Raw genomic sequence first — 288,358 nt, 5'->3', positions numbered from 1 at the left:
TTTCAACCCCTTTATGAACACCTTTTTTCTCAGAAAGCCTAAACTGGTCCCACCACTAGGCATTCAGGTTCAACCCCACATTACAGCTGCAAATGTTGACTTGGATAATATTGCTACTTTCAGGCTTTTGTCTTCTCCTCCTTGTCTTATCAAACCGGAAGTAGACTTTACCCTTACCCATTTTAAAAAAGCAGACTCAAATCAATTAATATATCAACAAGAATATATACAAGTTAGGGGGCTCGGGTAGCCCAGTCGTCTAAGGCGCAGGGATTCGATGTGCAGAGTTGCATCCCTTGGCCACACCAGAAATCTATGATTGTGGGTTCGAATCCAGGTTCACCCTGATTATGTTTCTAGGTTTGTCAGCACCATACCCGTGCTCGTGGGTTTCACCGAAGTGGTAAACGTCTGAGACCTGCATCACTTCGGGCTTTCCTCCCACATTAAGCTGACACGCTGTGATATAACTGGAACACTGTTAAAAGCGGCGTTACAACCCAACTCACTCACTCAGTAGAAATAATTATGAATCCCACCGTTCCATTTTTACAGATGGATCTAAGGATGGTAGCACAGTATCCAGTGCTGCAGTCATTGGATCCAAAAACGCATCATCCCGATTTCCAGACCATAGCTCAATTTTCACAGCTGAAGAGGTCATTATGCGACGATGTCGTAGTGGCCATTCGTGTTACACACATGAGTATTTGTTGGAAGGTGAAGATCCTCCACTTTGTGTCCCTTGTTATGAAAGAATCACAGTCAAGCATGTCCTGCTTGACTGTGTCGATTTTTCCATCACAAGAGATAATAATTTCCAGGTTTCATCCATAAAAGATCTTTTTACTGTAAGTTCTCGTTTAATTCTTGGGGTTTTAAAAGAAATGGAGTTGATTGATAACTTTTGATATGTATTGTAAAAAGTATGTGATTTTAAATTAGTAGAATGAACTAATAACTGAGGTTGTTGGTGGCTGTATCTTCAAAGGGGGAATTTTTCATTTTCCATGTTTTTAATCGTAGAATTCTTGTTGTTTTTTTAATAATTTGGCTTAAACTACCTGACAATCACCAGTAGCCAGAGGGATGATGTAAACCCTGCTGGGGTACCATGCAGGAAGCAGATGTACCGTAAGTCCCCTTGGTCCCTAGTATGGTGGCCTAACTTTGGTTGCTGGTGATCTCTAGCCCAGTTTTATAATGTATTGTTGAGAATAGTCACTTTTTTATGGTATTATATAGTCTGTATTTATACATTATTCCTGTACAACTTGATTTAGTCACGATATAAATACTGGCTGAAATACTGCCGATGTCAAATTATAGACCCATTTCATTGACCATTTGCGTTTGCAAAACCATGGTACGCATGGTCAACAATAGATTAACATGGTACTTGGAATCAAATAATTTAATTACAAATTTGTGCAGAAATAACAAAACAACAGGTAGACTAAATTATTTATTATATTTGGCACAAGAATAGGGACCTGGCTCGGTTGTTGCTTAAGAATGGTTAATGTTTTTATGAGCTTGGTTGCAGGGGCAAGCCGGCCTAGACAACCGTGGGTTGCAGGGGCAAGCCGGCCTGGACAACCGTGGGGAAGCAGCTGCTTGTAGGGGCAAGCCGGCCTGACAAGAGCTGTGTGAGCAGGGGCAGTAGCCGGCCTGCGAAGAGGGATTTGAAAATATGTTTGAATTTGAATATGAGTTGGGGGGATTATGAAATAAAAGCCCGTTGTTTTAATGGAATAGTAGGAATGAAGTTATGGATGGAAGCAACAACCAGCACAACTCCAAGGAGGTAGAATGGGGCGGCTGGAGGGCCGAGAAGAATGCGACAACATGGCGGATGAAAAAGCGAATAAACATTGGAGGCGCATGCGCGGCCTGCCGGAAGTTTAGAAGTACGTGATGAACCCTTAACACATATGGAATTTGGCACCCGACATCGAACAATTAAAAATGTACGTAACGCAGATGCTAAGAATAACAATGACGATATGCATAGGTGAAACATGTAAGTATGTTTTTAGGAGAAACCTATAATTGTGCGGGTACATCATGTAGCTGAGATGGACAATGGACGCACACAAGTTTAAGAACGAAAGCATGTAGGTACACGTGGGCATGAATAAAAATGGTAGCAGGAAGTAATTATGCGTAGATGAATCAACCAACACGACAAAGAACATGGGGGTGGGCCAGAAGAGAATTAGAGCAACATTTATAGCATAACGATTGATGAAAGAAACCGCCGGGAATGTAGTAAATGGATGTATGTCCGGGGCTGTCATTTCTGCACAAACAAAAATAATAAATTTACATTTTGTGCAGAAATAACAAAACAACAGGTAGACTAAATTATTTATTATATTTGGCACAAGAATAGGGAGCTGGCTCGGTTGTTGCTTAAGAATGGTTAATGTTTTTATGAGCTTGGTTGCAGGGGCAAGCCGGCCTAGACAACCGTGGGTTGCAGGGGCAAGCCGGCCTGGACAACCGTGGGGAAGCAGCTGCTTGTAGGGGCAAGCCGGCCTGACAAGAGCTGTGTGAGCAGGGGCAGTAGCCGGCCTGCGAAGAGGGATTTGAAAATATGTTTGAATTTGAATATGAATTGGGGGGATATGAAATAAAAGCCCACAATGAGGTAACAACCGAGAGCCCCCAATGAAAATATATATATATACATAGATGGAAATACATAATACGTGATATGTTAGAAGATGGTAGATAAGGGTAATGAATACAAAGAGCGAGGATGCACTAGATGCTACATAGAATATATACATGATATGTCAGGTAGGTGTAATGATTACCGAATGCCAGGATACGCTGGAGAAAAATACTGACGTGGTTGCTGTGATAATAATGGCGGAGGGTCGCTGTAGAAAAGCAGAGTCATTGTAGGACACTATGCCCATGGGAAGTAAACTAAGATCAAGGTCGAGCCATGGATGATTGGGCTCGACGGATGTCATCTTCGGGAGTCCGGATATACCTGGTGAAGCAGTCGGAAGACCAACGGCCCAGGGTCTTAATCATGTGGTCTTGAATATTGACGTGGGCTGCTGTGGTAGCGGCTCCGATCCGAAACGAATGACCTGAGTACGAGGAGGGGTTCAGACCAATTCTGCACAACACTATGTTTAACCAGGAAAGGAAAACAGATCTAGACACAGGAAGACCTGCTCTATCCGTAAACATAGCATCACAAGGCTTAGCTCCACACTGAAGCTGCATATACATGAGTAACCTCATACTTGAGAAGGGGCAACATGATCCTGAGGTAGCGAATACATTCACGGTCACTCCTTGGCGAAAAGGGTCTGTTTTTGATGTTTTGAGGGTAACTGAACACTTTGCTTGATTAGGATGAATAACTACATCCTGAACACACACATTGACCTCCGGGTCGAAGGTCTTTGCACATGTGAACTCCCCGCACCGCAGAAAGCCGAAGAAGGCTAAGGAACACATAGCTTCCATGACGAGGTCATTATGGGCCCCGAACACACCATTTCTCAATGCAGATACGATGAGTGACAGGATGTTGTGAGTGATAGGTAGGCGTTTCTTAGTACTTGAAACGTGCAGCTTCTTGTATCCTCGTAGTAAGGTCTGTAGTCTACTCATGCATGGTGAGTTGGGGTGATCGAGGCAGGTATCGATGCCTGCGCGCAGGTAGACAAAGCGGATTCCTGCTAAATAATTCTTGACTGTAGTACACTGGAGATGCACTAGTATGGTGGCCTAACTTTGGTTGCTGGTGATCTCTAGCCCAGGTTTATAATGTATTGTTGAGAATAGTCACTTTTTTATGGTATTATATAGTCTGTATTTATACATTATTCCTGTACAACTTGATTTAGTCACGATATAAATACTGGCTGAAATACTGCCGATGTCAAATTATAGACCCATTTCATTGACCATTTGCGTTTGCAAAACCATGGTACGCATGGTCAACAATAGATTAACATGGTACTTGGAATCAAATAATTTAATTACAAATATTAAGTGTGGTTTTCGTAAGAATCGAAGTACTGTTGACCATTTGGTTCGGCTCGAATCATTTGTGAAAAATGCAATAATTAATAACCAGCATGCAGTGTCTATCTTTTTCGATTTAGAAAAAGCGTATGGCACTACATGGAAACAGGGGATTTTAAAGGATTTACATGATTTTAGATTGCGAGGCTTTTTGCCTCAATTTATGTCCAAGTTTTTAACTGACAGACAGTCTTTCAAAGGTTTTAGGTAATTCAGTAGATGGATCGCTTTTTGAAGATGATTTTAATGTTTCTTGCTGTAGAAAAAATATGCATACATTAGAGAGGCAATTACAAATCTGTCTCAATAAAATTCATAAATGGTCTCTTGAAAACGGGTTTAAATTTTCCAAATCAAAAACTGTCTACATGTCTGCAGAAAATATAAGCCGCATAAGGACCCTGAACTATTTTTAAATGGCACCCCTATCAAAGTTGTAAAGGAGGCCAAGGTCTTGGGCTATATTTTCGATGCCATTTAACTTTTCTTCCACATATTAAATACCTTGAAGCTAAATGTCTGAAGGCACTCGATTTATTGAAAGTAGTTTCTAATTCAAAGTGGGGAGGGGATCAAACAACCCTCTTACACTTGTACAGGTCACTCATCCGTTCAAAAATTGATTACGGCTCCATCGTCTATGGTGGAGCTTGCAAAAGTAATTTTAAAAACTAGATACTATCCATCATCAGGGCCTGAGACTTTGCCTTGGAGCCTTTAGAATGTCTCCCATTCACAGTCTGTATGTAGAAGCGGATGAACCCTCTCTTAAACAACGCCGTCTGAAATTATCTTTACAATACGTCTCTAAATTATACTCTAATCAGTCAAATCCAGTTTTTAATTGTGTCTTTAATCCTCTTTATAAAGATATTTACAATAAAAAGTCATCTCTTGTTCCACCACTTGGAATCAGAATCCAGTCTGACATGTCTGCTGCTAATATTAAACTGCAAGATATAGCTCCCTCTCAACTGTTTTCATCACCTCCTTGGCCAATGGTAAGGCCAGATGTAGACCTCACATTAACCAAGTTAAATAAATCAGACACCAATCAACTAATTTACCAACAAAAATACAATCAATTAAAGAGACAATTATGACACTTATAAATCTATATTTACTGATGGATCCAAGGATGGTGGTGATGTTGCTAGTGCCACTGTCACTGGATCCAGAACAATATCCTCACTATTACCTATTAACAGTTCCAAATCTAAATGTAAAACAGTTCATTATTTTTTAGATTCTCTTTCATGCCTTCAGGCAATTAAAATGCCATTTAAGCATGAATCCCACCGTTCCATTTTTACAGATGGATCTAAGGATGGTAGCACAGTATCCAGTGCTGCAGTCATTGGATCCAAAAACGCATCAACCCGATTTCCAGACCATAGCTCAATTTTCACAGCTGAAGAGGTCATTATGCGACGATGTCGTAGTGGCCATTCGTGTTACACACACGAGTGTTTGTTGAAAGGTGAAGATCCTCCGTTTTGCATCCCTTGTGATGAAAGAATCACAGTCAAACATGTCCTGCTTGACTGTATTGAATTTTCCATCACAATGGATAAGTTTTTCAAAGTTTCATTCTTCAAGGATCTTAGTTCTCATTTCATCATCGGTTTTTTAAAGGAAATTGAATCATTACATACATTTAGAATGATATATTCTTGGTTTTTTTATAGTTTTATAGTGAATACAATTCATAACTGAGATTGTTAGTGGCTGTATCCTCGAAGGGGGTTATTGTAGTGTATAATTATTGTCCCCCTGAGAGGGTATGTGAGACCACGTCTTTCAAAGTAAATATAAGTATGGTTGTTTTAATGTTTGCTAAATTTGTTAATAATCGCCAACAGCTGAAGGGATGATGTAAATCTGGCTGTGGTCCATGCAGGTAGTAAAAGTCCCCATGGTCCCTAGGATGGTGATTTACCTTCAGTTGCTGGCGATCTATAGCCCGTTTTTTCAATGTGATGTTATGTATAGTGCTTTCCGTTTTAAGATTCCTTACTAGTTTTAAATATAAACTCTTCAAAAAAGAAACGCAAAGCCAAATTTGTGTGAGGTAGGGAAATATGTTTATACGGGGAACTGTACAAGGTATTGAGCCAAAATGCTGTGGAGAAAACAATTGGTAATTGTAGTCATCTCAGTTACCGGTACATAGGAAAGGTCCAAGGTGAAGGTCAGCTACCATCAATAACGCGTATGTCCCCCGTTGGAATCGACAGCGGACTGACATCTCCTGTCCATGGAAGAGACGAGTATGCGAATCACATCCTGTGGAATGGTAGCCCAGTCGGCGTGCAACGCAAAAGCCAACTGCTGCAACGTCTGGGGCTGTTGTTGATGTCGGCGTAGCCGTCTATCCAATTCACCCCATAGGTGCTCTATTGGATTCAAATCTGGGGATCTGGAGGGCAAGGAGAGAACATTAACGTTGTTGTTGTGTGGACAGGCTCTTGTGATCCGTGCTGTATGCGGTCGAGCGTTGTTCTGCTGGAATACACCGTTGCCGTTGGCTGCAATTTGGAGGACGTGCGGTAGGAGAATGTCATTGAAGTATCGTTGAGCCGTAAGATTGCCCTGGTTATGGACCAAACCTGTCCTGCCATGATGAAAGATATCCGCCCACATCATAACGCTACCCCCACCAAACCTGATCACTTCCTTTACGCAGTTTCGGGCGTAACGTTCTCTCCGACGTCTGTACACCCGTGCTCTTCCATCCCCTCGACGGAGGAGAAATCTTGATTCGTCGCTGAACCAGACATCTCTCCATCGCAGTTGAGGCCATACCCTGTGTTGACGACACCAGTGCAGTCGTTGTTGACGATGTGTCAACTCGATATGACGCGTCGAACAGGACGTCTTTCTCGTAGACCTGTTGCTCTTAAACGGCTTTTCGCACGGTCTCGTCGGAGATTCTGCGCAGTCCGGGTATTTGGGATACTGGTAGCTTTGGGTTGAGGTAGCTGTAGTCGTCCTTGCACGTAGATGGTGCAGTCGGATGTAGCGATCTTTAGCTTGGGTGGTTACTCTTGGTCGTCCCGACGTTGTTTCTTTACCCTGTTGTTAATTTTGGCATGTTGTTGAACTGTCACTGTTCGATTGACGCAGATTCTAGGCAATCAAAAGCCCTGCACTTTAATACCGTTCATAGTGCTGCTGTACGTGCAGTACGTGCAGCTCCATCGACCTTTTGTTCATGCACTGGGTGCGTTTTTCCGAATCTACACTACAACGCATTAAACCTCTTCATTTTGCACCTCTTGGTCCGCTATTGTTCCTTTTATGGACAAAAATATCCGTATTGCGTTTGTTTTTTAAAGAATATATTTCTGTGATAAGTCTTGTTGTTTTACTGTCCTTCGTGGGCAGATTTTTATGTTAATCCCAATGTATTTATTATGTTTAACCCTTGATAGTCACGATATGCCGATGTGACTTAACATTTTAACTCACTCACGCAACCCTGTCTGACCATTATAATCAAGACCAGGGTGTTCCACAAGGCAGTATTTTGTCTGTTACATTATTTAGGATCAAGATTAACAGTCTGTCAAAAGTGTTGAATGATTCAGTTGATGGATCGTTATTTAGGGACGATTTTAGCATTTCTTGTCACAGTAAAACAGGCACACTATTGAAAGAAAAAGGGAAATCGTATCTCAGTAAAATCCATAATAAGTCTCTTGTTAACGGATTCAAATATTCTAAAACTAAAACTAATTGTATACACTTCTACAGAATTTATAGACAGCACAAAGACCCAGAACTATTTCTCTCTGGCACACCCATCAAAGTAGTTGAGGAGGCCAAGTTCTTGGGGCTTATTTTCGACCGCCACCTGACATTCTTGCCACATATAAAATATCTCAAGGAAAAATCGCCGTAAGCACTAGACTTGCTGAAAGTCGTATCAAATTCTAAGTTGGGCGGGGATCAAACAACCCTCCTCCTTTTGTACAGATCTTTGATCCGCTCAAAATTGGACTACGGTTCCATCATTTTTGGTGGAGCCTGCAAAATTACAGAAACTAGATTCAATTCATCATCAGGGCTTGATGCTCTGTCTTTGAGCTTTCAGGAACTCTAATGTTGATAGTCTGTATGTAGAGGCTGATGAGCCGTCTTTGAAACAACGTCGTTTAAAACTTGCATTACAATATTGCACATAATAAAAATCTAACCGTCAAATCCAGCATATTGTTGCATTATTAATCCTACGAGATATTATTCCAAACTAAACCGAAACTGATTCCACCTCAGGGGAGAATATGTCCAGTTACGTTCCAAATTCAATTCACACAGCTCGATCTTCCCAGATTGATCCAAGGATGGCAGCAAAGTTGCCAGTGCCACCACCATTGGTTCAAAGACTATTTCTTCGAGATTACCAGATAACAATTTAATATTAACTGCTGAGTGAGTGAGTATGGTTTTACACCGCTTTTAGCAATATTCCAGCAATATCACGAAAGGCAATTCAAACAGTCTTCACATATATTCAGAAACAAACTGCATGTAAACACTCCATCATTTTCTATGATTCTTTATTATGCCTACAGGAACTTAAGACAGTGAACTAGAATCATCCGTTAGTTCTTGATATTTTAGAATTTTACCATAATCTTGCCTCTGGCCAATACGACATCCTTTGTTGGTTGCCTAGCTAAAGCAGATCTTGATAAATCAGTGTCTCATCTTTCCATTCCTTATAGTGATTTTAAACAATGCATCAAGAAATAAATTCGTAGTTTGATGCAGAAAAGATGGGACACCCAAGTAGGTAGATATAAATGTCATGAATTTAAACCCAAATTAGGTTACATCTACTCGGGGTGCCAGTCCAGACAATCGCTACACCCATGAATATTTGTTAAAATGTGAGGATCCTCCGTTTTGTGTCCCTTGTAATGAGAGAATCACGGTCAAGAATGTTTTGTTTGACTGTGTTGACTTTTTCTCTTACAAGGGACCGCCTCCGTGGTCTAGTGGTAGAGCGTCCGCACGGAGACGTTAAAAGATGGTACTTGTTGTTACCCTATCTGGCGCTCGGCATTAAGGGGCTAAAACAAGGACTGGTCGGCTCGGAGTCAGTATACTGTGTCTGAGTGGGGTATTCATGTTACACTGCGGCATGGCATCTCAGTGGGCTAGCACTATAAATCGGCATCAGTCCGGACTAGTACAAGCAGCCACACGCGTGCATGCAGGTCGCTATAATCTTGTGCAATAATCTTGGACGCGACGTTAAACCCAGTTTCACCTCACCTCATTAAAGGATCTTTTTAGTAATATCAATGCTCGTTTAATTCAAGACTTTTTTTAAGAAAAAGAATTGTTTGATAAATTTTGATACTTGAATTGTGTTATAAATTAGTGTGATGTTGTCACCAACTGCCACTCGGGGGGTTAACGTAGTGTAAAATTATCATCCCCCTGACAGTGGCACGTGAGACCATCTTTATTGAAGTTTATAACATTGACAATTGTTTAAATTCCTTTATCATAGTTGGTTTTTAATATTGGTTAGCTTTCCATAAAACACTGGTGTCCACGGTCATGCTATAAATCCTGCTGGGGAATCATGCAGGAAGTAAAAGCACCATAAGACCACATGACACTCGTGTACGCAGGTCCAGCTTTGGATGCTAGTGGTCTATAGCCTGCTTTAAATATATCTAATGAATCTATTGAAAAGTGACTTGTTTTAATTATGACCTGGTTTGTTTTATACATAAGCTGTAATATTCAACTTACTGTTGTGCTGTCCTCTGTCGACAAGTATTTAACAATAACGAACTTGTTATCATCGCGATATGGCCGATGCAATGTAAAATTTTAACTCGTACACTCACTCGCTTTCCAACCCTTGTGAGTAATACATTTGCGATTTCAGGAAAGCAATTTTATTGAATAATCAAACAAACGGGAAAATGGGATATCTTCCAATCCACCTATACAAATAATATGAAATAGACAGAGACGCGTCAATGTCTTCTCCCCAATGAAAATACACGAGGTTATATCCACAGTGTATAAACTATATTTGTGGATAATGACAATAGTAATTATTGGGAGTGTCACAATCAACGTCATCCCAGAGGTATTTACCATGTTTTCTATAGTACTGAATACAATCCTGATTTCCAAACACTGAGTTTGTAGGTTCATCTGTATGCCATCTAAATTCAGACTTTGATATTCTCCTTGTCTTAAACCATTTCCACTTATCCTTGAAGAAAAGATTGTAGTGATGTCTCCACCCGCCAATAAAACATGAATCTCCGTTCACTGAAAATATACAAGTATATGGCTTTGAGTCACATGAAATATCATCGACCACTGATCGCATTTATAACATTTTCACGGGAATCAATTATCCCAGTCTCTCACCATAGCGATTGCAATGATACCCACTTTTTATATATCTGTATTGCTTTAATGTGACACCAGTATAGTTATTAGTTACACACACTACGTCATGTATACAACTATCACTCCTCTGTATTATACTGAAGTTATTTCGCTACAATAATTCTTATCTTCTAAATTATTTCCTTTGCATAACATATTTCAACAGCAGGCAGTTTGTTTCTTCACAAAGCGAGTATCAAACCTGTGGTACTGGGATATTCTAGTGTATGTGAATATCCGCAATGATACATGTTAAAATACATTATTAACCACCAGTTTCACATTTCAAATTCTGGTCAGCAGATTACGCCGTAACTCACATTCTCTCTGCACCACATTCACGAAGAACATGTGTTCCGCTTCGTTGTCAACGATGAACAGCTTTCCATGTCGCTGATTACAGTCAATCTCAGCGTTCCTCCTTGTTGCTTGTGTCTGCGACTTGCTGTAACAGATGCTCCCCACATCAGCGTATTCATGGCCTCGGCTAGTACACCACTTGCCTGAAACATTCGTACACATTTGGTGTGCATCGTTTGACAAATACTTGTCATGAAAGAACGAGCTCAACAGCTTAATATTGCTCTCGTATTCAAGCTTACAAACTCTTGTGATGAAAAGCTAAGCTGAAAAGCCAATTGGCTAAAACTTACCCTCGTAATTTAACTTTGTGGCATCATTTTGTTTTTTAAAATATACGTTTGAGCTTGATATAACCGTATTATGCCAAAAGTATCTTCTCCGCTCTGTTATTGAGACGCGACGTTCTCTGTTTTAATCTTCCGGGCAGTGAAAAATAACTGGGAAGCCACACGACGTAAGAACCTATAGCTATGAATATTGTGCACAGCTATACAAGTTGATGAAATCGTACTCTACCTAATAATATTAGTGAATTAGGCTTTTGAACTTACAATTGTTGTCTTTGCTGTATTGACCCAATACCCACACTGCCACAGGGACTTACTCTTATTACAGTGTGTATTAAACACAGGAAATAATTGAAATGATGATGGGGCTAGTCTAATAATAATGTCATTTTTAAATGCTATTCGTGTGTTAATGTAACTATCCAAAGGGTGAAGAATTTACCCTGTATTCCACATTCTGGTATCATAAACCATAGTTCAACCCTGCCGTCCTTTTCAAAAGCCTGGGAGAAATGTATGTTCATGCTCATGATGTCAATCACTGAATTGTCGATTCTTTACAGATCGATCCATGCAGGAAGCTAAAGTACTGTATGTCCCCATGGTCCCTAGTGTGGTGATCTACCTTCAGTTGCTGGCGATCTATAGCCCGTTTTTATAATGTGATGTTATGTATAGTGTTATCCATTTTATAATTCAATACTAGTTTGAAGTGCATTTCTGTGATAAGTCTAGTTATTTGTTTATGCTTCGTTGGCAAGTTTTTTTTATGTAATGCATATATGTTTAACCCTTGATAGTCACCATATGGCTGAAATATTGCCGATGTGACTTAAAATATTAACTCACTCACTCACTCACTTTACAGATCGCCGTCGCGTCATATATCTAAAATATTAACTCACTCACTCACTCACTTTACAGATCGCCGTCGCGTCATATATCTAAAATATTAACTCACTCACTCACTCACTTTACAGATCGCCGTCGCGTCATATATCTACAATATTGCTGAGTGCTACAATAAACAATAAATAAGCAAGCCCATTCAGCTCGTAAATCCCGAACACCCCACTAGTGACACACGTCAACTCCTAGTGTCAAATACATCTCCTTTCTTTTTGGACCCGTGAAGGTCCGGGATAGAATAGGTCTTCAGTAACCCATGCTTGCTGTAACAGGCGACTATACTTGTCGTAAGAGGCGACTAACGGGATCGGGTGGTCAGGCTTCCTGACTTGGTTGATGCATGTCATCGTATTCCAATTGCGTGGGTCGATGCTCATGATGTCAGTCACTGGATTGTCTGGTCCAAACTCGATTATTTACAGACCGCCGTCATATAGCTGGAATATTCCTGAGTGCGGCGTTAAACAACAAACAAACAAATCCATATTGATCTAATTATACCCGTTAACCATGTTTCGGTGAGTAGTGAATATAAGGTATAAAATGTCAACAAACAGTGGTCATAAGATATCAAAGGCTTCAATAAGATAATCATTTTCTGTCATATCTATACCTTATTGCGTTTCATGTAACAAAAGTCACCGCTGCGTGCTTTTCGACTCATTACACAACTCCAACGTTTCTAAAGTATGAAACTTCACGAAACTGAGAACTCCATAATCCATCTTCAGCATGGAGGAAATATTAACTTTGATCATAATATCAATCCGGCATCTGGCTTTGCTTACAATGTAGTATCCGGGCGATACTACTTACATTACATTAATTCATGTTTGATAAACCAAGTGGGTCATTTAAAACTACAATGTCTTTTTAAGTTACAATCAAAATCAAACGTATTTTGTTTTAACTACACATGCCTCACTATCTCTAGGTGACGTTAACTATAACTGATACTTTTAGAAATATATTATGTCAATAATATCAAACTCGTGCTCTGTTGTTCGACCATCAGTATCAACGGAAGAGCGTGCAATTCGGGTAAGGGTAACTGATCATGTCACCACGTGTTGAACTTTGAGCCACAGGGATGGACAGTTGAACATGTTGATACATAACATAGTTTCCCCGACATGCATGTGATATTTGATGGTGTGGATTAATGGTTCATAGTGGATTAACTGGAGTTACGTAGGAACAAAATACTTCGTAAGACATAAGATTCTTTTCTCAACTTGACTTACGATGTAATAAAATAACGACCTATTTATGCTTCTAATAACATTCATGCCTTATTGTAGTTATATTATGGTAATTATAAGTTACTACTCTATAGATATGTTTAATAATATTCTGTGGGTTGCTTTCTAATTAATGACGGAAGCTACTCTGTTGTTTTTGTCTATCCTTTCTTTTTATCATTTTCTTTGTAGAATCATTTTGTTTCTTGTTTCAACCATTTTATCTAAAAAAACGTGGAACATATTTACTAACCTACTCCAGTTTTCACAACAAGTCAGACAATATAAAAAGAACAAATTAAGTAAAACCATCAGAAAATGTACAGACAAAATTAAGTTTTTTTCAAGGGTTAAACAATGAAAATAAAAGAAGATATGTTTATTGCAGTTATAGATACGCATTTTACGAAAGATATAGAACAGAAAATATACCTATAGTGGTCAAGAGATTGTAGCCATTTTATTTAAAGATATTATTTGATAATTAAGATTAAGACGGCTGACGAAGTTCTTACCATAGCCAACATTTATTGTCCGAATGCGGATACACCAGAATTCTATCGAAACATTAAGAATCTAATATATGATCTAGATTCGGAAACCAATATAATTTGTGGAGAGTATAACCGTGTACTGGATCAAGAAATAGATACTGACAATTACAAACATTTAAATAACCCCAAAATAAAAAAATGTGTCCTTGAAATGTCAGAAGAACTGAATCTTTACGATCCATGGTGGTAAGGTAATCTGGATATCAAAAGATTTTCTTGGCCAAAACCCAAACCATTCATTCAAACAGGCCAGACTTGACTTCTTCCTAGTGAGTAGAAAGCTTGACAAATCAATTGTTTCAACTGACGTAACAACAGGCTATTGATCAGATCATTCAATGATATCAAAAGAAATAGAATTCACAAAATTTGAAAGGGGGAAAGGCTTTTGGAAATTCAATACTAGTTTGCTCTCCGATCGAGTGTATGTAAAATGTGTCAAAAATATTATTAAAGAAACAGTTCAACAATACTACAAATTAGAATGTAATGGTGAAAAACAACTAACTATTAACGAACAACTCTTTTACGAAGAACTTTTCTATGCAATTTAAAAGGATACACGAAAATATATTTATCAATCAAGAAACGTAACAGAACTAATGACAAAAAGAAAATAATGAAAAGCTTGAACAGTTCAAAAATCAACATTTTTAAAGAATTTGACGAAATTAAAAATGATGGTGGAATAATAATGAGATTAAAGCAAATTACAAAACAAAATAGTTTTTATCACTTGAAAAACAAAAGTTCCTAAATAAGGCTCTTTCTACACTTGAAAGTGATATTAAACTCTTGACAGATACCAAAGATATCAATGATCATGTTCAGAAATACTATCACAGCTTATTTCCAACTTAATACATAACAGATGTTAATCTTGAATATTTGTTCAAAGAATCACAAATCCCTAAGGTATCAGACACAGACTCACAATCGATTGAAGGAGAATTACAATATAAATAAGTGAAAAATGTCAATGAAAAATGACAAAAGTCCCGGCCCATCAGGATTCACGGCTGAATTCTTTTAAAAAATGGAAAGATATCAACAAATTCCTAATTAATTATATAAATTATGCCTACCGAAGAGGTTAACTTTCGATCAGACAAAAGCAAAGTCTTTTAACATGTATACCTAAGAAAGATAACTCAAGAGAGGAAATGAAAAGAATACCGACCTATATCCCTCCTGAACATTTCTACGCATCTTCTTCTTGACTGAAAATGAACTTAGAAAATACTCGAAACAATAATCAGGCACACACTATAGTAAATCACTAAATCTGGACTGGTCCCAACGACCTTTTTTTCTACTAGGTATACAGCTTCAACACAAACAAAAATAGTTGAACGGAATTATAAAGACAAACAAATACAAATTGACAGAATAATGAGACCTTACATCTTTTGGTAGAATTACTGTCATCATAAGTCGAATTTTCCCATCTCTAACCTTTTTACAACAGGTCCTAATCTCAGAATGGACACTATTAGTAATCTGCAAAAAAATGTTTTAAATTTATTTAGAAAGGCAAACCTGCAAAGATCAAAAGTACCAGTAGTATTTAAACATATAAAGACGGAGGGCTGAAGGTACCACTTATATTAGAAACAATACAAGCTCAAAAGATAACTTGGATACGAAGAACCTAAAATACAAAGCTAAGACAACTTATTGAACTAATAATCCAATCATGCAACTCACATCAAACAGAAATAGGGTCGAAATACTTAAAATCAAAAATCCTTTTTGGAAGATCTCTATGAAGCATGGTCTACAGTTACAGTCACTGCAAACAAACTATAACGCAGAATTACGAAAACAGTATATATGGGTTAACAATAACATCCAGATTGAATATGAACCAATTATATACAAACACTACCTAAATGCAAATATAGAATGCATTAATCATCTGATGAATGAAGACAGTACGATCTTTACTTTTAAAGAAATTACAGAATATACTTTAAAATCAAATTTCTTAGAATACGCAGGTCTTATGAAATCTACAAAATCATACATAGATTCCAAATCTGTATCATTAGATAAGAAAATTCCATGTAATTTCAAAATTCTATATAAAGAAGAAAAGGGAAACAAACTAGTCAATGGAACGTTATTAAACAAATATGCATTAAAAGACAAAAATACGGAGTTAATTGAAATGGGAAATTGGTATAAACACAGAAATGCCGAGAGACAATGGGAGGACTTGCAACTATTTACCATTTAGAACAACAAACAACACAAAGCTAAGATGGTTCCAATACCGTATTAGTCACAGAATTCTGACAACTAATAAAGATTTGTACCAATATAAATTTATCACTTCCTCACGTTGTGCACTACTGAAATTGAAAATATCCTCCATTTACTATTTGAATGTACACATGTAAAAATATGGTAGCACTTGCAGCAATGGATAGAGACTAGAACTGGTACCACACTAAATATAGATAAGAATCACATTGATTTATATTGCAACAAAGCAATATATCTACTCAAAAGAATGTTCTCTCTCTCTACCTAATATTATCGGACTAAAACAAATATCTATTTAGCCTCTATCATACGCAAAAATATGTCTCATACACGAAATGTGAAAACGAAACATTTATGACCATCTGGTCGTCATGCCACAAGCTCTTTGCATAGCCTTACTGTGATAATGGTCTGAAGTTTTAGTGATCTTCGTCATCATTTTTATGATTTTGTTTTCTTCGTCGCGAATAGCTGGAATAATGCTGTTGTGGCTTAAAGCAACAATTACTGACTCACTCTTTGTATAACCACACTGTATCAACAAATGTGCCTATCCATCATGTATTTGATATGCATCACAATAGATTAACTGAATATACTCATATTGACCAACATAATGGTATATACTATTGAAATAAAATGTCAGATCTGTACCCAAGAAAAAAAAGAAATAAAGTGATAAAAAAGATGACTGGATGACCGGTCAAAATCTCTTATAACATGATGTTTGGTTTTCGGAAATTCACTTTGTTTGTTGTCTCGAACACCGGATAACTCGAACCCTTTCCCCCGATACCCTCGAGTTCGACACAAGGGGGTTCAACATTTGGCGTTTCATTGGGGACATACCTTCAGCATATGTTTTACGATTTATTAGCTTTGGAGACGGAGCAGGTTGGATTTTGATGTACGGCATTCGTGTCCACTGTGGTGTAATCATGGCTATCAGTAATACGGTTTATTTCCCGGGGAATCATGTCACTGGACTGTTTATGTCAGAGTAAATTGGGGTGAAAATAATATTTGAAAAATCGGCGTACATGTGTGTTGATAATACATTATCCATGAAAGTTTTATTATTGAAAATTACTGAGATTTTAATAAATTTGTGACCGTAGTTGTTGATTCTTCCCTTGCCTCCTGTACTACGTTCAAATGGTAAATCTAAAATAACTTCTGGTCTCAGTTCTACTTCCATTTCATTTTCTTTCGTCTTTATGTCTAATTATTTTAATGGATGTTTATCAAATTTGGAATCGTAATATATCTTACTTATTCGAGCAATAGAGTTTCCTATTAGCATGACATTGTCACCCATTGGCATGACATTGTTAACATAGATTCTGAGAACATTTCATTATGAGGGTATTCGATTCCTCTTGGGGCACCTTAGGCTAGTGGGCCACCGTGGAACCTCATGTATCAAGATATTATAAAACCCGTGAAGATTCCGGGGTAGAATAGGTCTACAGCGACCCATACTTGCCGTAAAGGGCGACTATGCTTGTCGTAAAAGGCGACTACCGGGATTGGCTGGTCAGGCTTGCTGACTTGGTTGATACATGTCATCGATCCAAATTGCGTGGATCGATGTTCATGATGTCAATCACTGGATTGCCTGGTCCAGACTCGATTATTTACAGACCGCCGTCATAAAGCTGGACTATTTCTGAGTGCGGCGTTAAACAACAAACAAAACAAACAAGATATTATAAACATACTTACCATCGGTATTGACCATATTCACATAATAGTTTGTTCCATTTCTTTCTTGAAATTCTTTGGTCCCAGACGGAAGAATGCGTAAGTAAGGATAACATTGCATGAAGTTTTGATCGTGAAAGTAAGAAAGACATTTCATGTCAAGGTGGCACACATGACCACATTTTATCGCCGACATGTTTCCGGAAACTGCTTGTAAATCTCTGATAAATGCATCCTTGGTTGCCAACATAAAATGTAACACATTTATGACAAAATACATTGTTAGTCTTGCATTGAGGAGCAATTCAAATTAACGTGATATATTCTTTTTGAACCAGACGTTCTCGGAGCAGCCGCACATAACCTGTGTGTGGAGTGGAGTGTCTATGAATTGTGGAGACTATTTGTTACACAGCAGCTAAATATCCTGGCATCTGTCTACAGAACGCTGTAAAGGACACGTGTAACGTTTCCTGTTCGCTGAAAGTGATATGTCGAGAGCACAGGATGCGACGTGGTTGACACAGCATTAACGTTAATACGTACTAGTATGTTCATGAAATACAGACATACGCCAAACACTGGTGAAATGTTTCAGACATAGTTGGCATATTCCATTAAAAATGGTCAGACGAGATGTCGGCCACAGATTTTTCAAGGTTGTAATGACTGTTGTCGTAATGTACTTTTTTATTACTGTAAGTCAAACTATAAATTACACATTTTACGCATGCATAGAACTGCCAACTCGTAGCAAGGCCTCAACACATGTGCAGCTTTTGTGATCAGTATCACAGGTCCATGTACCATTGTTATGATTTCTTTCATCAATATTTACTGGATTATACTTGCGATATGTAATCATTTACAATGACAATCATGCTTTTTACACTTAGGTATCTTGACAACGGGTTACATTCATGCTTCTTTATTTCCTAGCTTCTGAAGTACTGTGCGAAATCGATGGTTTAAGCTGTCTGCCCACATTTGCATCAATTGTATGTGTCCGTGAAATATAATTTTGCGAACACTTGGACTCATCACTATGTAATAGTGATTCATAAAGACATGCCTATGGTATAGTTGGAATCGTTGCTTATGATGATGGAGTTTTGACGCTTTTATTTATACCATGCAACCGAAATGATAAAGTGTGCACTCTAGTAAAATAACATGCATACAATGCAATATACTTATGGTTGAGGAAAGGGTTTTGTCGCTTTTATTTAGAAACTAACCTGCAGGATAACTAAATTTAAGTGTGTACATTTAGTTTATGTGCTTAACATGAAAAAGTGTATTCTCATGTCACTAACAATGGATTGTACCTTTGGCCTTTCAACACCAAGTTTCCTTTACAAAGATTGGTTGGTGGGTTGGTTTGTTGTTTAACGCCGCACTCAGCAATATTCCAGCTATATGACGGCGGTCTGTAAATAATCGAGTCTGGACCAGACAATCCAGTGATTAATATCATGAGCATCGATCCACGCATTTGGGATCGATGACATGCATCAACCAAGTCAGCGAGCCTGACCACCCGATCCCGTTAGTCGCCTTTTACGACAAGCATAGTCACCTTTTACGGCAAACATGAGTTGCTGAAGACCTATTCTACCCCGGAATCTTCACGGGCACCTTTACAAAGACAAAACAATCCGGCTGTTCTCTGTCCTTGGAATGAAGATACTTGATATGACACATAAGACGTGACCCAATGAATAAATGAAACCTTTAAAGTATTTCAAATACCTTTGAGGTTAGTTCATCTTCTTGTGTTGTATCAGGCGAATTATGTTTCACCATAGATAAAGACACCATATCACATGTTTAGCATTCCGTCAGTTTCTTTCGAAGATATAGCTTTGCAAAGCAATCCCTCGACACATTCCTGGAAAGGCTTTGTCTTTCAGTAATTCTTTATGTACGTATAGTCATGTGACAGACAATCTAGTAACATGATCGTGTAACTGATCCTTACAATCAACAGGGTCAAAACAAGCTGTCAGCATCGACAACGCTGTTTTTCTATTATATTCAGTACAAACGTAACGAGGTAGCCAGTAAATAGAAATAGAGTAATGTAAGAATTACAATATTGTCATATGGACATATGGACATATGGACATATAAAATGTTTTTCACTCATGCATATTCACCCCAAACAAATCTCCTCTGCACGTCCAAACCGAGTTCAAATCAAAATTTTCGGTGATTTCTAACTATCAGTGTTACCCATTATACTTCAAGACCATTGTTGAAAACCCCTACCAGTAAGGTGTCAGGCCCTGGACAGGCCCTGGGCAGTAATTTCTATACAGACAAAGAAAGGACAAGGGGAAAATGGGACAAAGGGTCAAAAGAAAAAAAAAGAAGTCCGTACTAAATGTGCGCAGAACGTTTCCACAAGTTACAAATGCATTTGGACTGTGACTGTTACTGCATAACAGAAACTAGTAGTTTGACCAATTTCCAGGGATTCTCCTGGGTGCTTCCGATACGACCACAAATACTTCCAAAAGCAGTTGTTGTAACCCTCGGCTGTCCCAAGGATATGTCATTAGCTCTTTCACTTACATATGATCACAAAGTCTTAATATGCATGCAATAATTAAATGAATGAAACAGATCAAACATAAAATAATCTTAATTTATTTGTTAGCTTTTGTTTAACAAACCTTTCAAATACAACACATACGTCAAATAGGTCCCAGATAAAACACTGATTCGTTGACAAGATGTTTACATATCGGGAAGACATAGTGGTACACTAACTATTGTTAAATTCTTAACCTGCTTTAGATAAAATGTTTCACAATGGTTGTTCTATAGTGCTAGAATGAATTGAATAGAATATGCATGTATACCATTGAAGGATGATGTATCAGAGGTTATCAAAATGCTGATAATTATATAAGTACGCTATATATTATATGCCATTATACAATAATTGTGCCGATACAATTAATTCTCGAAAGTTAAATAACCTACCATGGGATTGACAGCAGCGATTATGTTGAACAGTTGTCCATATCATTATCAAATATTCACCTCTACCGGGGTGTTGAAAATGGTGTATATGAGATGAGTGTGAATGGGAGAGTACTTGTTAGAGAGATTAAGTTATGCAAATGGGATGAGTATATTGGGGCGGGAGCTGGAGAGTTGAGTTGTGTGTGACAGGGAGGGTACGTAGTGGGGAGTTATTTGAAGTCTTGTACAGAAGTTGTGTGTGACTGGGAGGGTACGTATTGGGGAGTTATTTGAAGTCTTGCACAGAAGTTGTGTGTGACTGGGAGGGTACGTATTGGGGAGTTATTTGAAGTCTTGCACAGAAGTTGAGTGTGACTGGGAGGGGTTTGTGTTTTTATAGGTTTCGAATTTTAGGGTTTATTGGCAGCTTGTTTGTTGTACTTTTATTTTTAAATGCGGCCTAGTAGGCCTGTTTTGTTCAGATATATGTCTAATGCTTTAAAGGTTTGTAAGTCATTTAGGGGGTTTAGTACCGTTGCTAGTGTCATGTGATTGTTGCAATTTAGTGTGGATTGGAGTGTTGTTCTGTGTTGCTGGTAATGTGTGCAATATAGTAATACGTGGTCAGACGTTTCTTTTAAGTTGCAGTGGGGACATTTTCCGGTTTGGTGTTTTTTCAATTTGGTGTAGGTGGGAGTTGAACTTAGTGTGGCCTGTTTGTAGTTTAGTTATTACTCTGTCAATATTTTTGGTTTTATGATGGAGTTTTGGTTTTTTGATTGGCTCTTGTAGCAGGTGTTTTAGATTGCAATCAGATTCTGATAGCTATTTTGCCACTTTTGGAATATTTTCTCCTTTGTGATACTTGTAATTTCGTTTTTTTATATTGGTAGGTTGATGCTTACTTCTTCTAATTTTAGTGCTGATTTGGCTGGTTTGTCTGCGTGTTTGTTGACAAACACTCCAATGTGGACAGGGATCCAAACTATTTCTATGCCTTTACCTAGTTTACATAGATTGTTGGCGCTTTTAATTATCTGTTGCATTTGTTTTGGGAGCTTTTTGCGTTTTTGTCTTTTATGGCATGGAGCCCACTTAATGAGTCTGAAAAAATTAGGGGATTTTTTTGTGTCTATTTATTTGATCGCTGTGCAGGGCTGTTACCATCCCCATTAATTCGGCTGTGAAAATTGATTGATTATACATGGAATCCTTACCGGTATTATATATACAACACAGGTCTCTGGATATATTGGTGATAATACCCAATCAGCTTGCATGCCTAGCCGGTCGTGCTTATTAAGCCACGCCCCCTCGTTAGAGCTTTTAAGATTCGTTTGGGTTGATTGCAAATACAATAATTAAGCGCAAGTACAATCTATTACTATTTTCCATGATACTTGCACTTTAGAATTTTGGGACTTTAAGATGCAGTTTGTTTATATATGTTTTTTAGTGTATGACCCAAATTTCCATTGAATGTGATTAGCTTGAAAATTCAAGTAATAATTTTCGCATAAAAAGAATCAATCATAATTGTATATCTGATATTTGTGTTTTCAATGTTTATCCATCTTTAGTTAGATTTAAGTTATCCCAAGTTTGTCCTGGTTGGGTCGGGCAGCAAATGGTACCAGGTCCCTGCTGACCTCCGTTTCTTAAACAAATTGGAATACGACAGAGGCTGTGTCAGTGTTTCAGTTTTGTGTTGAACTGCTCGGCGTCTTGATGGCTATTGCCATCAAAACGTTCAGGTGAAATACTTGGCAGTTCATGCTGTTGTCGTCGTCAGCGTCGCCAGGCGTTGCTGTATAATTCCCTGCTTATGCTGAAGGTGTTGTGTTGTTGGCAGGAGGGGGAGTCTCTTGGCCCCCTTCCTGTGAAGTGGTGTTTTGTTTCTTTGGCGTAACAAGGTCACAAACTGACCATAGGGAATAAAACACAAGACAATTCTTACTGAAGACAGAGCCCATATTTTGCGGACACTGGTAGGCATCGACCACACAGTGTGACCGGGAGTCCGAGGCCCTTAGGTCGACTGCCACCCTGTAACTTCGGCCGAGTCTGTTTTAGACAAGTACAAGCATACAGTCGTATACAGCTGTTCCCGTGGTTAATACAAAATGGGCAATAACCCCTGGGTTATCGTAAATGGAATGAAAAGCTGCAGCCTGATTGGACACAGCAGTGATCATTAAGATATGGAATTAATTGCGACCAATTGCATTTACATGTACTTAAACATGAATTCATTGTTTGACGGCACGGAAAGGAGAGTTGTCCAAGGCACCGCATTTCGCTGTGCACAGTTACGTCCCTTGGACACGCCAGAAACCTATGGTTGTGGGTTCGAATCCAAGTTCGCCCCAGTTGTTTCAGCACTATATCGGTTCTCGTGGGTTTCACCAAAGTGGTAAACATCCTCGACCTGCATCACTTCGGGCTTTCCTTAAGCTGACACGCCGTGACATAACTGGAATACTGTTCAAAGTGGCCTTAATCCCAACTCACTCACTCATTGTTTAACATTAACTTGATTGACAGGTACGGGTAATGAATGGAAAAAGACGCTAAGTCTGGACATGCATGACAGGTAGCATGTCACGTGGGGCGTCAATCAGCAAACCTTAACTACAAATGAAGGACACCTCAATTCTTAATTCTATTATCGCACTTCTATTCTATGACTTTTGTGCTGGACGATAAGGTTCCCTTTGATGATTTTACTATATCCTTGTACACATTTTTACTATATCCTTATGGCTCCGCAACCGGTCGTTATCTGTTTACATGTTTCTGCAGCTTTAGATGATCGACATTTATGTCCTTTCAGTTTTGGTCATTAGTCACACGGTTTGGGAGCCATATTGGATTCAAGATTCTTAGAATGCATTTTACTTTGTTTTGGGTACGTCTTCAAAACCCTGCACCTCTTCATCTTATATACACATGGCCAGTAACCATACCCAACCACTTTTTCGGATGTGTGTTACATTATGATTGACAGGTGTAATTCCTCGTTTGAAACAGGACAAGAGTGGTAAACTGACAGACAGAGTGTCTGGCACTTCCATCAAACAAATAATGAAGCTGACACCAGCAACCGGAGAACTCTAAAACCGTCCATTTTAACAACGCTAAAAATATCAGCATCCAGCCCACATCAAGAATCGGACTGTCACATCAAGCAGTGAAAAATGATATTTGTCAACCTCGGAATCACCACCGATGCTGTAATCGGGAGTAGCCTCCCCTCTCACGGATGACATTCTCGAGGCGTCTCCTCATGCTGCTGATCAGACGTCTGACAACACTGGGATGTCCTGGTGAATCAGAAATCATATCTTGTAAGGTTCTTCAAAGAAATTATTGAAACTTTGCATGATGCAAATTGTTTGACATTTGTTGCATGATAAGGGTAACTTGGCTTGGCAGCCACGTTGGACTCAAGAATTCCAGAGAGCATGTTACCTAGTTTTAAGCACCTCCTCTAAACCTAGCACTGTAAATGCTTCTAAACTTGCTCCATACTTAATACATCAAACTGCAAGCCGTTTCCCCATATATCATTTAGATGTTCTCATAAAATATACTTTATAGTTTCTGCAAAGAAAATATTGAAAGTCGGCAGTATGTATCAATATTGTTTGTTGCAACATTTTTTTCGGAACTCATGTCCAACAACGCTTTTCGTCAATGCAAGAGCCATGTGCAGTCTGGTCTTGAATGTCTTAAAACTTTAATCACTTATTACGATGGGTATGACGTCATGCCATCACCCAAATCACTGCAGCTGACCATCTGATCCATTTGGGGCGCCTCTTACGACCAGCATTGGATGTTGGTGACCTATTTTAAAAACCACGTGGTACATTGCTCATAATATCAATCACTGGAATGTCTTGTTCAGATTCGAATTTTTTTTCTGACTGCTGTCATATTTCTGGAATATTGCTGAATGCACCATTCAACAACAAACAAGGTGTAAAAGTTCAAGCTGCTTAGTTTGTCCAGTGTGGATGATGTCACTTCAGGCTTGTAAACCATTCTCCAAAGTGGTAAAAGTCCAATACTGCAACACTTCTGGCTTATGACGTCATGCCATCAACCAAATCACTTCATTTGCAGCTGATGCAGGTCTCAGACCACTTCAGTGAAACCCACGAGCACGGGTATGGTGCTGACAAACCTAGAAACATAATTGGGGTGAACCGGGATTCGAACCCCCAATCATAGGTTTCTGGCGTGCCCAAGGGACGTAACTCTGCATAGCGAATCGCAGCGCCTTGGACCACTGGGCCACCTGTGACCCAGGGTAACTAAAGAATCATGAAACAGTGTACAGTTATTCATTTATTATGTCTATGTATATATATCTGATGGGATTACAAACCTTTGGTTAATATACTTTTATTTACAAAAACAATACAATAGCACTATTGGTCAGTCAATTCTGTACATGATATACTACAAATCAAGACTTGTATATACAATTTCTACACTTTATCACACATTGTTTTGATTATGAAAATATCACACTCAGTTCTCCACATTTTCAACAGTTTTGAGATCCCTTTCAAATAAACACAAGGATTTTTTTTACAAATTTTCAGTTTTCCATAAAATGCCCTAATAATAATAGTTTATATGTACAGACACCTATAAATTATATGCTGATCATATCAAAATAAATGATTGAAACAAGTCAGCAAAAATGGACATTGAGCTCTAAAAATTCAATTTGAGACAGAGTATTAGTACAGTGAGATCAACAACACCTGATACTAGATGTGTTTTATGACTGATGAAAATGAGCACTTCAAATCATTGATTCTTATTTTCAAAAGAAATGAAGGCTAAAGTTTGTATGAGAATCCCAATAGGAACGAAACCTCAATAAAACTAAGAACAAAGTATGACTCCTCCATTTTGTACAGCTCAATGAATGTCCAGTTTCAGAAGTTTATGAAATAACACACTGATCCATGAAGGTAAATGCTATTGCACTATGATCATCAGTGAACGATACTAATTTTGCATAATCCCAAACATGGAATACAAACTGCCTTTTTTTGTAATGAGCAAAGGTGATAGTTCAAATCTTATGGAAATAAAAAGTGAAGGTAGAGGTCTGAGACAGGACTAGAAATACACTAAGTTACAGGTTTCAAGCTCTTCTACTCCGATAAGTCAAAGGCATATGTCCTCTTAAAATCATAATGAAAGCAGGGGTACAAATGGACCCAGGAACATGTCAGCCCAAACCAAGAAATCAAAATTGTCATGATTGTTAAATACCGATGTCTACAATTGGTGCTTCTCTTATTAAAAATATGCTCATCGGGTAAGGTGCCTTAGTTTCAGTGTGACTCTCTCTCTAATGTCCATTGATTACAAGTATGTTTCCCACAGTATTGTATTTAATTGTACTGAAAGAAAGATATTTATAAGAAAGGACCACTAGACCCTCAGAGAGATATTTTCAACTTTAGGCGAAACCAACTCAAGCAAGTGTACTCTCCCTGAACGAAGGTCATTAGAATTGAAAAGTAACATATTTGCTGCTATTTGGCAAGGGCTGGATAGTGCACTCAGCTATGGCATTGCACAATATTAGAGAGGATGCACAGTAAATAAGCTTGTTGAGTTTGTTACTTTCAGAAACAAGAAACCTAACATCTGCACACATTTCATTCCCCTCGACACTCAGAGGAAATCAAATCTATAACTGCAGAATGCACAACCATAAACACAACCTTTGATGAATAAATATTCTAAATATCTCACAAATCATGTTTTGATACCACCAGTTGATGTAAAGAAACACTTGGTCCTTGACGCCATCAGCACACTCACAGAAAATATACTTTGGTTTGTTTCATATTCTAAACTCTTCTGCACTGTTCATGTCTTTCATGTACATATTCAGAATAAACATTTTCTTCAGTTGATGAAGTTGATTCTTGTATGACTTTCATATCTCTTGTCATGCTTCATTCAAAGACAACTTTTTGTTGCCTGGAGACTTGGATATTCAATTTCAGTGAAAACATTTCTGACAGTGTAATCAGTTAAATACATTTATACACATCTGTCTATAGCACCATCTGTATATCATTCAGCCCTTGTTCAAATGAGGCCCTGGAAGTACTTTTCGTAAAGAGCTGGATATATCTTTTGAAAACATTTTAATCTCTGTTTCTTTTCTTTAAGTGGGACTTGTGTATCGTCTAACACTGAGTTCATCATTTCTATGAGGGCTTCCTTTGTTCCATCTTCAGACTGCTTCTGATATTCCTCTTGGGTCACTCGGCTACAGAATGTCGAGTCTGGAAGAACAAAATAATCAACACTCATTAAATTGGCTAGGGAAAGCTTTGACAGCACATATATCAATATATCCCTGCAATATTCCAGTGTGAGGCTCATTGTATTCATGTGGTGATCTAACATTTTATCCACTAATCCATCCTACAACCACACTTTGAATTTACTTAGAAATGAGTGAGTGAGTTTGGTTTAACAACGCTATCAACAGTATTCCAGTTATATCACAGCGTATCAGCTTAATGTGGGAGGAAAGCCCGAAGTTATAGAGGTCTCAGATTTTTACCACTTCGGTGAAACCCACGAGTATTGGTATGGTGCTGACAAACCTACAAACAAAATCGGGGCGAACCGGGATTTGAACCCCCAATCATAGGTTTCTGGCGTGCCCAAGGGATGCAACTCTGCACAGTGAATCACCATGCCTTAGATGACTGGGCAACTCGTGCCCCCCACTTAGGAATGAGATTGTAATGACAACTTTCTCCTTGGAAAAAGGTAAAAGTAAATTGTTTCATTTTTCTGCTGATACAACATCTTTTACAAATATGTGTGGTAGTCTTGAGAACTTAATTATTACCTTAAACTTGATGTGTTTTTTCTACATATAGATTTCCTTAAAACTATAGAAAATATTGAGATCCTCACCACTGACTATTTCCATAATGCCTGTTTTGACCTGATATAGTCGGAAGGCAACCTTCTGTCTAATGGAACGGGGTACGATGAAGATATCAGAGAGGTGGTTGAGGAAGAACTGCACCAACTCTGCTCCAACACTGGATGACAACACCTTGTGCTTGAAAATGCAGCCGCTGAATGTTCTCAAAACTATCACTTCATTTGTCTCCTGGAAAAAACAAAGCAATATACTGAATTATTTCAAATGGCTTTTGCTGGTAGCTTGGTATTGCTACTAGACTGTAGCTGGACAAGTGAAAATGTGGATTTACTTCAAGCTTTCTCCTAATAACTAGTAATGTCACATGAACCACTAACCAGAAAGAGCATAAAGTATTTATAACATGTCATCTAACAATACCACTGGGGAAACAGATTTCATATTTCCCAGACATTCCTGCCTACCTGGACATCAATCCTGAAGGTGTTGTCCTTGGCAATTGCCAACATAAACTTGAGTAACCTCTGCAGCTCCTCCCGAACAGCCCATGGCAACAGCACTACGTCTAGCTTCAGGGCCAGCAACCCAGTCTCCTCCCTCCCAGTCAGTATCAGGTTCAGTATGGCCATGTGCAGATCAAAAAACCTCTCTGGAAGCAGAGGGTCTGACAGGTCTTGGTAATACTTGGATATAATTTTAAACAGTTTCAGCTTTGTTTGTGTCCCTGTCTGTTTGAGGGTATCATCTGCTAAGAGGGCCATTCCCTTAGGTAGACATTCAATACAGTCAAAGGCTGCCTGCATGACGCAGTCAGTAGTGTCGGAACCCTCCAAGAAGGGCATGACACTGTGTTTGGCAACAACGTTTGAGATGATGACGTTACGACGCTGCTGGCGCTTGTTTTCCTTCTCCTCGCTGAGGATACCATCGAGGAACATGATGTCCACTATTGTCAGAAGCTCAGCCAGGGCTATCTCCTTCCAGGTCTCCTCCACCACTGTTGGGAGAAGGATCAGTTTTACTATATTGGTCTATGATTCATAAATTAATGTCAGTACATGTACATATCAAATGATATCTCTGGAGCCTGTGTAGAAGGTCCTTCCAAATAGTTTTCCCCAGATGTCTCCTTTTTCGCTGCAATCCTAAATTAACAATAACTTTCTCAATTGATGCATTAAAAATGGCCAACAAACATTTTACCCAAATCTATATTAAGCAAAAACTGAACCATTTTTTTTAAATTAAACACACATCACTCATTTACCTTCTGGTGATATTTCCTGACTGTCTGACGATCGTGTACGTTTGAGATCAATTGACTTGAGAGAGCTTGCACTTTTACATCGTATAGAGCTGCCTAGTTTGATGAGTTCCTGCATGACAGAGGCTGACTGCTGCAATGCTAGCGGGTTACACAATAGATCATCCTCAAGTAGGTCAGGCTCAAATGCTGGGTTGATTCTGAAATCAAGCAGACAATGAGTGCATGTTCTCATGAACTACTAGCTTGCTTAGTGTGACTACTCTTCCCAACAGCATCTTTGCTTGAATTATAGTAGTACAACAAATGACAAATTACAACATTAGATGTTTATTTATATTCAATGCAATGTAGATAAATACATATTTTCAAAATATACATAAGCACAGAAAATATATGTGACAATGTGTGTGGCTGCTTTCATTGTTACAACATGAAATAGATCTTGTACAAGTCATTTTTTCCATAAGTTGAAGCTATAGTGTTTCAAGAAAACACCCTAAAACAAAACAATACATTCTGTACACTACATGTTTATATAATTACAATAAGGTGTCGGACAGTCTGTCTGTTGCAATTTGAAATATAGATCTGGGTCTGACCACCCTTGGATGGACAACATGAGCTAACCTCAAGTCTTTCCCAGATTTGAAGTCTGAAGAGTCATCCATTGTAGATGCCTCACTGTCGTCAAGTGGGCTATCATCCTTGTTCTCCTTGTCAGAGTCCACAAATCGGTATAATTTACTGTTACTGTCCTCAAACAGTTTTTTGCCTTCACTGGACCTGCAGCTGGCTGGCTCAAAAACATTCTGGTTGATTAACATCTGGCACACCTGAAACAGAGGACATTACTGGAATCAGTAAAGGGTCATACAGAGCTGTAAATAATTCAGCGGACTTGTACAGGTTGTATGTTCATCAATGGCAAATATCCATGAATTGACATTGATGAAGGACAATATACAAAAATATGGGAATTGCTTTATTTGATTTTTAATTCTCATCCACCTCACAACATTATGATTTGAAGTGTGTAAGGGTTGGTGTGTACTAGCAGGAGTCAAATTTGCTGTTCATTGCCTGTTGAAGTGATGACTCAGATTTGTATCTACTGTAGCTTGAGGTCAGCTTAGTCTTTGAATCAAGAACATGGTTCAATGGGAGTAGCTCTGGATGTAAAGTTTCCTCTCCTTATTCTACCCCACAGATTTTCCCTTAGAATCAATGTGATGTTCCCACCAAGCATGCATGCCATACCTTGACTGCCTTGTCCCGAGACAGGTCCGTACAGAATGTTTCCTTGTCACTCAGGAGATAGTGAAGGACAACGTCCACAGCATCTGTCCCGGTGAATGTGTTGTCATAGTGTCTCATCTTGTAGCGACGACGCTTCAGCTCAACTTTGCTCTTTACATGAGAGATTATCTCGTTCCATATTTGTGTAGCACGGAAAGGACCTGAAAACAATCATATTACAATGTCAAGTCAAAATACTAAGAGCATAAAATGGTTCTGATATGAAAGTCTTCTTAATAACTGATTTTGTGATTTTCTAATCATACACACATCTGCTGAACATGCACAGACAAACGTCCATTTTGCCCAGTTGAGTGACTTTACAGAACTTAGCATACAGAACTAGAAATTCTTGTACAAATCCTGGACCAAAGGCAACACTTTAAATCCTAATCCTTCAAATAGAGCTCAACAGCTCACCTGTACACACATATCAAGAACTACAAAGGCCCAGTGACAATGGCACAATTCTACATCTCCACATGATGTCCAGTAATAACAGGTTGTACATGCAGTGTGTTGATATCTGCTTTAACACCCTGACAGACAGTACATTGTTATCCTTACAGTGCAATCAGAGTACTGTTATTTCCCCCATGCTGTGACTGGATTAACACCTACATACAATGAGAGGTGTACCTAGGGTATTGTGAGCTATAACAACTACAGGCTTAATAACCTCAAGTGTCAATTATAACATACTGGCTGGGATGGTCTGTAATTACCAACACTACATGGTTGATGGTTTAAGTCCTTTGTAGTTTTACAACAGTAAATACAGGCTACTGGTTTATGAGGGATTTATGAGGGATTTAGGTTTTTTACAACATGGATGAAACAGGTTTCTCAACCACATTATTTCTGCATCATTTCAACCTACGATGATTTTCTCGGATGATCTAAAATTTAGTTAAATATCAGTACAATCGAACAAACGTGACCTTGTTTAAATCACTCTGGCATAAGAGATAACAGATACAACAGCTCCCTATTTCTATCATAGTATATATACTTACACTTCTTTCAACATCCACGTGGGAACACTTCTCTCAAAAGCCCTCATCAATTACGCTTAATGGCTAAATTTGAAAGGGGAGTTCTCCATGTTTTGAAACTATTGAACATTAACATAGGAAGACACTAATATATTCATTTCAAATGTCTAAAAGTACAGACACATGCTGACACGACACCAACACCACACAGTCACTTTATGAAAGTCAAACCATGATGCCAAACACCAAGTTCAGCTTCAGAGTAAAGTACCCACCCATGATGTGTTGTTGACTGTGTGAAGGTTCAGGATGCATCTGCTGCTAACCTCCCACAGCTTTAATTAATAACATGTGCCAGGTGAAATGAGTTCACTCATTGCCACCAAACAAGTCAACTACTGTTTTAACAACTTAACGATCAAGTTAATTAAAACAATGCAGAGAAGTTGTCAATTCCAGTAAGCTCAATTAGTTAACGCGGAAACAATGAGGAGTGCTGTCAGTGAGTGTCAATTGATGAGTTAATTGCTGGAACAACATGTCAGATGCCTGACATGTGTTACAGATTGGATTGTAATTTGGGATGACAAGAAAGCTCTGTGCGCTTGTTTCATTGCCACAGCAATGACAGATATATGTCAGATACACCTTTACCAGTTCCACCAGTTGACAATAAGTGGACAATTGTGCAGACATTCTTTTCACAAATGTACAGGATACATAAATATGTAACTTATCCATCCAACTTATCCAACTTATCCATGTGTGACAGGACACATGTTTACTTCTACTGTTTCATTGCACCAACTATTAATGTCAGGTTGATAATTTCAGTATCTTACCTAATACACATTTTCTTGACATTTCAAAACAATCATAACAATTGAATCTTTTCCTTTTACATCTGTTCACTTTACTTCAAGACATTGTGAAAAGAGTGGATAAGGCTATGGGATCTTCTACATACGACACTCTTTACAGACATTAATACTGGCATCCTTATGCTTCTGTTGCAAATGAATTACGTATTCCTCAAGCTCTTGAAATAATGATTGAAATATAATCCATTTTGTTGTGTTCTATACTTTTATAAATCTGCCATGTTTAGGTAAGGCTCAAATGTAAATCATGTTTGAATGTTTATGATGGTGAACTTTAATTAAAGAAAACATAATATATACTTGGTTTGGTCCTATACAATGCTAAAATGAACTGTTTTTAATTTTTGAATGTTATAAAATGGCATACAATCTTTAGATAATTATGAAACCAGATTCTGTCAAATTATCCACTGCCGCTTAAGACTCGGATGTAGTGACCTAAACACACATAACTTCAACCGATTCATAACTGATATCCGAAGATGTCCTTGTGGTCATGCAATACTATGAAGACCTACTACACTCCTTTGTTTGTTGTCATTAGGATCAAATTAGAAGAAATTTTGTTATCTGTCCACACTTTCATTACACATTCTGGTGGATATAAACTTAATAAATACTCTGAACACTTACATATAACATTATAATATATGTATCTTGTCCACATTATGTAGTAATTAATATTGTTTATAATCCCATCATAGTAACTATCAAAATCAGACACTGTTGGACTGACCACCAAGGAATATCTTGTGTAATTATTATATAAACACTTTGACTATCTATTGTTGATTGAATACTATATAGGGAGAGGTAACAAAATATGCGTTGTCTTGTTTACATATCTTAATATTCTGTTGAAATATGTTTAAACCAAATCTCTAATAATAGGTAAAGTATAATAATATAAACTCTCAGTTAAATTCAAGATCACCTTAATATCAACATTATTCTAGATCAAACAATTTATATTTTTTAAAAATATGAATCACATTGCACAATATTAAATTTGTTGACCATGTTGACACTGAGTGAGTGTGCTTTTACGCTGTTTTTAACAATATTCCAGCAATATCACAGCGGGGGACACCACACATTGTACCCATGTCAGGAATTGAACCCTGGTCTTTGACATGACAAGCGAACACTTTAACCACTAGGCTACCCGACCGCCCCTCAATGTTGACAATATGATCACAATTATAAGTATCAGCACATTTTTGAATTATTACTGTATTTGCCATATTAAACACCCTAGACACAGTAAAGAAAAATTAAATGACTTTGAGATTAAGTAAATAAGTTGATTGAATATTTATCCTGTTGAAAAAAAATGAATATTAAATAATCTCCAATATATGATACACTTCAGGCTTATCCACCAAACTGTCTGCAATTTGTTGTTTTTTAAAAGTAGCGTGTATTTGATTGAAAATATCCTCATTTGGTATTATTTTTTCATACATGATATGCAACATTTAATATTTGTTAGGGGAAAACATTAATATCAAAAATAAACCCTGACATTTTGTTTTCTGCATAATGACAATATGTATGACTAAAAAATATATCGGTTTGACTTTAAAATACATAGTTACTACATCTTCAATGTAATAGGTTTCACTTAAGTTCAACCTGGAAAACATAGATTCCAGTAACAAATAACCAAAAACTAACAATAAATCAAATTTAGCCAAGGTTTCCTTACCTGAACGATTATTCACCATGATTATTGTAATATATCACTTGTAGTAATCCAAAGTATAAGAGAGATATCTGCAGTTTACCATCACTGGGGGGCAAGTTGTATATATAGCCCATATCCCCACCTGGGCTGACTGGATTAAACCCTATCCTCTGATTGGCTGTTGGGATGAGGGTTATACAACAGTAGTCTGGTTGAACAATACAACATGTGGCAGTGCTTCAGCCTCAGTCTGGGCTAACACAATATTGTCATAACACAAATTAAAATGTTTGTCACTTGTACAAACACCAGTTTAGAGTGGATAAAGGCAAATCCTATGCTTCCTGTAATTATTTCCATTGTTTCCCTGGTGAAGCTAATCTCCTACTAATCAGGACAGTGACATGGGTGCGTTCCAAATCCCCACCAGCACATAATTAGTTGTAACACTGCCTGAGCATAAGCAATGTTTTTCTACTGTGAAAAGATGTTTTTCTTGTTCTTTAGATACAGAACAAACTGCCTTCAGCTTCTAAATATTGAGATTGGCTTAGCAGTGTTCAACCAGTAGTAATTTCTCTGCTGAGGGAATTTACTGATTAACAAGGCCCCAGAAGGGATTTCACCTACCCATAGAAAACTGGTTTACTGGTGTAGTTCACAAGGTGATCAAGTGTTGTTAACAAGCTTAGTAACAGATCTAAGTATCTGTCCTAAACACTTGTCCGACATGAAACTGTATCTGTGAAGTGAACAGCCCCAGCAGGTAATACAGGAGCTTAAATGTATCAGTCTAAGTACAAGTATTCACACCCAAAACTGGAATATAGCCTTTTCATTGACATATTTTCTGAACCTGTTTTATACTCTCTTTTTTTGAATAGCCTCAATATTATGTTGTCTAGACTGATATGTAATGCTTATTGCTTCTCCACAGCCCAGCCATATCTTCCACACATGTATTATCAATGAAATCTTCATTTATAACCACCAAAGGAATATGTCAGACTTTCGTATTATATTGTTTCTTACATTTATTAAAGTCAACAACAACAAGCTATTTACCATATCTTTACCAATAGTCAAGGAGACTGCAATATACAGGCAAACATATTTTGTTCATTCTAAAATTTAAACAGTTTGAACAATGACAAAGTTCACAAGATCAAGAGTATTAAGTAAAGTGTGGCACTAGATACGGATACCAAGATTTATTATATTTGAACATAATTTCATCTTCAAACCTTCAGTCAGTCAATCATTTAGTCACTTTTTTCTGAAAGGCCAAATGTTCATATGGTATAATATATATCAAACGTGAAGGTTTATGTACATGGCTATACATTATATTCTGTTTGATAGGCAAGGTGTAAAGAATTGTTTGTTTGACATTAACATCATCAATGTACACATGTTGGTGTTCAAAATGATATATTTAAACCCCATAGTACATGTAGGATCGTATTTGGGCCAAATAAAGAGGGAATGAAACTAAACCTCAATACAAAGTAACTTAGTTTGCATATCCTTTCATTACTACCCATCCCTTCATCATGTACATGTCTTCCATTATCATAAAGTTATGACATCACAGGGCTAATGCAACGCAAACTTTATACCAAGATTTTTCTGTAAGGTATCATTCAGTCCTTGGACATATACTGTAGTGGAATTTCCTTGTGACCATCACTGATGCTGTCCGCTTTTGCAAGTGTCTTCGCATTTGTACATTCTAATCCAATTATAAGTCATAATACTTATTTTAAATAGTTAAAAGCGGGTTTGTTTACGTAGTACATATTCTCAAGAACAAGTGCGTTTAGTTTCAAATGTGGGCCAACCTTGAACTTTCGATTAGGCAAACAGAATTAGCTCCCTTCTCAAACCACTGATAATGCGGTTTCACCAACTGTTTATGCCTGATCATGATTTGGGTACAAGAAGTATGATATGAAAACTTCCTATGCCTATGAGATTTTAAATTTTTGGTTTGAAATTGATTCCATATTAAACATGAAAACAGTATTATCCCTATCCCCTACCATGGGGCATATTAGAATTTTGTTTGTTCATATAGAAGTTAATATAAACTTAAGAAAAAGATACAATAAGCCTTAACAGATAGGGACTAGGTCGCTTTAAGTCATCAGAATAAAATGATGAAATGTGATATTAATATTACACACAAAAAGCCCCTTCTCTGGAAAATCTTTTTTATGGCACCATGACTGGAATTCAATCTTGATATTAAAAGTATCTCTTAGATATGCTAAGGTGAGAGGTTTCTGAGAAAACTTGTCCCAATTGCAGACACTATGCACTTATTTGAAAAACATGGTGCAAGGGCCATAACTCCGTAAAAAATAAATTCATACATTCATATTCAAACTGTCATTCATGTAATGTCAGTGGTTTCTGAGAAAACTTGTCACGCAGTATGCACTAAGTTGAAAAGCACAGATCAAGGGAGATAACTCTGTAAAGAATGAATTCAAGACACCAATTTTTGAACTCATTTAAGATGATGACCAGTAATATCAGTGTGTAAAACTTGTCCCCCTTAAGAAGTTAACGGAAGGACAGACAGATGGAAGAAAGTTCCTTTATCCCCTGCCCCACTTCATGGCGGGGGATAAAAATAATGGAAAACAATTTAAAATGTCATCCCCAATTGCAGCACAAGCCATGATATAAATTTCATGTATTCCTTTGTTACATGTATTTGTACAAAGTGTCTGATATTTGTTGTGAGAGACATTTTGGGGACTATATTTTTGGTATATATATCTATGGTTTGAAAATATGCAGATATTAAATGGACCATAAATAGCATTTACTATATGGGGTTTGCCAACACTTGCTAGTACATTTCTGTTGTACTTTTTTCCTGACGATTCAAAATCATTGAATTGTGAATGACATTCCGTAACAAGTGAACCTTGGTTGCCTGAAGTCAGCTGCAATAAGGCTCTACTGAGCCTGCTTGGAGTGGGAACCTTTTCATCAAGTGCCTTACACAAATACTCAGATTTCCAAGGCATCACTTCTTTGCCAACTTTGGTTGCCAACATTCATCACTTACTTTCATCATTTACTTATTGTAAGTCTGATCAAAGTTACAGTGGTGGAGCAAGCAATCAACCATGATCAACATGAAACCAGACCCGTACTGCACCCCCTGACCATCTCTAGGCTGGCTCTATCACACATAATATCATTGATAGGCATATGATAAACATGTCCAATTAACAACTGGTGAGACATATAGCTTTTTTATGCACAAACACAGACTAAAATGTGAATAGTTGTTTCTGTGAATATTCAGACTTAAAGAAATGTCCTGTTCATGGATTGAGCTGGTAATACCTATCCCTTAGCCAGTGTATCTCAGGAGTTGACCTGGAAGGAAACATTATAATGCCTTCTTTAACAAAAGAGAGAGCATATTTCATCACAGTTTGCACTTGATAATAAGTGGATCGTGTGACTGGAAATAGTATGTGTGACTTTAAAATACACTGATATGTTGCTATTGTAATCGACATGCCAAATGTTTTTAGTACCATTCTGTGTTGCTGAAATGGAAACGTTCCACGATGAACTGATTATTCAGATACATCATACAAATACACAATAAAAAGCACAAATGCTTGCAAACTTGCAGTTATTAGCCACAGCAAGCAGGGTGTCTCCTCCAAGTCAGTGAGTTTTACCAGTGAGAGACTTAATTCTCTTGATAATCATCTCTGGAGCCTCTGATCCCTCACAATGAATGGTACATGGTTTCAAGCTTCAGCAACAAGCACCTGTTGATCATTTGGATGAGGTGATCCTTTAGTATCACTTGTCTGAAGACTGACAGAAGCAGTCCAAACTAATATGTTTGTTTCTTTGTTTCGCGGCACTCAGCAATATTCCAGCTATATGACGGCGGTCTGTAAAATAATCAAGTCTGGACCAGACAATCCAGTGATTGACATCATGAACATCGATCCACGCAATTAGGTTTGATGACATGTATCAACCAAGTCAGCAAGCCTGACCAGCCGATCCTGTTACGGCTGTTAGTCGCCTTTTACGACAAGCATAGTCGCCTTTTACGGCAAGTATGGGTTGCTAATATGTATAAGGAAATGAAGCTGACATGTATTGTTGCAATTAGGAATCACAATGCATCAAAAACTGTTTATCATGCCTGTGATGACTAATATTTTTACATTCAACATTCTGGAGTGAGTGAGTTGGGTTTAACACCACTTTGGACAGTATTCCAGTTCCTGGGTTATATCATGCGTCAGCTTAATGCAGGATGAAAGCCTGAAATGAAGCAGGTCTCCGATATTTTGGTGAAAATCAACCATTGAAAATTGCCGAATATAGGACTATAGCAACCCACGCTCACGGTCAGGTAATGTGACTAGGATGATTGCATGTCATCATATCCTAATTGAAATCAATGCTCATGATGTCAATCACTAGATTGTCTGGTCTAGACTTGATTGGTTGGTTTGTTGTTTAACGCCACACTCAGCAATATTCCAGCCATATGACGGCGGTTCTAGACTTGATTATTTATAGACTGCCTTCACATAGCCGGAATATATCTGAGTGCGCTGTTACACAATATACAAATAGTAACATGTTGAGGTACTTCCATGTCATGATTATGCTATCCCGAAACATGTTATTGTTAAAAGTATGAATACTGTGTCAAATGGTAAAACTCCCATAGCATTATGATAAATGTATATCTGTCAGTTTGTTATACAGTAAACTATGTTTATAACGAACATGCTTATAATATAAGGGCGTTTGTTATAAATGTAGTTTTTGTATTTGAAATGTCTGTGTGATGCTAAATCCCCCATTATAGTGCAGGTAATTGTGATAAACATGGCCATCCGAAAACCTAGGATAGAGTCATGGGTCGGCATGTGGTTTATATCATCAGACGTAAATTGATGCACAAATTCATCTGTACATCTAGGTATTACCCCTTATACTTGTAAGCATAAGGGGGTCACAATGATTTGTTTCTTTTCAAATAAGGCCATTAATATTTTCTTGTGTTTCTCATCTCCATCCTCAACCATAAAGAGGGCAGGCCAAAAACAATTTAAAAACATTTTTTAAAAATGTATTAAAAAAACAATTTTCACTAATTGGGGAACATATTTTATGACATTTAAAAGTTTAAACACTTGGTACCTGTCTTTAAATCAATTTATGATGAAGATCCACACACTTTGCTTCAGAAATGAATGTTTAATAAACACAGCTGAAGAAACTACAAGCTGATCTTCAATGTTCTTTATGAGTCACATCTTTTTTTTATCACATCAGGGCTTTCCACAGCGGCAGGAGATAGGAAACTCAGAAAATATGGACAGCCGAAGAAGAAATTCCACCCAAGGAAAAAAACATAACAGAGTTTGTTGAGGAAACAGAGTGCAATGCAAGAAATAACTGCATCATCATAACCATTTTACTGGTTAACAAATTTCAAGGTTATAAATCAAGTTATCACTAATATTCACGTCTCATGTCCTTTGTGTCAAGTAACCATGGTTACATAATGACATAACTATACATACTCTTATGACTAATGACAAAACTTTTTTTAAATTTCAACTCAAATCAGTCTCTACTGAAGTGTTTGATGAGTGGTATCTGCCCAATGCCATCAATCTGGCGTTCAAATTAAAGAACAGTGTAAATGTAAGTTGGTGCGTATATTCAGAAGCTACCTCAGATAATACATCATGTGCCTTTTCACACGTATACAGCTTTTTGCTGGATGTGATTCAGAGCTCCAGATAAGCTTTTGGTGTTGTGGGTATTTTACCCATGCATTTTAGAATCACTGGGTATCAGTAATTCTATCTTGGTATTCAAATTTCTGTTACCCACTAGTTTTTAAACATGTGGGTATTTAAGTCCCTGCAAACTGGTGTTGTGTGGGTTCGAGAGCTTTATAGGACTCAAAAATACAAAAATACTTCCACAAGAAAGTGTGATGGCAAATGATCATGATGTAACCGTCATCGTGGAGTTTGGCATGGTTGACGGAATGCCCCTTTATAATTTCAAAATAAATTGCTGATTTGCCGATCGAATACGCAGGGTTACTTCACAATATTTTGATGATATGCACAAGTTTTATTTTTCTAGCGTATCTGTAATGTTTGTTGCATATTTGATATGTTTGGATATTATTATACTGCATATTTCTGCATTTCTGATGCGTATTTTACGCATATACGCAGCTTATCTGGAGCTCTGTGATTGCTACTAAAATAACTAGTAGTACTACTACCTGCACTGAAACATACTGACAGAACACATAGAAGTAGTTTGGTCATTCTGTAATTTAACCTCAAGAAAATTGCAACAGAATATTTTACGACTGTTTCCTTTTAATTGAATGTATTTGAGTTTGTATTAAAAAGTCTACCCAAATCAACCTTCGGCAAAATGGTTAATTCCCGCATCAAAATAGATAAAAACCGACGAGGAGAATATGGCATCTACGGGCCGCCGTACATCAAGAAGAGCTCGCAAAGGGAGATAATTCGTAGTGATCCTGCTAGTGCCTTGGAAAATATTCAGAAAAAAAACAACCATAACGGAGCCGTATTATTTCATGGTAAGTTGACAAATCACATTTATTTAAAAATGTAATTAATAATGATGAATAGCAGTTGGCTTCCAATAAACTTCTAACCTGCCCATCAACCATAAATTGTGTAGCGTCGTCTGCTATGTAACTACGGCCGCACCAGCAGAGAACATGTGTGTTAAACACGACCGATAACCATCTTCCTGTCTTTTATAAATACATCCAACATTGTTACAATTATTAGAAACATAATTATGTGAAATATTATATCGAAAAGTGGACCCTCCTTGATAAAATAAAAAATGCATGGAAGCCCATGAGTGACATGATGTATAATCATTTGCGTAATGCGTACGTAATTTGCAATTCATTAAATTCATTATGTTTTACAACCAACCTTGACAATATTGATATCGGAACAAGTTACCTATTTCTATAACACCCTATATTGACATTTCTCGTCTTGAGTGCATTTGTTTTACTGTTTAAAGTCACAAAATTAACTCTTTTATCCGGCTTAAAATCAAATCTTTGTACTCGCTACCGCCAAACAAAGATCTGAGGACATCCCATTAGGGGTCGTGTCAGAACGACCTTTCATCCGACCTATCAGAGCGTCGCTTACCAGATCATGAAAGTGACAGTCGAAACGTGTTTTCTAATCATGTAACCACGAAATATTTGACTCGGGGTATTCCGAACGACGGTTACGGGTTTTATGATTATATCCATACAAACTAGGAAATCTATAAGCCATTCCAGAGTGTTCTTATCAGTTTTAATTTTTTTAATCGAGAATACGTCAAAATATGTTTCGAAGCGTAGTCGCCAGTTTAAAACTAGTGTCGTAAAGCTCGAGAAAGCTGCCTTCTGATTGGCTAATGTCGATTTCTTCTCAGTCATTTCATTGGTCGGTCAAAATTCGAGAAAGGTCGTTCTGACGTGACCCGTAATGGGATGTCCTCAGATCTTTGTTTAGCGGTAGCGAGAACTAAGATCTGATTTTAATGAGATTGCTGTCGGGGGCACGGGTGGCCCAATTGTCTAAGGCGCCGCGATTCGCTGTGCAGAGTTGCGTCCCTTGGTCACCCCAGAAACCTATATGATTGTGGGTTTGAATCCCGGTTCGCCCCGATTATGTTTCTAGGTTTGTCAGCACCATACCCGTGCTCGTGGGTTTCACCGAAGAGGTAAACGTCTAAGACCTGCATCACTTCGGGCTTTCCTCCCACATTAAGCTGACACACCGTGATAAAACTGGAATAATGGCAAAAGCAGCGTCAAACCCAACTCACTCACTCAGGTGTCCCACGCCTTGATATAACTGAAATATTGCTAAAAGCGGCGTAAAACCATACTCACTCACTTGAGCGTTTGCCATATTGCTATGCTATGCAATAGTCTATGATTATCTTGTACTTATACTCAAATTGATTAGATTCGCTCACTAAAATAAATGAATCTATAGTCAGTATAGCCTGTGTTCACTCAGCGTATCAGCGACAGTAATAGATAACCGGCTGACATGAGTTTCGCCGGGGCCCCTTTCACCAGAATAGACTATAGTCGACCAACTACCCATGCGTTACCAAGTTTCAGTTCTTTATGATATTAACATATTTATTTCAATAAAGTGGAGGGATTGGCAAACAAGCAAATTTTGCTTATCTGAATGCCTCTCCCAAACATGATACGCATACAAGTTACAATGTATTAAAGTGACATGAGAAATAGCATACATGATATAATTGACATTAAAGATGATAATTGTTCTGTAAGTGTTTTATTACTGGATTATCTTTCGAAACTACAGCTACGTTATATTATTTACATCTAGCACAACAACATCACAGTATCATATGTCCTTGCCGTAAAAGGCGACTGTTCTTGTCGTTAAAGGGGACTACTAACGGGTTCGGGTGGTCTGACTCGCTGACTTGGTTGATGCATGGAATCGATCCCAATTGCGTGGATCGCTGCTCATGATGTCAATCACGAGGTCCAGACACGATTATTTACTGGCCGCCGTCATATAGCTGCAATATTGCTGAGTGCGGCATTATACAACAACAACAAAATTAACTTCTGAAATATGCAACCAATATATTTACTTAAACGAATGAGTGTTCAACTATCAGTAGTTGTGAATAAGCATCGGAGTTTATAAAAGTTGGGATTTATACGACAATAGTTTGGTAATGATTTTCTTTCAAATCTAAAACAAGTGTACTTGAACATATGATATTCATTTCCCCTTGTACGCGAGTCACAATTCGGGCAGAGTCTCAATCAAAGGAACATTCTGCCACGACCCTTTTCTACGGACAAAATAGTATTACTTGTACGAAATTGTAAAACTTTACATGATATAGTTCTTTAAATGATATATGAAGTGTGATTATCTTACATTTGAATATAATATGTATGACTTCATTCCAATATTTGAAAATCTATTGCAGCATTTAACTTCTCGGCCACTCTTCATATATGTCCTCTATTTGACCTTGAACTATTATAATGAATTAAATTATATATTATTATATAAATTATTATAAAGTTGTATACCCAGATTGTTCTTAGTTTAGTTATATTAGAAAGAAAACTATAATAAATTTGAATCTCTTCCTTCCTACGAATATCCAAGAATACGAAAATACGAATTATATAGGCCTATATCTTGTGACCTTGAGAAAGGTCATTCCCATGAGTTGATTTTGGTTGACTTTTTTTTCCTGAAAGCTGACATGCTACCAAATAACATAAAGTATGAATTAATTCTGTTGCAATTGTCTTGAGGTTGGCCATTAATTTCGACCAAAATGACCAGACTAAAGCTCAAATGTGTCAGTTAATACTGTCTCTATTAAATAATAAAATTTCAGGATCAGGGATTCATCTAGGCCTGCTTATTGACAGATACTCGGCCAGATGTCTGCTACAAAAGTAATCAAAAATCCCCATAATTGGAATCAACTTTCCCAATTCATGTAATGATCAATCAATAATATTATGGTATTTCACTGATAACAGAGCCAGTAAAGAGGAGTGAGTAAGTCTTTTTAGCAATATTCAAGCAATATCATGACAGGGACACCAGATATTGGCTTCAGACATTGTTGGTTGGTTTGTTGTTTAACGCAGCACTCAGCAATATTCCAGCTATATGATGGCGGTCTGTAAATAATCGAGTCTGGACAAGACAATCCAGGGATTGACATCATAAGCATCGATCCAAGCAATCGAGACCGATGACATGCATCAACGAAATCAGCAAGCCTGACCACCCGATCCCGTAGGTCGCCTTAAAAATTACAGCAAGCATGGGTTGCTGAAGACCTATTCTACCCCAGATCTTCAAGGGTCTATAGTGATGTTGTAATGATTGATTACAATCAAAGATTATCTGTTAACATGCCGATATATAATGATTGACTGTGGTGTGCTTATTAGTGTTTTTTTTAAACAACTTATAGAGAAAAATGCTACTTAATTTCAATTTTATATCATATATCATCCATCAACATTATTATTGTTTTGATCTGTAAATGACAACAGAAATATATACAATACCAATATGCAACAATCAAGTATTTCCATTTGTGTTAAGAAATAAAATATTTCATGGTACAAGGTTCTTTGACATATATGATACCACATATTATATATGTATCAAAAATAAAGAAAAGAATATCAGCCAATCATAATCAATGATTGATCAAGTTGGAACATACTGATCATGACCAATGACCACTGATTCCCCAAACTAGTAAAAACTATCTTTTCCAAAACATGTTTGGGGAAACTTTAAAACTTACTTTTGCTTACCAACCTTTTCCAAAATAATATCGTGAAATATTGCTTTATGTAACAAGTTTACTTGAAATTAACTTTTAATTCTTGTGAATTAAATTGTGACTTTTATTGTTTGCATCCTTCATTTTGTCCACGAACATGTGTAAACTAGCAATTTAGCACAAAATTGACCCTACTCGTGAAAAACATGCAACAACCTGTGGGATAAAAGGAAATAAAAGATGGAATAAGTATGTTAAACTAGCCACTGGTGTTAAACAATGTGCAATATATAGCACCAATAGTTAACATATGTGGGTTAGTGTTGAGTCATAGCACAAATGTTTGTTTTTTTCCCACTGCAAACAAGATGATGCATCAATCAGCTCTGTACTGAAAATGATTACATTTATTCGGTAAACCGACTTGTGAACATAACAGTCCCTAGGCTACTGAAGGCGTTTATTATTTGTTTATTATAAAGGGACCTGTGTTGATAAAACAAAAATGGCTGCCACGTGTGGATGTTGTAAACACACCGTTGTTTCAACAATTGTGTTTGAACACGACATCAGATACTGGTCATATTAATGTCTGAATATAGATAATTACACTGTGTTTTGCCTTACCTATATTCCCACGCGATTGCCTCAAAGGGATAGTTCTTTCAAAGCGCCTAAGTTCAGGCGATGAATCCGATACAGCCATTTCTTTGATTTGAAATTGCCACCTTCACCTATCCCAGGATGCAGCGCTGTGATCTATTTTTAGGTCACTGCCCGTTGACTCGTAGCGCACCTGTCAAAACTGTCAACGCGTGGAGTCAATTGAATGATCCCAGTGAAAGGGTTTTAGTAATCACCAATCATCGCGACAGAATCATTAATCTCCGAACTATTGAAATCTTAAATGAAATTATGCTCTATGTAACCGGAGACCATAGAATAATGGTCTCTGATGTAACTGTAGGCAGTGATGAATGACGTAGGTCTACTGTATATCGTATATGTACACCCGCGCTTGCTTAAAGTTATTCATATCTCTCAAGAACAGCTGATATATACACATTTGAGGTTGGTTTGCGCTTTCACTCTCGCAGTGATTCCCCGACCTTAGCAAAAATCTTACCGCAGGAATATTTAGATTGACATTAACAGTGAAAAAAATTTTTATTTTATGCACTGCAATAAGAACTATTTCTGAAAAGTATCGACAACTGTGAAATAGGAAATGCATGATTAAAATTTAATCTGGTATGTGCATGAAGGTCGTTAATATGAGAGAATGTAAAATATCTTGTTTTTAAATAATTGAGTCACAATTAATTGACTTGTTGAATCACTTAACGATACGTAATGTATCTGTTCATGGGTTTAACTTGATTTGGAACAGGTGTTTAAAATTAAAATGTAGTGATATTGTATGGTTTGATAGAGATTTCTTAGAATTTGACAAATTACAAAATATATAGAAGACAAAATAACGAATAGACAAAAAATATGGATAACATATTTTATTGCCTAGTAATATTTTATTGCCTTATCTTACAGTCTTACTAAGCGGACTGTAGTGATGTGTACTTCCATCATCACATGGGCCATATGATTGGTCTGCCTCACAGTCCCTGAAACATATTATTCCCCAGCCCAGCCCTGTGACGCAAAAACTGTAAATGAAGCAAGTCTAGATTTTCTTCAATCCACCGTCTCACTGGGACTCCTTTTCAATTTAAATGGAGTTCTTTGTTTCTATGGATAACATATATTTTCAGAGACTAAGCGTTAGTCTATATGATTGATATATAATACCACTACACACAAGGGAGGGGATAAATTGTAAATCTAATTACAGAGGTATTACAATCCTGAACATTCTGAGGAAAATAATTATTTAAATTGTGAATAATAGTTTATAATTTTGATGTGAGATGTATGAAAACTTTCAGAATCGCAGTGTTGCTTCCGCAAGGGTTATTCTAATTTTTGGATAATTCATTTTTCTTACAGTCAGTTGGTCGCCTTAGATTTGGTAAACTGATCCAAATTATGTGTTTTAGATACAAGGGAGTGTCACCGTACATGGTAGGTTATATGAAATCAACTTATGATAGTGTTATATTATGTTTTAAATACAATAAGTTATTTCCAGACATTTTTAATTGTAATGAGGGAGTACGACAGGGATGCAAAGTTGTTTTCATTATTCCAGTATTTAAAACTAGTTTAGCTTATAAGATAGAAAGTTCTTTTTACCAGTATATGCAGTTATATCCAGACTTAACTCATCTACTTTTGTTACCGTTTGCAGATAATGTGGTTTTTATCCCTGATACTGTTGTAAGTTTACAACAATACTGCAACGAATGGGGGAATGAGTTGGGTTTAATGCGCTTTTAACAGTATTCCAGTTATATCACGGCATGTCAGCTTAATTTGGGAGGAAAGCCCGAAGTGATGCAGGTCTCAGACGTTTACTACTTCGGTGAAACCCACGAGCACGGGTATGTTGCTGACAAACCTAGAAACATAATCGGGGCGAACCGGGATTCGAACCCACAATCAATTTATGTTTATGAGGACGTGCAATTTAGGAAAGATATATTGTCATAACTATGCATGCACGAATAATGTGGCTGATGTAAATGGGCTGACGGCCTACACCCATCCATGCTGAAGTAAATCATGATGATGAAAACACGTTTGATTTCATGTCTGTACCTATATATTGTTACGTGGTTCTGAAATATAGCCACACGAAAACAATATAGATACACTTGTAAAAGGTGCACTTTAATTTGTTTTTATAATCTCTTTTTGGGGCGCTCGGGTAGCCTCGTGGTTAAAGCGTTAGCTCGTCACGCCGAAGACCCGGGTTCGATTCACGACATGGGTACAATGTGTGAAGCCCATTTCTTGCGTTCCTCCTCCGAGATATTGCTGGAATATTGCGGCGTAAAACCATACTTACTCACTATTATCTCTATTGGACTCCATGTTATATGTTCTCATTCCAAAGCAGCAGAATAGAATAAGCGTTAAGAGACCAATATTAACAACACTGAAGAACTAGTCTCAAGAACACCAATAAAGGGTGTTATAATAACATTTAATGGAAATACTAACATTTGTAAAAAATACCCACTGTTGCCTAAAATACACATATCATGTTCTATCCCCTTACTGTCGAGCGCCAGACAGGGTAACAACAAGCGTCATCTTTAAAGGCATTTTGGTAAACGTGCCTAGGAATCAAACCGCCGACCTCTCGCCCTCCGCTCTCTCCACTACGCCACGGAGGTTGTCTCATACCAAGTAAATACACACGCTATGCAAATAGGTATTTGTTCAAGAGAATAAAGAGTTTGATTTAATATGAAGAAATGTCCATTTGTAATTATTTAGACATTCCAAACAGCAAACTTCCGAAAGGCGAGTTTCCGGATTAATCGGGGTCCGGACAAAGGAAGCTACATTGTACATGGTCATGTATACACGGTGTGCTGCAAGTAGTTCATGGTAGGTTATCTAACCCTCGTTAAAATCTGTGCAGATGAACTATGGCCATGTGCCTTTTGACAATCGTGCTTTAGATCTCATCAATTGAGGCAAGTTAATCATAATCACGTGACCAACCGAGGCGCATGATCTCATCGAGTAAAGTTCACCAGCGGGGATTCCCCATTGGACTTTCCAGGACTAAACCTTAATAGAAGTATCTAGACTTAAGCATTGCTGAAACAACTAGGACGAACTCTTGTCAGCAAAGGTAAGTATGGTAACATTACAAACGATTATTCCTCATTATTGAACTATGAAAAGAATGTCATGTATGTGTGATTTACTTGGACGTATTCGCAGATAAACGTCATATGTATCTTAGAGAGTTACACTGTCACAAACGTGTCAGAAATTGGCGTCTTACAAAACCACCTCAATCCTGGGCCCACAAATCAGCAAGGAGATATTAGCGCCAGATGAATGTAACCCCATGTATTACATTGATATTTATTTAAACCAGACATATCATTGTCACTAATGTTATATTTGTCTCTTAGTCTCACTGTAGCTGTGAACTGCACTACACTGCAGCTAGTCTCACTGTAGGTGTGAACTGCACTACATTGCAGCTAGTCTCAGTGTAGGTGTGAACTGCACTACACTGCAGCTAGTCTCACTGTAGGTGTGAACTGCACTACATTGCAGCTAGTCTCAGTGTAGGTGTGAACTGCACTACACTGCAGCTAGTCTCACTGTAGGTGTGAACTGCACTACATTGCTCTTAGTCTCAGTGTAGCTGTGAACTGTACTACTCCGCAGCTAGTCCCACTGTAGGTGTGAACTGCACTAAATTGCTCCTAGTCTCACTGTAGGTGTGAACTGCACTACATTGCAGCTAGTCCCACTGTAGCTGTGAACTGCACTACATTGCAGCTAGTCTCACTGTAGCTGTGAACTGTACTACTCCGCAGCTAGTCCCACTGTAGGTGTGAACTGCACTAAATTGCTCCTAGTCTCACTGTAGCTATGAAATGCACTACTCCGCAGCTAGTCCCACTGTAGGTGTGAACTGCACTAAATTGCTCCTAGTCTCACTGTAGCTGTGAACTGCACTTCACTGCAGCTAGTCCCACTGTAACTGCGAAGTGCACTACACTGCAGCTAGTCCCACTGTAACTGTGAACTGCACTATATTGCACTTAGTCTCACTGTAGCTGTGAACTGTACTACATTGCACTTAGTCTCAGTGTAGCTGTGAACTGCGCTACATTACAGCTACTCACACTGTAGCTGTGAAATGCACTACACTGAAGTTAGTCTCAGTGTAGCTGTGAACTGCACTTCACTGCAGCTAGTCCCACTGTAGCTGTGAACTGCACTATATTGCACTTAGTCTCACTGTAGCTGTGAACTGTACTACAATGCCCTTAGTCTCAGTGTAGCTGTGAACTGCACTACATTACAGCTACTCACACTGTAGCTATGAAATGCACTACACTGCAGTTAGTCTCAGTGTAGCTGTGAACTGCACTACACTGCAGCTAGTCTCAGTGTAGCTGTGAACTGCACTACACTGCAGCTAGTCTCACTGTAGCTATGAAATGCACTACACTGCAGCTAGTCTCACTGTAGCTGTGAACTGCACTACATTGCTCTTAGTCTCACTGTAGCTGTGAACTGCACTACATTGCAGCTACTCTCACTGTAGCTATGAAATGCACTACACTGCAGCTAGTCTCACTGTAGCTGTGAACTGCACTACACTGCAGCTAGTCTCAGTGTAGCTGTGAACTGCACTACATTGCAGCTAGTCTCACTGTAGGTGTGAACTGCACTACATTGCAGCTAGTCTCACTGTAGCTGTGAACTGCACTACATTGCTCTTAGTCTCAGTGTAGCTGTGAACTGCACTACATTGCAGCTACTCTCACTGTAGCTATGAAATGCACTACACTGCAGCTAGTCTCACTGTAGCTGTGAACTGCACTACATTGTTCCTAGTCTCACTGTAGCTGTGAACTGCACTATTTGGCAGCTAGTCTCACTGTAGGTGTGAACTGCACTATATTGCAGCTAGTCTCACTGTAGGTGTGAACTGCACTACACTGCAGCTAGTCTCACTGTAGCTGTGAACTGCACTATTTGGCAGCTAGTCTCACTGTAGCTGTGAACTGAACTACACTGCAGCTAGTCCCACTGTAGGTGTGAACTGCACTATATTGCTCCTAGTCTCACTGTAGCTGTGAACTGCACTACATTGCTCCTAGTCTCACTGTAGCTGTGAACTGCACTATATTGCTCCTAGTCTCACTGTAGCTGTGAACTGCACTACATTGCTCCTTGTCTCACTGTAGCTGTGAACTGCACTACACTGCAGCTAGTCCCACTGTAGGTGTGAACTGCACTACATTGCTCCTAGTCTCACTGTAGGTGTGAACTGCACTTCACTGCAGCTATTCCCACTGTACCTGCGCAGTGCACTACACTGCAGCTAGTCTCACTGTAACTGTGAACTGCACTATATTGCAGCTAGTTTGACTGTAGCTGTGAACTGCACTACATTGCAGCTAGTATCACTGTAGCTGTGAACTGCACTACACTGCAGCTAGTCCCACTGTAGCTAGGAACTGTACTACACTGCAGCTAGTCTCACTGTAGCTGTGAAAGAAAGAGCCGGCATGAACGCCACACATGCGCAGACCAGGGGCCTTGTACTAACCTACTGGTCGGTCGGTTCGCTCTCACAAGGTGTCCGCTATATGCAATTTGCGTCCATAAGTATGTCCAACTGCATTTCCTGTTGTGATGGGATGCTCAGAACTGCACGATGGGCAGACCCTAGCGGCCCTCGTGCTTGAACTAGCTGCTATAGTGAGGCTCGATCAGCATTGCTAGGTCAACATGACTTTCTAGTTCTATGAAAGCCCTCGATTTCCTGGAATTGCCAAGCGTACTCGCCGCAGTCAAACGTTAGCTACTAAATCAATGGTATTTGTTTCTAGTGATTTGTATTCTACAATTATGTGCATAGTTTTGAAACCTATTTGCACCCTCTGGGATCAACTAATGAACTTGACATAGCTCTCATACCCCTACCGTGAGTATACCTCATTATACTGCAACCTTAACACAGTGTCAACTCCCGTCATTATTTACACGTAACACGGAAAGAGATGTAGGGGATTGTTTGCACGTATTGAGTTGTTACGGGGTGCGTGACGGCGGAAACTCTTCAGGTCCGTAGGAATCATGCTTTTTGTATTGATTTGTGGACCCGACCTTGAGTCACATCAGCATCAGCCGTATCGAAGTCATGAGATGATACGGTCAGAAGATTATGTAATGAGGCTATATATAATATTTCAGATGTATATCATATGACGAGTAAGCCAGAGTATTTGGATATTTTATGGTATTTATTAAATATTTGGAGATTTTTAGAGACATACATGTAAACTATTTTGCAGATTATTTTTGCAGGTAATTTTGTGAGATTGTACTCTAGATATATTGTAATATATGGAGGTATAACTATCGATATGTAATATATGCAGAATATTCCATAGAAATGTCATAATATATGGAGGTTATAGTGTCGATATGTAATATTTGGAGATTATTCTCTAGCATAGCATAGCATAGCATAGCATAGCATAGCATAGCATAGCATATAGAGGTTATATTATTGTCATGTAATATTTGGAGATTATTCTCTAATTATGTTATAGTATAGTATATAGAGGTTATATTATCTATATATAGTATTATAGCATTTTAGCTTTTGACATTTTCGTTTTTGTTTTTGACATTTCCTTTTTAGTTTTTGACATTTTTGCTTCACATCTCAGCGATTCAATAGCTACTTGAAAGTACATTTTCCATGTTTTCGGTTGTTTTTATACATGATTTATCACATATTTGTATGGCAAATTGTGTTAATTTGCAAAAGGTTACGATAAAAGTAAGTCAAATATCCAAATATTGAAAAAAAACAGACTCCATGTCCCTTATGGGCAACCGTAATAATAGTATATTACAGCTAAAATGGATAGAATTATAATACAAATACCCGCATGTTAGAAATCTGCGGGCCACTGTAACTAGATGGCATAACGCATATTCCCTTACGACAGACTGCATGTTGCCTAGTCTATAGTTATGTGACGTCACCCGATCAAGGCCAAGGTCGAATGGCGTCATGTATTTTGATTGTGACGTCCTCCATTATTGTTCTATGATGTTGCCATTTGCAAATCAATTACCTCCGTTGTAGGTTTTTTAATACAGACACTTAACCTCTGCCGCTGTTTGTTGTTTGTTCATTTTGGGATCAGCTATAATTAATTCTATCCATTTTATTTATACTAACGGTAACGATATTTTTCCGGGCATTATCATTTGCAAAAGCCTACGGTTTTTAATGTATGGTGGGTATATTATCGATATGTAATATTGACAGATTATTCTATAGCTATATCATATTTCGAGATAATATCATTGAATAAAATATTTGGAGATCATATAGATGTATGTTTTGAAAAGATAGTATCGTATAACATATTTGGATATTATTTTTTTTTAAATATCATATCTGAATAATATATCATAGGTATATAAAATTTGAAGATTATATTTTTATTAATTTTAAATATTTAGGTAGTTTAGTTGATTGATTTCAGGTGTGATTTGTTTTGATAAAGAAGTTGCCCCCCTGGATTTTTTATAGAAAACATTTTTCCTTGTGAAAATTAACTTGAATAAGAAATGAATAATCTTATTTGCGACTACCTCGCTGTGTACTCGCCGCAGTCAAACGTTAGCTACTGAATCAATGTTATGCTAATGTCATCAAAGTGGGTGAGTTGGGTTTCACACCGATTTGAACAGTACTCCAGTGTCTGTGTTCACGACTTGTCAGCGCGATGTAGGAGGTAAGCCAGAACTGATGCGGGTTCCGGACGGGTATGGTGGTAACGCACCGAGAAACATAATCGGGGCAAACCAGGATTCGATCCCACGCTCATAGCTTTCTGACATGCCCAAGGGACGCACCTCTGCACGGCGAATTGCAGCGCCTTAGAAGACTGGGCCATCCTTTTCATATTTTTTAGAGGTTTATCTTTCTTTACAATTATAATTTTACTTTTATCCTTATTTATCAGTAACTGTCAGTTGTAGAATATATGGACAACTTATCTACTCTTTACTCTAACCTGGGCACTGTGCTATCAATAATGATAATGTAATCAGTAAGCCACTGCATACCTAGTTTTACTGATACATGTTTGGTTGTCATACTCCAACAATGTACATGTAGTTAGAATATATAGTCCAAAATACACTCTATAGTAACAGAAAATAGGAGTGAAGATAATTGACCCCCTGAAGGACACTGAAACAGCATTTGAAAACATATGTAGACTAAATTTACAGTCACAAATTTTCATATACTTAATTATTATGATTAATCAAGACACACATCTGGTTTTTTCATATTTTTTATAGATCAAGGAACAGTGTGGTATGCCGTAATTAGGGACCAAGCATTGTTTTATGATCTTAAATGTCATCTATGTATACGTTATCAAACATATTATACATATTAAACAATTATGAAATGCTAACTTATTATTAAGGTCCTTATTCATTGTAACATTATAACACTGACAAATAATACACCCGAGTGACTGTACAGTGACAATGTATTGTTGTGAGGAATCAAAGAGTAAAAGCGGATGTATTTGTGACTGGTCCATTTACACCCAGTATGATTCCCTGTCTTTAACACAAAGAGGTATCCATTGTGTAACTCACTCAAGTATTCTTGTATTTCTAGGTATGTACCACCTCCCAGCACAAGAAACTTCTGTTTTATAAACTGACACCGACGATGGCAGAGCCAGAGGCTATCACAGAGAGCCATGACAGCAGGCCTGACGATGGTGATCAGGTAGGAGATATTCGCAGAGGAATCATAGATACTGGGGATATATTGACGAAGAATGTTATTACAACGATATTGATGACAAACAGCATGTCTCTGACGAGGATAAAGATGGTAACGAATGTATATGTACATTTAGAGGTATTTTTATTGGACCTTTGAAATACATATTTGAAGGTCAATTGTCTCTATTAATTTCCTTCAGACTCAAACAGTACTGTATCATCGGACATCAGATGAGACCACGATGGCATCCATGACAGTCACTGATCCGCACATACCAGAAGGGGCACATGGTCGAATAGCTTCAATACAAAATATTGGCCCGCCACAAATCACTGATCCAAGTGAGTGTACAAGAGTCAGTGCGTACGTCGACCAAAATGTCAACCAAAAACTTAAATACATTTTATTCTAAATAAACAGAGTATAATGTAACTTTAGCAAACTTATCTAAATAGATTTTTTTCATTGACTCGCAGATATTCAGCAAGCGATGCAAAGACTTTCACTGTCATCGGTTCCTAGTGGTGAGTATAATGCGATGGGAGGGATTACGTGTGTGTTGGGCTAAGGATGAGGAGGGGGACGCTACAATTCATAATAATGTGGATGTACATGAATGGAGAGTTGTTCTGCTGTTAACTTGTTGATACTGTCTATAATACTGTAAGATAATATAAAATGTCAAGGCCAGAGAATAATCATTTTCGATTATCTGATTCAATTGAACATAAAATGCAAATTAATAAAATTATATGGATGGATCACTGAAAATCAGTGATGACACCAGGTGTTTGCAAAAAGGGTAAGCATGCCCAGCTCGACAGGTAACACCCGTCACTCATAAAATTTGCATGAAAAAGTAAGTGTTTGTTCGTTACTAAACGATGCACAGCAGTACTGCTGCCATTACACTCTTCTGATATCAAAGGGGTAGGCACTGAAAGTTGACATTGCTTTTGAGAAGGGCCTTCAAACGATACAATGCATAAAAGGGTAGTTAGGTTATACTTTCTTTCAACTAACATATAGATTTGCGCCAGGTGGAAATTTTAAAGATTTTGATTATTATTCTAAAATTGGAAATGTTTTAATGTCTCTTTTCGAGGTGTGAACCATGGGGAGATTTACATCACGAACGTTTTTAACCACTTCACTGTTACAAGAGAAACGTCATACGGTGCTGTGGAAAAAATTCCAGGTATGTGTACTTTCATGACGTAAAATATACATTTGTTGAAATATGTGTAGAACAACACAAAATATATTAGAATGTACTTAATTTGATCATTTTAACGAGAGATAAATTATACAAATGTTATATGTTGATGAGTGTTACCGTGCATATTCATATCCATATATTATTTCCTTGTAGCTATGGTCAGAGAGAAAATGAAATCTGCAAAAGACATTTTTGTAGAAACAGAAGCTTATGAAAATGTCTATGATGCTCTTGAAAACGACGGACATGTGCTCATTTCTGGATCGCCTGGTTCAGGTAAAACAACAATGGCTCTTTACATCATGGATAAATACCGAAGAAAGAAATACCATGTGAAATTTAAAGATGATGTGGCGGATTTCAAAGTTGAAGATCATGTTAATCTGAAAGTACCAACTCTGCTTGTCTTAGATGATGTGTTTGGTCGCTTTGCTCCTACATCTGAAGTGAAAGTTCATTGTACAAAGATATTTGATTATTTGGAAACACATTTCAAACGTTTGGAGGAAAAGAGAAAGAAAACACAAGATGAGGATAAAACTAAAGTTGGCGAGGCATCTGAAATCACTCTGAAGGTTATCATGAGCAGCAGGACAAACATTTCCAAGCATCAAATTGTCACTACTATGTTAAACAAATACAAAACATCCTTGTTCAGACAAAGTACTATAGCTGATCTGACAATATCTGAGCTAAAAGAACATGAGAAAGAATCGATACTTCGAAAACATTTGGTCAAATCGAAATTGGATCTCACTGATCATGACATAAAAACCATTACACGGTTGGAATATAAGACACTGGGTTTTCCATATATCTGTCAGTTGTTTGCAGACAGTTTTTCGTCAAAGGACGAAGCTGTGAAATTCTTCATGGAGCCCTGGACATATCTGCATGACTTGATAAGCAACATATTCTCATCTGATGACCCAAACTACAGAGCTGCAGTGCTACTGCTTATGGTCCTCAATGACGGAACACTGAATTTGATTCAGCTCCAACAGGCTCGACCAAGTGGGAGGAATATTGAACTTCGAAACAAAATAGCAAAGGTTGAGGAAATACTCCAGGGTGTATGTCATCCAAATCAGTTAAACAAAGCTGCCAAAAGCGAGATTCGCACTCTTTTGGTGTCTGAAGGTGACGTGATGTCATTTAGTCACCCAACTATCTATGATGTTGTCGCGTTTGTTGTAGGGGACATGAATCCCGACTTTGTCCTTGAAAACTGCAGTCTCAAATTCATCATCGAAAGGACAAAGGTTTCAGAGGACCACAAGACAGACTATCCAAGTGGAGGGGATATACACAGTTTCATGATACATCTTAGACAAGATGCTGCTGTGGGGTTGGTGGAAAGACTCACAAGAGAGATCGTTGACGGTTATATTGCTCTTCCATTGTCACATCAATGTTTCTCGCGAGCAGATATGGCCGAATGTCTGTTTACAAATCTCTCGTCACATCGCAACATTGAACAATATTTGCATTCTTGTGATAAGCAGCATGGCATGGGCTTCTTGTACTGGTCATCATTCTCCAGTACTGGTCCTGTGAGCAAAATGTCATTTGAGCACACCAACTTTTCTGTTCATGAAATCTGTGAAGGATATCTTGGTTGCTGTATGAGTGGAAACTTGTCTTCATTACGAGTTCTCATTGAAAACTCGAAGAACATATTGGACAAAGTTGCCTCCACTGATGTTGGCGACATCTTCGGTATCAAACAAGAAACAAGACAGTTAGTTCGCTCCTTATCAGCTTGCAGCCCAACCAAAACAGAAGTGCCATCTGATGTTGAAACACCTCGATCGCATGGTGACAACAAAGATAAATTGATTCATATAGCAACTGCGTATGGATTCACTGCAATTGTAGAACTACTGCTCGATCTTGTTGGTATACATATTGATGCTCGAGGAGGAAACGACATGACTGCAATTATGTATGCTTGCTACCTTGGACACAAGGAGTTAGCACAAATCCTACTCCAAAGACAGGCTGACCTGGAACTGCTTGATGAAGAAGGTGATAACTGTCTTCATCTTGCATGCCGAGGAGGATCCATAGCTATTGTACAACTCCTTCTTGACAAAAATATGGACATCAACAAACACGGTGAGCATGCACGTACACCTTTGATGTATGCCTCATACAATGGCCATGGGGACCTTGTGAGGCTTCTACTGAAGAATGGAGCAAAGGCAGAGCCTGATCTGTCTTCAATAGAACAAAAGGACACTTGTCTCCATCTTGCTTGTGTGAAAGGTGAAACAGGTGTAGTTCGGATCCTTCTCGATCAGGGTGCTATGGGCATTGAAGTGACTGGCGAAAGAGAAAGAACACCGCTAATGTATGCTTGCAGGCATGGACGTCTAGAAACTGCCAAAGAACTCGTAGACAGGAATGCCAGAGCAAATGTTTTAGATGAAGGCAATATGAATTGCTTACATCTTGCAGCGATGAAAGGAAATATACCAACTGCTGAGTGGCTTCTTGGTTTGAATGTTGGACTCACTGTTGACTCTGTTAACTCTGATGGGAGAACACCCTTGATGTTTGCAATGAAAAATGGTCACGCTGAAATGGTTGACTTTTTTATTGCAAACGGTGCAAACATTGAAATCAAAGATCATATCAAAAATACATGTTTACACATGGCAGCGATGTCAAGGATGTCGCACTTGTTGGAAGTATGCTGGAAACACGGGCTAGATGTCAACTCGCTCACGGAATCTGGTTGGACACCAGTTATGGCGGCATGTAAAGGAGGACAGGTAGATATTGTCAAAGAATTAGTTGCGAGAGGAGCCAATGTCAATCTTGGAGGTGGTTGCCTATACGTCGCATGTGTTGAGAACTGTCTTGAAATGGTCAAATATCTTGTGTCCAATGTCCAAGATATAGACATCAATGGACGTGGACCAAAGAACAGAACAGCTGTTATGACAGCCTGTTTTCACGGGTACATTGACATTGTGGAATATTTGCAGTCTTGTGGTGCAGACATGACGTGTAAAGATGAATATGAACAAACGTGTCTTCATGTAGTCTGTCGAAGCAGTGCCAACTTGCAGCTTGTTGAAAAGCTGGTAAAACTTCTCTCTATTGATGACGTTGATGCCAACGGCATAACACCTCTTACGTATGCAGTGAGGTCAGACTCCCCTGAATTGATAGGTTGCCTCGTACGAAATGGTGCAAACATTTATACAACAAATACAACAGACAGCCGTTGGCAAACCAATCTCCATACAGCTTGCTGGTTTGGGAATAGAAATGCATGTGCTAAACTTCTTGATCTTGGCATGGATGTGGATGTTCTTGATTCTATGAAAAGAACTCCCCTGATGTCTCTTGCTAAAAGCAAGAAAGATTGCACAGTAGTTGTAAAACTTCTAGTTAAAAGGGGAGCAGATATTAACGTGAGAGATCAGGATGATAATACAGTATTGCATGTTTCAGCTAAATCGGGCGGTCATTCAGCATTTGCAAGGTATATACTAGAGAGAGGTATGGATGTCAATACGCTAGGTGCTTATGATCACAGTCCCGTGATGTCTGCATGCCGAAGTGGCAACACATTAGCCTTTGACTTATACCTAGCCAACGGAGCTCTGCTGCATCTTACAAATGCTCATGGAGCAAGCTGTCTACATTTGGCATGCATGGTTGACACCGATGATGCTCACATTGTTAATGAACTACTTGATCGTCGGGCTGACATCAATGCACAAGACGAACAGAACAAAACACCAGCTATGTATGCCATCAGCAAAGGCAGCGTCCACATCTTGGGACTCCTTTTGGCACGGAATGCATCTCTCACTGCATTTGATAAAAGAGGAAATGCGAGCAGTTTGCTTCATTATGCATGCAACCTTCAAGGCATGACCACAGAGAAAATAGAGTTACTTCTTCAAAAAAGAGGTCTACGTGTAAATGAACCTACCATGTACCACTACCAGACGCCATTGATGCTTGCAGCAAGACAAGGAAATCAGGCCGTTGTAGATCTACTGTTAAATTCAAGAGCTGATCCAAGAATAGTTGATCGGAATGGCAGAAATTGTGTCTACCATGCTCAAAGCCAAGGTCATTATGAATTGGCCGAGTACTTGGCCGATCGGTCAAGAAGATACCATAGGTATTGAAATGCCTACAAACATGTATATGTGAAACACATTAATAGTACATATGGGTACAATGTCATCATACCACGTTCTAAAGGAAACAAAGTTTATGTAACAAATTGTACTTGGTAATACAGTACAACACATTGCAGCATGCAATGGACGGGACTACAGTTTTCGAGACATGGACAAATATCCCTGCGTTCTTGTTGAAAGAAGAGAAAACCTATTTCCATTCCAGATATCCATATTTGATAGTCAGAATTAAAAACAATGAACACAATTCAAAATGTGATGACTTTGTTGTATAAATTAAAAATTCAAACATTGATTTACAATTCCAAAACGTTGAAACACATGGTATCGTTTATTATACTTAATTTAACACATTATTAAGGATAGAAAAATCACATTGTGTAAGTGTACGTAGGTATGGCCTGTTTCTCTAGTATCTCATCACATCTTTGTATACATTCACATGTATCATAACAGAAATTTTATCATTATGTATGTTTTCCGTTTTCTGTTCTTGTTCATATATACCAAATACAATTACATATACATGCATGTATTGATTATTGTGTACATTCTTCACGATTCATACTGAATATTCTTACAAAACTTGTGTCAAACAAACATCAAGTTTGAAATGTTGTAAAGAATATTTTTTGATGATTTGTCAACTTTTTTCACACGGTATACTTTAACGTCTCCATCAAATGTGTATCAATGAATGATTGAATATACATACTGGTATAGTGAAATGAATTGTTTTATCATATTTCTCCATTTGAATATTGTAAATAATGGAATGTGTATTCGTGTATATGTCCAATCATGTACTAGGCAACCTTTATACATAGAGCTAAATATGAACCAGATAAGGTTATTTCACTGATCTCTTTTATTTCTAGCTGAGGTCGGTAAATCAGTGGAAGGGAATTATTTAATTATTAAAAGATATCAGATCATTGAAATACCTTAAACTTTAGTTGAACGTTTTGGCAAGTTTCAGTATTTTGACTTTGCCAATCCGATCAGTAATTCTGATTTACATGTATGTGCATAAAGAAACAGATCAGCAAGACAGGGAGCACAGTTGGTGTCCAAATTTCACAAATTTGTTTTCTATGAGGAAATCCAGTATTTCACATATTGTTATTTTTTCAGCAAACTTCGGGAAACTCAGTAAATATACCATGACCTGAGAGAGTAATACTGTTGTCTTCAGTGCTGAATAACATTGTTTTTTGTATTCTGCCTTTTTATGTGATGTATGGCATTGCCATACACAGATAATAAAGAATAATGAATATCTTGTTTATGCTTTACTTCATCGGCGCTCGTGCATTACCTGTCCATTGATCCCATAGACACTAGTAATCATGATTTCACGCCCACACTGGCGATCACTGCTCAATTACAGTAAGTAACTGAATTCCATAGTTGAATATGACTCAATTAGACATGGGGATGGGGTTCGTTTCCGGGGCAGAATTCGAAAACCATTCAGTGTATTTGATGGAAACTTGGCAAATCTACCAGGCACATACTTAAGTGGTGCCTTTTGATATTTTGGAATTTTTCCAATTTTTATTTTTTTATTTTTTTATGGAATGAAGATGGACATAGACTCATTTGTGGATGGGGTTCATTTCCGGGGCAGAATTCGAAAACCATTCAGTGTCTTTGATCGAAACTTGGCAAAAATTTCAGGCACAAACTGAAGTGGTGCCTTTTGATATTTTGGGATTTTTCTAATTTTTATTTTTTTAAATTTTTATTGAATGAAGATGGACATAGACTAAATTAGGGATGGGGTTTGTTTCCGGGGCAGAATTCGAAAACCATTCTGTGTATTTGATCGAAACTTGGCAAATCTATCAGGCACATAGTGAAGTGGTGCTTTTTGATAAATTTTGGATTTTTCTAATTTTTATTTTTTTAATTTTTTATGAAATGAAGATGGACATAGACTCAATTGGGGATGGGGTTCGTTTCCAGGGCAGAATTCGAAAACGATTCAGTGTATTTGATGTACTTAACAAACATTTCCAAATTTGACGCATCAGCGACCAAAATGATATCATGTGCAATTCCTTTCTTTTTCTTTGTTCTGGTGTTTGTTCAGATATAAACTTGACTTGCCTGTGGATGTGTTTGTGGCGGGTGCCACCGATAGGCCAGGATACGCTAACATTTTCGCGAACACCAGGTATCAAGTTTAAAATGGGGTGCAGTGGGTAGGTATTACCTCAAACGGGCTCTACCGTTTACAGGATTATGTATAAAGTCTTATTATGAAGACTGTTGCGGTAATAGTAACCATGTCTAAACAAACCTTGGACTAAGAAATTGAAGGAATGTGCCACATCATTGTTACATTTCTGCATTAATGATGCAACAGTAACATGATTCAGAACTTAATTTTACTGTGATATACATTTCCCTGTGTTTTAATTCCTTGAATAACTTCCTATTCAATTGGAAACGTGGTTCTCCGTGCGTAAGTTTATATCCTCATTATGAAGTGTTTACTGCCTATGGCATGTGTTATGGTTTAACACAATATTGAATATCTAGTATCTGAATGAATTACGCATTAAAGGATGAAAAATATATCTTTAAAAATGAAATCGATAAGTATCTAGTGAACACCCTACGCCCCCAAAAATTTCAGTCTGTCTCGATAACACTATAACACTGTGTGACTGAGCGAGTGAGTGAATGTTGTTTCACGCCATAGATCTGTGTTACCCCGGAACCCCGTAGTTTCAAACTAAAATAGTAAATAAAAGAAACAAAAACAATTTCATAATCATAAAAGATATCTACCAAAAGTCCATTGTACGTTTCCGACTATATCATGAGAATGTGTTTATGCTTATGTTTTATTAAAACGGGTGTGCGCGAGGCGGTTGGATGGCCTAGTGGTTAAAGCGTTTGCTCGTCACACGCAATGCCCGGGTTCTATTCCCCACATTAGTACAATGTGTGCAGCCCTGTCCGGTGCCTCCCGCCGCGATATTGTTGGCAGTTTGCTAAAAACGACTAACTCACTCACTCACTGCCTCACTAAATGACCGCGTGTTAACATCATGAAATGTTAAAAGATATAATATATTTAGGGACGTTTAGAAATTAAATCGGAACACTGTTCAAAGCGGCGTTAAACCCGACTCAGTAGCCATTCACCAACTCACTTATGAAAACCAACTTGAAACTGGAAACTGAGAGGATTTTAAGATAATAATAACATGTATACGTTTTTTTTCCCGAAAGACTGAAATATGATTATATATGGCTTACAGAATAATTACTGTTTAAAAAATCACTATTAAATAACCTTGGATGTTTTCTCAGAAGCCCTTTTACTACTATTTAAGTCCTAGTGTACGGAACTTTGAGGTAGTCTTAACAATTTCCGTTGTATCTAATACTTACACTGTACATATCTATCATGTATCATCAATAACATGACCTCACTATCAATTAGAAACTGCCATTGTGGACGTTATACACATCACATCATGGTCAGCTACATGTATCTTGGACAGGAGAAAAACACTCTTAGGATGTATACTTGGATATACAGTACGCGTTCAGTAATCTAAGTACAACTTAACGCCACAGGTGTGTCGTTCGGGCTGACTAGAATTGTGATCGGGGAGTCAGGCTATGTGACTTGACTGATAGCGCGTTTTCGTGCCCTGCCTTGTTGACCAGACTAAGAAACAATGGTTTGCGTGATCCAGCCTTGGTTTTTAGAGGCCGCCATGATAATATTGAACATTGCTGACTGCCGTCTAAACAATCAAAAGCAAAACGGATTTCAATGGCATTTCTAAATTTTTAATCATTGTAATACTTATGAAATACCTTACATAACAACAACTAAAGGGTTATATATTAAGGTATAAGTCACACACATTCACAAATAAACCATAACACGTTTTTTCATCTTGAATTTTTAAAAATAGAAATATATCATTTGTCAGTATACCAATGCAGAAAAGATGATTGGTGAACCTGCTCTCCCCTTTCACAATCATTTTCTGTTTTCAAATGATAGAATCCTGATAATAAACATCTTCCCGAGGCAAGAGAGTTAACTGACTTTAAAGTCTAGTTTCCCCCCTTGCCGAACTAGGCTGGAATTCGTAGCGCCACTAGTGGTTATTACAAGTTATGTCCATTCTACACCTTTCCTATGGACCAATCAGATTCCACCTCTCGTACCACTTGCATTTGTTTCAAACGAAATGGCGGCGCCCGGTCAAGACGATCTGATCAATCATGAAGACCTATATTGTGATAAAACGGGTTTTACATCACGAAGTGCATCAAATCACGCGAGTACCTTGATTAAAAACATGAAAAGATTTGAAATATATCTGTTGACAACGAGTTGGCGGTACACATGCTTTGCAAATCCTGCAATCGACCGAAATCTGCACGACAGTTTACGAACCGGTTTTCGATTCGGTTCGCGATTGTGATTGTACTATGCATAGACTCGTTAGTACAGCCAAAATGTAACTCCATAATACCAACCTAGTTCGGCAAGGGTGGAAACTGGACTTTTAGAGTCAGTTAACTCTCTTGCCTCGGGAAGATGGATAATGAATGGCGTGATATGGCATGGTATAGCATGATAGGTTACGATACGCAAGGAACATGACATGACATGATATGTTTAGGGATCAAAACGTAATTACAGACGCACCAAAGATGATACTTGATTTTAACTAAATAAAAGCATGGGTACATAGCTCTCATGCAACATATTGCTGTCTTCCTTCTTCCTGTAATTTATTTTTATAAACTTATGACAGCTGATGAAGTATAGTCAACACGCCAACGATGATGATGTGATCGATTCCTTTTATTATATGAACCAATGTCTAGTAACTAATCAAGTGTTTGACAGAACCTTTTGCGCGATTCCTATCAGGTATATTTGAAATGGGGAAACAAACTCAAAACAGCATACATTACATGTGAAAGGATACAGCCGTCGAGGGTGGAATTCGTATATACACATCACGAATGTGACGCATGGCACAGTCAGCCAAGAAATATGAACATTCCAACTGGAGCATGTGGCACATTCTGAACGCCCACATGTGGGACTGGACCCGTGAAGATTCCGGGGTAAAATAGGTCTTCAGCAACCCATGCTTGCCGTAAAAGGTGACTATGCTTGTCGTAAAAGGCGACTAACGGGATCGGGTGGTCAGGCTTGCTGACTTGGTTGATGCATGTCATCGATCCCAAATGCGTGGATTGATGCTCATGATATCAATCACTGGATTGTCTGGTCCATACTCGATTATTTACAGACCGCTGTCATATAGCTGGAATATTGCTGAGTGCGGCGTTAAACAACAAACCAATCAACCAACCAACTAACCAACCAACCAACCAACATGTGGGACGGGAAATCGTTGCACAGTTGCATCCCTTCATCGTGCCAGAATCCATGAGTTCGAGTAAGTAAGTTGGTTTTAACGCCGTTTTGAACATTATTCCAGTTATATAACGACGTGTCAGCTGAATGTGGAAGGAAAGCCCTAAGTAATGCAGGTCTCAGACGTTTACTACCTTGGTGTAACCCACGATCAAGGGTATGGTGCTGACAAACCTAGAACCATAATTGGGGTGAGCCGAGATTCGAACCCAGGATCATAGGTTTCTGGCATTCCCATAGGACTCTGCACAGCGCATCGCGACGCCTTAGACGACTGAGCCTCTCGTGCTTTACCTCCATACCTTCGATTCTAGGTTTGTTACCACTATACAACAAAGTGGTAAACCTCAACCACCTGTATCATTTTGGCTACCATCCAACATTATACAATGATACTCGTGATAGAACCGAAATCGCGTAGCGGTATCATGTCCCCGAAGGGTGAGGAACATACTGTGGTTGTTTTGATATGAAAATAGGCATTCTCTAACACATTATAAATCTCATCGTTATGATAGGCCATACATGTACTACAGGTGCCATCGCTCTTCAAACTGTAATTCAAAAGACAGATAGGAGGTTAAAATTAACTTTCACATTAGAGAGACACCGCTATAATACGGTTTTTTTTATATTTACATGCATCATGTATGATATGCGTATCTTAATGTAGTTCAGAGATAAGAGCCATATCCCTGAAAATACTTCCTTAAATAAGCATTGATAACGGTGAATAGTTTTGCTCGTTCGCTTTTCCTCTACCGATAACAATGAGCAGGTGGCGTCATGACCAGTACGATTCAGTCAAGGGCGGCTGTAGACTGAGAGCAAACAGCCCCTGACGTCTGACCCTCAGTAAGAATACTACTGATCTGGTGAGAGTAGTTTGTATTTTGTATTTCTAAACACAATATAAGCTCCTACCTGGTGGTATATTTTGCCTTAGGCGTATTCTTAATCAAAACGGAACTAATAAAACGCATCTAAAAACACTATAATCCACCAAATCAAAATTACATAAACACACAAAAATCCACCATACCCAGCTCCCTTAGTTCTCCTCCCTTACCCCATCGGCATCTATTCCAAATCTCAAAATTCCCAAATTCTATATAAGCAACCCCTAAAGCCCCCTCTTGGGTTGCACACACCACTTTCGCCCCTTTCGGAAACACATTAAATGGCCTGGCCGGGCCCGTGTGCGAAATACGCATCAGTCGGAAAGCGCACGTTAAATCTACAAAGTAAGTAAGTAAGTAAGTAAGGTATATTTTGCGCGACGGGTTCATTTTAGAAAAGCTTTCAAACGTGACTAGGATTCAGCTACTTGTAAGGTTAACATTATTGATTCGTTTCACAAATTCAGTGTAGTCTTCTTTGCTACAACACACGATTGTTGTGAAACATTAATCAACTACATTATATACATTTCTAAGACTGACAACCCACGTGAAATAAAATATCATTCTTTCTTTTCGACCCAAGGCAAACTACGCATTGTGCAAATGACACTCGGCTCCTGAAAAAGGTATGAACATTCACATAAGCATATCCAACGTTGCTAATGGTACTTGTTGCGCAAATACAAATTCTTGCGAAAAGATTTTCATTTATCATCACATGCATGTCATCGTTCGTACTCATTGTCTCACTTCACAAATGGTCATTTACTAAAGATGAGGTGTAATGGTAGTTGTGCTAGCCCACTGAGATGCCATTGCGCAGTTTAACTTTGATACCCCACTTAGACACAGTGTAATGGATCCGAGCCGACTGGTCCTTGTTTCATCCTTGTAATGCCGAGGCCAGGCGAAGTAACACAAATTACCATCGCTTAATGTCTTTGGGTATAACGCGACAGACGCTGTACAACAAGACCACAGTTACCGAAACCTATTTTACGTACGATATGTTTAAAACCCTCTATGTGCTAGGGATAAAAAGATAGTAATTATTCAGAAGATGGCAAAGTATCTAATATGGCTTGAGGGATGACTAACTTTACACATACAGTACCTGAAAGGGGCACACAGAGATATTTACACACAAAACGAAACAAAGCAAAACAAGAAATCAAAATAAAATATTATAAACCATGTTTTTGAATATGCTTTGAATTTTGTAGATTATTTTACGAAATACATACTTGTGCACCTGCTATAGCTTTTACCCCGAACAGGAATGTATATAATTTTTATATATTTTAATAAGGATGCTTCATTTTGCTGTGGCATATTTTGTTTTTATTCCACCTCTTTTAGGTATCAATTATTCACCAAGTCAACCTCGTTTTAATATGTGTCAACTAACAAAATGAACAATATAGTTGTTAATTTGTGTTGCATTTGTTCATATTGTCCAATATCCTTTGTCCAAAGAGATTTATGGACGTGTAGGCTTTTACAAAGGACTACACATGTCACTCAATCTCCTATCAGCTTATGTGGGAAGTGACAGAGGTCAAGCACGCCACCAAGCGTATCAGGAAATATAACTTGTTAACAGGAAATAAATTGAACCAAAAATCAATACCACAGGTAAGGTCAGGATCCCAATTCAAATTAATTCAAGTAAAATATGATTGCAGGTTTTGGCGTTAAAAGGACATTAAATATTATTTGACAAAATATAGGCTGTTTTCAGCACATAACACACGTTTCTCAGTGACTTGTTTGAGAGACTATCTTGTTCAACATTGGGCAATTTATAATAACATGGCATTTTCACTGCAAACACGAAAACGTCGATTTTCCGTATTTGGTCATTCGACGGAAAAACGACTAAAATTCTTAAAAATTGTTTAATTGGTGAGCGTCTAGAAAATGTCCGGAAAAGCGTCGAGTTTTTCAAGCGTAAAATGGCCGGAAAAGCGATGCTTTTCGCTCCGCCTTGTACAACTGTTAACAGCCAATCAGATGGCGCTGGTTCCCTGACGCACGTGATACCCAAGTCTTCCTTTAGGGTGCTGTAGGTTTCGTATCTCTGGCATGCCTTGTTATAGTATCTGTCGCGCGCAGTGCAGCGAGATTTGCTGAGAGGCAGTTTTAGGATATGAAACATGTTAATGGAATTCAGACATGTGTTTGAACGACACATTTTGACGTTCATACGTATTTCACGTATGTATTCTTGAAATGACGTAAACACTGACGGACTACGTCCACATTCGCAAGCAGCCTCAGACGTTCATACAGTTTGCCCCTCACTCTAGGAAGGTTTATGAAGGTTTATACTCCACATGAACTCACACGAAGTGGAAGTAAGCGACGGCGTTCATACATTGTTTGGCCCTAACTCTTTGAAGGTTCATATTTCAATGAACTCACAAAAAGTGGAAGTCGCGCGTTGACTAGCCCTTTTTTACCATAGGGCGACAATGCGACAACACCACAATTTTCAAGGTCTCGTGTGTGTGTGTGTGTGTGTGTGTGTGTGTGTGTGTGTTTGTGTTTGTGTGTGTGCGTGTGTGTGCGTGCGTGCTTGCGTGCGTGCGTGTGTGTGTGTGTGCGTGTGTGTGTGAAGAAGAAGATTTTTATTCAAGTGTCAAGCATTGTACAATATAAAAATTGGTACGTAGTTCGGATAGGTATCTAAATTGCCCGTCGAGTATGATCTATGAGATACTCAAGTAGTTAAAACCCGTAAAACTATTATGGATAAAATGAAAACACTATCAGTGAGTAAAAGGAATAAGACAGGCACAGGCACAGGCACAGGCACAGGCACACCCAGTCCCCCGACCCAAGTCCGAATGTCCTCCCGTGTACCCATACTCATACCTGTGTGTTTTAGCGTGTGTGGTTGAGCCTATCGAATGAAACAATGTCTAATTGTTTGCCTTCAAAATACCATAAACCATACAATTTGAAGAAAGGCTTTTGACTTTCCAGAAGAAGAATGACCAAGACACAACTCATGAATCTCGTTATTCGAGACAAAAAATGTAAAGATTTAAAAGCCGATGCAGAATAGTTTTGCAACAACAGGCTTTCATTATCAATAAAAAAAATTCATTATAATTGTTGGTAAATATATGTCGTTTCTAATTAATCGAAGTTATTTCCACAACCATTTTACATGATTGCGTCGAAAGTCGTTAAATAAACGTGAACTATTTCTATGAAAGAAAAAGCATGCCTCAACACCGAAAGTGCGCAAACCAGGGCCTTGTACTCACCTTCAGGTCGGTCTGTTCGCTTGCATGAGGTGCCAATTATATGATATACAGCTACTATCGCACACATTAAGCATATCCAACTTCATTTCCGCTCGTGAAGTCCACACGGAATATAACCATGTCGTCATGCTTCACTCGTAACTGACTGCATTCACGGAACTGTTAGTGACGCTTGACATTAGTGGGTCAACATGACCTACTATTACTACGAATCGTATTGTGAAGTAGGTTTACCTCTCTGTACCACCACCATATGAGTATACCTCAATAAAATGCGACCATAACACCGTGTCACCTCCCAGTAACACGAGAAGAGACCCAGTGTAGAACATATCCACTTATTACGGGGTGGATGGATGAAGTGACGCCATGTTTTAACTCATGTCTACTCTCGCTGTTCCACACAATACAAATTGTCATTTACAATTGGATTAAAAGGTAAGTACAGAATGTATTGAACAATTGTTTCTAATTCCACTCTACTTTTACCGCGGTGTTTGGTGATTGTGTGAGGAAAGTTACTAAATATGTCTAGGATAATTGCTCACCGCTATCTGACATGCTTATAAAACTGTTCATTTGGCAAATGCCAACTTTGAGATAACAGTATAAAATTCTAATGAAAAGTCACAGTTGGGATCGAGTCCAAGGTTCGTTTCAGCGCTACCAATGTTTATCTCGAATTCGTGATGAGCGGACAAATGTATATGTATTTATAAAGCGACACGGTCCGGACCGGAGAATAGGCTCGAAATATCAATACAGTGTAGATGACGGGTTCCGACTGTGTGTCTGTGTGTGTGTCTCTCTGTGTGTGTGTCTCTCTGTGTGTGTGTCTCTGTGTGTGTGTGTGTGTGTGTGTGTGTGTGTGTGTGTGTGTGTGTGTGTGTGTGTGTGTGTGTGTGTGTGTGTGTGTGTGTGTGTGTGTGTGTGCAAACGGTATATACTCTAAAATAGGAAATTAATGCGAGCAGAATATTAATGCGAGTGACGGAAGGTCGTATTAATTTTATGCGCATTAATTGTGTACCATCAAAATAAGGAAACAATCAACAAATGAAATAAATCACTTTAGTATTATTTACTAATATAACATCAAAAACAATTATATCAGATCATTACAAGTTGATAGCAGCCACTGACAACAATCAGTATATATATATACTGATTGTATGCCATAATATGTAATATAATTATGCCATGTTAGAGTATTTGGAAATATTATGATAGCTTTCTAATATTTGAAGATTTCACAGACATATACTATTTTTGGGGTTGTATTAGTCTTGGACGTTTGACGATAATTTTAAAGATATATTTATTTATGGAGGTTTATTCACAGACCGGAGAATAGGCTCGAGATATCAATGCAGTGCAGATGACGGGGTCCGATATAAAGTAAATCATGGAGGTTATATAATCGATATCTAACATTTGGAGATTATATGATAGATATATACTGATGTATTTTGAGATAATAGTATAGTTTTAACATGTTTCGAAACCATATCAAATTTAATGTTTGCAGGACATATAAGAGCTCTTATATTTGGGGAATATATTACAGATATAAACAAATTAAAGATTATTTCATTCATAAAAAAATATTTAGGTAGGTTAATTGATTGTTTTCAGGTGTAATTTGTCATGAAAATATTTGTTCCATCGTATGAATGTATGTTGTTAATGGTTGATATTTCGTGAATAAAGTTTTATGAAACTGAGACGTAACGTTAAACTGATAAATATAGTCATCAAGGTAGTCGTACCTCTTTTTGTATCTCCTTAACAAAAACTACCATAAGAATGTTTTGCCCAGTAACATTTTTACATCAACATTATTTATTTCCACACAAAGTGCTGAAAGTTTTATCATTTCTGATTTTGTAATGTACAACACTATCAATGCTGGTGAGGCCTCGTTTCTTGGTTATCGCCAGCATTAGACAAGTCTACTTCTGGATACCAATAGGTAGACACTATCGCCAGCAGTGATTCATTCCTGTAAAAATAGTTGTTTAACATCATAGTTTTACTTTTCCCCTTACTTATAAGTAACTGTTATTTGTTAGAAGTCCAAATATGTTTTTCTATAACCAGGGCACTGTGCTATCAATATTGATAGTGTCATCAGTAAACAACTGCATAACTAGGTTTACGAATACACGAGCAGTGGTAATTGAACCTCTTGAAGGACGCCGAAACAGCAACAGAAGAAATATGTAGGCAACCTATTTTCATATATAGTTTTCTGACTGATTCAAACATAAATATGTTTTTATCACTTTTCTATATACTAGTACATGGTTGACATAATAAGTTGTAACAGAACATAACGTGAAGTATTTCTCATAGTAACATTATAACACTGAATAAAAATACATCCGAGTGACTGTACAGTGACAATGTATTGTGGTGATGAATCCTGGAGCAAGAGCACACATTTTGGGACTGGTCTATACATATCCTGTGTGACACCTTGTCTTTAACAAAAAGGGTATCCATTGTGTGCCTCATACATGAATGAAGTGTATGTGTCTATTAAGTTGGGGTTTGGTTTTTTTTCATTTCTAGGCATGTACCACATCCCAGAACAAGAAACCTCTGTTCTGTAAACTGACCACCGACGATGGCAGAGCCAGACGGTATTACAGAGAGTGATGGCAGCAGGACTGACGACGGTAATCAGGTAAGAAAAAATCATAGGTGACTCCTAGATACGGGGATATATTGATGAAGAGCGTTTATAACAACGATATTGATAACAAACATCATGTTGCAAACGTGAATAAATATGCTCACGAATGTGCCATACTTTCAATGATGAAGAAATCAGTCTTTGAAGGTCAGTTGTTTTCTATCAATTTCCTTCAGACTCAAACAGTACTGTATCGTCGAACATCAGATGAGACGGTCGTGGCATCCATGAGAGTCACTGATCAGCTCATACTAGACGGGGCAACAGCTTCTGCACATGGTCGAATAGCATCAGAACAAACAATTGGCCCGCCACAAATCACTCATCCAGGTGAGTGTACAAGCGCCAGTGTGTACATCGACCACAATGTCAACCAATAACTTAAATACATTTATTTTTCAAAAGTACTTCATTCTAAATAAACATAGTGAAGTACTACTTCAGTATATTTATCTAAATAGAATTTTTCATTGACTCGCTGATATTCAGCAAGAGATGGCAGACATTTCTCTGTTGTCGATTCCTAGTGGTGAGTATTATATGTTGTAAGGGATTAAGTGTGGGTTGGGGTAAGGGTGAGTCGAGGACGCAACGATATGTAATTAATGTTGACGGAATTGTTTAAAAAGTATTCATTTGTGCTATGTGCGAAACTGGTTAATAATGTCATGAAATTTGTTAATTATTCTAAAGTTGGAATTGCTTTAACGTCGCAGGTGCGCACGCTGATAGGTTGAACATCACTGACGGCACTGACAACGTGATTGCTGCAACAGGGACCTCACACGGTGTTGTGGACGATATTCCAGGTATGCATACTTTCATAAACTACAATGTACATTTGTACAAATATGTGTACAACAACGGACATTATATAAACTGTACTCTATTGGATCATTTTAAAGAGAGAAAACATATACAACTGACAGTTACAAGTTGATTAGTGTACCTCTCCTTATTCATATCATTATATTATATCCTTGCAGATATGGTCAGAGAGAAAATGAAATCTGCAAAAGACATTTTTGTAAAAACAAAAGCTTATGAAAATGTTTATGACGCTCTTGAAAACGTCGGACATGTGCTCATTTCTGGATCACCTGGTTCAGGTAAAACAACAATGGCACTTTACATCATGGGTAGATACCGGAGAAAGAAATACAATGTGAAATTTATAGATGATGTTGCAGGTTTCAAAGTTGAACTTTATGTTAACCTGAAAGTTCCAACACTGCTTGTCTTAGATGATGTGTTTGGTCGCTTTGCTCCTACATCTGAAGTGAAAGTTCATTGTACAAAGATATTTGATTATTTGGAAACACATTTCAAACGTTTGGAGGAACAGAGAAAGAAAACACAAGATGAGGATAAAACTAAAGGTGACGAGGTATTTGGAACTCCTGAAATCTCTCTTAAGATTATCATGAGCAGCAGGACAAACATTTCCAAGCATCAAATTGTCACTACTATGTTAAACAAATACAAAACATCCTTGTTCAGACAAAGCACTATAGCTGAGCTGACAATATCTGAGCTGAAAGAACCAGAGAAAGAATTGATACTTCGAAAACATTTGGTCAAATCGAGATTGGATCTCACTGAACATGACATAAAAACCATTACACGGTTGGAATATAAGACACTGGGTTTTCCATATATCTGTCAGTTGTTTGCAGACAATTGTTCGTCAAAGGCCGGAGCTGTGAAATTCTTCATGGAACCCTGGACATATCTGCATGACTTGATAACCAACATATTCTCATCTGATGACCCAAACTACAGAGCTGCAGTGCTGCTGCTTATGGTCCTAAATGATGGAACACTGAATTTGATTCAGCTCCAACAGGCTCGACCAAGTGGGAGGGATATTGAGCTTCGAAACAAAATAGCAAAGGTTGAGGAGATACTTCCACGCATATTTCATCCAAATCGGTTAAACGAAGCTGCCAAAAACGAGATTCGTACTCTTTTGGTGTCTGAGGGTGACATGATTACATTTAGTCACCCAACTATTTATGATGTTGTTGCATTTGTTGTAGGGGACATGAATCCCGACTTTATCCTTGAAAACTGCAGTCTCAAATTCGTCATTGAAAGGACAAACGTTTCAGAGGATTACAAGGCAGGAGATCCAAGTGGTGGTGATATGCGCAGCTTCATAATATATCTTAGACAAGATGCAGCTAAGAGGTTGGTGGAAAGACTCACAAGAGAGATCGTTGACGGTTATATTGCACTTCCATTGTCACATCAATGTTTCTCGAGAGCAAATATGGCCGAATATCTGTTTTCAAATCTCTCGTCACATGGCAACATTGAACAATATTTGCATTCTTGTGATAAGCAGCATGACATGGGCTTCTTGTACTGGTCATCATTCTCCAGTACTGGTCCTGTAAGCAAAATGTCATTTAAGCACACCAACTTTTCTGTTCATGAAATCCGTGAAGGATATCTTGGTTGCTGTATGAGTGGAAACTTGTCTTCATTACGAGTTCTCATTGAAAACTCAAAGGACATATTGGACAAAGTTGCCTCCACTGATGTTGGCGACATCTTCGGTATCAAACAAGAAACAAGACAGTTAGTTCACTCCTTATCTACAGCTTGCAGCCCTACCAAAACAGAATTGCCATCTGATATTGAAACACCTCGATCGCATGGTGACAATAAAGATAAACTGATTCATATAGCAACTGCATATGGATTCACTGCAATTGTAGAACTACTGCTTGATCGTGTTGGTATACATATTGATGCTCGAGGAGGAAATGACATGACTGCAATTATGTATGCTTGCCACCTTGGACACAAGGAGTTAGCAGAAATCCTACTCCAAAGACAGGCTGACCCAGAACTGCTGAATGAAGAAGGCGATAACTGTCTTCATCTTGCATGTCGAGGAGGATCAATAGCTATTGTAAAACTCCTCCTTGAAAAAAACATGGATGTCAACAAAGGAGGTAAGGTTGCACGTACACCTTTGATGTATGCCTCATACAAAGGTCATGGGGACCTTGTGAGCTTTCTACTGAAGAATGGAGCAGAGGCAGAGCCTGATGTATCTTCTATGGTACAAAAGGAAAATTGTCTCCACCTTGCTTGTGTCACGGGCGAAACAGATGTAGTTCGGATTCTCCTTGATCAAGGATCTATGGGCATTGAAGTGATTGATCAAAGAGAAAGAACACCGCTGATGTATGCTTGCAGGGATGGACGTCTAGAAACTGCCAAAGAACTCGTAGACAGAAATGCCAGAGCAAATGTTTTAGACGTATACAATTTGAATTGTTTACATCTTGCAGCGATGAAAGGACATATACCAACTGCTGAGTGGCTCCTTGGTTTGAATGTTGGACTCACTGTTGACTCTGTTAACTCAGATGGGAGAACACCCTTGATGTTTGCAATGAAAAATGGTCACACTGAAATGGTCGAATTTTGATTGCAAAAGGTGCAAACATTGCAATAAAAGATCATAAGAAATTTACATGTTTACACATGGCAGCGATGTCAGGGATGTGGCACTTGTTGGAAGTGTGCTTGCAACACAGTCTAGATGTCAACTCGCTCACGGAATCTGGTTGGACACCAGTTAATGTGGCATGTAAAGGAGGACAGATAGATCTTGTCAAAAGATTGGTTGCGAGAGGAGCCAAAGTCAATCGTGGAGGTGGTTTCCTTAGCGCTGCATGCACCGAGAACTGTCTTGAAATGGTCAAGTATCTTGTGTCCAATGTCCAAGATATAGACATCAATGGACGTGGACCAAAGAACAGAACAGCTGTTATGACAGCCTGTTTTCACGGGTACATTGACATTGTGGAATATTTGCAGTCTTGTGGTGCAGATATGACGTGTAAAGATGAATATGAACAAACATGTCTTCATGTAGCCTGTCGGAAGAATGCCAACTTGCAGCTTGTTGAAAAGCTGGTAAAACTGTTGCGTATCGATGCCCTTGATGCAAACGGGATATCACCTCTCATGTATGCAGTAAGGTCTGACTCCCCTGACTTGATAGGTTGCCTCGTACGAAATGGTGCAAACATTCATACAAAAGACAGTCGTGGACAAACCAATATCCATACAGCATGCTTGTTTGGGAATAGAAATGCATGTGCTAAACTTCTTGATCTTGGCATGGATGTGGATGTTCTTGATTCTATGAAAAGAACTCCCCTGATGACTCTTGCTAAAAACAATAAAGATTGCACTGTAATTGCAAAACTTCTAGTTGAAAGAGGAGCAGATATAAATGTGAGAGATCAGGATGATAATACAGTATTGCATGTTTCAGCTAAATCGGATGGTCATCCAGCATTTGCAAAGTATATACTAGATAGGGGTATGAATGTCAATACGCTGGGCGCTTATGATCACACTCCCATCATGTTTGCATGCAGAAGTGGCAATACAGTAGCCTTTGACTTATACCTAGCCAACGGAGCTCTGCTGCATCTCACAAATGCTCATGGAGCAAGTTGTCTACATTTGGCATGCATGGCCAACACCGATGATGCTCACATTGTTAATGTGTTACTTGATCGTCGGGTTGACATCAATGCACAAGACGCACAGAACAAAACACCAGCTATGTATGCCATTAGCAAAGGCAGCGTCCACATCTTGGGACTCCTTTTGGGACGGAATGCATCGCTCACTGAATTTGATAAAAGAGGAAATGCGACCAGTTTGCTTCATTATGCATGCAACCTTCAAGGCATGACCACAGAGAAAATAGAGTTACTTCTTCAAAAAAGAGGTCTACGTGTAAATGAACCTACCATGTACCACTACCAGACGCCATTGATGCTTGCAGCAAGACAAGGAAATCAGGCCGTTGTAGATCTACTGTTAAATTCAGGAGCTGAGCCAAGAAAGGTTGATAGGAATGGCAGAAATTGTGTCTGGTATGCTAAAAGCCAAGGTCATCATGAATTGGCTAAGTACCTGGCCGATCAAGAAGAAGATACTATAGGTATTGAAATGCCTACAACATGTATACGTGAAACACGTTAATAGTACATATGTGTACTATGACACACATCTACTGGATACAAAGATTATGTAACATATTAAACTTGATGGTAGGACAGCATAAAGCATTGCATTGTGCAATGGACGGGACTACAGTTTTCTTGACATGAACAAATATCCATGCATTCTTGTTGAAAGAAGACCAAACCTATTTCCATACTATATTTTATTTGATAGTCAAAATTAAAAACAATGAACACAATCCAAAATATGACGACTTTGTTGTATGAATTATAAATTCGAACATTAATATACATTTCCAAAACATTGAAATACATGGTATCCTTTATATATAGAAACTCTCTATCATATTTAATTCAACACATTGTTCAGGATAGCAAAAATAACATTGTGTAAGTGTACCTAGGTATGGCCTGTTTCTCTAGTATCTCATCACATCTTTGTATACATTCACATGTACCATAACAGGAATTTAATTATTATGTATATGTTCCGTTCTCTGTTCTTGTTCATATATACCAAATACAATTACATATACATGCATGTATTGATTATTGTGTACATTCGTCACGATTCATATTGAATATTGTTACAAAATTTGTGTTAAACAAACATCAAATTTGAAATGTTGTAAAGAAAGACCTTTAAGGAAATGTCAACTTCTTTTTACACGGTATACTTCTACGTCTCCATTAAATGTATATCATTGAGTGATTGAATATGCATACTGATAGAGTGAACTGAATTGTTTTATCATATTTCTCCACTTGAATATTGTAAATAATGGAATGTGTATTCGTGTATATGTCCCAATCATGTACTAGGCAACCTGACACCCACACGAGTTGAATTCACCCCTCTTTGTCATACACTCTTGTGGATAGTTTGTTGTCACTGTGAATCTTTATACATAGATCTAAATATGAACCAGATAATGTTATTTCTCTGATCTCTTTTATTTCTAGCTGAGGTGGGTAAATCAGTGAAAGGGAATTATTTCATTATTAAAAGATATCAGATCATTGAAATACCTTAAACTTTAGTTGAACGTTTTTGGCAAGTTTCGGTGTTTTTGGCGATCCGAGCTGTAACTCTAATTTATATGTTCTAAATTTTCTTTACTAGATGACAAAAGCAACACATATCATCGTCAACTAATTTCATTTTTAGTAATTCTTTCTTAGTTTTAATTGCCCTATGCAAAAATCTATAATAAAAATCTTACACTTTTATATCTTTGGTACAATGTCTAAATATATATTAAAAAAATTGTTCAATTGAATAGTCTGTTCTAATACATCTTCCCATTTCCTATCAATTCTTAAAGGAGATGTGTTACACCAAATAAAAACATTTAGGGTTAAGCCACAGCGGTTGTGACAATATATCACACTATTCATCACTAATGACAAAACATGTATAGTATTTGACCAAGCTGTCAACACATCTTTCCAAAAAGGATTTTCAATGTTGAAATAGTCTTTAACATTAGCACCAAGTTGTAGAACATCTGTCAGGTGGAAATTGCTTGGGTTGCTATACTTTTATTTATTTATGTATTTCTTAAGTGATGAAAGTTTTAAAGCGTTATTGAATTTACTAATATCAATCATTCTTAAACCACCATTTAATATATATTTGTCAATATTGATCTTTTTATCTTATCCTTTTTATTATTCCAAATGAAATCATAAAATATTATGTTAAAGCATTCATAAAACCTTCAGGCGGATAAGGAAGGGCTTTAAAGATATGGATTAATGTTGACATTGCTAATGATTCAACTACTGTTATTTTACCAATTAAAGTTAAGTTTCTTTTTCTCCAGTTTGCTAATAATCGTTTTATATTTTCTAGTGTCTTACGGGTATTAATTACCCCAAGGTCGTTTAATATCACTGCCTGCCATCGATCCAAACCATAGGACCTTAGTTTTGTCAATATTGATCTTTAGACCAGACATTTTTCAAAATGTATCACGTATATTAAGCGCATTACATAAACTTTGTTCAGATCCATCTAAACAAAATCTGTATCATCAGCATATTGATCAATTTTGTATTCATTATCATTTAGTCTGATTCCTTTATTTTTATATGGGGCGGTCGGGTAGCCTAGTGGTTAAAGCGTTCGCTCGTCACGCTGAAGACCCGGGTTCGATTCCCGACGTATTATAATATAGCCTAATATTTTCACAAAGGTATCCTTTGTAAATCTTTAAACCCTAACAGAGATATTTTTCCAGAAAAGTTTCAAAAATTCAACTGAGAACCCATCTATACCTGGGGATTTATTATTTTTCATTTTATGAACTACTTCTGCTATTTCTTTTTTGTAAGGGTAATTCAAGTTCATTTAACATTTCATTATCAAATTCGGGAGTGATTATATCTTCAAGGTCTCTTAAGTCGTTATGTTCAACCTCAGATGATATTGAATAAAGTGAATGGTAGAATTGTTTTTGTTCTTCAATCAATTATTTGTTTACAGTTAGTTATTATGCCTCCATCATCATTTAACATTGAATAATTTGTTTTAAAAGTATAAACTCTAGTTTCTAATTTACAAACATTTTTTGTTGGTTTTTCGCCCTCATCATACCAGTTAATTCTATTTCTTATATTAATTCTTTGAATTTCTTCTTCTTTAATTTTTTCAAATTTATTTTTCAGCTTAATTCATTTAATTTATTTTCATTGATGTTTTGGAAATCTTTTCTAATACTATCCTCTATCTCAGAATACAAGTGTTTAAGTAAGAAAATTTTGGCTAGACTTATAAGTGTATATGGATTCAAATTTATGATCATCCAATAATCCCAGATGAAATATAAGTTTTTATTGGCTCAGTATCAGGTGACAAACTTTTAAACCATGTCATAATTTTAGCAAAATGACATAATTATTTATCAAGTATAAAAAACAAACAACTTGAATTACAGTGTTTTATAACTATCCTGAAAGAGGTATTTGCTGTTGAAAGCTTATTAAAAGAAGAAGCAATAAATTGAATATGTTTGAAAAGAAATGGAGATACTTCTTAAGAATTAATTGACTATTTTTATAACTTTCTTGTACATCCTTTGCACTATACATATATTTAAGGTCAATAATACCTATTTAATAATACCTAATGTACATTTAAAATAATACCAAGAATGTACATCTTTTGCCATCACTTGACGTCTGTACCACAAATGTTTATTGTCTACCAAAGATGTTTATCTTGCCATGTAACCACCCTTGAAGTGAATAAAACACTTTGGAAAAACAACAACTTTGATTTACATGTATACGCATAAAGAAACATATCAGCATGACGGGGAGCAAAATTGGTTTCCAAATTTCACAAATGTTATCTATGAAGGAATCCAGTATTTCATATATTTGGTGGGTTTTTTCAGTAAATTTCGGAAAACTCAGTAAATATAACATGACCTGAGATAGTAATACTGTTGTCTTCGGTGCTTAAGAACATTGTGTTTTGTATTCTGCCTTTTTACGTGATGTACGTCATTGTCATACACGGAGAATATAGAATATGAGGGGTTATCTTATTTATGCTCTACTTCATCGGCGCTCATGCATTACCTGTACATTGATCCAATAGACCCTAGAAATCATGATTTCAAGCCCACACTGGTGATCACTGCTAAATAACTGAATTCCATAACTGAATATGTCACGCGAAGGTCTTTTAGGGATGCTCATTGCAGAGACCGGATGCTGACGTTGTACACCAATAAGAGCAATATTTATTCGCTGAAGGTCGGTTCATACATGACCTTGCTTGACAACTGTATAAGGCTTGGACACTCGCCCCGTGCAGACGTGTCCTCCCAAGCTCGCTTCCTCACGCTCTACAATGAGAGACCTCTCCAAGTCACTTCCGAGGTAGCTGGTTGCCATCCTGGAGCCCCTGCTGGCTTACCGGGTTGGTGACTACTCCCTCAAGTGTAATAAGTCCACCCTGAAGAGGCCTAAGGGCAAAGCTCTGGCTAAGCCCAAGCCACAGGTGGCACCACACCGGCCCCAACCCTTCCTGCACCACCACCACCACCACCCCCGTGCAAAAAGCCAGGCCTGCAAAGAAGAAGAAGACCCCCCCACCTCCAGTCCTATTCATGGAGATTGAGGAGACCCTTCCGTCAACCCCCCACCCCACCCCCAGCAACTGCGCTGGAACTCGTCCAGAGGGGAGGAGACCTTCCGCTCGCCTGAGGGGACGGGCCACGGGGAGAAAGAAGGGGAAGTGGTGAGACATCCACTCTCTCGAACCAGCCTCCCGACCAACCACCACCACCAGTCCCAGACTTCGACGCCCGCCCTGAACGACTCCAGCGTTCAGGCAATCGCACCAGAGCCCCCATCCCTTAGTGAAAGCCAGACCCAGACCACCCCTGTCGAGGCCCCTGCAAGGAGAAAAAGCTTCCGCGACATCCTAGTGGAAAAATCGGATATTCTGATAAACCACTTCAAGGCCACTCCGGACCTCCAGGCTGAGCTAATCACCACCCCTAAGGAACAGCTCTACGCCAAACAAGGAGTCCCTTTCGTCATGGTGCATAAGAAGGTTGGGCAGGAGTACGAGTACGACATCACAAGCTTCCCAGACTTGTCCCACTTCTTCCAGAGTAGTGGCGTACCGTCCTCCAACCACTTTATCGCCAATACCGCCGCCCTCCATGCAAAGAGTCTCTACCAGATTCCCGACCCCCAGGAAGAGAAGCTGACCAAGAGACTTCTTCAAGGAAACCGCCGCTAGACTCCTAACCACACACGCCCGCCAGCCGACGCCGTGCCTTCTTCCCACGCTTAGGTCTGTAAAGTTTATATTTTGGGGGGATGCACTTCTTTATTTATTCATTGCGCTTTTTTACCCCAATAGTATAAGTGCAACCCCGTGTGCGAAATACGCCATCAGTCAGAAAGCGCACGTTAAATCTCCAACGTGATGATGATGATGTATAAGGATCCAGTCTTGCTTGACAACGGTATAAGGATATATACGGAAACGTCGCCTTTACAGTAATTAAAGAAGTTATTATCCATAAATTGTGTCTACTTTATAGTAAGTTACTTTAGTGGATGAAAAGCAATGTCAAAGTTAATAATCCTTGTCTGGAAATACATCGTACTTTTTGGTGGCAATTTTTCCAAAATGGCCGCCATGGCCGCAAAAAGTCATACGTTTGATGGACTATAGCTAATTTTGTAACTTATAAATAGCTAATTTTTCAAACTTTGTACAAAATGGCTTGCCTTAATCATCAAATGCACGATTCTTCTGCTTATCTGCTCCACTTGAAGAGAAATGGTCCAGGAGCTGCTGAAATGGGTTTGCGTGTAACCAGACGACCTCAACCACGACTTGACCAACATGAGGAGGCAAGCATAGACGAAAGCAATAACCCGCCTTTCAGGGTTACTGTTGTTTCTCGTTAGCCTTGTATATATCCAATAGCTCCGCAAAACTATATGCATGACTTGCCCACAAAATGTACTTAACAAACATTTCCAAATTTGACGCATCAGTGACCAAAATGATATCATGTGCAATTCCTTTCATTTACTTTGTTCTCGTGTTTGTTCACATAAAAACATGACTTGCCTGTGGATGTGTTTGTGGCGGGTGCCACCGATGGGGTAGGATACGCTAACATTTTCGCGAACACCAAGTATCAAGTTTAAAATGGGGTGCAGTGGGTAGGTATTACCTCAAACGGGCTCCAGCGTTTACAGGATTATGTATGTCTTATTATGTAGACTGTTGCGGTTATAGTTACCTTGTCTAAACAAACCTGGGACAAAGACATGGAAGGAATGTGACATCAGTGTTACATTTCTGCATTAATGATGCAACAGTAACATGATTCAGTCATTAGTTTTACTGAGATATACATTTCCTTGTGGGTTGATTCCTTGAATAACGTCCTATACAATTGGAAACGAGATTCTCCGTGCGTAAGTTTATATCCTCTTTGTGAAGTGTTCACTGTCTATGGCATGTGTTATGGTTTAACACAATATTGAATATCTAGTACCTGAATGTATTGTGCATTAAGTAATAAAGAAAGTATATTTACAATTGAAATCGATAAGTATCTAGTGAATACCTTACGCCCTAACAAATTTTAGTCTGTCTCGAAAACATTCTTTTCTTATGTGAGTGAATGGTGTTTTACGCAACAGTCAAAACTGTTTCAGCTGTAGCGTTGGGCAGGCAATCCAGTGGTTGAAACGATGAAACGATGAAACGATGATTCAGGCTGTCCCTTTGGATTTTCAATATTCAGCTCCGGCCTACCGGAGGCATGGGGTACCGGTGATCTATTCGACCCCGGACGTTCTATTCAAATAGTGATGATAACTTCATTTGTCACTTTCAAGGCCCGGGTTTTATTCCACGCATGAGTACAGCCCATACGTGCAGCCTATTTCTTGTGTCTCTGTGATATTGCTGGAATATTGCTAAAACGGCGTAAAACCGTAAAAAAAGAAATCACAAAGTGTTAGTGAAGAAGTGAGTGTGTCCTGACCCAAGATAAAAAAGGGAACTTCATGAAATAATACATAATATTCCTGACATGTATGAAACCCGTTTTGAGGGACGTTTAGAAATGTTTCTGTGACATAAAAAAAACTATCAATACCTGAGGATCAAAGAACACATTGATGTCTTTGCTGTGATATGATACATGAAGACGAATAACAACAAATAATTATGCTTTCATTTATCATGTAATGTGTCATAATCATACTCATGCGATTGAAGTGCTTGCTTGAAATTATTTAAGTCAAAGACTGGTCTTTGCAGTCTTTATTTTTTATAGTTACAGTTATAGTTAGCTGAAATGTAAGCAAATCCTGATAGGTTTCTTGTCACTGTCCGACATGAGGTACAGATAAATAATGTGAGAGAGAAAAATTGTATATTTTTTGTTTCACCCATTTTGTACATCCAAATATAAGACCATCAATAATTAAAACTACATATCATGTTCAATGGCCGCCCTAAAAGGACTATGGGAGACTGAATAAAAACATATGGATGCGATGAAATATTTTATACATACATACATACATACATACATACATACATACATACATACATACATACATACATACATACATACATACATACATACATACATACATACATACATACATACATACATACATACATACATACTATATAAAACAGCCTACGAAATAACATGCCACCAGCCAGCCATGAAGATCAGTGACAACTTGATCTTCATATTAGTCAGCTTTTATGATTTGCGTAGGGAGAACGTGGCAGTTGCATACAACGTTAACATTCCTGTACCTGTCTACATGTCTACAATCAGCTGCGCTAAATGACGTCCTACAATGCGAACTAGTAATACACACCATGTCTGATATTTTCATAGAGTTTCCAAATGCACAGCCGAATCGATTCGGTTTGAATATTCCAACAATGTCAATCGCTCTTCATGAAGGACAGTGATCCTGAATTGTGGGATCACCTTTCCATATCTCTCTGTCCATCATACCAGATGTATGTACACTTTGAATGAAGTTTGCGCTCACTTTAAATCGAGTGAGTGTGTTGGGATTTTAGACTGCAGTTTTTCAATTATATCACTCTGTGTCAGCTTAATGAGGGAGGGTAACACAAAGAGTTGGAGGCCTTATGACGTTTACCAGTTACGTAAAGAGCAAGAACATGGGTAGTGCGTTAACAGACGACTTACTTTAAAACAAGGGTGAGTGAGTGAGTTGGGCTTTACGTCGCTTTTAGCAACATTCCATCAATATCACGGGTTTAACAACTGGGCTACTCCACCGCTACCCCACCAAGAAGGGAGGCGACAAACAATTTATTTGGAAACACACAACACATTTTCTGGGCAATCAATAAACAATCATTTTTGGTGGAAATCACTTGTCGAAAAATCTGTTTTTCAGTATTTACAGTTTTTTTTTTCCAAATGTAATATATAAACTCAAATATAGAATAGGGTGTATAGATGTATATAAAGATAGGATACAGAGTTTTAAAATTTAGCATAATGTAAAACAATGCGTTTATTTTGATACACGGAAAATATAACACCCGTTATGCAAGTGATTTCAACTGCTTTTAAATGTATGTAATACTAATAGGGTGCACAACATCCCTGAATGTTTCACGGTTGCTGTTGCCATTTAACTGTCACTTTGTACACACTGGTCATGTGATCGACTGTGGCGCATGCTCAGTATAATGTAAATTTCCCAAGCGGGGTTCCCCCACAGCCGTGTGCAGGATTCAATATAAACATCTAGAATTGTCTTCAGCGAAAAATACAGGAAGGAATTGTCTGCGCAGAGGTAAGAAAAGTTACAAATACGTTATGAATCATATATGCATAAATTCCCAAAGGAAGGATCATTAACTGGTAGTTGGTATAACACATTATGATATGTGCAAGGTTTATTTTGATTCTGGCTGTCATTATCACGTCAAGAAACAACGGTCTTAATAATGTGCATTATCCAAATTTCAAGACTTTATTAAGGTTTTTAGTAGACCTACAGCTTAGAAAACACTGTCATAGCCCAAGCGCATCCATGCTTGCATGGCAGTAATAGGATTGCTGGTGCCCAAGCAGCGATATAGCTGACATGTTGATGAGTTTACTGCCCGTGTTCCTCGCACAGCTCATGTTAAATTCAGTTTCAGTTTATGATGAAAAAATAGATATTTATCTTGATTTCCAAAGAAATTCTGACAGTCGATCATCTATGTCGAATTTAATTACTACGAATTATATTGTCTCGAAAGAATACCTTTTCCTTTACCCCTGCCCATTATATTCCTACATTGCAGACTCCATGCCGTACACGATCATACAGACATTAATGACCATGCGGTAACTAACAAGGATATTCGAAAAAAATCTTTCAAATTCATACACAAACAAAATTTACACGCATGCACTATGAACATCTAATTCCTTTTGGAATTGAAACATATCCAATTGAGAAGATGCTCTTACCTGAACGATGCTCGTGCTGATGTCGTCATTGAACTGTATAATATGTACACATCGTCAGATGTGCATGTCCATAGCACTAGTGGTATTACGTTACGACATTTATCGTCGGTATTTTATTTCGGTATCATAGGGTGTCCGTTATATACAGCGAGAATCTGTTCATCTCTAAACGCATCTATAATATGAACAGCCTAGTATATGTCACGCTCGAGGTGTCATGTCGACATTGATATGGGGTCACTGGGCTGTTTAACCGCAGCGATTTATGTGACTTTTAGGTCAAGGTAACCTGGTATTTCAACGAAAGCAGGTCTCATTTCCGCGAACTGCGTCTGACGGACAGACTGTGTATTCTCGTTGTTATCAGTGCAGTTGTGTTTCTCTGGTAGACCTATGGAGCTAGATGGGTTTATATCCGCTTCATACATCCACTGTAAGTATATCTTATCATTTCGGTGGATAATATAGACAGATTATTGCACTGACCATTTATGTTATCATTTAATAACAATACAACAACCTATGAAATAATATCGAGACTTGGAGGTCGATAATACTACAGGCATATATATATATATGTGTATGTATGTATGTATGTATGTATGTATGTATGTATGTATGTATGTATGTATGTATGTATGTATGTATGTATGTATGTATGTATGTATATGGCATATGCCTATATATTCAGTGATAAAGGTCATCGGCACACAGAACAATACCATTTAAAACTTTATATCCTGCATACACGGTTGTTTATATTATATCAGTATTGTCTCGTTTTGCATTACAAAAACTTTAGCTAAATATCGTTCCGATTATATATAGAAAGTCTGTCAGTTGATATCATGAGGTTGATAATTATTATAGTCTGTGTAATATGGATGCATATGTTTCTTGACGGGAGCAGCGTTTGCATATAATCACATTGTATTAATCTTTCACAAACGACAATTTTCTTTCAACAAAATTCACATTATCTCTCATCATGAGGAATATTATTGTTTCTCCCATTAGAAGGTTTACAGTGGTTTATTTTTTTCACATAATCTAATTGGCTGCCTTAGAGTGGAAAGCTGTTGCGCTATTTTAATCAGAGACCTTAAATTATTCTAATGTGTAATGTGTAAATTTTCAGAACATGGTAAGTAAAGAAAAATTCAAATTTATGGGTGATGACAGAAATGACCAACAAGAGGTCGTCTTATAATATTTCACCATAAACCTCATTTCTTAACATTAGCAATGTCTTATTTTAATTTTAATACCTTTTACAAAAATTCATATATGAACAGGTCACTAAAATATATATTTATTATGAGTCTTGTTTTCATGAAGATAAAAAGAAGAAAATGTTAATTTTAAATAACCTATTATCAGTAAGTCTTAATTTCTGATAAAATAAGAAAGAATACAATTTGGAGGTAACTGTTGCAGTAAAAAAAATAATGTAACATTACAAGGGTATTAAAAGGCAAATATTGAAACTAAAACTATTGAAAACTATTGAAATGATAATTTATTGTTTACATACATCCTATGTATTTATGTTTCACACACAATAAAGTGCTTGTCAAATTCACATTGTTTTTTGTCATTCACAAATATGTGAAAATTTAGTAACATTTTGGGTGTTTTGATGTTAAATATTATGTTCAAAAGAAAAATTGTCCACTGAATAAGTATATTTCTTTTATATGATAAAAACACATGTGTTCACCATGTTCAGGAACAAAACAAAAACAAAAAAAAGATGACATGAAATAATCATCATTTTACATATCAAATTATTCACTGTAAAATTAGTTTTAAAACGGAAATTTCGTTCAAACTATTACAATCCATTGATGGATTTGAGAAGATTTACCAAGCAGTAATCAGCTGATCAGATGCCTAAGTTGGGATTTATAGAATCTTGCCTGATCAATCCTGCTGACAGTTCCTTGGGCCCTTGTTTTCCGTTAACAATATTTCACAATATTTAAGAGAATATTTAATTTCCTCTTAATTGGGTTTATAACATTTGTTTCTTGCGGACAAATAAACGAATAGCGTATTTACATACACTAAAAAGGTGGGCCTATTTAGTGTTGCGCATTGAGAATGATAGTCACGGCGAGACAAATACAAGTAAAGTTATGGGCCGAGTAATCCACAACCATTAACAACACCAAATCACTTTACTAATTCTCAAAACGTTACTCCAATCAGCTGTTAATAGTTAACAAAAAACATAACATGAATGCTAACAAGTGGCTTGCCTGTCACGGAAAAACTCGTGTGGGTTGTCTTCGCGAGATCCTTTTTACCTGTTTATGGTGCAGTTGTCTTACTGAGCATATTCGAAAACGAGGCTGGGGGAAATCCCGAGTGGTTTCTAAACACGGGAAATCTTCAACTACGAGCTCAACTTTTTATGGCGTATTGTTATGGGAGAAAAAGGATTAACCACTGTTTTCGGTTGTTACCGAAAAATCTACACATTCGTGATTAATCTGCCACAATTAGAACTCGGCTGTCTTCCAATCTCAAGTTGTTACACCTAAATTTTGATAAATGCCACTTTATATATTGAGGTATGTTTGTTGCTAGATATGATTCAACATTGAGCAGTGATTTATGTCGTTGGTAGTTGTTGGTAGTTGTTGTACACATACAACATTTCAGCATTACCTTGCTGAATATAGACTCTAATACATTCTATGTGAAGTAAAAAAATCTTAATTGGAGTAGCACCTGTTTGATGCCTGATTTGGCTGTCTATTATTGTTGAGGCTAATTTATTTATTCCAGTATTTTATTGCTCTTTGAATGTAGGTAAAGTGTAGAGGGAATCTGCCTCACTTCCCAAGAACTATGTCATTGGAAGTTTTTTTTATCAAATCATTTGTAGAATACGTTCTATTATTTTTGTGTATGAACTTTCCCACATTTCAGCACCATAATACAATGTTGGAACTAGCATACTGTCAACCATTTTCCCCAATATTTTGTATAGCTTTTGTTGTTTTTTGTTGATCCCGGGAGATCATCACTTGAATAATCATCAGTCATTCATAATATGTGTGAGTGTATGTATGATGAGGTATACAATCATGAGAGCCTTTCAGTCTTGCATTGAAACCATGTATAGAGGACATAGAGACCGTTCCGACTATTGAACACAAGAATAATGAAGCTAAGCTGTTACTTCATATGTACAATACAAAACATGCTGTATGTTCTGCCACATACTGTTGTAATAGAGTGTGAAAGCAAAACAATTTATGTCACGCAGTTACTTCCCTTTATATGCAATCTGTAATGCACTGTCATCTGTGATTTCTCTAAATAGTGCTCACAGAATTCCGATCCGATTCTAAACATAGCCGCTATGGCGGACAAATGAAAATGTAATGTTTGGCCGTAACTCATCTATTTTTGCATGTGTCATTATGAAATCTGATACGCAGAATCTTTTGCAACATTTTATCTTAGCCTCATCATAAGTATTTGCCCCAAAGTAAGCTTCGCAAAATTTTAACGTGAACGAATACGTCACTTTCAACGAACAGATCAATACGTTCGCAATTGTTGGCACGATTGTTATTCATATGAAAGGCCAATAATTCATGTACTCATATTGTCGTTCGCCGAACACATTGTTTTAGGGTTATAAGATATCGGATTTCCGTTACGTCGGTTGTGCGTTAACTTGGGTTCAAAAAAATGTGTTTACCCATAATGAAAGAAACATAACAATCCCATTTTCGTTTCCTTCGACATGTTCCAATGTTGTGTGTACTCTTTCCCTTTAACATCATGTGGCACCTTCCATTTTAAACCGTATTAAGATTGTCTTTCACCCATGATTTAATATAATCGCGTTTAGAGGCCTACACATATGAATATCCTGAATATTTTAAGATATGTGTTTAAAATCTAAAGATGTTTTTCTTCAATTATACTGTTTCATTCGGAAAAAGCTTATACATCGGTTAAACGGAAGTGTTATTTTTCGACACCAAGATGACAACAAACATGTATACTAAGCTTACCTCACATAGCGGAAGTGTCTGTCTCCCCAACACTTATATGTACAGAATGTGTGTTGAATGCAGGTATGAGTATCGAGAGAATCCAATTATAGCTATTTTGGGTGTCCACTGCCGTGACATTGCTAAATCCATGCTGACTCACCCCTGTGATAGGTATCTGATATTGCATCGCAATATCAACTTTCTCGTATTTTACTTTCGCTCTGTCGCTATGTATTATCACTGTTACGTTTCACTATCGCTCTGTGGCATCGCAATATCATTGTCACATTTTACTACCGCTAGGTCGCACCGCAATATCACTGTCACATTTTGCTAACGCTCTGTCGCGTCGCAATATCACTGTCACATTTTACGATCGCGCTTTCGCATTGCAATATCACTGTCACATTTTACCATCACACTGTCGGACCTAAGTATAACTGTCACATTTTACTATCACGTCACAATATCGCAAAATCGGGTAGAAGTTATGTCGATAAAGCAATTATCCTCCTTATCCACCATAAATAGAAATAAAAGCGAAAACACCCTTCCCATAATAATAAGAATTCTCTGTTAAAAGCAGAGTCCATTCTACGACTCCGACTGTATCATAAACATGTGTTAATAAATCATTATTAAATAGTGGTGATACCAGATGTTTGCGAAAACGTTAGCGTATCCCGCACCCGTCACAAACACATGCAAAGGCAAGTGTTCGCCTCAAGAACCCCATTTACATATAAATATACAAGTAAGTGTAGGGAATTGCACTGGAAATCATTTCGGTCACTGATGCGTCACATTAGGAAAAACCCTCTACATGTCAACGTTTTTGACATATTTTATCTCTCTGACAACCTGACGCCCATACTTGCAGCCATGTGTTTGTGTTTCGAGTAACGTACTGTATCCATAATTAACACTGAACCTTTTCTCAATTTCATTTAACAGACCAACAATGGCAGAAAGTGGGGGCAGCGGTCGTAATGATAGTGATCAGGTAGGACATGGAAATATTCTATCCTTTTAACGAAAACAATAGAAAGATGGCATCACGTTGATACGGTTATAGACGGTTATAGACATGATGAACACAGCTTATTAACAGAAACCATAAAATGAAGGCATGCGTTACAATTGTTTGTTATGACCAAATAGCAACAGTCAGTGTTGGGGATATCCTGGGTATAAGAAAAGAAACAAGGCAATTTGTACGCAGCCTATCCACAGCATGCAGCCCAAATAAAACTGATGTAGGTCTCGAGAAAGTAACCCCCAGCATGCATGGGGACAACAAAGATAAGTTGATTCATATTGCAGCTGCAAATGGTTTCACTCAAATTGTAGAACTACTCCTTGATACGGTTTGTACACCAATTGACGTCAAGGGAGGCAATGACATGACAGCACTCATGTATTCAAGCTACCTTGGTCATACTGACTTAGCTGTAACATTGCTCAAACGAGGGGCCAATCCGGAATTGTTGGACGAAGAAGGTGACAACTGCCTTCACCTTACATGTCGAGGGGGATCTGTTGACTTAGCTAAATCCCTAATTGCAGAAACGTTGGATGTCAACAAACGTGGTGAACATGGACGCACGCCTCTGATGTATGCCTCATACAATGGGCATGAGGATATTGTGAAGCTCTTATTGGAGAAGGGAGCATTGCCAAATCCTGATGTATCATCTATTGACCAAAAAGACAACTGTCTTCATCTTACATGTGTGAAGGGTGAAATAAGAATTGTTCAGATTCTTCTTGATGAAGGCAAAATGGACTTACTCCCCTGTTTTAGGGAGCTTCATATGCCTAATTGTGAGAGAGGTACTAAGCTTGAGAAATCAACTCCTCATCCAGCTTTTAGAGAATATCCCTGACACTCTACACACAAGATGTCGACATGTTGATGATACGCATATCGCAGTCCCGTTTCATTTCGACTAATTTTGACAGAGTTACTGCCCCTGTTTTACGGAGCTTCATTTGCCTAATTGTGAGAGAGGTACTAAGCTTGTGAAATCAACTCCTCCTCCAGCTTTTAGAGAATATCCCTGACACTCTACACACAAGATGTCGGCATGTTGATGATAGGCATATCACAGTCCCGTTTCATTTCGACTAATTTTGACAGAGTTACTCCCCTGTTTTACAGAGCTTCATTTGCCTAATTGTGAGTGAGGTACTAAGCTTGTGAAATCAACTCCTCCTCCAGCTTTTAGAGAATATATCCCTGACGCTCTACACACATATATGTCGACATGTTGATGATACGCATATTGCAGTCACTTTTCATTTCGACTAATTTTGACAGAGTTACTCCCCTGTTTTACAGAGCTTCATTTGCCTAATTGTGAGAGAGGTACTAAGCTTGAGAAATCAACTCCTCCTACAGTTTCCAGAGAATATCCCTGACGCTCTACACACATATATGTCGACATGTTGATGATACGCATATTGCAGTCACTTTTCATTTCGACTAATTTTGACAGAGTTACTGCCCCTGTTTTACGGAGCTTCATTTGCCTAATTGTGAGAGAGGTACTAAGCTTGAGAAATCAACTCCTCCTACAGTTTCCAGAGAATATCCCTGACACTCTACACACATATATGTCGACATGTTGATGATACGCATATCGCAGTCCCGTTTCATTTCGACTAATTTGGACAGAGTTACTGCCCATGTTTTACGGAGCTTCATTTGCCTAATTATGAGAGAGGTACTAAGCTTGTGAAATCAGCTCCTCCTCCAGCTTTTAGAGAATATCCCTGACACTCGACACACAAGATGTCGGCATGTTGATGATGCGCATATCGCAGTCCCGTTTCATTTCGACTAATTTTGACAGGGTTACTGCCCCTGTTTTACAGAGCTTCATTTGCCTAATTGTGAGAGAGGTACTAAGCTTGAGAAATCAACTCCTCCTACAGTTTCCAGAGAATATCCCTGACACTCTACACACAAGATGTCGACATGTTTATGATACACATATCGCAGTCACGTTTCATTTCGACTAATTTTGACAGAGTTACTGTCCCTGTTTTACAGAGCTTCATTTGCCTGATTATGAGAGAGGTACTAAGCTTGAGAAATCAACTCCTCCTACAGGTTTTAGAGAATATCCCTGACACTCTACACACAAGATGTCGACATGTTGATGATACGCATATCGCAGTCCTGTTTCATTTCGACTAATTTTGACAGAGTTACTGCCCATGTTTTACGGAGCTTCATTTGCCTAATTGTGAGAGAGGTACTAAGCTTGAGAAATCAACTCCTCCTACAGTTTCCAGAGAATATCCCTGACACTCTACACACATATATGTCGACACGTTGATGATACGCTTATCGCAGTCCCGTTTCATTTCGACTAATTTGGACAGAGTTACTGCCCATGTTTTACGGAGTTTCATTTGCCTAATTGTGAGAGAGGTACTAAGCTTGTGAAATCAACTCCTCCTCCAGCTTTTAGAGAATATCCCTGACACTCTACACACAGGATGTCGACATGTTGATGATACGCAAATCGCAGTCCCGTTTCATTTCGACTAATTTTGACAGAGTTACTGCCCCTGTTTTACGGAGCTTCATTTGCCTAATTATGAGAGAGGTACTAAGCTTGTGAAATCAACTCCTCCTCCAGCTTTTAGAGAATATCCCTGACACTCTACACACAAGATGTCGACATGTTGATGATACGCATATCGCAGTCCCGTTTCATTTCGACTAATTTTGACAGAGTTACTGCCCCTGTTTTACGGAGCTTCATTTGCCTGATTATGAGAGAGGTACTAAGCTTGTGAAATCAACTCCTCCTCCAGTTTCCAGAGAATATCCCTGACACTCTACACACAAGATGTCGACATGTTTATGATACGCATATCGCAGTCACGTTTCATTTCGACTAATTTTGAAAGAGTTACTGCCGCTGTTTTACGGAGCTTCATTTGCCTGATTATGAGAGAGGTACTAAGCTTGTGAAATCAACTCCTCCTACAGGTTTTAGAGAATATCCCTGACACTCTACACACAAGATGTCGACATGTTTATGATACGCATATCGCAGTCCCGTTTCATTTCGACTAATTTGGACAGAGTTACTCCCCTGTTTTACAGAGCTTCATTTGCCTAATTATGAGAGAGGTACTAAGCTTGTGAAATCAGCTCCTCATCCAGCTTTTAGAGAATATCCCTGACACTCTACACACAAGATGTCGACATGTTGATGATACGCATATCGCAGTCCCGTTTCATTTCGACTAATTTTGACAGAGTTACTGCCCCTGTTTTACGGAGCTTCATTTGCCTGATTATGAGAGAGGTACTAAGCTTGTGAAATCAACTCCTCCTCCAGTTTCCAGAGAATATCCCTGACACTCTACACACAAGATGTCGACATGTTTATGATACGCATATCGCAGTCACGTTTCATTTCGACTAATTTTGAAAGAGTTACTGCCGCTGTTTTACGGAGCTTCATTTGCCTGATTATGAGAGAGGTACTAAGCTTGTGAAATCAACTCCTCCTACAGGTTTTAGAGAATATCCCTGACACTCTACACACAAGATGTCGACATGTTTATGATACGCATATCGCAGTCCCGTTTCATTTCGACTAATTTGGACAGAATTACTCCCCTGTTTTACAGAGCTTCATTTGCCTAATTATGAGAGAGGTACTAAGCTTGTGAAATCAGCTCCTCATCCAGCTTTTAGAGAATATCCCTGACACTCTACACACAAGATGTCGACATGTTGATGATACGCATATCGCAGTCCCGTTTCATTTCGACTAATTTTGACAGAGTTACTGCCCCTGTTTTACGGAGCTTCATTTGCCTAATTGTGAGAGAGGTACTAAGCTTGTGAAATCAACTCCTCCTCCAGCTTTTAGAGAATATCCCTGACACTCTACACACAAGATGTCGGCATGTTGATGATAGGCATATCACAGTCCCGTTTCATTTCGACTAATTTTGACAGAGTTACTCCCCTGTTTTACAGAGCTTCATTTGCCTAATTGTGAGAGAGGTACTAAGCTTGAGAAATCAACTCCTCCTCCAGCTTTTAGAGAATATCCCTGACACTCTACACACAAGATGTCGGCATGTTGATGATACGCATATCACAGTCCCGTTTCATTTCGACTAATTTTGACAGAGTTACTGCCCCTGATTTACGGAGCTTCATTTGCCTAATTGTGAGAGAGGTACTAAGCTTGTGAAATCAACTCCTCCTCCAGCTTTTAGAGAATATCCCTGACACTCTACACACAAGATGTCGACATGTTGATGATACGCATATCACAGTCCCGTTTCATTTCGACTAATTTTGACAGAGTTACTGCCCCTGATTTACGGAGCTTCATTTGCCTAATTGTGAGAGAGGTACTAAGCTTGTGAAATCAACTCCTCCTCCAGCTTTTAGAGAATATCCCTGACACTCTACACACAAGATGTCGACATGTTGATGATACGCATATCGCAGTCCCGTTTCATTTCGACTAATTTTGACAGAGTAACTGTCCCTGTTTTACGGAGCTTCATTTGCCTAATTGTGAGAGAGGCACTAAGCTTGTGAAATCAACTCCTCATCCAGCTTTTAGAGAATATCCCTGACACTCTACACACAAGATGTCGGCATGTTGATGATACGCATATCGCAGTCCCGTTTCATTTCGACTAATTTGGACAGAGTAACTGCCCCTGTTTTACGGAGCTTCATTTGCCTAATTGTGAGAGAGGTACTAAGCTTGTGAAATCAACTCCTCATCCAGCTTTTAGAGAATATCCCTGACACTCTGAACACAAGATGTCGACATGTTGATGATACGCATATCGCAGTCCCGTTTCATTTCGACTAATTTTGACAGAGTAACTGTCCCTGTTTTACAGAGCTTCATATGCCTAATTGTGAGAGAGGTACTAAGCTTGTGAAATCAACTCCTCATCCAGCTTTTAGAGAATATCCCTGACACTCTACACACAAGATGTCGACATGTTGATGATGCGCATATCGCAGTCACTTTTCATTTCGACTAATTTTGACAGAGTTACTCCCCTGGTTTTACGGAGCTTCATTTGCCTAATTGTGAGAGAGGTACTAAGCTTGTGAAATCAACTCCTCCTCCAGCTTTTAGAGAATATCCCTGACACTCTACACACAAGATGTCGACATGTTGATTATACGCATATCGCAGTCTCGTTTCATTTCGACTAATTTGGACAGAGTTACTCCCTGGTTTTACGGAGCTTCATTTGCCTAATTGTGAGAGAGGTACTAAGCTTGTGAAATCAACTCCTCCTGCAGCTTTTAGAGAATATCCCTGACACTCTACACACAAGATGTCGACATGTTTATGATACGCATATTGCAGTCCCGTTTCATTTCGACTAATTTTGACAGAGTTACTCCCCTGTTTTACAGAGCTTCATTTGCCTAATTATGAGAGAGGTACTAAGCTTGTGAAATCAACTCCTCATCCAGCTTTTAGAGAATATCCCTGACACTCTACACACAAGATGTCGACATGTTGATGATACGCATAGCGCAGTCCCGTTGCATTTCGACTATGTTTGACAGAGTTACTGCCAATGTTTTACGGAGCTTCATTTGCCTAATTGTGAGAGAGGTACTAAGCTTGTGAAATCAACTCCTCATCCAGCTTTTAGAGAATATCCCTGTCCCGTTTCATTTCGACTAATTTTGACAGAGTTACTGCCCCTGATTTACGGAGCTTCATATCCCTAATTGTAAGAGAGGTACTAATCTTGTGAAATCAGCTCCTCCTCCAGCTTTTAGAGAATATCCCTGACACTCTACACACAAGATATCGGCATGTTGATGATACGCATATCGCAGTCCCGTTTCATTTCGACTAATTTTGACAGAGTTACTGCCCCTGTTTTACGGAGCTTCATATGCCTAATTGTGAGAGAGGTACTAAGCTTGTGAAATCAACTCCTCCTACAGTTTCCAGAGAATATCCCTGACACTCTACACACAAGATGTCGGCAAGTTGATGATACACATATCGCAGTCCCGTTTCATTTCGACAAAATTTGACAGAGTTACTGCCCCTGTTTTACAGCCGGGAAGAAGCCAGAGATTAGTGCCCTTTTAAAGACTATTCCCATCGTCGTGCCGCTTACAAGCACAGTACAAGAGTGAATTGATTTAAAACAATGACTGAGAAAGACTGAGAAAATAATTGCCTTCGCTTTATTGTTGAAAGAACTTCAGCGCAAATTCGACAAGCTAACTGGCATCAGCCATGCTTTCGGAACCCGGATGCTGATTTTATGAAACCTTCTCTGATTGGACTATCATATTTAGCACAGTAAACTTGGCTTGATGTGGAAAGGCTGGAAGCTAGACTAGCTAGAATAGGCGAGTGGACGCCCTTGCCTTGATCTACGATGTTGACGTCGTTAGCCTTTATGTTGTTAGTGGTTGACTTTTCGTGAATAAATTTATATTTAATCTTATGCTAAGAGGTCCACCTTACTTTTACAATATAATTGTAGTTCTACCCTTACTTATCAGTAACTGACTCTTGTCAGAATATATGCCAACTTATTTAATCTATATCCCTAACCCGGGCACTGTGCTATCAATAATGATTATGACATCAGCAAACAACTGCATACCTAGTTTTACTAATACACTCAAACAATATATACATATATATATACTGAAGCGCTACCATGGATAGCTATGTGGGAAACCTTATTTGTCCCAACACTGTAAACATACTTTGAGACATATTAAAAACATGAAACTTGGCAAAACTGATCATCAAGGTTGAAATTAAAGTGTCAAATGTTCTTAAAGTGAAACACAACACTAGTCTCTGAGAAAATGACATCACAAGTCAGTATCTCGTTTGTCCGTCATGTGCATTGATGACTGCTGTGCAACGTCGATACATGGAATAGATGAGGCGATTGATGAAGGCCATAGGCACTTGAGCCCACACTCTGAGGAACGCCTGACGCAGTTCAGCTGCAGTTGTTGGCCTTGGTCGGACGTCATCCAGCCGTCTTTGAATCTCGTCCCACAGGTGCTCAATGGGATTTAAATCGGGACTGAGGGCAGGCCACTGCATGGTTCTGATGCCATTCTGCTGGCGAAGTCTCTTGTTGCTCTCGCAGTGTGGGCACGGGCGTTATCATGCTGAAACTCGTGGTTTCGGCGACGTGCCAAATGAGGTATGGCGTGTGGTCTCAAGACTTGATCAATGTACCGAGCTGCTGTGACACCATTGCCTCTCCATGGACTGATGTTCTGGAAGACCATAGGGCAGAATCTCTGTGCAAGACCAATTCCACCCCACACCATGATGCTCGGACCATCCCACGAGTTCTCTCAACAACACAAGCATCCGAATAACGTACCCCACAGCGTCGCAAGAATGGGTCCTCGGTGTGGCCTGTGACAGTGGAGGTGCCTGCTCGTAAATCGTCGACGCACGGTGTCCGCACTAATGTGTCGCTGGTGTGTCCCGAAGGTCTGTTGAGCAGTTTCCGCAGCAGTAACAAAGCGATCTTGAAGAGACTGTCGCACAATCTGACGATCTTGACGTCGGGTGGTGACCCTTGGTCTTCCACTACATAGTCGGTCATCTGTTGTGTTGGTGGTCTGGTACCGTTGCTGGAGCCTGTATATGGTCCTTACGTGGACTTGAAATGCATTGGATACTTGCCGGGCGGGTTTGTCCAGCTTGCAATCGTCCAAGGGCTTGTGTCGCTGATTTCTTGTCAATCTTGGCATGTGGTAGCAATTCAATAACGAATGAATGTTGTCCGATCTGGGTGGATTTTTATAGGGCAAGAAATGGGGGAACGCATGTGCATTTCAATTTGCACGGAACTCACGTGCATCGGGTTACCATGACCGTTGCCGTTATGCGTTTGGGCGATCGGTTTTATTGTCATCTACTTTGTTTGTTTATCATCAAATTTCATTTTTCCGGACAAGGTAATGTTAAATTTTAGAAACTTTGACAAACATAACCCAGATATTTAAATGACAACTTTTCATGCAATGTTACTTGGGGTGACGTTTCTTTTGCGGTTTAGTATATATATAGTCTATAGGGGCTGTGATAATTGACACCGAAACAACAACTTAAGACTCAATGTTAACATTGAACGAACACATCTGTTTTGTTCATTTTCCATGTATCATATGTTAGGCCGTAGTTTTGTGGAAGGTATAAAACATTGACACTTTAACCCTTCTTCAAACACCTTATTTCTAGATATGACCGACGAATTAAAAAGTAGCTATCTACATAGTCAAACATAATAAAAGAGTTGGTGCTCTAACTCAACATAGACTTATCAATGAAGAATTAATTACTTGTCACATTCTAACCCTGAGTAATAGAACATCCGAGTGACTGTATAGTGACAATATGTTGAGGAATCCCAGAGTAAGAGCACACATATTTGGGACTGGACTCAATGTCTTTAACACAAAGAGGTATGAATTGTGTAACTCATATATCGACGAAATGCACGCGTCAATCAATTAGTGTTTTAATTTCTAGGTATATACCACCTCAAAGCAGAAGAACACTGACGATGGCAGAGCCAGAAACAGCCACAGAGACCGATGGCAACAATCCTGACGACGGCGATCAAGTAGGACACATTTATAGAATAATCATTATAGATTTATAATCATTTATATATAATGTTTATTACAACAACATTTATTCCAAACATTATGTAACACACGTGGATAAAGATGGTAACGAATGTGACAAAAGTGTATGTACATTTGGGGTATTTATTTTTGGACCTTTAATGATGAAGAAATAAGTCTTTGAAGGTCACTTGTTTTGTATCAAATCTCCTTCAGCCTCAAACAGTAATATGTCGTCGTACATCACATGAGACGGTTCTGCCACCCATGGCAGTCACTGATCAGCTCACACCATACAGGGCAACACCTTCTGAACACAATCGAATAGCATCAGTCCAGAACATTGGCCCACCACAAATCACTGATCCAGGTAAGTGTTCAAGAGCCAGTGCGTACATCGATCATGGTTTCAACAAATAGATATAACTTGCAAGATGTACTTCATTCCAAATAAACATAGTAAAATAGAACTTTGGTATACTTTTCTAAACATACATTTACATTGACTTGCAGATTTTCAGCAAGCGATAGCAGACATTTCACTGTCATCGGTTCCTAGTGGTGAGTATTATGTGATGTAGGGGATTAAGTGTGTGTTGGGGTAAGGGTGAGGCGAGGAAGCAACAATATATATTAAATCTTAACGGAAATAAATGGAGAGTTGTTCTGCTGTTAACGTATTTATAGGGCTGTAAGATAGCCAACTTCTGGTGTCACCGGAGAAGGCATAAAAGTTGGAATTGTTATTCAGGTCATCTTACGTGTAAAATGCATAGGAGGCCAGGAGGGTTATAAACAAATTCAACTAACTTATTCATTTGCGTCCTGAGGCAAGCTTGTTAATAATGCAATGAAATGTTTTGTAAATTATTCTCAAAATGGACATGCTTAATGTCTCTTTTCGAAGGTTCGAACCAGGAGACGGTGAAAATCACTAACATCATTACCAACCTGAATGTTTCAAGAGGAACCTCACGTGGTGCTGTGGACGATAGTTTAGGTATGCGTGCTTTCATAACCTAATATCTACATTTGTAAAATATGTGTGTAACAACACTCAGTATATCAGTATGTACTCTATTTGATAATTGTAACCAGGGAAAACATATACAAATCTTATTTATATGTTGATGTTTGTACCCGTCTATATTTTTATCTTGTCTCCTTGTAGATACAATGGTTGAACAGAGGGTGGAATCTGCAAAAGACATTTTTGTTAAAACAGAAGCTTATGAGAATGTAACTGATGCTCTGGAAAATGATGGCCATGTATTCATAACTGGGTCACCTGGCTCAGGTAAAACAACTATGGCCCTTTACATCATGAGTGTATACAAAAAGAAGAAATACACTGTAAGATTTCTGGAAGATGTGAAAGCGTTCACAGTTCAGAAACATTTTAAACACGTTCCAACTTTGTTTGTTCTTGATGACGTGTTTGGCCGTTTTGCTCCGACACCGGAAATTAACGTTCGCTGCAATAAGGTATTTGATTTTTTGGAAACGCATTTCAAACAGTTAGAAGAAAAGAGGAAGAATCAAAATGATGGCGACAGAAATAAAGATGATGAGGCTTCAGGACATCCCGAAAACCCTCTGAAGATTATCATGAGCAGTAGGACGAATATTTCCAACCATCCCATTGTTACTTCCATGTTACAGAAATACAAAACATCATTGTTCAGAAAAAGTACAATTGCCGACCTGACAATATATGAGCTGAAAGAGCTCGAAAAAGAAGAGATACTTAAGAAACATTTGGCCAAGGCCCGCATAGATCTTGCTCAGAGTGAAATCACAAAAATTGCAAAGTTGGAATATAAGACATTAGGCTTCCCATACATCTGCCAATTATTTGCAGATAGCTGCGATGCTAGTGACAAAGCTTTGCAATTTTTCATGAAGCCCTGGGTGTATTTACATGACTTGATAAGTGAAATATTCTTGTCTGGTCAGCACAATTACAGAGCTGCTGTGCTACTGCTTATGGTACTCAATCATGGAGGCCTGAATTTAGTTCACCTGCTTTGTGGAAGACTTGTGGAAGACATAGCAAAGGTTGAGGAGATATTGCCGGGTATAAGTCATCTTAATTCTTTAAATGAAGCTGCCAGAAACGAAATCCGTACGCTTGTAGTCTCAGAAGGAGATGAGATGCTGTTTAGCCATCCAACTATCTGTGATGTTGTTGCATTTGTTGTGGGCAACAGGAACCCTGTCTTCATCCTTGAGAACTGCAGTCTCAATTTCATTATTGAAAGGACAAAAGTTTCAGGAGATGGTTTCTCATCAAATGCTCCAAGTGGTGGTGATTTGCACAACTTTACGATAAATCTTCACCAAGATGCTGCCATGGTGCTTGTGGAGAGACTTGCTCGGGAGATTACTGGTGGTTATATTGTTCGCCCACTGTCACATCAGTGTTTCACCTTAGAAAGCATGGTGGACAGGCTGTTTTCAAATCTTTCAAGACATGAGAACTTTGAAAAAATTTTGCATTCCCATGACAATGAGTATGGTCGTGGGTTCATTTACTGGTCATCGTTTGCAAGCACTGGTCCAATGACCCAGACTTTGTTTGATAAAACGTCTTTCGACGTTTCTGAAATCCTTGAAGGATATCTAGGTTGTTGCATGAGTGGCAATGTTTCTTCTCTACGGGTACTTGCTGCTAAATCAGAATTTTATGTTCAAGTTGCTACAAACAGTGTCGGGGATATCCTTGATGTCAAAAATGAAACAAAGCAATTTGTACACAGTCTATCCACTGCAGGCAGGCCCACTAAAACTGAAGTAGGTCCTGATAAAGTTACCCCCCGAATGCATGGGGACAACAAAGATAAGTTGATTCATATTGCAGCTGCAAATGGTTTCACTCAAATTGTAGAACTACTCCTTGATACGGTTTGTACACCAATTGACGTCAAGGGAGGCAATGACATGACAGCACTCATGTATTCAAGCTACCTTGGTCATACTGACTTAGCTGTAACATTGCTCAAACGAGGGGCCAATCCGGAATTGTTGGACGAAGAGGGTGACAACTGCCTTCACCTTACATGTCGAGGGGGATCTGTTGACTTAGCTAAATCCCTAATTGCAGAAACGTTGGATGTCAACAAACGTGGTGAACATGGACGCACGCCACTGATGTATGCCTCATACAATGGGCATGAGGATATTGTGAAGCTCTTATTGGAGAAGGGAGCATTGCCAAATCCTGATGTATCATCTATTGACCAAAAAGACAACTGTCTTCATCTTGCATGTGTGAAGGGTGAAATAAGAATTGTTCAGATTCTTCTTGATGAAGGCAAAATGGACATTGAAGTGACGGGTCAGCGAAACAGAACCCCGTTGATGTATGCTTGCAGGAATGGGCAGTTGGAAACTGCCAAGAAACTAGTAGCCAGGCATGCAAATATCAGTGTCTTGGATGAAACAAGCTTTTCTTGCCTACATCTTGCAGCGATGAAAGGGCATGTTCCCACAGCTGAATGGCTCCTTTCCTTAAATCCAGGAATCGTTGTTGATTGTACTAATGATACAGGGCGAACACCTTTGATGTTTGCATTGCAGAATGGCCATGCTGACATGGTAGACTGGCTTATTACACATGGTTCTGACATAGCTCTAAAAGATCATTCAATGGTCTCATGTGTGCATATGGCTGTACAATCCGGGAGATTGCCTTTGGTTGAACTTTGCCTGGAAAAAGGTCAAAATGTCAACTCATGTTCAAATAGTTACCAAACCCCAGTCATGCGTGCTTGCAAACAAGGGGATTTGAACCTTGTCAAATGTTTGGTGGAGAAAGGCGCCAATGTCAATTTGGGAAGTGGTTGCCTTAATGCTGCTTGCATTGGGGGTAGCCTTGAAATGGTTGAGTATCTTATATCAACTTTTCCTACAATAGACATCAACAAATGCGGCCCAAAAAATAGAACACCGGTTATGACAGCATGTTTTCATGGTCACACTGATATTGTGGAGTATTTGCAGTCAAAAGGTGCAGATATCTTAGCAAGAGATAAGTTCGAACAGACGTGTCTTCATGTGGCATGTCGCAGTGACCACGTAGAAATAGCAGAGCGGTTGTTGGAGATAATTCCCATTGATGATATTGACTGCAATGGCATGACACCCTTGATGTTTGCAGTTAAATCCAAATGCTTTGATTTGGTTGACTTCCTTGTTGAACATGGTGCAAACATGAATATTCGAAACAATCATGGGCAAACAACCCTCCACACTTCAGCATGGTTTGGAAATGCATTGGGTTGTGCCAAACTACTTGATTTGGGCATGTTTGTTGATATTCGTGATTCTACCAACAGAACCCCTCTCATGTGTGTATCCAAGAACAGAAATGATCGAAGTGAAGTTGTCAACATTCTTGTTGAAAGAGGCGCAGACATCAACGTGAGCGATGAAAATGGTGACGTGTGCCTGCACATTGCCGCAAAATCTGGTGGTCACACTGCCACCTCAGAATATCTTTTGGACAGTGGTTTGGATATCAACACCAAAGGTTCACATGACTATACTCCAATCATGTCTGCTTGCAGGAGTGGTAACAAGGAGCAATTTGACCTACTGCTTGTTAAAGGTGCTGATCTGCACTGCTTAACCGATCATGGCGCCAGTTGTTTGCATTTAGCATGCATGTCAGACACCAATGACACACATATTCCAAATGAATTACTTGATCATGGACTAAATATTGATAAAGAGGATGATGACAACATGACCCCAGTCATGTATGCCATCAGCAAGGACAAGGTGAACATTTTGAGCCTCTTGCTGTCCCGAAATGCTTCTGTCAGTACATTGGACAGCAGTGGCACCAAGTCTAGTTTGCTGCATTATGCATGTGATATCCAAGATATCAGCATAGAGACACATAAACTGCTCCTTGAAAGGGGTCTCCATGTCAATGCTCCGAATACGCTTGGTGTGACGCCATTGATGTGTGCTGCAAGACAAGGAAATCGGGCAGTAGTAGACTTATTGATAAATGCAGGAGCGAACCGAAAAGCAATTGACCTGAATGGCCATGATTGTATCAGTCATGCTGAAACTCATGGACATTGTGAACTTGGTGATTATTTGTCTCAAATATAAGTGACGTATGTGTATGTCCAAAGTCCAGGATGAAACAAGGTTTACCTCTTGCGGTGAAGAAAGGGCACGTGTTATTTCCTTAAGTCTAGGAATCATTGTTGACAGCGTAAATACTAGATGAGCAACCTCATCAGTACATTGCAGTTAAAAACGGTTTCAATACTACATGCATCATATAGCTGTAACACCTGTGACAAGGTCCATACTTGAAATACGCTTGAAAACATCAACACAGGTTCATGTCCTGGATTCATTCAAGTTTATTGTTGTGTTTAGAATGGTAATATGCAAACTTGTCAGACACCAATGCATCATATTTCAAATGAACTACTTAATCACCGGTTTTGATATCAACACAATAGGTGAAAATGGACTTACTCCATATTGAGTCTGCTAAAAGAGGCGCAATGGAGTAAATAATTTGAATAGCAATAATGCTAGGAAAATGCTTCATTGTTGCATGATCGTGACTCTTTTACATCTATCCCGAGGGATGATGGACAACAAATGGAGATGCAAAACCTGTTTACTGTTCAAGCTAAATAACAATGCTTTAACTTTTAATACCAGATTTTAGTTACATGACTTGACATGGTTGTAGACAAGGTATGGACGTATTGAAGTTGGAGATTCACTATATTTATATCTCATGTACAAAAACTTAAATCTATAACTCAAGCCTCTTTACTTACTTCATCTCAATTTCAACCACAAAATATACTACTCAAAAGAAATTAAAGAACACCTGATTCTTTCATATTACTGTAGTTATTTTGTTATGCCATGACAGATTAACTATGGTAATATGAAAGAATCAGGCGTTCTTTAATTTCTTTTGAGTAGTATATACAATATGATGTATGTATTTTCAACCAAAATGTCTTGGCTAAACAGTTAACCTCCACAATATCTTGTGAGCGGTTTTGGTATCAATACAATCAATATCAGTATGTGCAATACAAAAGCAAACTAGCATCAAAAGCATCACTCAATGGACATGTATCAATCTGTCAGAGCAAACCTGCTAGGTGTTTTTATTCCTCTGGACTACACTTTACTCAATTCAAACAGAAACAACTACCTGCTTTCATAGTTACTGATGGTGTTAGAGACGATTTAACACCACCATACTTGTATCTGAATACAGTCAAAATTCAAGCTTATCTGGACATGATTTTAAATCTTGTTTAAATCTCAAGTTATCTTTTTGTGAGCTCTGGTAGTCTAGCGGTGCCTGAACTCACTATTTACAAAGCAAAGCTATCCAACTGTTTTGAACAATGTTCACGTGTATGTATTTTATGTGTGTATATTATGCGTAGATCTAATTATGAAACAGACGGCGGTCTGTATATTATCGAGTCTGGACCAGACAATCCAGTGATTGATATCATTAGCATCGATCCACGCAATTGGGATCGATGACATTCTTCAACCATGTCAGCGAGCCTGACCACCCGATCCCGTTAGTCGCCTCTTACAACAAGCATGGTCGCCTTTTACGGCAAGCATGGGTTGCTGAAGATCTATTCTACCCCGGATCTTCACGGGTCGTTGTAATACGGGTCGTTAAGTTCGAAAAGGAATAATTATCCCTTGATGTACTTGTACCATCATTGTTATTTTGTAAGTGTGTCAGAATAAAGTTATGTTCTTTGTTTATATTGTTTCAGTGTTTTGTATTAGGGTTGCATAGATGCCTTGATAGAGCCTGTCGACTATTGTTATATAAGCTGTACAGGGCCCCAGTGGGATTCATATAGTATTAGGTTTTCTTCAAATCTCATTAATATCATGTAATAAATGTAATTTCATGAATTATATTTGTGTATGTCATGAAATATCTTCCGTTTTAATGGTACTAATTGCTTGTAGAAGTATTTGTTATATGTTATTATCGGCGCCCTCACTGAAAGTCGTGGTGTGAGATTGCCAAAAGAGAAGATACGATTCAAGTAAAAAATCAGAATTTTCTTTTTTGTTTGTGATAGGGTTCTTACCAAACATCACACAGCCTTATCTTTTGTAAGGAAACGCTTCAGATGCGTTGCTCCCAGGGGCTGACCGTTCATAAGCTTATACTTACTGTAACAATCCTCTCTCTTGTACATATTTACTCAGATATCAGGTCGTTGGATTAATTTTACTGGGGAAATATTGTTAAACATGGTGTAATATCTTAGAACCTGCCTCAATGTCTAAGACCACCCTAACATGAAGATAAACATATAATTATAATTATTAGGACTAAAAATATATTCATACTTTACATGAATACTAATATATTTATCGTTTTTGTTTTTAATATATTATATTTACGATTAAATATTCGTACACCCATGGGAACACAATACAGGAAAATACCACATGTGCTGAATGTTAATTTTGTTGAGAAATTGGCGATGGGTATAACCTTTCATGCCTACAAACAGTACATCATAAATACCTGGGCCGCTGGTGGCGCAGTATTCTGAGGCGCCGCAATTCGCTGGCCAGATTTGCGTCCTTTTGGCACGCCAGAAACTTATGATTGTTGGTTTGGTGTATGTTTCAAGGTTTGTGCTCCGAACTTGGACAAACACTTACCTCTCTGTCATTGTTTGCATATGAACATATCTTTTGTGTTAACGTTTTCTTCTGACTAAAACTTGTTGATGTGGCATAAAAATTGTTTTCAGTTTAAACTCTGTAAATCTGGAAAGTTTTGCGAGCAGGAAAGTACTGCGAGAACTGCTAGTGACACACACTCGCATCAGTGTCATGACGCAGTTAATTTTTGCAGACCAACCACAAACTAAAAGACGTAAGGAGACATTTAATCACTGTTCCAATTTTTATGAAGGAATTCGAAAACAAGTACTGATAACAGTTTTAGGACAGTTGTCAAGTTCCTCTTTTTGAAAAGTGTCCTGATATCCGAAATAAACAGGACACTTGTATTAGTGGCAACGAGTGTAAGTGGGATGCAATCATGATTATGAATGGCGTGGCTTGGCCTGACCTGGCCTGGCCTGGACTGGCATGACCTGGCCTGGCGTGATAGGATGGATAAGATACGATAGGACATGACATGACATGACATGATATGATATGATTCGGGATCAAAACGTAATTACAAACGCACCGGGGCGGTCGGGTAGCCTAGTGGTTAAAGCGTTCGCTCGTCACGCCGAAGACCCGGGTTCGATTCTCGACATGGGTACAATGTGTGAAGCCCATTTCTGGTGTCCCCCGCCGTGATATTGCTGGAATATTGCTAAAAGCGGCGTAAAACCATACTCACTCACTCTCACAAAACGCACCAAAGATTATACCTGATCCCATATCCAAATACTAATATAATACGAATAAAGAATGTGTACATAGTTCTCATTGAACGGATTGTTATCTCCGTTCCTTTCCAATTTAGGACCATTCGTGACAGGTCACTTTTTAACGTTCCTAACTAAGCATCTTCTCTGCAATTCATATTTATAAATGTATGATAGCTGATTCAGTATAGTCACAGACAAACGAGGATAATATGATCGACTCTATTTCTTAGATGAGCCAATGTCTAGTAACTAATCAATAACTATGTTTGACAGAACATGTTACAAGATTCATATCAGGTGTGTGAAACAAACTCAAGACAGAATGCATTACATGTGAAAGGACACAGACGTTCCTGAAAGTGAAATCCAATCACGGTAGTCAGCTAAGAGAGTCGAGAGAGGAATTTGTTTATACAAACAGTCAGAACTATACATAACAGTACTCATGCATGCAGTGTTGCAAGTGTTGCATCCCTTCATCGTGCCAGAATCCATGGGTTCGAGTGTGTGAGTACGTTTAAAGCCGTTTTCAAAACTATTCAGATTATTTCACGACCAGCAGCTTATAGTGGGATGAAAGCCCGAAATTATGCAAGTCCTAGAAGTTTGTCACTTTGGTGAAACCCACGACCACGGGAATGTATGGTGCTGACAAACATAGAAACATACACATCCACGATCACTGGTTTCTGACGTGCCCATGGGACTCAGCGAATTGCGGCATCTTTTTACGACTGGACCACTCGTGCCGTACCTCCATACCACCGAATCTTGGTTTATCACCACTATACATCCACTCGTCGGTCACAACAAATTAAAGTGGAAAACATCAACGACCTGCATCATTTTGGGCTATCATCCACCAGTATACCATGATACTCGTGATAGAAACGAAATACAGCAGCGGCATCATGTCCATGGAGGGCGTAGAATATATTGTGGTTGTTTTGAAATGAAAATTGGCATTCCCTGACACATCATGAATCTAATCGTAATGATAGGCCATAGCCATAGTACTGATGCCATCGCTCTTAATACTGTAATTCAAATGAGTTTACCCATGAGGATCCGAGAATAGGTCTTCAGCAACCCATGCTTGCCGTCAGAGGCGACTAACGGGATCCGGTGGTCAGGTTGGCTGATTTGCTTGATGCTTGCCATCGTATACCAATGACGTAGATCGATGCTCATGATATCAATCACTGGATTGTCTGGTCCAGACTTGATTATTTGCACACAGTCGTCATATATCTGAAATATTGCTGAGCGTGACGTTAAACTGCAAACAAACAAACAAACAATCAACTGACAGGTATGAGTACACTTTAACTTTCACAAAGAGAGAAACAGCACTGTCATACTTTTTTTATATTCACATGAATCATGTATCATATGCGTACCTAAATGTAGGTCAGAGATTATCGATATCCTTGAACGGCTAACTGAAATGAGCATTGCTGACAGTGAATAATTTCAATCGTTCGCTATTCTTGTATCGATTACATAAAGGGGCAGGTGACGTCATGACTGGTATTACACAGTATGGAGAGGCTGTAGACAGAGTAAACAGACAGCTCCTGACGTCTGACTCCCATGCAGTAAGAATACTACCGATCTGGTGAGAGTACTTTGTATTTTGCATCTCTTAAACAAGCACAAGCGCCAACCCTGTTGTTATCTGCTGCGCCGGGCTCATATGTGATACGCTTTCAAATGTAACTAAAGTACTCACGGAAATGAAAAAAAACTGTTTTTTCGACCTCGGATCTTAAATAAATGCAGTTAATATACAAAATATGTAAATATTCAAACAACTAAATTAGTACTAATTGGGCCGTGGCACAAATACAGCGTATCAATTGTTTTTATGCCTTTTTACACGTAAAAGTGTGTATAAATGTGAATAAAACAGACTATTGTGAAACAGGGCATAACCAGGTGTAAGTAGATCAAGGTGACCTATGACACCTTGACGACAGGTGAGAACAGGTGCATAATGCCTATAGTCTGTTTCTGCTATGTCAATTTGGACTTAGTTTTATTTTTGAATGTTGAAAGTGCCGACAAATTACCTCCTGTAAAGTACATTTTGTATTGTTCACTGAGATCAAACTGGCAAATCCAGACTAGTACTTTTCGAGTTGTTTTGGTATTTCGTATTTACAGCTATGTAACACTTTGTGTCAATTTTTAAATTGAGAAAAACAGGGGTTTTTTCATTTCCGTGAGTACTTTAGCATTCGACTTCTTGTGAGGATACCATTATTGATTCGTTTCGCAAGTGTTGTGTAGACGTGGTTGCTACAACAGACGGTTGGCACGATGCATTATTCAAGTGTACAATAGATTTCTACGGCTGAATGCGCTCGGACCCTGAACATGAACATACGTGCATTATTGATATAGAGATAGCGACACATTTCATAAAGGTAAGGCTCAAATCACTGTTATATTCATATTTCCCTTAGTTTATGTGTTGTCTTGGTGGCACTGTGACCAGGTTAATTACAATCTCATTAAAATCAGATGTTAGTTCTCGCTTTCGCTAAACAAAGATCTGATGACATCCCATTACGTGTCACGTCAGAACGACCTTTTATCCGACTAATCAAAGCGTCGCCTACCAGATCATGAAAGTGACAGTCGGAATGCGTTTTTATCCCCCGCCGGGCCAGAATGGCCGAAGGGGGATTATGTCGTGGCGCAGTCCGTCCGTCTGTCTGTCTGTCCGTCCGTCTGTCTGTCCGTCCGACAGAGGGCACTAAGCTTGTGAAATCAACCCCTCCTACAGTTCCCAGAGAATATCCCTCATGTTGATGATACGCATATCGCAGTCCCGTTTCATTTCGACTAATTTTGACAGAGTTACTGCCCCTGTTTTACGGAGCTTCATTTGCCTAATTGTGAGAGAGGTACTAAGCTTGTGAAATTAACTCCTCCTACAGTTTCCAGAGAATATCTCTGACACTCTACACACAAGATGTCGACATGTTGATAATACGCATATCGCAGTCCCGTTTCATTTCGACTAATTTTGACAGAGTTACTGCCCCTGTTTTACGGAGCTTCATTTGCCTAATTGTGAGAGAGATACTAAGCTTGTGAAATCAAATCCTCCTACAGTTTCAAGAGAATATCTCTGACACTCTACACACAAGATGTCGACATGTTGATTATACGCATATCGCAGTCCTGTTTCATATCGACTAGTTTTGACAGAGTTACTGCCCCTGCTTTACGGAGCTTCATATGCCTAATTGTGAGAGAGGTACTAAGCTTGTGAAATCAACTCCTCATCCAGCTTTTAGAGAATATCACTGACACTCTACACACAAGATGTCGACATGTTGATGATACGCATATCACAGTCCCGTTTCATTTCGACTAATTTTGAAAGAGTTACTGCCCCTGCTTTACGGAGCTTCATGTGCCTAATTGTGAGAGAGGTACTAAGCTTGTGAAATCAAATCCTCATCCAGCTTTTAGAGAATATCTCTGACACTCTACACACAAGATGTCGACATGTTGATGATACGCATATCGCAGTCCCGTTTCATTTCGACTAATTTTGACAGAGTTACTGCCCCTGTTTTACGGAGCTTCATTTGCCTAATTGTGAGAGAGGTACTAAGCTTGTGAAATTAACTCCTCCTACAGTTTCCAGAGAATATCTCTGACACTCTACACACAAGATGTCGACATGTTGATGATACGCATATCGCAGTCCCGTTTCATTTCGACCAATTTTGACAGAGTTACTGCCTCTGTTTTACGGAGCTTCATAAAATCTATTCCTCCTCCAGCTTTCCAGAGAATATCACAATATCTAACTATAACTATAACTATAGTTAGTTTCCTTGTATAAGGCTTTTGTGGGTGAACTACATCCTTATGGCATTAGCATTCGCACTGGATTACTCCCAACAAAATGTTCTGCACAATTTGTTTCAAATGCAGTGCCATCCACTGTTGTTATTTCATAAAATACAAAGAAAATATAAACTCGTTAAAAAAAAATCATGCGGGGGATGCTTTGCTCTCGGAGCACTCTTGTCTAATTATGCAACCTCGAAAACGTTAACATGGGGTATTCAGAACGACAGTTACGGCCCGTACGACAAGGATAAACATGAACGGAGGAGGCGTTGCACAGTACGTGGGAAGCACTGCCATACAATCGCAACCATATATTAGACATTCCGGAATGTTCGTTCGCCCAGTTTTCAAAATTTAAATCTAGAACTGTGTCAACATATTTTTCAAGCATAGTCTGAAATGAAAGTCGCCAAGTTGAAACGAGTGCGGTAAAGCTCGAGAAAGCTGCTTTCTAATTGGCTGATATCGATTTCTTGTTAGTCATTTCAGTGGTCGGTCAAAGTTCGCGAAAGGGCGTTCTGACGTGACCCGTAATGGGATGTCCTCAGATCTTTGTTTAGCGGTAGCGAGAACTTAGATCTAATTTTAATGAGATTGAGTTAATTATTAAGATTACGTTGTTTAAAACTGTCAGAACATTGCAAAGAATAGTTTTTCAGTCATAAAGCGACGTGTCAGCTTCGTTTTGAAAACAAATTGAGCACAAGTCATTTGGTGAATCTTACCAACACAAGTATGCTGAACGAGGATCATAGTTATGTATTCTATAAAAAGGTAAAACAAAAAAATATCAAAGAAGCTCACATTGACGTGCATACAAGGATAAACTGAATTTTGCTTTCATTTTCAGTTGATGGAATGTTTGCATGTTTCAGACCTCTTCATTAACATGGATCACAGAGTCACAGACAATGACGGGACTGCAGCAGTTGCTGATGATGGTAGTGTGGGTGACAGCACTGGGAGAGGTAGAGGTAGAGGAAGGGGGAGAGGGAGACGCGACACAAACGACGAATCTAACAAAGGAAAGAGAGAAGGATGGATACGCTTTGGTAGGGGGCGAGCAAAAGTCAACCCCAGAGTTAGCACTTGGACAAGCGATCAGGAAAACACGCAAGTGGACAGCCCCGGAGTAGGCATGGGGCGAAGCAGACTAGAAAACAAAGATATGAACAGCCCCAGAAATAGACAGCCATATACAACCGTAGACACTCCCTTACGGGCAGCTGGTGCATATGTAGACGCAGACACGCAGTTTCATGCGCGTTTTGTAGATGATGACAGCACCGCCACCAGTTTGGTTCCTCACACTGCTGGCAACATGGCAGACTCTCCACGTGTAAGTACTATAAATACACTGTCTATATTTGAAACCATGATAACTGTTTAAAGTAGTCCAAAAACAGTCTAAAAACATTAAAGATCAAATTGCTGTTTGTGGCATAATAACTTCTTCCCCATTGATAACGCCATACAATTATTATTATATACTTATTATAACTACTTTACATATCACCGCATATTATAACCCACAGAAAATGTCATATCATGCCCATTACAATAACTGCTTCCTCATAGAAAACGTCATATCATGCCCATTACAATAACTGCTTCCTCATAGTAAAAGTCATATCATGTTCATCACAATAACTGCTTTCCCACAGAAACAGTCATATCATGCCCATTACAATAACTGCTTCCTCACAGAAAACGTCATATCATGCCCATTACAATAACTGCTTCCTCACAGAAAACGTCATATCATGTCCATTACAATAACTGCTTCCTCACAGAAAAAGTCATATCATGTTCATTACAATAACTGCTTCCTCACAGAAAACGCGATATCGTGCCATGGCAATAGCGTTTATCATAAGACAACTCCACATTGTATCATTACAACCCCGCTTGCTTTTTTTCAAATGTCGGGGCTTTAATTTAATACATCGATGTACTGCCTTTTTGTCAGCTGTTTAAAATAACTAAAATATTGAGTACATCATTAATATATCTGCACTGAGACTAAATAACGACACCATGGTTTATGCAGACAAACCTTATTGCGAAATTGTGTGTGTCAAAAAGTAAGCATACTAAGAAAAGTTGTCTTAAGGATATTATAATGTTTTTTGTCAGTGTGTGTTTTTATTTTCACAGCCGAGGGCATAGACAAATGCATATCAGTTTGTCTATATTTGTTGTTACAGGAAGACGTTTTGCATACTGGCGCAGATATGGATAACTTTCGGAGGCGTAAGTCTGCTACTTAGATGCTGTTATGAATCAGTAGATGGTAACTATAACACCCTGGCATGCTTAGTATTATATAGAGTCACTCCTCACATATTTAGATGTGCTAACAGTAAGGCTTTATTACTAGTTAGCAGTGTTTGTTTTCTTCCAGTTGATACAAACCATTTACAACATTGCATATGAGTACCTGATGTCTAAGGAAACGAATTTGTATTCCAAAAATGACACGCGTTTACCTGATACACAACATCACTGCAATTCTAAGACGTTCCAAGATATTAGCTTTCTCTTATACCGTAGTAGACGATGCATACACTCAAAACAGTCTTCACTAAAGCATTGATAAATTAATTAATATGACGATCGTTATCAAATAGCAGTATCACAGATAATTATCAAACGATTGTGGTTGTTACCGAAATATGATATTGCATGGAAGATACATGTCAGCCGCGAAAAGACATCAATATACATTTAAACAAAGTGCCATATATCAGAAACTAGCAAACTAACACAAACTGTATGGGTATATTAAGTAAATTGATATGTTTTGTTGTACAAACAGATGTTCCTTCACCCTCTGTTAGATTCTATATCCACCTCACCGCCAACTGTGGAAACTATTAACATATTTGTTAGATTTATGTTGCCATCCCAACAATATAATATCAGTCTTGAAGCATCAATCTTTCCACCAAATTATAGATACACTGATGGTCCATGAATTTTCTGTTTACTGCAATTCATTAAATTCTTCGTGACCACAACAAATGATTTCTCGACTCTATTTGGTCAAGGTAACCTATTGAACTATTTGTCTCAGAATACATTCAGTAATACATTGGCAATGAACATATGTTAAGGATTTGATGAGATAAGTTATGCTTGTTTTGAAACCTTTACGGATTTATTGTTTTCCAAATGAAAGTTATTTTGCAGCTGGAAATGATTATTTGTGCCATCTCAAATTGTTAAATAATCTCAGAAAAAATGGCAGCGTTTGTGATTGTGAGTCCTTTTGATCCCACTTCGATCTGATATAATAGCTATTATACTAATTTACAAGCAAACATTCATAATGTTTTCACTTTATACATTTTTGCAGCCCCGATTACTTATGTCAAGGAAATGCAGGTATCTAATGTTCTCCAAATGCCAGCTGCCAAAAGAAAATTCGTGATTCCAGGTATTTACAACTATTGATTCTGATATGTATGTGATTTAGAAATATAATTGAGGAATCCTATTGTCCAGTCTTTAAACAATTTTGTATTTAAGTAATTCTTGACAACTAAACAATTACTAGTTACCGGACTGTAACATTGAAAGTTGGAAGAATGCTCTCAATAAATCATATATTGTTGCATATTAGTTCAGCAAGTGAGGTTACACTTGTCACATGCAGAGACATTGATTAAATTACACTTACTAAACTAAGCGGCAAAAGAAAGTATAGGTTGACAATTTGTAATTTCCCTAAAAACAGCGATAACCAGTGGAAAGTGGGTATTGGGAATATGACTGCCCGGGAACAGGTACCCAAAAACACCTCACCCCCCGAACGCGCCACCTTTGACGGCGCTCGTGCGGTGACAAAAAAATGATGAAACAGGTTTCGTCTGCTGGGTATAACCACACGTGATGAAAGCACACAAAAGAAATGCCACGACTGTCACAGGAGCAGAGAGAGAGAGAGCCATCGGTATGGCCGAAATGGGGGTAACACTGGTCCAAATTGCCAGAAGGTTTGGTTGTACACCATTGACAGTAGCTGATTCAACGGAACAGGCAGGCAGGTTGGACACAGGACAGGCAGTTTGGACACAGGACAGGCCTAGAACCGGACGACCCCGAGTGACAACACCACTGGAAGAGGGTCAGATACGGCTCATTCACATGCGAAACAGATTCGTGACGGCGACGGCGACGGCGACGGCGACGGCAGCAACAGCGTTGGGACATCCCATTAGCCAACGTACAGTACTACGATGACTTCGTGCTGCTGGAATCCGAGCGTATCGTCCTTTCCGAGGAACGGTATTGACTGCTCAACATCGACGCCTGAGACTGCGATGGGCGAGGCAGGTTTGACGCTGGCAAGTGAGAAATTAGCGTCGAGTGCTGTTTACTGATGAAAGTCGGTTTAACTTGTTTCGAAATGACGGCAGACAACGAGTTTATCGACGCAGAGGGGGACGTTTGGCTCCGGCGTGTATTCGAGAGGTCCATCCATTCGGCGGGGATGTGTCATGGTGTGGGGCGGTATTTGTGGAGATCAGAAGACTGATTTGGTGAATATACAGGGAAACCTGAACGCTGTGTAGAACAGAGACCAATTGTTGCAGCCAGTTGTGCTTCCGTTCTTACAAAACCAACAGCAGGGAACATTGTTTCAACACGACAATGCTAGGCCCAATACTGCAAGATTCAGAACTTTCTAAACCAGCAGAACGTTGACGTTTTGCCCTGGCCTGCCCACTCACCCGATATGAATCCTATTGAACATCTGTGGGACCATCTTGACAGACAGATTAGAGCACGCCATCAGCCTTCCGGCAACAGACAAGAATTGCAGCAGGCCCTGAGAGACGAGTGGCAACGGATTCCAGTCCACGTCATCAAAAGACTGACGTCATCGATGAGGCGGCGTATCACAGCAGGCATTGAGGCAGCTGGAGGTCATACACGCTATTGAAGACAACTTTTGAAAATGAAATTTCTTACCCCACCATTGTTTACCATGAGCTTACATTTCCTGTGATAGTACAATTTCATTCAAACTGTGGTTGATCAATCATTTGTTACCCCTGCCTAGATTATATTATAATTCACAACAAAACCTCTTCTTGTTATTTTCTATCTATCATGGAACTCGACCTATACTTTCTTTTGCCGCCCACTTTATATTACAATTACAAACAATATATGGCTAGACTGTATCTGTGTTTTTTGTATTACAGAAATTGTCAGAGAGAAAATGGCAAATGCCAAGCAGACTTTTGTGCAGACGAAGGGTTACAACTATGTTTCTTCGACATTGTCTTCTGAGGGTGTTGTGACCATCCTTGGGTCTCCGGGATCAGGAAAGACAGTGATGTCACTCATGTTGATGGAGAAGTACAGATTGAAAGACTATGATATCAGCTTTATTGAAAGTCTTTCAGATTTTGATTTTAAAGACATAAGTCTGAAAAGGCATACCTTGCTGATATTTGATGATCTTTTTGGCCAATTCTCCCCAACAACAACTGAGTTTGTTCTTTGTGGAAAGCTCTTTCATGATCTTGAATCTCATTTTAAATATCTGAGAAATAGAAAAAACCCTCCAAAAAGGGTGGGAAAAGACGAACATTTAGAGAACAAACAGCACGAGAGGCTTTTGAAAATTGTTTTCAATAGTAGAACTAACATATTTAATGAGGTTGAACCAAAAATCAAGAAATATCAAAGCTCATTGTTCAGGCCAAGTACAGTAGCTAGGTTAATGTCTCTTACCAAACTTGACGCAGAAGAGAAAGAAAGGATACTGAGAAAACATTTAGAACTGAACAGTCTATTTCTTAAAGATGAAGACATTAGAGCAATCTCAATGTTAGAATACAACCTCTTAGGTTTTCCACATATTTGTGAGCTCTACGTGAAAAACCGTCCGACCAAAATATCGGCAATACGTTTTTTTCAGCAACCATTGGCATATCTTGTTCAGGTGCTTACAGAGATATTTATTTCTGAAGAAACTAGCACAACAGCTGCAGTGTTCCTTCTCATGATGCTGAATGATGGAAGCCTGAACCTTATTGATCTTGTGGACAGCCAAGCAAGTGGACATGCCGTACTTCAGGAAATTCTGAAAAAGGTTTGCACAACTCTTCCTCATCTGACCTATTCAGATTCTCTGCCGGTGAAAGTGAACATTGCTGCTCGAAGTCAAATTGGAATGCTTCTTTCTGGTGGGGACATCACCAAGTTCGATCATCCGACTATTAGCGATGCAGTTGCCTATGTGATGGGATATCACAACCCCGTGTTTGTGGTGAGACATTGTAGCATTCAGTTCATATTGGAAAGGGTGAAAGTTGACATGCATGGATCCAGTTCTAAGCCTAGTGGTGGCACCAACTATGACTTCAATATTTACCTTGACGTGTATGGCATGCATGTACTTATTGAGCGCCTTGTACATGAAATGGTTTCTGTTAACCTTGCACCGCCACTCTCACACCCATCACTCCTCTTGGACAACATTGCTAATCAACTGTTTCAAAAACTTGAGAAAGATCTAGAAGCTGTCCTACATGGCAAAGATACTGATCATGGTTTAGGATTTCTTTTTTGGACAACATTCTCAGGTGTTAACTCTGTTTGTAAACGAGCCCTCAAATCTACCAAATTTAGCACTCAAGAACTACTGGAGGGATATGTTGGATGTTGCATGAGTGGAACAATAGATTCATTCAAATTTTTGATGCAGTATCCTGACCCATGTCTTGACGAAATAAAAGGAATTTGTGTTGGAGATATGTTGGACTATCAGGCAGAAACAAGGCAATATGACCGGAGTCTCTCAAATACGTTTAGTCAATTAGAACTTGAAAAAACTCATGAGAAAGAAACACCCCGCATGCATGGCAATAGGAGAGATAAATGTATCCATATTGCTGCAGCAAATGGTCATACTGAGATCGTGATGGAACTGATAAAGCTTGGAACAGGGGTTGACATACGTGGGGGAAACTCTATGACTGCACTTATGTATGCAACTTACAGGGGTCATATAAAGCTGGTTCAAGTGCTGCTTGAAAAGGGAGCTGATCCATCATTGCAAGACCAAGAAGGGGACAATTGCCTTCATCTAGCAGCAAGAGGAGGGTTCAAGGATATCATTGAAATATTCTGTTCACTAAAGATGGACTTGAACAGTCATGGTGAACATGAAAGAACACCTTTAATGTATGCATCCTACTATGGACAAGCCGATGCTGTTACTTTCCTGCTAGAGAGAGGAGCTACACCAGAACCAGATCTGTCAACATTTGCAAACAAGGACAACAGTTTACATTTGGCATGTGTTAAGAACGAGATAGATATTGTAAAGATTTTGTTGAAAAACGGGAGAATTAACATTGAGGCAGGAGGTGAACGAGGAAGAACTGCAATCATCTATGCCTGTAGAAATGGAAGTCTTGAATCTGCAATGGAGCTTGTCAGTCAAGGAGCTAAACGAGACGTTGCAGATGATAATAAGCTAACTTGTCTCCATGTAGCAGCTCTGAAAGGACACACTCGTGTTGTCGAATGGTTGTTAAGTATGGGGTTGGAGGTTGACCCATTGTCTGATTATAATAGAACACCCCTAATGTTAGCTTTGATCAATGGCTTTAGAGACACAGCAGATGTCTTACTAAATCATGGAGCAAAGATATCACTGAAGGACAAAGGTGATTCTACGTGCATTTATTTTGCTGCGAGTGCAGGCAACATTCCCCTGATTGAGAAATGCTTGGCGACTGGACAGGATATAAACTGTTTGACCAGAAATAAGTGGACTCCTTTGATTGCAGCATGTAAACGAAACGTGGAAACTGTCAAGTTTCTTTTTGAGAAGGGGGCAAACATAAATTGCAGTGACAATATGGGCCGCACGTGTATCCATGCGTCTTGCCTATCTGGACATCTGGACATATTGGAATACTTACTCCAACACAGCACAGATCTGGATATTAATAGAAAAGCAACAAATGGCGCAACACCTCTAAGAAATGCATGTCTCAAAGGACACCTCCACATTGTTGAGTATCTTTTAAAACTGGATGTTGATACTAATGATAGAAATGACTTGAATCAAACATACCTGCATATTGCCTGTCAAGGCGGCAACGAGAATGTTGTCGAAAGACTTCTGGCCCTGGCGTGCTTTGGAGTAAATGATGAAGATAATAGTGGAAGAACACCTCTCTTTTATGCTACTCAAGCTGATTCTCCTAAAGTGATTTATCTTCTTGTTTCATATGGGGCTGATATCAACGCTCTAAATAATACAGGCTCGTCGTGTCTTCACGATGCTGCATTGAGCGGCAACATAAATGCTGCATCAATGCTACTGGACCTTGGTCTATCCCCAGACAGTAAGGACAAACTAGGAAAAACACCCCTTATGGTAGCTGCCAGCAATTACAAATATCTAACGCACATTGTCAATCTCTTGACGGAGAGAGGTGCTGATGTGAATGAGAAAACAGCAGATGGAAGTTCTTGTTTACATGTTGTTGCACAATTTGGAGGACATTGTTCCATGGCTGGATTTCTACTCCAGTCAGGAGTGGACGTCAATCTGAGAGATGATCTTGGCCAAACTCCAGTCATGTTAGCTTGCAAGAATGGTCATAACGCATTGTTTGATTGGCTGTTGATCAAAGGATCAGATCTAAATTTGAGAAGTGGGGACATGTCAACATGTCTCCACTTTGCATGTATGTCAAAAGATGACAATCTCCACATTGTAGGTGAACTCCTTAGTCGTGGATTTGATGCTCACGCTCAGAATAGCCACGGACAATCACCTATTGCGTATGCGCAAAGTAATGGCAATCAAAGCATACTGGAAATGTTACAACCCACATGCTGAGCAACCAACTTTAGCAAACTGTTCGTCTTCAGGCAATAGTACGATGTCAACAAGTTTCCTTTTTCATAGTGTCTATGGATTTATATTTGGTTGGCTTTAGTTGCCAGACATAAACAGACCATGTCACTGAAAGGACCAATAGAGAAACAGCTGACATCGTCAGATACGGGCTGTAAGTTTTAGATGAAACCATGTTTGGGTCACCAAATGAATTAAGAGCCCGAAAGGATCAGTTAAAAAAGTATTGACCCTTGAAGACATTGAAGTTCATAGCAGCCCTATCCATTAATTGTAGTGTTGTCATTATGTCCCAGTTTTTCATTTCCGTTCTGAGTAGGCCACAGGCCCTATAGTACACTTATAATCAGTACATTCAGAGTAGGTAGGTCCATAACTAACTTACTTTTCTTGTATTTCATTGCGTGATAAATATACATATACAAATTTTGTAAAAGTAAGCAATTCGAAATTGACCCGATTGACGTAATATTCAGGGATATATTTAATCCTCAAATATCGAATAAAATGGACACATTAAAGGAACGTGATATTTATTGCACAATTGACAATGAGTTCTTCTCATATATATCTATGTTGTGGTCCAGTTTCAATAACGGGATCATGTGAACAATATCGAAATTTGCTGAGGAAACAAAGAAATTTCTCAACATTTCAGCAAGAGAACTAATGTTTTTGGATATATATTATGTTTTACCATTTTTTAATAAATGCATTTGCAGACTCAGATAGCGATTGAGACATACATAGAGACATACATACATGCAGGCTACATACATACATACATACATACATACATACATACATACATACATACATAGGCACTAATTGTGATACCCTTCTTGGTGATCTGTTTCTTTATGCAAATGCATAGGAATTTCAGCTCAAATTGGCAAGTTTTACTTAAGCTTCAGGTACATCGATGATCTGATATCATTCAATAACCATAGGATAGCCAATTCCCTTCCTCTGATTTACCCAACTAAACTAGAAATAAAGGAGACCAGCGAGGCCGTTTCATCTGTTTCATATTTAGATCTATGCATAAAGATTCAGAGTGACAAAACACTCGCCACAAGACTTTATGACAAGAGGGATGACTTCAAATTTCCAATAGTCAACTTTCACTTTTTGCAATATTCCTGCAGCTCCAGCCTTTGGTGTTTACGTTTCATAACTTTCGAGATACAATCGAGCATGCTCTTTCAACCAAGATTTCAATGAACGTCATACGACTTTTGCTCAGAAGTTAATGGGTCACGCTTACAACATTCAAGGCCTCAGTGAAGCTTCCAAATTTGACGCACCAGTGACAAAAATTATGTCCGATGCAATTCTTGAGTTGTACCATATGTTTCCGTGTTTTACTTTTCAGTAATCACATGACATGATATCGATTCTGCTTTTGGTGGAGATTTCTGTCATTCATTTTTCCAGTTGTAGCAAAGAGTACCATCATATACTAACATTGTTTCAGGAATCTATAAGAGAGCATATTCAAACTTCTGAACCAATTTTTAGTAAGTTTGGTTGAAATACATCTTAAGACTTTTGCTTAACGGGCCAGGGCCTGCTTTAAGGTTACTGTTTGTGATAATGATATCATACTCTGCCAATTTTATTGCACTCGAATGTCGGTGCGCAAACTATAACGTATGCTGTTAGTTTATCACTTTCATGTACATGTCAATTGTCACAAAACTGTATGCAGTAGTGAATGCACGAGTGAGGATGTAGTTGTTTGCACCGCAGATAATACTATACTAACTATGTGATAGTTGCCTGTGAACATATTCGAGTTTGGGCCACAAAAACATATTGGTAATTGTAAAACCAACGACTTTCGGGGTACGATGACACACACTTGACATGTTAAACAGTGTAACCACCCAATCCTCATTAGTCGGAAGGAAGACAAGCTTTGGTTGCGGGACAACTATTCTGCCCTGAAGTCAATAGTAATGGAACTTAAACAAGACAACATTAAAATTTGCAATTTATTACTTACTGGTGGTTTCTTGTTAACAGATTCAACCAATAAGCTATAAATGATTTACCGGTAAACGATATTACGCTATTAACAATATTGCGCTATTAATAATCTACATATTAACCATAATAAATTCAATGAAGTTATCCTTGGTAAGCGCAGTAAAAGCAACGAGGTCTTTGATTTATCAGTTATCTAGAATCAATTTCCAAAAGCTTTTATCATATACAATTTTAAATAAAGTTCCCGTATGTACAACGTTACCACATTTTGCTCAATTGTTTCGATATCATTATATTACATTTGTTCTAAAATGACACTGTTAGAATTTACCACCTTTGTATCTGGAATATATGTGTATTTTGTATTAACTATGCATATATTTTGTGATTTGAAGAATATTGCCTCTGTTTATTCATGGAACGGCCATGATATTGCTGAACAATTGCTAAAAGCGGCGTAAAACTATACTTTCTCTCTCACTTACTGTTCTTCATAGAACGTTACGAAATAAATATCTTATCTTTTCTTATCAAGTTATGCAATGGTGTGTTTCTTGTCTACCTGTTCAGAGTTCATAATTTACGTGCATTATGTCACAGATTGTGAAAGTAATTTATATTTTGTAAATATATTAATTTCCTAAATCTCACAATCTGATTTCAACTGTCCATTTTGATAGAATTGTAGTTATGAGTGTGATGTAGATAGGTGCAACCCGTGAAGATCCATGGTAGAATAGGTCTTCATCAACCCATGCTTGCCGTAACAGGCGACCGTGCTTGTCGTAAGAGGCGAGTAACGGGATCGGGTGGTCAGGGTCGCTGTCTTGGTTAATGCATGTCATCGTATCTCAAGTGCTTGGATCGACGTTCATGATGTCAGTCACTGGATAATGGCAATGTACAGACCGCCGTCATATAGCTGAAATTGTGCTGAGTGCGGCGTTAAACAACAAACAAACAAACAAATATTATTGAATGGAGGCTGTTTTTAACCCCTAGAGGTATCTATTAAGTGAAAATCTGTTCAGTTAATGACAATACACTGTATGTTTATTAATATTATTTACATTCATTTTACGTGTGTAAACATTCTGCCTTGCTTATTATAACGAGTGATTATACCAATAAAATGTGCACTTTCAAGTGTCGGTTGATGAACAGTAACCATATACATGCATATGGTCTCTGCCATGAGAACTGTTCATAGACGTGGAAACAAAAGCGAATAAATAGATTTTTACATAATACTGACTTCAAACAATATATTTGAAAAAAATACCTATTCACTGAAATCCATTTCTTCAATAATTTTTTTCTAATTTTATTCAATATAATGGACCTGGTTGCTGATGGCCTTAAATACAAAAAGACTTGAGAAGTCTTGGAAGCAGTTTATTCACTTCTGTAAAATACAAAGTATGTGAGTGTTTGGGTGTAGTTTTGGCATTTTATCACTTAGTATGAACTGTGTATTGCTCCAATATTATTTTATTATGTCCAGTCGTCTAAGACGCCGTGATTCGCTGTGCAGAGTTGCGTCCCTTGGGCACGCCAGTAACCTATGATTGTTGGTTCGAATCCATATGTTTCTAGGTTTGTCACCGCCATGCCCGTGCTCGTGGGTTTCACCGAAGTGGTAAACGTCTGAGACCTGCATCACTTCGGGCTTTGCTCAAAATTAAGCTGGCACGCCGTGATATAACTGGAATACTGTTATAAGTGGCATTAAACCCAACTCACTCACTATTATATTATGAGGAAAATGTTATTTAGATATTTGTAATTATCCCTATGATAAAGCGTTGAGAACCTGCTGAAGTTATGTTCTGAGTCGCCCCGCCAACCTTACTCAGCTGGAAGACCTGAGACAGTTAGGCGGCTAAAACAGTGGGGGAATCTGAACATTCTTAGATATAATACGAAGGGATCCGAGTCCCTCCTCAGTCACTGATTCTGGGCGAAAACCACGAAGTATTTAAACCCATTATTTCATAACAAGAACAGCACATGAACACACTTTGAAGATGTAAAGTTCAACTTGGGATTATTTGTTTCTGTTACCGGCGTTAAAAGAAGATCACTTTATATCGTCAAGCATCTTGGAATAAGAAAACCGTTGAGATCCATTGATACTTAGACTCTTTGAAGCGGTTTGTTCTCAACATTTATGCAGATCTTGAGAACTGTCTGTGTCTTGTATGACAAGCCACATCTGACCTCACGGGGACATGCTATTGCTTTACAGTGGGACAGTGGGTGAAAATGGAATAGGGGACATGGGTGTTCAATTTTCTTTAAAATATTTTTTTTAAATATGAGTATTTAGGTGAAATATTTGCACTGAAATTGTCATGGATTAAATATTTAGTTGAAACACCTGTTTTGACGAGGGACACACAACTGTTTACATTTGGATCAGTTCAACTAATGAACAAACAGGGTTTTTTACTACTTTATGATGCCATCAGTTGCAAAACTGATAAAATTGGGTCATCTCTAGTTCTTAAGTTTACACATAAAAATCTAATGATTATTCATCCATATGGACTAACATTGTAACTCTCCCAAATAATTATGTATGTTTATTTTGCTTTCCTCCCAGCCGAATCTCCCTGGGCCTGATCCACAGTAATTGTGTTTGACGGAGAAATGTTGTTTTGTTTCAGCGTTGTCAAGTTGCATGGTAGACTTGGGGGTTAAAAGCACCGCCTTTATATGTAGCTGTGCAGAACTGTTCCAGAATTCCATGGTCGTGGTGCGACTGACAGATTCGTCCTGATCATATTATAACCCTTGGTCGGGCCGCAAAAATATCAACGACCCGCGTCTCTTTGAGCTCTCCTCCAACATTTCCTCGCCAGTAGATACCTGAACTACATTTCAAATCGACATAACAAAGCGACAAAACTCTTTCCATAATCTGACGCAATCTCTGCTGTTAGCAGAGACCATTGCATGATTCCGATCATAACATAAGCGTGTGTTTATGAATCACTATCAAAGAGTGATGATGCCAGGAGTTTAAGAAAACAATTGCATTGAGTTCACTTTATTCATTTGTTATTAAGTTATACAAATTCAGACTATTTAAAGGCAAATGTCTACATATGTAACTCTTAACTCTGTTAACATATGTTTACACATATAATTCTTGACAGTGACTTTCTACCTCCGTTCCAGGACGCTTTCTGACGTTATAATTCTGAAGCATCAATTGCAGATCGCGTGCAACAATGCTGAAATATCGATTGCAGATCACGTTCATGACATTGCGGCGGGCATTATTTACACTGTTGCTTGGAAGGATATGACCTTTGTATAGTTGCGGAATAACGGGGAATAACAAGGTGTGTTTACATTGTGCTATACGTAGTAGAGCTGACCTAAATACACAGCGAGTCAGTCACTGACAATTCCAGGAAATCAAGGGCTTTCTTAGAAATAGCAGGTCACATTGACCCAGCAATGTGTAGCCCCAGTACCTGTCGAGGAGATAAGCTTTACATGACTAGATATTAGGGAGCAAACACAAGTGAAAATTTAGTCGGATATGTTCAATGCCTGCACTGCTTATCGTGTATAATTGACAGGAACGGCCACAGTAGGTAATTCCCTGGTCAGCATATATTTGGTATGTAGAATATATGTAGGTAACATAGACATTTTATATGTATGTTGTCATGAATTTATACTGATGTTCGTTACAATCATGAAACGTGTGACAATAACCTCGATTAGTTTTGGACAACGACATGTACCCACATAAAAAATTAACGAGGCATAATCATTAAAATGGCTCAATTCAAGTAGAATTTGTTTGGAAATTACTCTTGCTCAAAAGGTGTTTGATCAGGGTTTACAACAATACCTGCTGTTTAAAAATGTCAGAGTTGCAAATATGAACATTTATACAGCAGACAACTACATCGGTGTGCTCGGTTTTCAATAGGCAACATTAAATAGTTGAAGTAATAGTGTTTTAGTATACTACTATTATTCGACTTTGATCATGTACTTCTATGAAGAATATTTTAAAGGATCATGCATTCGCACCGACTCTGTAATATTTGGACATTCACCAGAAACTACGAACACTGGCGTATTACAAGTTAAAGCCTCTGTGCCCGATGACTGGATGTCGTTAAGGTGAGGTGAGGTGAAATGAGGTTTAAATGTTGCTTTCAAGATAATTGCACTTATGGTGTGTGCGTGCGTGCGTGCGTGTGTCTGATTGTTCTAGTCTTGTACTTGAGCGGACTAATCCCGGTTTTATAGTGCTAGCCCACTGAGATACCATGTAGCAGATTAAAATGGATACCCCACTCAGATGTAATACGCTGGGTCCCAGCTGTCCTGTCCTTGTTTTATCGCCTTAATGCCGAGAGCTTTCAGGCAAGGAAACAGCATGTGCCATATTTTAACGTTCTTGATATGACGCGGAAGGGGAGCGAACCACAGACCTACCGCTCTTCTGGTAGGTGCGTTATCCACCGGAACACGGAGTCGGTCCCAGCCTTGAGATTTTGGTGTTCTCACGTTGGTCAGAGCGAAGACACCACCCGCTCTTGTTATGTCATCTCACAACAGATGTAAACATCACGTCTTTGACTTCCCATCGTAGCAGTAACCCGGAAACAACCAGTATATCTTAATTACACGAGTTAAAAGCGATGCAGTTTAGTTTCAACAATACGAGACTTTTAATACTAATTTCGGAACAATTGTACTTAAATATTTGTCGTTGCCCAAAACTAGTCAATCGAAGGTCACAACGTTGTTCATAAATGTTCTACCCTTTGTGCAAATTCAGGGTCACGACGTCACGTTGCAGCAGGATAATGCCCACCTACATGTTGCACGTGTTGTAACTGACTTGTTCAGACAGCATAGCATTGCTGTACCACCATGGCCGGCTGTTTCTCAGGGCCTTTTCCCCATAGAACATGTCTGGGAGGAGATGGAAAGACGACCCCGACAGGACATATAACGCCAGCTCAGTTGGACCAATCATTGGTTGACATTTGGAACAACATCCTCCTGGCTGTTTTCAAACATCTTGTGTCTCCAATGCTCCGCTGCTGCCTCGCCTGTTACACAAATGGTGTTCACACCCAATATTGACATTGTTAATTGAGTTGTTACACCACCCCTCTTTTTATGGCGTGTCTCTCTGTCTGCCCTTACATGTACTAGGTATGGGTTGTATCGATGATGTTTTAATGATAAAACATTGTTCAGATAAATGAATGAGCGGTTAACGCTGTCGATACATCGACAGATATTCAATTGGGTTTAAATCAGGCGATATTGATGGCCATGGAAGCACAGTAATGTTCTCCATGGAACTCCATACTAGTAAAACGTCCAACATGTGGTCTGGCGTTGTCCTGATGAAAAATCACTCGTTGAGGGTAATGTAATGCTGTCAAATCGCCTTGTACGTACACCAGGTTGGTTCTACGGGTGTAAAAACATCATGACACTGCCACCTCATAATCTTCCACTCCGACAACACACTTTTGAGCAAAACGTTCATTTCCACGTCAGACTCTGTAGACACTGGTTCGCCTTTCTCGACGCTGCATCAGAAAACGAGATTTATCACTGGACCAAACTCTACATCAGTGTCTTAAATTGCAGGCCTGGGCGTTCACACACCATCTAACACGTACACATCGGTGCTGACGTCGAAGTATAGCACCGCAATACGACCTTCGGGATCGAAGTCGAACCTCATGAAGACGATTACGCATTGTTTGCGTCGACACCCTATGCAGACCAGGCAGACTGAAGGCGGTGTAACGGTCCGATGACGTACATGGAAGATCCGGATGAACATGCCCTGAGCTGCAGCTGTGATCCTTGGTCTGCCAGATCTTGGGCGATCTCTTATAGACCCATACCTTTGGTATCTGTCCAAAAGAAGTGAAATTCAAAAAACACTGTAAGGTAACATTTGTGAAATAAGTAACTTTATCAAGCATTTCAGGCGAAATATGCATAATTTGTATAAAGAAAATCACATGTGCGTTTCTTTTTAGGAGAGTATATTATGGGGATAATTTCAATAAATTATCATTTATACCACTTACTAAGAAGTACGGTATCACCGTCGCCCGAATTTTCCTTGTTATGGCTATATTTCCGGCACTGCTCGGCAAAGACCGGCGGTTTTCATTGTACAGTGAGAGAACATTCTGTGTTAACTATTTCATTCTCTTGTGGTTTATTGGCACTCTCAAACCATTTACTGACTTGATGAATGTTATCTCATATATGGTCGCTACCTTATTCATGTGGATATATGGAAATAGTAATTAGTTTGCTATTTGGTCTATAGGAAGACATTAGTTAGGTAATCTATGAGAATATTGTATCAACCAGGAACAACACATGAAATAACAAAGGAAGTAATGGTGACAATAAATTAAAATAATGTTTTCAAAACTAAACCAATCAGAGTTTGCTATGCGTCCCTCCACTATATAAGTAGGTGCAGTTTGACTACCAAGTACACTGCACCTGAATAAATCTTGGAACGCTAGCATCATTTATTCTCAATTCTTCTATTCTATTTAAGTTAAGACATTTTCATGCATTGTTTCAATGGTTGTTTTCATTCATGTTGAATGTGTATTATGATTATTGTCTCAGATTGTTTTAATTGTTGTTTTCAAATATGTTGAATGTATTTCATGATTATTGTCTTAGATTTCTTGAACATTGTATATTTTCAACCACATGCGTTGGTTCATTGTTAAGTTATTGTTTAATGTATTTTGAATCTTCGATAACGATTAGGAATGTTTTAAATGCGCACTATGCCACTATAGGTATCACTTATGTAGGTTGTAATCACTTATGAAGGTTGTAATAATTTCGATCACCAAAATATGAAATTAATTATTCCTGATCAACATCTTAATAACTGTTTGATAAATTAGAAATCTAGTACAAGTATCAACAACATCGTAAAGTAAAATATGTCATGTCGTCAATATGTGTAGATTCATTGCTAGCAGTAATGCTGGACTTAGTTAACAGTCAGCTTTGTTCTTGATAACACTTGTATTAGAAGAACTACGGTAATGCGCGAAACTGCATTGCCGTAATACATGTACAAATACGTCTACCATTAATGTTGCATTATTTCAGCTGACATTGGCATTGTGAATCATATGTGTTGTCTTTGTTATTGTGCCGTTATTTAAAGTTCCATCCTGATCTATTTGTTTATAATGTAATGGTGATTATTTGATATGTTATAAGATTGAAGCCAAATGCTTATTGATTTATATCCTGAGTAGTTATGTCATAAGAAACCACGACGTTATGACAATTATTTGTAATGATATAATTCATGATTATGTGATTACTTGAATTGAAATGTTTATTAAACACACTGCACCTGAATAAATCTTGGAACGCTAGCAACTCTGATGTCATCATTTATTCTCAATTCTTCTATTCTATTTTTAAGGAAAAATTACCGTGAGACAGCACGTTCTCACACAAACCAAATATTTTATCTGATCATTGCTTTTTTGTGTGTATGTAAATTGTTATAGTTAATGTGTAAAATGACAAACATTTTCACTTAGCCATTTCATCAAACACCTAAATATTTAGTTATTTGACAAATTGACAGAAAACAAAACAAATTCAAAACAATTTTATGTTTAATTTCATCACCCAGTGATGATAACGAAAGCCAAAGCACATTTCTTTAAGTTTGGGCTTCTAAAACCTTGCCTATTAGTATATTGTGATGTTTTAAGTCCTTTTAAACGTCTTACTAATTTTAAGACAATCTGTTAAATATATGGACAGATCTGTCAGTCAATTTGTAAAATGACTGAAATATTTAGACTTTTTTATAATTCCCTAGTCGAATCACATTTTACACATTGACTGTAACATATACACGCCGACAAATGAAAAGGTTTGTCAAAACAGCGACTTACTCTTATCTGTCTCCATCAAAGAAGTTCCCAACGAAAAGAATTATTCTGTTCAATGTGACAGCAAATTAATTAAAACAAAATGTAAATGTGGTAATTGCAACCGACCAACGTTATCTATATAATATCAGGAAATTTCCTAGTTCGAGGAATGTATCCCTGAATATCCACTTAAAGTAACCATACCCCATATATCTGCAGCTATACAAAGAAACTTGTTCGATGTCACCTGTCTTTATATCAATCTAATACTTGAGTGAGTGAGTTATAAGTTTACATCGCATCGGCAATATTGCAGCCATATCGCGATGAGAACAAGTTTATTATTAGAACATTCCCGTCGACAAAAGACAGCAAAACAGTAAGGTAAATATCACAGTGTAGACATAAAACAAACCTGAGCAATATTAAAACGAAGAAGTTTTCAGTCAATTAGTCATTGATGAACAATTATATATTGCCCGAAGGCATGACAAGGAATCAGAAAAGATGATGAACTATTGAGATGATTGATTTTGAATGTAGTCCAATGCTATAAGAATAGCATTGGCCTCAGCTGTAAAAATATATAACTATTACCTGGGATTCTCGAAGAAACCATTTTAGATCCAATGACAGTGGCACTTGAAACTTTGACACCATCCATGGAGCCATCGGTAAAAATAGAGCGGTAAGTATCATATTTTGAACGCATTTGGGCATATTCTTGTCAAATTGGTTTGTGTCAGCTTTTTTAGGGTAGTTAGTGTTAGGTCTACCTCCGGTTTGACTGGTTGCCAAGGAGGCGTAGACAGTAACCGGTATGGTGAGATAGTAGAAAGATCAATATTAGCTGCGATAATCTGTGGCTTAATTCTGAACCCTAGAGGAGGAACAAGTTTTTGTTTTGATTAGAATAAATGTTCATACATGGGATTAAACACACAATCGTATTAGTCACATATTGCAACGACAGTTTAATTCGACGTTGTTTGAGAGATGGCTCATCAGCCTCTACATATAAACTATCAACTGGTGATGTTCTAAAGGCACCAAGACAAAGCCTCAGGTCTATGATGATGTACTGAATCTAATAATTTTAAGTTGCTTTCACAGGCTGAGTCATAAATGATGGAGCCATAATCGAGTTTGGAACGGATGAGAGAACAATATAAATGAAGGAGGGTTTTCTGATCCCCTCCCCATTTTGAATGAGAAACGACTTTCCACAAGTCAATTCCCTTCAGACATTTAGTCTTCAGATATTTATATGTGGTAAAAGAGTTAAAGGATTATCAAAAATAATACCCAAGAACTTGGCTTCCTTAACAACTGTAATAGGAAAGCCAGCCAAAAATAGTTCAGGGTCCTTATGCGGTTTATATTTGCGGCAAAAATGGATACAGTTTGTCTTGACATGTTTCTATATACTTGAAAGGGAAACATCACTCCAACGTTCAGTCATCTAACCGGAGCCATTTAATTCGACAGCGTAATCACCAGAAGCCAATTAGCGCCAGCAACCCAACAAACTGTGCCTCTGACCAGCAAGTTGCCAACTGAAAACCTCGTTGACAGTGAGGGGTAATCCCCTTGAATCCTGGCATTTGAGTGGACGATGCTTACAATTACCTTTCACCTGGCAAATTCATCTGCGTGTGTAAATGTGTATGTACAATTATGTAGTTTGGTATACAGAAAATATCTGTGCGTATTATTTTTGTAACAATAAATTTCAGTTCATATACTCAACAGCAGTGACCCTTATTTTTCAAGCAAATTGCATATAATACATCAATTAATATTCTACTGCTTGTCATCCATGTTTCATAGTTTAACCCTCCACCTCTGCAGCTGTCGTCACAGATCACGGGCAACCGATCAGTGTTGAGAAACGCGTACAGATATTGCCTCAGAGTTTATTTTCGCTGTCCTACAGACGGTAGCCCTTTTTCGTGTCACGCTCATTTGCATTAGCGAGCAATTCGACTTGAGCGAAGTGGAAGTGAGCCCTAGCGGGCAGTGTTATACAGCCGGGAAGAAGCCATAGTTTAGTGCTCTTTTAATGACTGTTCTCATCGTCGTACTGCTTACAAGCACAGTACATGAGTGAACAGATTTAAAATAATGACTGAGAAAGACTGAGAAAATATTTGTCTTCGCTTAATTGTTGAAAGAACTTCAGCGCAAATTCGACGAGCTTACTGTCATCAGCCATGCTTTCGGAACCCGGATGTTGATTTTATGAAACCTTCTCAGATTGGACTATCATATTTAGCACAGGAAACTTTACTTGATGTGGCAAGGGTAGAAGCTAGACTAGCTAGAATAGGCGAGTGGACGCCCTTGCCTTGATCTACGATGTTGACGTCGTTAGCATTTATGTTGTTAGTGGTTGACTTTTCGTGACTAAAATCAATATTGAATCTTATGCTAATAATTAAAGTCATGAAAGTAGTTTTCATACTATTTAAGAGGTCCACCTTACTTTAACAATACAATTTTAGTTCTATCCTTACTTATCAGTAACTGACTCTTGTCAGAATATATGCCAACTTATTTTATCTGTTTCCCTAACCCGGGCACTGTGCTATCAATAATGATTATGGCATCAGCAAACAACTGCATACCTAGTTTTACTTATACACTCCAACAATTTTATTTATATATATATATACTGAAGCGCAAAAGAAACGTCACCATGGATAGATATGTGAATGTTAGAAACCTTATTTGTCCAAACATTGTAAACATACTTTGAGACATATTAATAAGATGAAACTTGGCGAAACCGATCATCAAGGGAGACATTAAAGTATCGAATGTTCTTAAAGTGAAACACAACACTAGTCTCTGAGAAAATGGCATCACAAGTAAGTATCTCGTTGGTCCGTTATGTGCATTGATGACTGCTGTGCAACGTCGATACATGGAATAGATGAGGCGTTTGATGAAGGCCATAGGCACTTGAGCCCACACTCTGAGGAACGCCTGACGCAGTTTAGCTGCAGTTGTCGGCCTTGGTCGGACGTCATTCAGCCGTCTTTGAATCTCGTCCCAGGGTGCTAAATGGGATTTAAATCGGGACTGAGGGCAGGTCACTGCATGGTCAGACTGGGTCCTCGGTGTGGCCTGTGACAGTGGAGGTGCCTGCTCGTCAATCGTCGACGCACGGTGTCCGCACTAATGTGTCGCTGGTGTGTCCCCAGGTTCTGTCGAGCAGTTTCCGCAGGACTAACAAAGCGATCTTGAAGATGCTGTCGCACAATCTGACAATCTTGACGTCGGGCAGTGCCCCTTTATAATGTATGTATTTTGCATCAATATGTTGTGGGTAAACAGTAAATTTCCAAAATATCTTGTGAGCGCTTTCTGCTTGTGGTATCACAAGTTTCTTAAACATGTGCAATACAAAAGCAAAATAGCATCAAAAGCACCATAGCATCAAAAGCACCATAGCATCAAAAGCACCATGTAATGCACATGTATTAATCTGTCAAACCTGCTAGGTGTTTTTATTACTATACTTAACTCAAATTCATACAGAACCAACTACCTGCAATCATAATTTCATAGTTTATGTTGGTGTTAAATACATTTATTACTATCATATTTGTATCTGAATACAAACAAAAGTCAAGCCTATCTGGACATGATCTTTAAATCGTTTTCGAAATCTCAAATAATCTTTTTGTGTGTTCTGGTAGTCTCGCGTTTCCTGAACTCACTATTTACTAAGCAAAGCTATCCAACTGTTTAGTACAATGTTCATGTGTATGTATTTTATGCGTAGATCTAATTATAAAACGGACGAGGTGGTTTCACTGGTCTCTTGTATTGCCAGACAGCTGGGTAAATCAGTGGAAGGGAATTGACTATTTGACCACAATTGAGATCAAATCATCCATATACCTGAAACTTAAGACAAACTTCTTCGCCAAATTCCATTCCTGACAGCACAAACCATACTTACTAACAATGGACACCTGGTCATGTGATGTGCCGTCTAGTTTCGTCAGCCTCACTCAATGTAACAATTTCACAGCATATTTTGTAAGTTGTTAATATTGGGTAATTGGTAGGAATTATGAAATAATGAAGTTGTCATTAATAGTGGTTGTGTATATTTTGTCAATGTCAGAATCTTCGGGGGCATATGGTGTGTTTCCAAAATAAAAAGGAACATTCATTTTTAATATACTTTACAGTACTTTGGAGTATATTTGTCTTTTGCATATAGCTGTGATGTGTAAATGTATCATAGCTAGTTCTACAATGCTTAATAGGAAATACATGTATTCGTTCAATAGAAACACTCTGCCAGTGTGAAAACTATACATGTTAGTAAGAACTACCTAATCATTCATGTTTTAATTCATATGTATAAAGTTCGAAAAGGAATAATTATCCCTTAATATACATGTACCATCATTATTATTTCGTAAGTGTGTCAGAATAAAGTTATGTTCTTTGTGTATACTGTTTCAGTGCTTTGTATTAGGGTTGCATAGATGCATTGATAAAGCCTGCCGACTATAGATATATAAGCTGTACAGGGCCCTAGTGGGATTCATATAGTATTAAGTTTTCTTCAAATTTCATAAAAGTCATGCAATTATTGAATTTCCTTTGTGTTCATTGAAATGTCTGCATACTGAATAGCTGAACTGGTCACGTGTTATTGCATTCACTTCCCAGTGAATGTACAAACATTAAGCCACGCCCACCGAGGCGCACTAATTTTATTACTGCGGATGTGAAGCCCATTCGTGGTGTCCCCGCCGTGATATTGCTGGAATATTGCTAAAAGCGGTGTAAAACCTTACTCACTCACTATTAATGCGGAATGTCGGGGACTCCCAATATTCCAGTTGAGGGAATTTCCTTTCTGCCCATGTGTATCGTCATGCACAGGACATTTAGCGACATTCCCGCATATTCATTGTCCGAACTACCCTTTGAAACCGAAGGCCGAGAAGGAATGAAACAGCAAACGTACAAGGCTCGCTCGCCTGTTTTTTTCCCGCTCGCCTCGGTTCCACAACTTTATGTCTTCGGTTTTCATTTCTAACTAGCATTTTTCCAACTGTGTTTTCCTGTTTTCAGGGAACTAATGTTTGAATCTGGCGGTAACTGACCATGTCATTTGAAACAGCCGCCTTCTCCCAGTTCGTTACATTCTGGCTGTTGCGGTGCTAGATAGACCAGGCTACATACGGGCGTAGATACACGCATGTAGACTATGATCACATTACAGAGGGTGTGTAACTGTCTTTCAAGACAACTGAAACCATGAACATGTATACCTGGCACTGTGTTAACCGTTCAGCTGATCTTTGAAACTGGGTATTACACCAACTAACTCACTAACCTTCAAGAAGAAATATTTAAATAGCACTGCTGTTATGGAAGCAATACATTGTCCGGTGACACCTGTGTGAGATTGTGGTGTCTAATATGGAGGTGTATATTGTGGTGTCTTATGTCAATCCACTGTTGTTAATATATCTCCTTCTTGTATCTACAATATGTATTATCTTTTAGGTCATGTTAATATATGGGTAATGATTATTGGGAAGGTTCATAAAATATATATAAAAACATTGTTGTACATTAATACTTGTTCTCTGAAAACTACTTCTACTACCCCGACGTTGTCGACCAAACGTGGATCAACTATGACCACGCTTCACTTGTACAGAAAACGCGTTTACACCTACAAAATCAGACTAATACAAAGTAGACAGCGTGATACTTAACCTTTTAGAAGATTATGACTAAAGGCCAGGCTAAACACCAATAAAATAACGGTTGGTATGTTTGATACGGTGCTCGCCTTCGACTATAGTTTGTTTGTAAGGGTCAGCCAAATGTGTTTCGCGGATAGCTTTGAGATTAAGACACGCCTTCTTCCTTGCTTCACCTTCGCACATTACAAAGTTTACAAAGCATTACCTCAGTCGGCAAAACACTGTCTTCAAGTAATGACTTGTGTCCAGACACTTTAAGCCACACGCACAATGGTTAAACTATATTTACATTGTTATTCGTTCATTATGAAGGCAAGACTATGGTCCTGGAGTTTGTATTGCGTTCAAGCCAAGTTCAACTGAACAAACATGGGAGCATGTGTTGCAAGCAAAATAGGGAATTCACAAATTACAAAGGAAAGTATTCAGGCTGTAAACATAAGATAGTGTACATAAGGTATAATTTCTTGTCTCCACATGTCAGACTACACAGATCCATTGTGCATCGCAAAAGCATTTAATATAGCTGAATGCAGAGACAAGCCTTTTGCCTATTTTACGTTTGTAATTGACAAAATGGTCTACCCTGATATTCAGAGAGAATCTGTCTAATGACACTAATCTGACGCTTGTGTTGATTTGTTTAATTCGAAAAAAGCATGTACCACAAATTTTACAGCACATTCTTCTATCTCACTGTCCACTCACCCATTTTTAAAGTTCTGGATATAATATTATGTTCGTATCCTTATTCATACTTTTCCGGCACTGTTCTATGAAATATCTTTACTCCCACAAAAAAAATTCTCATGAAAGGAAAATTCTTATCAATCTTCGTGGTTATATAAAATAAAGGACGATTTGGTTATACATGGAAACAGCACAGAGTTAAAATATAGTCTTCATTTTGATGAGTACAATTACTTTTAAGGCTTCTAATGAAGTAAAACACACATGCATTTCTGATATATACAATTTGTCAATGTGGTTTACTGGCGAGGCATGTTTAGACATACCGAGAACGTGCTGTCTCACGGTATATGTTCCTGAAAATAGAATAGATGAATTGAGGATGAATAATGACATCAGAGTTGCTAGCGTTCCAAGATTTATTCAAATGCAATGTGTGACAATCAATAAACATTTCAGTTCAATTAATCGTTTAAACATATCTAATAATCCTAAATTACATTATTACAGATAAAAGATCATAACGTCTTGGTTTCTTATAACATAACTCCTCATGATAAGCAGAAGATTATATCAATAAGCATTGCGTTTCAATGAATCCTTTAAACATATCAAATAATCATACATTACATTATACATAAATAGTATCAGAATGGAACTTTTTAAAAACGGTACAATAACCAAGACAACACATATGATTCACCATGCTATTGTCAGCTTGAAATGATGCAACATTAATGATGGACGTATTTGTAGATGCATTACTGTAATTCAGTTTCACGCATTACTGTAGTTCTTCTAATACAAGAGTTATTAGGTATTTTATGCGGAGCTCGCATTTAACTACACACATTAAGTTATAGGTATCTCATCATTTCCTATAAAGAACAAAGCTGATGGAACTAAGTCAAGCATTACTGCTAGCAATGGATCTACACGTTTTCACGATATGACTTTACGATGTTGTTGATACTTGGACTAGAATTCTTATTTATCAAATGGTTCTCAAGATGTTGATCAGAAATATTTATTTTCATATTTTGGTGATCGAAATTACTTTCCACTACAACCTTCTTATGTGACACATATAGTTGAAATAGTGAGCATTACTTTAGTGTTCAAAACATTCCTAAAAGATTGTAGAAGATTAAAAAATTAAACAATAACTTGACAATGAACCAACGCATGTAGTTGAAAATATACTATGTTCAAGAAATCTAAGACAATAATCATAAAACACATTCAACATATATGAAAACGACCACTGAAACAAGGCATGAAAATGTCTTACCTTAAATGGAATAGATGAATTCAGGATAAATGAGGACATCAGAGTTGCTACCGTTCCTTGGCAGTCAAACTGTCATACTTATATAGTGGAGGGACGCATAGCAATCTCTGATTGGTTAAGTTTTGAAGACATTATTTCAATTTATTGTCACCATTAGTTATTTTGAAATTTCATGTGTTGTTCCTGGTTGATACAATATTCATATAGGTTACCCAATGTATATCTACCTATGGTGGATTAAGGTAATAAAGACAAAGGCTTGCATTGAGATCAGCCGGCAGCATTTTAGACTGACTGTGTATTTTATAAATTTTGAACACTATTTTTTATATTTTGATATGAGTTATTAAGCAAGTGTTTGCACTATGACAACACTTACAAATTCCAAAGTCAATATTTTACTCATCTGGATTTTTGTTTTAACCCCTATCTGTAAGATATCGTTTGAAAGGGGACCACAGATTCTGCTTCGCCTCTCCAAAGCTTGTGCCGCCTACTCTTCAGATCGAATGTCCTCTGAAATATCAGTGAGTCAGTCAGATGGGTTTAACGCTGCTTTTAACAGTATTCCAGTTTCATCGCGGCGTGTCAGCTTAATGTGGGAGGAAAGCCTGAATTGATCAAGATGCTGGAGTTGAGGCCACCTCTACAAGCAGAGATCCTGACTCACTTGTGATCATATCTTCTAGCAATAGACTTATGGACATATCGCCAAGCGTTAGACCCGCTGGAGTTGAAGCCACCTCGACAAGCAGAAATCCCTATTCACTTGTGATCATATCGTCAAGCGATAGACCCGCTGGAGTTGAAGCCCCCTCTTTCAGCTTGAATCCTGACTCATTTGTGATCATATCGTTAAGCGATAGAACCGCTGGAGTTGAAACCACCTCTACAAGCAGAGATCCTCACTCACTTGTGATAATATCGTCAAGCGATAGATCAGCTGGAGTTGGAGCCACCTCTACAAGCAGAGATCCTGACTCACTTGTGATCATATCGTCAAGAGATAGATCAGCTGGAATTGAAACCACCTCTACACGCTTGAATCCTGACTTACTTGGGATCATATCGTCAAGCGGTAGACCCGCTGGTGTTGGGGCCACATGGCCAGGCACAAATCCTGACTCACCTGTTAACACATATTCTAGCAATAGATCCGCTGGAGTTGAAGCCCCCTCTTTCAGCTTGAATCCTGACTCATTTGTGATCATATCGTCAAGCGATAGAACCGCTTGAGTTGAAGCCACCTCTACAAGCAGAGATCCTCACTCACTTGTGATAATATCGTCAAGCGAGAGACCCGCTGGAGTTGAAGCCACCTCTACAAGCAGAGATACTGACTCACTTGTGATCATATCGTCAAGCGATAGATCAGCTGGAGTTGAAGCCACCTCGACAAGCAGAAATCCCTATTCACTTGTGACCATATCGTCAAGCGGTATACCAGCTGGAGTTGAAACCACCTCTACACACTTGAATCCTGACTCACTTGTGATCATATCGTCAAGCGATAGAACCGCTGGAGTTGGAGCCACATCGACAGGCAGAAATCCTGACTCATCTGTTAACACATATTCTAGCAATAGATCCGCTGGAGTTGAAGCCACCTCTGTAATCTTGAATCCTGACTCACTTGTGATCATATCGTCAAGCGATAGAACCGCTGGAGTTAAAGCCACCTCTGTAAGCTTGAATCCTGACTCATTTGTGATCATATCGTCAAGCGATAGATCAGCTGGAATTGAAGCCACCTCTTCGTCAAGCGATAGATCAGCTGGAGTTGAAGCCACCTCTACAAGCAGAGATCCTCACTCACTTGTGATCATATCGTCAAGCGATAGATCAGCTGGAATTGAAGCCACCTCTACAAGCAGAGATCCTGACTCACTTGTGATCATATCGTCAAGCGATAGATCAGCTGGAATTGAAACCACCTCTACACGCTTGAATCCTGACTTACTTGTGATCATATCGTCAAGCGGTAGACCCGCTGGAGTTGGAGCGACATCGACAGGCACAAATCCTGACTCACCTGTTAACACATATTCTAGCAATAGATCCGCTGGAGTTGAAACCACCTCTACACGCTTGAATCCTGACTCACTTGTGATCATATCGTCAAGCGATAGACCCGCTGGAGTTAAAGCCACCTCGACAAGCAGAAATCCCTATTCACTTGTGACCATATCCTCAAGCGGTAGACCCGCTGGAGTTGAAACCACCTCGACAAGCAGAGATACTGACTCACTTGTGATCATATCGTCAAGCGATAGATCAGTTGGAGTTGAAGCCACCTCGACAAGCAGAAATCCCTATTCACTTGTGACCATATCGTCAAGCGGTATACCAGCTGGAGTTGAAACCACCTCGACAAGCAGAGATACTGACTCACTTGTGATCATATCGTCAAGCGATAGATCAGCTGGAATTGAAGCCACCTCTACAAGCAGAGATCCTGACTCACTTGTGATCATATCGTCAAGCGATAGATCAGCTGGAATTGAAACCACCTCTACACGCTTGAATCCTGACTTACTTGTGATCATATTGTCAAGCGGTAGACCCGCTGGAGTTGGAGCGACATCGACAGGCACAAATCCTGACTCACCTGTTAACACATATTCTAGCAATAGATCCGCTGGAGTTGAAACCACCTCTACACGCTTGAATCCTGACTCACTTGTGATCATATCGTCAAGCGATAGACCCGCTGGAGTTAAAGCCACCTCGACAAGCAGAAATCCCTATTCACTTGTGACCATATCCTCAAGCGGTAGACCCGCTGGAGTTGAAACCACCTCGACAAGCAGAGATACTGACTCACTTGTGATCATATCGTCAAGCGATAGATCAGCTGGAGTTGAAGCCACCTCGACAAGCAGAAATCCCTATTCACTTGTGACCATATCGTCAAGCGGTATACCAGCTGGAGTTGAAACCACCTCTACACACTTGAATCCTGACTCACTTGTGATCATATCGTCAAGCGATAGAACCGCTGGAGTTGGAGCCACATCGACAGGCAGAAATCCTGACTCATCTGTTAACACATATTCTAGCAATAGATCCGCTGGAGTTAAAGCCACCTCTGTAAGCTTGAATCCTGACTCACTTGTGATCATATCGTCAAGCGATAGAACCGCTGGAGTTAAAGCCACCTCTGTAAGCTTGAATCCTGACTCATTTGTGATCATATCGTCAAGCGATAGATCAGCTGGAGTTGAAGCCCCCTCTACAAGCAGAGATCCTGACTCACTTGTGATCATATCGTCAAGCGATAGACCCGCTGGAATTGAAGCCACCTCTACAAGTTTGAATCCTTATTCACCTGCCAACGCCTCTCCTAGCAATGTGGCTCACTGGGAGACACCTCTTACAGGATGATCCTACTAAATCGTTTCTGGATTTAACTTACCAACATCCAAGATATTAACACATCATACTCGAAATAATGTATCTAAGTAGATTATATTCTACCCAAACAGATTAATTTATTCATTGTATAGTCCCCTGGTCAGGTATACTTCGGATTCCTGTAACATCATTAGTTGCACACTGTTGAGAAAAAAACTTTGATATTGCTTCAACTAAAAAAGGATAAATCAACATACATTACCCCAGATTATATTTCCAATACGTGTAATACGATGCATTATTGTAATGACACAATCACACGAAATTGCACTTGCAACTCCAAAACCTTGCATTTTGCAACAAGTCTGATACAAAAATAACAGGATACGGCAATGTGTCTTAAAGTGATGAATGAATTCCGACTTAAAGTGTATGGCATCAGATTCATAGAGAGTCTTTTAAAGAAATTGTCAGCCTGTGGGCCCCAACGACGATGACAATGAGACACATTTCGAGTATTTTGGGAAACAAAGATAATAAAACGTAACAACCACAGACACGGAAAAAAGGGAAAGGGATAAATAAGGAAAATCTAGAGATGATTGAGTTCAATACTAGAGCCAACATATCTGAAGCCATTGAAGATAGAATCAAGAAATATCAAAGGTATCTGATTCATCATGTAGCCAGTACCACCATATCACAAACAACTCACATAAAGCTCAACACTAATGAAACATAAAATACCAATATAACATTAAAAATCAGGTTATGATGATTATAGGCATTTAAACAATTTCCAGCTTTGAATACGGGCGGTCGGGTATCCTGGTGGTTAAAGCGTTCGCTCGTCACGCCGAAGACCCGGGATTGTATCCCCGACTTGGGTAAAATGTATGAAGCCCATTACTGGTGTCCACCACCGTGATATTACTGGAATATTGCTAAAAGCGGCGTAAAACCTCACTCACCCATTCCAGCTTTGAATACAGTTTTTAGGCTTTCCATATATTTATAACTATTTGTTAAGATTTGACAAAGTTATACATCAGTTATAGATTTATTTACCAAGTCGTCTAAGGCGATTCGCTGTGCAAAGTTGCGTCCCTTGGGCACGCCAGAAACCTATAATTGTGGGTTCGAATCCCGGTTCACCCCGATAATGTTTCTTGGTTTGTCAGCACCATACCCATGCTCGTGGGTTTCATCGAAGTGGTAAATGCCTTAGACCTGCATCATTTCGGGCTTTCCTCCCACATTAAGCTGATGTAACTGTAATACTGTTAAAAGCGGCGTTAAACCTAACTCACTCACTCTTAACTGGTTAACAGACACAGCTGCTTAACAGCTTATGTTTTTCTTATAATTGTGTTGAATCGTGGCAGACTAAATATCATGGATATGAATCAATGGAGCACACCTTGCTGAGAAAATTTATGGGTGCCTCAGGCTATTCCACATCTTCATATTTCGGAGCTGAGAAAGTCGCATAGGAACATTTCTCTCATGTGGCGATGTTGTACAAATCAATCACCCAACGATTATTGGTTCTGTCTCATTTATTGCAGGCAGAGACAACCAGTTTTCATATTGAAGAACCGTAGTTCTTAGTAAATACAGGAAAGAGTAAATGTGGATCACAATGCCTCATCTTCTTATCTCAGTGCGGGAAATGAATATGACCTCATTATCTAGCTTCACGAATGAGCCATACGTAAACTAGTGACACGCCTTGCAAATGAGGCTATTGCTGGCAATTTTCTCTGGCACTGTCTCACCCATCTCTTATCCCGAACAAACCATCTACTTTACTGTTTGATGCTTTACAAGATGATGTGCAGATAATCCTTCTTGGTCAGGACCAAAAATATGGTATGGGAAATGTGTTTTGGATAACCTTCTCAAACATTAAACCAATATGTTGGCCTACTTGCCAGTGCGTGACATATCGTGGTTATTGCATGGTGGATATAGATCAATCTTTCAGATTCTAATGCAAAACTCTATTTTTTTTCTAGTTAATGTAAAAAAGATTCAAGTTGCCAGCATATTGGATAATCACACAACGGAACGGATATGCTATCAAAATCTGTTGCATGGCATCCACATTGCAGCAGCAGCAGCAGGCTAAAACTACAGGACTCTTCAAGATCAGATGTCCACCTGTACATATCATATGACAGCGACAGAAACACGCCTACCTATTGGAACCCAATGTTCTTCTCAACAGTCAATATACACGAGGTTACGTCCACAGTGTGTGAACTATATTTGTAGATAATGGCAGTAGTAATTATTGGGAATTTCACAATCAACATCACCCCAGAGGTATTTGCCATGTTTTCTTAAGTATTGAATACAATTATGACTTCCAGACCACGCATTTTTAGGTTCATCTATATGCCATCTAAATTCCAACTTTGATATTATCCTTGTACTGTTCCATTTCCACGTATCCCCCCGTAAAAGGGAGTGATGTCTCCACCCGCCAATAAAACATGAATCTCCTTTCACTGAAAATATACAAGTATATAGCTTGAGTCACATGAATACCATGAATACCAATTATAAGCACTCATATCACTCATAAGCACTATCGTAAAGGGCGACTAACGATATCGAATGGTCATGCTCGCTGACCTGCTTGATGCATCTCATCGTATCCGCATTGATCGATGCTCATCATGTCTGGTCCAGATTTGCTTATTTACAGACTGCCTTCATATACATGTACCTTGTATATTGTTGAGTGCGGCAAACAACAAACAAAATCCTTGCCAAACAGTAAAAGTGAGTAAGTGAATCTTGTTCAGTGTGGTTTAACGCCGCTATGAGCAATATTCAGTTTTTTTCAGGCGGCCTGTAAATAATTTAATCTGGTCCAGACAAACCAGTACTGGAAACATGACGAATAATCCATGCCATCGGAATCAGAAACAGAATCACTGCCTGACCAACCTATCGCAAACATTACAGTAAACAATATCAATAGATCTAGAGTGTTGTCGACCTATTCCAAACCCCATTGAAACGATTACTGAGAAAGAAGAATTTTCACATATTTGGCATAAAACTGAGAAAATGTCTTTGATACTTAGTCTGTGTAAATATCCATGAAAATACATGTTTACATACACTCCAAACAGCAAACTGCATACTTTAATTTGGTCAGCAGATTACACCATGACTCACATTCTCTCTGCACCACATTCACGAAGAACATGTGTTCCTCTTCGCTGTCAACGACGAATAGCCATCCACGTCGCTTGTGACATTCCTTCCCGGCCATCTCCCTAATTTCTTTTGTCTGAGACTTGCTGTAACAGATGCTCCCCGCATCAATGTATTCATGGCCTCGACTGGTACACCACTTCCCTGAAAAATCCGTCCACATTTGATGTACATTGTTTGACAAATCGGCCACTAATACTTATCGTTAAAAAAGGGAGTGCAACAGCTCGATATCGCTCTCGCGGTCAAGCTTTTAAACTCTTGTGATGAAAACCTAAGCTGAAAATCCCATGGATTAATCCTGCCCTCGTTATTCAACTTTGCCGCATCGTTTGAGCTAGATAACACCGCTTAGCATATCTTATCCACTTTATAATTAAGACGTGTTTAAATCGTGTGAGCAGTAAAATATGACTTGTAACCACACGACGCAAGAACAAATATTAAGCCATGCATACTTTGTACAGCTATACAATTTTATGAAAGTATTCTCTACCTGTGATAAGTTTTATTAACTGACACTTTGTTTTCACTTGTTACAGTATAAATTAAAGACATGAAATAATTTTTGTGATGACGGAAATATATGTTGATGTAACTATTGGTTTTCTTTTGGTTTCAAAATATGAACTAGCACGTGTATAATAATTGTCAACAGCCTTTCACGAAGTCCGGTTTGGGGACATACATGTACGTTGAATTGTGTGAAGAAATTTGATTTGTCAATGTTTCATTCACGACTAAACACTTTTCTACATCACTAAAACAGTCAGTGGAAGCAAGAGTTATTATCATTACACGTTAAGGAATAAGTTGCCGTCTTAACGGATAGAAAGACGTCATAATGTCATTGATTCGACGTTTCTTGCCTGTCACGTCATAACTGATCCTTACCATTCCAAACCCACTGTCGGTCACCCAAACATAAGTAATGATAAATTCGTCGCATGTGTCACTAGCGGAGTTTACCCGATTTAACGAGCTGAAAGTTCGTGTACACCCCTCAGCTATCGGTCTCTCCGTGTACAGTTCTATTCATCCCGTGCAGATGCGTGTTAGCAATAGTCTTCAGCAGCCCATGCTTGTGGTAAGAGGCTTCAGACGGGGACGGGTGATCAGGCTCGGTGACTTTGTTTACGCATGTCGCCGTATAGATCAATGCTCAGGATGTCAATCACTGAATTGTCGATTATATACAGATCGTCGTCATATATCTGTAATATAGCTCGTTAAAATCCCGTTCACCCTGCTAATGACAAATGGAACCCCTAGTGTCAAATACATCTCCTTTCTTCTTGTACATTGATCTAGTTATACCATGGTTAAACACTGATCTAGTTAATCATGGTTCGGCAGATAGTGAATATAAGGTTTAAAATTTCAATAAACAGTAGTCATAACTAACGGGATCTGGTGGTCAGGCTTACTGACCTGGTTGATGCATGTTATCGATCCCAATTTCGTTGATCAATGCGCATGATACTCACTGGAGTGTCTGATTCAGAAACCATTATTTACAGACACCCGTCATATAACTGGAATATTGCTGAGCGCGGCGTTGAACAACTAACAAACAAACAAACAAACGAATGCATGTTAAGCACCTTAGCCAAATTGAACCAACTAAACGTTTGATGGAGATCTGTTGAATGCCATTCCGGATGACAAAGAGCTGAATGATCTCATCACGATAACCCTGAGCTTTGAGCCTTCTCAATACCATAACGCTAACTCCGCCAAAGCGATCTTCTTTCAGGAGACATCTATCGACGTAATGCTAACCCCGAAGTCGTTATACTCGAACACGTCCGTCACAACGGTAGAGGTGGTGTTCACATGTCTCCATTGGCTTGCAACCGAACGCAGTAGTTGCCTGCACCGCTGTTAACGCAATATGGGACGTCCAGCGCCGAACAACAATGACATAACTCCAGAAAAGGCATCGAAATCTTTGAGCCAACAATCTACGAAGGCCAGGAATAAGGTTGGCTACAACAGCTGCGGCTATGAGGCGATGTCTCATATGCCTGGTTTGCATACAGCGTCCTGTCTGATGGTTGTTTCTCTGGGCCTACCGCATGTCGGTACGATTGATCTCAAGTGTGGTATGGTTGTTGCCAGAGACTCCATATTTGATTTCAGTGCACGTAAAATTAGCATACCACTTCCCGTTGTGATGTTCCACCGTCGATCATTACAATTGCTTATTGGATCCTGGTGTTCTAAATACTCTTGCGACCCGTGAAGATCCTGGGTAGAAAAGGTCCTCAACAACCCATACTTGCCATAAAAGGCGACTATGCTTGTCGTAAAAGGCGACTATGCTTGTCGTAAGAGGCGACTAACGGGATCGAGTGGTCAGACTCGCTAACTTGATTGAAGCATGTCATCGATCCCAATTGCGTGGATCGATGCTCATGATATCCATCACTGGATCGTCTGGTCCTGACTCGATAATTTACAGACCGCCGTCATATAGCTGGTACATTGCTGAGTGCGGCGTAAAACAACAAACCAACCAAGCAGCCAACATACTCTTGCACTTTACACAAAATGCATTTTCACTGCTTAAAACTTGGGCACTTGCACCAAATCATGTCTGCCCACCGCGATTGTGTTTTGTTTCTTTCATTTGTTTCCAGTTTAAACATCATATAAAATAGCCCACAAAACACTGTCAAAAGTGAACCCCCTAGTAATTTTTTATCCTGTTTTTTTATAATAAGAATATATTATGTCAGTGGATCAGTGTGCATTCGACTTTCATTCTTAGAATCCTGGGGTGGGGTGCGTGTGTGTGGTGGGGTGGGGGGGGGGTATACAACCTATGCTGTGTGTGAGGCGCATGAAGGTTAACGGTCACGTTACCATCTCACCCTACCTGGTACCCATTCCTTGCTGGGTGAACAGGGGCAAATAACGAACTGTCACTTGCCCAACGAGACACTACATGTGCGACAATGTGTAGCAGGACCGAAGCACTAGAAAACTCTGGAGTCAAGCTGGCGAGCACGGTCACCCATCCAAGGACTCACTGCCAAACTTAATTAACTTAACTTGATTTGTGAGTTGTGCGTTGTCCAGGTGCCACCCCTTGGAGTGTGTGAATGAGTATGGTTTTACGCCGCTTTTAGCAATATTCCAGCAATATCACGGCAGGGGACAGCAGAAATGGGCTTCACACATTGTACCCATGTCGGGAATTGAACCCGGGTCTTCAGCGTGACGAGCGAACGCTTTAACCACTAGGCTACCCGACCGCCCCTCATCTCTTGGAAGGTTTTCATTTGAAAGAGAAGCATTGTATTTATCACACACTAATGTGTGATTATGTGCATCATATTACAATTTGGGACGGCATGACTAGATCGCTTCAAGGGTATTCCAAAGGTTAACTTGAATTTATAAAACCAATATTTTTACAGGACACATCCTATTTTTAGCAAATGTTTTAGGTTTATTAGCTTTGGAGACTGGGTGGGTTCGGTTTGGATGTGCGCCATTAACTATAATTATTGTATCAAAGGATCGCGTTATCCTTCACATTTTTACCACTATATACTATTATCTGCTAATAATTGTTGATAAAACAGACCAAGAAAGCTTTTGCTCTTGCTCTTTTCAGTTTGTGTCTCTACCAATTCACAGAAACAGATCATAGTTTTGAGATTGGCTCCAGCACTCGTAATTCCTTCAACGAATGTTTATCTAATCTGGAATCGCCACATATGTTCTTGTTAGTATTAGAGTCAACTATGTAACATGGCATTCTGTTGTTGATGGAACCTTACATAGATATTATAAACACACTTACCATCATTGTTGGCCATCACGTAATAGTTTATCCCACTTCTTTCTTGTAATTCTTTGGTCCCAGAAGGGAGGACGCGGAAGTAAGGATAACATTGCATAAAGTTTCGATCTTGGAAGTAAGAAAGACATTTCATGTCATGGTGGCAGACATGACCACATTTTATCGCTGACATGTTCCCGGGGACTGCTTGTAAATCTCTGATAAATGCATCCTTGGCTGCCAACAAAAAATGGAACACATTGATGGCAAAATGCATTGTCCGTATTGTATTCAGTTGCTAATTAAATTAACGTGATATTTCCTTTTTAATCAGACGCACAAGGAAGAGGCGCCAAAACGCGTGTGTGATGGACAGCGGCTATTAAGAATGGGGCTATTGGAGAAAAAGAGGCTGTTTATCCTAGTACCTGTGTACGGAGACCTGTAAGGGCCACGAGTAACGGTTCGCACTCGCAGAAATTGATTTCTCGCGAGCACAGGATACGACGCGGTTTGACTCGGCATTGGCTTTGATACGTAAGTTGGTATATTAGTGAAATGTTGAGATAAGATGTCAATTAGATATAGGTAAAATGTTTAAGACTTTGCTGTGATATTCCATGAAATGTTCAGACGAGTTGACCATAGACTTGTCCAGTATGGAGCACCTTGTAGGAGATAGTCTCCATGGTCTAGTGGATAGATAGTTTGCACGGAGAGTGGAAGGTCGGGGTCGATCCCAGGCCGCGTTATACCAATAGAGGTGACTCGTGAATATCCGAGTTAGAATAGGTCTTCAGCAACCCATACTTGTCGTAAAAAGGCGACTATGCTAGGCGACTAACGGGATAGGGTGGTCAAGTCGCTGACTTGGTTGATGCATGACATCGAATCCCAATTTTGTGGATCGATGCTCATAATGTCAATTATTTACAGACCGCCGTCATACAGCTGGAAGTGCGGGCTTAAACATAAAACAAGCAAAAACAAAACAAAACAATAGAGGTTTAAAGATGGTACTTGTTGTTACCCTGCTTGGTGCTCGGCATTAAGGGTCTAAAACAAGGACTGGTCGGCTCGCCTCAGTGTACTGTGTCTGAGTGGGGTTTTCATGTTAGACGGCGGTATGCTATCTCAGTTGGCTAGCAGTATAAACTCGACATATGTCCGGACTAGTACAAACAGTCACACACGCACACAAACACGAGCCTGTACATCGTTATATAAGTGCAATAAACCCCATTTCACCCAACCTCACCTACCGATTAGATTTAATGTCCGTTTTTTATTACTGCCCACCGTACTATACGCTCCCAAAACGCAGGGACCATGAAGTATACATGTTCTGATCTGTCTTCAGGAGAAGATCAGCTTTGTTAAATGACTGCCAGATATGAGTTACACGCCATTACTCATTTGAAGGAAGGTTCTTGATAATGTCAAACAAACACTTAGAAACTGGAATATAGACGATTGTTTTACCACTTATTGTATTGTATATCACCTAACGTTTTGCTGATGATATGGTTTTAATGCACTAGATAAAATATTTATGGCAGGGATCATACAATTATGTCAACGAGCGCATGCTTTTTATAATATGCAAAACCCTATATTTTAGAGCATTTCACTCTTCTTTTTTTATCATCTATTATATTCTCCTAAGACAAGCAGGGGATCTTGAAATATTAATGTTATGAATGGTCATACGACCAGTTTTGAAAAAATACTGTTATAATTTCGGAAACAAACTCTAAAACCCCAATGCCCTGACGCCCCAATTCACCCGACACATTGCATTCTCCATGCACATGGGTAGGGGGTCATTCTTGATTTCGACACTTCTGTCAAAGGTAGTCTCATCTGTCTTAGCCATTGGTATTGTTGATTGTCATTGTCCACAGTGTCACGCAAGCTGTCTATTCTTGGTTCAATGCAGTATATGTGATCAGATTGGGAATGCGTCGTTTAAAACGCGATGAATGCCTCAGGGCTATTGGCATGTATCGTGAGCTGTGTTCCTGAGACCCCAGGAGTCCAGAGGTTCTTAAACGAATCGCGCGGACCTCAGTGAAGACAACCTCCCTTTGCTAGCTGAACAGAACTGTGCTTCTATATTATGAAAACAACCAATAACAAACTACCTACTAAACCAATATTAGAGATGTAGGTATGAATATAAAGAGATGTACATAAGCTAACTAAATGCTCGAATAAACATATACAGCCAGATATGTACAATTAGTAAGTCGGCAAAAATGACTATAAATATATGAGAAATATCTACATAGTGCTAGATAATTCCGCTAGGGCGTGAAACTCAAAGTTACTAAAACACTTACAATGTAAGATTGGGCTTGCATACACATATGATATGTCATGTTTTCAGATGACTCTAGATTCACACCGGACTTTCTGGATCGGCGTGGAGGCGTCCTAACGAACGTCATGCGAAAGTCAACGTAAGGCAACCTGACCTATTATGGGATCACTAAGACTGCCAAAACGCAGTTGCATATTGTCCATGAAAGTATCACTGGACAGTACTACCGAGACAATATACTGTCCCAATAGTTGTGCCGTTGTCGTGCCAGGATGGTCCACGTGATGTTGTTTCTTTAAGTGTGTAAGGTTGCCTTCTTACTGGCTTGGCAATTTGGGCGGACCTTCCCCTCTTTGGGACTGAAGTGTGACTTATCATTTGGGAGTTGCAGTAATGATGAGATTTCGGTTTTTCTATTGATAGGATTTCTTTTTTCATATTGATATGATTTGAGTTTTGAGTTTTAGAAATTGATAGAATTTCTTTGGCTGCTCTTGTTATTTACGTTCGAATAGCTGGCCATCTTTCAGAAATAGAGTTAGTTAGGCAGGGTAACAACAAATACCATCTTTTAACGCCTTTTCATATGACGCGACCGGGAATCGAACCCCTGACCTCCCGCTCTCCGGGCGGAGGCTCTACCACCAAACCACGGTCGAATTCATGTTAAACTGCGGCGTGAGCTAGCAATGGAAAATCGGCTTAAGTCCGGACTAGTGCAAGCAGCCACAGACACGTGTATACACGTCGCTATGAAAGTGCAATAATCTCGGACGCGACGTTTTCCCCATTCTCCTTATTACTTCTTGTGCTTCTTCTGAGGTACCTTTTGCTGTACCTGTGGTTAGCATAAGGGTTTTGTGTTGTATTCTGTCAAGGCGGCTCAAGACAATGGTTGCTGAGCGAAAAGCCTCACACCCAAAGTCAATTTTGTTTCTGATTAGTGATTTGTAGAGGACCAGCTGGGTTTCTGTTGAGGTACACCAAGATTTACTTCAAATTGCCCCCAAAGATTTCAGGTCTTCATACTTTCAACATATTCCCTTCATTTGCTCCTGGTGAGGTGATCAAGGGTTACATCTAGAAATGTTACGGATTTTTCGAATTTGTTTGGTTTGCCTTTTTTGGAGAGATGTATCATGGGGTCTATTCCCTCTGCAATTGAATGGAACACCCACTGTGTTTTCACTGGAAAGAACTGTTGGCATTAATATCCACCAAGGCTTATCCTATTCCAATTTTTGCCTACGTTTGTGCTAATCTTGTTAGCTCTTCCATGTTTATTTCATGGGTACCCCTGTACGGTCCCGATCTATATTCTTACCCGCAATCCCTACGGGACTTTTTGTCGGATAAATATTAATAGGAAAAGTGCGCTATCAACCACTTGTTGTAATCTTATACAACTAAAACATTGTTTAAAAGCTCACATTAATCTGTGGCTTTAATTAAACGTAGTGCTATGGCGTCATCAGATCGCCCTGATCAACAATACAGTGGTTTTATGCCCAAACAGGTAAAGTCGGGCGTCATGAAGTTGTTCACTTTTACATACAAGAGTCTCTCCAATAATATAGATAGTGTCAAGTGTATTTGTTTTACGTAGCAATAAGAGTTTGAAAAAAATGTGGTCATAATTGATTCAATTTATTTTAGGTCAGTACGTCAATGGCGTTTTCATCGTTTACAAAGCGATAGGGAAAACAAATGTGATCATGAAATTATAACCCTAATGGAATACTGAAAGAAAACTCTAAATTGTCCCACTTAGTGTATGCTCAATATTTCACTATCACATGTCAGTTTGACAGCTTTTTCACTTTGCCCGAGTCATATTATTGAAATTTAGATATCTCTCTTGCAAATGGTGTTTATTGGAATACCTTGAGATGTTCATTTGATGTAACATAATAAGGCAGTGTTATATATCACATCCACTTTATTGTACTGTAAGGTATCTATTAGTGTATGCGTGCAGCTCTTTAACGAGCTTTAACGATCGAGTATGCTGAAAGAGATTTCAAAGAGCGTCATACCACTTTTGTTCAGAAATTGTTTCATCACGTTTATAAAATTTAAGGCATTAGTAAAACTTTCAAAAAGTTTTAGGTTTGTCGTTTAACGCACCACTCAGCAATATTTCAGCTATATGACTGCGACCTGTAAATAATCTGGACCAGACAATCCAGTGATTCACATCATGAGCATCGATCAAGCAATTAGGAAACGATGACATGCATCAACCAAGTCAGCGAGCCTGACAACCTGATCCCGTTAGTCGCCTCTAAAGACAAGCATAGTGGCCTTTTAAGGAAAGCATGGGTTGCTGGAGACCTATACTAACCCGAATCTTCTCGGTTTCAAAAGGTTTTATGGTAGACATGTGGAGGACATTTCCACAAACATTATGTCCGATGCTGATTCCCATGTTTTCTTTCAGGTGAACAATTGAGTTGCCTTTGCATGTGTTTGTGACGGGTGCCACCGGCGGGGCAGGATATGCTCACGTTTTCGTGAACACCTGGTATCATCACCTTTTTTATAATGATCCATAAACACATGCTCATGATATAGTCGGAATCGTACTGCCAATTATGGTTTCTTTAGGACAGGTTCACACAGTATCGATTATGGCTCCTGTTTGAGATCAGACAGCGCTACGAAACGAAAAGTGAAAAAGTCGGATTACTATCCTCAATGATCTGGAATGTTCTATCATTGTCTGAACGCAGTCGTAGACGTTCATAACAGTCCTATGGATCGGGAAAGGTCCAGAGAGGTCGGCTCAACACTCCCGACAGTATGGTGCGTCCCGTAACATTCGGAAAACTCGATTTTGTCTAGTCGGACTATGTCGTGACAGATTCTCTACAAATCGTAACAATGTCCAGTGTTTCCTGGACGGTGTCCTGTGGATCGGGACTCGTGATGAACGGGCATGACTTGTTCATTGCCGTTTCTTGTCGATTCAGCCCAGATTGCGTCCATATCTTGCCAAATGTGCATGCGAACCGTCTTTGTCGGTTCACTGTCCGGTCACTGTCGGATCCTCTCCCGGATCGCATACGGGAGAATCGGGACGCTGTCGGGACAGATTCGGTCGTTTTTTACCATGCGAAAGATACAAATCGGATCAGATTCGGATTGAAAATGGGAGAATCGGTACGAATTTGACCGGAAACGGCGGATCGGACGCTTCCTGAACAGTATCTGATTATTTGTGAATTTCCCGCCACGAAATACAGGATCTTGATCTGTCTTTTGACAAATTTTAATCGGGAATTGTCCCATCAAGTAAAAATCCTGAATGTGTGACTGAGCCCTTATGCAGAGATTTCTTTTGGATATGGAAAGGGTTTTGATGCTTTAATTAAATATGTACTTTGTCCTAATTATTAAACTCATAATCACATACAAGCAACTCTTTTAATTTTTTACGTAGATTTATAATGTATAGACCTGTATAAGAATGAAGAAAGGCCCATTTCAACAGGCTGCAGATATTCTGTGCATAGAATCGTACATTTCTAGTGAGCAAGACAAAGTTTTGACAGGGTTATTTTGGCTGTTCTTTCAGAATATTGCCATGGTGATTATATACTAACGGAAAAAAGTAACTGTGCTTCATATAAAGTTCAACAAGAGTTTGCCACTAACGTGGCTATAACCCCCGCCCCTGTTGCAGAATTTATGACATGATTAAATCTAAACAAACCCTAACTGAGGTCGAAATTGTAAAAAAGAAGAGTTTGGAACCTAAGCCCATCTTGTTGCCATGGAAACGTAAAAAATATAAATTTCTAAAATTTCTAAATAGCAAAAGGTACCATGTACCTGACAAACCTGCAAAGTTTCATGAAAAAATATTGAACGGTTTCTGAGTTATGCTGAGTCTATACGGACGGACAGACGTACGGACGGACGGAGCCCGTTTCTATATCCCCCACCAAGAGATCACCTCGACTATAAAGTCGTGAGGCCAAATGTGCATGCGTATGTTCAAGCACGGGGCACACTTTGGATATTGGCATGTTTGTTGGAAGCATCTCACACACTTGTTTTATGTTTAAATGTGAACAGCACACAATGATTGTTTACCTATCAGATGCTTATAAAAACACTTTTGCTTAACCTTAAATAACGCTTACGCAATGCCACGACTTGCTGATAATCATCGTTTAAGCGCCTTGGGTATGCTGCAAACAGGAATTGCGCAAAACGAAGTTGCCAGGCATGTTAATGCTCTTCGAAACACAATATCTCCAAGAGTGACAACACGTCAACAAGACAACACTATTTAGTTGCTACATCTACGGATTCGATACCAAACTGACACATTAACAGCTCGGACAATTTCGGGGTTGAGACCATCAAGAGGCTGGACCGTACTCAACTTATTAAGGAAACACTACATCCGGCCCCGACGTCCAGCTATACGCCCAATTGGGCTTCCGACCCGTGAAGATCTTCAGCAACTCATACTTGCCGTAAATGGCGACAATGCTTATCGTAAGAGACGACTAACGGGATCGGGTGGTCAGGTTCGCTGACTTGGTTGATGCATGTCATCGTATCCCAATCGCGTGGATCAATGCTCATGATGTGAATCACTGGACTGATTGGTCCAGACAAGATTTTTTACAGACCGCCGTCATACAGCTAGAAAATTGCTGAGTGCGGCGTTAAACAACTGCAATTTCCTGTTTTGACTTGTACCATATGTTCGATGTTTTCTCAGGTGAACAATTGCCTTCGCGTGTGTTTGTGATGGGTGCCACCGATGGGACAGGATGCGCTCGCCTATTCACGAACACCTGTAGACGTGCTTGACGGTGGTTTCCTGTCAAAATGGGACGTTTGGCGGGTCTTCTGACGACAATCCCTGCACATCTCCGGCGACGACGTACGGTTTGTGAAGATATTCGTCGAAGACCAGGGATGCTTCTTGCAGTCACTGTTGCTGGCTGGAATCGATTTCGTAGGTGTGTTGTTCGAATCCAGTTGCCGATTATTGGTTACGCTTGGCCTGCCACTCCGAGGATGGTCTCTGATTGCATTCGTCTGTTGCCAACGTTGCCATAAACACCAAATGGTGTTTCTGTGGACGTTAAATTGTCTTGCAACATCACGTTGACTCGATCCTGCTTTAAGCATACCAATGGCTCATAGCCGCTTATTTTCGGACAGGCGTGGCATTTCGTAATGTTGAATGTTTGCGTTATTTTGTTGTTTTTCTGAGGGGTTGTGGTCAGCACGATGCTAAACAATGCATATGGAATCCCGTTAACGCACATATTTTTAAACCCATTCTTGGGTAGTGGAATGCATGCTTTTCTGTAGCGGTTGCGTTTTTGTGACCTGATTTCATATATGTTCTACAATATTGAAAACCAAACTTTACTTGTTTGAAAAATACACTAAAATATTGGTGTCACAGGAACTTTTGTTGTTGAGTATATTTATTTGAACTCATTGAACATCCTTCATATTCACCAGTTTCTTATTCCTCACATTTCCGCCTCTTCCCAACTTGAAGAAAAAACTGTCCGGCAAGCATTATGCATAGGATAAGGACGTCATTTCTGGTGCCAGGAGGAAGGCTCCTACACAAGAGGGATACAGAGACTTCAGTATCGTGAGCGTTTGTGGCCGTTAAATAATGATTGAAAAAATATTGTAAGCAACCACCTCCTTCAACGCAGTTTATCAAGGTCAGGCTTAGATCTAACTAGGACAAGTGTAATAATTTATTTATAACTCAACCTTTGTACATTATCTGTATCATACGTTGGAAAATGCGTCGCTTGTATGGATACAACATTCGTAGCTGATGATTAAATCGGGCAACTAGAATAAAATATTTGTTGAACATACTTGGTTTTGGTCTAGTTTGGTTTGAACAGGGTGTTGGCGACATAACCCATTTCCTTAGAATTTGTAGGGAAAGTTTGCAGGATTGTTGGAAACAAACATGGGCACTATCTATAAGTGAAACAAGTAAGCTTAATAATTATTCCATTATCAAATCAGTGTTGGAGCCTGAAAGGTATTTGCACAATATGAAGAGTAAAAATTTAAGAATTGTTCTTAGTCGATTCAGATGTGGTTACCACAAACTGGCTGTTGAAATTGGGCGGTGGGGAGGAGTTGCTAGAGAGGATAGAGTATGTCAATATTGTTTTGATAATCTGAGTGTATCAATTGTGGGGGATGAAGTTCATTTTATTACATCATGTTACTTGTATAACAAATTCAGAAATATGCTTTTGCCAAGTATTTGCACTAGTAATCTTTGTACTCTTGACAAATTTGAGAAAGTTATGACTGATAGTTCTTTGTCAGAATCTTTAGCACTGTATATTGTTAAATGCACGCAGGCAAGGCAGGTTTATCTCAGAAGTTAAAGGGAGACAACTTTGTATATAGTTTACGAGTGCTTCACTTACTTTTGATGATTATAGTAGATCTTTTCTTAATGATTGTAATTGTTGTTTGTAATTTAAAATTGTTGTGACTTGATTATATACACATGTACTCTGGGCTGGAGGCCTTTATTACAGAATATAGAGTCTTGAGTCTTGAGTCTTGATTTAATCGGGTTCTGTTCTCTGAACGTTCTACATGGCAATAATGTAAGCAGCTTTCTCCGATATTCTATGTATGAAATCAGATTCTAAAATCACGTCATAAAAGCATGAACACAAACATCACCAAGTTTTAGAAACATCTGAACTCAACGGGAAATGACGGCTTTAAGATATCAAACTTAGTTCAGAGTAGGTGGGAGGAGTCAAAGGACGATCGACTCATCCAGTCAATCAATCATTTATTGTTGGCTGTGCGATGAGTGCGAACTCATGTCGTGTCGTGTCGTGTCGTGTCGTGTCGTGTTGTGTTGAGTCGTGTCGTACCGTGTCGTGTCGTGTCGTGTCGTGTTGAGTAGATTATCTGCCTGAGAGCAGAGTAAACGTTGTGTGCAGTAGCAATGTACTACCCACTCCTCCATTGGAATTATCAGCTGTTAATCAAAACTACTTCCATGGGCACGTGATGTTATTACACAGTGTATTATACAGCTGTATGTTCATTGAACATTGGTATCTACAACGAGTGATTAATTATGTCAATTACCTATTCAACTGATAGTTATAGCTCACTTCATGCCATAAACATGGCATATGACAGCATCCCTGTCCATATCTCAACATGGCTCTCTACATATCGCTACATGCATACTAGTATACAGGAAATCACTGTAGATTTTCATCGCACGTGACGGGTATTAGTGTATTCGGAGAAAGAAACGCCCTGGGTCATATAAAAAGGTCCTTGGTCCTTGATCATGTGATACAGATATTGTAATTCAATAGTGGTTCGACCTCATGTAACGCCTGATCTTAAGATACGCATTATCTTTATCTGCGTTAATATAAGTTTAATCAGGGAGAAAGTACGAAAGCGTAGTAGGGCCACGGTGAAATCTTTTTTGTCTAAGTATCTCCTACGTAGGACTTAGTATCTCCTACGTCGGACTTCCTTTCTCCTGCGTAGGAGATACTAAGTCCTACGTAGGAGATAGTAATTCTAGGCCATACTAAGTCCTACGTAGGAGATAGTAAGTCCTACGTGGGAGATACTATATCCTACGTAGGAGATACTAAGTCCTACGTAGAAGATACTAAGTCCTACGTAGAAGATACTAAGTCCTACGTAGGAGATACTTAACAAAACTACTACACCGTGGCCCTACTACGCTTCCGTACGAAAGTGACTTCGTCATGTTGACTCAATGTGAAAGATCTCTGTGTGACGCACGCCAGAAACCTATCATTGTTGAGGGGCGGATTTCTTGTTCGCTCTGATTATGTTTTTAGACTTGGTAGCACCAAATCCGTGCTCGTGGGTTTCACCGATGTGGTAAACGTCTGAGACTTCGGGCTTTCCTCTTTAATAAAGCTGACACGCCGTGATATAACTGAAATACTGTTCAAAGCGGCTTTAAACCCAACTCACTCACTCACCCACTTCCAACTTACTGGTGCCGCTCTATACCCACTCAAATGTTATGTACGCTTACGACAGTTGGTGAGATGTCAGTGTCACATGGTTCTGTTCGATTGAAAGGGGACATATTTTAAATCAATGTATGACTGTCAATTATTTTACATACGTTTTGCTACGTTCAGGATCGTGGCATGAGGATTGCATGAATACAGTTCAACCAATACGTTGCTACAAATAGATTGTTTCATTGGTGTCAAAGCTATTTCACAGAAATACAATTTTTCGTTCTTGTCAATGAACGCCCCCCATAGGCGTAACATGGTGCATACAACTGCATTCCTATAATGACTCATTGATGTAGCAAGTATGTAACAAGATAGCATGTAGAAACCCACTTACTCACGTACCATTTAAAAAAGTTATTAACACGTCCCATTTTAATTCTGGAAATCCATTTGTTTAGAAACTCTTCATGCTGTGGCCAGTCTCTGTCAATGGTATTTACAAAATTGAACACGCTGTTCTCATGGGTACATAAAAAAAGAAGACAAAATGTAAAGTTCTGAGTTGGGTTACGCTTTCAACAGTATTCCAGTTATATCACGGCGCCTCAGCTTAACGTGGGATGAAAGCCCGAAGTGTTGCACGTCTATAGACGAATACGTTGTTTTCTCCAAAGTGGTATTCGTCTATAAGACGTGCACCACTTCGCGCTTTAATCCCACGTTAAGTTGAGACTCCATGATATAACTGGAATACTGTTGAAAGCGTAACCCAACTCAAAACTTTACATTTTGTCTGAGTCGTCTCAGTCGTTCAGTCAGACATCCGTTTATCTGTATTAGTAACATACGTATTACCAACTCACACACGAGATACTAAACGGGGAAAAAGTAGTCACACATCGTGACATTCAGATATATTTTCCTGACTTCTATAAACATTATTTATTGTACTACTAAGTAGCAACAGTCAACACCGTGTTTCAACTTAATCTCATTTGTTTCACTATACCTCGATAACGTCACACCAGATTTTATTACCGACAGGAAATCCGTCCTTGACAACCATATAAAGTTATAAATCTGTCAGTAGCTCTAAATAAATACCAAACAAACAGGGAGTGTGCATGTCTAGTATCAAGTAAATCCCCGGGGACCGTACTGCATACACACCGATTAACAATGGCGCTGTTTTATCTGTTTCTTCTCATGGGTATGTAAACACATATACAGTTTGTAGCATTATCAGATCAAACATATCTATTATATAAAGGCAATAGCTACATGAACATTAACGACGTTCAAATAATTAGTGTCTAAATTGACGTGTACAATACTGGCTTAAATACCACAAAAGTCCTCCTAGAACTTGAATACCTGTCCGTTAAATTGTGTAACATGATCTGTTACGCTTTCAAATGAATTAGACACAGAATCTAACCTGAAGGTTTATGGCTCTAAACACAATTCCTTACGATCACCATTGTAGCCAGTAAAAGGAGTAAGAATCTGAATAGTGAGTGAGTGAGTGGGTGATTAGGGTTTAACGCCGCTTTTATCAGTATTAAGTTATATCACGGCGTATCAGCTTAATGTGGGAGGAAAGCCCGAAGCGATGCAGGTCTCAGACGTTACCCACGAGCACGGGTATGGTGCTGACAAACCTAGAAACATAATCGGGGCGAACCGAGATTCGAACCCACAATCATAGGTTTCTGGCGTGCCCAAGGGATGCAACTCTGCACAGCGAATGGCGGCGCCTTAGACGACTGGGCCACCAGAGCCCCGAATCTGAATAGTGTTCGACTAATATAAAACTTTTGAAAAATTAATGCACATTTCATTTCAGAATGCTTTGTCCTGGCTTCAACATGTAGTGTATATGTGTGCAGTGACAGGGTTGAAAGGAAATTCTGCACGTGAGAAATATTCACTTTTTGTGTCACAACGTTTAATTATTTGACTTATTTAACTGGTTCAACTAATAACCAGCAACAAGTAGATTATACTCTTCCATCATGCTAAAACAGTTTTCGTGAAATTTCTAACATTATATTCTGATAAGGGAAATATACTCTATTTCAAGGTGTCTGAAAATGGAAATGGCGAAATGTACGATGAGGTCTGACAGATATGCAAAGGAAGAGCTTGAAGAGGCCTGGTCGACGCTTAGATGTGGTAGGTTGACCTATGTACTGTCTATACTCATATTGAATGTAGGTGTATTCTGTTTTATGTATTTTCTAAAAGCTTTCTGTATGTCGCATGTCCCCGTCACACCTGTTGCAATGATGCAACACAAGCCCCGCCCTTTCTTTGTTCAACTAACCAGGAAACAGTGGTCAGGTAGTGGGCGCGGCCAATTGTATCAAACAAATTGCTAGATTATCCAATCATATGCCACGGAACCCATAGCCATTTATTTCTAACTCCGTACACAGTGTTCTGTAGGAACAGCTATCAAAAGAATGCCCGATGGCCTGAAAATGACAACCACGCTTCATCTCCATTATTACCAGTGTACACCGCCCATCATGGTTTGATATGAATGACTGTTGTTATCAGTCAGCGAGTGTACATCGTGATCTATACCAGTAGTTTATCGAGTCGGGACCAGAGGAGCAATTGGTTGACAGCTGAAGTGAAATGGGGTTTAACGTCACGTTCAAGATTATTGCCGGGGCACGGGTGGCCGCAATTCGTCCCTTGGCTATGCAAGAAACCTATGATTGTGGGTTCGAATCCCGGTTCGCCCTAAATATGTTTCTAGGTTTGTCAGCACCATACTCGTGCTCGTGGGTTTCACCAAAGTGGTAAATATCTGAGACCTGCATCACTTCGGGCTTTCCTCCCACAATGAGCTGACACGCTGTGATATATAACTCGAATATTGTTAAAAGCGGCGCTAAACCAAAGTGACTCACTCACTCAAGATTATTGCACTGATGTAGCGACGTGCATGCATGTGCGTGTGCGTGTGTGTGTGCGTGTGCGTGTCAGATCTAAAGCCTATTTTATAGTGCTAGCCCACTGAGACACAATGCCACAGTGTTACATGAACGCCTAACTGAGACACTCAGTATACAGACTCCGACCAGTCATTGTTTTTGTCTGTGGTTAACAACAAATGCAAACGTATTTCGGTATGACGCGGCTGGGGATCGATAACCCGACCTTCCGCTCCCGGCGGACGCTCTACCACTAGACCCCGGAGGGTGATTCACGTGTAACCACCCGATCCCAATCATCTGCAGCTGGTCCTTGGGTCACCTGGGACCCATTATGTCTTAACACCCCAATGCATGTTCATATCGTAAATACATTGTAAAGGCATGTCCAAATCAAAAACAACACTTTTGCTTTATTCTCAGATGGCTGTCGCATTTCCACATCCGTCTCCTTGGTTGCTGTCGGTGTGATCATCTCTCGGGCATTAATCGGAAAGTGAGAAATCATCATACTGCTCATAGTACATTTTGTACAGGTTGCGTTCGGCATAAGATTGTTGATGAATAAATCCTTTTGGTCCTGTATTATTGTTTGTTTGTTTGTTTGCTTGTTTGTTTGTTAAACGCCGCAGTCAGCAATATTCAAGCTATATGACGGCGGCCTGTAAAACAATCGAATATGGACCAGACAATCCAGTGATTGATGTTATGAGGAACGTTCCCCGCCATCAACCAAGCACCTATCGCAATATAATTAAACAAAGGGTCATTTATATATTATTATCTTTATGGGATATTTACACATTGACGTCAATACAATCTTTGTAGTTGTAACAAGTCACTTTCAAATACGTTCGTATATTTATGTGGCACAGTGCAACCAATACTTACAACTCACAGTTAATATACTTTTATTACCGGAGGCGTGATTATATTGTATAAAAATACAACGTGTAGCAACATTGCTAAATAATACGTTCACAGGGATACCAGGGTTGATAAGTAACAATAATATGAACATCCAACTGTTTAATGGCAATAAAATGTTGACAGCCTGAACAATTATTGGTATCATGTAATGACATTATGGGAAAGGATTCTTATATTTTGGTGTGTATATATATATATAAGAAACTATTTTTCAGACGGTATGTCCATAGTAAGAGTAAATACTTTTACATTCATGGAATAACAAAATCACGACATTTTGGCAAACTTTTGTATTACCCTAAATAAATCAGTGTTGCGATCACCAATAAATTAAAATCCGATTACCAGGTGAATTTGTATCTTGAATTTGGTTCATTTGACTTCAATGTATAAATTAGAAGGAAGTGGTATTGGTCCATCCCTTGGTTTCATTGACAGAATGATTCGCCAGATGATGACTTCTACACAAATCTGTTAAGAGTCCAATGTCCATATATCGAGAATATAAACAGTATGTCCATCAATAGTGACTCCAGTACGTCAAATGTCAATGAAGACAACTCCACCACAGCACGACAGACAAGACAGTGAGTAGCAAGGCTGGTTCATGAGGCTGTGCGGAGCTTACAGTCTGCGTAGAGATGGGCGTGGTCCTTGCCTTCACCCACTGCAGTGCAGCTCCACTAAGCTTTGGTCCAACCTCCTGCTCAACACGCTTGTGGTAGTCATTGAGCCACTTGATCTGCAACACCGAGGTTTGTTTGGTGAAGGTCATTCAATGAACCATACGATCAGATCAATACTGCATGACACGACACTGGGGTGTTTCCTATAATTTTCACCGCTATTTTCCCTTTTACGCCCAATGGAGTCTGATTCCTCGGACAATCGAGACTTGATATTCTCTGGGGTTGATGTGTCATTTTACACTAAAAATCACTTACCTACTTACGTACACATGACATCCATGTTCTTGAGTTAACATGGTCAGCAGAAAAGATACACATATGTTTCATTTCTGAACAGAGAAATTGGAGGAAGTTCATCGTATTTTCTTGGAATGGATAAGGATAGCCATTTAAAATTCAACAGATACCGGTAGGGAAGAAGATGCATACCTTTTTCACCTGGTGTCATCACTGATCTTCAGTGATCAAGTTGCACCGATATATTGCATTTTACGCCCAATGGCAATTGTTTGTTGAAATATCGAGACAGGTTATTCTCTTGAATTGATACTATGATACTTGGAGTTTCTGATCGAATCGTGAGCATTTTACCTTTCCAGTCGTCATTTTGATAGGTAACAATCATCTACCGACCTTATGAAATTAAATTAAATTAAAAGTTAAACAGGAATATCTCGCCGTGTTAATAATAGGACTACAACCTGCTTTGCGCTCAGCATCTCTCTCTTGATAAGATTGGGCTCGTATGGCACCAAGGTGATGGGTCGGAAGCCCAGATACACCGTGTCAGGGAACGGATACTGCAACAAAGATCGTTAAGAATACTCTGTTTGATGTAAACAAATATATTTGACCGTTGACATTACCTTCATGACTTTGTTCATACTGATCTTTAATTCACGTTAGACGATTTGATTTTAACCTGTGATATATGTGTTGGTAACATGAAGAAAAACTAGATCAGTTGCCCTAAACATCTGCTATTTAGGATAATGCCTTTGCATGTTGACTTGTCCACACTCAACATTAGCATGTGTGTTAAATGGTAACGCAGTTTGATTATGCAGCAATCGGAGCTTACTGTTACGTTGACTTTTTCCACCATTACAATTGTCTCAAGTCGAATTCCAAACTGATCCTTCTCGTAGTAACCTGGCTCTGTGGAAGGGAAGTGGATATGTGACCAAACAATTCTAGTTGTGTAGCACTGTTATCATCAAACAAACGATGAGTGTGTTTATGGGATCAAATTTAAATATTGTAAAGAAGGTGAGGTGAAATTGGGTTTAACGTAACGTCCAAGATTATTGCACTTACATAGCGACGTGCATATACGCGCGCGTGCGTGCGTGCGTGCATGCGTGTGTGTGTGTGTGCTTGTACTAGTCCGGACTAATGCCGATTTATAGTGCTAGAACACTGAGATACCATGCCGCAGTTTAACATGATGAATACCCCACTCAGACACAGTATCCTGACTTTGAGCCGACAAGTCCTTGTTTTAGTCCCTTAATGCCGAGCGCCAGACAGGGTAACAACAAGTGCCATCTTTTAACGTCTTTTGGTATGTCAAGGCCGGGGATCGAACTCCTGACCGGAGGCGGTCTATTGTAAAGTAATTGTAATGAATGGTTCCAGAATACTGGGAGAAAATTATTTGACCTCGGGTTTTACACATACAAAATAATTGTTTACCGTCAATAGATAACACTCACCGAATATATGACATATCCTTTCCAACGAGAGTCTATAACTTTCAAGATTGACTTCTTACCATCTGAGAAGAACATGTATTCGTCGAGGACTTCATCGCTGGGATTGAGATCATGGGAAAGGGAGATTCTGCCGGGTCCCTCGTGGACGCTGAGGTAAGCCCCTATCCCGTGCCCCGTGCCGTGCAGGTAGATCAGTCCAGCCTCCCAGAGGGGTGCCCGAGTTATGGCGTCTATTTCTCGACCTGTAATGATACTATCGTTTACTGTCCCTGAGAAGTAAGTGTGGTAGTGCTTAAGGAGTAATGTTAACGCTTATAAAGATGTGTCAGTTTAATATGGATGGAAAGCCCAAAGTCTTGTAGGACGTTTACCGTCTTGATGAAACTAACGAGCATGGGATTCGGACCACAATTTCAGGATCCTGGCACGTCACGAGGACGCAACCCTGCGCAAAGAATTGTTGCGCCTTAGCAGCAAAACCATCCATGCACACAATATGATATATACCAACAGTGGTCTGGAATAGATCTGGTCTGGGTTCGGCAAACCATTGTTGATAACCACAAACAATTGTATTAAGTCTCGGTACCGCACTGAGTGCATGCCTGATAAAGATTGAACAATTCCTGCGTATTACTGTTATATCACAAATCGAACTCGAAACCATGTATTTTTCTATAGCATTGAATGTTTAACTGATAAACTTTTTTATCAGAAATGGTGCCTGACGTATGGTGCAGTAACGAACAGATAGTTGATACTGGTCCCTTTTAATAAGGAAGAGTTATCTACAGTGTCATTTTACTGAAGTTTAATATAGAAGCTTTCAGGAATGTCTCTGATTTAGACACTGAGAATCAAACTTGGGTGTATGTTCCGTGTTTTTATCATCAACCGGGTTTTCATAGTTCCGTCATACCATAGAGTCCCTTTGGCCACTTGAGCTGGGCCAGGTCGATGTGGCCCATCAACACTCGGGTGTAGCACTCCTGTGCGGCATAAAGATGGGATGAACGTTATGATTACACATGCCAACACTCTATTGATGAGTGAGTTAATATTAAACGCATTATGGATGAACCACAAACTGTCAGCCTCATTTGTTAAACTCGAAACCTAAAGAATCAAGGCATAGAACTACTTTGTTAAGAATCTGTGCGTTACCTTCATGTAACAACACTGGAGGAAGGGGCGGAATGCCAGGGTAATGTAGGTTTTGCTTTTTGAGTAAAGACATCGTCAATGAGGTGAGGTTCATTTTGTGTACAAATGTCGAACATACATGTGCTGTGATTTGCGCCTTAAATATTTCTACATATTACTAATGTACATTGTTAAGAAGAACGTTTTCGATCCAGAATAGCAAAACACTCTCCACAAGGCTATATGACAAGAGGAATGGTTTCAACGTTTCCTTTATGTCGAACAGTATTCCTGCAGCTCCAGCCCTTGGTGTCTACATTTCACAACTTTAGATGTACGATAGAGAATGCTCTAGCTACCAAGATTTGAAAGAGCGTCCTTAACAAAAATAATGTCCAATGCAATTCCCTATTTTGCCTTGTACTTGCCAACAACTGGCTTGCCTTTGCGTGTGTTATTGACGGTTTCCACCGGTGGGGCAGGATACGCTCACCTATTCGCGAACACCTAATTCTGCACTATTTGATAGGTATTCATAAACATGTTAATGACTATGACTTTGTGATGAACAGGATGCTACCGACCATAACCTCACGTGCGTGCATGTAGATATAGTCATTGAAGAACAAATAGCTAAAGCAGTGTTACTGCAGACGAGACCTCTGTTCCAGCCCAGCTCTTAAAATGTACAGTTGTGATCATGATAATGAGTATATTGGATCTCTTACCTTCTGATAGTCCGATGGAACGCCGAAATGGAAGGTCCTGGTGACGTCGGTGGTGCCGTCTCTGTGAAGGTCATCATGGAGACTTATTAACTATATATTCGTCATGATACATAATAATATCATGATCACGTGTGTGATTAACTTGTCTATGCCAGCGACTTTATATGAGAAGGAAATTATCACTTTAAATGTGTTAGCAATGTTTAAGATATGTAGGTTACAGTTCAAAGGTTTATATGGCGGTTCAAAACCTCAATCCTTCAGGGTGGCGGAAAATGAGTGTATAGTTCTGCTATACATTTTTGCAATGGTACTACGATGTTTTATTTTAAAAACTTGAAATTCTATTTGAGGATATGTTTAAATTTTAGGCATGTACGTTGATTTATCCGAGGTATTATTGTGAGGACAATTTTACTCATACTACTGTGTACATCCGCCTATCCCTCCATTACTTTTCTGAAGTTCATTTTAACAAGAAGAGACCTTACTTACATTATTGTAATTTCATTTTTGTTTTACCGTTTCTGTGAAACAAGTCAAAGAAACCGATGTTATTATATTCTTCAATTGAAGAACGATCTCTACTCAATAATATACTCAAAATAATTATATTAGTGTATAAGCACCAAACCTCTAGGTCTGGAGGAATCCCCTGTCATCTGGGTTATTGCTGAGATTGTTGTTATCAGAAATCACTTCTTTCTCACGTCTAAAATTCACTGTTCGCAAATCTATATATTTTTTAAAATTGGAAACCGCTCTTGATTTGGCACACTGTCCCTTTTTCTTGTTAAATCCTACAGTGCAAACTTACAGATATTGCCCGCCCGAGTCAAGAAGGAACATGTCTGACGTGGTGATCTGTTTGTCGGTGGCGCTGGTGGGACCGTAGTGGATGATGGCGCCGTTAGATCCAGACCCGGCTATGGAGCCGAAACTCAGTCCACGGTTCAAATTCTGCTCGCTGAAACATGATGCATTCTCCCTATATCGATACGTATTTCGCGTGGGTTTGGTTTTTTACGCCGTTTTGATTAGTGTTTCAGTAATATAATGGCGTGTCAGCTTTATGCGTAGGGAGTCTAAAAATGTGATGCAGGTCGCCGACATTTACAACTTTGATGAAACAATGATCACCGGTGTGATGATGATGACCCAAGAATCCATACGAACCATGGATTCAAACACACGATAAGCGGATCCTGGGATGAGTAAGACGCAACTCTGCACTTCGAATCTGTCCCTTAGACGACTGAGCTAAAATGACTAGGGTGACACGTGGGCATCGAATTGTTCAGCTTTGGTTGGCAAGTTCTTGGAGAGAATTAGACCAATTGTGTAAGAAATGTTATAACAGTACATTGGGTCAGCTTGGACCATCATAATAAGGAATGGATTGGCTCTGATAACTCGAACAAAAAAATACAGTGAATTAGATGGGACACTATGTATAAAATGATGCTTACAACAATTTTCAAAAATATTCATTGTAAATAACCGGTATGCAGGTCGGACAACACATCAACCACTGATACTGATGTCTTCTCCCCGATGATTACGAAATATTTGATGAGGGTTTTATCTGATTTGTTTCCTAAACAATACTTCAATGCATGTAACATCATCCTAAATTATCCAGTGTATTACATATCTCCAATATAATATGATACATACCATGAAGCCATTCGCCACCAAAGCTTTGCTTCGAAAGTGAGGTCACTATCTCAATCTCTGCAACGTAGCAAAGAATTTCACTCGCATATGATTGGATGGTATCCTTGGCGCCATGGTATTTGAATCAGACTCAAAACGAAGCTAATGTAGCTAATGGGTCTCGGGTGCTATTCGTGACAGAATGTGTGAATAACACCCTGGATAATCATCGAGGAGGATGTGTTTTAACTAATGAGATTAGATATTTTTATCTGCTATACTCACAGTCTGTACTTCTTTAGATCAGCATCAGCTGTAACCTCAGACCAATATTGCCCTGCCTTCACCTAAAACATTGCTGAGAGTAAGTGAGGGAGGTTTTCAATCAATGCTGGATGTGGGGGGTTATATTCATTCTGGAGAGGGCAACACCTTAGTCAAATACTGTTGTACAAGTCTAGCTTCTGTGATCTGGTGTCATTGTGCTGTCACTGGTGGGCCATGCGGTTGCAAAAACAAACCAAGTGAAACGTCCAAAACCCCTCATCCAGGTATCTTGCCGCATTTAAATTCCCATCTATCACAATCATTTGATTTCTTCCTGTAGCCGTTATTCCTCATCATGTCATAACGCCACCACCTCCAAAGCGAGCGCCTTTAAGAAAACATGGCGTGGCCTAAAATGTTTCTTCTCTGATCTTTCGGAGATTGCTTAGTGCGGCAGTGATATGGGGTCGGATACACTTGGAGCAATTCCTCTCGAATATTCCTTATTTCTTTAAAAAAACATGCAATAAATCCATATACATGACACCTTTGCGCATATACTGTAAATGCGTAAACAAAACCAACTTCATAATATAGATAATAAGTTCAGAGCATATGTTTATCACTGGTGACATCGCATAACAATAATAACTTCAGCTGAATCGAGGATTTGACATCCACTGCAGTGTACACTAGTTGGGTTTGTTGTCCTTTTTATAGGAAGAAATAATAATCATTAACTATATAATAATATATAAATATGACATCAATGTGCTCTTACTTCACGTTCGAGTTTTTCCATGAATTTGATTAGGGCAACTGCATCGCGGATCTGAAACAGAATATCATTTATGAACACACGATGCCATTTAGAAAGTGGTCACATGTAATAAATGTCTTAGTAAAGTTCAGATTCTTGTACTTTTTGGGGTTGAGTCCCGTCCGGGATTCGAAACCACACTGCCAGAGTGAGTCACCGAGGCTTCCACAAAAATGAAAGTCCGACAACTGGTAGTCTAGACAACGTACTTTGTGTACACCTCTCACAAGTTTAAAAAGCTATAAACACACAATGCCATTTAGAAAGTGGTCAAATGTAACAAATGATATATTTGGGATATCACTTTCTTAGTAAAGCCTTGAATTGGTGGCTGAGTGGGTTAGATTGCTGACTTTGTGTGCTGGCGATTAGGTGCCTACCTCACTCTGGCAGTGTGGGTTCGAATCCTGGATGAGACTCAACACAAAAAGTACGAGATCCTGTACTTAACTAAGAAAGTGTTATCCCAAACATTTGTTACAGAATATGCTTGTACTTGTCACTTCCCTTGCAAGCGAGCCAGACGCTCCGAGGGTACTAAGTATCTGTCAGAACAGATGGCATGTAGATGACGATTTTCGGACATGGTTTGTTTAACAGTGTGCACATTATTTCAGTCATGGTCCTTGTAATTCATTTGTTTCACTTAATGGGTAACATAAAACATCAACCCCTGAGAAAAACAAGTCTCGATTGTCCTACGAGAGAGATTACACTAGGCGTTATAGGCAAAGTATCAGTGATGATGTAAATGTGAACAAGATGCGAAAAATTTACACAAAACGTAACAATACCTCACTCAATAGAGATTATTAATTAAATATACTTAGTGTTTAAGTTCAAGAGTACATCCTTCTTACATGTGAAGCCTGCATTCCCGCTCTCTCTACTGCATTCTTCTGGGACTTCATTAATGCAATGGCGGACTTGTCGTGAATTCTCTGAGCCTATCGGGTAGAAATATAAATTGTCAATACAAGAGAATAACCAGTCTAGGTTATCCACCGAAACAGATTCAACATGTGCGTAAAGGGCAAAACAGCTGCGGAAGCATGTCCGGCCCTACCGGAAGCACCCGCCATTCACACTCTTTGCATACAAAGTATGAATTTGTTGCCTGACGCCGCAAAGCAGTGCTCCTACCATGGGACGGCGGCCTGTAAACAAACCAGACAATCAAGTGATCGATGAACTAGAAAATCTAGTGACATGTTATTGTATTTTCTTTTCTGAAATATGTACACGATATGTTAATTTTGAATTACGTCTGATGCGTACACGTGCAGAGATTCTTCTGCTTTTAAGTAAAGAAATAAGTTTAATAAATATATTCATTTTGTAACACAGTTTGGGGGCGGGGGAGGGGATAGGGGGGAGGGGGGCAGTTTAAATGTCTCGACCCAAACATTCCTATTATCATGCGCGTGAATACATGTTAAAAAAAAACAAGTTATATCGAACGAAACGATGTATCGAAAATATACTTTTACTCAAATGTGCTGCTATATTCAAATTCTCAATCTTGGTTTTCAACCTGCTGGTGTATCCATACAAAGCATTTTATATATTTCTTTGTTTCATTGTCTCTAAACATCACATTCTCTTATCAATGTAATGTCAATTCCCTCAACTTCAATTTACGACAATGTATGAAATGATCTACGATAGTAGTCTTTATTCATTTATCTGAGTACGAAGGATTCTTTTGTTGTGGACGTTACATGATGTCATGGAATTATAAACAAAAGCACATGACTCAGTTGATCGAATTGTTTTGTTGTGACAAGTCAGTAAAAAAAGCAGGGGTAAGTGACCTTTAGAAATTGGACACACTTGAGGAACGTGCGGTGATCAAGTACTTGAAGAAGAGGGCTTAACGGGGAGGAGTCACGAGAGCGACCCTCTGGTGAGACTGGTAGTCGTTTTGACCGATGTTTTCTTAGGAGGGAACAAAAGTGAGAGACGGGGAGCGTCTCAAAACTAAAACAAAAGAACGCTTAAGGTGAATTGTATATATTTCAAGGCATAAACGAAGTTTTATGCAAAATAGAAGACACAGACTGTCTCACCAGCAAACTCTACAAGTGTAAGTTGGCCCATCTGAAGCTGGTCTTTCAGGGGTTAGAATCTGGCCTCTCTGGCCTAGGTCATTCAGTTCCTACCAGTGGTGTTTTATCGATCACCTACTGAAGTTTGTTCATGATACGACCCCTCCTGTTATCAAAACATATATAATATTCACAGGATGCCACAGTTCGCGCCAGTGAGACTTGCTGTGAGACCGGAGCTAGACACCAAATGCTATCCATGCAGATAGAGAACAACACTAAGGAAAGATGCACCTTCCTATGCCACTGCAAGGAGGTGGACAGCAGAGTCTCAGAATGGCAGGAAGAGCCTTGAAGATGCACCCCGTCCAGGAAGGCAGTCACAGCAGCAACGCCAGAAATGACCCAGAGAATCCACGATAAGGTGATGACTTACCGGCGAATGGCTGAGCGTCATAGTGCTAGTTAGATGGCATTTCCCAGGAGAGAGTACATTTCATTATTATGGGAACTGTGGTTATGAACATAGTATAAGCTCGTTTGGTGCCAAGAAAAAACATAAAAAAAAAAAAATTTAAAAAAAAATTTAAAAAATTTAAAAAAATAAAAAATCCTAATACTCACAGACTCACTAAGTGGACTACAGGCCCTCCAAAATAAAAACACCAAAAACCGCCCTAAACTCATAAACCAAATACTCAAAAGCGCAAATAACTTAACAGAGGCAGGCAAACAAATAGCATTTATCTGGATCCCAGCCCACGTAGGAATATTTGGAAACGAAAACGCCGACCAAGCCGCCAAAAAATCCCTCAAAATTCCTGAAATAAGCCTTAATCTACCAATATCTAAAGCAGAGATCAAAAGCATTAACAAACGTAAAATCACCCAAAAATGGCATAAGACATACCTAAAAACAAACACACAGATAATCAAAATCCTCAAAAAACCTCTAACCAAACCTAAAATCTTCCATCCATCCAAGAAAATTGATAGAATAATCACCAAACTCCAAACAGGTCACACCAAACTAAACAGTCAACTCCTAAAAATAAAAAAACACGCAACCGGGAAATGCCCACACTGCCCACACCTGGAAACGATAGAACATGCACTCTTACACTGCACGCACTACCAAACCCACCGAGCAACACTCCAAACAAATCTAAAACTAGATAAAGCCATAACCCTAGAATCAATCCTAAATCCACATAACAATATAGAAAAATTTAAAGCACTAGACGTATACTTAACTAAAACCAATCTAATGATCCGCATCTAAAAACACTCAACCACACCACATAAACAAACAAACACACACCAACACACTCCCTTAGTACACTACCACACCCCTAGGCATGTATTCCAAATTTCAAAATCTCCAAAACTTATATAAGCAACCACTAAAACCCCCCTCTGGTTGCAACACCTTTATTTTCCCTTCAAAACCACGCTAAATGGCCCGACCGGGCCCGTGTGCGAAATACGCTCCAGTCGGAAAGCGCACGTTAAATCTCCAAACGTAAGTAAGTAAGTAAGCACAGTTCGCGCCAGTGAGACTTGCTGTGAGACCGGAGCTAGACACCAAATGCTATCCATGCAGATAGAGAACAACACTAAGGAAAGATGCACCTTCCTATGCCACTGCAAGGAGGTGGACAGCAGAGTCTCAGAATGGCAGGAAGAGCCTTGAAGATGCACCCCGTCCAGGAAGGCAGTCACAGCAGCAACGCCAGAAATGACCCAGAGAATCCACGATAAGGTGATGACTTACCGGCGAATGGCTGAGCGTCATAGTGCTAGTTAGATGGCATTTCCCAGGAGAGAGTACATTTCATTATTATGGGAACTGTGGTTATGAACATAGTATAAGCTCGTTTGGTGCCAAGGCTTCTGACATCTGATCAAAACCGCACAAGGCACGGCATGTCTCATGATAATCTAGCTCTGTTTGAAGCTGAGCAATAAAACTGCTTTCCACGATTTGTGACTTCGGATGAAACCTGGGTCCACCACCCATCCAAAACAGCTATCGAAGCAGTGGACACATTTGACATCACCGCACCAAAAAAGGCAAAGATTGTCCCGTCAGATGGACAGATTATTGCATCCGTGCACTTGGATGTTGAGTGTGTCATCATGAAGGACTATCTCCCAAAAGGACAGACAGTAAACAGAGCAAATTATGGCTTCTGACATCTGATCAAAACCGCACAAGGCACGGCATGTCTCATGATAATCTAGCTCTGTTTGAAGCTGAGCAATAAGACTGCTTTCCACGATTTGTGACTTCGGATGAAACCTGGGTCCACCACCCATCCAAAACAGCTATCGAAGCAGTGGACACATTTGACATCACCGCACCAAAAAAGGCAAAGATTGTCCCGTCAGATGGACAGATTATTGCATCCGTGCACTTGGATGTTGAGTGTGTCATCATGAAGGACTATCTCCCAAAAGGACAGACAATAAACAGAGCAAATTATGCTGCACATTTGAGGCAATTACGGGATGAAATGAAGACAAGAGGAAAGGTGTGTTCTTTCATCAAGCCATGGCTACATTCAAAGAGTGTGGCTTTAAATTCCTTCAGCACACGCCGTATTCTCCAGACATGGATCAGACTTGCATTTGCTCTCAAATATGGAGAGCGCTCCACCCAGAACCCATTTCAACTCAAACGCTGACATCAGAGCAGCTGTGGAGAGCTTTTCTGGACAGCCAAAAGAAGAACTTAAACGAAACTGGTATAAGATCCTGCCGGCATCGCTGGGTAAAGGCTTTCTATGTGAGGCTCACCCCTCATATAACCAAAAGTCCAAAAGTAATGCAAAGTTCCATGTAGGATCACGCAGTCACGACGCAAATGATACAATACCTTATACAGTCTGACCATGTGACCTTTCGTAATGGACCTGCCTCAGGTATCGTGCTGTATATAGCCTGGTAACAAAGGAGTGGCACCCATATGCTGACGTTCTTATTTGTAATGGACCTACCTCGGGTATGGTGCTGTATATAGCCTAGTTACAATAGAGTGACACCCATATGCTGACGTTATTTGTAATTGACCTACCTCTGGTATCGTGTTGTATATAGCCTGGTTACAATAGAGTGACACCCATATGCTGACGTTGTTATTGTAATGGACCTACCTCGGGTATGGTGCTGTATATAGCCTGGTTACAATAGAGTGATACCCATATGCTGACGTTGTTATTTGTAATGGACCTACCTCGGGTATGGTGCTGTATATAGCCTGGTTACAATAGAGTGATACCCATATGCTGACGTTATTTGTAATGGACCTACCTCTGGTATCGTGCTGTATATAGCCTGGTTACAATAGAGTGACACCCATATGCTGACGTTGTTATTGTAATGGACCTACCTCGGGTATGGTGCTGTATATAGCCTGGTTACAATAGAGTGATACCCATATGCTGACGTTGTTATTGGCGATAGCTTTGATATCTTCACTCACTGCTGTGGCATTGTAGGCCAACACCTACAATGTATGAAATTCTGTTTGTTAGAAACAACTATATATTTAGTGATGCATTCCCATATATATGAAATCCATTTACTCTGAGAGAAACATGTCAGGTTGTTTTCTCAGTAAGAAAAAGTAACACAAATGATAACACTACCACACACGCCATTACAGAATTATAGTTGTATATGGAGTCTTTCTTCTGTCTTTACACTAGGTTCACGAGACATTTCGTGAATTACTAAACGTCTTAATTATCACTAAATAGCGATTAGAACTAGCATTCACAACAGAACAGAAACATTGTCCGTTACAAATAACCTCAAAAGCAAAGCATTAAGAATACTATTATTTCTATTTATGTTAATATTGTAATAACACTGTGAAACGTTTGGAATATTTTAATTTTCAAACCTTTTGACAGTTTGAACTTACTTATGACTGAAATAACTGGACCTGTTCAAATGTCATGCTCAACAAAATGTTTAACCAACAAATTCATGAATAACTTATGTCACTTGTAAACACTAGTTAGGAATATAATCACAACTATTACCTTTCAACATCGTGATGATATATAGGGTAGTTGTTTTATGTAACCAAATATTAGCATATTAGCGCACATACACATGCACGCGAACACGCATTTACACAATCATAAATACACACACAAACTCACAAACATTCCATGTATTTCTACCAATGTGTGTGATCCCCCTGGTGTTAGTTACCTCCACACAGCTGCTGACTGGTGATGAACAGGAGCCAGTCGTACTTGTTTTTAGGTGTTCATGCAGTTTTGCTGTACTGTTTATGTCTGTTGGATTGGTCGTCAACTTGGTTATGTGATCCAGCAGGTACAACCTGAAATATGCCGAACAAGACACAACACTTTAATGGTCATCGCATCACTCAATAGTGTTTAACCGAGCTTAGGAACTGGATGATCTAGTGAGTGCAGATAACGTTATATTGACCGGGCGACTACCTACACGACTCAGACATGTGTATGTGTGTTCGATCGAGAGAGAGAGAGAGAGAGAGAGAGAGAGAGAGAGAGAGAGAGAGAGAGAGAGAGAGAGAGAGAGAAATTGAACAATAGCGTAACTCACCTGACTCTACTTGTCTCCACGATGGCGTATGAGATGAAGAACGGATTGTAGGTGATGTCGCTAGCACGGGCGTTGAACAACCCTGCAGAGGGAACAGCCATGGGACATATCGTGATCTTAAATACACGGGTACATTGCAAGAAAATGTTATCATCATTACTTACAAAAGGAAATCCCAAGATATGCAACATGCACTACTCCGGCTGTGAAGAGTGGAGAGGGACCAGTCTATCTAAAATGGCGTTTTTTCAGTGTGTGTGCACACATGCACACACGCACACGCACAAGCGCGTAACGTAATCCTATGTCTTGACACAGAGAAAGGTAGTCCATTGTGTTTCATTTAATCCCCAAAAATACAAATTGACCAAAAAGCAAATCTGATCTCAAACCTCTCTTTTCTTTCTATTTTGTGTTTGACAGCTCTCAGCAATATTTCAGCTACATTCGTGACCTCCACACAGAGCAATAATCGTGAACGCGATACTAAACCCCATTTCGCCTCACCTCGTATTGATCCCAGATACTTACATGCTGTCTCGTCAAGACTGGTCACAATATACGCCCCTGCTCCATTTGAGGCAAATTTGTCCCTCACATCACTGATTTTCTCCTCCCAAGTCTTGCCTGCAAATACCAACAAAGTGTGTGGCGTAGCCCAATGGTTAAAGCGTTTGATTGTTATGGACAAGACAGCTTTAATTGCCAACGTTGGAGTCAATATGTGGCACTAATTGTTACAAATGTAACCCAGTGTGGAATTGGACATATATTGCCAAATGAAGCATAAGAACACTCACTCACATACTTACTGTAGCATTTTAATATATATCGCGAATTGATAAAAAATAGCGAATTTAACATAGCATTTTTAGTTGATACAACGTTGTATGTCATGTACTAATTCCCTCATGTATTTGCATGAGGTAGTGGGGTAGCCTTGCGGTTAAGGCCATCGCTCTTCACGCCAAAGGATTCCCCACATGGGTACAATGTGTAAAGCCAGTTGCTGATGTTCCTAGTCGTAATATTGCTAGAATATTGCTAGAGCGACATTAAACAACATTCACTCACTCACTCTATCTCTTTTAGTTTTAGGAGTGAGTGGAAGAGTCGAGTTTCACGCCACTTTGACGCCACAGTTATGCAAGATCACGTCATATCAGCTTTACGTGGGTAAGGACACTTGCAGATGACTACAACTTTCGTGAATGGAATATTTCAAAGGACATTTCAGAAATGGAACATTATGAATTGATAGTCAAACACCTGTGCCCTTAATTAATTATGTCCCAAATACGAGATCAACATACGGTGTTTTCAATGTAGAGCTAGGTTACCTGTAGATTTAACCACGCTAAAATGAATTTTGAACCGTACGCGTAGCATAGCGCAATATGTTTATCTCCTTTCCACCATGACTAAATAAAACGCGAACTCTTTGGTGTTAGCAAATTAATTGAGCGAAGCGGCGTAGGTTGAGTCCAGTGTTTTGAGTGGGTTGTCGACGTGAATGACGGAATCGCCGACAACAGCCTTTTGACAAAATATGGCGCTCTACATGTTTAAGCAGATGAAGGCATTGAAAGCTTATAAGCACGGCAACTTCGTAAGCTACCATGACGTGGGCGCCCCTTCAGAATACTAAGCAAGCCTTGCAAAACTTTCGTTCTACACAGCGTCTCACCATTACGATGTCATATTGTTCATTGTGAAGCAAAGGATATGGCGTCACATTCGTATACAGAAAAGTGCCAAATGCCAAGCTCTCTGTTTTCCCAAAACTTAAAACACATTCTCTTTGTAGATTTTTTAATGTGTTTTCTGCATGAAGTTTCTTGCCACACAACCGTTGCAACTTCAACACATAAACTTTGCATTTTGTAGCCTATAATTGTACGTTATTATGTAAGTATGCATACCGACAATGACTGTAAAAGAAGTACTTTTGTGAAAAAACATTAGTTTCCGTCAAATCGTATTAGTTGCGGCCGTCAAATCGGCTGTTTCATCACAAGGGGTTAATTGTGATTTCATACCTTTGATTGACCAATCTAAATCGAGTATTAACCAAATTTATGGTAGAATATGCAGTAATTGGATTTGAATAGACAATGTAGGATGCCAACAGTAATCATTATTCTGCCATGAAATAAGGTATGTTTATCCCCTAATAATTCATGCATCACAATTACATATGTAATGACACGTGTTTCATAGTACAGCTGACACGTTAAGAAACGTGGCTTGCGGAGAGTAGACAGATGGGTGACCGTAGTCTGCACGTTTGACTCCTGATAGTTTCTAGGGCTTCGGTCCTACCCCACACTTTAATACGTTACACGTGGTGTCTTCTTAAGCAAGTGACTTTATTCAAAATAAGCCTATGTTCACCCAGCAGTGAATGTGTACCCGGCTGGATGGAATCCCCTAGTCTCGTCATTTCAAAAGACCTTAACAGAAGGTATTTGTTATCTAGCCTTGCGCACGGTATTGCAAGGATGAACCAAGGACTCGTTGTCAGTATGATGTGTCCATGGATAGCCATTTTAAACTGCGTCTTTGTAAATTAGCGATCTTGCACTATAAAACTGGCATAGGTCTTGACTAGAACAAGCAGACATACTCACTCGTCCATGAATGTCGCTACATAAGTGCTACAGTCAATCTAAGTGCTTATCTACAATACCTCATCAATTATTATCATCATCATGATTATATTATATTATATTATATTATATTATATTATATTATATTATATTATATTATATTATATTATATTATATTATATTATATTATATTATATTATATTATATTATTATGATGATGCAGCCTTCTGCATTACCCAGATTGTCAGAAGGGCTGTGATCCCGGCAGCAAACCCGGGTATTCTCCCATTGTCAGTCAACAGACTGGGAGCTTATGTACCAAGAACAACGGAGAGTCAGACAGTAGTTGACGTAGTTATCCCTTACCAGCATATTCTATTGGCAGAGCATTTATAGTTGTACTTGGCTGTGGGGGCCGATCGGAAGTCCAGATCTGGTCGATAAGGTCATCGTTGACCTCCACCATCGATATCCCTGCCTTTGCGAAGATGGTCGAGTAGGACGTCCATGTACCTTGAATGTATTTGATATGCAGTAGTTATCCCAATTATTTGTCGGTCAATATCTCAGAGTTCGCTGGTTAGGTATCCGTTGTGTCAGCTAAAGAGAAACGTGAATATATATTGACTGTTCTGCCTCAGAACTACCTAGAAGTGCAAGATACTGTGTTTATTCATGCATTATTCCTTTTGTTAAGTAGGCATGGTAAAAACACCGACATTAAACGAAGCGTATATAATGCATTGTACAATAGACGCTAGAACTTCACTGCCGATTATATTGAATCCAAGTGAGGACATACGGGCATTCATGAGGAAGGGGCTTGCGCCAACCCTGGCCCCTGGTGTGTTCTTCAGCTGGTCCACCAACCAATCAGAGATGGATGGGACGCCTTCGACACCTACAAACACACGACTGACATCACAGAGAAACAGATACTGGAAATACATTATATTTTAAGTACTTAACCTATGAAGTCGTCCCTGTCAATTTTAAAACCTGAATCACTTCACCTTACATACGTATCTTTAATATCATCGAATGTAAAATATGAGGAGGGATTGTAGGTCGAACATGAAAACCGGTAGCAGTGTAGTGGTTGTGGCCGACATCTTGCAAAACCACTTCAGTTTGTTTTCAATCCAGATGTTTCACATTACAGTTTTCCGAAGTCAGAATGCGCCTCAACATTACGTTTGAATTGGACGGTTCAATAAAAGCTAAAACAATGTCCTTATGTAATTTGAATACATAGTGTATACTTAGTATAAATCATATGCATTTAATACGTCCGTATCTAATTAAAACATCTATTGCATTTATTTGGTGTAATTCGTATGAATTGAAACAATCCAGACTTGAATATGTTACATTTTGTAACACACGTGTACAAGTCGAAAGCATGTTAAGCATACAAGTTTGTTGTTGGTCTTTGCATGATGTAACCTGCCTTGCTTCATGAGTATCCAGTTACAGTCCAGGGCATCCTCCGCCTCGTCGTGGTAGCGCCCATCTGTCCATACCGCCGCATCGTTCGCCAGAACCACCGCCGTGCCTGACATGAACCACATTAAACTTCCATGAAATCAGCAAAACAAATATTCGAACATTTTTGATAGTTTGACATATTTTTCAGTGTATTCTTCCACTCTAATCAGTCACACTTTCAAGAGAATGGTATGGACAATTCATCAGTACATTGCTGAAATAAACACTTAAAGATATATTTCATGCCATTTTAAAGTCATCTCATGAGATATTGCTATATCCCCACGTCACGACAATAAATAACTACATGCTTCATGACGTTATCAAGGTAGACGCTTCAAAGCCAACTGAAGACATCAAAGTGTTCGCCACTTGTCGCTGAAGTTATATTACGAATTAAGCTACACGAGGTAAGATATTCAATAAGTAATGAAAACATACCCCAAAAATTTACTTTTTATCTTGTGCACATTTTAATCAAATTTGATCTAATGATAATTTTGCGCCAGAACAATCGTATGCATCGATGATGTGTCGGCTGCTGTTTGTCAACTTCCTGTCTGTAATGTCATGTGACTGATCATGTTGTGCATCTATTTTTAACCTAATGGTAATGGAGGTGCTCGAAATCATGTTACAGGAACGCGATGGTAACAAGCCTGATTCACTCGCTCGGCGAGGCATTATCACGACACAATTAACAAGACATGGTCATTTGGCCATACAAGTGTTGATGTGAGTGTGTGTGTGTGTGCTGATACCAACCAGCTGATCCCGTGAAGCCTGATATATAGCCTCTCCGTTGGTCAAAACTCGAGGGGTACTCGCTCTGAAAGTACAGGGAAACTTGTTAATCCATGCAGTGGAGTGGGATGCCGGACGCGGGATCACTTTGGCTGATGACGAATTGCAATTGCCCCGCCAGTAATAAAGTATGGTTGTTTGAGCAATTTATTTCATATGAAAAGGGGGGAAACCGATATTCGGCCCGATTATATTTGTCTGATCTGTAAGAACTTTATCCGTGCTCGTTTGTTTCACCAAAGTGCTAACATCCAGGAGAAGCCCCGCTTTATATGTTCCTCCTACATTAAGCTGACACGCCGTGATATCACTAAAATATTGTTATAAGTTTCATGAAACCCAACCCAATCACGTTTAACGTGATTTCATGTACGTATTTCTGTGTATCATGAATGTGATAACACACATGGAGCAGTCACCTGATGGGCGTCCTCGTTGGGCACAATGTAAGCATGCAATGGTCCTCCGGGCACTCCATTAAACAAACGTCTGATTTCAGCTAACCGGGCCGTTGTGTCCACCACAGTTGGTGGTGGCGTCTAGGAACAACATATTAATTTATGTATTATTCAATGATATATGTGCAAGTTAGTGATTTACTTATACAGTGAAGCATCGTCAGGTAAAGCATCGACAATCTAGTGTTCAAAACAGAAATGCATGACAAGAATATATGCTTGTGTGGGAAGTAACACATTTACTGCACAAAACGTTAGATTAGCCCACTTTGTCTGCAGTGCATGTACAAACCGTTGCAATGCAGGATCACGCTGTCGTACGCGGTGATCACTCGGGTTCAATTCTGGTGATTTGGAAGATTATGGGAAGAACTGTCTATTGTGCTTGTGTTGGAATGTTGCTGTTTGCGGACTATCGTTATCGTGTTGAAAGCTGATTTTAGCAACTGACGCCTTACACGCCTTGCATCAGGTTGGTTCTGACAGTGTGGGATTTTTCCGCCCTCATAACCGTACGCTGTCCCTGTCAAATCTGCCTGCTTCCCCTGTCGGCGACAAACGTTAATACCGACGTCGGCACTACCTTGATATCATCAGTTCGAATACAGCTGAACCAAACTGTTCTCAATTGTTGTTAGGTCATATTTCGTGTGCATTACGGTGTTGATGCGACAAAACAGTTATGGCAGACCGTCTGGCTCTGAGACCTGCATCGCGGTGGTCGTTGTAGTGGATGTTGTGGTACATCTTTGCTGCGGTTTAGGGCAGCCGTTGTAACACGGGGTCGGCCTTACCTTGTGGTCACGTACCAAGCTGGTGGTGCTGAAACCAACATGAGGGAATGCTAGGACACATTGAATACCCTGGCTAAGGCCGACTACAAATCTGCTTCCAATCGTCCCACGACTTCGCTGTTGCTAACACACAACGTTTTTGCAACTGAGAACTAGCCACTGACCATAGACCTAGTCATGATGTTTCACGTGCATCAATCCCGTGTTTTCTTTTGAGGAGTATATGTCACCCACACATGTTTGTGCCAGTATATATACTGAAGCGCAAAAGAAACGTCACCCCAAGTAAGATGGCATGAAAAGTTGTCATTTACATATCTGGGTAATTTTTGTCAAAGTTTCAAAAATTTAACATTACCTTGTCCGGAAAAATGAAATTTGATGATAAAAAAAACAAAGCAGGTGACAATAAAACCGATCGCCCAAAAGCATCACGGCAACGGCCATGGTAACCCGATGCACGTTCAGTGAAAATTGAAATGCACATGCGTTCCCCCATTTCTTGCCCTATAAAAATCCACCCAGATCGGATAACATTCATTCGTAATTGAATTGCTGCCACATGCCAAGATTAACAAGAAATCAGCGACACCAAGCCCTTGGACGATTGCAAGCTGGACAAACCGCCCGGCAAGTAGCCAATGCAAGTCCACGTAAGCACCATATACAGGCTCCAGCAACGGTATCAGACCACCAACATTATAGATGACCGAGTATGTGGTGGAAGACCAAGGGTCACCACCCGACGTCAGGATCGTCATATTGTGCGACAACATCTTCAAGATCGCTTTGTTACTGCTGCAGAAACTGCTCAACAGACCATGCGGTAACACCAGCGACACATAATGCGGACACCGTTCTGATACCACGTCATCGCCGGAACCATCTTCAGTCGGCAACACAGCACCAGCATAGGCGCCACCAGCAGTGGAGTCCTCTTCTCAGACGAGCGCCGTTACTGTATCTCAACAGCAGATGACAGAGAAAGAGTCTGGCGACGCAGTGGGAACATTATTCGGATGCTTGTGTTGTTGAGAGAGACTCGTTGGGTGGGCCGAGCATCATGGTGTGGGTTGGAATTGGTCTTGCACAGAGGGTCGGCCCTGTTGGCTGCCAGAACATCGGTCCAGGGAGAGACAACGGTGTCACAGTAGCTCGGTACATTGATCAAGTCTTCAGACCACACGCCATACCTCAATTGGCATGTCGCCGCAACCACGAGTTTCAGCATGATAACACCCGTGCCCACACTGCGAGAGCAACAAGAGACTTCCTCCAGCAGAATGGCATCAGAACCATGAATTGGCCTGCCCTCGGTCCCGATTTAGCACCCATTGAGCACCTGTGGGACGAGATTCAAAGACGGCTGAATGACGTCCGGCCAAGGCCAACAACTGCAGCTGAACTGTGTCAGGCGTTCCTCAGAGTGTGGGCTCAAGTGCCTATGGCCTTAATCAACCGCCTCATCCATTCCATGTATCGACGTTGCACAGCAGTCATCAATGCACATGGCGGACACACGAGAGACTGACTTGTGATGTCATTTTCTCAGAGACTAGTGTTGTGTTTCACTTTAAGAACATCTGACACTTTAATTTCAACCTTTATGATCAGTTTTGCCACATCTTTTAAATATGTCTCAAAGTATGTTTACAGTGTTTGGACAAATAAGGTTCCCATATATCTATCCATGGTGACGTTTCTTTTGCGGTTCAGTATATAATTCTCACCGCTCCGGGTTTGCAGTTCGGCCTGTCTTCCACGGCTAAACGTCGGTGCCGTACGTGCAAATGATCTTGACCTAGGGGATCACACAACGCCAGTGCCACTGTGTGTGCAAGAGAAAAACTCCGTCAGTGACTATAATTTCATTCAATGCTATTATTTATCCACTGGTTACCTTACCGTTACATCCTGCACAGTTTTGAGTTACAACTAAAGATGTTAAGTGTTGAAGGGTGAGATGGTCAATGATGTTCAACGTCGCATTTAGTAAAAGACTTCATTGGGAATTTGATAAATAATCAATACATGTTGTTGACATGTAATGTATTAATTTAATTACGATCAACTGAGTTGAAACAACCACTTTGTTCTTAACTAAAGACTCCTAATTAGGATTTTCTAATTATCTGAGAGAAGGGTTATTACAAGTTTGGTTTCGCGCAGGCTTCTGCAGTACTTAAGTTACATCACGGCGTGTCAAATCCATATGTGAGGAAAGCCTTAATGGATATAGTCCAATACGTTAACCACTCAAGTGAAATCAACAAAAACTCGAGTTCAATGTGGCAATGCAGATCTTACTATCGATGTAAATGTTTTCACATGTTTCGGCGCAATCGTTTCGCTAGGTCGAAAAAAGTGTAAATGTCTGAATAACCTCATAAAGTGAAAGTAAGTTCAAAGAAACGTTTGAAAGCTTCAAATATGACGACCTACTCTAATCACGATGGTGTCATGAACTGACGGTGGAAGCAACAACGATTCATGGAAACTTGAACAATGTCTACATACCTGTGGAAAGTAAAATTGTGAGTGTTCCCGACGCCATCTTCCCAACAGCCTTGCACTATCACTTACACGACCTCACAAAGAGGCGGCGAGGGCCCAACTGTCATCCTGATTTGTTTACCCGAAGACCATCTGTATAACCTTGTAAACGTCCCAGACACTTGACGTTAAACCACGCCTAGACTGACTGACGTTTATGGCACCCTTCTAAACTAAACACTGTGACAGGAGTATCTCTTTATCTGGTTAACTATAGTCAGGTATTTGCCTAACTTAAATTTAAATGAGGAATCGTTATTTGATCACGCGTCATTTGAACAAACAAAATTATATCGCAATACAGACAGTTCATTCAAGATGAGACTTTGCTTCGCATGTATTTCACGCAAAATGATGTATTTGTAAGATAAAGAAATCAAACCAGTACAATGGCTAATAAGGCTGCTGTCGCACGATACGAGGCGCCTTCCCGAGCCACCATGGGGAGTATAGATAAAGATGGAAGTAGATCAAGAACTTATAAAGGATCCATAAACACATAAATCTTATGATTAATCGAAATTGTACAATGGACGCCTTACGCGGCGATAAAGGATTTTGTCGCTTTTGTTAAGGTGTTATGGACGTACTACCGCGTTCAAAACAAAACACAATGCATACTAATTTGAAAATATATAAATCTATTTTGAAATTAAATATGCATCTTTCACTTTAAGGTCGTTTGCACGTACATGTTAGTGCACGGCGTTTAGTTTGGATGTTTGCGTGTTTGGTGGGAGCATGATACCCACAGACGTGTTTTTTTAATGTAAACAGAAAGCAATGATTGATTAGCTATCAGGTGCTCATAAAACACTTTTTTCGACTGGAAATTTTCGATTACGCAATGCCACAGCTTACAGAAAATAGAAGTATATGCGCCGTGGGGATACTGCAAACAGGAATGGCCCAAAACGAAGTTACCAGACATTTTAATATACATCGAACACAAAATCATCTCTTTGGAAACGTTGTCTTCAACAGGGTAACACTCATGACTTGCCATGGGCCGGTCGTCCAAGTGTGACGTCACGTCAACCATATTCGGTTGGTGCATCTGCGGAATCGATACCAAACTGACACATTAACAGCTGCCACATTAAGTGGCAGAACCGTACTCAACTTATTAAGGGAACACTACATCCGGCCCCGACGTCCAGCGATACGCCCAATTTGGCTTCCTCGTCACCGCCAGGTACGCCTAGCTTTGTTTAGACAGCATCTGCGGTTCTCGAGGCAAGACTTGGACAATATACTGTTCCAAGATTGTCCGGATTTCATCTGGAAAGCTCTGGTGGTAGAGCAAGGGTCTACAGGCGTCCGGGGGAACTTTTTACAGACGCTTGAATTACTCAACGTCGTCAGTTCGGGGGTGGAAGTGTTATGGTATGCGGCGGCATAATAACTGAACGGCATACGCTACTGGGTCGACATCGTTCGAGACCATATGCTACCCTCTCAGCAAATGCAGGGACGTAACGTCACGTTGCAGCAGAATAATGCCCGTCCACATGCTGCACGTGTTGTAACACACTTATTGAGGCAGCATAACATTTCTATACTGCCATGGCCGACTGTTTCTCAAGACCTGATCAGACGAATAACCAAATATTATGTTGTTATTTTAAATAACATTACATTTAAACCACTTTATATGAAGCACAGTTACTTTTTCCCGCTTATATATATAGCAAGACATGGTTTCGTTTATTTTGCGCTTGAGTATATTACCACGACCGTTGATGTGAAGAGTGATTTTATTACATGATTTAGGATACTATTGTTATTATCAGAATGACAGATTATGATTCACGTGGATTGGGATATGTGCAGAACTAGGTGTAATGCAGTGAATAAATTAACTGCACGTTATTTACTTAAATTTAAAACGTTTATTCACTTTATTCAAAATCCAATATAGTGTGATCATTAGCAAAAGGTACTGAATGAACATAACTACTTAGATAGAAAAATTGATTTATATTATTGTTAGCAGATCATTGCTTTTGCAGTTTAAATCGATAAAAATCACAAAAATCAGACCCGTGACAGACAGTCGCAAGATCCAGGGTTTGTCTCAAATACGGTCATTTCCGGGTCAATGGATAGAAACTAAATTGTAGCAACCGCCCTATACATAGAGGCTTGACATACACTAGTCGGTGATTGGGTTGTTTTACATCGAGGTCTGCAGTATAACGTCTATATTACGACCGCCTTTCAAAAAAGAGAGATTAGGTGATATTGGGTTTAGCCTCACGTTCAGGTTTGTTTGTGTATGTGCGTGGCTGCTTGTACTATTCCGGTTTTATAGTGATACAAGAGATACCCAGTCGCAGTTCTAAAATCGATTGCCCACTTAGACACAGTATATTGACTCCAAGCAGGGTGACAAGCAGGGTGACAATGAGTACCATTTCATAACGTTTGGCACGACCCGGACCAGGGATCGAACAACCGACCTTCCAGCAGACAACACAAATGCGGTGTCTCCCCGGTACTATGACACATAGCCAGCCAGGTCATACGTTGTAACTTCCAGATGGACATAAGCTATTCTGCCCTGGATATAACCTAAGACTCGTGCGTGTGTGTGGTGAGGTGTGTGTGGTGTGTGTGGTGTTGTGTGCATTGAGTGGGTGTCAATAGTGTGCGTGTGTGTGGTGTACGTGGGTGTGGTGTGGTGTACGTGGCGTGGAGTGCGTCTTTGTGGTGTGCGTGGCGTGGAGTGCGTCTTTGTGGTGTGCGTATGTGTGGTGTGGAGTGCGTGTGTGTGGTGTGCGGTGTGGAGTGCGTCTTTGTGGTGTGCGTATGTGTGGTGTGCGGTGTGGAGTGCGTCTTTGTGGTGTGCGTGTGTGTGGAGTGCGTATGTGTGGTGTGGAGTGCGTGTGTGTGGTGTGCGTGTGGTGCGATGTGCGGGTTTGTGGTGTGGAGTGCGTGTGTGTGGCGTAGTGTGCGGGTGTGTGTGGTGTGGTGTGGTTGGGTGTGTGTGTGTGTGGTGTGGAGTGCGGTGTGCGTGTGTGTGCGGTGTTGTGTGCGGGTGTGTTGTGTTGTGTGTGTGTGGCGTGGTGTGCAGTGTGGTGTGGAGTGCGTGTGTGTGGAGTGCGTGTGTGTGGGGTGGTGTGCGGTGTGGTGTGCGTGGCGTGGTGTGCAGGTGTCTGGTGTGGAGTGCGTGTGTGTGGTGTGCGTGTGTGGTGTGGAGTGCGGGTGTGTGGTGACTGACAGATCTGTTGCTGACGACCGGTTTCCTCACACCGTACTCAGCGTTCAGTGTTTTCGATGCACAGAAACCATCATGAACAGGCATAAAGTTTTTATTCAATGCAAGATTTCCATACAAAAATAAACATGGAACCATACAAGTTATACCGTTTCTGTTTAGAATTCACAAATATAAACAACATTCTACAACAATCTGGTATGAATCTACACCACATACAGCAGCATTCTGATTATTCCACACACGTCTCATGGTTGTATATTGCAAGGCAACAGTAAATAAAACACTCTTTGGAACCTTGTAGGTAGAGTTAAGTAGATGTACGTGGGATTCAACGAAGAATTTAATATACCGAAGCAAATCTATTTAAATAAAGCTGAGTTTGAGATTTTATTCAATAAAGGTTCTTGTTCGTGGCGACCCCGTAAAGATTCATTGTGACAATGTTATAGATCTAGTGTATGTAACTACTCGAACAAATGCCGTCATATTATTCTTACCAGATAGGTTATTGCAGGTCAAAGGTGTATCATTATGCCATTGTGTCATCATGTCATTAATGTCAAGCCGGTATTCTCTGATAATTTCAAAGGTACTTGATGTACGCCCGAACAGTAACCAAAGTTCGTCTGTGGTCAGCCTATGCCATAATACCCTAGACCATGGCGAAATGAAGACATTGTAGTGGTGCATGATATGAAGTCAAAGAGGTAAAATTGCATACTTGTTTAAGCAGGAAATGAACATAAGGCACAAGTGGATTCCTATTATTATACTTACTATCATGTTTAAATTAGTCTAGATTTTTTTTTTTTTTTTAAAAAACAAACATCTTCAACATGTCTAAATACTTCTCCAATAATTAAAGAGGATCACATACATATTGGGGCATTTATTGTTGATACTGCAAACAGTAGCATATATGTTCGTACAATCCAAAACAAGAAACTGGTAAGCTACTGCACGACACGTCATCGTATATCTACAACGGCGGAGTTAAAGTGTACATAATTAGGACCTTTCGCGAGAATACGAGTATCAGGGACCCGTGAGGATCCGGGGTAGAACAGGTCTTCAGCAACCCATGCTTGCCGTAAAAGGCGACTATGCTTGTCGTAAGAGCCGACTAACGGGATCGGGTGGTCAGGCTCGCTGATTTGGTTGACGCATGTCATCGTATCCCAATTGCGTGGATCGATGCTTATGATGTCAATTAATGGATTGTCTGGTCCAGACTCGATTATTTACAGACCGCTGTCATATAGCTGGAATATTGCTGTGTGCGGCGTTAAACAAACAAACAACAAAGAGTATTAGATTTAATAGTAGGACCGCGTCATAATTCCCAGTATAAAAAAATGAAAAAAATATTGAAATTTATTTTGAAATCTGAATTTGAAACCATTACTACCAGTTGACAGCATTTAACTTACAGAAATAGCATGTTTACATGACTTGGTTTCACCCCGACCGTATACAGGCGGCATCCGCGTCCACACCTCCTGGGACCCTCTACTGTCACCGGCACACGACGGGGACGGCGATCAACGTGTGAGTGGCTTACAGCGTTCAGCTACTCTAAGAAAGTGATACTAGTATGTATATCATGAGAATCGCGGTTAACGAAATCAAAATATTCTAAATAACCAGGGCAAAACTATCTTCAAACTAAAAATGACTGGATTCATCGCAATGACATCATCGACAATACGGCAGCCCCCATCATGAGCAGCACAGCGGGAGCATACGTCGTGGCGGAGCTCGTACTCAGGTTAGATATGGACTGGGTTCTTGCCTTCACCCACTGCAGTGCAGCTCCACTCAGCTTTGGTCCAACCTCCTGCTCAACACGCTTGTGGTAGTCATTGAGCCACTTGATCTGCAACACCGAGGTGTGTTTGGTGAAAGTCATTAGAAATACTGAAGACATAAACTCCGTATCGTTGTGTAATGTAACACGGATTATTTTAGTATAAAATATAAACATCAGAGTTGTAGAAGGTATCTGCGTTGTATTACGTATTTACAAACATGATTAGTGTTGTATAAAACGTTTTCATTTTTGTTGTGTACAACGATCAGCATGTTACAATGTTAATGTTCGATGTTGTGGAAACTATATTACAGTAAACTACGGTTAAAACGAACTCGAAGGGACCACTAATTTTAGTTGGTAATAACCGTAGTTCGTTATAAGGATATATACAGCCTTTATACGACAAATGGTCGAGACTAAAAATAAGTTTGTTTTATCGGTCAGTTCGTTATAAGCGTGTTCGTAAAAAACGTCGTTTACTGTACCAGTATTTATTTTACTGTAGAGGTTCAAAATATACAAAAGCGACGTAACATTAGACGAGACTCAGCCAGTTCCATCATATCTCACCTGTTTTGGCCCAAGCATGTCAAAATTGATCAGATTTGGTTCATAAGGCACCAATGTGATGGGTTTGAATCCCAAGAACACTGAGTTGGGGAATGGATGCTGTAATTAAATAAATGAAACATATTTCAAGGATTATAATTTGAAAACATCAGCAATATATGTACCCATATATATCAGTAACAAAAATGTATTTACCGTATTTCCTCTATAGACGCCTGGTCGTCTATCAATTTCGCCCCGTCCGTTGACTTGGAGTCTATTAGAGAGCCTCGGGGCCTATTCATTTTAATGCTGGCACAGTGGCAACTCAAAACCCCAATTCTACAGTCATGCAAAGGGTACATTTCCAGGAAGCAGACATTATCATTCACCAATATATCGCAGCATTAGAGACCCGAGTGAGTGAGTGAGTGAGTCAGGTATAACGCCGCTTCCAGTTATATCGCTGCGTGTTACTAACGTAGTAGGAAGTGATGCAGGTCTGTTTGTGAAACCAACGAGCACAGGTATCGAACCCACGTTTATAGGTTTCTGGCATGCCCAGGCAACGCAACTCTGCACAGCGAATTGCCTCAGAGGACATGGCCACTCGTGCCCCTGGAATTTAATTGACGCCAATAATAACCCACTCTTTAGTCGGAGTCGAAGCCGGAGAACCAAGAGCTACCTTACCCAAGAACTATTTTCCTTACCGCTGTCTGTGCAAGTTCTATTGTGACAATGGTCTCCAGACGAATACCGAATTTGCCGTCCTCGTAGTAACCAGGCTCTGTAAAACATGAAATAAATTGGAAGAAGAGTTACAACAGAACCTTTACTCACAGTTAAATGTATCACTGTAGCCTCGTTAGACATATAATTTGCACCTGAAGAGAGTTTACAGAACACGCATTATAATGCTGGCTTTAAGGAAATAAAACGAAATGACAAAGTCAGCTACTTATTATTCAGTGGGATCGAACTTGCAACCTTCACATTTTAACCAGTAAGTGAAACGTTACGCCACAGAGACTAATAAACCATAACGCTGTAAGACGCTCCGGTCCATGTACGCCAGCAATAGATATTCTACGTCCGTTTCTTAGGGTTCAAGGAAAGTGTGCTGGAAACAAGAATACTGTCAAATGTTGACACAAAAATTAAACACTTGGGGTGGGCCCACGGGTTTGTCCCTCATGGTTACAATTTCTACCAATCCATCGGAGGTGTGTGTAATTGTTTACATTTTACATACATACTAGAATCGTTCCATGCCGTCTGGGTATGAGGTCACATTGTAACATTCAATAGGTCGGCTCTTAGCTAGGGGTACTATTTAGCGCACAGAGCACTTATGCACAGTGAATGCTACGCTATACAAATGCATAAATTATTATTACTATCCTCAGGATGATGGTATACCCAGGATGGACATACAGTGATGTTCATGGTGTTGCTGTTTGCAACAGTACAGGGACGGTCAGTTTAGGCAACTCCTACCTGGGTAACATCATACTGACCGGGTTTGGATGACAGAAATGACCAGTATGGAAAGCGGGACAATCACGCCCCAAAACACGCAGGTCGCAGATGTCTACGACTTTGGTAATATCCATGAATGTGGGTATGGTTTGTTTGTTTGCCCACCGCCCGCAACACGCCATCTATGTAAGTATGGTTTGCGCCGTTTTAATTAATAAAGGGACACCAACAATCCTTCTGGGGAAACAGCGTGACATTCGAACGTTTTGTCAACCAGACTACCCCACCTCTCCACTTACCATCTGAGAAATACATGTGCTGCTCTAACGCCTCATCACTGGGGTTGACGTTGTGGGACAGGGAGATTCTGCCCGGCCCCTCGTGGACGCTGAGGAAGGCCCCGATCCCGTGCCCCGTGCCGTGCAGGTACCGCAGACCTGCCTCCCAGAGGGGGGCCCGGGCAATAGCGTCAATCTCACGACCTGTAATAGAGATCAGCCCATCCTCAACAAGTGGTCGTGTCGCACATCGGACACGTATAATTTTTCACTGTTGGTGATGCTGTTGAAGATACGATTTTTAATCCTTGCACAAATTAAAAGAATACATGAACACATTATTTTACATTTTAGGTTTAACATGGACTTAAAAGGGGAGAACCACAAACCACTTATTACCCAATGTTATTTGGAGCATTCATTGACGATTACCCAGATAACAAGAGATGGCGGTACTTCTAACAACGTAGATGCCCCGACTGGAATTGGGCCCCAGAATGTGGACTGCATTCTGAACAAGTCAGTTTCCAGAGTGAATTTGAAAAAAAATAAAAATTAAAAGAACCGGTGTATATTTTCCTCTCTCCCCTGTAATGTCCCGTATGCTTAAAAACCATAAACCTGAAACATAACGTTTCTTCTTCTTTTTCATGTGTCAAAAGTAATTTAAAACATTATTACATGTTGTTATTATGTTTCCTATTTAAGAGAAAACATTTTCTCCAGAATTTCAAAATACTTATCTTGACAGGAACGGAGTAAAAAACTATTGGAGTAACTATGTACCGTTTGATGACAACATTAACACACGACCATCTCCATCACCATCACCATCACCTCCACATCCACATCCACATTTAACAACTTTTGAGGTGATATCGAAAATGCTCGTTCCAGGAACATCTCAAAGAGCATCATACCACTCTTGCTCAAAAGTTGATTGATCTAGGTTACAGCATTCAATATTTTATTGACAAAATTTATGTCTGATTCAATTCCTGATTTTGACTTGTACCACATAATCCCTTGTTCGTTTCATGCCTTTGCATGTGTTTGTGATGGGTGCGACAGGTGGAGAAGGGTATCCTCTTTTTTCGCGAATTAGGTATTATTACTATCGGCTAGTAATTAAGAAACATATGCATAGATATAGTCGGAATCGTACAATGGTAACTGTTTTAACAGATATTTCTTATGATTATGGAAAGGGTTTGTCACTTGCATTTAGATGTGGGCACGGTGCAACATACCAGAAAGACTGGCTACATAAAATATATCCCCGCAGTGATATTGCTGGGTTATTGACAATTGCGATGTAAAATGTAATGAGTAATACTTTGGACCCATTCGCCACCATAGCTCCGTTCATATGGCATCAAGCTTAACATAACCGTCGAATCAAATTACTCGCATGAGCAAGAGGTAATGTGTGCTAAGAAAAAGCGAGATAGAAATAGAGTGATGCTTTTTCCGAAACCAAGATATAGTGGCGAATAGGTCCAGGATATCCATCAGGATAGAACAGAATAGTTTTTACTGGATAGTCGAGGCCAACGGGATAACAGCGTTGAGGGACAGGACTCGGCATAACATCGTCACAATATGGACGACAAGCTTACTCTACACAGTGTAACTGTTCGAACATAACGCCGTGCTCCAGCAGTGTGTCTCGGGGTGTAGTACTCACCGTAGAGCCCTTTAGGCCACTTGAGCAGAGCGAGGTCGATATGTCCCATAAGTACTCGAGTGTAGCACTCCTGAGGAGCAACACAAACACCGGTATGATTTCCTAAACAAGTCATGATTTCCTAAACATTTCATTGACCTATCATTATACCAGTACACACAGAAACAACATCATATATTTGACTATCAATGGCAGCAGCCAAACAGTTTTGATGACAGACAAAATGCGGGCCAGTGGTATAGCAATTGTGTTCCTTGGCCTGGATCCATAGGTCCGGTGTTTGAATCACAGATTCCTTTTAAGACTACTTGGCCACCTGTGTGGAATAATGATATGGGTAGACTGGGTGTGTCGTCTCCTCTATGTCCTTCTTCTTGCTGCAAAATTTACCCAAGTATGGAAAAATCCAAACAGCTTGAAAATATAATTCACCATAGAGGTTTTTTTTACCTTTTCGTAGTCTGAAGGTTGTCCAAAGTGAAGCGTTCTGGTCACGTCGGTGGTGCCGTCCCTACGAAGAGAAACAACGTATAAGATCATAAGAAGCCACTCAGCAATATTCCAGCCATATGAAGGCGGTTTGTAAATAATCGAGTCTGGACCAGACAATCCAAAGATGGATATCATAAGCATCGATCCACGCAATTGGGGATAGGATGATATGCATCAACCAAGTCAGCGAGCCTGTCCACCCGATCCCATTAATCGCCTCTTACGACAAGCATAGTCGCCTTTTACGGCAACCCATGTTGCCGAAGACCTATTCTTACACACGCACGTGCATGCAGGTAACTTTATAAGTGAACGCGACGTTAAACCCAATTTCACTTCACCTCAACTCTAATTAATCAGCTTATCAAAACACAGACTTTCCCAATTACAAACTGAGTTACACATGAATCAGTGAGTGAGTTTAAATTTGACGTCGCATCGGCAATAGTTCAGCCGTATAGCATCAAAGGGAACAACAAAGAAACGAAACAAACGAAAAACGCTGAACATTATGATCTCTTACAGATATTGCCCGCCCGAGTCAAGAAGGAACATGTCTGACGTGGTGATCTGTTTGTCTGTGACGTTGGTGGGGCGGTAGTGGATGATGGCACCGTTAGATCCTGATCCGGCTATGGTGGGGAAACTTAGTCCACGGTTCAAATCCTGTTTGCTGGAACATTATATATTCTTATAACATTGCTTTAAAAATATAAAAGAGGAAGTACCGATTTTCACGCTCACTTGTGTTTTCTGAAATTACGTGACGTTTATTAGGACGACAATGATAAACTACGTTCACTACAATCTCATTAATGTCAGATCTTTTACTCCGATTCAAGTCCTCTCTTCGTGCGTATATCATGCGCAATACAATCATCGTCCTCACTATCACCATGATCGTATTCAGCATTGTGATTATAACTCCAACCATTTACATCATTATCTATATTAATATCGTCGTCGACATCCTTATTTCTAACATCAGAATCAGCATTTCGTATGTCATCTTGATGATCCTGTACTCACGATCTCTCTTTCTTCAGTTCTATAGCCGCTTTCACCTCCGTCCACGGCTGTCCTGCCTTCACCTGATGTATGGAATCAGTCATATCACATATGTCACATCTCATCACGCCGTCGTCATGGTAGCGAGACATGTCTCACATAATCATTGAGATATTCGCTTACAGTATCACATGAATTCATAATTCCCACTGTGATACATACAAAACCCCGTAGAAGTCATTTCGGATAATAGAAACATTTTTTAGGGATCCATCCTTCCTTAACATGAGATCGACGCTTTACGCCGCGTTTAGCTCCATTCACCATTCACACATTGTATCCATATGGGGAATCGAACCCGGGGCTTTAACCTGTAGGCTACCACACCGACCGAGGAGCCACCATGAACACTTCTCATAGTCCACTGAATGAGACAGCCATATAAAAGTGAGTGAGGATGGTTTCTACGCCGCTTTAGCAATATTCCAGCAATATCACGGCGGGGGACACCAGAAATGGGCTTCACACAATGTCACCATGTGGGAAATCGAACCACGGTCTTTGGCGTGGCGTGCGAACGCTTTAACCACTAGGTTACCCCTCCGCCCCCATATGATAGTACTGACATGTTACATGTAATATATACAACGTTACCTCTCGTTCCAATCTCTCCAAAAAGTTGATAAGGGCAACTGCATCTCGAATCTGAACAAACAAAGCGTTCATGTAAAACTTTCGGTAGCTCTGTTGTTTGTTTGTTTATTGTTTAACGCCGCACTCAGCAATATTCCAGCTATATTATGGCGGTCTGTAAATAATCGAGTCTGGACCAGACAATCCAGTGATTAACATCATGAGCATCGATCCTAGCAATTGGGATACGATGACATGCATCAACCAAGTCAGCGAGCCCGACCACCCGACCCCGTTAGTCGCCTTTTACGACAAGCATAGTCGCCTTTAACGGCAAGCATGGGTTGCTGAAGACCTATTCTACCCCGGACAACAAGGTGTATGTTAGTGGCAGCATCACAGCCATGGCGGGAAGCATGTCTACCGTACTCAATGCGTATACTAGTATCAACAGCAGCACTAATACAACTTGCCGGCAATTAAGGCTCTCCATTGCAGGCATTGTAGAGAATTCTTCCGATCCAACGGCGCAATTAATGTAAGGCGAGGTGAAATGGGCTTTAACGCCGAGTTCAATAGAGCGAGAGGTGTGTGAGTGTGTGTTTGTGCGTGCGTGCGTGCGTGCGTGCGTGCGTGTGTTTGTGCGTGCGTACGTGCGTCCGGACTAATGTTGGTTTCATAGTGCTAACCCATGGCCACCGAGATACCATACTGCAGTTTAATATGGATACCCCACTCAGACACCGTATATTAATGCCTAGCACCAGTGTGGTAACCACAAATACCATCTTTTGTTATGACGCGGCAGAGATCGAACCACCGACATTCCCATTTCGCTCTCCAGCTGGTATACGCTCTACCCAGTTGACCACGGAGGCGGTCCTGAACTTAATGATAACGTAAAACGTATGAACTAGATATAAGAACCAATTTCACATATCATGCTTGAAAAGTTAAGGAATTGCTATTTACATGTGATGCCTGCATCCCGGCCCTCTCGACGATGTTCTTCTTGGACTTCATCAAAGCAATGGCGGACTTGCCATGGATACGCTGGGCCTGTACGCAGTGAGATATCAACATGTCTCATGCTTTCTTAATCAAGTCATAAAAATAATCAAAATTCAAATTTATTACAATATTAGAGCACCAAAACGGCTGTTAGCACGTACATGCAATTTACTGTTATTGAATGCATGTTTACTTGTTCTAACATCAAGTAACCATGTTACAGGAACCAAGTTAATGTGATTGAGTCAGAGTTGACCTACCTCTGGTATAGCACTGTATATAGCCTGGTTGCATAGTAGTGACACCCATACTTTATTACTGATGTTAGAGGCGATGTCGGTGACGGCGGCAACGATGCCATTTGACGTGTAGGCAAGAACCTAACAAAACACAAGAACGTATGCATATGAACAGTCACATTATTGGATGACTGTGGAATAGAAATATACTTTTTAGTGATGACGTGTAAATAGTAACAAGAGCGCGTTTAAAATGCACAGGGTGCCAATACGTTGTTCACAGAGTAACCCAGATCTTGAACACTTGTCTTAAGTGAATAACATGATCCCAGGTCTGAAACACTTGCATCATTCTGCACAAAGTTTATCCTACATCCTTACAAAAGGTACACAGTGGTTGCCATGTTCTTGTAGAAGATACATAATTGAGCGTTCTTAAAGTTCAATTACAAGTCTAAATATACTACCCTTTATATGAAGTATACTCAAATACTCTACTTGAAAGATGCGCTATTTGTACTGAATAATTTTTGTTTCATGATATGCATTTTAGTTGCCAAATCTGCCATCAATCCTAAACTAAGAAACCTCTTCCTGTGTGGTCCTTATTAATCATTTCATGTTTCTAACGTTTCCAGTAAACTGTTACATTTTCTTACAATATTACATGTTATCAGTTAATCTTACTCAAATTGTATTTATTTACTGTATTTTATGCAGTTCTAAATAGTCTCCCATAACTCAATGTTTTGTATATTACAAGTTCTAGATGAGACCCAGTTGATGTACTTGTCCTCTGTGAAGGAGTACCCATGTAGCCAACACCTTACCTCCACACAGGACCCCGTGGACGAAGCACAGGATCCGTCCATGCCGGTGTTGAGGTGTTCGTACAGTTTGCGTGTCGTGGCTGCATCTGTAGGCTCTTGCGTCAACTTGGTGGCGTGGTCCAGTATGTAAAGTCTGTGGACAAAGAAGAATCATCGTTAAAAGGTGACTTTCGTAACTGACACAAAAAGTCATTGCATTCAATTAAGTATACAACGCCATGTTGTTTAAAGTGGAGTAATGGTTTATTAACAGCTCGAGTCTTAAAATGACATATAATAATTCATCCAACGCGGGGCTTACTTCCCTTTAAAATCCTTTGTCCAAATCGTCCTGATGACATGCAGTTATATCCGTGTCATGTGATCTCCATGAGGCGTATGGAGAGGATTGTGTCCTCTATGTCGGTATAAAATACACAACAGCAAGGAAAGTACATGGTATACATGTTACTAGTTTGAAATGTGTTTGTGTGTAACAGCATAGGGCGAAGCGTGCCACCACAACACATAATGCAAGTGCATTTCATCTCACGGTTTCGTTTTCATATTGTAGCCCGACAATAGAACTCATGTTTCCACACCAGTGACACCCAACATCGGCATATTTAAACTACTTAAATTCGCTGGCAGAATAGTCCAGAATATTCCATAATTTCAGAAGGACGAGGAAACAATGGTGTAACATGCTTTTCACTGACAAATCGAGATTAAGCCTCGATGCCGTCGATGGTCGGGTCCTAATTGACAGTAGTGGCGGCTAACGCTACATAGACTGATGCGTCATGAAGTGCATAGGTTCGGTGGAGGAGCATCATGGTTGAGACTGACGAATGGTGGAATGTAACAGGAATCTGTTATCGAGAGGAAATTCGGCCACGTTGTATCATTCCATTTCAGATCCGTGAAGATCCGGGGTTGAATAAGTTTTCAGCAACCCATTCTTGCCGTAAAAGGCGACCAACGGGATCGGGTGGTCAGGCTCGCTGACTTGGTTGATGCATGTCATCATATCCCAATTGCGTGGATAGATTCTCATGATGTCAATCACTGTATTGTCTGGTCCAAACTCGATTATGTACAGACCGCCGTCATATAGCTGGAATATTGCTGAGCGCGGCGTTAAACAACAAAGAAATAAACAAACATTCAATTTCAGGACAACGTCCAACGTGATGGTTCAGCACGACAACGCACGTCCACTTACGAGTATTACTCGTATTACCCAGTGAGTACCAACTGCACAGATAATTGGCAATGCGCCGCCCTGACCAGCATCTCCATCACATCTTCATCTCATAGAACATTTCGGGCATAACTGGAACCGTGTCCTGACGACCCAAAAAACATTTGACCTCAGACAACCGGAACAGGTTCTCGTTGAGGGTGGATAGCCTGTCTTTGAAGGTTGTCAACAACGCCATTGAATCGTTGATCTGTCGCCAGTCATGCATAGCCATTGTCGATGGACACGCCACATGAGGAATGCCTGGTATTGTTATAATGTGGCCTTTCTTCAAAGGGATACCTATGCTCTGATGCATGTTTGCTGGAAACCCTGATGTGAGCTGGACTGGCGCTCACATTGGCATGTCTTTCTCACTTCCCTCTAAGGTCGGTATTATTGAATCATCACACATTTACACTGTGTACCTTTTACTTTCTTTTGCTTAGTATACTTGCACAGTCAGGGAGTTGATCTTCTCCATGAAAGTAACGTAAGTGTTTGACTGACGGGTAAACTGTTGTCTTATTATCGTTCACGCTGTCATAAATTATCAACCTGCTGACCCAGACAGGTCAACCCTTGTTTATTTTACAGCTTTGTTCTGCAGACCGAATTTGCTTTTAAGACATTAGCCTTTGACCATATAGCTCACCTGACTCTGTTTCTCTCCACGATGGCATATGAGATGAAGAACGGGTTGTAGGCGATGTCGTTAGCACGGAGGTTGAAAAGCCCTGATGAGGGTGTAACAAGATTATAATCACTGGAATCATCGTGTCATCGTCATATCATCACTTAATTTTTGATAGGTAAGATGATTAAATGCCTGGAGAAATGTCAAGTATATCCCGAAACCATAATGTCTGTGTATGTGTCTGTGTCTGTGTGTGTCTGTGTGTGTCTGTGTCCCTGTCTGTGTCCCTGTCTGTGTATTTACAGCAACTCATCAAACATACCTTCACGTTTATATTTATGGAGGACAAAACAATACTGGGAGGAAATACATAGAGCACACAGAGCAAATACAACGTAAGAAAACGTCTTACTATGTTCAAGATAAATGATTGAGAAGACTTTGATTAAATATCAATGCCGGGTGTGCAACGTCAGTGGTAGTTTTGACTGTAGATATTATAGTGGATACTGATGATTGTGACTGGCAGCAAACGAATGAAGCCTTCGTAAAATATCTAGTGGCCTCCCTGCACTGGAAGTCTGATTAAGTGGATTTAGGGATACCTCCCTTTGTTGGTTGGTGACGTAGGTCTCAGACGTTTACCACTTTGGTCGAACTCACGTCCACGCGTAGATGACAAACTTAGAAACATAATCAATGCGAACCAGGATTCGAACCCACGATCATTGGCCCCAGTGGGCGAATTGTGGCACGTTAGCCCACCTTATTGCGTTTGTGTTTGCAATCAGCTCGCAACAAACAACGAAGTCAGCTTGAACAACGATCCTCAATTAGTCAGCTCGACCGACATACATTAGGTACTAGGAACCTATTCTGACCTGGACTGCAGACTGGGTGAAGCAACATTGTCGCCACATTCAAGTAACATAACGGGATGCTCACATGCGGTCTCGTCCAGGCTGGTGACAATATAGGCAGCAGCTCCTTTGGCGTTCATTTTGCCTCTGACGTCGCCGATCTTAGAGTCCCAGGACTTCCCTGCCGAAGTTGACAAGATCAAGCATGTATCAGTGTGATTATCATAATTATATTTCATGTCGACTTATTATGTTTTCAAAGACAAGTGTTCTTTTTACATTTAATATGTACATACATGTTACTATACATGTAAAACTTGTGTCTAAACAAGGATTGCAGGAATGTATTCAGTCCCATTAATGTACACACCAGCATATTCCATAGGAAGTTCATTGATTGGTGTGTTGGGCTGCGCAGGTCGACCGGAAGTCCAGATCTGGTCAACGAGGTCATTGGCCACCTCGACCATGGTGATCCCAGACTTTGTGAATTTCTCCGAGTAGGACTTCCATGTGCCTGATGAGACAATGAATTCAGTTAACGCTGCTTTGAACAGTGTTTCAGGTTTCTAAGTGAGAGAGTGAGTTTGGTTTTAGGCTGCTTTTAGCATAATTCCAGCTACTTCACACACATTTACAAACATGTTGCAGTTGCCAGTTGTTAGTGTTCTAATCTACACAGCGACGGTGAGGTAGCCTAGTGGTTACAGTGTTGGCTCGTTACGACGGGGTCCCGGATTCGATTCCTCACATGGGTAAAATTTGTTGAGGCTGTATCTGGTATCGCCCGTTATTGCCGAAATATTGCTAAAAGTGGCGTAAAACCCTGTCACTGTAAGCAACACAAGAACATCCCCCCAATCCGTTTGCGTTGCTCGAAGAGGCAAATGGACTTGGGATGCATCCTAAATAAAGATATTGAACAAAGATTGCCCTCCCCAAAACTACGTTACCCTTGTATCCTCAGGAAGTATTTTTTTAAATAAAAGATATGCATCTTTTAAAATATCTTAACCGTTACAGTAAAACGAATATCGGTATTGTACATATCACTCCGTGAAGCTTTGTAAATTGTTTGTAAGGGGCCTCCCCCTTTAGTTTTGTACATACGGGCATTCATGAGGAAGGGGCTCGCACCGACCCTGGCCCCAGGGGTTGTCTTGAGCTGGTCCACCAGCCAGTCAGAGATGGATGGGACACCCGGCAGCCCTGAAACAAGACAAGACAGTTGTTACTACACGTGGTGCTTCAACGTGTCGCTCTCATGGGCAATATACATGCATGACCCTCCACGATGAAGTATTGCTGTGTTAATGTGTGAAAGAGTATTCTCCATGCGACATCCGGGGGCATTCGGCGTTGGTTTCTAGCACCCCCTGCTCATCGTATCAGCAGACACTACCCCATTTTACCCCGTCGACGTGAATCGTTGCTCACGCGATCCACCAATGGTACGCTTGCCATTACATCTCTTGTGTATATATGTGTATCATTACGTTGTTAAATACGCCCATCTTTTCGTGGAAATCCCCTATGGTCCATAACTGTAGTCCTCATCAGACAACACTTCTTGTCTTCTTGGACCATACGTCTCATACTGAATCATAACGCTCGACTGTATACCAATACACATGAACCAGTTCATCACAGAGTGTTACCCTTTTTTATTGCTTCACTGCACACGATCTTGTAATGAGGCTGACTACCCTGGCATTTTTCAGTAACATGTCATTACTCCCTATCAGTGAGCTTCATATTGTATCATTACGCTCTACTGTAGATTAGTCTTTGTATCAGTAATTTGTAATTACGTTAAAATGACCATATCCATCTAACCTTGTGGGCCTAATTACGATCTGCAGTAGTCCAGTTCACCCTTCTTGTATCAGAGCGCCCCTTACTATATATTTATGTCCCTCTGTACCCCATACCACCCGTCTTTGAATCGGTTTACTACACATCGAATCATACGTTCTATGGCCTACTACACCCGAATGTGTGCCAGTCGCCCTGCAGGTTACGCTCTAATATGGTCAACTACACCCAACCGTGTGCCATACTTTGTTTTCACGATGTACACACTGCCTTGTACTAGTGTACACAACAGGTATCATTAATCCCTGCTGTGGTCGACTACACCCGACCATGCGCCAGCTTGTCCCATACCTTGTTTGTACGATTTACACACTGCCTTGTACTCGTGTCCATTAACTCCTACTGTGGTCAACTACAGAAACATGTTATTGTGCCCCACCTTGCTTCATGAATGTCCAGTTGCAGTCCAGGTTCTCGTCCGCCTCCAGATGGTAGCGTCCGTCTGTCCATAGTGCCGCACTGTTGGTCAGGATCACAGCAGTACCTAACAATTACAGCAAACACACGACATCAGGACGTGTATCCAACCGTCATGAGATACAGATGCTTCAAGGCACACTCAATTGCTTCAGGGTTGTTCGACGATGGTTTAGACATTATACAGAAAGAGTTGATTGGTTGGTTTGTTGTTTAACGCCGCACTCAGCAATATTCCAGCTATATGATGGCGGTCTGTAAATAATCGAGTCTGGACCAGACAATCCAGTGATTAATATCATGAGCATCGATCCACGCAATTGGGATCGATGACATGCATCAACCAAGTCAGCGAGCCTGACCACCCGATCCCGTTAGTCGCCTTTTACGACAAGCAGAGTCACCTTTTACGGCAAGCATGGGTTGCTGAAGACCTATTCTATCCGGAATTTTCACGGGTCATACAGAAAGAGAGAGTGAGTGAATGTTGTTGAAACACTATAGACATTTCAGTCATATCACGACGGCCAATAAATAATCGAGTCTCGGGTAAAGAATTCCAGAGGTTGATACTGCGAGCATCTGTGCTTGCCGTCGATGACATGCAATCAACGAATCCACAGAGCCCAACCAAGATATAACGCACCACCGCCATATGGCTGGGATATTGCGGCGTTCAACAACAAACAAACAAATTATAACGCCACTGACCTGCTGACCCCTCAAAGCCGGAAATGTAGCCCCGCCTGAGGTCGTAGTAGGACGGGTACTCGCTCTGAAAAACGACATAAGTGTCATCGACTGTTGACATATCCTAACTACGTGGGTCATGAAGAAAAACAGTTTCGGAAACAGACCTAACTTTAAAATTTAAGGGCAGCTAGTTTCTACGGAAACAACAAATTGAAAGTAAATATTTCAAAAGTACCTCATCGCCAAAAAAGCACCGACACACATGTGCTCAGTCTCGGCGGAATTGATATCAATGCCCGAAACAGGGTGAAGTTTTAGTCCAGATTAACCTGTTATGACACATGAATAGAAGCGATGTGTAAGATTTAGCAGAGACCATAAAATAGTCTATATTGTACTGTTGTACTGTTTACACTGATAAAAGTAGCTGAGCTATTGTTAACTATGCCGTTGTGATACCAACACTAATACAATCAACCACAACCGCCTCCGTGGTCTAGTGGTAGAGCGTCCGCCCGGAGAGCAGAAGCTCCGGGGTTCGATCCCCGGCCGCGTCATACCAAAAGACGTTAAAAGATGGTACGTGGTTTTACCCTGTCTGGCGCTCGCCATAAGGGGCTAAAACAAGGACTGGTCGGCTCGGAGTCAGTATACTGTGTCTGAGTGGGGTATTCATGTTAAACTGCGGCATGGTATCTCAGTGGGCTAGCACTATAAATCGGCATCAGTCCGGACTAGTACAAGCAGCCACACAAACACACACACGTGCATGCACGTCGCTATATATGTGCAATAATCTTGGACGCGACGTTAAACCCAATTTCACCTCACCTCACCAATCAACCACATGGCATGACCAAGTAGTGCGTGAATCGGTCCGGGCAGCAAAGTCTTATCATTATCTTTTGTCTGGTCGCATACTCTACTTACCTGATGGGCGTCGACGCTAGGAACGATGTAAGCGTGTATGGCACCCCCGGTAACTCCTGGAAAGAGGTCTCTGATGGCCTGCAATCGGGAGGTCGTGTCTACCCTTGTTTCTGGCACCGCCTGTCCAATATTCACATAGTGTGGTGATTCACATTAAATATAGTTTAAATCGACACTTTAAGCATCGCCGCCGAAAGTCCATGTTTTTATCAGCGTGCTATAACTGCAGTTTTTATCATACACTGAAATGCGTTTTTTGGGTGACTGGAGAATCCTAGGCTCCTTGTTTCCACATATGCATTTCAGAGAGGAATTTGTGAGGAGGGAAAAGTGTTCTCAATGGTTTAAAATACAATCCTTGAAAGGTAAACACAATTTTTTTAGTTTAAACATATTTTATTCTCATGAAAAGGATTGGGCACAAGTTATCACGCCCTTTCCCACAAAAACAGACACGAAACTGTGTAAATGTTTCTTGAAAATTATTTATTTTAATCACAGTTACTAAATATATCATGTTTCCAGTCTTAAAAAAATACCCACGAGCACTGATACACACGTTTATGTGACGTAACGACAGATAAGACTCGATTGATGTTAATATAAAGATAGGATTGTGATGTTTGATCTATTATACATAAAACAGACATTAACATTATTCACAACATAATTACCGCTCCTGTCTGGCAGCTGGGTCGTTCTGCCGGGGCCTGACGCTTGTGTATCACGTGCAGCTCCCCCTGTTCGACCGGGTCACATGACACCAGGATCCCTGGCAATACAACAATGGTATAGTGAGTGAGTGAGGTAGGTTTAGCGCTGCTTTGAACAGGATTTCAGTCAAATCACGGGGTGTCAGCTTGTGGGAGGAAATCCCGATTTGATGCAGGACTTCGACGCTCAGCACTTTGGTGTGTGTGTGTGTGTGTGTGTGTGTGTGTGTGTGTGTGTGTGTGTGTGTGTGTGTGTGTGTGTGTGTGTGTGTTCTTTAACATAATCTATGCTAGTCATGATGCCAATGGTGATATCTGAGTCATTAGGCTTCTAACTGTCCAAAAATCAAATATTCAAAAAAACACTTTAGTTGATAATGGCCATTACATATTTTTTCGAAAGCCTTTTCATAACACCTGTTGTGATTACGTCCAGGGACCCGTTCCTCAAAGCGATCTTAGCGATACGATTGCCTTAAGTCTTTGCTAAAGTATGGTTGATTGGTTTGTTGTTGATTGGTTTGTTCAGCAATATTCCAGCTATATGACGGTGGTCTGTAAATAATCTGGACCAGACAATCCAGTGTTTAATATCATGAGCATCGATCCACGCAATTGGGATCGAAACGAGCTTCACACATTGTACCCATGTCGAAAATCGAACCAGGGCCTTCGGATTGACGAGCGGACGCTTTAACCACTAGTCTATCCCACCGCCCCCAAACAACAATAAAAACATATTAAGCAGAAATGTTTACTTCATCGCTCTGTTGTTTTTGCTGACATCAACTTCAGAATGTCAGGATGGGGCAAGAAAGAATATTGAGAGTTATCCAGCGTTTATTCTTCAAGATAACATTGGCGAAAATATGCTCTGACCTTATGCCCCTTACATTAGTGCTATAAAGTTATCAAATCTAAAAGATTGATCAAAGGAATGATTTCAGGTAACACGCGGTGTCCCCTCAACCATTGGAAACTTTGCTCGCAATCAGCCCGTTCACCCAGCAGTGAATGGGTACCCGGTATGATGAGATGGTCACGGGACATTCTATAGCCTCATACGGCAGCTTGGTTTGTATACTCCCCGGGAGGCTAAAAATTATATTTGAGAGCACACTGATCCAAACAAAGACAAAAATAATGTAGCGCCATCAACGGAATCTGACTCATTATAAATGGACTTATCATTATCATCAACATTGGTAGCAGTAGTAGTAGTAGTAGTAGTAGTAGTAGTAGTAGTAGTAGTAGTAGTAGTATGGTTTTACGCCGCTTTTAGCAATATTCCAGCAATATCATGGCGGAGGACACAAGAAATGGCTTCACACATTGTACTCATGTCGGGAATCGAACCCGGGTAGTAGTAGTTGTAGTAGTAGTAGTAGTAGTAGTAGTAGTAGTAGTAGTAGTAGTAGTAGTAGTGAGTGAGTGAGTGAGTTGGGTTTAACGCCGCTTTTAACAGTTTTCCAGTTATATCGCGGCGTGTCAGCTTAATGTGGGAGGAAAGCCCGAAGTGATGCAGGTCTCAGACGTTTACCACTTCGGTGAAACCCACGAGCACGGGTATGGTGCTGACAAACCTAGAAACATAATTGGGGAGAACCGGGATTCGAACCCACAATCATAGGTTTCTGGCGTGCCCAAGGGACGCAACTCTGCACAGCGAATCGCGGCGCCTTAGACGACTGGGACACCCAGTAGTAGTAGTAGTAGTAGTAGTAGTAGTAGTAGTAGTAGTAGTAGTAGTTTTATTATTATCCTGTAACATCCGTCCCTCGCTGTCGCTATGTACCAACATAGCACATGCTTAGCCCCCTGTGTGTGTCGTATGATGACACGCGATACTGACATTGGCGATGAACAAACATAACCCAACGCCAACAAACATGTTTAATTCAGCACCCGGCTCATAAAAGGGCCATCAAAGGTTCGGTGTATAGCTCAAGGGGCCATTGTATATCTAAGTAAATATTTGGATGGTTGATCGTCGGATAAGATGAAACCTTCTCCCTCGAAATAGCGTGGCCCTTCAAGATCCTTAGTTTGAAAGAACTTGGACATCTTGAAGCTAGTGGACAATTCCTAACAGTGTCACCCCTGTATATAAAACCCTGAGTGTATGCATGTGGTTTTAAGTGAGCAACAATTTGACTGCGCCACACAAACCAGTGGTTGAGAGCATGAGTAAACGATACACGCTTTTGATGTTTAATTACACGTCAAGAAGATCCCACATTGTAATGAGCCGATGTCTTTTGAAGTCAGCTCGTATGACATACAGTCAAGTCCCGTTAATCCGACATGGTTGGTTGCACATGATTATGTCGGATTAACGAGTATGTCGGATAAACAAAATTAGGTAGTACCAACGTTCGTGATCGAAAATTGGACAACTACACGATAGATAATGATTCAAACATGTAATAAAAAAGGAAAAAGGAAATATTCATATTGTTGTGTTTACATTGTTAGCGAAATATGTTTTCTAATAATGTAGCCTCTAAAGTTTAACACAAAACTATTGTTACGGACTATATGACTGACTCAAAATCCTTTTTAAAGCATAGTCTGGAATGAAACTAGTGCCGCAATGCTTAAGAAAGCTGCTTTCTCAGTGGCTATGTCGACATCGGACGCTAGGATGCAGTTCTGCCCCACGAAATCCCTCATAAAAGTATATAGAGTATCCTCACATCATTGATGAAACATAAATGTACTTCGAGATAGCTTGCATAATTGGGTAACAAAGTTTTGCTACGGCGTGTTTTTGATAATGTTTATCTTTATTCACGTAAGAATCTCGAAAAGATCATAAAAAATCTGTCATACATTGAGAGGAAAATTATGTCTATTCAGTGACAACGTCAACGGATGCTCATAATTCTGTCACGGGACAACCTATACACATCTTGCTATTGAGTGAACAAGACGCAGTTGTTCACGAAACGTTGATCTGATCCCGCCATACCGGGAATGGAAGTCAATAACACAAGTCACGCGACGCTGGGGAAAGTTTGGACTTTTGTTGAGTGCTTTAGTTCGGGGAATCATTCTCAGTTCTCAATTCTACACTCTTCTATACACTTCAATACATGTCAGTTGCATACTGATTGATGAGACTGGCATCATTGATAAGGGTCACCACTAGCAACAGCAAGCACAGCGTTACCTTGAAACGAATTTAATGTGCATGCATAAATCTGGCTTGACTGATGTGTACACGAATATGAACGGGACGCCGTTATGTTATATAAATATGTGCACAGCATAAGCAAACGATGTTAATGTCAGCGCAAGTGGTTTGTTTTTCACCATCTCTACATACGAGAGTGTCAATGTTGTTATAGGTCTCAGGTTGGGGCAGTAAGAAACGTCCATGAAATGGATACCATTTTCAACACACATAAACCACCGAATATGTAAACTCAAAGTGAGCCCGAGACCCACACTGCTATCTATATGTCGAGTTTATTACTCATGTGAAATAGGCTACTGAAAGGGAAAATTCAGCCCATTTATAGATATTGGCGACAAGAGTATTTAAACAAAACACTGGTGTCAGACAACACACCTTTGAAAGAACGAAGATGGTGGCGCGTTCTATTTCTAAGGGTACACACGCCCACTACCACCGTGGCACCTTCCTCAACGCCCTTTCCCATACACACAAGTGGTGTTATAGATTTTTCAAGAAATGACCTTGACTCCATAAATCATTCTCTAAGTCAGATATCATTAGATGTTCATAGTACTCTTGGTTCGGTTTAACAGTGATGAGATGTATTTGGTGCACGTTAGCTGAATTGAGTGTCCAAATGTTTATCATGCAAAACTGAAAAACCACAAGAATTTAACAGATACATTTATCAAACTGGGTGAGCTGGGTTTAACGTTGACAGTATTGCACGTATTCCATGTCGTGCCAGTTTAATGTTTGAGAAGCAGGTCTTAGGCATTTACATCTTTCGGGTCAACTGACTGTATCTATTGTTATATATTTCACTATTCTTTTGTCGATCAGTGTTGAATATGCATGGCGTGGCGTAACGTTCACCTCCATGTCTGTCTTGCCACCGGATCGGTGAAGAGGGACACGTGAGTCATCAGTGAACAGGTCCCTTCTCCACTGACGTGCTGTCCACCGCAAGCGTTGTCTGCACCACTGGTGTAGTTGATGTTCTGCCGTCAGGGTGGGCCTTCTGGCTGATGTGAAGACGTCGTCGGACTGTCCTCGCAATACGCCTCTGTTGCCACGAATGGTACGGACTGTGAGAGTTGCTGTCTGGAACCTGTGTCGACGATGCGTGGTTCGAATCCATATTGCTTGGCGAGGGTCTGTCACGTTTTGGCGGCCTCTAAAGGGACGGTCTCTGGCGTTGTTGTTCTGTTTATAACGTCACCGCAAGTGCCATATGGTGTTCCTATGGACGTTGAATTGACGCGATACGTCACGGTGCGAGGTATCGGATTCAAGCACTCCTATTGCTCGCCATCTGACATTTCCACTTATGGATGGCATTGTGAAAGCTCATCAAAACGATCAAAAGTAGTCTGTAGCTATCTTGCCTTTCATAGAGAACATTTAAAGCAATTTCTACCGAATATCAGTATTTTCATGTGAAAAAAAACATCAGAACCAGCGATATTAGGTTGGTTGCGTTTCTTCGAACTTTACATGAACATTTAACCTGGTTCAAAGAAAATAAATCATATAACATGAAAAGTATGAACGTAAATTCCTCACTGAACATATTATCTTGGAAGTAGTTTTACTAGCCAATTTCTGTTAATCCAAGAATAACCTGTCATCAACAACCTCCCGCCATGATAGACAAACTATATCCGGCGGGATCTGGCGTTACGCGGTTCACACTGAATTTATACAATATCACCACCAATATTGCCACCCGAGGTATCATGTAACGTGAGTGAAATTGGGTTTAACGAAGCTTTCAAGATTATTGCACTTATATAGCGACATGCAGGCACGTGTGTGTGTGTGTGTGTGTGTGTGTGTGTGTGTGTGTGTGTGTGTGTGTGTGTGTGTGTGTCTGTGTGTGTGTCTGTGTGTGCGCACTAGTCCGCAATAGTGCCTGTTTCTATAGTGCTAGCTCACTGAGATACCATGCCGCTGTTTAATACGGATACCCAATCCAGCCACAGTATACTGACTCCGAGCCGAACAGCTCTTGTTTTAGCCCCTTAATGCAGAGCATTACAACAAGTAGTATCTTTTAACATCTTTAGATATGACGCGACCGGGATCGAACCACCGACCCTCCGCGCTCCGGGCAGACGCGCTATCCACTAGACCACGGAGGCGGTGGAGGTATGGTGAAGGGGCGGAGTATACCTCGCGGACCCGAGTGTGAGTAGCATGTGTCATTCGCAAGTTGTTAAAATGGATAAACTCCAATGATAGCATACTTGGTTTCTCTTTCAGCTACAGTTTGTAGTTATATCAAAGGCCAAACATATATAGGGCCACAGTCAGAATACAATATTGTTTACATTAGAACTCATTAAGCATTTACTGTATGTGAACGGAGCTTTGTACACAGCAGCATGGGGTGGGACCTGAAAATAATATTTGCAATAACTTTTTATTTGCAATAACTTTCAATTAAGGTCAAGGTCAACATCAAGGATATGTCCGTAAAAACCAGTGGTATGCCTGACCAGACACTCGAATACCAACACAAACAAGACCTGTCAATTTTTCCAAGGAAGCCATTGACTTTTCTAAGAAACAGCATAGTTCTATCGTTTACTATCTTTAACCGAGACATGGAGACAAACATTAGGGACTTACACCACATTTATTTCAAGCCAATTTCATTAAAATCAGATAACGCAAAAGCTAAACAAAGATCTGAGGACATCCCATTAAGGGTTAAGTCAGAACGATTTTAGGAGTAAGATCTGATTTTCATGAGATTGATTTCAAGACGTCATTGGAATAATGTTTCGGAAAAAAAATTATTTTAACTCCAAACCCCGATACATTCTCCGAAATAGTTTTAACAACACATTGTAGTTCAGAAATACATTATTTTTGTTTTATGAAAAAAAAACATATTATGAATGAGAAACGTACATCAACCAAGAAAATATGTGACCTTTAGGTTTATTGGTGAGGACACGAGGAAACAAGGCTGTCTTGCATTGTTTCAGTGCTACGATCATACAGTCATGCATTTTAACACAGAGCAACACTGACAGCACAGCTGTAGGTATGAACAGTCAGGAATTCTGCAATAATCGTGTTTGCCTGTCAGTAAAACCGTTACCTGGCAGCGCGGAGAGGAGACTGACTAATGTCCCGGAGTGGGTGCATTCTACAGAATCTAGTAATCTACCGTCTGTTCGAAGATATTGGTGTCGGGTTCTACGAATGTAGGTTATAGACGTAGCGTATCTCCATGCCGGTGACGGTAGCTGGTACAACTCCAGATTGCTTCGTACATTCATATCACAAACACAATATTATCACAGGGATGCGTAATGAGATAATTCATACAACATGCAGTTATGAGCGACAGGTATTTTTCGCCTCCAATATTGTCGACATGCATAGTTGTTGTTTGGAGATGGTATTTACCACTCAAGTTTTGTTCATGGGGTCGGACGTTATCTTTCTTACCTTAGTGCCACCATCTCTAGGATAGGATCTGGTTGGTTGGTTGTTAAACGCCACACTCAGCAATATTCCAGCTATATGATGGCGGTCTGTAAATAATCGAGTCTGGACCAGACAATCTAGAGAATAATATCATGAGCATCGATCCTCGCAATTGGGATACGATGACATGCATCAACCAAGTCAGCGAGCCTGGCCACCCGATCCCGTTAGTCGCCTCTTTCGACAAGCATAGTTGCCTTTTACTGCAAGCATGGGTTGCTGAAGACCTATATTAGCCCGGATCTTCACGGGTTGATAGGATCTGGGCGTGGGTAAGGGCGAGTGTGTTTCTGAGTGTGTTTCTGAGTGTGAGCGTGGGCGTGGGCGTGGGCGTGGGCGTGGGCTTGGGCGTTGGTATGGGTGTGTGGATATTGACATTGGTGTGTAGGGGCGAGTTGAGGGGTTAGAATTTATCGAAAATATAAATTGCCCCGATATTTCTTGAAAAAAATAACTATGCGTCAGACTGTTTAAGAACGGAAAGAAATTGCCTGCCACTAAAATTACAATTCTAATGTGTGCTTTGGGGTTTTTTTTAAATTCAAGCTCAAATCTTTAAATAACAAGAATATTTGATTTTGTAGCTTAAGCTAAAAAAACGTTATCTTGATACTAAATTCCAGTTCCGTAATAACCATGGTTCTGTCCCTTAATCACAACGGGAGTAACTGTAGGAATCACAGAACTCAAATAATAAGGCAAGGGTATGCCACGAAATGTCCCCCGCAAACTGTTTAGCAATAGCACGGATAATTATATCGTTGCTAAATATATGCATTAATACTTTGCTTTTCAGCCAATATACGTATAAAGAGTTTAAATTTAGTATACACCTGTTTGTGAACGGTTTTCACCCATAGGGCACTTCCATGTATTTTAAAGATAATCTTGATAGTCACAGGAACGAAAAGAGATGAGATGAAACAGCAACCTTGCGATAATGGTATGGTTTTCATTCTATAAATAAACTGGGCTCCGTCTAATAAAACAAGTGCTTAGAAGTACGGAGGGGAGCGGCGCCTGTTCTCTGATAACATACGTGTTTTCAGGTACAACGTGTCTACTATGTATATCCCAATTCGTGTAATTGAAGGAGCATGATTTACAGTACACCATCTTGCTATACAATGAACAGGACTGGTTCCATTAATTACGTTGACTGATCGGTGTCAACGAAGACTCGGGGGTAGGGTGACTTCCTTGTTAAGTTCCCGTTAAACCGAGTTATTCGATGGGCTTTCGAAAAAGCTGACGGATGACAAAGAAGACATAATTCATGGATAACAACCTTTTTATTTTATTGTAATGGCGACGTTTCTGTATATATGTTAACCTCTCTCGTGTATGCAATTTTTGTTACTTTTAATCCCCCACCTACCATATATATTCTGTACCATGTATATTCTGTACCATGTTCATTATTCAGCCTTGCTTGACAACGGTATAATCATCTACACTGAAATGTCATTATTACAGTACAATAAGGAAGTTGTTATACATACATTGTGTCCACTTTGACCCCCAGTCTCGGGATTGCCTAAAAGTCGGACCAGCCCGGGCCAAAGTTTTATTGGCTAATTACTCCATAATCGACGACCATACCTACATATCATTGATGCAACACATCAAACCAGAAAGTGGAGCTGTGTGTTAGCGTCGCTGATCTAGGTAACATGTAAAAGGGCAATCGTTAAACGAAATAGGATTTGAAACGTTTCAAATACTTCTAGCTATCGTGATACAAATTTCAATCTGTCGGCATAGCGTTTACATTTATAGGACAGTACTATATCTAAGTAAATACCACTTAATAATGTCACTGTTCATCGTATTTAAAGCAGACACGTTGGTTAAAGTAGACCTCTTCTCCCCATACTCTCAACAGTCTCTCAAGTGTTCGGTCCGACTTGGCCCGGGCTGTCAAAATCAACTTTAAACACACAGATGTATCATCAAATGTGTTTACATCTATAGAGTAGTATTATATCTACCTATATACCACTTTATAATGTCACAGTACATCGCATTGAAAGAAAACTGATCCGTTAAAGTCAAACACTTTTACTGTATTTTCTTAAGAAAATCTTTGTCAGAAGTGTTCGTTTCGACTTGACCTGGGCTGTCAAAATCAACTTTAAACACACAGATGTAACATCAAATGTGTTTACATCTGTAGATTGGTATTAAATCTACCTATATACCACTTTCTAATGTCTCAGGTCGCGGTATTTAAAGGAAACAAGGTGCTCAAAGTGAAGCCCTTTTCCCTCTCCATTCTCAACATAGTCTCTATCAAAAGTGTATGACTTGTGTTGAGTCCGACTTGATCAGAGCTGTCAAAATCAACTTTAAACACATATATGTATCATCAAATGTGTTTACATCTATAGATTAGTATTATATCTGCCTTTATACTACTTTATAATGTCACAGATAGCGGTATTTAAAGAGAGTAAGGAGCTCAAAGTGAAGCTCCTGTGTGTAATCGGTATGATAATTTATCAATGTCTCACTTCTGTACATACATAAAACAGCTTTGTACAAATAAACATTGATAGAATGTACAGAACCTTTCAATAGAATTATGAGAGATTATTAACAGAATATCCCACTGCTAAGTATATGATAAATTGTTGAATTAACATTAGATAAGGTTGAGAATTAACTGTGTGGTTTTTCAATACATCTTTGACTGGTGAGTCTTCTGCTCGATGATAACCAGCCTACTCATATTTTTACCCTGTTACCCAACACAAGCCAAACACTTCACAATGGATAGAGACAATGTTGAGAATGTAGAGTGAAAAGGGCCTCACTTTGAGCACTGTGTTTTCTTTAACTACCGCAATATGAGACAATAAAGTGGTATATAATTAGATATAATACTAGTCTTTAGATATAAAGAATGTTAGTTCTTAACACGTGTCGTGTCAGCCCTATGACATTCGCGAATATCCACTTCCAGAAAACATCCTGTGTTGGTTAAACATGAAGTAGTAAAGGTTAAATAGGGATGCCCAACACGTTAATGAATGAAAGAAGAGTAGTCCAAACACTGTCGTTTCCTACCCCGGACATCACACCCCTACATGATAAGATCGGTGAGAAACTTTCTCATCAAAGAAAACACACAGTCAAGACACTGACTTTCTACGAGGACTCACGGTATGTAGTCATAATTATCAGTTTATTACATTGCTGAAGATGCATTTTGTTTCAATTAAATGAGCAAAACTATACGTTTGTGGTCATTTGCAATCTGCCTAGATATGCACGTTTCGTTTTATTATTCTGCAATCCATTTTTAGTATTACCCGCTGGCCTGGCTTGGCCCGACTTTAGGGCAATCCCCCCAATCTCATCCACTGATCCCAATCTGACCTTCACGGTGACCTCTGGTCAAGAGCTTTGGTGGGGTCGTGCATGTGAATACACTGACCCTTTGGGGATTTACTACCTGTACGACCAACAATGAATGTATTCATACATAGAGCCACCATCATGCTCGCGTGGACTTATGTCTGTGTGCTGCATACGGAAAATAGAGGTCGTGTTGACATCAAGAATGCGCAATGGAGAGAAAATGATAATTTCCTAATTACATATTTCTAATTTATAAGTATGGCGTGATGCCTAGGTACAAGATGAAACGGAAATGCATGCCTCCGACAACATGATCAACCTAGAGCGAGGTTCCACTGCTCAAACAGTTTCTTGTTTTACAAACATCCATTGTGGTTTGCATCACCGTCGCAATGTTAGTCATCAAGGCATCTGTTATTACGTCCATTCCTGTCGTCAGTTTCTCGTTTCCAAGTCGGGTCCTCGATTTGACCCCCAAAGGTGAAACAATGCTCTCGTCTTTACATAAGTGACGAATTCTATAAAGTGTGAATAAATATATCATTAAGAAAACAGTACACCTTTCAATTAGGATTAATAACAGCAGATCTTGTCATAATTTTTAAATTGTATGAACGATGACGGATTCAAACCCAAAATGACATTCATTACTCCGTAGCCGTGAGGCACGTTTCCCCATCATTCCTCTGTGTTAAGTGAATGAATAAACAACACTGTCTGACACAATAAGGGTTATGAACCAAAGGAGGAAGATATACTACCAGTGTGAGGAGATTACGTTAATGGCAATGAGAAAGTGTCACGAGGGATGACGACAGGAGCCCCTGGGTACAAAGACTGTCACAGGTAATTGATGACCGTTAAGTGATGAATGTGTACATTAGCTGAGGCTTGGGTTAAATCACGCCCTATTGTGATTGAATAAACAATAGCTATAACACCGGCCGCATCATAATCCTATCTTCCTGTATTGTATAAACGTTCCTTCATGGCGCTTCTAAGGGCATGTATATACCTTTAGGGACCTGGGATTGTCCGTGGACTCTATCATCAGTCAATACATTTACACATATTTCAGTCAATAGCTAAGATCAATCAATACATTCATACATATTCCAGTCAGTATCTATCATCAGTCAATACATTCATACATATTTCAGTCAGTATCTATAATCAGTCAAAATATATTTTATGCCCCTAAACACTAATGTTCTGTGTGTCGAAAACACTTTACATACATACACTTTCACACCCTGCAGGCATGTCACCGAGGCGCTAGATCGGGTTTACGCATTTGTGGCAAAACATCTAGGAAGGTTTAGGTCGAGATATGACATGAATAAATGTTATAATTTCAACTTCTTTTTTATTTCCTCCAAATGTTAGGTGAACGGTTTAGGTAGGAAACAGTGGGGTCGGCAGGATCAGGGAAAGAGAAAACACATGTCTAGGCTGGATTAGCCACAGTATATGAGCTGAATTTTTAAAACATTTTACTTATTTGAATATAATAAACACTGCTTTTCAATTTCTATATTTTTCACACTTCAATTCTTTGGGACCCGTGAAGATTCCGGGGTAGAATAGGTCTTCAGCAACCCATGCTTGCCTTAAAAGGCGACTATGTTTGTCGTAAAAGGCGACTAACGGGATCGGGTGGTCAGACTCGCTGACTTGGTTGATGCATGACATCGATCCCAATTGCGTGGATCGATGCTCATGATTTCAATCACTGGATTGTCTGGTTCAGACTCGATTATTTACAGACCACCGTCATATAGCTGGAATATTGCTGAGTGCGGCGTTAAACAACAAACCAACCAACCAATCAATTCTTTGGAGTCGGCAGATTCGAAAAACGTATTTCCCAACAGAAAAAATGGGTATATCGGCGAAGAAGGTCCGAGAACGCCCAACAAAAGCCTCTCTTCAGCCCCCCTCTCCTTGTGTCTACTGACAGGGTCGAGTACAAGGTTGACATATCCATCTTAGGTTACACTGACACCCTAGTTACTCATCTACATCCCGGACACAGGCGACGTATCTGTTTACACGGGTTTACGTTGGGACAGAACAGAGCATGTTGAACATTCATTTTGTCATTCAGAAAGACAATTTACATACACATAAAGTGGGAATGTTAAGCATGTAAGTAACGGTAAACAGATTCACACACACGCTTTTAGCAATATACCAGCAATATCACGGCGGGGAACACCAGAAATGGGTTTCAAACATTGTACATGTGGGGAATCGAACCCGGGTCTTCGGCGTATCGAGCGAACACTTGAACTACTGTGCTAACCCCCCACTCCAACCCACCCCAACCCACCCCCACCGCGACAGACAATGATAATGTTTAGCGTATTTAGACTTAGATAAAATGAAATGATAATTTTAAGCATACATTCATTTACGCAGATATCAGTACTTCTATACATTGACTGAGATATTTATATAACCCGATTTAGCACTATTTCTAACAGGGGACGCAAAGAGTGGAAGAAAAAGAGTTTTGTGAAAACACAGTTAAGGGCCTTTGCCATCGTTAAGTGTCAGTCACGTGTCTGTTCATGTACGTCACCATCGGGTATGCATTGTCTCACAATGACGAATTGTGTCACACATTCGTCACACAGTTGTCACGTCCCAGCATAATGGCTAAGCAGTATTGTATGCTGTCATTGTCCGTAGTGGCGTCAAAAGCAAAGCTTGTCGTGATAATGTATGTATGTTGCTCTCATTTGTGTTCTACATGGAAAAAACATAGGGCAGATAGGACGAGGAGTGTCTTCGTTGTTGACTACGCACCTTCACGCGGATCTGAAGGTTGCGTGTCTGGAAAACACGTTCACGTAACTGATGCTGCTGACATTTCTTCTGAAGTATAACACAGACATGTACATACATTTAGCACATTGTCTTGAGTGTTTGTTGTTTAAGGCCGCACTCAGCAGTTCAGCTATATGAGTGAGTGAGTGAGTTTGGTTTTACGCCGCTTTTAGCAATTTTCAGCAATAACACGGCGGGGGACACCAGAAATAGGCTTCACACATTGTACCCCATGTCGGGATTCGAACCCGGGTCTTCGGCTCGACGAGCGAACCCTTGAACCACCTGGCTACCCGACCGCCCCTCAGCTATATGACGGCGGCCTGCAAACAATCGAGACTGGACCAGACAATCCAGTGATTGATATTGTGAGCAGCGATCCATGCCGTCGGAGTACGAAGTCACGGAGCCTGACCGACCGATCCATTTAGTCACGTCGTACGGCCAGCACAGGCAGCTCGGGGCCTATTGTAACCAGGATTCCTCACGCGGGTAGAGTCTATTGACAATCTGCAATGACGTCTCATTGCGATTGATAATGAGTTAAATGAATTATAATACCCCATGTTTGGTAAATGTGCTGGAATCGATGATACATAATTAAGTTTTTTTCATTCCGATCTTGTAAAATTACTTTACAAATATTCCTCCCTAAGCGAAGATAAAGAATTGTGGATGAGAGATTATTCAGAAACTGGTGCTCCCATTGAAACCATAGGGTCCAAGCTGAACTGTCCAATATATGAGGTTTCTGATATAAAGGGGGGCGGAATATTGAAATTAGGGGCTTAACATTTCCCTTTTCGTTGTCTTATATGCTAATCTTTATATGACCGAGTGAGCTGAAATGCTGTTTACACCATTGTTTACGATAGCACAGCCATATTAGGGCGTGGGACACCAGAATTGGGTTTCACATATTGTACCAATGTGAGGAATCGAACTCGGGTCTTCGGCGTGACGAGTGAACGCGTTAACCACTGGGCTACCCGACAGCCCGATCTATGCATGTGGAAGATGGTCTTGCCAAGTTGATAAAGTTTTGGATCGTCATTGGTACAGTGTGTCAAGGCGTGTATAGTGTCTCTGGACACGTTAATGTCAAGCGGTGCCAAACCGAATTCACTCAAACACTCAGTTACCGAAGGGTTGAGAAACGACCTTGAACCTGTTGTATAACACCCAGGCTGTCATATTCCCTGTGTTGTGATTGGCCACGCTGTAAGACAAACACAGTACATTCCTGGTCCTTCCTGGTGTTTGGTTGTTCTGACACGTGTTTAGTAAAACTGTTGCATATCCACTTGTTTTTAATTCATTTGGGGAATTTCATTGTCTTTTATATTTGTATGACATGAATATTATCTATATCATGTGGTAGGTTAACCTTCACCAACACCGCCGATGCATATAGTGTAGTGATACATGTGCAATATTGGAATACTGTCGCCTGTTTATACAATGTCATGCAGGTGCCTTGGCGTACAGACCGTTTCAAAACAATCTGTTTGTGTGGGGGTATGCCACACCGTCCATAGCCAAAGCAGCCAAAGGTATTGAATATCCACTATGGTATAACAAACAACAAATCACATACACGCTCATACGTGAAAGAGATAATCACCAGTAAACGTTTCATTAAAACATCAAATTCAAAAACAGCTGTTGAACTTGTTAAACGCCATATCATTAACACAACAATATAAATTTCAACGATATAATAGCACATAAGTTAACACAACAGTCATTCCCTTTCCAGGCAAAGTGCTTCCTTGCATTTTTTTCTAGAATACAGTAAAATGTTGAACACTGCCACAGGATAATAATTATTTGCAGCAGAGGCCAATTCGTAAGAAAGAGGAAAAAAATCAAACTGCCGATTGCATTGTATTAAATATGTGTAATCAGAAAAAGTATCTTTTTTGATTACAACATATCAACAAATTACCCTATGGTCTTAGAAGTTCATAAATACACTCACCTGCGAACGCAAGCAAAACGCAAAAGTAGAGCTCCCTGCTCGCCATACTGACTTGCTTCCGTCAAGCGTTGTGCGATGTGCCTGGCTCCAGGTACACGACACGCTTTTACTCCAATACCGCCGTGAGGGCAGGTCGAAGGTCACACTACAGATGTGTGGCTGAGGGATATCTGTGTTCGCGGGGAAGTTGCAGGCTTTGCGCTATGTACTGACAGAACCAGTTTTACGACAGTCTCGCGGTAATGGAAGCCAGAAATTCACTGGGACATTGTGCGCTGTCTGGCTGTAATATATCGTGGTGGAATTGTTTATCGAAAATGATACAACAATGATACTTCGTTCGCGGGGGAAAGTGATATTGATCTTTAACTGTTCTTTGGTAGTATCTGTGTCAACTAAACACATTTAAATTAGAGAATGACAGCAAAGAATGGAGGGCGACAGCAGGGTTACTCGGTATACTGTTAAACTTCTCACTTCTTTACTCCACGTTTAATAAGCGCAGACACTGTACATGCACGTGCAAATCATGTTTTTTCGCATTCTCGATATCTCCATCTTACATGAACTTGAACTCTTCCACTCCCAATGGTACACAAAATGAAAAGGTAAATTTCCCCATTTCAGGATAAGGGACCTGCTGGGATTTTGTCGGATAAAGAAATTATGCTTCAGACTTAAAAAAGAAGAAATTACCTGCCACAAAAATTACATTGATGCAGAGTTTGTGTTTGTTTTTTTTCTTTAAAAAAACAGGCTTATAGTTTAAAATGAAAAAATATCTGGTTTTGTAGCTGTAGCTGAAAAATCTCAATACAAATCCAATACATTCTACACCAGCACTAAGCTATGCTGGTCTGTCTTGTCAAGTGAACAGGTACTGTACACAGATCGAAGACTGACCAATCAGTAAGGCCATATTGTCAACAACATAAAAAAAAGAGAATTATTTCAATACATCTCGGTTATCAATGAATTCACATGACAACACCCCACCCCCATTGGGCTAAATGAGTGAGTCGGGGAGGATGTGCGTATTTCAGTCGATGTTTTATTGTTTGTTTATTTGTTGTTTAACGCCGCACTATTTAACGCCAGCTATATGACGGTGGTCTGTAAAAAATCTAGTCTGGACCAGACTATCCAGTGATTGATATCATGAGCATCGATCCACGCAATTGGGATACGATGACATGCATCAACCAAGTCAACGAGCCTAACCACCCGATCCTGTTAGTCGCCTCTTACGACAAGCATAATCGCCTTTTACGACAAGCATGGGTTGCTGAATACCTATTCTACCCCGAATCTTTACGGGTCCAGTAATTAGTGGTGAAAACCGGAGCTAGTCTCGAGGAACATAATTAGCGGATCCTGGGAGTAAGGGACACAACTCATCACCTTTTTAAACCAAACACAGAAATGTATATCTATATTCTAGTGCTCGATGTATTGACCTTGTCGATGCTTCTGTTGTCTGAAGGATGAACATTAGCAGTGAATCTTCATATCGTTCTTTGATGACAAGGTGGCCCAGTTGGCAAAGGCGATGCTATTTGCTGAGCAGAGTTGAGTCTCTTAGCCCTGCAATAGTCAAGACTCCGCCCCGATTTTGATCCTTTGGTAGTCAGCAATGTGCGCCTGCTCGTGAGGAAACGTCTACCTCACTGTCGACTTTCCCACCTATACCCACTGTGATAGAACTGAAATCCAACTCGGGGCTAAACTCAGTTATCTTACGTGCTTGAGTTTGTGTGAACACCGCTTTGAACAGTATTCCAGTTATATCATAGGGGACGTCAGCTTTGCGACATCTCTTCTGATCACATTGTCACTTCCGACTGTGATGTCACGTCAATGACAATGACATGCATCGACAATGACATGCATCAACCAAGTCAGCCAGCCCGACAACCCGACCCTGTTAACTCTTACGACAAGCACAGTCGCTTTTTATGGCAAGCATGGGTTGCTGAAGACCTATTCTAACCCGGATCTTCACCTTCTGAAACTGCTGATGGTTATGTCTTCATCAGAGAAAGTCTTGCAGGAGATGAAAAGTCATTTCCAGTGTCCCCTGTGTGGTTCTGTAGCCTTTAGATACCTGAGTGCACGAATAGGACAAAGGAGATGGTCTGGAAGATCAGCTGTCTTGGCCATATCCCATGGATAGTGTAGTGTCTGTGATACAGTGGTCCGCAGTATGGACTTCTGATTGGCAACACAGTCCAGGAACGGGCTCACGGTAACAGTGCTCCAATCCTCGGCATGAATAAGAGTTGAATAGTTTAGTGAGTTCCGAGACTCGAGACGCTGTGGCAATAGCAAGAAGGAATGCAGTACATATATTTCTTTCTATCCTTATTTAATGTAGCTTGGGCCAAAGGATCAAACAATTCTGTGAGAAGGCCTGCTAGAACTGCTGATAGATTCCATTTAGGAAAGATCCAGGGTGATCTTACATCATAGGAAAAGATCGCATGAGTTTATTTATAGTGTGATGATATCCGACAGGTAATCCATCAAAATGATCAGTGTAGAGCTGATCTGTATCCTTCTATTTTATGTCGCTGCGAGCGTAGAAGTAATAAACAGTCGGCCACCATGAAAATAGTTACAGTTCTATCTCCCAGACCTTGTCGTTGTTTCCACTGGACGAACGTGTTCCATCAGTTGTCATAAATGAGGGATGAAGATGTTCTCCAAGACTGACATAGACTTGAAGTTTGTGATTGAGGCACAGATATCCAGATGTGGTGTGTCCCATACCGATGTTATCCATGAAGAATGAAGTGACCACTCTGTTGCCACTATTCTTCCACGGTGGGAAAGACTATTTGCTAAGATGTTCAATTTTCAGGGAATATGTCTGGCTTCTATCCAGCAGCAGATGGAGTCTGCCAAGGCAAAGAGTCATACATAGCTTCTCGTTAAATATCTTGGGAACTGTTATGGGATGAGACAAAACCATTCTCTTGTCATGATCTGAAACTTTTCTAGAACATAATGGGGATAATAACTGTTGTCTCTGTGTCCACAATAGCTGGGAAGACATCCATGTCTGAGTAGCGATTAGGCCCTCCAGCATACGGACAATGGTATCTAGCAGGCATTAGTCCAACTTGGCTCATTCTATTAGGAAATGATGTGTCTCAAGTAATTCTTCATAGGAATTCCAGCAACAAACCAGTTAACGTATGCTCCAGTGTCCATAGAGTACTTGTTTGCTGCTACAAAATCCTTCAATTGTGCTGATGGTAACGTGATTTTCGTATTTGGAGAAGAGACCAGTTAACACCCAGAAGTGAAGTAGCATGACCCTAGGTATCCGTAGTCATCATGATTAAGCTGACACGCCGTGATATAATTGGAATACTGTTAAAAGCGGCGTTAAACCCAACTCACTCACTCACTCACTCATCATGGGGTGTCAGTGGTCTCCGAGCATGTCCTCGTCCGACGGTGACCAGGATTCCAGAATGAACAGAGTCCATGGAGTCGGTGATCTCCTGCTTAGGCTAACAGAGCCCAGATGGTAAACTTGTTCTTCAAGAGATTAATTAGGGTTGTCAACTATGAGAACTGTATCCCGCCTGATGCCCGAAGCAAAAACCGACCTATACGGTTGACTGTGAATCAGATGTCCTCTCAGACGGCCGTACGGCCTTGGTGACGGACATGTTGGGCTGCCCTTGCGTCTGTCCCCCATGCCCCCTTTTGGCCGGGGAATGCTTCTTAGCCTGTTCCATATGATGATGCTTCAGCTGCTCCACCTCCGTTGTAATGGCTGCAAGTTGAGAATCAAACAAAGATTCCATCACCGTATTCTGCATTATTAATAGTTCCAGCATAAATGTTAGGTTTAGGAGACAGTACAGGTTCAGAGGAAGTGGTGGAGGCAGGATGACTCACAGTTTTCCAAGCCTTACGAGATTCTAAAGTTGATGTTCACTCCAGCACACACAGGAAAGAAGTGAGGATTTTCTCTCCTTGCAAGCTGATTGGTGTCATGTGGTGACAAAAAGTTGTGAAGTTGACAGTGAAGAGGACTTCTGTTGAAAATCTGAAGATATAGTTACAGTGTGATTGCAGCCAAAATACAGGAATTTGGCAATGATGTAATAGAGGTGAGTGAGTATGATTTTCACCGCTATTAGCAATATTCCAGCAATATCCCGGTGGATGACACCAAAAGATGGGCTCAACACATTGTACCCATGTTGGGAATCGAACCCGTGTCTTTGGTGTGACAAGCGAATGCTTTAACCACTAGGCTACATAACCACCCCTGTCATAGAGGTAGAGGATTCATGAGAATAAACGTTATTTTGGTGAAGCTGTGAATGTATATTTCTCTGTTTGGGGCATAACTACATCTTATAGTAGTTGATGTACCCAGTGCATACAGGGTTAACTAATATTGAATGCATTCGGTTCATGATGTACAGACAACAAAGGGTTAACTAAACATGGCTCACTTTGGTTCTTGTGAACAAAGGTTCAACTCAGGGAAAGCAATCGTTCTGGGTACAGACAGTTTGACCCATAGCAGCTGCATTCAGTTCTTGAAGTACAATGGGTTTACTATCTGAGTAGAAATGGCCTACTATCTATGGGTAGGTTTGGATTTGACAAAAAGTCAACCCATTCAGTGCTCGTCAGCATTTGTCTGGTCGAGGCATGAAGCTCTTACTGTACAACAGGATTATCACGCTCCATGTATTGAGAGTGCCACAAAATGTTTATCTGGTATACTTATATTTCAAAGAGTTTTTATTTATTTTGCATCTATTTGTCCTTGCAAATAGGTTTATGGGCATGAAGGTCATGCATGACGTGTGAAAATCCCTGTCAAATTTATTTGTACCAGTTGAGTACATTGATGTCATTCTTAAACTTTGATACCAAGGCAAATTCATGGCATGCCGGATACCTTAAGGGTGGGGGTTGGCACCCTGAGTATTAATAACCTTCTCATTACATGTTTTCCTCTTCATAACCAGGGAAGGGTTAACCAACTCATCTCATCCAGGAATTTGTTCAGAGTTGCTTCCCTTTGGTGTGCCACGAGCTGAAAATTGTTGGTGATTCAAATCCCCAATTCCTTCGTTTGATGTTTAAGGCTACACTAGGCAATAAGCACGCCACATAGTGGAGGCCTGTAAACCTGAACCAAACAAAGTTCAATACAGGTAGGTCTCTTTAATCCGATACTTGTTAATCCGACAATCAGCTTTATGATGACCACTCCATCCACTAAGTAAAAGCACAGGTTGCTGGGACCTAGTCTGACATGGAATCCCTACAGGGTCACAACCACCCACTCCACTTAATACAAGCACAGGTTGCTGGGACCTAGTCTGACATGGAATCCCTACAGGGTCACAATCACCCAATCTACTTAGTACAAGCACAGGTTGCTGGGACCTAGTCTGACATGGAATCCCTACAGGGTCACAATCACCCAATCCACTTAGTGCAAGCACGGGTTGCTGGGACCTATTCTGACATGGAATCCCTACAGGGTCACAACCACCCAATCCACTTAGTGCAAGCACAGGTTGCTGGGACTATCCCTACAGGGCCACAACCACCCAATCCACTTAGTGCAAGCACAGGTTGCTGGGACCTAGTCTGACATGAAATCCCTACAGGGCCACAACCACCCAATCTACTTAGTGCAAGCACAGGTTGCTGGGACCTAGTCTGACATGGAATCCCGACAGGGCCACAACCACCCAATCCACTTAGTGCAAGCTCGGGTTGCTGGGACCTAGTCTGACATGGAATCACGACAGGGCCACAACCACCCAATCCTATAAGTACAAGCACAGGTTGCTGGGACCTAGTCTGACATGGAATCCCTACAGGGCCACAACCACCCAATCTTATAAGTACAAGCACAGGTTGCTGGGACCTAGTCTGACATGGATTCACAACAGGGCCACAACCACCCAATCCACTTAGTGCAAGCACAGGTTGCTGGGACCTAGTGTGACATGGAATCCCGACAGGGTCACAACCACCCAATCCACTTAGTGCAAGCACAGGTTGCTGTGACCTAGTGTGACATGGAATCCCGACAGGGTCACAACCACCCAATCCACTTAGTGCAAGCACGGGTTGCTGGGACCTAGTCTGACATGGAATCCCGACAGGGCCACAATCACCAAATCCACTTAGTGCAAGCACGGGTTGCTGGGACCTAGTCTGACATGGAATCATGACAGGGCCACAACCACCCAATCTACTTAGTGCAAGCACGGGTTGCTTGGACCTAGTCTGACATGGAATCCCTACAGGGTCACAACCACCCAACCCACTATGTACAAGCACAGGTTGCTGGGACCTAGTCTGACATTGAATCACTACAGGGACATAATCATACTGATTATGATCAAACTCATTCAGTCATGACAAGGCTGAAGTACCAATAACTATTCTGCTCCAAATTTGTAGCCTGTTGAATTTTCATGATGTGGATGCCCATAAAACATGGAAAACAATATTTGTACATTTAGACATTTTATTTTGATATTTACAATGCCCAAACATTCTCACAATCACATAGAACAATTATCAACATAATTCTGTACATTGTAACACTTGCTGTGTCAAGCAGGTCAGTCTTTCATTTTTGTTTCATTTGCATTTTCCTGCAGGTCATACACACATTTACAGTCATGACGTTTTCTACAGATTAAAACTTGATTGAAATAAATTTTCCCTGCAATTTGTGGAACGTGTGATCCATAATATACCTCAGGTTGCCAATTGGAAGATACCAATATGTGTTTAAACCTTAAACCAGCAAAACTGTTCAAACATGATACTTTGACTCTTAAATAAGCACACATTATTCCTGTATTGAACTTCACAACTGTACATATAAGCACACCATACACCATCTTCTCGAGGAGTTAACTGACTTTAAAAGTCCAGTTTGCACCCTTGCTGAACTAGGCTGACATCATCGAATTACATTTTGGCTGGGCTAACGAGTCTTTGCATAGTCCAATCTAAATCGCGGAACAAAGTCGATATCCGGTTTGTAAACTGCTATACAGAATTTGGTCGCTTGCAGGATTTGCAAAGCATGTGCACTGCTAACTCAGTGTCAACAGATATTTTCCAATCATTTTATGTTTTAATCAAGGAGTTCACGTGATTTGATGCACTTCGCAAAGTAAGACCTGTTTTATTACAATACACATTTCGATTATCGATTTGACTTGACTGGGCGCCGCCATTTTGTCTTAAGCCAATGTAAGTGATATGAGAGGTGGAATCTGATTGGTCAATGGGAGGGGCATAGAAAAGACATAACTTGTAATAGCCACTGGTGGCGCTCCAATCGAGCCCAGAAATTTCAGCCAAGTTCGGCAAGGATGGAAACTGGACTTTTAGTCAGTTAATTCCCTTGCCTCAGGAAGATGACAATACACAGACTCATCCTGGATCTCAACACCTGGCATCCCCTGCAGGTGTTCTGTATTGCACATTGGTACAGCAAAAACATGTCATTACATCACACAGTATGTCCACAATAGTTTTCCACAATGACAATTAGAAGAACCCATCCTAACACTTGCCGATAACCATGGCATGAAAGGCAATGGTCCCTTTTATGATTGGTGAGCATGCAGATGATGTTGGTCGACTTGGTTGTCTTCAGTCCGTACTGTACACCCTGGTTCTCTGGAGACAGTGAAGTAAGGTTTGCATCCACTGGTCCTCGGACATGATGTCATGACAGCAATCTTCTTTATTTATAACAATCCAAGTTCCAACAGTTCCTTACTTTAGATATTCACACAAGTCATTTTTTTAGAAGCCTGTCAAAGTCAGTTTTGTGAAGATCCACATGAAAGGAGAGTAACAGTGATCTCTCTGTTGCAGCAGTTTCAGCTGCCAGTATGGAGTCGAAGCAGACGTTTGATTCTTCGTATCACTGCCTCTGTGAAACTGTAGTGACTGCGATCTTTCACATAGCACTGTAATAATCAAGTAAGAGTCAAGTATTAAGAATACTATTACAAACAAAATTCCTAATAAATATAGTTTTCAAATAAAGGCCACAAATAAACAGAGCGCTGCTCTTGCTTAAAGTAGTCAGAACAACTTTTTTCATTTGCAAAGATACAAAATGAGAAGAAAACGTTCCACACCATACCTGGTTTATCTCTTGCACTTTCTTCAGCAGTGACTCGCTGATGACAGAGGGCGCTGTTTGCTTGAGAAGGTCAAGGTCATCTCTGGTGACACCGTGAGAAAGTTGTTCGTACTCCGGTTTGATCATGATCTCAGGTTCTGCAGGAGGGACACCACGGACACCAGTCAGGTCTGGGGAGAAACATTCAGACATTTCAACTCAAACAAGTATTTTTAGTTGTTTTACAGAAAATTCAACTTCACTCAAGCTTTACAAACCTATCTGAGACAATGACCATTGTTTTGGATGATACTTGTTTTTCCATAATAACCTCTCCGGAGGCCTTACTTTCCTTTGTAAGACCGGGTATGACGTTTTCCTTTTCCTAGTAAGACCGGTTATGACGTTTTCCTTTTTCTTAGTAAAGTCTGATGAGTTGACTAGCAGATAAAGTTTGTTTCAAAAGTCCAATATAAGACAAGAATTGTAACTTTCATTATGGATGACGGGAATGAAACCCACAACCTCCTGATAGTAGTTAGCAGTCTAAACATCAGACCACGGACCTAGTTGAAGATAGTGGCTCATTAGGAGCTTCCATGTTAAGCATATGTCCTGGCCAGATATTTTATGAGTGTTTCATTAGACTGTCATACCATACTTTTCATACATGATATTAAACAAGTATTGATAATTGTTGTCTCAACAGTTTATAAGCCAGGGAAAACATTACTCCTCGGTGTTGGTTGAAAATGTAAACATTCGAGGTCGGAATAGCTCCTGGGCATTCGGCCCTTGGGCTCTTCCCTCCTCTTCAGGTTTTTATTTTCAACCAAAACCTTGGAGGCGTGGTTTCTCCTATTTATATATCCCAGCCACCTGTAAATAAATGGATTCAAACACTGAATACTGTCATAAGTTGCGGATCCTGACCTGACTTTAATCTCCTCTCACAATGCACTTACCCTGAAGTCTACGTATCTGGTTGTGTCGACGCATGTGTGCCTGGTAGGCTAGAGGTTGCTGGTCCACAGGGATGCAGTGTAGCAGGTAGTATTCCAGGTGACGCCAGATGATGAACAGACAATTCTCTACAACATCTTGCACGTTAAGGAAATATTGACGATGCTCTGACATAAATCGTTGCACAAACCAATGGGTCATCTGCCATCAAATGAAATTATTTCCATCAATGATCAACTTTTGTGTAGCAGCTCCGTTTCACAGAGCTCTTAAAAACCTTTATCATACCTCCATGTCAGAATGATGAGATCTGATTGGTTCACGTGATCTTGATTAAACATTGTATCCCCCCTGTGAGGGAAAATAAATTCTGAGATGGAGAATAAATCCTGTAGACCCCTCCAAGGAGAAGATGTGGATTTCTGTGAGGGAGAATAAATCCCTTATATCCCGCTTTGAAGCAAAAAGCTGCACGCTTTCTCAAGTCAGTGAGAGTCACATGACATAGCACAAGTTTACCTCAGCTTAATCAAACAGCAGTTTTCTATCAATTTTGAATTTGTTTCAATTCTTTTACAATGGCAGATTAAGACATGTTGGTAAGATAAATTTTTAGAAACAGTATCATGAGGATTACATGTGGTTATATGTGTCCCTCGTGAGGTTTCATACCAGGAGCAGGAGGCGTGTGGTACCAAGACCTAGCGCAGGAACGCTGCCAAGACAAACCAGATGGTGAAGTGTCAGTTTTACTCTCCCGTGGCTGGGACCTTTAGAGGAGGAGAAGTGAGTGCACTGCTAACAGATGGATGTACAACAGATGAACAACCCACTACTTAAGGTCAAGCAGACCACATCAAGGTGAGGTACTAACTAATATCACTGAACCTGTTCGTTACACATCAAGGATACACGCATGGTGCTGCAGCTCCTTGGCCTTCTGTGTGATGATGTCCGTCAATCTACTGCGGGCCAGCTCATGGCGCTGCTGGGAAGACATCTTCTCCGTCCCACTCGCACCCGAAAACTGAAACATGACATCAACACACTCAACTTAGGGTAGACACATGGTGAGGCCTTTCACCATTTTATTTGGTTGATTTACAAAACCTTGGTCTAAAATTCATTGTCCAAAAAACCCTTCCAGATTAGTACTGCTACGACTGAATGAAAAACTCATAGGTCACGCCATCACGGAAGTAAGATTGTGAAACAACACCCAAGGATAATTTGTCTTTTGTTAGAATAAAGATTTGTATATATATCATTCACGATCTCTTACAAAAAGCTGTCATAAAATTTTGTGTGTTTTACTCATTTCCCCTCATTGTAAACCACAAAATGAGAGTCCTTTGGGAAAGTCCATGTGAAGGTGAATATGCTGACAGCTGGACCATAGATCCAGGTGGGATTCAAACTCAAACCAGCCTATACTGATGCCACTAAGGGACTCAACTCTTAATGGCAAATGATGCAACCATAGAGCACATAGTCACCCATACTCCTAACATCCAGAAACGCAAAAGGTTTGGTGTCTTATTTTTCTACTTACTAAATGCCTATTAAAGGCCCCATTATTGGCAATACTATTGCTCCATTATATGCAAGCGGGTAAAATGTGGAGGCAAAGGAACCCTACTTCTCAAAGAAACAACAAGAAGTGTTTCATCTGAACCGAGACTGTCCTGACCTGTTTGAGGTCCTCGGAGCTGAGGTCCTGTAGATCTTTGAGTTTCTGGGCGTGCTGCCTGTGACTTTTGTACACCACCAGGAACTGTTCCGCACACTGCTTCAGCAGATACACTATCACCCCCAGGCTCAGGTTCTGGCTCCCGCCAAAACTGGATATGGAGAACTCTGAACACGGAAACACATGGCCAGCATTTAGCAAAAATGTCTTAAAATACCAGGACATCAGAAGTGAGAAGGGTTCAATGCTGCTTTCAACAGTATTTGAGTCTCATCATAGCACACCAACTTAATGAGGAGGGAAGTGACTGAGGTCACAGATGTTTAACAAATTTTTGGTGAGACAAAAGAGTAAATGCTGTCAAATCAAGGATCATAATCAGGGCGAACACAGGATTCCAACTAATAACCAACGGATCCTTGCCGAGCTAAGGGACGCAACACTGCATGCCAAAACTGTTAACTTCAGTTGTGAAAGGGCATTAATGAGTGAATTAACTGGAAGCATTTAGGGCAATTAGATCACAGCTTAAGGCTCTAGTCCAATTGACGTTTGTCATCTGGGTCACATGTAGTATAAATATGTCCCGAAAATGTACTCCAACTCTACACTATACATCAGTGCTGCTTGAGCTGTATGTACAATAAGAGTTACACAAACACAGTGGGTTTGTGGGCATTGAATGGAAAGTGAAAAGTATGCTGATATGCTATTCATGGAACTCTAGTTTTTGTGTGTGTACTAAGACTGATAGAGGACTCATGACAGTACATTATCGGGATAGAAAGGAACATTTGTTAGAACGACATGGCAAGGGGAAATGTACCTTTAATATCCTGATAAAATGCTGTCCCCATCATCTATATATAACTGGGTTAACTATGTCTATGTATCTTATGGAGGCAGTTGGGTAGCCTACTGGTTAAACCGTTCGCTCGTCACACTGAAAACCGGGGTTCGATTCCTGACATGGATACAATGTGTGAAGCCTGTTTCTGGTGTCGTGGAAATATTCAAGTGTGGGCTGCATTACGATGATTCCCTACTATCATCTCACCATCTGCGTCCTGTAGGTCCCGAGCATTTCCTTCCTCCAGACCAGGGCTGAACAGGATCCGGCTGTACTGAGTTGTGGGCCCTGCACATAATCAACAAAAGTGTTTACATTACTTGGTCTTATCTTAGATCATGTAGATGGGAGTATTTTAAATGTTGTCTGAAAACTACTGGAAACATAATCATGCTGTTGTATAATTTGGGAAGGGCAAAACAAATAATCAGAACCAGCAAACAATCTGTAAATCAGATAACATGTTTTGATTTGTACTTACAGCTCTCTTCAAAAACGTACAATTGGGTTAAATTGTTAAGCAATGTTTTTGTACGACTTTTGGAAAGACTTCCTTTGCTGATAAATGATAAAACTTCATATAAATTGACGCTCAAGTTTAGTCCTCATTTTCAAAAGTTCTCAAATGTTGGTCAAATAAGACTCCCAACTCACCCGACTCTGTGAGAAGGGAGCGGCAGTAGGCCACCACATTAGCCGTGACCTCCTGGTATGCTAGCGACACCTTGGCTGCGATGCCCTGGCCCCCTTGATATGTCTGGCTGCTGAGGTTGGTCAGCTGCTTGCTGAAGCGCGGAGAGAAGCTGTAGTGAGACAGGAGAGACAGCATCTGCCTCTGGATGCAGGAGCGGTGTCCGCGGAACTCGATCAGAGCTGTCTCACTGTCCAGGTACTCCGAACCCAGGTCAGCTGTAAGGGAAGAGACAGTTCATGGAGTTCAGTGGCTTACACAATCAGCCAGCACACATGGCTTGCTGGCTAGCTGGCTAGTCGTCCCTGCTAGGTACACTGTAGCTATTTGGTCCATCTAACAATCATGGGTACTGGTGTCCTTTATATCCAAAACTCATAGGGAATTATTAGAAAGTTTCACCTTTCAAAAGTGTTTTGCTGTTGGCAACCCTTCCAATAACTACTTATGAAGTGTTTCTATTCTTGACAAACTTACAACCAGAATGAAGTGCTGGGGACCTATTATACCTGAACATTCAAGAAATGTTTTGTTGGCTGGCAACCTGTCCAAGTACTATCAACATACTGTGGGAATCCTGTTCCATCTTACAACTATACAGGGTACTGGGGAGCATTTCTGCCCAGAATTCAGGGAGATGAATTAGTTAGACTGACCATGGCCAACTTGGTAACTTTTGACACGGTAAAGTCATCCAAATGCATCTGTTCACCTTAGAAACAGTTCCTCCCTACAACATTGTGACTCACTGTGGAAACAGTTCCTCCTCACAACATTGTGACTCACTGTGGAAACAGTTCCTCCTCACAACATTGTGACTCACTGTGGAAACAGTTCCTCCTCATAACATTTTGACTCACTGTGGAAACAGTTCCTCCCTACAACATTGTGACTCACTGTGGAAACAGTTCCTCCCTACAACATTGTGACACACCGTGGAAACAGTTCCTCCCTACAACATTGTGACTCACTGTGGAAACAGTTCCTCCTCACAACATTGTGACTCACTGTGGAAACAGTTCCTCCCTACAACCATGTGACTCACCGTGGAAACAGTTCCTCCTCACAACATTGTGACTCACCGTGGAAACACTTCCTCCCTACAACATTGTGACTCACTGTGGAAACAGTTCCTCCTTACAACATTGTGACTCACTGTGGAAACACTTCCTCCTCACAACATTGTGACTCACTGTGGTAAAACAGTTCCTCCTTACAACATTGTGACTCACCGTGGAAACAGTTCCTCCTCACAACATTGTGACACACTGTGGAAACAGTTCCTCCTCACAACATTGTGACTCACTGTGGAAACAGTTCCTCCTCACAACATTATGACTCACTGTGGAAACAGTTCCTCCTTACAACATTGTGACTCACTGTGGAAACACTTCCTCCTCACAACATTGTGACTCACTGTGGAAACAGTTCCTCCTCACAACATTGTGACTCACAGTGGAAACAGTTCCTCCGTACAACATTGTGACTCACTGTGGAAACAGTTACTCCCTACAACATTGTTACTCACTTTGGAAACAGTTCCTCCCTACAACATTGTTACTCACTGTGGAAACACTTCCTCCCTACAACATTGTGACTCACTGTGGAAACAGTTCCTCCCTACAACATTGTGACTCACTGTGGAAACACTTCCTCCCTACAACATTGTGACTCACAGTGGAAACAGTTCCTCCCTACAACATTGTGACTCACTGTGGAAACAGTTCCTCCTCACAACATTTTGACTCAACGTGGAAACAGTTCCTCCTCACAACATTGTGACTCAACGTGGAAACAGTTCCTCCTTACAACATTGTGACTCACTGTGGAAACAGTTCCTCCCTACAACATTGTGACTCACTGTGGAAACAGTTCCTCCCTACAACATTGTGACTCACTGTGGAAACAGTTCCTCCTCACAACATTGTGACTCACTGTGGAAACAGTTTCTCCTCACAACATTGTGACTCACTGTGGAAACACTTCCTCCCTACAACATTGTGACTCACTGTGGAAACACTTCCTCCTCACAACATTTCGACTCACAGTGGAAACAGTTCCTCCCTACAACATTGTGACTCACTGTGGAAACAGTTCCTCCCTACAACATTGTGACTCACTGTGGAAACAGTACCTCCCTACAACATTGTGACTCACTGTGGAAACAGTTCCTCCCTACAACATTGTGACTCACCGTGGAAACAGTTCCTCCCTACAACATTGTGACTTACTGTGGAAACAGTTCCTCCCTACAACATTGTGACTTACTGTGGAAACAGTTCCTCCCTAAAACATTGTGACTCACTGTGGAAATTGGCCCTGGAGATGACACAGGTGGTGAGAGCCAGCTCTCGCATGGTGGACAGACTCAGGAGGGGCTTCCTGCTGCGTACGATGGTGTTGAAGACGTCGCTGTGGGAGATGATGAACAGCATCACCTGCAAGAGTAGATGTCATCCACAGTTTACATATATGGTGTACATATCACATGCAAAAAAATTTGCAAACCAGGTTTATTAACCTTCTGTTGAAACAAAATACTTGCAGAATTCAATATTTCCCGTTGAAACAAATAAATTGCATGATAATGATTGCCTATATGACAACTGTTAGAAAAAATTATTGTGTATCAGGCTATCACAAAATTTACTTAACAACACTTACATTCAAAAAAGCTTGTGCGACAAACAACCTCGAATAACGATAGATTCCAATGGAACAGCACATTGTGCCTAGTCAATGTATCTTAAACAGTCGCTGATTGGTGATTACAAAAATTGCACCCTTCTTACAATGCTAGATCAAACAAAAATGGCTTCTCAGAGTGGGAGACGCAAGAATAAGAATTGTATACTACTATTCATTCAGTTTTACATGATTTACAAGGATCTTAGTCATCTTAGCGCTAAGATGATCGTAACTCCCATACTTTAACACTGGCTTACGATAGTCGTAGCCTTAAGATCGCTTTGTGGAACAGGGCCCAGGTTATCAAGTTAAAATACCCAAATGTCAAGAAACAGGTGGTTAAAAAAATTGAATACCCTCTAAAAATTGTGGATATCCAATCACAATCAAACCCCTGGGTGAATACCCAAATAACCAAAAGCTTATCTAGAGCTCTGGTCCGGCATGAAGAAATTTGAAATACACCAACATGTCTGATATCTGAAAGCTGTAAATAAAACAATGTTTGTTTTAGTGTCCTTCCCTGACTGTTGTAACCTACCTGAGCTGAATAAACATCCATGTTGTTGTGATCTACCTGAGCTGACAAAGATCAATGTTGTTGTGATCTACCTGAGCTGACAAAGATCCATGTTTTTACGGTTTACCTGAGCCGACAAAGATTCTATGTCGTTGTGATTTACCTGAGATGACAAAGATCCATGTTGTTATGGTTTACCTGAGCTGACAAAGATCTATGTCGTTGTGATTTACCTGAGCTGAACAAGGAGCTATGTTGTTGCGATCTTCCTGAGATGAACAAGGAAACACTTTATTCTGACCTACCTGAGCTGCCACATCCTTGTTCTCCAGCCCGAGGGATGTGAGAATAGCCAGACACAGGTTGAGGGCCGCAAACAGCAGGATGCGATACCTCGCCATCGGACTTGGGATAAACTCATCTCCAGACATATCCTCTATCAACTCCTTCTCTGGGCTACAAGAGAAACAGTTGATGTCAACGCGAAGATCAATCAGGGTACAACAAACAAAGATGATGTCAACAGTTGATGTTCACTCCCAACTCATCAGGGCTACAACAGTTGATGGCAACTCCAACCTAATCAGGGCTACAACAGTTGATGGCAACTCCAACCTCATCAGGGCTACAACAGTTGATGTCAACTCCTACCTCATCAGGGCTACAACAGTTGATGTCAACTCCTACCTCATCAGGGCTACAACAGTTGATGTCAACTCCTACCTCACCAGGGCTACAACAGTTGATGTCAACTCCTACCTCATCAGGGCTACAACAGTTGATGTCAACTCCTACCTCACCAGGGCTACAACGGTTGATGTCAACTCCTACCTCATCAGGGCTACAACAGTTGATGTCAACTCCTACCTCATCAGGGCTACAACAGTTGATGGTAACACCTACCCAGGGCTACAACAGTTGATGTCAACTCCTACCTCATCAGGGCTACAACAGCTGATGGCAACTCCTACCTCACCAGGGCTACACCAGTTGATGTCAACTCCCATGTTATCAGAGCTACAACAGTTGATGTCAACTCCTATGTCTAAACCCTTTTGATGGGTACACAACTACGCTCCCCTCCATGTTTGTGATCATAATGAGGGCTGATATAGTGCTTACCTCTCTGACTCAGGTCGGAGGTCGAAGAAGGCACAGGCTGACAGCTTCTGAAGTATCCCGCATCTCAGCAGCGTGTGCGCCCCTTCTAGCGTCTCTCCCACACGAGTGAGTAGGCTCTGAAAGCAATTCCATCATGATATCAGTTAGAAAAAGGTTAAATACCAGGGCCATATTGTACAAGGCAAATTTTGGCACCTCCATCTCTTGGTATAAAATCTAACACGGGACACAAATTTTAACAACATATACCCCTCAGGGTAATGTTACAACTTATATTGGTAGATCTCTTAAAGGTTAGAACTAATATCACCATAAATCTGTCCCATGCAATAAAAGTTAGAACAAATTCTAAACACTCACCATCTTGGACTGGTATATGTAGAGAGATCGCAGCTGTTCCGGGCTAGTCGCCAGCACTTTCTGCAAATCTGCGTCCTCTGTGAGTAATGAGTCCACCAGGTGCTGGAGGTATCCCTTCTTACTGAGAAAGGAGAGCCACTGTTGGTAATGGTCAATAGACATGACCGTGTCCAGCACACTGAGGGCCAGCATCTGTAACAGCACACACACACATCACTCACTGGCTACATCCTACACCTACAGGAACACACACATCACTCACTGGCTACAACCTACACCTTCGGCAACACGCACATATCACTCATTGGCTACAGCCTACACCTACAGGAACACACACACATCACTCACTGACTACAACCTACACCTACAGGAACACACACACATCACTCACTGACTACAGCCTACACCTACAGCAACACACACACATCACTCATTGCTACAGCCTACACCTTCAGCAACACACACACATCACTCATTGGCTACAGCCTACACCTACAGGAACACACACACATCACTCACTGGCTACATCCTACACCTACAGGAACACACACATCACTCACTGACTACAACCTACACCTTCAGACACACACATCACTCACTGGCTACAACCTACACCTTCAGACACACACATCACTCACTGGCTACAACTTACACCTTCAGCAACACACACACATCACTCATTGGCTACAGCCTACACCTACAGGAACACACACACATCACTCACTGGCTACATCCTACACCTACAGGAACACACACATCACTCACTGACTACAACCTACACCTTCAGACACACACATCACTCACTGGCTACAACCTACACCTTCAGACACACACATCACTCACTGGCTACAACTTACACCTTCAGCAACACACACATCACTCATTAGCTACAACCTATACCTACAGCAACACACACACATCACCCATTGGCTACGACCTACACATAAAGCAACACGCACCATTTAATGGCTACCACACCTTCATCTACAGCAACACACATAAACATCACCCATCAGCTACACCTACACAGCAGCAAACAGACATTTCACTCATTAGCTGTAGCCTACACCTGCAAATGCAGCATATTTCACCAATAAAAAGATAACGTTTAAATATTCAAATTCCAATAAAAAATCCAACCTATCAACCAAGTTACACTCTTTTACAATGTCAATCGGGTAGTGGGAATCTGTCCTGGAATGTATCACACGGATCCCCTCTCCTAACAAATATAGCAACTGTCACCTCTTCTGTCCCCAAATTCACACATGGTGCCTCAAAGTGATCTGTTTTTCAATTACAGTTTGGTGGACAAGTTCCTCACCCTTCCAATATCATGTCCATCACAGGCATCCCGGCAGACCGTCTCCATCAGACTGTCCCCATATGACAAGATGGTGGACAGGTTCTCTTTAGACAGCTGCTCATACTCCGTCTCCTTTGTGCCCAGAACTTGAGACATTCCCTCGCTCTCCTTGCCTGAGGTCGACATAAACAGATTCTTAACCTGTGTTAATGTTCCTTGTATTAGTAGAAAAGAACTTGCACTGGCGACATTAGTGACCAAACTGGTTGTCTCCATTACAAGAGATGATAATTCTCTGATATATGACACATGAATACTCTCTTCCCTTTACTCAATACCTGCAAACATGTTATATGAATGAAAGTATTGTTTGTGTTTGGAACTGTTCAGACAGCTTATTGTAATGACAAAACCTGTTTCTACTTCCGCCTAGATTTTGATTGAGTGACTGCTACAGACTGCACTGCTATCTGTAGGGAGTACAACAGTCACTGTGTTTCTGCCACGACCTACCTTTAGGCTGAGGGACGGCTGCAGGTTTCTGTGCTATCTGAAGGGAGTACAGCAGTCACTGTGTTTCTGCCACGACCTACCTTTAGGCTGAGGGACGGCTGCAGGTTTCTGTGCTATCTGTAGGGAGTACAGCAGTCACTGTGTTTCTGCCACGACCTACCTTTAGGCTGAGGGACGGCTGCAGGTTTCTGTGCTATCTGTAGGGAGCACAGCAGTCACTGTGTTTCTGCCACGACCTACCTTTAGGCTGAGGGACGGCTGCAGGTTTCTGTGCTATCTGTAGGGAGTACAACAGTCACTGTTTCTGCCACGACCTACCTTTAGGCTGAGGAACGGCTGCAGGTTTCTGTGCTATCTGTAGGTAGTACAGCAGTCACTGTGTTTCTGCCACGACCTACCTGTAGGCTGAGGGACGGCTGCAGGTTTCTGTGCTATCTGTAGGGAGCACTGCAGTCACTGTGTTTCTGCCACGACCTACCTTTAGGCTGAGGGACGGCTGCAGGTTTCTGTGCTATCTGTAGGTAGTACAGCAGTCACTGTGTTTCTGCCACGACCTACCTGTAGGCTGAGGGACGGCTGCAGGTTTCTGTGCTATCTGTAGGGAGCACTGCAGTCACTGTGTTTCTGCCACGACCTACCTTTAGGCTGAGGGACGGCTGCAGGTTTCTGTGCTATCTGTAGGTAGTACAGCAGTCACTGTGTTTCTGCCACGACTTACCTTTAGGCTGAGGGATGGCTGCAGGTTTCTGTGCTATCTGTAGGTAGTACAGCTGTCACTGTGTTTCTGCCACGACCTACCTTTAGGCTGAGGGACGGCTGCAGGTTTCTTTGCTATCTGTAGGGAGTACAACAGTCACTGTTTCTGCCACGACCTACCTTTAGGCTGAGGGACGGCTGCAGGTTTCTGTGCTATCTGTAGGTAGTACAGCAGGGCTCCATACAAGTTGGCCCTCACTCGCTGGGCTCCACCACCTGACACACAGCGTACAAGTCAACATGTGTTCTTATATATACATTATTCTGAAAACAGAATTGTACTATAGGCTTGTGGCCTTTCATTTGTTTGTTTGTTGTTTAACGCTGCACTCAGCAATATTCCAGCTATTTCACGGCGATCTGTAAATTATCACGTCTGGACCAGACAATCCAGTGATCGACAACATGAGCATCGATCCAGTATGGAATATAACTAATCTTACCTTACATAAGGTAAAAAGTCTTACTCTTTCAAATATGTGGTCATACAAATATAAAACAGTTTTCAAAGATTGAGCTGTTTAAGTCTTGGACAAAACACTTTTGAGTTGGGTTTAATGCCACATTGAACATTATTTCACGTACATCACAGCTTCTCAGCTCTATGTAGGTCGTTGGTTGGTTTGTTTGTTTTACGCCGCACTCAGCAATATTCAAGCTATAAGACGGCAGCCTGTAAATAACCAAGTCTGGTCCAGACAATCCACTGATTGATATCATGAGCATCGATCCATGGGATCGATGACATGCTTCAACCAAGTCAGCGAGCCTGACCACCCGATCCCGTTAATCGCCTTTTACAACATGCATAGTCGCCTTTTACAGTAAGAATGGGTTGCTTAAGACCTATTGTACCGAGGATCTTCACAGGACTCAATGTAGGTGGAAAGCCAGTCATATATGTTTACCGGCGGAGCTGGGGCTGGCAGACCAAGGTTGATGAATCACAGGGCAGCTAAGGGACACAATTCTGTAAAGCTATTGATAGCAATGGCCTTCTTAATACCACTAGGCTACCTGTGCCCCTTAATTATCTGGTGACAACATCAACATTATGCAGATGAAGCTCACCGGCCCGCAGGATGTAGTCCAGGACGCCCTTCAGCACCATCTGCAGGGAGGAGGCGAAGAGTGTCCTTGACCCCACAGCACTGCCAGCAGACGGCAACACGGACCGGTCCAGCATGGACACATACTGCGTTGTGTTCCTCGCAGCAGCAGAGGTGGAGGGTGCACTGTCAGACAAGAAACACTGTCGCAGATTGGCCATCAGTGTGAGAATGACCCCCGCTACAGGGCCAGTTGATTCAGGCATAGCTTCGTCATCAGCCACCTGTGGAGTAAAGGTTGTCACTGGTGACATGCTGTGAGACGGAAAATTGTTATAACAGACACTAGGATATCGGCTCTATTTTCATATGCCTGGTCAGGTCGGTATATTCACGGTGTTCACCGATGGCTTGTTCCCAATCGCCCCTACACACCTTGACTGTCTTTATGCCTGGTCAGGTCAGTGTAATCACCGATCTCTAGTTCCCCTTCAGCCCTACTCACCTTGACGGTCTCTATGCTTGGTCAGGTCAGGTCCGTATATTCACCGATGACTAGTACCCCCTTGTCCCTACTCCCTATCCCTGGTCAGGTCGGTATATTCACCATGTTCACTAACAACCAGTCCCCTCTTGTCCCTACTCACCTTGACGGTTTCTATCCCTGGTCAGGTCGGTATATTCACCATGTTCACTAACAAACAGTCCCCTCTTGTCCCTACTCACCTTGACGGTTTCTATCCCTGGTCAGGTCGGTATATTCACCATGTTCACTAACAACCAGTCCCCCCTTGTCCCTACTCACCTTGACGGTTTCCATCCCTGGTCAGGTCGGTATATTCACCATGTTCACTAACAACCAGTCCCCCCTTGTCCCTACTCACCTTGACGGTTTCTATCCCTGGTCAGGTCGGTATATTCACCATGTTCACTAACAAACAGTCCCCTCTTGTCCCTACTCACCTTGACGGTTTCTATCCCTGGTCAGGTCGGTATATTCACCATGCTCACTAACAAACAGTCCCCCCCTTGTCCCTACTCACCTTGACGGTTTCTATCCCTGGTCAGGTCAGTATATTCACCATGTTCACTAACAAACAGTCCCCCCCTTGTCCCTACTCACCTTGACGGTCTCTATCCCTGGTCAGGTCGGTATATTCACCATGTTCACTAACAAACAGTCCCCTCTTGTCCCTACTCACCTTGACGGTTTCTATCCCTGGTCAGGTCGGTATATTCACCATGTTCACTAACAAACAGTCCCCCCCTTGTCCCTACTCACCTTGACGGTTTCTATCCCTGGTCAGGTCAGTATATTCACCATGTTCACTAACAACCAGTCCCCCCTTGTCCCTACTCACCTTGTCGGTTTCTATCCCTGGTCAGGTCGGTATATTCACCATGTTCACTAACAAACAGTCCCCTCTTGTCCCTACTCACCTTGACGGTTTCTATCCCTGGTCAGGTCGGTATATTCACCATGTTCACTAACAACCAGTCCCCCCTTGTCCCTACTCACCTTGACGGTTTCTATCCCTGGTCAGGTCGGTATATTCACCATGTTCACTAACAACCAGTCCCCCCTTGTCCCTACTCACCTTGACAGTTTCTATCCCTGGTCAGGTCGGTATATTCACCATGTTCACTAACAAACAGTCCCCTCTTGTCCCTACTCACCTTGACGGTTTCTATCCCTGGTCAGGTCGGTATATTCACCATGTTCACTAACAACCAGTCCCCTCTTGTCCCTACTCACCTTGACGGTTTCTATCCCTGGTCAGGTCGGTATATTCACCATGTTCACTAACAAACAGTCCCCCCCTTGTCCCTACTCACCTTGACGGTTTCTATCCCTGGTCAGGTCAGTATATTCACCATGTTCACTAACAACCAGTCCCCCCTTGTCCCTACTCACCTTGTCGGTTTCTATCCCTGGTCAGGTCGGTATATTCACCATGTTCACTAACAAACAGTCCCCTCTTGTCCCTACTCACCTTGACGGTTTCTATCCCTGGTCAGGTCGGTATATTCACCATGTTCACTAACAACCAGTCCCCCCTTGTCCCTACTCACCTTGACGGTTTCTATCCCTGGTCAGGTCGGTATATTCACCATGTTCACTAACAACCAGTCCCCCCTTGTCCCTACTCACCTTGACAGTTTCTATCCCTGGTCAGGTCGGTATATTCACCATGTTCACTAACAAACAGTCCCCTCTTGTCCCTACTCACCTTGACGGTTTCTATCCCTGGTCAGGTCGGTATATTCACCATGTTCACTAACAACCAGTCCCCCCTTGTCCCTACTCACCTTGACGGTTTCTATCCCTGGTCAGGTCGGTATATTCACCAGTTTCACTAACAACCAATCCCCCCTTGTCCCTACTCACTTTGACCAGCAGGTCCTGCAGCACCTCGAAGATTACCATCTGTCTGACCTCCCCCATGAGCACATCCTCAGGACAGGCCGTCAACAGGACCTCTGTCACCTGTCGCCATGCCTCGAAGGACTGGCGCTTGACGTACAGACTTTCCCTCACAGAGTTCCTGGCTACCACTGTGTTCAGGATGTTCTGGATCTCCTGCAACATCAACATGGAGTGGTTAGGTGAGTGAGTGAGTGGAGTTAAACACCACTGCGAACAGTATTTCAGTTATATCAGGGTGTGTCAGCTTAATGTGGGAGGAAAGCCTGCAGTGATACAAGCCACATTTCCCACGTTGCTGAAACCCACAAACAAATTATGGTGCTGTAGCAGACAGACGGAAACATTTTAGTTTTGAGTGTGCAACAATGGGGTGCTGAATTTTAAAAATTTTTGTTTAATATATTAGGGTCTGTTGCTGGTACATGAGGGTGTGAGAACAATCAATTTGTCGATTTAGCTACCTCTTGAATGAGAGGCCTCTGACCAGCCATCATGGTGCCCTGCTGATTGTTGAGTTCGTTGATGAGGATCCGGCGGAGGTTGCGGACGTCACACACCACCACCCCCGTCTTGGTCTTGGTCTCACAGCTTGTTATCACCTGCTCTATCAGCTTCGGGTCAAAGAAGTCCAGCTGTAGTCCCACAGGAAACTGCTGAGCAAAACTGATGGAGTCCAAGATACAAAGCAGCTTCCGCCGTGTCTGCTGGGCTGTGGGTGAGATTGGAGGGGAGATGTTAAACTGTGTCAGTGTGAGCGTGTACAAGCAGTGTTCCCTTCCCTTGTACTAGCCGTAACCCCTCCCAACACATTCTACAGTCAGTGACCCCACCCCCACACTTGTTCAGTCAGTGACCTCACCATCACACTTGCACAGCCAGTGACACACCCCCTCACCTTGTACAGCCAGTGACCCCTCCCCCACACCTTGTACAGCCAGTGACCCCTCCCCCTCACCTTGTACAGTCTGTGACCCCTCCCCTCACCTTGTACAGCCATTGACCCCTCCCCCACACCTTGTACAGCCAGTGACCCACCCCCACACCTTGTACAGCCAGTGACCCACCCCCACACCTTGTACAGCCAGTGACCCCTCCCCTCACCTTGTACAGCCATTGACCCCTCCCCCACACCTTGTACAGCCAGTGACCCCTCCCCCACACCCTGTACAGCCAGTGACCCACCCCCACACCTTGTACAGCCAGTGACCCCTCCCCCACACCTTGTACAGCAAGTGACCCCTCCCCCACACCTTGTACAGCAAGTGACCCCACCCCCTCACCTTGTACAGCAAGTTACCCCTCCCCCTCACCTTGTACAGCAAGTGACCCCTCCCCTCACCTTGTACAGCAAGTGACCCCTCCCCCACACTTGTACAGCCAGTGACCTCACCCCCTCACCTTATACAGCCAGTGACCCCTCCCCACACATTCTACAGCCAGTGGCCACTCCCTCTCACCTTGTACAGTCAGTGACCCCACCCAAACACTTGTACAGCCAGTGACCTCACCTTAACACTTGCACAGCCAGTGACCCACCCCCTCACTTGCACAGCCAGTGACTCCTCCCCCTCACCTTGTACAGCCAGTGACCCCTCCCCTCACCTTGTACAGCCAGTGACCCCTCCCCACACATTCTACAGCCAGTGACCCCTCCCCTTGTACTGGCCATAACCCCTCCCCCTCACCTTGTACAGCCAGTGACCCCTCCCCCACACCTTGTACAGCAAGTGACCCCACCCCCTCACCTTGTACAGCAAGTTACCCCTCCCCCTCACCTTGTACAGCAAGTGACCCCTCCCCTCACCTTGTACAGCAAGTGACCCCTCCCCCACACTTGTACAGCCAGTGACCTCACCCCCATACCTTGTACAGCAAGTGACCCCTCCCCCATACTTTGTACAGCAAGTGACCCCACCCCCACACTTGTACAGCCAGTGACCTCACCTTGTACAGCCAGTGACCTGTTTTGTCCCCCCAGGAAGGAGCTAGGGCCCCTGTCCCAGGTGGACAAGTCTCCCTCATCTGTACCCACAGGCTGCATGACTGAAAGTTAAACACATTGTTTTACAAGAATATGTTTCCTCAACATGAAATCACATAAAATCCTATTAAATGAGAGCTACAGTTCAAATATTGAGGACGAAACATACGAAAAAAGGAAACATCCTGCAGTTATACCCACCATATGTCTGTTCATCGTCGGTGTCGGCCAGCAGAAGACGAAGGAGACGTTGAGTATGTGAGCGCTGACGATTCAGGGACGTGATTCGCAACTCGATAGCTATCGTCTTGAGCAGCCAGGACTGGTGACTTATCACTGGTTGACCTGGGAAAAGAGGTCATCAAGACTCATATATATTAGTCACAATCATTCAAGGTGTCATCGACTTACAGCTGACGATTCGACCTTAATCAGGACAAGAGTAAATGAATAATTGCACATAAAGAACAATAGAACACACATGCTTATGAATGAGTTATCTGTTGCAGTTTAGGTATCATATTGTTGGCAAATATACTGATAAAGCCAGACAAGATTCACGCACCATATTCTTCTTCCCTGAATGGCAGATGCTGCAGCTGGTTATACAGAAAGTTGTGTGTGGTTCGGAGATATCTCAGAGTTGGCGCTGATGTGTCTTTGTTGGAACACAGTACGTAGATGAGATTGTATCCGAGTTCGGCCAGGCGCGGCGCCTCCATCAGACAGACCGGTCCACTGCGGGCTCCAACACCCTGACCCAGGAATGCCAGCACAGAATGAAGGCAGGTACGTGCAGACCCAAGAATACCTGGAAAACAAATACTTGTGTCAGGCCTAATGAGCTGTTTTACACCTGGAATATTGCTGAGTGGCATTAAAAGAACAAGCAATCAAACATAGTGACAGAGCTTGCAATAGTTAGTGTAATTTACAGGGACTAGACACCTACAGGGAGCCTCCACTCACTGTCCTGTTTGCACTCTATCCCCGAGGAGATGCAAGGACGGATATATGCCTACAAACATTGCTGCTCACAAGAGACACCTAATAAGCATTGTGGGGTCACAATTTGTGGCCTGGTCCATTTTGTGCATTTGTTTCCCAGAAGGGATCATTGGGGTCCCAGGCTGGCTACCTGTTTCATGCTGCGCATGATTTCCAAAATTGTAGTGATGTCATTTGACATACTCTGTATGCTACTAATGCCGATGTATAGTGCTAGCCCACTGGGATACCATTCGGCAGTTTAACATGAATACCCTACTCAGACACAGTATACTGACTCCGAGTTGACCAGTCCCTTGTTTAAGCCCCTTAATGCTAGGCACCAGGCAGGGTAACAACAAGTACCATATTTTAACGTCTTTTGGTATGACCCAGCCGGGTATCAAACCCCGGACCTTCCACTCTACGGGAGGATGCTCTACCACTAGACCACGGAGGCGGTCCTGGACTTTGAGTGTAGCCAACATGATATACCTGGAATATTGCCATGCTTTGAGTGTAGCCGACATGATAGCGCTGGAATTATTGCTGACTACTGTGTAAAACTACATTCACTCACACATCTTCCATGTTCTCAGGTCAATGCTGAGTGGAGCTACACCCTTATCTCTTAAAGCCTTCACATTATACAATCATTAACTGTTAAGCTGAGCTCCACTCACCAGGATCTTGAAGGTTAGTTTTAGACACAGGTTTCCTGACTTCAAAGCCCAGCATCCAGTGGGCGAGGTTCGGTGATGGTTGGTCCAGGGCGTGCAACATCAGCTGTATGATGTGCTGGCGAGATGCATTCCTCACCTGGGACAGGCTGATCTCTTCCTCTGAAAAAACACACTCACGTGCAACTATTGGAATATACACATTATCAAACCTTGTTAACTCAAAGCCCTGACATGTCACACAAAAAAACAAGGAACGTTAAACATATCAAAGGCAATCAAATAGTTCCTACTTGTATCCTCGTTCTCCTCCTCTGCCTCTTCAGGCTTCACCTCCCGGTCATCCATCTCGATACATTCAACAATCCCCTGCAGCAGACGCGTGCTCTCCGCCTGCAGACACACACAACATACATCAGACAAGCCACAGGTGACTGTGCCAAGCTGTTCAATGTTATTAAGGTTTGTTCCTACTGAATTTGAATGAAGTGACCCCTTCAATCTCAAGCATTTAACATTATGGATATCATATGACAAGGACCCCTCATCTTCATCTTTGAACACTGAGTCAGAAATATTACAGTTATACCATGGCAGCCTATGAAATGGAGTCTGGGCCAGACAAACCAGTCAATGATAGCATGAGCAATGATAGCTGCCTTCTAGATGCATGAAACTGTCTGACATTGCTACCACCTGATCCCCATCTAATAATACAAGCATGTGAACTGGGACCTATTCTAGTAGAATCCCAAGGATTACACTTGTGAAAAGCAAATAAATATGTGAACATGGTTTAGGGTTAAAGGAACTTCAAATGAAATGTACAAACAGACAGTCTTTGTTATATTTATACACAAATGTTCCTACAGCCATTATCATTATGTGAGAATAGAGAAAAATGGTTTGTATTCAAAGAAGGAAAATAGGTTGGATCTCATAGATTTTGATACTGACAGTTGATCTTTCATTACTTAATTAACCATGAGTGTTACCTCATCTGCAGTGAAGAGAGCGACGAGGTCGGCCTGGATGGGCGCGGCCTGACACACCAGGTACAGGACCCGGACGGCAGACAGGCACTGGTGGGGCAGGAAGCTGTTCAGGCTCACAAACCTGTAACACAAGTTTAGGTGAGTCGCTCTTACATGGTATTTACAGCAAATCTATGATTACTGTTGTCATACATCCTATATTGACACTGCGACGTAACTACCCGATACAGTCCTCAGTATCAGCTATACTTCACCTGGTGCGTCCACTTCCTTACAGTCACATACTGGCACACAGCACAGACAAAATCTAATCCCAAAGTAGGTACAGTCATCCCTTGAATCATGGACAGCCATGTTATTCCCATTATGGATTGTAAATCGGATATCATATTTTCTTTTGCATAGTGCGCACTTGAGTATAACTGCTCATGTGCCCATTCAAAAACTATGTTGTATCCCCTCAAGCGAACGAACAAGAGATTAAAAACTTTGTCAATGAAATTGAGATATTTCCGATTACATATCACTAGGATTAATGATTTACCACCAATTGTATTTCCATTTATGCTAGGCATTGTTTTATATGCAAAGGTTACCGAGTGCAGCTGTATCGCAAACTAAGCCGGAAATAGGAAAAAGCTGTGTTCACATTTTCCAGCTGTCACAAGCATGTCCCTGCACAGATTGGTCACTAGCTGGGAAGCACACAACACAAGCTGCAGGATCCCACACTGGGTAACTGGTGGACCAAACTAGCTTGTTATTTCGTAATCAAGTCATTTGTACATATCTATTTTTCAGTGAAGAATTCATAAACAACTTAGGAAAACATCTTCTGTAAGCATGGGAACATTAATCCACTGTGAACGTACTTGGCGACATTAACCAGATGATCTGCCTTGCCACTGCGGGGATTGATGCTGAGCAACAGTTTGTCAATGGCTGCCACCATGATGGACGACCCAGTCTCTCGGATCATCATCTCAAACTGTGCCTCCTTCTCCAGGGACGTCTCTATCATCCTCAAACACAGCAGGGCTGTCTTTTCTAGGTATTCCAAGCCTGGCACAGGGAAATACAACATTACACATAGAGATGTTGCAGGTGGGGGTCTGACATTTGGCTTTTGTAACTGCAAACAGAAGTTTGTTTATTTGTTTGTTTGTTGTTTAACGCTGCACTCAGCAATAGTCCAGCTATATGACAGTGGTCTGTAAATAATCGAGTCTGGAACAGACAACCCAGTGATTGACATCATGAGCACCGATCCATGCAATTGGGATCGATGACATGCATCAACCAAGTCAGCGAGTCTGACCACCAGATTCCATTAGTCACCTCGTACGACAAGCATAGTCTCCTTTTACGGCAAGCATGGGTTGCTGAAGACCTATTCTACCCCTGATCTTCACGGGTAGCAAACTGATGTCACCTCGTACCACAAGCATAGTCTCCTTTTACGGCAAGCATGGGTTGCTGAAGACCTATTCTACCCCTGATCTTCACGGGTAGCAAACTGATGTCACCTCGTACCACAAGCATAGTCTCCTTTTATGGCAAGCATGGGTTGCTGAAGACCTATTCTACCCCTGATCTTCACGGGTAGCAAACTGATGTCACCTCGTACCACAAGCATAGTCTCCTTTTACGGCAAGCATGGGTTGCTGAAGACCTATTCTACCCCTGATCTTCACGGGGAGCAAACTGATGTCACCTCGTACCACAAGCATAGTCTCCTTTTACGGCAAGCATGGGTTGCTGAAGACCTATTCTACCCCTGATCTTCACGGGTAGCAAACTGATGTCACCTCGTACCACAAGCATAGTCTCCTTTTACGGCAAGCATGGGTTGCTGAAGACCTATTCTACCCCTGATCTCCACGGGTAGCAAACTGATGTCACCTCGTACCACAAGCATAGTCTCCTTTTACGGCAAGCATGGGTTGCTGAAGACCTATTCTACCCCTGATCTTCACGGGTAGCAAACTGATGTCACCTCGTACCACAAGCATAGTCTCCTTTTATGGCAAGCATGGGTTGCTGAAGACCTATTCTACCCCTGATCTCCACGGGTAGCAAACTGATGTCACCTCGTACCACAAGCATAGTCTCCTTTTACGGCAAGCATGGGTTGCTGAAGACCTATTCTACCCCTGATCTTCACGGGTAGCAAACTGATGTCACCTCGTACCACAAGCATAGTCTCCTTTTACGGCAAGCATGGGTTGCTGAAGACCTATTCTACCCCTGATCTTCACGGGTAGCAAACTGATGTCACCTCGTACCACAAGCATAGTCTCCTTTTAGGGCAAGCATGGGTTGCTGAAGACCTATTCTACCCCTGATCTTCACGGGTAGCAAACTGATGTCACCTCGTACCACAAGCATAGTCTCCTTTTAGGGCAAGCATGGGTTGCTGAAGACCTATTCTACCCCTGATCTTCACGGGTAGCAAACTGATGTCACCTCGTACCACAAGCATAGTCTCCTTTTAGGGCAAGCATGGGTTGCTGAAGACCTATTCTACCCCTGATCTTCACGGGTAGCAAACTGATGTCACCTCGTACCACAAGCATAGTCTCCTTTTAGGGCAAGCATGGGTTGCTGAAGACCTATTCTACCCCTGATCTTCACGGGTAGCAAAGTGAAGTGAGGGAGGTGGGTTGATATCACCTTGAGCAGTACTTCAGTCCTTTTAAAGGGCAAGTTCACACGGAAATGAACCATTTTTTCTTGTACTTTTTCCACATTAAAAGTGTTAACATAGAAGTGTCATAGACAAAAATATAAAAACATCATATTTAATTAACATATTTTTTGCACTAAAACGATTTATATTTTTCACATTTACCAAGTGTTCTATTTCCATAACAAAAACACCATGGCTTATGTCCCTTGCAATATGACGTCATTGGTGCCAATTGATAAACATTATGACGTCATCATGCTTTGTTAGAGCCGCTTCACGTGGTGTAGGTATAGTTTTGTGATTCTAGCATCTCAGATGCCAGCCAGAATTGTGTTATGCTGAGTCACCACTGCGCCGGAGTGTGTCGTAGACCATGTTGTTTTACCGCAAACTGGTCCTTGATATCTTTTGCGTTGAGAATAGACAGGGACCCAGTTGAATTGGCACCAATTACGTCATTATCTAAGGGGGATAACTCAGGCCTATTTCGCTCGTAAAACGAAGGCCTCATAACGGCATATCACTTTCACACTATTGTGAGCTTCCTACTTTCACTGTGAAAAAAAATGAGTGTATATTTTCAAACACAGATACTAACTAATTCTAAAATTGCGTTTTGTTTAGAAAAAGAAAGAAAGTGATTTTTGCGTGTACACTTCCCCTTTAAAGTGTCAGCACAATGTGGGAAGAGAGTGCATGGTGATGTAGGACTTAGACATTCACACCTTTGGTGAAACCCACAAGCACGGTTATAGTACTAAAAGACCAAGAATTATAAGCAAGGCCAATCTTGTACCCATGATCAACCGATTCTGTCATGCCCAAGGGTTGCAACTCTGAATGGTGAATTGCCTGAGACAAATGGGAAAACCCTACTCAAAATTGGAAAGAGTAATGAAACACACACAATAACAAAACTAGGGCGCATATCTTCCTATGTAACATTTTCTGGGTAATGATTCTTACCAGGTACTTTGGAGTACTGCTCAAACATTGACACCGTCTCATCCAGCACTCGCAGAACCTGTGAAGCACACACACAGAGTAAGCAGTCTTGAGAGCTGGTACAATAATACATGGAAACAAGCTCTTACTTACCACTGATACATACTGAGGTTTGTTAGTAATAAAGTAAAATACTGTCAATCTTTCGTTCTGATCCATGGACCACCATGCTTGAGAAGACACATGGGTGTCCATTCCGATACCTCGAACTCCCTCACAACTTCCCAGGCAACATACTGAATCTGCGACCAATTTTGTTGCATTTGGTATCTAACCTACCATTCTGTGATCTGTATTTATTGCTTGCATGCCAGTGGGCACTCATTAATAAAATGAGATTGGCAACTTAAATATTCAACATAAAGAAAGAAATCGCTCATCATCGTTCGTCTACATTGACATAACTTCCTTGTTTACGGCGTAGTTTAACTCCTTATAGCGATACTGAAGGCTATCTTGCTTCTGATGCTATCATCTCTAATACTATGAGTTTATGTATTTCTAGTAATCCAAATCAGATCCATCAATGGCAACTCTACACCAACCCATCTCATCTGTACAGCCTCACCATCTTGAGAAGTCCGGAGTCATTGAGCATGTGCAGCAGCAGCGTGTGACCGGGGGGCTTGTTGGCGGAGACAATCCCGCCCCCCTGAATGTCCACCAGAGTTTCGCGGAAGTCCTCCTCATGGATCTCGTGGTCCTGCAGCAGCTTACACAGGATCTCCAGCGCACTCGCTGACACCTGCCACTGGGAGGGGAGCAAACAGGCAGGTTAGGCCACAACAATGTCACACTTGCGGCATGTTTGCACGTGGAGATGGTATAATGACATCGGACAGGTATGTACCTACGACAAAACCTCCTTGACTCAAAAATAAAATAGAAATAAATACATAAATATTCATGTCAAAGACAATTCCTCTACACTTGTCAGCTAGCCCTAACATGTCTTTTGCCATCACTTTCATGAGACATTAGTCCTCATGTATGAGTTATATTATTACTAGAGATAAAATAATCTGTATCAGACTCTGGCATCAGATACTGGCTTACATCTCGGTCTCATTCCTTGGTAACATCAAATGTGGGACAGCTTATGATAAGTAAAACCAATCGTGATCTCTTTCTTTATGTCATGTGAAACAAAGTTCTGCACATGGTTACCAAATTAATTTATTATTATTGAGACAAGCACATTGTTACCAAATTGCTTAATGACTACTAAGACAAATCAAATCATATTACTTGTTCTTGTCGAAGGGAACAGTACACTAAGCCCTGACTCCTACCTTCTCAGCACTACAGTACATTAAGCCTCCATTCCTACCTTCTCAGAACTACAGTACACTAAGCCCTGACTCCTACCTTCTCAGAACTACAGTACACTAAGCCCTGACTCCTACCTTCTCAGAACTACAGTACACTAAGCCCTGACTCCTACCTTCTCAGCACTACAGTACACTAAGCCCTGACTCCTACCTTCTCAGCACTACAGTACACTAAGCCCTGACTCCTTCCTTCTCAGCACTACAGTACACTAAACCCTGACTCCTACCTTCTCAGCACTACAGTACACTAAGCCCTGACTCCTACCTTTTCAGCACTACAGTACACTAAGCCCTGACTCCTACCTTCTCAGCACTACAGTACACTAAGCCCTGACTCCTACCTTATCAGCACTACAGTACACTAAGCCCTGACTCCTACCTTCTCAGCACTACAGTACACTAAGCCCTGACTCCTACCTTCTCAGCACTACAGTACACTAAGCCCTGACTCCTACCTTCTCAGCACTACAGTACACTAAGCCCTGACTCCTACCTTCTCAGCACTACAGTACACTAAGCCCTGACTCCTACCTTATCAGCACTACAGTACACTAAGCCCTGACTCCTACCTTCTCAGCACTACAGTACACTAAGCCCTGACTCCTACCTTCTCAGCACTACAGTACACTAAGCCCTGACTCCTACCTTATCAGCACTAGATTAAACTAAGCCCTGACTCCTACCTTCTCAGCACTACAGTACACTAAACCCTGACTCCTACCTTCTCAGCACTAGATTAAACTAAGCCCTGACTCCTACCTTCTCAGCACTACAGTACACTAAACCCTGACTCCTACCTTCTGAGCACTAGATTACACTAAGCCCTGACTCCTACCTTCTCAGCACTGTCCTTGTAGGCCCTGGAGTTGAACCTCAGGAACACGCTGGTGATGATGAAGTCCAGGTAGGGTTCAAATCCCGGGGCACGATATCCTGCCCCAAGGCCTGCTGGGATAGGTATGTCTGTCAGACGATCGATCAACTCAAGGAAAGCAATTGTCATCGGGTACTCTTCACTACGGCTCTCAATCTCCTCCAGTTCAATCTAAAAACATTGCATCTCAGACAATAACTCAACATTTCTACAGGTGGGTGGCCTCTTTTTGGTAATGCGAAGATACTGCTATCACTGTTTGAAATCTAACTTTTGTCATAAAACAGAAAATAGATGTAGTGATGTTTTAATGTAACTTATATTACTGTTATTTAAGACAGAAAGAACCATTTAAACTCTTTTTGTTGTTTAACTCGGCAATAATCCAGCGACCTGTAAATAATCGCGTCCGGACAAGGCAATCAAGTGATGCATATTGTGAGCAGTGATCCATGCTGTCAGGGAATGATGACACTCTATCAACCTGACCACCCCATCCATTAAGTCGTCTTTAACGAACCAGCGTAAGATGCTGGGACCAGCTCTAAGACGGTATTACCGTATATCGCTGTGTATAAGGCGAGTTTTTCGTACCTAAAATGAGGGGGCTAAGAAGGGGGGTCGTCTTATACACGGAGTCGAAGAGCTCACCTTTTTTTCCACTGGCGATGTCAACCGGCGTTCGATAGCCAGCCAAGCATTTGACAATAAAACTTCGCATTTCGTCCTAAATAACTGTTCCAATAACTATTTCCATACATAAACATGATTTGTATCTCTTTTCCTTGAATAAAGTTTAATAATTTCTGCAAATAAAGTTGAAATGACCCTCGCCTCAATGCAGATTGTCAAACCACCTGACACGGTAAAACAATCAACATCCGTGAGCAGAGAGCCGGAAGTACCGGTAAGCATTTGCATATTGCACATGTGACCTAACATGTGATAACCGGTGAAGCTGAAATCAATTCCCGCTGTTTTTACAGTTGTATTAACAAGAGTTGGAGACGGTGTGTACAAGTGATTGTGGAATAAACACGCTGAATGTGAAGCAAACATAAGCCTAGTTAGTTACAACATAGTTAATTGGCGATTAAATTACTCACCATTGTCTCTTATATGTTATTACTTCATAAATGAATTTTATTTTACGGGCACCAATTTGGTGTCGTACCGTGTAAACACAAAATGGCGACGTGTGCTGGAGTTACACACGCGACCTATCATTGTAGAAAAAAAACAACGCAAGATAAACATATTTTTATTGCATATATAAGGTTTGTGTGCGCACTTGTGATGTGTGCGAAATACGCATCAGTCGGAAAGCGCACGTTAAATCTTCTATGTCAGTCAGAGTTGTGATGTGTTTGATTCCCGGTCGCCTTATACACGGAGTATAGGATTTGGGGTTGATTTTTAAGGCGTGTACAGGGGGGTCGTCTTATACGTGGGGTCGCCTTATACACAGCGATATACGGTAATAAAAACTTAAAACAGTTGCTGCTGACATAATAATTGACATCTTCCCAAGGCAAGAGAGTTAACTGACTGTAAAAGTCCAGTTTCCACCCTTGCTGAACTAGCTGGAATTTCTGGGCTTGATCGTAGCGCCACCATTGGCTTTTACTAGTAATGTCCCTTCGATGTTCCTCCAATCAGATTCCACCTCTGATAGCCAAGTTCGGCAAGATAGGAAACTGGACTTTTATGGCGAGTCAACTCCCTTGCCCTGGTTAATAATGGGGTATCAGTAGACATCCATCTGTGTGGCTCAGTGACTGACGTACCTGGATGCCTCCTCTTTGTTCAGCACTGGTGGCCGTGGTCGGCAAAACCTGCAAAACCAGCAGACAGGATGTGAGGACAACTTGTAGATCACAAGTAGTGCTGACAGTTTCAGATAATGGGTCATAAGATAAAGTGTATGATAACACCAAATTACAGCTCTTTGAGGTAGTCATTAAAAAGAGACAAGTTATCAGTTACAGATTTTGGGATGGGTCATCCATTTTGAAATGATCAACTTATTGGCATGAAGAAATAATTTCTGTACATCCAAATGTAAGATTAAGTGACGGTAACTTGACAATCAGCTTTATTGTAGTATATCTGAATTACTTCCAGAGTCAGACCTGATACAAGCTGAAGCAATGGTAATTTGAAATCAGCGTCCCTATTATGTTTGTTTGTTGTTTAACACCACACTCAGCAATATGACTACTTGATGTCAGTCTGTTAATAATCGAGTCTGGACCAGACAATCCAGTCATTGATATCATGAGCATCGATCCATTCAACTGGGATATGATGTCATGCATCAACCAAGTCAGCGAGTCTGACCACCCGATCCCGTTAGTCGTCTCTTATGACAAGCATGGGTTGCTGAAGACCAAGTCTAACCCGGATCTTCACGGGGGACCAGCATGGGTTGCTGAAGACCTAGTCTAACCTGGATCTTCACAGGGGACCAGCATGGGTTGCTGAAGACCAAGTCTAACCTGGATCCTCACGGGGGACCAGCATGGGTTGCTGAAGACAAAGTCTAACCCGTATCTTCACGGGGGACCAGCATGGGATGCTGAAGACCAAGTCTAACCTGGATCTTCACAGGGGACCAGCATGGGTTGCTGAAGACCAAGTCTAACCCAGATCTTCAAGGGTTTTCAGGGAAGTAAGGCAGAAAGGAAGGGTGTGTCAACCAAGTCAGCGAACCTGACTACCCAATCCTGTTAGTCGCCTCTTATGACAAACATAGGTTGCTCAAGGCCCGATCTTCACAAGTCCCCTGTTATGTACCTGAATTACTTCCAGAGTCAGGCCGGATGCAAGCTGAAGTGATGTCATTTGACAGCTATGGACAATGTTACATACCTGTGCCACTTCCAGAGTCTGCCAGATGCAAGCTGAAGTGATGGTCATTTGACAGCTATGGACAATGTTACATACCTGTGCCACTTCCAGAGTCTGCCAGATGCAAGCTGAAGTGATGGTCATTTGACAGCTATGGACAATGTTACATATCTGTGCCACTTCCAGAGTCTGCCAGATGCAAGCTGAAGTGATGGTCATTTGACAGCTATGGACAATGTTACATATCTGTGCCACTTCCAGAGTCTGCCAGATGCAAGCTGAAGTGATGGTCATTTGACAGCTATGGACAATGTTACAAACCTGTGCCACTTCCAGAGTCTGCCAGATGCTGGCTGCAATGGCTGGAGTCTTGGCCATGGCAGCAAGGGTGAGGAGCAGTTCAGCCTTCATCTTGGAGGGGATGCTGCACCCCACCAGACCAAACATCATCATGATGGCTCCCCACTGCTGGTTCTCGAACAACGCTCCACGACAGTTCTCATTCTGCAGAAATGAACAGTCATTAACAAAAACTTTTGATTTTGGTGAGTGAGTGAATATTGTAATGATGCTCAATCAGCAGTACTGCAGTTTAATCAAAAAAGTATAAGTCCACATATAACACAACAAAGTCCATTCACCAAGAGAATGTTCATGGCGCAAAGTCAGTGTGACATGATTTTTATTTTCAACTCCATTGAGAGTATACAACCAAATTTGCCTGCGAGGCTGTAGGTTAAGAGTCACATTACAAACTAACATATACATTTTGCAACTATAGCCACTAGTCCAAAGCCCAAGTGAAGTAAAATTCTGTTTGGTCATGTACATTCAGCTAATAATAGTCCATATAATAACGCAAAAATCTATTGAGTGAGTGAGTATGGCTTTACGCCGCTTTTAGCAATATTCCAGCAATATCACGGCTGGGGACACCAGAAATGGGCTTCACACATTGTACCCATGTCGGGAATCGAACCCAGGTCTTCGGCGTGACTAGCGAACCCTTTAACCACTAGCCTACCCAACCGCCCCCAAAAATCTATTGAAAATGATAATAAGAGTCAAGTTCAAGCTAGTAGACTTGAAAAGCTTTGGCACAGACTTGGGCAATTGGCAGCTGGATCAGTGACTCTCCAACTCTCCAGACATCACTGACAATTCTGTCAATGCCAGTTTAATGGAACATCCAGACTGACCAATAACACTGTCATCTTCATCAACAAAGGAGAAAACATACCTCATTAGCTACACATCGGATCAACTGTAGAACCGACAGAATTCCTTCCAGTTCATGAGGAGTTATGGCCCTTGCTGGTGGCGCTCTGTACATGTTGGAGTCTATGGAGCTCTGAGTCTCCCTCCTGAGACTGGCGTAGTACTGGTTCATGGAGACAAAGATATGGTCCCAGGACACCATGCTGGACGACCCACCTGGTCAGGGAAGAGGGGTCAGTGGGTTAACCTTATTTCTTATACCATATCACTACAGGAATTGAATTCATGTAAGCCTAAGTGATGCAAAAACAGACACTCGAGATGTCTTGTTGGTTTTACTTTCAGGGATAATTCTAGGTAATAAAGTAATAAAAGTAATAAAGGTAGTTATCAAACAATGTCTTTTACATAGATAACCACTTACACACAAAGACAAGGCCACTCGACCAAATACTGAAAACAGCCACCACAGATGATAGTTTCAGCCTGTTTAATGCGACGGGAAAGTCCCAAATGATGCAGGTCTTAATGCTTAATGATTAACACTTTGGTGAAATCCACAAGCACAGGAATTATGCCTCAGAATTAAGATCATCATTAGGGACAACAGGAAGCAACTCTGAACCGTACGTTCTGCCACCTTAGATTGCCACCTGAAGTCCAAGAATCCTAGTGTCCTACCTGAGTTGCTCCCGTTGGCCTTGAGGAGATTGAAGCAGTGTTGTGCTGCCTGGGGCCCGGCAGCCAACCCGGCCAGCATGTTGATGTAGGGAATATACAGTGGGGCCGGCAGCAGGTCTCCAGCACCACGGATAAACTTGAACAGGGCAACCTGGAGATAGATGTACATGTAATAATACTGTCAATCAAAATAACGGAGAGTCACAATCATTCCTCTCCTGAAAGACGGGTCATGATTTTGATCTCCTTGGAAATGATTCATAATTGGATAGGGTAACAAATAGTAAGATACCAAATATCAGAACCCATGATGACCACCTAACTGACTCCCAATTTTAAAGTTGGGTCAAATGTTAGATGTAACGATACTCTGAAATCTATGTCAGAGAACTAGAGTCTCAGCACTAAAACTGCTTTGTGTAACCGGGCCATGCCCTGTAATTTCAACATGGATGATTACATCTCCAGGACGGAATACTTCCAGTAGGAACAGGCAACCGACTCCCACACAACAACGCTCCCTCTGACATGCCTACCTGTCTGGGGGGTGGTCGGTAGTTGTAGAAGGATTCCTGCCCCCCAGCCGACTCGGCAGGACACCAGTACTCCAGGGACAGCTCTAGATTCATGGGGTCCTTCCTGTACAGCTCAGTGATCTGGAACACACGCCCCTGGCTTGTACAACACACAACTCATGGTGGGATACAGTACACTACATACAGATCTACGTACAGCTCACTGATCTGGAACACACGCCCCTGGCTTGTACAACACACAACTCATGGTGGGATACAGGACACTACAAACAGATCTACGTACAGCTCACTGATCTGGAACACACGCCCCTGGCTTGTACAACACACAACTCATGGTGGGATACAGGACACTACAAACAGATCTACGTACAGCTCACTGATCTGGAACACACGCCCCTGGCTTGTACAACACACAACTCATGGTGGGATACAGGACACTACATACAGATCTACGTACAGCTCACTGATCTGGAACACACGCCCCTGGCTTGTACAACACACAACTCATGGTGGGATACAGTTCACTACATACAGATCTACGTACAGCTCACTGATCTGGAACACACGCCCCTGGCTTGTACAACACACAACTCATGGTGGGATACAGTACACTACATACAGATCTACGTACAGCTCACTGATCTGGAACACACGCCCCTGGCTTGTACAACACACAACTCATGGTGGGATACAGGACACTACATACAGATCTACGTACAGCTCACTGATCTGGAACACACGCCCCTGGCTTGTACAACACACAACTCATGGTGGGATACAGGACACTACAAACAGATCTACGTACAGCTCACTGATCTGGAACACACGCCCCTGGCTTGTACAACACACAACTCATGGTGGGATACAGTACACTACAAACAGATCTACGTACAGCTCACTGATCTGGAACACACGCCCCTGGCTTGTACAACACACAACTCATGGTGGGATACAGGACACTACATACAGATCTACGTACAGCTCACTGATCTGGAACACACGCCCCTGGCTTGTACAACACACAACTCATGGTGGGATACAGTACACTACATACAGATCTACGTACAGGGTCATTAATCCATACATTTAATATACCATGACATGCTGTCAACTAGGTCATTCATTTAGTCGCCTCTTACAACCAGCATTGGTTTCTGGGGACCTATATTCTCATCCGGAATCCCCATGGGACTCTTACTGTTAAAAGGTAAAGATTCTGGGGATCTCTAAATACAAACACTATATACTGAAGTACTTTTAATCCCTCCATTAATTTTAAACAGTTAGTAGTTATTACGTCCTCTTACACAAAGTCTCTGTTGTACTAGTTATAGCAACATGGAAAATATACAAATGAGCAATTACAAAGACAGAATTTGAATATAAAATACATCAAATCAACGTTCTGCAATCCCCAAATCCAAATATTCTACATTCTGATATCTATACTTTTACCAAGACGTAACTGGTATATGTTACAGAGTGCAACACTGACCAGGCCAAACATGTGTTCCAGGTCTCGCCTCTGTGGCGGCGCTTCCTGACCCTCCATCTGGTACGCCATGATGATACGAGCTGTCTCATCACCACGGTTACGTAGCTCTTTCACCTGTCAATTATGCAAGTTCATGTTAAACAAATGCATGTTCAGACTTGCTTTCCAATGGAGAAAATTCTTCATCTCCAACAGAAATTCACTGGTGAGAGAACTAGGTAACAATAAGCTGGACAAGTCCTAAAATGGATATAATTATCATTAAACCTCCCTCATGTTATCAGAAATGAGCGGGCTACTATAACTTGATAATACCCTCATATTGCATGACGACAGGTCATTATCACGCCCACTGTTGAGTGATGTCATAGGGAGTATAATAGTGACATCACCTGGTTTGTTCTGTGACGTTTCCATATTTGTAAAAGTGGGTCAGTGACATTCGATGTGTGTTGATTGCAGTAAATGTTTCAAAACTGATATGGTTCTTTATTTTTATTTGATAACAAATTCTTTCCATTTTAGCTACAATAACGGTAACTATAATTTTCTGCCCTCGCTTGTCAGGCAGCTAATGGAAGACCTCAGGTTTCTGCAAATGATAATGCCCTGAAAAATAGCGTTACCCGTATAGTATTGCACAGGCCTCGTTCCACAAACCAAGCACAGAACTATGACTGTCATAAAGTCCATCTTAGAGTATAGGAGTTGCGATAGTTGTAGCACCGCGATCACTTAGTGAAACTTGGTCCAGCGGTGTATGATAGTGATCAAGTGAGTGAATGCAGCTGTATCAACACACTGGTCTGTTTACAATATTCACAATAGAGTCCAGACAAGCCTAATAGATAACAAGTGCAACAATCAACTCCATCCATGAGTTCTATAACGTTTTCTGCTATATTGTTTATCCTGGTGCCACTTAAACCGTATATGTAACGACAAGAGTTAAGATATGGACCTCTTAATCTTTCATTCTTAACCCTGAGCACATTGGGAAGGACAGATCATGACATCCATTGGCAATCGGGTCCGGAAGGTTTTCTGCTATGTTACTTGAATCCTGGGAATTTGTACCGTAAGATAATGCCCCAGATGATCAGTGTATGCTGGAGGTAACGGAATGGCAGCTCACCTTGAGAGGCATGTGGTAGATGAGATCTGTCACCAGGCAGTGTAAACGGCGGCAGTAGAATTCCTGGAACAAAAAAACATGTTATTAAAACAAATATATGAAACTACCCATTTTAACATTTTCGTATAATACAAAGAAGAAATACAATTTATTTCAAGCAATGGAGCAAGAAGGCTTTTTTCAGTGTGAAACACTAGATGTAGGATTGTCCCTCTTATCTTGAGATACAAAATGGTGTCTGACAGCAAACCATAAATATAAGAATCATTGTCAGCCAAAGTGGTGCAGAGGGGTTGGTTGGTTGGTTTGTTGTTTAACGCCGCACTCAGCAATATTCCAGCTATATGACTACAGTCTGTAAATAATCAAGTCTGGACCAGACAATCCAGTGATTGATGTCATGAGCATCGATCCACGCAATTGGGATCGATGACACGTATCAACCAAGTCAGCGAGTCTGACCACCCGATCCCGTTAGTCGCCTTATATGACATGCATGGGTTGCTGAAGACCTATTCTACACCGGAAACTTCACGGGTCGGTGCAGAGGGGAGTTGGGGGAGTTACATAATTCTCAAAGCCATCCACTTTGACATTGACAGCTTTGTAAAATTACCCACAAAAACTTCATTAGCCATTGAGTCTAGTAGTAATATAAAGTTTGACAATAGATTGTACCATTCCTATCTCACAGTCACACTATGCCTTTCTGCATCTTTTGATCTGGGTGTGGAAATGCCCAAGAACAAAGTTTCCAACTTCCTAAAACATTTCGCCCAAACACATCCCAGCATCACCATAGTCACCATCCAAGCAAGTGGGTCATGCACTGTAATCCCGTGAACTGTGACCCTAAGTGGCTTGATCATCTCAATACCCCTGCTACATCATTCTCTTTCTGAGAGCTGACAAGCTAGTGTAGCTGTGATGTGGGACAGCTGGTGTTTGTGTGGCTGCTTGTACTAGTCCGGACTGATGCTGATTTATAGTGCTAGCTCACTGAGATACCATGCCGCAGTTTAACATGAATATCCCACTCAGACACAGTATACTGACTCCGAGCTGACCAGTCCTTGTTTTAGCCCCTTAATGCCCTGCGCCAGACAGGGTAACAACAAGTACCATATTTTAACGTCTATTGGTATGACGCGGCCGGGGATCAAACCCCGGACCTTCCGCTACCCCAGGCGGACGCTCTACCACTAGACCACAGAGGTGGTCATTTGAGCCATTAGTTTAGGTGGTGACAATAGTGATGCTAGGTGTGTTCAGGCGAAGTGTTTTTAGAAGCTGGAAACTTTGTTCAAGGGTGTTTCCACGACAAGTTCGAAAAACATTTACTAGCCCTGATGAACATGATGTTGTACTGACAACTGGTCAAATTAATGTTCCATTCACACATCAACGTTTTCATTACTGTAAAATAAATTACCCTTAATGGCCTTAAATTCATCTGAGAATGATGCATAGTGTATTGGATAAAAGTAGCCAGCAGGTCCATTAACCTTCTGCATTTCATGAGCCCTTTGAACATTTTAATTGTCACAGACTAGCAATAATGTTGAACAAAATCTTTATCAATAAAATGTTTTTTGCGAAAGTGTCCCGATGAACTACCCTTGTTTGTACTCACATCCTGGTGGAACTCGGACATCGTGGCAACAGAGCTGCGCAGGAAGCTGAAGACGTTGCCCTCGATAGCCTGGTCCATGAGTGCCTCGTCATCCTCAAATGGTTCAGTCACACCTGTACAGGTGCCAGCATGAAAGTCAAGGTGCTCTTGGTACAACACCAATGTTAAGCATGAAAGATTTAGGGGTTGCCAGATTCAAAAACTTTAGCAGCAAATCAATTCCATGGAACACCCTTAACTTTTAGCACTGCTTTTCGATGAAGCTATGATTGACAATACAATCTACAACTACAGACAATTCAAAATACCTTATCTTATCGTTGATCTACATCCTTTTCCACAAACTACTAGTTGCCATGGTTACAAAGTCCTACCTCCAGCTAGTGGGTACTGTGAGAGTTGTCGCAGCAGCATGGCCCAAGCGAACTGCACAGAGGCCTTCAGTCCTGTGTTGGCCCACGCAGAGTTAGACACCATCTCCCTGTGGACCTCTATCAAGTAACTCGGGTCAGAGATAACCGGCAATCTCTGGGCAATATCTGAGTAAAAAATACACAGAAATATGAAAGTCACACTCAAGGTTGTGGCACAACAAGAAAGAACAATGAAATCTACAAACAATCTACCAGCTAATCTACCATGTCTACCGTTAACGTACATAACAGCAAATATCAAGGAAACAAAGGCTACATAATTCATTCCAGACACTATCGGAAGCAATATACATGTGAAACGCCATACACCAAGATGTAACCATTTGGTTGACAAACAATAAATTCAGCTACCATTCACACTTGATTTACACATGGACAGTCAAGCACTTTGAAGGACGGTCAATGGAGTGTAATCCATCAAACAACAAAACCAGCACATTTTGTAACAACCTGATAATTAATAGCACTTTTTCTAATCAGTGTGAAACCTGTAGATCTATAGAATACTTATGTACAACTGTTGTACATCAACAACACAAAGAGATACTCCAACATGCAGATACATGATTCCCAGGGGGAGTAAATACAGCGTCATGTGAGCAGTACCTGCGGCATCCTCCTGTTCCAGGATCCTCACATCGAAGCAGTACAGGAGAGTCAGCAGTAGACACAGGGTCACCGGCTCTAGTTTGTCATCTCCAGTCACAGAGTTGTCTTCCCTTAGGTGAGCAATCAGCCTCAAGGTGTCGCCCTTACTTAGAGGCTGCTGACATGCCAGACAGAAGAGACACTCAGCCAGCGACAGCTTGATCTCTCGGAACAGTTCCACAACCTACAGGCAGAAACAAAGTAGAACATGTATAGTGGTCAGCAGTATATTCAGTAGTGAGTGATCTGGGTTTAAAACCACTTTGAACAGTATTACAGTTATGCCATGGCTTTTCAGCTTAATGTGGGAGGAAAGCCTGAAGTGATGCTGGTCTCAGACGTTTACCAATTTGGTAAAACCCACATACCCACAGGTATGTTGCTGACAAACATCGAAACATAATCGGGGCGAACAAGGGACCTACAATCATGCCCAAGGGACACAACTCTGCTCATGGAACTGCAGTGCCTTGGATCACTAGGCCACCTGTGCCCCATTCAGTAGATGAGGGAACAAAGTCTAAAATAAGATTCCAAGTAAATTCATTATTCTGTTGGCAGAAATCAGATAATCAGAAAATGTGACAAACTATAAAAAAAAACATGTAAAACCTGTCTCTTTAAGCTAGCCCTTGACTACATCTGACATGGTCTAAGCACATTTAAGCAATTATAAATTGGAAAAATGCTTTACAAATTCATAATTGTATTAACATAATGTTTTCCTACCTGTTTTCTGTGTTTGGGAGGGCCAAGTGCTCTGTCCTTCTGAAGCTTGTCCATTTCAGTTACTTCATCAATGGACCGGATCAAATCTGCAGAGAAAATAAGAACATGATTAAGAGTATAGTACAGTAAACATAATTGCAAAACATTGTTTACATTCTAGATCACTCATGCATTGGCTGACTGGACTGAGAGCTGCAATGTATGGAGGATCTCGGAAATATTGCAAAAAGCAATGACTTGAATTCCAAGTTGTTGATGTAAACATCATCTACAGACAAACACCCTGCCACTTGAAGATCTAGTAGGTGAACTTCCCAATCTACGGTGAAGGCGTCAATGACCAAGTCAAGGTTCGGGATGAACGGCTTCAAAGAGACTCCACCACAGACATTCAAGTAGTAGATCATGGTAGATCTTGTCAGTAGAGTTGATCTGGTAGTCATAGTGCATCAGCGGTAACATTTTAAATCCCCTGAATATGCCTGGCTTGAACTTGAAAGTGAGGCAAGGAGTAGCAATGAGGATATCGTCAATCCCATCTAGTTGATGTATCACACAACTGATGTATTGTCTGACTGAACTATCAGTCAGGATGCTGGAAGGAACTCCATCCAATGTGTCATTGCTAACACTACTTCTTCAACTCCAAGTTGCTGACATGGAAATTTTGGTTGCACACCCATGCCCTGACATACGTAGTGGTATGAGTCCGCTCCTCAATCGATCGTACAGTCATCGATGGACAGGTCATGTGACATCTTGGTCTTGCAATTGTATTTGTGCAGGAACATTCATAGTATGAAATAAAAGTACAAAGCAAGGTGATTATGACCATGCAGAAGTGAGGCAGTGTTTCCAAAACTCTGGATTGTGAATGCTGTCGCGTGTAGTCATCGAGGTCCTACTGAAAACTAGCGATCCAGTCACTTTGAAGTAGAAATGTATATACTTCTGTTACGGTGCGGGATGGTAGGTCAAGTGTGTAAACGGCTTGGATCAGGTCATTCTGTTCTGATTCCAGCAAAAGCTGGTTTGTTAACAACCCGGAGAAAGTCCTGACACCTGCTACACAAAATATCTCTGTGCTGGAGCATGGAAAATTGCATCCTTGCCTAACACTTGGTCAAAGCACCACACACATAAAACCCCATCACGTGACAAATAGTGAGAACTGGACATTAGATGAACAAAATGGTGTTCCGAGTTCCAAAGAAATAATGATGTACATGCAGCCAGTTCCTTGTAGAATGTGTGACGTGACCAGTGCATTAGCAAGTTGATCTTCGTAATAATTGATGCATGAAAATAAGACTGAAAATGACGAAAATAGTCGTATCTCTAATGATCACACTAGTAAAAATTAAGTGCACTATCAGAACGCCAATGATACAGTTTGATGATTCCGTGAAGTATGTAAGGGGGAATGATGCCAATCTAGACTAATAACATCTCCGAACCATCAGTCCGATCAAGGTGATGAGTGAGTGAGTGAGCGTGTTTGGTTTTACGTCGCTTGTAGCAATACAGTGGTCCCTCGCTACAATGCTACCAATGGGGTCCAAATAATTGGTGGGCGTTATAGACGATGAGCCGTTTAACCGAGGCCGAGGCGGTGGGAGCGCGCTCGGCAAATCTCAAATCATCAATATGTGTTTATCTCACGTCACGTCAAAATAGTATATATTTTTATGGACCTAGATCTACCTGTAATATCATTCATTTATTAAATCTGTCACATTTCTCAATGTCTGTAATACGTATTCCATTTCAATTTATCATTTTTTATCGATAAATTAAAAAATTATTCACTATTTCCCGCGATGTTATTGAAAACAAAATTCTCGGACACACATTTCGACAACGGGTCCGCATCGAACATGTCAAAGAGTAAAATAAAAACGTTTTAAGCAAATCTTTAAATATATTATACAAAGTGATAAATAAAATCAACAAAAATATATCTAAAAGTAATCAAACTTACATCAAAGTTATTATTTCCATCGTTTCGTGCGATCGCGTGTAATGTAAGTCAAATGACATCTCGGCTTTCGTCGCCTTGAATTCTCGGCTCAGACACAACGTTTAATGCAAAAATATATGCATGGAAAATCTTTGTCACAGCTCGTAACCTAGCACGATACATTCGCGAAGTTCCATATTTTTAATATATGTCGTGATTCCTGCTTAAAACGTTCAGAATAACACGATTTAAAATAATCTTTCGCCAACTTCTGAAATTTATCAAACACGAGCTTGGTATCACAGCTATAATTTGATTGGCTGCCTGAGGTCACGTGCTAAAAACTGACCAATCACGAAACTTGTAGCAGATTTCGGCAAGAAAGCGTCATTAGAAACAAATTTTAATCCAATGAAATCGCTTTTTATAACTACGGAAAAAAAACAGGCGATGTTACGAAAGCGCAATTGCGAAATGAATGACCGCCCTGTTGTGACAGCAACTACATGTGTGTGACAGTGTCGCCTCAAATTGGATTGCCCACTAATTAAGAATATAAACTTCGCTTGTGGTTCTCTTTTATTGCATGCATGCGCTTCTAAGATCAAAGGATGTATAGTGTGAAAAGTTAACTAGTTGAACAATCGTATTTCCGGGACTTGCCGCGGATGTTTTCAAACAGATTATTAGAACTCCATTCAGCGATAAACGGTTGATTATGCAATGAGAAGCGTTATGTGCAAATGAACAATGAACAACAATTCAATTATGTCTGTGTAAAACTCTCGGCAATAAAAGTGTACATAAATTTTGGGAGCCATGCGTTACCGCGCGTAGTAACCGAGGTAGCGCTTTATCGAAGAGCACAATAGCGAGGGATCACTGTATTGCCACAATATCACGGCGGGGAACAACAGAAATCAGCTTCACACATTGTAACCATGAGGGGGAACAAAACCAGTCTTGGGTGTGACGATTTAATGCTATGACAACTAGGCTACCCCACCGCATCCTAATGGTAGGCTCAGGGAGAGTATGTAGATCCCACTCATCGTGACACCGACTCTCAGAAGTTGATCAACGATCCCGATCCTGACTGTTCAATCAATGTCGATCCTGCCAATAAGAGGAACGGGGAGCGATGTACCGAACCTGATTCTGACTACGCCAGTTATATTCTGCAGATAGTGAAGTGGGTATTGATATTGATCGATCGATCCCAAGGGGGAGCGTTGATTCTCATAGAAAAAGCCAAAGCAATAGAATAACCAGTCTCGATTATACAGTATGGTTGGTGGTCAGCTGAATGTGGGATGACTGTTGATCGTGCATCTTCACGCACACGGGAATTGGTCATTGTCAAGGCGAGAAAAATCGGCTGTGAGGAATGAAACGGCAGCGTGTCTTCCTTCACTGATAGTGAAGAGATGGTCGATGATTTGGTCTTCAAGGAGGTGCAGCAGCAGTGGGGAGCCTGTTCGCTTAGGTTTCTTGGCTGATGAAAGTTCAGAATTATTCAACGAAGCCTTGAAATGCCGAACAACTGAACGCTTGACAATTGCACAGGTAGGTTTTAAACTCAGAAAGTTGGCAACATTGCTGGCATCATTTATTCATAGAACATGTGCCCGATGTTGATGCTGATGTCTATCCAGAGCATGACTGCACTTTTTACAGAACGGACTGATCTGTTTATAATGTTGCAGTCGTAAGAGAAAGAGTTCTCACCCCCCAAAATATAATTCTCTATGATTCCAACACGTCTCCACAATGTGGCAAAGAGAAAGAGAATGATTGTGTAGGTTGTGAAGGGTTGCTATGTACAGGATTACAGTACATGACCCATTTGTTTTGAAGGTGACCATAGTGATGGTGGGATGTGTTTGGGCGAAATGTTTTTTGAAGCAGGGAAACTTTGTTTTGGGTGTTTTCACACCAAGATCAAAAGAAGAAAGAGATATGCACAGTGTGAGATAGGATTGGTTTAAACATTGGTATTTCCAAAGCATAGTATGGAATGGAAGCCTGTTTAGAACCAGTAACGTAAAGCTTGAGAAAGCTCCATTCTGATACGCTAATGTTAACATTTTGTTAATCATTTGATTTGGCAGTCAAAGTTCACAATAGGTCGTTCTGACCCGTAGTAAGATGTCCTCAGATCTTTGTTTAGTGGTAGCGAGCGCTAAGATCTGATTTTAATGAGATTGCTTGTCTTCTTAACAAACTAAACAGCTAACAACAAGTGTTGCAAAGTAATAAAGGTGTAATCATGTTTGTAGAAAAGGCAAAGATCAGCATGACATTTATAACATTGATAGCATGACATTTATAACATTGACAGCATGACATTTGGTACATATTTTCTATCCAAGTTTAAGTTAAGTAATTTTTTGTGAAGGATTAATATTAGAACAACATGTACACCACAATACCCACTGGAAGAGTAAGAACTACTTGCCAAGTATCTTGTTGACAAGTCCCTCCTCCACCAACTGTGAGGTGAAGGTCTGTATCAGGTGAGCTAAGTCGGAGGGCATGCCCAGTGTCCATGTCCGGCCTTCTCGAGACTGGAGCAGTATGCGGAGAGAGTTGACCAGGCTCCTACGTCCATCATAGTAAAGGATGACCGCCACCAGACCCCGAGTCAGGCCGGGGTAGTTGGGCAGCTGGTTCTCACCTGGAAACACAACAAAACATCATCCACCAGGTCCTTTCAACATCTTGTATAGAAAGAAAGGAACCTCCAATTGGATCAGGTTCACTTGATTTCAATAGTAGAAATTATTGTAGTCATCAGCTATAACAGTGAGTGAATGAGTGAGTGAGTCTGTCTGGTTAATATGGCTTTGAACAGTATTCAGTTAAAATCACAGTGTCAGCTTCATGTCGGAGGAAAGCTTGAAGTAACAGATCTTACACAATTACCCGTTTGGTGAAACACATGAGCATAAACACTGCCTCCTGTCCTGTATATATACTTGTCAACCATACTCTGTACGTCGCTCCTAATTGTAATAAAGAAGTTGTTCATCCATATATCTTATCCTTACTTACTTACTTACTTACTTAGACTCCAACTTCTAAATGCCTCTCAAAGAGGTCAGCCATAAGAAGCTCCATGTACTCACCAGCCATAAGAAGATCCATGTACTCACCAGCCATAAGAAGCTCCATGTACTCACCCACCATAAGAAGATCCATGTACTCACCAGCCATAAGAAGCTCCATGTACTCACCAGCCATAAGAAGCTCCATGTACTCACCAGCCATAAGAAGCTCCATGTACTCACCAGCCATAAGAAGATCCATGTACTCACCAGCCATAAGAAGATCCATGTACTCACCAGCCATAAGAAGATCCATGTACACACCAGCCATAAGAAACTCCATGTACTCACCAGCCATAAGAAGCTCCATGTACTCACCAGCCATAAGGAACTCCCTGTACTCACCAGCCATAAGAAGATCCATGTACTCACCAGCCATAAGAAACTCCATGTACTCACCAGCCATAAGAAGCTCCATGTACTCACCAGCCATAAGGAACTCCATGTACTCACCAGCCATAGGAAGATCCATGTACTCACCAGCCATAAGAAGATCCATGTACTCACCAGCCATAAGAGGTGAGGTGAAATGGGGTTTAACGTCGCGTCCAAGATTATTGCACTTATATAGCGACGTGCATGCACGTGTATGTGTGTGTGTGGCTGCTTGTACTAGTCCGGACTGATGCCGATTTACAGTGCTAGCACACTGAGATACCATGCCGCAGTTTAACATGAATACCCCACTCAGACACAGTATACTGACTCCGAGCCGACCAGTCCTTGTTTTAGCCCCTTAATGACGAGCGCCAGACAGGGTCATAACAAGTACCATCTTTTAACGTCTTTTGGTATGACGCAGCCGGGGATTGAACCCCAAACCTACCGCTCTCTGGGGGGACGCTCTACCATTAGACCACGGAGGCGGTCCACCAGCCATAAGAAGCTCCATGTACTCACCAGCCATAAGAAGATCCATGTACTCACCAGCCATAGGAAGATCCATGTACTCACCAGCCATAAGAAGATCCATGTACTCACCAGCCATAAGAAGATCCATGTACTCACCAGCCATAAGAAGCTCCATGTACTCACCAGCCATAAGAAGCTCCATGGCAGCTAGTTCATTCAGCTGGAACAAGTCACTGAGGATGAGAGTCTCTGTCACAAACTGCTGGGAGAAGGTCTGACTCCTCTGTTCTCCCTGGACAGGGATTCCCTCCGACGTCGACTTCTTGACAGCTTCACGGTGGAGGTTGTTCTTGGCCTGTGACATTCATATCAAAGACCTCAGTAATCAATGTTCTACTTGGTATCTCCAATTAACTGTTCATTCCAGAGCACATCATTGATAATCCTTGATAATGTCACAAGAAATGTCAACCATGTGCAGCAGTTTGGTTCATGGTTTTCAATACAGAAGAAATCCAAAATAAAAAATAACATGCATTAATAACATTTGTTTCAACATAATCAAGCTTTTATGTTTACATTAGAAGTGAGTGGTATGGAAACAGGTATGAAAATTAGGGTTGAATACAACATGTACAACATTCTCATGCTCTGATAATTCAAACAATTTATGTACTTACTGGTGTTTTGAGAAGTGAAATAAAGTCTGGTTTATGCTTCCGTAATGCCAGTTCAAGATCATGAATAGAGTTTGGTCGACGCTTGTAGATGGCGGCATCGACTACATCATATAATGCTTTAAATGGGCCCCACAAACGGGCACCTGAAAACAAAAGACAAAATTACCATGGTTGCATAAACAAAGGGATACTACTACAATGCACTACTTGTAAAACAAAACCATGACCTATGCCCAACTCAAACTGTCAGTGACTCTTATCAATACTAAACAAAGTTTCAGTCAACATTGACTCATCAATAGCCTGCAGGGTTGTTGTTGTCATTGTGTATATAACAGCGTTTAACACAAACACTGGTCTGTTGGTCCCTGTCAAGTACATTTTCTGAACATTATCAATTATACACTTTCTATTTACACTCTCATTTCATCACATGTCTGTATAGAGTCCTGTCTGATTCAATTGTAAAAGCATTCACATTGGACTCCTGTGTAAGGCCATACAAGTGGTAATAACACTAACCCAGGTTAACAGCTCACCTAGGCTGTGGGGGGACGGGTAGCATGTGCCAAATGTCTTGACTTAAAGTATCAATGTATATGATTATGGTATGAAATGACAATTATCTACTTACCATAAAATTCTTAACCCATGATATTCTTTGGGGTTTTTTCGGGAGAAGACATGTTGTTAATTATACTGCACATGCTTATATCATGTATATATCTACATCTTGACATTTGTGTCTCATCACTGGTAACTATGTAAGTGCCAATACAAGACATACTGTTAGAAACTAAATCTGGACACTGGAAAGGATAATGGGGATTACCTTCATAGCGATAACCATACTTACAGGTCGAAACATTGTGCAAACTTTATTAACCATATGACCAATTAGATCGCTGCATTCCACTCTCAACATTTTTTTTAACTTCAGGGTTAGAACTAAACTCAAATGCCCTACTAGCCCGGGTACAGATAAAATGCCCCTGTAATGTTAAAGCAATGGGAAATTGGTAAACTTGTACAAGCCCACAGGAGTTTGTACTAGCCCCAGGCTAGCAGGCTAGTGTTTAGTTCTAACCTTGTTTACGAACAATAACTTGATTTGATTTGTTCTTTTGTTTTACTTTGCAATCTCAATAGAAGTTGTGTGCATTACACCAGAGATATATATCTTTTAAATACATTGCATTTGATAACGTATTGTTTCTTAAAATTGCTGACTGCTGATATGACCGTCATCATAATGATTTAAAAGAAATTAAGACTAGAATATGACATACTTCTTTTTTAAGTACAAAAACCGTATCCACATTAGTTTGAACATGATGAAGATACTGGGCAACAATGCAGTTTACCGGGTGCAGCTGATCTCTACCATCAGTTCAATTACCGCGCTATAGCGCCACCGCTGTCTCGTTATACTGTTACCCTGCCTCACGCTTTGGTGACTCTCGCCTCACGATCCAAATCCCGTTTTCGGTCTTAGGGAAACTTACACATCTTTATGATCCAACACCCGTTCTCGGTCTTAGGGAAACTTACACATCTTTACGATCAAACACCCGTTCTCGGTCTTAGGGAAACTTACACGTCTTTCCGATCCAACACCCATTTTCGGTCTTAGGGAAACTCACACGTCTTTACGATCCAACACCCGTTCTCAGTCTTAGGGAAACTTACACATCTTTATGATTAAACACCCATTCTTGGTCTTAGGGAAACTTACACGTCTTTCCGATCCAACACCCATTTTCGGTCTTAGGGAAACTCACACGTCTTTACGATCCAACACCCCTTTTCGGTCTTAGGGAAACTAACTAGTCTTTATGATCAAACACACCTTTTCAGTCCTTAGGGTTAGCTTGCTTTGAGCACGGGTTAGCCATAAATTCTTACATTTTCAAGCGTTAATCTGGTTAATCCCACTGGTCGGTCATGTTGACATAAACAATGGCGGGTGTTGTTTCAAGAAAAGATGAATGGGAGAGCGGACCGTGATGTCACACGCATGTGCAATTCATTGTTTACTGAATTACGCATGCATGTTAATGGGGATTCTAATGACCCGTTACACAAGCACTGATTACATGTGATAGCGCCTGTGGACCAGTGGTAGAGCGTCGGCTAATTAACGCATTGGATCTGAAAAAGTGTGCCCGGTAAAATGCACTACTCCCAGATACTGTGCTATTTTTGCCAAGTAAGACATTGACATTTTACATAGGTAAGTTGGCTCTCCAGTTTGGATCTTGGACATTCCTATCACATTGATAATTGAGAAACGGGGCATCTACGCAGCAAATCAAAAATTAATGATACCATTTGAAAATCAAATTATTGAAAGTGTCGATTGTCTCTTGGAATGTCAATTTTAGGACATCAACGTTACAAAGACATATAACGACTGAGACATATGAGACCTCTCGCATAATTCAAAATTAAAAGAGAAACTAGGAGAACATGCACTATAACCATGCCGGTAAGTGTTTATTCAAATATTGCGGGTGTAATCAATTAGATCCTTGGCATACCTAAAACATTATCACATGTGTAACAAATCTGCGATGTATTTTAAGAATTTAGCCTTTAGTTCACCAGTAATGCAGGGTTTTTTAAACGCTTACCCGAATTTACCGCCATGCCTAATGCCGCCATGTTGGAAGCAATTACTTTTCCGGTAAGATAACTCGTGAAATTCAAGAAGCATACCACCAACAAAAATATTTTCTCAGTCCCAACCCCTGAGTAATATATCACGTTTCTTATCTGACGATTTACATCTTCAACACTTCATAATATTTTAATCAGATAAAGAGAATTGTTTTAACACAATCCTTCAAAAACAAATCGAATCCATCTCGACAACAATTACAAAAATAAATGTCACTAAACTTTGCATGGCTCTTGAGAGATGATATTATTCTTGTGACTGTAACATAATTACGACCGCATGTAAATAATTGAGTCTGGTCCATTTCCACACAGCGATGACAATTGTAATTTCCATTTCGACGATATGCTGGCCAGTGGATGGAGGGGTTTTGCAAAATTATCCTTGTAAAATAAATTTGTTGATGAAAAAGTGGCCCCTCCACCACGTACATTTGATTTCGTACACTTCATTTGACGTAAGCTTCTAATAAAATCTTATACCACGGAGAAATATATTTCAACAAAGCGAAATCCATTTCCAAAACTCTGTATGGAGCCTCTTGTTTCGAGCAGCTTTAGTGAATATTTTACGGGCGCTTCCGTGACTATCTATATTTAGAAAGAGGGAATACCTCGTTTTCGAGTGAAAATATCGATCCCACAATGCAACTTTGTACATTCTTCTGGATCTCAAAATGGCGACTACTAACAGTGAGATGCCGGATTATGACAAAAAGGGAGATTCTGAAGATGTTAAAGTGAAAATAATTTGCCTTGGTGACAGCGCAGTTGGAAAGTCTAAGTACTATATCGTTCATAGCATATCTTTTACCTTATTTTGCGAAAAAGTTTGCAAAACGCTAATGACAGTTCTCCTGTATTCCATTTGTCCTGTTTTCGAGCACTTGTTCATGATATATGTTTCTTGAATTCACGAATACAGTTTTGATAACTATCTTTGGTAATATAAACCATCTTTTGAAATATGTATGTTATGTCAGTTATTTGTAATATGATGTAAATATTTAGTATGAGCTATCTGCGAAATGTTAATGTTGAACTTAGAGAGCATCATAGGTTGCTAGGCAACTTTTTATATCGTTCAGTCTTTTGGGCGACTACCCTCTGGCCAATAATAGCATGCAATCAATGAGCAACACTTACAGTTGTGATCTAGAGCTTCCTAACATTAAAATAATATACCAGATGAGAAAAAAAATTAAAACAGCAAATTAATCTTGATATGGGCCAGTTTCACAAACGGATTGTAACACTGCAACTGTCATGTCTTCCATACTATAACATAGACTACCGTATTTTCTTGAGTATAGTGCGCACTTTTTTTCCAAAAAACACAGCTGTGTAAAAGGGGGTGCGCATTATACACAAATTATTGAGTTTTGATGTTTTTCCCCCAGGGTAAGACATTACCGTGAGCACGGAACACCGGAAATACCATGTCAACAAATCCATACTGAAGTTCGCAAATTATTCATGTAATTACACTGTCTGGCTATAAAAAGTGTTCTTTGTATATCTGGACTTATGTTTGTAACTTATTTCATTAATTTTATTCAAAATTCCTTTTAATATTGTTTTAATTAATTTCGGTGAAATCGTGTGTGAAGCGATCGGAAGATCGCACAACTCACCGTTATTAACAGCAACCACAGTCAGATTACCACTATTGACAGCTTGAAACGAACTTTAGTTGACAGAGAATGGATACCTATATCATAAATGCCATACTTTGATTCGTTAAAAGTCATTTTTGTTTTTGTTGGACGATTCTATGTCAACACGTAATTCTCGCGATCACGCGATCACGTGCATGGGAGCCTTGACGGTGACTGGTCAGACTGGTTCCATGTAAAAAATAATACCCGGCAATAGCGATCAGCTGCTTTGCTTAGGGTTATTAATATTTTAAATATGGTGTAGTAAAAGCTGCATCTAAATTAACAAGATATTGGAATAAATTATTCCTGATGAAAAAATAGTTTCAGATGCAACTTTTGCCGATCCTTGCATTAAAATACTCTAAAGTTATATCATTGGGTGTGTCTTGACCGAATCACCGGTAGATTTTAAGAAAACGCGTGTACAGCTGATTGCTGTGTCCGGCTTAGTTTACGAGAAAATACACAAGGTAATCTTAATCCCTGGATATAACACAATGCCTAGCTGAACAAAAAATACAATTTAAACGGTAAATCAACATGTCTGGTGATTTTTTATCTCAAATTTCGAATTTCTACTGCCAAAGTTTCTCATCACCTGTTCGTTTGCCGGACTTTGCTGAAGGGGTACGGTGTAATTTTTTTCTGCGCATAATATTCAAATTTTCTTTTTTTCCAAAGTATTGAACCCGCTAGAGGGGGGTGCGCGTTATACATGGGTGCGCATTATACATGGGTGCGCACTATACTCAAGAAAATACGGTACTGACACTCACAACGCGATGATAGCTTGGTAAAATGGGACCCTGGACATGATAACATTTACGATGAGACTGCAACTTACAGGCTTAGAGCAAAGCTAAATCTTGAATTGGTTCTTCTTGTCTCTGGCTCATGCTTTAGTCTTTACTCTTTTTATTTAGCATTTAGGGAAGGAGTATTTTGTAAAATTAGTATCAAAATAATCAAGCTGTTATAGTTATCCTCAATCTGAATGATCATTTTTTCCATCACTGTTGTCATGAATTTAATTTAATTTGTTGTTTTTTCCTTTAGGTTGGTTGAGCGTTTCCTGATGGATGGATAGTATCCTTTTTTGTGCATGATTGCTGTGAAAGTGCCTGTGTCACCTAGACTGTCTTGTATTCAAGGATGAGACATGGACACTTGCGTGCAAGCCCCAAACTATTGACACACGATTGACGACTAGACTGAGCCATCTAGTTGTTTCTAAGAAAAATATAACCTATTTAGGTATTATTTATTACAGTTGTGCCAAAAACTTTTGAGTCTGCTAGCCCAAAAATGTACATATTTTGGTAGTTTTATGACGAGGTAAAAAATGAGCTATGGACTGATGGACTAGTTAGATTTAATGCATAGTGTCTACTCCTGCACCACTATTATGACTATTATGGTGTCTATTTTATGATTTAACCATTTTTTTCAGATCTATATAGTATGCATTCTCCGGTGATGTTCACTAAGCATCATGGCCTTATTTTAAACATATGGGATATCTGTTCTATAACTGTAGAAACAAGATACATGTGTAGTTTTTCTTTAGAATACATGTATATGATTATATGCTTCATGGATCCTTGACTATTGACCAGCAAACCACAGCAGCTGTCAACATATGCTTTAACTTTGTTCAACCATAAAACTGAGCTGAACGGAAAAACAGTTTCTGTCGGTAAGTTATGATTTATATACTCCATTGGAAAAAGTTTGAAATTTGGGTGAAACTGCAGTTTCAGAGGTTCGTATTGGAAAAGGGAGGTCACTAAAATTCCAGTTTTGAGCTATCTCCATTGTGTTTGTATTTGTGAAAAATGGTGGTCCCACTTTTTTCCTGTCGTATATGCTGATTGAAACAAGTGGGCCCACATTTGTGTATCATCAGACTTCATTAGGTTGGCTTATTTGGCGTACTGATAACCATTCTATAAACGTTATCCCGCTTCTTTCCTCTTTGGGGTGAACAGGTGGCCCAGTTGTATAAGGCGCGAGAATTCACTTTGCATCCCTTGGGCCTACCCTGAATCCTACATTGTGGGTTTGAATCCCAGTTAGCCCCGATCTTGCTTCTAGGTTTGCCCACACCATACCAGTGCTCGTGGGTTTCACCAAAGTGGTAAACGTCTGAGACATGCATCACTTCAGGCTTTCCTTCCATATCAAGTTGACACAATATGATATAACTAGCATACTGCTAAAGCTCTTTTAAGCCCAACTCACTCATAATAGTGACAAAAACAGGTGGCCCACATAAGTAAATCACTATGCTTAGGCTTAAAAAAATAAAGGAATTGGTTGTCATTCAATGACTTTTGAAAATATAGTGCAGGGATGGGTGCTGTTTTTTTGGTTTTGGGTTTTTTTTTGCTTCGTGAAACTAGTATGTACCCCAAAAAACAGTTGTGTACCATCAACATGGGAAAGGGCCTCCCAACATGAACAAGCATACAAACTCCTATTGCCACCATTACCATAACACAAGATGCGCAGTAAAGTAGTGCGCATGTGAAAGGAAATAGCAACAGATAATACAATGAAAAGAGTTTTTGTGTAAGGCATTAAATAACATTCAGGCAATAACCACTATAGTTATTTGACTGAAAGGTAGCCTACTAAAATGTTTTCAAAATGCAGAATACACATTTGTATATTATATCTTTTTATTGTCAGATTTCTGGGACACAGCGGGCCAAGAGAGGTTCAACAACATGCATCCCTCGTACTACCACCAGGCCCATGCTTGTGTTATGGTAGGTTTGGTCATAGAAGATGTTCATAAGTTTCCCTCTGCCCAAACCATGCATATTATCTTTAACATTGTACATAGCTATGTTGTTTATTTCAATCCCTAGCAATGTCGAAGTTTGTGGGTAGCTTAATTCTTTTCTATTATTTGAGACAACGTTATATGTGATCAGTTATTATTATCATTTTCATGATATCATCTTTGCTCAGTACCAGTTTCTAAAACGACATATGTGAAAAAAATCAATATTTTTAAACTAATCCTATCTCACACTATGCCTCTCTTCCTACTTCTTGGATCCTGGTGTGGAACCGGCTGGAACAAAGTTTCCAGCTTCAAAAACACTTCACTCAAACATAACCCATGCATCACCATGGTCACCACTTGAACAAGGGGTGACGCACCACTGCAATCCTGTGTGATACGATCCTTTGCAACGTCATCACCTGACCACCTGACATACCCTGCCTTTAATTCTCTTTCTCATCGCCATGGTGGAGAGACATGTTTGAGTTGTAGAGAATTACATTTTGTTTTTGTTTTCAATCCCCTGACAACTGCAACTTAACCCTTTCGCCCCGACTGCCCGATTTATCGGGCAGCATAAACCGTGTCCCAGTACCCGGCTGCCCGAAAAATCGGGCGAGAACAGTCCAAGCCCCACACCCGGCTGCCCGATAAATCGGGCGGCGCGAGCGTGTTTACAAAATCGCTCTTTCTACTTCCTTTCTCGTGTGTAATCTCGTTCTAAATATGGAAACGAGATCTACACGTGATTGACACGTCATTCTATGGAATTTCCCCGTCTTTTTAGCGCGAAAATCGCGGATGTCACCTGTTTTCGCGACAGGTATTTTTCTCGCTTGAATCGTAAATCAAGCGTAATGGCGGCCAACTACGATTCGGATAGCGATCAGATGATTAACAACGACTCTATCGGGAATAATAATGTGTTTGAATTGAATAATTTAAGCGAAGGGGAGAGGGAATTTCGCGAATATTTTGGTGAAGATTTTGACGGTTTCGACGAGGTGTCCCCCCCGCCAACTTTCAAGAATGGGAGTGGCAGAGGGATCACAACAGTGGAGACATGAGGGATTTTGAAGAGGCGACCGGACTCAAGAATATATATATATTGACACGTACGGTGAGTGAAGAGTCATGCTATTGATTTTTTCCAACTGTTTTACAATGATTCTGTGTTTGAACAGATTATCAGTGCGACGAATGAGAATGCAGCCTACACGTGAACGAGCGATCACAACAACAACAAAGGTGAGTGGCATGACGTATTTGTTTCTTTTTTTTTAATTTATTTTTCTGATCGCAATCCGAATTGTAGTTTGCCGGTTTGTCGTATGTCCTTATATTTCGCTCAATTTGAATAAAATTTATTTCTATAATCATGTTTGTTCTCTTGTTTTTTACAGCTTAATTTAAATTTTAGTAACTGTATAAATTATTTATTTATTGATTGATTTAATAAAGTACTGATTTAATTTATTATGCAGTTGTAAATAGCAGTGTATTGTAAATATGTTATCACAACTTTTATATTTGCAGAACTTGAATTTACGATCTTTCTGTCCTTTTACAATCTTTCCCTCTTCAGATCAATCTGTGATATCTTCCCTGTGATGTCATTCTTATAGTAGCTGTGGTTCAATGTTCATGTAATGTGATAAATTACTTTTTAAAAACTTAAATACTTAATTTTTGTTTCAAATCCTGAAAAAGAACAAAATAAATCAAATATTTGTTTTTACCTGTGTTAACGAGTTTACCTGCGTTAACAAGTTTACCTGTGTTAACGAGTTTACCTAAGAGGCTGTAGGTGTATCATAAGTAATATGTGACATCAGTATAGAAAACAAAGTCAGTACCAAGAGTTGTAAACTTGTTTATTTGTTTACAGATGTGCATGAAGAGAATTTACCTGTAACACCTGCGATTACCTGTGCCGTCCAAGATGACAAGACCACTGTGTTATGTTTACCTTGTATCTGTGATTTAGTTTTGTGATTTTTAATACAATTTGAGCCAAAATTCATTGTCTGTTTTCATTTTTTCAGTGTTTTCAAGTTTTATTTCACTTGTAAACACCTGTAATTAGATAATGACAAAGGTTAGAGACAATAACAACAAAGAATATTAAAGTATACTTAATCCTCTTTACAATGGTATATGATCAATGTATATTAAAAGCAAGTTTCTGGTAGAAAAAGTGCATCAAAAATGATGGTGTGATTTTCCAATAATACTGCCAGGGAGGCCAGTGTACAGGCCTTGTCAGTGTCAGGGACTGCAGGGTTTCAAGGGACATAACTCTGGGGCAGCCAGTGATGAAAGAGTTAATGGACAGCTCTCTATGGAGAAATGCCATTGTGCAAGAAGTATAATCAAACTTTTACAACAGTATAAAAGTGAAAAAGAATAAAGAGAGAGACTCTCACTCCCTTTGTTGTGACTGTCGCGACCAGTGCTAGTTGTGTGCATCTCTCAGAGGAAGAATTTCCCTATTATATTCACATGTCAGAAGTGCAGCTGAGACCGGCGATCAAAGTCATTATGCTAAGAAACCTGGCAGTACAATTGGCTATTTCAGCAGTCAATCAGACCAAGCCATCTACCATCATGTCTTTTTCTGTGGAGAACAATATAGTCTCTAACAGTTTTCCTTTCCCCCCGCAAAACTACGACTGCAACAGTTCACATGCGTGTTCATTTGTTGTTTAACGCCACCCCCAGCCATATTCAAGCTATATGACATGACAGGGATCTGTAAATAATCGAGTCTGGACCAGACAATGCAGTGATTGACATCATAAGCATCGATCTACTCTTTTGGGTTACGATGACAAGCATCTACCAAGTCCGTGAGCCTGACCACCCGATTTTGTTAGTCTCTTCTTACGACAAGCAGTCGCCACTTTTCAAGACATTTCTCATCGACATTAACTAGGGGATAGACATCAATATCCTTCTCCTAAGGGTCGACATGTAGGTCATCATTGATACTCCCGGAGGATCAATGTCAACATGATTTATCAAAGGATCGACCTTCACACAGTAGATCGCCTAAGTGTACTTCGTCACCAGACCATTATGCTTCTGCTAGGAATCAACACAATCCATCACTAGATTGGCATACCACTTCTAGGATAAACCTTCTTCCCCAAGAAATCGTTATCAGAGTTGTTTCTCAGTAGATCTTCATATTCACAAAAGAGATTGTGCTAGTGATCAACAACAGGGACTGTACCTACATCCCATCAATATTTAAATACAGCGAAGCTCATCATGCGATGGCTAAGGATCACTGATAGACATACACCAAGGATCGTTTGATCAACAAACATCTATTGTTCAGCTGAGATATTGAGATCAATGGGATTGTTGGGGTAGACATACTCAGGATCTTTTGCCTAAAATTTGCAAATATTTTTAGCTCCACATATTTGTTGTCCACAGGTGTTTGACACCACAAGGAAAGTGACGTACAAGAATCTCCCCAACTGGTTGAAGGAGCTGAGGGAATACAGGCCTGAGATACCCTGCCTGTGTGTCGGCAACAAGATTGATGGTGAGCTGAAATACTGGCAGTCTTGATTTTACAGTATCTCCATTCTGTTGGAATAAATACTCTTGAGCCATTCACACTATAATCTTCGTTTTAAGACTTGATGTTTAAAATAGCGATCCAATCAAATTCACCTGTTCTCTCACGACTGAAACAAGTCCATGATGTCACAACTACTTGACTCACTATGTACCATCTCAAATCCAAACTGATAGCATAAGGATTCCAGGATACCCTCTCCTGCCTCCGTGGTTTTGTGGTAGAACGTCTGCCTGGAGAGCGGAAGGTCATTGGTTCAATCCTCGGCCGCTTTATACTAAAAGATGTTAAAAGATGGTTCTTGTTATTACCCTGCCTGGTACTCGGCATTTAGGGGCTAAGACAAGGACTGGTTGGATCGGAGTCAGTATACTGTGTCAGAGTGGGGTCAAACTGTGGCAAACACTATAAAATCAGCATTAGTCTGATCAGTACAAGCAGCCACACACAAACACGTGCATGCACATCGCTCTATGAGTGCAATAATCTTGGATACAGCATATTACACCTCACCTCACCAGGATACACTATCATTATGATCAAGGGGTGCTTGTCATGGCCCTAATGTTACAGGTTCAAAATCAAATACTATAGCAGCAAACCTCAAGGATCCCAGGACACAGCTTATTTTCTTACACTGTACATATCAATATTTAGATATTTGTTACAGATAAAGATAAAAGACCAGTGTAAAAACATGGGTTATAAACTTACTATTGTTACATTCTCCAGACTATTGCTAGAATATTGTCAAAAACCTTTCTCACCTGTTAAGAAAGACACCAAAAGGCTGCCTCTACTCCGTGCTTTACCTTGTTTTCTCTGTTTGATGTGTGATGTGACATGAGTGTCATTGTGTCTACTTCCAGTTGACAACAGTGTCACACAGAAAGGTTTCAACTTTGCCAAGAAACACAACATGCCCTTCTACTTTGTGTCGGCGTCCGATGGAACCAATGTCGTCAAGGTAGGTCATCCTGTGCTCACACATTGTCTTGTGCATTCGATGGTTATATTGTTTGTTATGTTGATTGTGTTTCAGTTCTATACTGTTGTTCTATGCTGTTTCAGTTGTTCAAGGATGCGGTACGTGCTGCTGTGGACTATAAAAATAACTCAACAGATTTCATGGATGAAGTGATGCGAGAACTAGAGGTTTGTGTCTGTTGAAGTCATTTGATGTATCGTTAAATGCCAATCTGTTTAGGCTTAAAAAATACAAGAATTGGTTCTCAGGCAATGGCTTTGGAAAATATAGTGCGGGCGGGCGGTGTTGGGTGTTTTTGTTGCGTGCTCAAACTAGTATGTAACTAAATAAACAGTTGTGTACTATCAATCTGGGAAAGGGTCTCCCTACATAAACAAACATACAAACTCCTATTGCTACCATAACCATAAATATGAGATGTGCAGTAAAGCAATGCGCATGTAAAGGGAAGTAACTGTGTTCTATATTGGTTCGCATTGTTTTTAAGTACTAGGATTTTTATATTATTTTTTAAAATTGAAATATAAACGAAACTGGCTGCAGACTTTATGATGATGCGGGCAGTGCCTGAGAACCAAGCCTATTATTTTTTTTAGCCTTATGATCAGAATAACAAATGAATATACTCTTACCAACAGTAGCTGTTATGATTGCTCCCCAGTGCAGTATCTTCTATTCTCTGTAGTTGAAATGGATGAGTGACAGTATGATTAATAGTGCTCCAGTCCATCATGACATCATTGTCAACAAATAGTTCCTCACATCACCCGCTGCTGTGTCTCGGTCAGACTCCGTCACACCACGGCTGCTGTAATACCGTTGCCCACACTTTATTTAGGAGATGCACACATCGTTCCAGAGAACGAAGTGATCACAGTGCAATGCCCCCTTTTTTGAGACACCTAACTCGGAAACCTATCATGTGTTCACTTTGTGGCATTGATAGTTTGTGTCCCTCATCCTTTTTCAAATCCTTGATCAGATTCCCCGCCCACTGGTCTAAGGTACTGCGTTCAGCTGCTATCATCTGCTGGCCATGAAGTTGGATCCTTAGTTTGTCAGCATGACACCAAAGTGGTAGATGTCTAGGGCCCCACATGTCTGGGGCGGTCGGGTAGCCTAGTGGTTAAAGCGTTCGCTCGTCACGCTGAAGACCCGGGTTCAATTCCCAACATGGGTACAATGTGTGAAGCCCATTTCTGGTGTCCTCCGCCGTGATATTGCTGGAATATTGCTAAAGCGGCATAAAACCATACTCACTATTGTTAATCTGTCATGGCTTGTGGGTATTGCAACACGCAGCCTTCCAACTCTGGGTGCTCTTTTACTTGTTTTGAGTAGTATAATGTTATTGAAGCACATGCACACTCTTTAGTTGTCTCCTTCAATGAAGTCTTCTCCTGTTTCAGTACTTCGAACTGGAGAGTGGCAAGAGTAAAGAGGACAAGGATGACAAGTCGGACAGCGGACTAGACACAGACAAGGAGGACAGCAAGAAGGCGTCTTGAGATTGGCTGGACTTAGAACACAATGAATATTTTATGCATCATATATTCTCAGGCAAACTGCTTCACACACCACGAACACTGGCAGGGACATAGAGGGAGAGGGGATGTGACTGCTTCTTGCTGGGCTACCACCCACCTTTCATTACTTCTGGAAGCTTGGCTAGGGCCACAGTAATTACACCTTCAGTAACAGATATAAGGTAGCAGTAAATAGCTACACATCACCCGAATAGGTTACCTCGTTAGGGTTTTTAAAAGATGAAGGCAAGTGTCGAGAGTAAATCTGTGCTGGGATGAGTTTGTTCTGGTAGGAATCATGGTGATATTCAGGTTTATTACATTATGTTGTCGGGAATAATTGAGGAACAATCAATGGCTGCGAAGAATGGGTCAAACTGAACAATGTGACGAGCACTTTGATAACTTGTAGGCTGTTAATGCAACTAACTCCTGATGTTTCCCAGAGATGAAAATGAATGCCATTTTTGAATTGTTCCTCATGGTATGCCTCCAGATATAAATGTGTTCAAATTTTAGTATGTTTGGCACATTGACCATGGCCCAGCGTGATTAATCAGAAGAATGGTAGTAGTGAAGATATGACCTCACAGTATATTGGGCATTGTATGATTTGAATGTTGGGTATTTGTGATCAAGGTAAATGCTGTGATAGGAATATGTTGGTCTGTTTTGTCCATGAAGTTGTGTATTATTTTGTTAAGTACCTACCAGGTAAGAAACATTAACTGTTGAAGCTCATCACTCCCAGAATATCTCTTATAGTCTTTGGATTTTGTTTGCACAAAGACTGTTACAACATTGAGGCTACCATAAGTGCATCTGATCATTTCAGTGATAATCCCAGTTTAATCTTTGTCTTTCTAGTCAGATCAGATGCAGTGTATGCCTTTCAAACACCAGCCATACTGTACAGTGTATGTACAGTGTATGTACATCAAACACTAGCCATACTGTACAGTGTATGTACATCAGACACTAGCCATACTGTACGGTGTATGTACATCAGACACTAGCCATACTGTACGGTGTATGCACTTTAAACTCTAGCCATACTGTACAATCTATGTACATCAGACACTAGCCATACTGTACAATGTATGTACATCAAACACTAGCCATACTGTACAATGTATGTACATCAGACACTAGCCATACTGTACGGTGTATGTACATCAGACACTAGCCACACTGTACAATGTATGTACACCAGACACTAGCCATACTGTACAATGTATGTACATCAAACACTAGCCATACTGTACAATGTATGTACATCAGACATTAGCCATACTGTACAATGTATGTACATCAGACACTAACCATACTGTACAGTGTATGTACATCTGACACTAGCCATACTGTACAATGTATGTACATCAGACACTAGCCATACTGTACGGTGTATGTACAACAGACACTAGCCATACTGTACAGTGTATGCACTTCAAACTCTAGCCATATATATGCTAACAGCAACCCATGCCATGGCCAGACATCTAATGTGACTTGTAATGTCTGCTATGTGATCTTTCAGCCGTGAATGTGATGTGTGACTATTTGTAAATGTTCCTCACGAATCTTCAGGGTCCAGTGAAATACTTCTTCCGTCCATGTATGTCCAGAAGTTTTTGTAGCATATTTGTCGTGAATGTAAAACATGTAAGCAAGATGTCTGTCCACTGATGAATGTTTGTCCACTACTATTATAGTGAACTGCACGATTTAACTTGCTCAACTTGCCACCGCACACAGCACTTTTTGTCCTAGTTTTACAGCAGCTGTCATGAGTTGCTTTTCAAAGGGATCTGTTACAGGATAGCCCTCAGTATCATTAGGAAATAAACATTCTGTGTTTTCAAAGTACAGCTAGGTTACCTGTAGATTGTACCGCCTAAATTGAATCTAAAATTTCTCATTCCAAATGTTAATTCAGTGCAGTATGTTTATATCCATTCTACACCGACTAAATGAAACGCTAACTCTTTGGTGTTAGCAAATATTTAGAGTTAGGCAGCATGGGTTGAGTCCAGTGTTTTGAGTAAGTTGTCAATCAGAAAACACGATATCACCGACAACAACCTTTAAACAAAATATGGCGCTTAAAATGTTCAAGCATTTTGTTAACGCTGTAATAATTCACTGAAACTTATGGCAGGTACTGAGAGCTTGTAGCATGGCAACTTGGTAAGCAGCATGAGGTGGGCACTGCTAAAGAAAACCAAGCAAGCCTTGCAAAGGTTTCGTTCCACACCGCACATCACTATTATGACGTCATATTGCTCATTGTGAAGCAAAAGATATTGTATATGGAAAATAGCCAAATAGCAAACTCTGTTGTCCTCAAAACTTGAAATACATTCTCTTTGTAGATTTCTATCTTGTTTTCTGCACAATATGTATTGCCACACATCCTTTTAATATTGTAGTAACTGCAGCTTTGCATTTTGTAGCCTATAATGGTACATAAAAGTATTTAAATATGTCTACTGACAGTGACTGTAAAGGAAGTCCTATTCTAAAAGTATTAGCTTCCGAGGTGATGTTGTCATCAAATCAGCTGTTTATTGTGATTTGACCAATCAGAATCCAGTGTAAATTCAAGGTACACTTATGATATAGCCCCACAAAGATTCAGGGTTAGAATTGGTTCCCAATAGCCCATGCTTGTCATAAGATTCAACTCAAATAGTTTGGTTGATAAAGCTTGGTGACTTGAATGATTGCATGCAGTCATACCCAGACATTGCCCGAAATGTCAACCACTAGGTTGTGTGGGCAAGACTGGATTATTTATATATGTATTGCTGTAATATTGCTGAGTACAGTGTTAAAGTGCAAACAATTATAATGATTACCACTGGTAGGTTGTTTGCTACTTTCAGCATATATTTAGTTTTTTTCTGTAATATGAATAAATAATGAAGGTTTGTTAATTGTCAGTTTATCCTTGAATATCCTGGGAAGTCGGGTCATGCAGTGGCCAGATATTTATGTTGTATTTATCAGCTATGATGTGTTGATAAAAAGTATTATACTTTTTGTAAACAATTGCAGATATTCTCGGTAAGTCAGAAATGAAGCTGTTCATGTTTAATTAATGTGATTACCTTTGGTGATGA

The 288,358-nt window shown here is 40.4% G+C and overlaps 8 protein-coding genes and 1 pseudogene across 10 annotated transcripts; 5 read left to right on the top strand and 4 right to left on the bottom strand.

The window, feature by feature from the left end:
* Positions 1-25,192: 25,192 nt before the first annotated feature.
* Positions 25,193-68,845, bottom strand: LOC139473816 (DEP domain-containing protein 7-like). Of its 3 annotated transcripts, none has more exons than XM_071256576.1 (7): positions 68,717-68,845; positions 30,258-30,457; positions 29,628-29,833; positions 29,001-29,197; positions 28,198-28,730; positions 27,760-27,961; positions 25,193-27,113 (listed from the first exon to the last, which is right to left on the bottom strand). In XM_071256576.1, exons 1-7 carry the CDS (start codon positions 68,781-68,783, stop codon positions 26,914-26,916), a joined length of 1,605 nt encoding a protein of 534 aa, XP_071112677.1. In that variant the 5' UTR covers positions 68,784-68,845; the 3' UTR covers positions 25,193-26,913. The 3 variants fall into 3 exon arrangements, with proteins under 3 accessions (XP_071112677.1, XP_071112676.1, XP_071112678.1); XM_071256575.1 differs by lacking the exon at positions 68,717-68,845 and adding an exon at positions 44,900-44,992; XM_071256577.1 differs by lacking the exon at positions 68,717-68,845 and adding an exon at positions 33,881-33,964.
* On the top strand, positions 52,610-60,325 carry LOC139474027 (serine/threonine-protein phosphatase 6 regulatory ankyrin repeat subunit A-like). The gene is made up of 6 exons (XM_071256882.1): positions 52,610-52,624; positions 53,604-53,717; positions 53,917-54,058; positions 54,194-54,241; positions 54,823-54,915; positions 55,090-60,325. Exons 1-6 carry the CDS (start codon positions 52,610-52,612, stop codon positions 59,088-59,090), a joined length of 4,413 nt encoding a protein of 1,470 aa, XP_071112983.1. The 3' UTR covers positions 59,091-60,325.
* Positions 68,846-69,071: 226 nt separating the features above from the next.
* On the top strand, positions 69,072-79,650 carry LOC139473815 (serine/threonine-protein phosphatase 6 regulatory ankyrin repeat subunit B-like; annotated as a pseudogene).
* Positions 79,651-85,798: 6,148 nt separating this feature from the next.
* Positions 85,799-105,903, top strand: LOC139473814 (ankyrin-2-like). The gene is made up of 7 exons (XM_071256574.1): positions 85,799-85,873; positions 90,414-90,462; positions 99,020-99,113; positions 99,334-99,487; positions 99,631-99,678; positions 100,025-100,117; positions 100,289-105,903. Exons 1-7 carry the CDS (start codon positions 85,834-85,836, stop codon positions 104,239-104,241), a joined length of 4,431 nt encoding a protein of 1,476 aa, XP_071112675.1. The 5' UTR covers positions 85,799-85,833; the 3' UTR covers positions 104,242-105,903.
* A 6,381-nt stretch (positions 105,904-112,284) lies between these two features.
* LOC139473817 (uncharacterized) lies at positions 112,285-121,063 on the top strand. The gene is made up of 4 exons (XM_071256578.1): positions 112,285-112,770; positions 113,639-113,684; positions 114,790-114,870; positions 116,645-121,063. The coding sequence occupies exons 1-4, from the start codon at positions 112,285-112,287 to the stop codon at positions 120,307-120,309; spliced, it is 4,278 nt and encodes a 1,425-aa protein (XP_071112679.1). The 3' UTR covers positions 120,310-121,063.
* A 42,062-nt stretch (positions 121,064-163,125) lies between these two features.
* LOC139475136 (xaa-Pro aminopeptidase ApepP-like) lies at positions 163,126-184,956 on the bottom strand. Its single transcript, XM_071258395.1, has 21 exons — positions 184,920-184,956; positions 184,133-184,230; positions 181,570-181,689; positions 181,112-181,175; positions 180,309-180,413; positions 179,661-179,759; positions 179,225-179,371; positions 176,781-176,876; positions 176,250-176,331; positions 175,869-176,001; positions 175,036-175,152; positions 170,457-170,543; positions 169,558-169,608; positions 168,795-168,856; positions 167,671-167,820; positions 166,854-166,914; positions 165,902-165,971; positions 165,042-165,224; positions 164,349-164,425; positions 163,969-164,067; positions 163,126-163,320 (listed from the first exon to the last, which is right to left on the bottom strand). Exons 1-21 carry the CDS (start codon positions 184,954-184,956, stop codon positions 163,126-163,128), a joined length of 2,133 nt encoding a protein of 710 aa, XP_071114496.1.
* Positions 184,957-188,261: 3,305 nt separating this feature from the next.
* On the bottom strand, positions 188,262-220,529 carry LOC139474609 (xaa-Pro aminopeptidase 1-like). The gene is made up of 21 exons (XM_071257687.1): positions 220,409-220,529; positions 205,509-205,606; positions 204,835-204,954; positions 203,923-203,986; positions 203,174-203,278; positions 202,030-202,128; positions 201,290-201,436; positions 201,005-201,100; positions 200,078-200,159; positions 198,201-198,333; positions 197,392-197,511; positions 197,093-197,179; positions 196,142-196,192; positions 195,509-195,570; positions 195,003-195,152; positions 194,438-194,498; positions 193,988-194,057; positions 192,322-192,504; positions 191,254-191,330; positions 190,562-190,660; positions 188,262-190,054 (listed from the first exon to the last, which is right to left on the bottom strand). Exons 1-21 carry the CDS (start codon positions 220,452-220,454, stop codon positions 189,860-189,862), a joined length of 2,145 nt encoding a protein of 714 aa, XP_071113788.1. The 5' UTR covers positions 220,455-220,529; the 3' UTR covers positions 188,262-189,859.
* A 7,592-nt stretch (positions 220,530-228,121) lies between these two features.
* On the bottom strand, positions 228,122-274,660 carry LOC139474084 (nuclear pore complex protein Nup205-like). The gene is made up of 41 exons (XM_071256949.1): positions 274,630-274,660; positions 271,997-272,139; positions 271,500-271,671; positions 269,816-270,034; positions 265,398-265,483; positions 264,627-264,852; positions 263,961-264,125; positions 263,587-263,699; positions 261,954-262,016; positions 260,819-260,932; positions 259,324-259,443; positions 258,788-258,938; positions 258,129-258,322; positions 257,210-257,392; positions 255,826-255,873; positions 254,000-254,209; positions 252,402-252,584; positions 251,795-251,852; positions 249,012-249,201; positions 248,140-248,260; positions 247,438-247,537; positions 247,148-247,306; positions 246,043-246,288; positions 245,679-245,822; positions 245,441-245,539; positions 243,958-244,205; positions 243,458-243,649; positions 241,091-241,352; positions 240,140-240,235; positions 238,769-238,923; positions 237,445-237,636; positions 237,085-237,200; positions 236,268-236,418; positions 235,060-235,192; positions 232,718-232,972; positions 232,271-232,351; positions 231,214-231,380; positions 230,436-230,550; positions 229,526-229,660; positions 228,582-228,751; positions 228,122-228,402 (listed from the first exon to the last, which is right to left on the bottom strand). Exons 1-41 carry the CDS (start codon positions 274,658-274,660, stop codon positions 228,313-228,315), a joined length of 6,096 nt encoding a protein of 2,031 aa, XP_071113050.1. The 3' UTR covers positions 228,122-228,312.
* A 685-nt stretch (positions 274,661-275,345) lies between these two features.
* On the top strand, positions 275,346-288,069 carry LOC139473954 (rab-like protein 2A). Its single transcript, XM_071256800.1, has 8 exons — positions 275,346-275,459; positions 277,393-277,422; positions 277,953-278,032; positions 279,028-279,107; positions 282,575-282,686; positions 283,592-283,689; positions 283,794-283,877; positions 285,120-288,069. The coding sequence occupies exons 1-8, from the start codon at positions 275,353-275,355 to the stop codon at positions 285,216-285,218; spliced, it is 690 nt and encodes a 229-aa protein (XP_071112901.1). The 5' UTR covers positions 275,346-275,352; the 3' UTR covers positions 285,219-288,069.
* The last annotated feature ends 289 nt before the right edge of the window (positions 288,070-288,358 follow it).

This window comes from Haliotis cracherodii, unplaced genomic scaffold (assembly GCF_022045235.1).
Source record: "Haliotis cracherodii isolate W230 unplaced genomic scaffold, xgHalCrac1.p SCAF_3, whole genome shotgun sequence".
In the NCBI taxonomy this organism is placed as follows: domain Eukaryota; kingdom Metazoa; phylum Mollusca; class Gastropoda; order Lepetellida; family Haliotidae; genus Haliotis; species Haliotis cracherodii.
The sequence above is the reverse complement of the archived record's forward strand: the minus strand, read 5'-3'. Positions and strand labels throughout refer to the sequence as shown.

Coding starts and splice junctions, on each gene's coding strand:
- LOC139473816 (XM_071256575.1), bottom strand. CDS start 44,978: ATGGCTGTATCGGATTCATCGCCTGAACTTAGGCGCTTTGAAAGAACT. Junction 30,458..44,899: donor GCAATCGCGTGGGAATATAG/GTAAGGCAAAAC, acceptor GATTGTTTTCAG/GTCCTTTCCGTGCTACACAA. Junction 28,731..29,000: donor TCAGGAAATATCACCAGAAG/GTAAATGAGTGA, acceptor TTCTCCCAACAG/TGGTGGAGGAGACCTGGAAG.
- LOC139474027 (XM_071256882.1), top strand. Junction 53,718..53,916: donor GGCCTGACGATGGTGATCAG/GTAGGAGATATT, acceptor AATTTCCTTCAG/ACTCAAACAGTACTGTATCA. Junction 54,916..55,089: donor TGCTGTGGAAAAAATTCCAG/GTATGTGTACTT, acceptor ATTTCCTTGTAG/CTATGGTCAGAGAGAAAATG.
- LOC139473814 (XM_071256574.1), top strand. CDS start 85,834: ATGGAGCTAGATGGGTTTATATCCGCTTCATACATCCACT. Junction 99,488..99,630: donor ACCACAAATCACTGATCCAG/GTAAGTGTTCAA, acceptor ATTGACTTGCAG/ATTTTCAGCAAGCGATAGCA. Junction 100,118..100,288: donor TGCTGTGGACGATAGTTTAG/GTATGCGTGCTT, acceptor GTCTCCTTGTAG/ATACAATGGTTGAACAGAGG.
- LOC139473817 (XM_071256578.1), top strand. CDS start 112,285: ATGGAATGTTTGCATGTTTCAGACCTCTTCATTAACATGGATCACAGA. Junction 113,685..114,789: donor TATGGATAACTTTCGGAGGC/GTAAGTCTGCTA, acceptor ACATTTTTGCAG/CCCCGATTACTTATGTCAAG. Junction 114,871..116,644: donor AAGAAAATTCGTGATTCCAG/GTATTTACAACT, acceptor TTTGTATTACAG/AAATTGTCAGAGAGAAAATG.
- LOC139475136 (XM_071258395.1), bottom strand. CDS start 184,956: ATGGCGTCGGGAACACTCACAATTTTACTTTCCACAG. Junction 184,231..184,919: donor CACAATTTTACTTTCCACAG/GTATGTAGACAT, acceptor TTGCACACACAG/TGGCACTGGCGTTGTGTGAT. Junction 170,544..175,035: donor TATACAGCACCATACCCGAG/GTAGGTCCATTA, acceptor TCTACCCGATAG/GCTCAGAGAATTCACGACAA.
- LOC139474609 (XM_071257687.1), bottom strand. CDS start 220,454: ATGGCGAGCAGGGAGCTCTACTTTTGCGTTTTGCTTGCGTTCGCAG. Junction 198,334..200,077: donor GTGGAGAGAAACAGAGTCAG/GTGAGCTATATG, acceptor CTTTGTCCACAG/ACTTTACATACTGGACCACG. Junction 195,571..196,141: donor TGGAGAGATTGGAACGAGAG/GTAACGTTGTAT, acceptor TCCATACATCAG/GTGAAGGCAGGACAGCCGTG.
- LOC139474084 (XM_071256949.1), bottom strand. CDS start 274,660: ATGGCGGCATTAGGCATGGCGGTAAATTCGG. Junction 252,585..253,999: donor ACAAGGACAGTGCTGAGAAG/GTAGGAGTCAGG, acceptor CTCCCCTCCCAG/TGGCAGGTGTCAGCGAGTGC. Junction 237,201..237,444: donor ACATATACCAGTCCAAGATG/GTGAGTGTTTAG, acceptor AATTGCTTTCAG/AGCCTACTCACTCGTGTGGG.
- LOC139473954 (XM_071256800.1), top strand. CDS start 275,353: ATGGCGACTACTAACAGTGAGATGCCGGATTATGACAAAAAGGGAGAT. Junction 275,460..277,392: donor AGCGCAGTTGGAAAGTCTAA/GTACTATATCGT, acceptor TTTTTCCTTTAG/GTTGGTTGAGCGTTTCCTGA. Junction 283,690..283,793: donor ATGGAACCAATGTCGTCAAG/GTAGGTCATCCT, acceptor ATGCTGTTTCAG/TTGTTCAAGGATGCGGTACG.